Below are 257,965 nucleotides of genomic sequence, written 5' to 3'. Positions count from 1 at the left end.
CTCTTTTTCCCTACTGCATTGACTTTATTTGAGCATATAGGATTGAAATTCCGTTTTGGTGCTCCAGGCATCAGGAGACATCCAACAGTTGGCTGTCAGAGAGCGAGGCAGCTCCATGGTCCGTAGCTGGAAGGTGTTAGGTTGCTGGTGAGGTTTTCCTTCCCTGATGGTCCCCATGGGATCCCCGGCTGATCCTGGGCATAACCCCAGCGACTGCGCACAAGGTTAAAGCATGCAAACCTAAAGCCTGCCCCACAGCTTCCAAACTTTCTGTGAAAGAAAGGATAAATCTACGCGAGATAATAGGAAGATGAAAGTAATCCCTCTTGATGGCAAGGTATTAATTATAACATCGTGTGGGAGAAGTTAAAATCGTCCCTGATGTGTGGATGGGGCGCCTTGTCCCCAGCAGAGAACAGCGGTGTCTGTGTGGTGAGGACCGGCACGAGCAGGGCTGTGGCTTTTGTATGCTTTTGTATGATTTGTGTCCCGTGACAGTGCCACGGCAGTGTCACCCTGGCGGTGGGGCAGCCAGGACACGGCTCTCCCACGGTGATGCCATTTTGCCCTCGGTGGGAAGGAACCATCCCAATTTATCGTCATAAAATCACACGGGGCGGCGGGGCAGGAAAGGGGGGGAGTGGGATTTTTTCTTCGCTTCCCTGGCGAAAGGGATGAAAAGAGCGCAAAGGTGCCCCCCCAGCTGTGTGTCCCCCCATTCCCACCCCCAGCAGCTGCGGCTCCCGGCAGCCGGACAGCGCAGCCGGTGCTCGGGCCCCCCCCGGCACTTCCCCCAAACTTTTCTCACCACCCCGGCCCCCGCGGCCGGTCACCCCCACCCTAAACCCACCCCACCTTCGTCCCCTTATCCACGGGGGTGGGCACCGAGAAGCCCTCGGGGGTTCCCCCCGCTTCATCCACTCCCCCCACCGCCGCCTGCCCGTGCCCGGGGCCGGGGAGCTGGAGGGGTCCCGGAGCCGGGGGGGGGGGTCCCGGGGACGCTCCCCCCCGCCAGGCAGCAGCGAGGGGGCGGCGGGAGATTGCTCGGTGCCGCCGCCGCCCGGGAGGGAGGTTATGTAAGGGGGGAGGGAGGCGGCGGCAGGAGGAGGAGGAGGAGGAGGAGGAGGAGGAGCGGGAGGAGCAGGACGCCTCGCCGCCGCCTGCCGCCGCCGTGCAGCCGCAGCCAGCCGGGAGCGGGAGCGGGATCGGCAGCGGGGCGGCCGCATGTGCGAAGTGGGGACGCGGCCGCCGCCGGCCGCCGAGCGCGGGGAGCCGCCCGGGGGTGCCGCCGCCCCGGCCGAGAGGTGCCGAGACATGGGGTGAGTCCGCCGGGCCCCCAGCGCCCCCCGCGTCCCGCCCCCTCCCCGGCACCCCCCGGCTCCACGCGGGGGTGCTCGCCCCCCGCCCCGGCCCCTCCGCAGGTGCGCCCCGGCCGCTGCCGAGCCGGGAGGCGGCGGTTCGTTAAAGCAATTAATTCATTAAGCACTTACCGCCCGGCCGGGGGGCGCCCACCCGAGCCGCGCCGGCGGGGGTGGGAGCGCAGCGGAGGGGAAAAATTAAGAAAAATAAAAATAAAAAAATACAACCTCAGCTCGGGCACGCTGCTGGTGGCCACATGCAGAGCTGGGGGGTCCCGGGCAGAGCTGGGGGGCCCCGGCGGGGGCAGCGCTGCCGGCCCCGGGGGGCTCCGCGGGTGCGCTGGGGTCGTGCTGGGCTCTGCCTGGGCTCCCCGCCGGGGGCGGGCCGCCGCCAACTTGCCCGGACCGCGGGAGCCGTGCGGGGGTGTGGGCAAAGAGCTGCCCCGCACACGCACCCCTCCTTTTTTTCCTCCCGGAGAATTGAGCCTGAGCTTTCCGAAAATCAGCCGTGCCGTGTTCCTAGCCTCCAAGTTTAATAGGGGGCAAAAACCGCTTGCTGGCGTTAGAGCAGTTCGTGAACTGAACGGTAGGAAAGGGAGGTTAACGTGGTGCTCTCGGCTGGAACTGCATGCGGGTTAGAGACCCATCCTCTCGACCAGAATGTCTTGGGGGATTCCAAACCCACACGTTTAATTTGCTTTATTTTTATCCTATTGTTGTCCCTTACACCTTTTCCTTGCCTCTCCTCACCCCCCTGTGGCAAGGAACCGTTCTCCACTTTCTGGGCATCCTCATGCTGCTCCCAGCTGTGCAGCCTCCCACTCGAGATGCGTTGATTATTGTCAAAGTGCTACCATTTGAGACAGTGTGGATAAATAATGAATTAAAATGCCACGCATGTGCCTGAATCGGATACCTAGCAGTACTGAATACGAGTGCAGGGTCAGAGGGGAGAAATAAGATCCGAAGAGTGTCTCCCGATGTTTCACTTCAGGATTATGAGGGGCTCTTCTTCATTATGTAAAGTTCCACTGGAAATAGCAGAGGTAGCGTTACAGCTTGGGGTTGTGGAAGGAAACATCAACGCCTGGCTGGAGCAGCATGGCCCCACTGAGCCCAGGCTGGACAGAAACATCAAGCCCAAGGGAACTCGCCCCCATTCTTTTTACCCGTGTGTCTCTGAAAACAAATAGGTTTGTCGTTGTTGTTTGATCCGGCTCTGTGCTGGTGGATGAGTGCAGCTGTGAAGTTTTGCTGTGGCGTGGAGGGAGCCGTGGGGCAGGTAGCAGCAATGCCCTGGCCCTTGGCTCAGCACAGTGCTGCTCTGCCCGCGGAGCTTCCCTGGGGCCTGGGGCTCTGGAGTGCCCCGGGTGTGCTTGTGGCTGCACCCGTCTGTGCTGCCCTGCTCCATGGCACCTGCAGAGGTATGAGGCACCTTCGCCGGTCCGGTTCGATACCCCGATGTAACGTGTTTGACTTCGATTGAGTCGTTTCAGCCTGACACCGATGCTGGGGAGGAAGAATAAGCTCCTGACACCATTCATTCCTGGGGTTTCAGCATGGGTTGTACACACTCGTACGCTCTGTACGGAGTGCAGGCGAGGTGTTTGCTGGATATATGTTTTGTGTCTCCCGTCATTATCTCACCATCCACCTTTCCGATGTAGAGAACTTCAGAGTCTGCCCGTGCAGGTTACTGCAGCAGGGGCTCAGCACACCTGACGCAGAAGCCACCCCTTGTGTCCTCCCTGCTCCACCTCCACTGGCAAATCCTTTACCTGGGTGTGCTTCAGCCTTGCCTTCTGTGAAATGGGCACCTTTGTACTCGTCTGTCCCCGTGACGCACTCTGCGATGGGAGCACGGTGCCCAGCCTTTTGTATCTGAAGGAACAGGTTTTGTCCCAGGAATTCCAGCAGGGTTTGCTTCCTGGGCATGCTCTGGTGTCACATCGGCAGGTTCTCAACGAAATTGCGACAATAATTTGACTCTTAGCACTTAAACGATTTTTTTTTTTTGGGGGGGTGACCATTGCTAATGATTCATTTAAATGCTGCCTATGGATTTGGCAGTGACTGATGGTGCTATGAAACCTGATATAGCTACTTGAGCTCAGCAAAGCTATTTAAATTGCTTATTAGCTGTGAGCTGAGCTATTTAAACTGTTGGTTTAGTTCAACTTAGGCAGCAAGGTAGTGTCAAGTTTTACAAAAGTCATTTACATGTTTGAAAAAATTAATGCATGTAATTCAGGGGATGTGAAAACAATATTTTTTTTTTTAAGGTGTTTAGGCAAAAAAGTCTGCCTCAGTGCTCATTAAAGTCAATGTGAAGGTTCCTGCTGACCAAAAACCATTGTCTTTGGGTCAAGCCATTGTTTGAGCTCCCACTGTACAAATGTTTACTTTGTAGAAAAAAACTTTTTCTAAATCACTGCTTTCTTCTACCCAACATATCTGGCAACTGTCCTTACCTCAACAGTACCAGGGATTAAACTTTAGCTATTTAAATAACCACAATGTAACAACAAATTTCCCATTGCAGAGGCTTTATTTTGTCTGAAAATAGCTTGAATTGTGTCTTGGTGTTGCAAACAAAGTCCAAACAAACCCAAGAAAATGGCAAGCTTGTCTAGGGCTCCGATTTCCGTGAGCTGTGCATACTAATCTAATAGCCAGCATCTGATTCAATTGACCTCAATTTAAGCAGTATAAGCTAACTTTCCAGTTAGAAAGATGCCTCAGACTTAGTTATTAGATGATTTTAAGGAGGTATTGCCTAGTTGCTTCCTCTGTGCTTACATTCTTTTACTATTTTCGTTTCTTTAGTGTCTTTGTATTTCCTTATCTGTCAGTGACAAAATATTTCTTGTTATGAGGCATGTGACAAGTACCCAGTTTGGATTAGATGTGGAAATCACTGCTGCTGAAGCTGTTATTTATATTATCTGTTGGATTAAAATTCCACTAATTTAAATATTCTCTAGCAATAAATTTGAGTTTCAAATCAGTTTTTATAAATCACATCAAATGAAAATCAGGCCTCCGACTGTTAGAAATTACTGCAGAAAGCTGCGTACCGATGTAAAAGCCGCATGAATGTGTATGTATATGTGCGTGCTATATAGGTTAATGATGAATTAGCACACATTTCTTGTGGCTGGTGAGAGCTGCTTCTCTGTGCTGCTTCTACAGGGGCTAACGTGGTGCACTAGCCCTGGCTGGCTGGCAGCCCCCCAACCCATGTGGTGCCTCTGCCTGCCCCAGGTGGGCTGCGGGCCCCCACCTCCCCCAGGAAGGTGCAGAAGGTGAGTTTCCAAGCCTGGCTTCAGCGATGAAGTAACCTCGTCTTAAGGAGACTTCTGGACCCATGAGCAAAACTCTGTCCCTCCTGTAGTGTTTATCATGAAAAGGTACGGTTGGGAGCCTATATTTCTGAGAGCAGTCATATGTAATGCTTTTATTATGCAGTGACATTTAAGAGCACCAGGAAAGACTGCCTTGCACTTTTCCCTTCTGCTGTTGGCAGCAGCAGTGTCCATCGGCCAATGGATGGCTGCAGCCATCCAGGGAACAAAGACAAAAGGGAGGATGAGGAAAGAAAAAGGTGACAGAGGCAAAAGATACAATGAAATTAGTGTTATGGGAAGGCATTAATTTTGGACGCTGTTCAAGCTGGCCTTTCCCGGTACCGGCAGTACTTTAGATACCATGGTGATAAGCTTCGCCTAAGACACTCCATAGCGGGGAATGGCGTGTTGCAGAGGAAACTCACCTTGGCCTTCATCCAGCTCCCGCTGGGATCCATGGGAGTCTCGCGCTGCCTCCCTCCGAAGTTTGGCCGAGCCATCTGTCCCCAGGGAAGGGGGGAACAGGGCTGGATGTGCCTGAGCAGCCACAGCACTGCACTCCCAAAGCAACAACACCTGGCTGCGACCGCAAAGCTGGTGTCCCTCAGACAGGGCTGGGGCAAGGCAGGCAGCCCAGTTGGCGCTGTGGGACTATTTTAGGGGGTTTTATGGTCTGCAGCTTCAGTTCAGATCCTAGCATAGCTCAGGGGGGTAGATTACACCAGGCAGCATCCAACTGGTGATCGTGTTGGTGTTCAAGGAAAGAGACTGAGACCTGACAGACGCTAAGGCTGTCAATCTTGGGATTTTCAAGGCAGCTTCCTGGGAATGCTTGATTCTTCACAGCGTCCGTTCCTTATGTAGCTATTCCCATTTTTTTGCAGAGTGGGTATAAATGGCTGCTGTTCTGATTCGGGGAATTTAGCATCTCTGTGTGCAGATCGAGGAGGTGTTTGTACAAAATCCAGTGGAAAAGTCAGGTCCAGAGGGCTTTAAGTTCTGAAGCTTTATCTTGAGTTCACTGAAGTGGATGGGAGAACTCAGCTGACCTCAATGGTGTTTATAAAACCTGTTCTCTGTAGCTTCTTTAACAAGTTTAACACAATTTTAATAAGGCTGGAGAGGCAGGGAGCTTGGAGACCTGGGGTGGAGACAATGTGGATAGACCGTGATAAGGATTTGTGTGTGCTCAGAGCTGGTGTGGTGTGTTCAGGTGAGAGCAAACCTCTCATGCTGGAGCTTTTCACACAGGTTTGCCATCAGGCGAGAGCCCTTGTCCCTTTATGCACAATTATCTGAGGAGTTTGTAACACTGCAGATAAATGCACATAACTGAATTAGGGCAAAAATCCCATGGGTGAGTAAGAGCTGAGGAAAATGAGAAATTGGGAGAAATTGCAAAACAAGCTAATAGAGGAGCAGGAAGAAATGATGAATGAATGACTGCCATGAGAGAGAGACAGTGGGTTTAGAGATAACTTCAACAAGCTCCAATAGGAAAAATCCACCAGTACAACTGGTTCAAATGCCCTGGTGCAAATTTCACCAAAATTTGCTCAGGTAGTCAATGTTGAAGAAAAGGTGAACAAAAAGAAAACTTAATGCAGAGGGAGTGATCGTAGTCAAGTTTCTCTTAGCTACTAGCCTAATTAATTACTGCTGTTAATTTGTTTGTCACTTGAGAAGAAGCTTATAAATAAAATATCCTCCCCAAAGTTGGGATGTCCCTCAAGCCCCTCTTTCTATTTGAATAGAGGATCGTGAATAGGTCTCCTGGTAACAAAAGCATCATTTGAAATGTTAAAAAGTTATTTGATGTTCAGTTCCTTTAAACTGAAAGTTGTTTTAACTGGTTCAAGGTCTGACAAATTGTCTTAAATTGTTTGAGCACATTCCCAGCATGACTGAAAGGGGCAGAGAGGAGCAATGAGTTTGCTGAGAACCCAAGAGCAAGGGCATCAGCCTGGTTTGGCAGCGTGACTTTCTGCATTGCTTTTTATTCATTCTTTTGGCTGTATTAATGCAGTGCCTACAATAAATAGCCTCACCCCTGAAACTATATTTAAGGAAGCATAAGCATTTTGAATCAGCTGTTGGTTTTCCTGTTGACTTTTTGATAGGGAGTTTGCTGAGTGGGAAGGTCTCTGGTGCTGAAGCTTGCTCTGTGGTCAGATCCCTGCCTGCTTTCACCTTGAATGCTGTCCATCACCTTTGTGCACTGCAAATACAGCACGCGGCTTATTTATACTGTGCTTTGGTGGTGGCTCTTTAGGATGTAAATGTGCTTAGGGAACGTATTTCAGCAAAGTTTCTCCCAATAATTCAGCTCTGTGCTGTAAATAGCTGACAATCCTGTTATTAAATCTCAGAATGTGGCAGGGCAAGGGCACTGCCTTCAAACAAAGACAGGAAGCATTTAAGCTTGAGCATTAAAGAAGCACTTTTAATGGCAAGAGCAATTAGGTAGGGAATAGGCCATTAACATCAGGGGAGGTTACTGCTGCACCGCAACCACACATCACCCGGTGCAGGTTAGGGACGGCTTGAGGAGGGCTTGTGTAACAGCTACTCATGCAAAATGTACGAGATGAGATTGGATGATGCAGTTGATCTTTGATTATATTTTTGATGACGCATCCTAGCTGCTCTCTGACTGCTGGTAGGAGAAAGATTTGCCCAATGCTGCTGGCTTGGATGCTCTGTGCTTAGCTCATGTGTGACACGAGTGGCTGGCTGCTCGCTCCTACTGACGTAGCAGCTATTAGGGGCTATCGGGCCCTCTTGCATCACTGGCAAATGCTTCGTAATGGTAATTCTGCCACTGGGGTCAGGATTAAAATGAAGGAAATACTTTAAATAATTGATGCTCTGGGCGTTTTAGGATTTGTTTAAAAAAAATGGTGTTGCTGGATGACATCACTAAGCGGGACAGCCTGCTTAATGACTCATACGGGAGCAGTAGGCTCTGCTGTGTAGGTGTTGTAGGATTTGTGGGCTTCATGGTGAAGGCTGGCAAGGCTAGGAGCTTTAGCTGCAAAACAACTGTGGCTTTATCATGGAGAAGAGAGCAGATTTGACACAGGGGAAAGAGGGCCTGGCAGTGGAGGTGTGAGCAGAAGTGGCTGCTGGTTACTGTGCAAAGCCTGTTCCCTTCTGTGGCAACTCATCCTCCTTTCCTGCCTCCCCCACACGCCAGTCTGATGTTATTTATTTGATGCAGCTTATCAAAATGCAAGATTGTAAGAATTTCTGAAGTGACAAACTGTTTTATTTCCGTCTGGAATTCTCACCACAGCCTACAGGATTTAGAAACTCGAACCCTGCTGCAATTCAGAAAGAAATTTTCTGTAGAAGTTGCACTCCTCTGCCTACACATCGAGGGGTCTGAGAGAGCCCTCTGGAGCTGCTAGATGTTGCTTCCCATTAGGATTGCATTATAATAATAATAGGAGTCCTGCCACTGCGTTCTTATCAGACCAGATTTAGTACATCAATGCAGAAAGACAGCAAAGGCCTCTCTGGAATACATTCAAGAATATGTAGCCAGATTGTACAATATTTTTTTCCTAAAGCTACTTCTAGTTGCGCTGAGGATCCTTCCTTGTGGACTGTGAAATGGTGTGTATAAGTGCCTACTGTGTAAATATTTGTTGTTTGCCTCTGTTTCACGCTTAGCAGTAGATCCTCAACAGACATGGAACACTGTATTTGGGGGAAAAATATGAAATGTAAGTCTTGCAAGACTCAGAAACATTAATTTCATCATGTGGAGGTGTGAGTATCTTAATTTCAGTATTCATTACTGCTTGTTCCTGCCTTGGAAGAGGGACAGGTAGTGTAGCCAGAGCTGGGAGTATTCAGCAAGGCTTTTCTTTCTGGAAACGTGGTGCTTCAACCAAGATGCACGCTCTCTCCTTCGTATTAATTGCATTGCAGTGACTGAGTCAAGTTCTTTGCTTTTGGTGAGTTGCTCTATAGTCTGCAACAGCAATGCTTTATTGTTGTCTGTTTTATTGGGATTTTGTATTCAGGCTTCCCACTATAAATCTGTTGCGCACATCTAAAATGTCTCCCTGCAGTTGTTTAAGTGGGAACATGTGATCTGTTTTGTGATATTGAAAACTGTCAATGAGAGCATTTGAAAAAAAAAATAATAAGGGGGGGAGAGATGCTCTGAGCTGAGCTGTGCAACATCTCACCCACCAGCGCCCAGGGCTGTGCAGGGGCCGCTGTGCTGTGTGCAGGGTGTGCGGGGAAACACAGGAGTGGGACACCCGACTACTGTCCCTATCGGTGATGATGATGCCCAAAGATGAGGCAGGAACCCTGTTCTGGTAGGTAGCTCAGGCACTAGTGCAAAGCTTGCTGGTGCTACAGCTTAGAGACCTCATGTTAGTTATACATTGATTTACATCTGCCTGCTCTCTGTGTCCCCCTGCCTTGGTGTTGTCCCCTGTCTAACTGGGATGTACCTACATACTGCACCTCCAGGAGAGGGGTAAAGAGGTGTCCCCACCATACACCTTCCCCTTATGCCAAACCCCTGGCACCAGAAAGCCAAAACACTCCCAGACCTGCCAGGAAGCTTCTGCATAGAAGAGGCAGCCCCAAGGAGCTCACAGGGGAGATCAACAGCTGCCCTTGGGTATACAGGAGATAAAGGCATCTTTGGACACTATTTATGTACACGTATAATCCAATGATTGTCATACTAATCCCCTCTTCCAGCTGGAAGAGGGAGAAATTTGTTCTTTCATGGTACAATAAAGGAGATTTAGCTGCCTTAAATGTTATGGCACAGAGGTGAACTAGAGCTCGCCCTTCATGATTATTTTATCTTGCGTGCTTGACAGCTGTCTGTCACTTGTGTATAGTCCATTACAGGAGACAGCCCTGTTTCTCTTGTTCATTTATAGAGGTGGTCTCCATAAGCTTGTATTTAAGGGATCTTCTGAAAACGCTAATACTTAAAAAGACTCTAATTTGGTTTATGGTCTTTTTCAAGACAAACAGAAACTGGCTTGGCTGAGAACAGGGACTTGACACTTCATTACACCCACCCAAATTCAAGGGAATTCAGTTAAAAGCTTCAATCTCTTATCTCAGGCACAAGGAACCACAGCAGCTGTGGGCAAGGGTCACACTGCACGCTCCAGGACGGGAGCTGCTGGTTCGGGGAAGTGGTCTGGGGGTGGGTGGCGAGACTGGCCTCCTGCGCACATCCGAAGTCTGCGTGGGTCTGTGCGTCCTCTGTCAGCCTTCTCTCGGTGCCTCTTCCACCTTCCTCTGTGCTTCAGAGCAGGCAAATGGGCTTTTGTGCATAATGTAAAATCCTTTCACTTTTGAGAGATCTGAAGGACAAATAACATCTTTAAAGTTTCCGCACAGCCCCCTTCACGTTGCAATGCTCAGAGATGTTCCCCAGATGCAGACAGTTCTTAGCAGCTGGTTTTTGAGGCCTTCAGAACTGCACATCACAGAAGATGCATCAGCTCTCAAGGACTTCATTAGCAGTACCCAGCCCAATGCTCCCACCAGGCTCTCTCACCCCGCTTGTCCTCCCCAGGCTTCTCTGCAATGCCCGTGGTTTTGCAGAGGGTTTTGCAGCCCTCTTTGGCTGCACTGAGCCCCTCATGATGCCCAGGGTAACCACCTCTCCCATGGCTGTGGTCACCTGCTTTTCCCTCTATGGAGAAGGTCTGATCTGAAATTTTGGTCTCCAAGCAGTAACCCTGCGTGTGCGTTGTTTAGATCTGCTTGCAAGAACTTCTCTCCATTGACTTAGAAATTAGCATTTCAAATTCTGTGGGGGAGGAATTGCCAAAGTTCTTATATTTTAAGCTTCAAATTAGAGTATTAGAGTTTGGAACGGAATCAAAATATCTAATCCACTTTGCATTCCCTGTTTGATCTTTCCTTTCTGCCTTATGAATTGGCACCATTGTCCTTAGGAGGTACAGCAAGATAGTGCTACTCTGGGAGGCTTCTCCCACGAAATATAAAAGCAGCATTGCACTGATTTACAGTGCCCTTTCAAATAACTGTTAGATTAGCATAGATGACACGGGGTTGTACTGGAAAGAGTTTATGCTCGTCAGCTCCATTATTGAATGTCCTCTGAATTATTGGCCAGAGGAGAGAACAGGCTCACGGCGGCTGGGCACAGCTTGGATGGCTCAGTGTTGCCTCATATTCCTTAAGAGAATGACTGATTTATGGGAGTTAAGCAGGCTGGTCCAGACTTTGCACCCCAGATCTAAGTTTCTTGTCCTCCCTTCCATCTCTGTCTCCATCTCCTTCTGTCTGTCCTTGCTCCGTGGTGCTGCTGCATCTGGCTCCCTGTGGGGCACAGCCCAGCCTAGTGGGGCAGCAGCGTTTTGCTGGGGGGGCCACATGGAAATAAAGGCAGCCAATTGTTTGTCTAGGGAGAAATGAGCAATTGAAATTTTTTTTTTTTGGCTGCTGCTTAAGGGTAGTAAAGCTTCCTAAAAGAAAACAGTGTTTAGAGATCTGTAATAGAGGCCTGATGAGACAAATCGATCGAATTCCTGGGGTGCTAAAGTGTGAACGTGCAAAAAGCCTAGTAAGAATTTCTCACCAATTGGCACCTTATCTGCAGTGGCTGTGTGAGCAGTTGATCCATGCTGCATGCTAACACCAGGCACTAATTTTAGACCACGGGTTCTATGAAGAGCACAGTTCCCAGCTCTTTACTTGCTATAATTTACTTAAGGCAACTGGGAAGCTGGTGCATGCACTTTGTCTATTCCAGCAAGGGAGGCATCTGCCTCCGCTAGCAAGGAGTCTCATACCAGGAGAGCACACTTGAAACAAATTGCTGTGTAATACAAGAGATGATTTTTAATCCTATTTTAAAACAAATGTTCAGAGTTCAATTCTGAAAATGAAGAAAAAATAAATCATTGGAATTGTGTAATATAGCTTATTATTCTGGCATAAAAAGCCCATCTAGAATTTATTGAGCTGATTTTGCTCACATTTGTTCGGTATAAATAAGCAGTAACTTAAAACAGAGAGGATCAGCTCTCCTGCGTGCACTCTCCTGTGGTTTTCAAGGGTGAATTCGCCACCACTTAAATCCTATAAAAGTTCAAAGCTCTACAGCAGAAGTATTAATAAAGGACATGGCTGTAAGCAGGTTGTGTCATCGGGGATGCGTGTCGGCCTGACGTTATCACCCATGGAGTGCTTTGTTTGCCTTTGGTAAATGTGATGAGCTCCAGGCTTTGTGCTGAAGTGGCACTGCCGAACTTAGCCATGGCTTATCTGGCTGGCACTGAGCGGGATGAGCCTCTGCTTGCGATCCAGCCAATCGGGGTGGTTTCACAGTGTTGCTGGAGCATGGTGCTGCCCTCTCCAAGCTGGTTCCTCTCTTGGGAGCAGGTATGAGACAGCTGAATGAATGCAGTGCATGTATGGTCTTCCTGCAGAGACCCTGCTGCTATGTGTGGGGGGCTGTCCTCTGCGTCTGCGTGGGCCAGGCGGCTGCCTTGAAAAATATAAGGAAAATAACTCCAGTGTGTTTTAGACCAGAGAGAGAAGGATTTGGAAAAGTAAGTACATGTACCAGTGCCGCCAACTCTCAGGGCAGCTGGAATATCAAGCAGCAAATAGTGGCAACTACGCAAGGGCGATGCTGAACAGCTGCAGTGAGGCATGTTATCCTCTGGCTGTAGTAGCAGTGCTATATCCAGCTGCGACCTGGTGCACCCGGGTAGTTTCATCAATAACAGTGTGATGCCCCCCGGCATCGAGCCTGTGCCGAGTGGGAACCCTGGGAGGGAGCCTGGCCCTGAGCACCAGCCCTTCCAAGCCAATTGTTTTTGTCCCAGTTCATGGAGAAAAAAAAAAAAAAAGGGATTATCTTATTCCTTTAAACATTTTGGTAAGTGTTAATATGCTTTTGGTGCAGTGGAAATAATTGCCATATGGCTGCAAGATTTGCCATCTGTCCAGAGAGGCTGAAATGCAATTAGTCCATGTAGTCCATTTATCAATCCATAAGTGACAATATTCACAGTCCTGGCAACTTTGGTTGCTGACAGAATCAGCGCTTGTATAGGCCTACCTGTCTGCCCTTATTACAGTCAATACATAAATGAGATGGAAAAAAAACACATCATTCAGCCATGCCCTTCACCCCTGGCAGAAAGGTAAAGAAGTCTGCACTGATGTAAATGAAAAATGGTATGCCTTAATTTCTGGAAGTACTGATTTGATTTTTATGTCCAGTAGGCCTTAATTTTAATAAGACAAAGCCAGGTTTTTCTTGCAGTCTTTCAGTCAAGAAATACCAAGAGGACAGTGTGTGTCAACAGGGGAAAAAATGGCTATTAAGTGCTTTCTTGTTGTATTAACTTAGCAAAAGCTAAATGTTAGCAACATGAGAACCGTGATCATTAGCGTGATACATGGCAGCAGATTTTATTCTTCCAATGGTTCTTGTTCGCCTCCCAAAAAGTGAGAAGATGGCTTCTCAGCAGAGGGAATAAATTCTGCAATCAGGTCAAGGCTTTCTTATTTCTAAACCACAAATGCTCTGGCACTGTGAGTGGTCCGACTTCTCACTCTCCTTGAAGCTCAGCCCTGGCAGTGGTATGGATTGGTTTGGCCACGCAGAATGGTTGGCCTCTTCGAACCTTGGGTTAATTTGTAATGGCCTATGCACATCCAAAAAAAAACTTGAACAACTGATCTGGTTTACATATTACCCCGACACATCTTGGACTGTTAGTTTATAACAAGAATGTGTGCTGCACTTTGTTTGTTCTACGGATTGTCAGCCAGCCCATGCTAATTTCTGCGACTCTGCTGACATAAGAATGCCATTTTTCACATTTTTCGCATCATAACCTGTAGTAATGTAACCTGCATCACGCGGTCACTGGAAGAATGCTGTTGATGGAATTAAATCCTCACATAGCCCACACCTCACATAGCCCATGAGGCCTGGGGCAGAGGCACCCAGAAATCCAAAGTGTCAAGGCTTTGGAGCTAAGGGAATGGGACTGTGGGGATCTCAAACAGGTGGCTGTTGGGTTCAGGAATTTCTGGGAGGATCTTCTCCCAGTGTTATCCACAACACTGTAGTGTGCTCCACTGCAGAGTTAGAAGGTTGTAGGGGGTTAGTTTTGTGGTTTTGCTGATGTATTTTTGGAGGGGGTGTCGTTGTCGTTGTTTTGTTTTATAGATGCTGTTTCTCATGTGCAACTTGCTGGTTCTGGTTTTCAGATTTAGTACTTTTTCTTCTCTGACGCTCAGGAGATTTCCAGAGGATCTTCAGTATTGTTCTGGTTTTTTATGCCAACAAAGCAGTGTACACTTCTGAGATCTGTACTGTAAATCTGGTGGCAACAGATAGCTTTGTATTGGTAAAGATTAAAATTATCAGTGAATAATATTAGTTTCTAAATGTTTGAATTCCCTTTGTATTTTTAACTTGAAGCAGATAAAATATGCCGTTCAGTGATCTCTAAGGCGAATGCGCTAGCTTTAAGTATGTTCCTCTGCTCTTTAGAGAGGTGCTGTTGCATGCCAGCAGCAGCCAAAACGTTATGATCATTGGCATTATACTATTGAAATTCCCCAAGAAAGGAAGCCTGCTTTTCTCCACGTAGTCCAATTTAACCTGCACCGAGTGGAGGACACTTGTGTTGGCAGCACTCGCTTTTGTCCAGCACCTTTCCATTCCAGGTTGAGCGTGGTGGATGCACTCAGACCAGTCTTTTCTGCTTCTCACATGCAATCTTTGGTGTTCCTGACTGCATTTGGTGATTTTGTTTTTGTCTTCTGGATGGCTTAATCTGGGAGGAGGCTGTAACGAGAGACCTGGTGGAGCAGGGCAGCGCTGTTGCCAGCCCGCTGCTGTTCCCAGCACGGGCAAGCTGAAACACGTACCCAAAGCCCTGTGTGGGTACGGGTTTGCGTCTTCCTAATCCTTTATAGACCAAATTGCTTATTTTTTAATTGCCTTTAATTTTTACATGCTTCAGCTTCAATAAAGGTGTGAATCCCTGTATTAAACCACCCATGGCACCTTTTTCATGTCCTCCAACAAAGCACCTGGCCATGAGTGTCCTCTGCGCTTCCCTGGTGCTTTGGCAGCAGCTCCAGTCACAGCGTGTACCCGGCACAGGGCCTGCACCCGGCCCCGGACAAGCAAAGCCTTAACGTTTTCTGCTGGTGTTATGCTTGGTGGAATTCCTTATTTGCCCCTTCAGGCAGCAGATCAGAGTTATCCAGCTTGTTCTTTAAACAGAGCTGATAGGCTCCCCCTGCCCCCTCCAAGTTTAAGTGGAAGAAAAGCCTCAAGGGAGAGCGTTTGAATAGGGGATGGGAAAGGATATCAATAATTATATGTGTGGATTAGTGCACGGAAGAGTTCTTCTCCACGGATCTGCTTGGTGCTGTGGTGCGTAAGATAATGGGGAGTTTAACCACATTATTTTGCAATAGTGAGGCTTTGATTATGCTGCTGATTAAAATCACCTTTTTTGGATTTGTGCGCAGATAATCTCATCTGCCATTTAAATTCTTGTGATGTGGGGAAGGAAAATGTCCTGAGCACGAAGATGCTGCCCTGCTGGTGGCAGTGGGTTTGCTTGCACAAAGACATGCATGGTCTTTCACTCCAATGTTGTGTTTGTAGGTACAAAATATTTTGATTGTATATCCTCTGATATTTAACCTCTATTTTTTAAATGGACACCAAAGAGCACACACAACCTCAAAATATCCCTGACCTTCTGAAACATAGAAGGCATCCTGTAAAGGATTAATAATAATAATAGAGAGTGAGGCATTTTCCTGCTGGCTTACAAATGCAAAATAAATCACTCTTCCTCCAGCATTGTCTACATTATTTTCTCCTCCTTGATAATTTCTCACCACAGTAACACGAGAAGGGTGCCAATCCATAGCGGCTGCATAATGCAAGGCCGGGGGATGCTGGCTGTCGCTTTTGGGTGCTGCTCAAGGAACTTGGCGTAGGGCATGTCTGCAGCGAGCTGGCTTCATCCTCCTCAGCTGGAGCAGTTGTGGTGCACACATATGGCTCTGCGAGCCGTAAGGAACAGGCGGGTGTCTCCTTCCTGGGCGGGAGATGCTGGCATCGGGGTGAGGTGGGGAGCCAGTCTGCCTCCCCCCTCCTACAAAACTGGCCTCTCTGCTCCAAGTTTTATACTTCCAGTTTGATCGAAATCTCTCACTGAAATGCTACAAGGGGAGCGCTGTGCTATGGAGGAAGCTCTGCTAACAGCATTGATGCTGTTGGGGCTGAGGTGAGCCCCAAAGATGTAATTTTTAACCTATCCAGAGAAATGTGAAAGCTTCTGGGGGGCTGTTTATGTGCTGACACAGCCTTATTTGTCAACTAAGCTAGGAGAGTTTGTGTCTATCCTGGCAAAGGGGGTAAACAGAGTACTGTTATTTCCATTTTCTCCCAGTTTTATTAGCTTTGAATTTATCCCTGTGTACACAGGAGGCTGTGTAAACATTTCCAGGGCTGCAAATTTATGGAACCTCTTTCAGTGCCTTCTCAAGAAGGATCTGTGAAATAACCAGAGTAGCAGGACCAGTTTCACACATGCCCGAACTTGTTTTTTATTTTCAGAACAATCTTACCTATGGTGGAGTAGTTCAGGGTCTTTTCAGTTTCTATCCTCTGTGTGTGTTTATTCACGGACTGTCTCAAAAGGTGAATAACCATCTGGAGATAGCCCAAAAGTTAAGTGTGAGCTTTTCCACTGCCCAAGCTAAGCCTTTTCGTTTATGTATTGACTTCACAAAGGCATAATGGTATTGTGAGAGCTCCCAGATGTTACAGCGACTTTCACAGAGAGCTTTTGTCCTGAAGACTTATTCTTTTGGACTTACTCAGCTGTGAACCAAAAATGAGTTTAATTAACATCTGTACTTTTGACAGAAAATTCCTCTTTAGCTAGATATTTTTTTTCTTATTTTTTTTGTCTAAGTAACTGGAACTATTATGTTTCCTACAAATGTAAGAAGCACTTTTGTTAATTACATTGTCTGTTGAAATAATAATGCCTGTAAATGAAGGGAGCTAAAAAGATGTCTTTTTTTTGCATGAATTTAATACACTTCTGCAGGTGCAAAGATATCAAATCTAGCATAAAGTGGGCACTAGAGAGTTATGTCTGTAGTCATTTGAATAAGTTGCACGACCTTGCCCTTGGTTAGCACTGCTGCAACTTTGTCATCGCAGTCATGGTGAGAGAGAGAGAGGTCTGCCTACAGACCAGGGATTTCAGCAACTGGAGGATTGAAAAGAAGGACTTTGGGTAAATTTATATATTTTTAAATATTTTTTCTCATTCTTTCCTTTTTTTGGGGGGGCAGTGTAATTTCTGTCCTAATAGTCTTGTTTTTCCAAGAATTGCTCTGTCTGCACTGTAAGTGATCACAGTCCACCCTGAGGCTCGGCACTGCCAGAGGTGTGGGGTCAGAGGCTTGGGTCCCATAGCACTGAAAAATGCACTTGTAGGGGTGCCTGCACTTTCTTACAGGCAGAAAACAGCAGAGCCAAAGATGAGCGCAGCTGTCCCCTGCTAGCCCTGCCTGTCGCTCTGGGCCAGTTCTTCCATCCACTGTGCACAACAGATACTCTGATTTTCTCTCTGCCCTGATACTGCCTGGCCTGTTTTGCTCAGGGTTGCTGCTCTGTCCTTCCAAGTAATTTTTGCGATGGAAGTTGCTGTGTTTGAAGGTGTGTTTGCATTTCAGGACCAACAGGAGCTGACCAGGTGCAGGAAAGTGTCCCACCAAGGAGCAGACCCAGTTTGCAGGGCAGTCATCCTGCCACCCCCAGCCTCTGAATTGTGTGGGAGCTGTTGTTAAAGCCACCAGCAGCATCCCTCTGGTCTGCAAAGACTGTTGGTTTTTACAATAGTCGCTTTTGTTGAGTGGTGAATATTCAACTATTGATTTAGATTTTTCCACTCATGTAGTCAAAAACTTCCCAGGGTGAGAGATCTGCTACCAAACCACCCTCTGATGTTAGCAATAGCAAAGCTGCGGAGAGGAAATGAGGCGATTTAATTTTATTTCCAGGCTCGCTACTGGCTCTGTTATACCGGGATGCCATCTCGCTCTTTATGGCTGCTTCCTCAGGTGTAAAATGGAGCCATTACCACCTGCTTGCTCCATGCTACCAATTTTGCAGTCTTGCACGTTGGAGCAGGCTCTCTGCTCCTGATGGCTATGTGTGCTGGCAGCCGGCACCCGGACTTGTGTGTTGCATCTGATGAGATTTGACTGACCCGAATTAATTAGCACATGACAATTTGGGAAGGTAGTGAGCTGCCTCATTTCGTAATGCTGGTTTGCTGCTATCGCATCTGTAAAACACCCATGCTTAGCTTTTGCCTCTGCTCAGTTTTTTGCTGCATTACCTGATGGTGACAATGCATGCCTGAAAATCCCAGCTGCTTTTACACGGAGAGCATGGCAGCACTGGTTAGTTTTCAGACGCTGAATCTTGCAGAGGTGTGTAAACAGCTTTATTTAAAATAAAGCAAAAATACCCCCCCTCCACCTGCTATTACTATATTTAAGTGAAGGAAGAGGTGCCCTGCCCCATGTACCTTGCTCAGAAAGCTCGCAGGAGCTCACAGTGGGGACACCAGAGGGTCCCTGTCCCCTGCTGGCAGGGCGCTTCTGGTCACTGACCCCGTGGTGATGGACACTGAGTGTGTGGTATCTTGGGGCGTTGGGCTGCTCGTGACATGTAAGGAGGATGTACTCATGCTGACTTGAGCACGTGTGGCAAGGTTAGCAGTTCGAGCAATGACAAAGTGAGCGTCAGCACTAAGAAACTAATTCGTGTGGTTTTCCACTGCCTGGAAAGACTGGTTGGAGGACAGCCGGGCCCCTCTGTGTTTTGAGAAAGACAAATTCTGTGTGCCGATTACGTGTGATGATGTGACTATAACTCCGTGTACTTTTAGGTGCACTTGGAGGCTTCTGAGGCCATGGGGGAGCGAGTGGAGAGCTTTCTGCTCTCAGGGTGCAGGATGGATTGGTTCGGGTTTGTTTGGGACTGAGGGCACCATGTTCATATGTTCATCAGGCTGCGTTTAACAAATATATTTTTTGTATGATGATCAGTTGCAGTGATGGGGGGCATGTTGCAATGTAGGATTTTATCTTTGTACCTACTTTTCTTCTTTCTTGAAAGACCCTCATTATCTATTGCTCGTTGTAGTAAATCACTGCAGATCTGTCAGGCTGTGTAAAGCTCAGCGCATGCACAAAGGTGGCCCGTAGCGGGAAGCACCACGTTCCAAAAACTCTACTCTGCCGCACGGTCTGGAGGTACGTACATCCTCCACCAGATGTCAGCTATATGAAGATGTATTTAAAGGAGCTCGTCACACACTCGTAAAATTTGGCATGGTTATATGTTAACAGAAAGTGGCACTGTACCTCACTCAGCTGTGGATGAAGTTAGTTAGCTTTAGAGCCTTAGTTTTTGCTTTTATAATTCCTGTGAAAAGGTTAGTGACTTATTCCTTAATTAATGGAGAATGATTGCTTATTATGTGAGGTTTGTCTCACATAACACAAGGATGGAAATTAAAAGTCAACTAAAATAGATAAAACCACGGCTTGAAAATTATTATCATATTTATAAAACATGCCAGCCACATGTAATAATAAAGCTTATCAAAGTGCATTCTCCGTCTTAATCTGCGTTATTAAACAAAGAACCATTAACTATAATTTAGGTCTCCATTTGCTAGATTTCAAGCTGCTTTGCTCGAAACACTGGATATTACTGTCAAATAGGTTTCTGAACAGATTTTTTCTAAAGAGAAATTTATTTAGTCGATCATTAATAGATTTGAGATTTTAAACATTCATAAATTCTCTGTTTTTTGATTTACAACTCACATTTTGGGTGCCTGGCAGAGCCAGTGCTTCTCACCTGCACTTTCACGTCATGACCAGGTTACAGGGGCTCACACACCAAATGACATTGCCAACGTTTCAAGCTAGCATTGCAGCCATTTTTAGCATAAAACCTGATAAATCTTGGCTAAAGTGAAAAGGAAAGAAACTGTGGAAAACAAAGTCATTCCTTAGTCATGGAAGTGCTTTCCTGAATGTCAAAGTTTGCAAGTAATGTAGTGAGGCATTGATGGAATAAAGCATCAGTCTGGAGGTCTCCAAGGCCATGGTGTAGTTTAGGAAAAAAAAAAAAAAAAAGGCTAACAGCATTTCATTGGAAAATTGAAGTTTTATAGTTGCCTGTGTGTTCTTCACTGGCTGCTGGCATCGCTGACAGCGTAGTGCAAGGGGAAGCCTTTGTCGTTGTTGAATAATCATAAGGATTAGAAATATAGTCGGCTTTTGTTTTTAGCTTTTAATGACAGCAACAAATGACTGGATAGATGGCTATCTCAAGTCCTGAATGTTGTTATCCATTAATTTACCCACTCAGATGCACGTATAAAGCCCTCACTGCCAGCGGTAGCTGCTACAAGACTCCTGAAGGAATGGAGATAGATAGTTGTTCCCTTTGTTCCGCATTTGTTATCTCCAGATTTACTTTATATGGTTGCTGCTGCTGCTTCAGAGAGGCCAGGCATAATTTTAGCAGTATTTTCTGGTATTGTTAAGGTGAATTAACAGAAATATGTATATAAAGTTGTTTGTGAGTTGGGCTTTCATGAAGGAAAAGTCTGAAACTTTTGAGAGTTTAGGCTGTGATATATAGGTCATATTGCCATTAGCAAAAACAATTAATAATACAATCCACTACAAATACAGAGCTAAGTAGAAGGCTAAATAAATTCAAAATTATTCTTCACTCAGAGAATGTACATATTTTTTAGACCAAAACAGTAAGTAGCTTGGGGGAAACCTCCCTTGCTTAACCCTGTGTAATGTGTGATGGAAGTATCTAAAACATATTATGGAGCCCTGGCCCTGCTTTTCTTCCAGCTACGGACTGCAGTGACAGTAGCATGGGAAACAAGAGGCAGATTCCCTGCGTTACTGGTAAGGAGGAGCTGAAGTAAATGATGCTCCTTCACAGCTGTGACATGACAGTCCCCTTGTAATTTAAATAGAAGTATTTTACAGTTTGGCACAGCTGTCTATCTAGAAGCATGCATGGCAGCCCCTGAAAAATGTAAAACCTTGCATATGTCTTGCAAGGAAAAAAAAATGTTTCGTTTTATCCCTTCTGAGGCATTATGGGGCTTTGCAAGATCACACCAGCCTTCCTGAGCTAGCTCTGCAGTTAGATTGCTTCATCTGTGTGATGTTTATGAATTGCTTCCCTCAATTTTATTTAAAGTGTAATGATCAAGATTGTGCATGGTGTTTTGTACAGTTCCCACATACAGAACCTCAGCTTGTTATATTCTAAAAAACGTAGAAGTGGATTTAAAAGGAGCTGAAGATTGTAGAAATTAATAAAAATATAGTTCCAAAATGATGGGACTGAGAATAACAGAAGAGAATTATTTACATGGATATGAAAGAATGACTTGTGAGAGAGAGATCATCTGGACTTTCACATACCTACCTTCATTTGCTTTGTGCAAAATTCAGCATAGCAGCCTTCTCAGTTTGCATGAGGTAAATATTTGTGGGAGTTAATAATGGAGTCTATTGCAGTACAGTTGTTTTTGAATATTGTCAGAATTCTATTAATGATAAAATATTTTGTATGGGATAAGAAAATATCGTGGTACACTTTATATATACCATTATATACTGTAGCTAGAACAAAAAGCATAAAAATATATACCATATATATTTATATGAACACGACATCTTTATTTGCAGTTCACTTTTTCTAAACTCGGATTAAAGGTAATAACTTGAGGTGAATTTAGTTTTACAGCCTTTGAGTAAGTCTTAATTCTGATCTGGATGGCTTGGTGTGTATCACCAAGTTCTTGTTCTTTCAGTCCTGCATCCTCTCCGCTCCTATATGTGGTTTGCATTGCCACGTGTTCAGGGTGGAAACACTGGTCACAAAATGTTTTTGAGGAGCAGTGCTGGTTAGGGCTGGGGTGCCGGGGGCCTTACCTCAGCCCTGGCATGGCCCCTTGCACTGGCAGGGCCTTGGGCCTGTTTCTTCCCCACCTCGCTCCCCAGGCAGATTAACTGCATTTGCATCTGATGAGCTTTTCAGGCACATCCACAAAATGGTGCAGTTCTCAGGATAGAGTTAGTACTTCAGGAATGGCACCCTGCCTTTGTTTTGGTAGCATTGTTGGTGCCTCTGCGGAGGGGTCCTGTCTCTAAGCAGGACCGCAGCTCGCAGTGAGGAGCAGCAGGAGGAAAGCCGGCCATGTGGGGTTTGTGGTTCTTAGGAAAATGTGTGGATGGGGAAGGAAAGCGCACATATGAGCGTCCTTTCCTGGAAATAAGTGTTTGGAGGAAAAGGTGGGTTACACAGCGTAACAAGAGGAGGAAAAATTGGCCTTGTGCTGCCTGGTCAGGTCTGGGCTTCCGGGACATTTCATCTTCCACAGACTCATGCATCCATTTCTCCTGTCCCTCCCTATTCCAGAGAACAGCCCATCTTCACCACCAGAGCCCATGTCTTCCAAATTGACCCCAGCACGAAGAAGAACTGGGTCCCCGCAAGCAAGCAGGCTGTAACTGTTTCCTACTTCTATGACAGCACGAGAAACAGCTATCGGATTATCAGTGTGGATGGAGCCAAGGTAGGAGGCTGATGGTACCCCGATGTGTTTACTGTGTGGAGAGGATCGTGGACGTCAGCCCTGGCTGGCGATAGACATAGATGGGCTGCATTGAACACATAAGTTCATAAATACTCACTTTTTTTTTTATATATAAACCATTGTGGACAGTTGTAGTGACAACTGAAAAAAAACAGAGCAATTTAAAAGTGATTTTTCCAAAATGAATTGACCTAGACAGGATTTTATCACCGACTAGTTTGACTTCAGTCCTAATGAGCCAAGAGCTTTAACTGCCAAAATTTTGTCTGTAGCACAGTATCTAAACACACCACCTGTGCTAGGTAGATAACACTGTGGCCTTTTTGGTGAAAAAATGTTCTTTTTAAGGGGAACAAGGAGACAGATATGTGTAGACAAGAGCTTTTGATTTAAATGCCAACTGCGTATTCCCTTTTGCATGGTTGAAATGTTTACAGGTTAGCACTTAATATTCTACTGCTTTTGCACTGAGGTTCATCAGCCTTGGGTGACAAATTAGGCATGTAGACATTCCCTGCCGCCCATGCTTTTTCTCTTACTCTGTTTTGCATTCCCAAACAGTGTGCTGAAGTATTTCCTGCAAGAATCCTGGTCACTTGGGTTGAGTGGGTTGCTCAGACAACCATTTTACTACCTTTAGCACCTTCTCCCTCTGATTCGTCCCTCCAAACTAACTTGTAAGGTGACCACTTTCACGTAGTAGACCGCAAAAGTGTAAGGTAAAACATTTCACTCTTGTACAAAAATCATTGGTCATTTCTGTCATTTCAGCCAAAGCACAAAATACAGAAAAATGAGACAAGTTTACAGCCTGCTCATCTGTGTTCCTGTTCAAATTAGGGTGTTTAAAATGTCACTATCCTGGGAGAGAGCTACCTCAGAAATCATCCCTCAATAAACCGCTTATATCTGTCATGCCTACTTCACATGCTTGTTTTTCCAAACATCCCCTGTGCTGCATTTGGTTATATATTGGCTTATAAATCAGCCAAACCACCTGTTGAAATTGATGGTGATGTTCCATTGAGATAGGTACAGCACGAATACATTGCCATCATTACGCTGTCAGTGCCGGCGTGCTCAGCTCCAGAAAGCCCCTGGTTTGCTGGGGAGCACCCAGCCCTGCGCAAGCTGCTGGGGTTGTGGGTGTGTGTTAAGAGCAATTAATGAAAAGCAAGCAATTATTGCTGTATGTGTTGGAGTGGGGGGGCTCAGGGCAGTGCATTCCCTCAGCCGGAGGGTCCTGCCCAGTGCTGCAGGGCGTCCAAGCTCCACTCCTTCATCAGCCCAAAAGACACCGAGAAGGAACCAGTCCCCCAGGTCGCATGTACCCCGAAAGGCGGAGAGCCTTTCCCCATTAAAATTCTCTCCTGTGGCTTCCCGAGCGAGAATCAATCACTCGCCGCATGAATTATTCGTCTTGTATTGAACCTTTGCTGATTAAGGAGCAGGTCGAGAAGAAATGGTGCCTCCACGCTTGCCTCTGGAGAGTCCCATTGCCTGACGTGTCTGTTTAAGAGCACTGATTTGGAAAAAGGACGGTCTTTGTACCCAGCTAATGATAGAAGCTGCTTTTTTCCCCTCAAACAACTATTGTTTAGCATTGTGACCTACTTTTCTAGTCCAAAATGAAGCCTGGTAGGACTGTGAGGAAGAATATAGGCAGCGCTGGTTGGCTTTGTCCTGCTTTCCATGCATCTCACTTATTAGAATAGAATCTTCGTGTGTTGGCAAGTATCAGGCAGATTAGCATCGCTGCAGGCAAAATTATCCCTCTTTTAATGACAAAAAGCCGAAGCTCAAGTGAAAGGAGGGACTTGGGCCTGGAGGGAAGGTGGAGATGAAGGACACATCTCTTACAACTCTTCATCCTTGTCTTGGCTGCAAAGTGGCTGTTCTAACAGTGTGGGACAAACACGTGTGATGCACACTGGATTGAAGAGAAATCTCATTTAAATCCAACTCAGATGCAGCTGTTGGATTCTTTTTTAACCTTACGTTGACTTAGATAGCAACAATAAAAATAATTTAAAATTATTAAGAATATTGGGCGCTTCACTTAAACATTGTTCTTACTCAGTCACATAAGCTTCAGGCATTCAGTGTGTTGCCCTGGGCACTGCATTGAATTGCAGGTGTGCAGAATAAGATGTGGCTGCCGAAACCCTCACTGTCCTACAGAGCACGGGGCAGGCTGCATGGCATGCACCAAAGGCATGCTCAGCACCCTCCTGAGGCTCCGCCAACCTGGTGGGCTGTGCTTTGTGCGTGGTGACAAAAAACCCTGCTGAAATGCCTGGGGAGTCGAGCAAGGAAGAGTGGCTACCCAGGATTCATAATAGCTTTTACCATTTTAATTCCTCTCTGGTTCCAAGGCTAGGAGAGAATGAGTTTTATAGTTCCTACATCTTTTACAGAAAAACAGGTGCTGTGGACAGTAGATTACAATTTATAGCAAAAGATTTCACAGATAGGATAAATGCATGCACTGGATGATGTTAATCAAGATACCATTACCAAACAAGGGAATACATTAGTGTATCTTTTAATTACATTATAATTGACTTGTATGCTGTCGAGAAAGTAATTTCATAATGATGTTTTAAGAAGTTTCCAGCCAGAGGCTGTATAAAGTGCAGCATAATGAGTGCTGGAGGAAATGATACACTAAAATGCAAGGGCACACACTGATCTGGAGTTAATGAGACAGCCAAGAGACTTTACCATACGAAAGTCCCCAGCATTGTGGGCAAAAGTCAAACCTGTTGAAAAATGACGAACTGTGGCAATGATACAGGGAGAACATGAACTCAGAAGTGCCTGGATGCTCTGCAGTGTGTGGGGGAAGCCACGTGCAAGGCTCCTCATTAAAAGTGACCTATATTATGCAGCTTTTTAGAGGTGAAAAGGAAGTTTGAAAGCATGGAAATTGCACAGGCCGATATCCTCTGTCATCCTCTGAAATAGTGCATGGCAGTGTCCTGACCGGTGAATCTGTTTGTTTTTATTTGTTATGAATTGGAAATATGCATTATCCAAGCCAAACAGATGAGGGAGAGGATATGAAACTTGTTTCCATATAGAGTTTGAGAAAGAAATGTAACCCTGTTGCACCTCAGAAACAAGCTTCTGCCCTCATTTTCAAATGTTCTAAAGTTATATGCCTATAAAACCTGGGATTGCAACAGCATTGTTTTTATATTTTGAAAAATAAGTTCTTAATAAGGAACACATAGCTATCTTTAAAACTTAGTATCCAGCAATAAACTTGAGAGTGGGACATTTTGAGACAGCTGCAACAAAGAAAACTGAGGCAGGAAGAGTCATCTCAGGTGCCTGTCTGAAGTTGTTGCTATGGGATGTTTAGTCAGATGGCCAAAAAACAATCAAAATTGGGGTCAAAAGACTAATAGATTGCAAAAGTAGTTTTGATAAATACATGACACAGAAGGAAGGGCTTTGTGTTTCAGAGAAAAAAAAGGTCGACTGACACTCATTCCCAGTTGTTAGATGATTTAAAAGAATTTATTACCTAATGATTACCTTGAATATTAAAGATCAGCCACTAAGTTGGACATAATAGTGCTAAAGTATTGAAGAGAGAATAAGAAAAATTGCTGTGCTGGGAAAGCAAAATCAGTGGATCTATTTCTGAAGTAAATTGCAGTCAGTAAGAATACAAATACGGGCCAAATTTTGCCAATCAATATTCATATACTGTTACCCAAATTGAATACAGTACACAATACAGTACGGTGAAGCTCTTTGGTTGTTAAGTGGAACATATGCCCTTACATTAGGATCTGTCAGGGCACATCCTGACAAGAACTGCCAGTGCGTTTTGGAGAGCAGAGTGAAGCGTACGGTATCAGAGCCCCAGCAGCTTTTGGTAGCTGTTATTTGGGCCAGTAAGAATGGATGATGCATAAATCTGCTAATCTTTGGTGTATTTCTGGCTGCCTCACTTCCTGTACCAGGCCTAATTGGTACCCGATGTAATAGCTGCTCTCCCCCACCTCATGACCATGCTTTTTCTGTACAAGCGAATGGAGGCTGGCATCCTCTGTACATTTATAGGAAATTCTGAATTCTACCAGTTCTGTACGCAGAGATTCAAAACAAATAATTTCCTTTGCCCATGGAAATGAAATCATTTTAAGTCGGAGTTGTTAAAAATATTCTAGGGTACTTTGCCAAAAGGTGACTCTTCGATTTAAGGAGCTTTCCTTCACAGGGAAAAAAAAATGCGGGGTATAGTAACATGGATGAAATTTCTTCATTTGGCTAGTTTATGTGTGTGTGGTTTTTTTTCTTGCATTGACGTAAGTTCAGCCATTAAACCAATATCAACTGTTTCTCAGGAAAAAACTAACAAGTAATTTAGATATTACAAAGTTGGCACTGAATTAAAAGCAGGCTTCTGGCAACGTGTGCCGTGCAACAGCGCTGCATTGCTACGGTAGCCTTTAACTGTATCTCTAAGACCTCAGGGATGTGATTTGCAAGGAAGAGTGGTAGGAACAACCCCGACAGGGGTTGAATCACATTCAGAGTGGTGGGTTTGCTGGTCCCGTGCTGGGTGAGCTGGCAGGAGCTGAGCAGCAGGCAGGGGCATCCAGGGCTGAGGCAGAGCGAGCGTGGGACCTCCCAGCACTTCTGCAGCCTTCACAGCGCTTGGCTCCATTGTAAGCAGATAATGAGTTGTGTAATTTGGTACTGAAACGATCAGAGGGTGTTTTACTGCCTTGGGTAGCCAGAGAGGTAAAAGAATGTTAAAAGTGACCTCAGAAGGTGAAGTGTTCCCTCTACCTCTTTCAAAGCTCATAGAGAAATCCTAAATTAAACATTATGATTTTGAAAGGTGTGTGTGAGCAAATATGTGTTTTGTCAAAGGGACGGAGATTCTTTTATTTCCTGTTTTGCCTGCCCTAGTTTTACACACTGTCACTGCCTGTCACCCATGTCGTGTGCTGCCGGGGTCAAGCTGGCTGCCCGGTGCCTGCCAAAACGCTGAGAGGCCCTGCTCCTCACCCTGCTGGCGGTAGTACTGGTGAGGCTGTCACTTCCAGAGAGACCCTGCTGGTAAAATCTGGTTAAATTAGCAGAAAATACTTCTTATTCCATCTTCACAAGGCTTTTTTCACTGCTGAGTAGCTGAGCTGGATATTTCTTTTTTTTTCCAAAAAAATTTATTTTTTTTTTCTGCTGTGCTCTTCTTGCCCTTCATGTCATTTCTTCCAGGCTTCCTTTGTGGTTGTCCCAGAAGGATTGCTCACCATAAAATGGGGGTCATGAGCTCCATCCTACTTATACTTCTGACACTGAAAACCAACATGAAAAGGCCCTTTCATCAAGAGGGCAACATGTGACAATTGCTACTCTTTGAGGAGCCCCAAAGGCGGATCCCAGCTCAAGAGGGACACTTTTGGGGTATGGCAGAGGAGAGGTGAACAGGCTTTGAGCTCTGGAGCTCTGAGTGATGCAGTGTTCCTGATCCAGAAAGCTTCACGTGCCAAGAGATTTCCAGTACTGAACTAGCTCAGTACTATAATACAGAAAAATGAGTGTATTTGGTTGCTTTCATCTTCTCTTTATCCCTATCATAGTATGTTAAGTATATCTTGAACTATTGCAACTAATTTCAACATGATCATTAGCACTGGAGTTGATCCTGGAGCCATAACAGAATAATTCCAACAAATGGAACTAATTAACCCCCACATAAAAAAGAACATCTTTTGAAATATGAAAACACAGTATAAAACAATTGTAATGCATAATTCTGTCTTCCAGTGTGCACAGTTTGTATGTTATAATAAACATCTTGCTGCTTTTCTGCTAGTGAGATGACTAGTAAGTGAAAACATCAGTTGTGGCTTTATGATCTTTATAAATACATAAATATAATACAGACAAGTACTTTGTAGTTGAGATAGCAACTATAATCATACCTGTGTGTACATATTAAACTTCTGCAAATCCATATTAGAGCCTTTAAAATGATTTGATGCCATTTAATCCACTGCCATCCAATCAGTTTGCTTGGTAGGGCAGCTGCAGTAGGGCTTTTCCCACTTCAGATTTCCAAGCAGAAGCTGGAGGTGGGTGCTCGTCTCCCAGACAGCTCCTAGCACTAACTGCACCACACAAAGTACTTTGGAAGAGATGCCTGAACAGTCTCTAGCTGCTTCTCACCATCCCTTTTGGGCTTGTTGTTGCTGTAAATAATGAGGCTGGATGGGGTTGCTGTCTGAGAGGCAGCTGGTGGTTTTGTAGCGAAGTTTTCATCGGTTTTGTGTGATGAGCAGATTAAGAGCAGGAGAGCATCTGTCCCACCCTGGGTCATAGTGCACCAGTCTAACCCTAGCTGTGGTCTCTTTCACTCAGCGAAACAATTCACAGTAAAGAATTTGTATTTTTGCTGTGCTGGTTTTAACATCTATTTCCCAATTTCATTTAAAGATGTAGAGTTGTAGTGAGGTTAACTTCCAGATTTGTAGCATCACAGTGAAGGGCTTCAGGGGGGACTCTCAGTTTAAGGGAAACTTGCCACCAAACACGAGACACAACTCGTTCAGCCTACGGCATATCAGAGAAATGTGAATTTTGGGGTGACACCAGGAAAATGCCTCCGATAATCTGTCAGGCAGTGAGTCACTAAGCTGGCAGATGCAGCGTGCGAATAGAAAACAAAATGCACATTTAAAAATGAAGATAAATAGCTATATGCAGCCAGCACACCGAGGTGTGCAGTGGGTCCTTCTGTTGCATAAACCAAGAGTTCATATTCTTAAAGACTTCTTTGAAATGAGAGTGAATGAAATTAAGGTAAAATGACAACCCCCAGCGATCTTTAAATATTTGTGTTATCTATGTTTGTAGTGTGCCCCACTTGACTAAGCTACTTATGTTTTTGTTTCTCTCTAGACATTAAAATAACTTGAGAATATTTTCTTTGAAGTTTGGTGGTGAGGAAATACGGCATAAGGGAGAAGCAGAGCTGTCAGCCAAACATGGGACTACCCACTTGCATCATCCTTTATTTGCTTAAGGTGATATCAAATATTCAGAAATTCAGGCTGAGGGGACGTGCAGGGTTTCATAACTGGTAAGACGGTACTTCGCCTGCAGTTGTGTCTGCAGAAAAATTTTCAGCGGTCGCCAAGACTGGTTTGGATAGGTAGAGCTGGTAACGTTGGGTGCGCTTGTTCAGGCAGGTCCTTGAGTGAGGGGGAAAAAAAAAAAAAAAAAAGAAAAAAGAAAGTGCTGTTAAGGCTTAACTGCAGCAGTTATTTCCGAATTGCTAATACCAGTGGAGATGAGCTGGGAACGGAGGGAAGCATTAAAAATGTTTGTGCAAACAAGACCTGGGGCTGTGAGTGAAAGAGAGCTTGTCAGAAGCTGGGAAATGGAGCAAAGTAAATACTAGGAAATGTGGTGGGTCCCCTGAGACTGCATCAGCCACAAGTCCTGAGTGCCTGCTGAAGGTGTGTTTTGGTTGGAGCTGTACAACTCGTATCGCTTCGATGTTTCTCTGTTAATCTCTTTCCAAGTTATTACATTTGAAATGTGAAAAATCCTCTGCTCATTGTCTGGATTATTTCTGGAAGGAAATCCTTCAGAAGCCAGTTAGTAAGCTGAGGAGAACAGATAACACAGTGCCGGCAACAGCTGTACGTTTGACAGAAGAATGGAAGCACATCTGCCGCTGCTTGATCCTATCTGGCTGATTTTCCTCCTAGCCTCTACAGTGCATGCATGTGCCACAGGCCCTGTGGAGAGAGCACGCACAACTGAATCACAGCATCAGTGCTGCGGAAACCTTCTCATAAACACAATTTATTACTCTTTAAAAAGTAAAAGTTAAAAATCCATGCCAGCGGATTTCTTGTTGCACCAGCAAACAGGGAGACTTCTGTCTTGACTGGTTTTCCCTTTTTATAACCTCTCCATAAAATTTCTTGGAAAAGCTCTGTTTCAGGTCACAGCCCTTGATTTTAGCAGAGCTTTTGAAGAATCTGTAACAATTTTTTTGAGAAAACAATCCATGACTGTAATGAGGTGAAAATTGAGAGGAAAAAAACACAAGATTTTTAGTAAGATCATCAGCACAGGCAAAACGTGGAAGAGTTTGCAGAAGCTTTCCCTTACCTTTTTGGTTTCATTAGATATACAGAGCAAAACCTTGGGGATAGGTGAGTTTTTACCTCATTAAAGCTTTCATACTTGCTCACCAAAACTCAGGGAGCGTGGTGGTGCTCAGCTTGGGTGCAGGCTTTGCAGCGTGCTGCTTTTTTCCTTCAGAAGCGATGCTGAGGGGGTTGGTGCCTGGATGTGAGCTGAGCACATGTTCTGTCCCCTTGAGCTTTCCTCAGCTTCATCCCAGAAGGACCTTGCCTGATTTGTTACAAGAAGCTCTGCCTCCTCTGCATTATATTAGGGACTTCTGTCAAGAATTGCAATGAATGCAGCACTCGTTAACTGTTGGTTGACTAATATGAGATTTTTACTCCATCTTTTTTTTTTTTTTTTAAGTTCAGCTACTGAAAGTAATAAAGGATGATTTCTATAAGCTGTGCTTTATGAAGCTCTAAGGATTGCTTGTCCAATGAAGCAACTGCATCAATTATTTGTTCCCTTCTACCCCCTGCTGTAGTGCCAGAGGTATATAATACTTGGAAATCCCCACTCTGAGAGTTAACGTATCAGACGTGCTAATCAAGTCATGCCAGATGGAGTTTATAAATAAACTACACTGCATTGTGTATTCTTAAAATTTAAGCATCAAACATAATTCAATGTAACATTTTGCTAGTTCAAAAAATATAAATAAATAAATAAACAACAATGAAGCAAACAACAACAGCAACCAAAATACATATCGCTCCTTCCTTGATTCTGGATTGTGGGGTTGCATCCAATGGCAACAATGTTGTTAGCTGGAAAACAAGGAATTGTATAAAAGACTGTCAACCGCTAAAAACGAAATGACATCCAAAGTTGGTTCTCCCTGAGGAGTGAACAAAAAGATCTCACGAGCCCCAGATAACCTCCACCTACCTTTATTTTCTAACAGTAAAATAAGCGATGAGCCATCTCTGAGGATGCAGAAGGGTTTTTATTTTACATTGTCTCATGGCTACCGCATATCTTCAGTTAGGTTAGCGTGTTGTTCCTAAGTGTTGCCAGACCTGATTGCCCATGTCAGACTGTCATCTAACCATGACCGCTTTTGTGTGCTTTAGAAGATGCCAAGTAGATCCTGTCCTCTCCCAAGAACAGTGTACCTGTTCTTCGTGGTCATTCCTCATGCCAAGGGACACTTTTCTCCAGATTTCAGCAAGGCAGTAGTAAACTACGTCATTGCTGACTGCTCATTGGGGTGTGTGGGTTATTAATCAGAATAGAGGAGTTTTTAAGGATGCCACTTGGCTATGGACTTGTCATTCTTCTCGTGTCATACTGCTCATGTCCTACATCCCTGCTCCAGGCTGCTGGCTTCTCCTTCCCAGACATCGTCTCAGCCTTGTCTTTAAGTAGTATTGGTCATCTTTTCTTTGTCTGACTCATTCAGTTTCTGCATCTTTAACTACTCCTACCTTTTGCAAGTGCTGTTGTGACACATAAGCACTAGGACAATTTGGGATCCTGGGACAAGTCATTTCTGACCTCTGCACAGGGGCCTTCAGGTTGAAGAGAATCGCAGGAGGATGTTGTGAGGCAGCTTCAAGGATGCAGACAATGATGTGTGCTTAAATGCTTCATGTAGGCATTCAGTGATACTCTACACAAAGACTAGATGCTTTATTAAATCCTCAAAAGCATGAATGTGATATAACTATGTATTTTTTGTTGTATATAACTGTAGATAATGCAACCTTCTCCTCTACCCCATTTGTAGTCACCAGGAAAAAAAAAAAGGATCTCCACTGGGTTCTTCTCCAATCTCTGATAGGTTAGAAATCTTTTTTCTCATGTGAAAATAACGCACAAGCATATTGGTCTGTATATTTTATTAAGCGTTGCATGAAATTCCTGGGTAACAATTTGTTCCAGAGCAGAGGGTCTGAAAAGCCTTGCTGTAGCTTTGCTTCATGAAACAGCTGCTGGTGCTCTGAGTTGGGTGGGTGGATGTGTGTGCTGTGCCGAAAAGGAAGAGAAATTCTAGTCAGATGTCAAAGCAAAAATAGGAGATTTTAGAGATTTAGACTGGGTGGAGGAGGTGGGAAACCAACTCTGCAGAGATGTTAATTACCTCAGGAAGAAAAAGAGCACAATGGAGTAGGTGTAGCAGGAGATTTGCTTAATAGAATTCACATCACTGTGAACCCACTTTTGTTGCATTTAGACAGGTTCTTGGTGAGGACTTTACAACAGAAATATTTTAATAGAGGAAAAACAGTTATTAGTCTTTTTATCTGGGGGGGAAGGTATTTTTACATCTCTTTTCATAAAGGAGGCCAAAAGCTACTTCCACATCCAAGTCATGCATGTTTTTTGTTTGATTTGTTGCCTTCTGGGGTTAAAAATGAATTATGCTGGGGATGGAAGGTGGATCTCTAGGGGAAAAAGAAGCTAAATGCAGCTGTAGAAACGTCCCTTTTCCATGCAGAGCAAGCAGCAGCAGCAGCACGTGAGAGGTGTTACTCACAAAATGTGAATCTCCTCTCTGTAGGGGGAGTTCAGGCTGAAAAGGAAATGCTTTGGACTGCAGCAAGTCCTCTACAGCTTCTGAGGAGCCCTGGCATCCTTCTGGTTGCAGTGTGTGTGAATCACTGCGCTTCCCTTTCCACTCCTGCCTCCTTAGCACTGTGCAGTTATGGAAGCTTTTCAAAGCCATGGATGGGTGAAATACTTGCATCCTGGTTAACTGGGTAGAACAGAGATTCTTGAAAAGCAGTGGCTGGCCTGGCCTGCCAGCACTGTGGGGGTACAGTGCTCAGTGGCTGGAGCAAGAGGCTGGCAGTGGATGTCCTGGCAGCTCCAGCCCCCCCAGTCATGTCCAAGTGATACAGTGGAGCAGGAGGAACAGAAACACTGAGAATTTCAGTGGTCTTTTTAACATGTTTATGATGCTTCCAATCTACTAAACCCCTACCCTCAGCCTGTCCCAGGTGAAGCACCACCTATGTGGCAGATGCAGCAGATAAAGCAAAGCTAGAACATGTGCAGATGCTGCTTTCTGTTTTCCCATGCCTTTTTTTTTTTTTTTTTTAAGGACCTTTTACAAAGACTTAGCAAATAGGGTGGGGAGAGAGATTTCATCATATCTGCTGGCCCTGATTTGTAAAAGAACCATACTTAATCCTCCTACGTTACAGGTTCACTGTTTTGGCCAAAGGCTGTTCTTTCTTCCGTCCCAAGTTCCTGCTATGAGTGTATCTTTGTGCTTCTCCTGGTCCCCTCTGGTAGAGAGACTGAACTGGGAACACTATTTTCCTTTTAGTAGTGCTGTCCTGGTTAACAGTGCGTGTGTCTGTGTGCTAGCTTTGTAGGACTGGAGAGAAGATGATCTGACATCTTGGGGTCACAGCTAAGCAGTTTACTTATGCAATCTGATGTGCAGGTGCTGCTACAGACTGCAGGTTACTTTTTTTTTTTTTAATTTGGAAGGAGACAAAGAGCTCTAAACACCACACAGGTTAGCACCTTCCTCATGATGTGATTTCACTCTTGTGTAGTCTGCAGTTTCTGCCTCCTTAGGCCAGTAATACATTGGTGAAAAGACATTGCATGTAAGTCTGGAAGTTGTCAGCAGAGATACAAAGCATGGTAGATAGCGAAGGATAGTGCAAATCATGGAAATGTAGGTGGATAAATTCTACAAAGGAGTTGCTGAACATTTGGGATAGAGGGAGAATTTCTCAGCAAATCCACCCCATCTCCTTGTCTTCACATCCGGGGTCACAAAGCACTTCTGATTCGTGTCGACTTGGTGAGCTGGAAGAACCTGCTGAGCCTGTGATCGCTGTAGCCAGAGGACTGGCAGCTTCCTTCCCTCTTAATTCTGTTTTTAGACTGAGATACATCTTTACTGAAGATTAGCAGCCTGGTGGGTTGGGGAAATTAAATTTCACAAGGGCTGCAAACTGGAAAGCATATATTGAGAGGTGTGAAAATGAAACAGGGAGGTTTTAATGTAGTGACTTCTTAATGAGTAGATACTATGGTCTTGAGCCTCAGGGCTTTTCTGGAGGTGAGGTTACTTCAGAATAAAAGCTGATGTGATTTTAAAGGGGAAATTCCAGAATAATTCCTAACTTGGCACTATTATCCCAGAATAATCATCAGTGCGGTGTTGTGACACAGGTAGTTTAGGAAGGGACCCTTTAAATACTCGAGGAGTCCCCTAAAATAAAAGGCGGCTGTGTATACATACACTGCTCATAGGGTATGAGCGGTGTGAGCTGCCAATAACAATTTTTCTTCTGCACAGGTCATCGTGTGACCTCTCTGCTTGATTTATTTGGCAGTTTCTCTCCGTGGGAAGGCAGCAAGATGGGTCTGTTACAGCCTCTGAGTGTTCTGCTCTCCACCAGCTTATTTGCATTGCTGTTATCTGATGAATATGCCCGGTGTGTTCCTAAACGTCTGGAGTCATTGCTGGTTGATGTAGCACTACCTTGTACTGTGAAAATTCTTCAGTGTCATCTTTAAATAAAAATTTAGATCTGTCAGGATTGTTTTTCTCCCAAAGGAAGTGAAATTAGTATGAGATTTTATTTGGCTCGTGCAGATATATCAGGAATGTTTGCCATCTGATACACTGGCATCTAGATGAGAGCATAGGCAGATTTTTTTTTTAACCACATGTAGACAACGCAGTCAGTGTGATGAATGAGTTTATTATTCTGTATGGTGCTTATTATATTATGCTCCCCTTTGCCTTTGTCTATAGGGAGAACTCTTTAACCACTTCAGGGACTGACTGCAGTTGATTAGAGAGCTGCTTGGCTTTTGAATCCATTCCCCTGGATGAAAGTCCACAAGTTTATCCAGTTTTCTGATGCAGCTGGAATTCCGACGTGTTATAGGAATGAGGACTGACCACAAAGCTGTCTCATAAGAGCACATGTGAATTGATGAGTGGACTCTTAAAGGATTATGGTAATGGATTGCAGGTAGGGGTGGACAGGAGCCTGGGGGGGGGGTGCTCCTTCTGCCAGGAGCAGCTTTCAGACAGTGCCCTTGCCCTCCTCCGCCATTCCTCTCAGCTCCTTCTTCCTTTGAAAGTCGAAAATTCTGGCTCATCCTTGCATCAAAAAAGGAGACCTTCCTGCTGTGGTTGAGCACCCGTGGTGCAATGGCCACAGACGCCTCCCCTACCTCCTCCCCAGACTGGAAATGTTGTTCTGGAGAGAGGGAGGAGTGGTCAGGAGCATAGCCCCCACTCTTGAGAGGTTAGCAGGTTTACAGGTGAGGAACTGAGTGCTCCTCCAGTTCAGTGTTACAGCATCTTCCTGCGAGGGTGATGGGGTGAGGATGGGGAGGAGGACCAGGTGGGCAAGTGCAGTGTCCCCCTTCTCTGGACTGTTCCTGTGCAGCTCTGAGTTAATCTCCTAAACTTTTCCTTAGGTTTTCACTTGTCTGCAGGAGTGCAGGATGTCTGGAGTGCCTGACTGACAGAGAGGGTTTGAAAAAAAGGTAGAGCTGGCTTCCAAGCAGTTTCACTAATTGCAGCTTATTATAAATTCAACAGATGAACTGTCAGTTTCTTGAAGGTGTGTGATCACCACAACCTTTTCTTGGATTCTGCGCTGGCTATAGAAAAAAAATTAACCTCTAAGGTGCTAAGCTAATGTGCTTCATCTCTGTGCTCAATAAGATGTTTCACAGTTTACAATTTGCAGGCTTCTTTATTCTTCTTATCACTTCTTTGATAATATTGGACCGTGGTCTAAGTGATCTCTTTGGTGTGTTTTTTCTATTTGAATTTACTAAATTATTATTTTAGGAGGTATGGAAGAATGTTGCTGTTCTCAGAGGCTGCTTCTCATGGAGGACACTCTTGCCTTTCAATGAGGGGTCATTTTATTACTTTTTTTCCCAAAGATGGCTAATTTGATAGGCACAGAAGGACTGAAATAATACCTTTTATCACTTGAAATTTCTGGGTATTTTAGAGCTCCTAAAATAAATTCAGTAACTCAGGAAAGCAAGCATGTTTAAGTAGTTCATCTGTCTGACGTTAGATTTTTGAGTACACATATAGTACTTTCTTTAAAGTTTTGGGAAAACATCCTGATTTTTCTGGGTTGGTGGTAGCTTTCCCTCCCTTTCTTGTGACTCATTGTATCATACAGTCCTCATATCGTCATCCTCCCTTTGAATTGTCAAAACCATACATAAAGTCTTTGACAGCTTTGATTTTCTTTTAATTTAAATCTCTGCAATTGCGCTTAGATTTTATATTGGCTGCATTTCTGCTGTGTGACTCAGCTAGAACAGAGCACATCTGGGCAGCTTTCTTTATGCCTTCACCTATGAGACAGCCACCCAAAAACAGGTTTCGTCTCCAAAAGCTCATTTCTATACAGTATGTGTCAACCAGCACTGGTTGAAGAAGTATCACCTCTCTCCCTTCTCATCCCAATTCTTCCCATGAAAAAAACAAAACAAACAAAAAAAAAACCCCACCACCCTACTTCAGGAGCATCAGCCGTGCTCTGCTTTGATCCTTTTGGTTGAAGCTTTCAGCGACAATGTTTTCAGACTGCTTTTGAACTTGGTCTGAAGCGACTCATTTTGCATGAAAGTCATTACCTGTGCTCGTGGCAGGATGTTTGTTGGAAAGTGACGGTGCAAAGCAGGGGGAACCACTGAGGTTGAACAAGTTCTAAGGAAGAAAATAAAAGCATCAGCACAGGGGTCAGAAGTTAAGGAGGGGATGGAGGCAAGGAATGCTCTTTCTCTGGTAAATTTAATTCACACTTTTTGCTAAATGTAAGAGAGAGTTTAAGAAAAAAACTGCTCAGAATACATAGTAAATGATGTTGCCAGGATACTTCCTGATCATGTTAATTAAACTGTCCCACAGTTTTGGCTTAATTACTGCATAATTTGCATATTGGAAATGATGGTGCGCATTACCGAAGAAAGCTTGTGTTCTGCTAGGAGGAAGAACATTGTGCAGGAATTCATTTCCAAGCGAAAGAGTCTCTAGACTCATATAACGATGTATCTGGAAAATAAAGTTAAGATTTTTGATAATGAACTGGCATATATCTCATTCCTTTTTGTACGATTACATTTTATGCTTTTTCTGGTCGGTTCCTGAGAGACTTTGTCCCAGTGGCCTTCCTCCTGTTGGCTATTTCTTTAATTAAAAGAGCCAGTGCTGCTTTCAAGGCTACTGAACCAGATATTAGTTAACTTGTGTAAAAGTGGCAGAATATTTATCTTGAAGATGCCCACATTTGAAACTGCATATGCATTGTTGGTGATGCACTTTATAACCCTCCCAAGTTAAGCTCATTGTTAAGCTATCAGTTTCTCCTTGTCTTGATTTTTTTTTCTATTTCCCACATGTGTCTGGCATCCCACATGTGGAGGCCTGAAGCCAGATGGGGAAATGCAGAAATATCTCCTTGCTTCTCCAGTTCTGAGGCAGACGCTGCTGGTGGACACCAGGCTTGGTGCCTGGCCAGGCAGTGGCAGTGGCTGTGCACTCCCACACTGAGACTCCAGCTTTGAAATACTGAAAAAAAGTGGATTTTGAATCTGCATTTCTGCCAGGGTGGTTTTATACCTCCTGTCCCTGCTATTGCTTTGTGTTCAGTGGCGTTCCTGCAGTGGTGTTAAACTGAAGGACCATGATGGTACTTTGGAAAAAGAAGACAAGATCCAAATTCTTACATCCAGTGAGACAATATATGAAACTGTTTGTTTTGGTAAAAATTCTTTGGAATGCAGCAATTTCCCAAGTCAACCTGCTAATTGCTTTGAATGATGTTGTTGCTAGGATATACATTTCCGATGTGGCTTCTGCTTTTTAATCCTTTTTTGATCTGTTTCTAAACAGGTGATCATAAACAGTACAATCACACCCAACATGACCTTTACTAAAACATCACAGAAGTTCGGCCAGTGGGCGGACAGCAGAGCTAATACTGTGTTTGGTTTGGGCTTTCCCTCCGAGCAGCAGCTGACCAAGGTAACGGGGCGCGGGGAATTTCTGCACAGGCTATTTTGTTTGCTAAGAGTGAAGAACTGCATGTATCCATCCCACCTCTTCCAGACTGGATGTTTCTGCATGTCCTTTTCATCCATGGAAGTTGACTATTTCCTATATTTTTCTAGCATCTCTATGTATAGAAGCAGGCTGTATTGCAAACTTCATGGTCAAAACCATAAATTAAATCGGATCACTGACAACAGTACTTCTGTGGTGATCTTGATCTCTTGCCCAGTGTGGCTGAAAACATTTGTGTTTCCAGATGTTTGCAGAAACAATCCAACTCTGAAGTATTTTGTGGCATCTCCCTGGCCTATTTGCTCATTTCTGCAGAGAGCGGCACTAAAAGCAAAGTGAACTACCCCTGTCCTGGGACTGCTGGCATTCAGCCATTGATTTTGGCCCAAAGCTCCTGGATCCTGGCGCTGGGCAGGGGATGGTGGGTGTGGGCAGAGCTGGGGGACGAGCAGCCAGGGAGCTGGTCTCAAGTGTGGGACCAGGGCTGCAGCCCCCAGAGCTGCAACCCCCAGAGCTGCACCCTGACCTTGGTATTAACACAGGGCTGCTCTGGGGCAGGGACTGGCTGCAGCAGCAGGCTTGGAAAGTGTAGGGCTGCCTCTTGTAATGAATAACCAGCAGTTCAAAATACACTCTCTGTCATTAGATTAGTGGTCTTGCCAAGTGCTCATCAAATGGCTGAGATGTTTTTTTGTTCATGCAACAAAAAAGAATTACTTATCTAGCACATAGCTGACACTTGAAGCATGGCTACTTGGCACCAGGTTTTAACAGTTAACTAAACATTGTGTCCTTGGGCATGGCACGCAGTCTCTCATGCTGCTGTCCTCTTGCATGCTTTGATTCAAAAGGAAGCCTGAGAACAAGAAGTTTCTTGTAGTGTCTAAAATACCAGAGGCAGGCCACTGCAATTCAAGGAAGACTTTTAAGCAATTGAATTGCTACAGGATTTTATTATTCTAAAAATATCTTACCAAGTTCTTGCAATTTCCAAATAACTGGATTTTTTTTTCAAGCGTTTCTTAAATGCAAAGCATAGTTTACTTTACATGTTATTTAATTTTTGAACTTGAGACGTCCATAAAGGTGGCATGGCAATAATCTGCTATCCTGGGATGCTAAGGCCAGCCTATCAATCACATGCAAAACTTTCTAAAAAAGGAGATGTTGGTGACAGTTATGTTTTATGATTCTTAGACTTAATCAAATGTAGAGGAGTGCTCAGTTCACCTGTGGATATTCTCCATTCCCATGACAAAGAGGCATTTATAATAGCTAAATAAGCAGTATGGGAATATGGGAGGGTTAAAGTAGACATAGGGCAATAGTTGGTTTTGAGTAACAGATAAGCATGATACAATGCCACATTTGGACACCAAATGAAAGAATTAGCACCTTTGGAGGTCCTTGCACCCTAATGAGAGATTTTGCCATATTCTCCAGCACTGTCCAAACCAACACCTAGAATAAGTTTAATGCTGGTATTAGAAATACCAGCCACAATGCTGGCCACTACGATGTGGGCAGATAGGAACGGATCTGATAAAAGTACTGTGTGGGCACAGGGGCCTCAGGAGCAGCTGTGCTCCCCTCCAGATCCATTTGCACATCTATTTGCACAGTGTGACCTGCTGAAGGGCCTGTTGCCAGTACTACAGCCTTCTACTTGCAGGAAAAGCTTTCAAAACCAGCAGAAAGACTGTTTCTGGCCAGAATATTGAAGAGAGATGGCTTAAGGGGCACTTCTGAAAATGGCTTAAAATGATCTATTTAAAAAAAAAAAAATCTGATGGTTGTCTGTCTGGAAAATGTTAGAAAATCTGTCTTATTACTGCCATGCAAAGCAATGGGACAAAGATATCCTTTATCATCGTGCTCCTCAGTTTAATTATTAAACCATTAGTACAAAAGATCAGAGATGGTGAAGAGATTAGAGAAGTATAAGTGTATTGGGAATAGTAAAATCAAGTTTCATTTTATTCTGATGTCATTACACTCATAAAAGATACAAATAAAAGCTTGCCAGCTTTACTGGAAATAACTGAAGCTTTTAGCCAGGGGTTAGGAGGACATGCTAAAGCTCCTCTAAACCAGAGATCAATAGCCTAGCTTAAAATAAATAAATAAGTAAATAAAACTGAAGAATATCTGCTGAAAACAAAGAATAATAATGAGACATGAGAAGAGGTTAGCACGCCTAAAAACTTCTGCACTTTCAAGCATATTGGCTGGCCTAATAAAAGACATTATCTTTTATTTCTCTTTCTAATGCCTTGCCTCCCTGGAGACACTTAAGCATTAATCCATACCTATAGGGACAAGCAGTTCAAATTAAACATGAGCCATTAATGAAAACTGCTTTCAGTGACCTAGTAACCTAATTGCCATTCACATTGACCGGGAGAGTCCCAGTGTTTATAGTTAGTGTCCTGCTCGGGGTCCTTTTCCCTCCCGCCAGCACCCACTGCTCCTTTCCCCCTTCCTGCCCCATGCCTCAAAAAGGTCTCAGGACATTACTCAAATGTTGCTACATGAAAATTGAAGCAGGAATCAAAACAGAATTAATGGTGCAGCTGGCCGTGATGAAGAGGCAGGGCCGATGCTGTAAAAGTAGTGATGTGTTTTGCACACCAAGCTGTTAAGCAAAATTTCTGCTATCAGTCAAGGTGCTTTGGCACAGACATGATAATCTGAGGAGCTGGAGGTGGCCAAGGGCATGGGGATGGAGATTTATACAGGTGAGAAGCCCAGCAAACTCAGACTTTGCACATCATAAAGTAACAGCAGACGGCTTCTGGGAAGCACCAGACCTTAAATTTTGATTGACACATGCGTGTTTTATGCGTGCGGCATGCGGTATTTGCCCAGCAGGGCGCAGGCAGCCCACCCTCGCCCCCAGCCCAACCGTGCTAGCAGTGTCCTTGCTGTGCTGCAGCAAGCTCCCGGCCGCTTTCTGCAGCAAATGCTCTCGTCCCCTGCTGGTCTGCCTGGCACTGAGATATGTATGGGACTGCTGCGGGCGGGAGCAGCTGCTCCACGTGTCTGACACCACCACAATTTGTCAGGAGCAGACATAAATGCCAGATCAGGAGCTTAAAATTTACATGCACATAAATAATGCTTCTTAACGTATAAAATGCTAAGAAGGTCTCTCTCTATATATATATTTCTCCAGGTGACAGGCTGGCTGCAGATTTGAACAGCTTTTAAATAATCCGTGCAATGCACAGTAGCATCTTTGAGTCCCCACTAAATTTCCCTGGCCAAGACTCATAATCACACAGCGCTCTTGTGCTGCCATGTCCTTGGACTGAAGGGCTTTGCAAGTGTTGGGAGCCGCAAATCCATTCTGCAGCTTGGCCTCAGCTTCCTAGGGCAAGGGGAGATGCATCAGTAGCCATGATGGGCCACTGACGTGGTGTTTGGCTGGTGTTTCTCCTACTCTGGTCTGTCTTCTGCTAATTCTGGGGAGCTTTGTCTGCCCGAGGACAGGGTGGAGGAAAGGGAAAGTGAAGGGAGCAGAGAAGGAGAAGGAGTGTGATGATTTCTGTAGTTGGTTTGGGATATTTACATGTGCTGTTGTCTCTTGACACCACATTTACCAAGTTTTCATTTACAAAATAGAAGGCTATTTCACTTTTTAAACTAGGATTTCCCATTTTAAAAGCACTCTCTGTTGTTGCAACGGTTTGATAGCTCAAAGCCAACTGACACATGAATTTTTTCATACCAATTACTTGCCAGTTATTTGCGTTTGGGGCAGAGCAAGTCAGTTACTGGAGAGATGGCATCTTTCTGATTTCTGCCAGTGATCAGATACTGTGGTCCTGCCATCCCCCTCACAGACGGCCTCAGGATCGTGGTGGTTTCCGGAACATCTGCTCTGTCAGTGTAGCAATTAGTGTTGGTAACGCTGCACAAGTTTGGGCTGTCACCATCGTGTTTCTGCGCTCAGCAGAATAATCAAGCGAAGGCCTTTAATTTCATAGCAAGCCAAGTGATCCTCTGTAGCTTTCAAAAATAGACTGTGAGTAAAATCTAGCAGTTATTAATTAGCCAGGAATAAAAAAGGAGCAGCAGCAGAACTCTTTATGGACTGCTTCCAAATATATGGGGTAAACAAAAAACAGAGATGTCTTTCACTGCAGATTCTGCTACAGAAGTCTTTACGTTATGACAATGATAAGAATTAAGGGTAATATTTTGTCTCTTAAAGCCAAAGATCTGTCTCTTGAGTTGGTGAAAAACCCACCTACTGGTGCTTGTTTCTAAAAGCAGATGTGTTAAATACACGTGTTGGTAAACTGGAGACATGACTGAAATCTATTGTGCAAAGAAAACTTCATCAGTTTTATATTGAAGATTGGCTTTGTTTAGCCATATACAATTTTTATTATGGAACTGTGTAAAACTGTCCTTGTCTTCGTGGCTCACATTATGTTTCACAGCAGTCTCCCGTGTGCTTTATGAAGATAGTTACAAAATAAAATTTTTTGATAGATCACTTCCAATTCTTTTTGTTTGTTTTTCATAGTTCATATAGTCCATGAAGAACCTTCATAATTTTTTCATACTTGCCCATAAAGATTTATTGTAAAGGAGAGACTCAAAACAGCTCTTTACTATTTGCAAGAAACCCAAGTGTAGAACTTACTGTTGGCACCGTATTTTAGAAATAATCAGTACACTATAGCCGTTTTGTCACAGTAGGAGATATTTTATGTAAAGTTGGAATTAAATCATGGAAAGACAAAATGTAAAGTAGATGTTCCTAATGATCTTTATGGAGCTACAGATGTAGTCAAGTCATTTGTGTGTGTAGGGACTACACATGCCATCAGATAGCAACTAAATACTTTGCATATGCAATTCCAGCTGTTGTATAGAAGACAGCTGGATTCAAGAGCTCCATCTTCACTTGTAAACATCATTACAGACTGTACTCCACAATTCTTCATAAGTGACACCTGAAATTTCACTTGGCTTTGAGGATGTGCTTGTTTGTGTGATTTAAGAATGCAATGCATGTGTTTGTTGGAAATTTTCACTCTCTGTGTGCTGCACAAAATACAGGTACCTCCACATGTATGTATGATTTCTCTTAGATCAGTTGGAGAAGATTGATTTTACCAGTATTTATAGTCCCAGTATTTTACTGGGAGAGAGCACGCTAAATACCAGCTGTAAATCTAAAAGTTAGAAAACGAGAATAGTAAGTGGATGATTCTTCCCATTCCTTGACTATGTAATGTGATTTTTGTCAGGCTTTTATTTACAATCTTGTTATAAGTGTCCCGAATTATCCGAGGATATAATGTCAGTCTGAGTGAGTCATTTGCATTCTTTAATTTAATTGACTTGCTCTTAGGAACAGAAGACTGATAATAATTCTTTTATCCAAATATGATTCTATGATCTTATATACTAAACTTGAAACTATGGAATCATATGTCCTTTCAACTATCAACACTGAGCAAGACAAAGAAGGGGGAAGAAATAAAAACCACATCATACCAAGGGGCACCAATAGCTCCTTTTTCTCTGTGGGATTTTACTATGGCCACCCAGAGCTGCAGAGATGTCCCTCTTTTAGAAACAATACTGCTGTTCCTTTTGGAAGTACCTCCATGCCAAAGAATTAAAATGCCTTTTCTTGCCAAAAATTTTAAATTATCAAAATCAATTGTTCACTTCTGGAGATCTATGAACCGTATCAAGATAGTAATCTGAACAGTTTAATAGATGGTAAATCATTTTTTAAACCATAGATGGTAAATCATGTCTCCCACGTGCCTGGTGACAGGATGAGGGGGAATGGGCTAAAGTTGTGCCAGGGGAGGTTTAGGTTGGATATTAGGAAAAACTTCTTTACCAAAAGGGTTGTTAGGCATTGGAATGGGCTGCCCAGGGAAGTGGTTGAGTCACCATCCCTGGAGGTCTTTAAAAGACGTTTAGATGTTGAGCTTAGTGATATGGTTTAGTGAAGGACTTGTTAGTGTTAGGTCAGAGGTTGGACTAGCTGATCTTGGAGGTCTCTTCCAACCTAGACGATTCTGTGATTCTGTGATTCTGTGATTTTAATAAGTATCTTTTATGCTTTTTCCAGTTTGCAGAAAAATTCCAAGAAGTGAAAGAGGCTGCCAAACTAGCAAGAGACAGATCTCAAGAGAAAATTGAGACCTCAAGCAATCATTCCCAGGTTTGTAATTTATCTTTAATACCTGTATGGATACAGGATAAATAATTTAAAGCTAAATTTTCTAATGGACTGTACCAGCCTCTGGCAGCAAGCTGAGAGTATATCAAATGAAGATTGCCAAAGGTAATTGTCAGCTGCTGGACATTAACATTGTCAGAGGAATATTTTTCATCCATCCATGCTCTTTGCCTTCATTTAAATGTAATTTTTTTCAGCAGTTCTTGAAGTGTTATAACTTCTTTAATAACAGGAGAAGCCGTACATCCTTCGATTTGTACTGACACGTAGTTTGGGTCACTAGAAAGCTCATCAGCATAGTTCTGCAACAGACAATAAATAAGATTTATTGAGGTATTCCTTTTTGTCACGTCTAATCTACTTTCGTAGGAGTTCAGTTTGCCAGTGCGGAGGCTTGTTCATGGCCATTGTGTGTTTCATTGCCTAGATGTGATTAATTGAAAGCTGTGGTGCAGAAACAGGCCATGCTTTAGTGAGTAGCTGGAAGAAGCTTGTTTTGCAATCTGTGTAATATACTTTTTTAGGCAGCACACCTCAATAAAGCCAAGTGCCTCTGTGTCCAGTGAGAGCTGGGTTTCTTACAAACTGAGGAAATTGGGTGTTGTCCCAGTCTCTCTGTAATCAATTTACTGTAATTTCATGAGCACTGCATTAGCCAAGAATGAGCCCTGGTTCAGTGGGAGCACTTGGCCTGTGCTGGTATTTGGAGGAAGGTTAGATTAATTTTGTTCAGGAAATTCAGCTGTATGTTTAGAAAAAATATGTTGAATATTTACTCCTGCAACCAGCCTCCTTGGTGGGGTCCCCAAGTACAGCTCTAAGAGGCTGACTTTGGATACTGGTGTTTTTTAAAGACTTTGGTCATGGCCTTTATGGTTCTCTGCTGGTTCTGCATTCGTGGTCAGCACCAAGCAGTATGTGAAAGTCAAATATTTGGAGTAGCAGTATCTTGTATATTTTTGTTTGGTCTTTGTGTGCTTTCAGGGGTACCATATTGTTTCATTATCTTAAAAAACACAAACAAACAAAAACCCTTTAGAAACCACAAGACATTTCAGTTAAAACATACAAGATTTTGTATTATTATTATTATTATTGAACATTTGAATCTTCTGTTTTGTGCATCATTATCATTCTCTCATCCTGTTTAAAGAGAACAGTTTTGCAATTCTTATGGAGGACATTATCTGTCCTGCTCACGCATGCCTACTTGCACTGACACATTGACCTGAAGGACCCTTTTTTAGCTGACACCAAGGAAAACCCACCATCCTCCTGTTGCATGTAGCCATTGCATGCAAGTTGTGCTGCCTTTGGGCTGAGGCAACCCAGGCTGTTTTGCAGGCGATGTGGGAGGCAGAAAGAAGCCCCCTGTTAATCTGGGTGTTGTGCTACAGGAATCTGGACGTGAAACACCATCTTCCACCCGAGCATCTAGTGTGAATGGGACAGATGATGAAAAGGCATCACATGGCGGTCCTGCTGAGACACATCTCAAGTCTGAGAATGATAAACTAAAAATTGCTCTAGCCCAAAGGTGAGGTTCCTTTAATACCTTAATTGCATCGAAATAGCATGCTGTAATTATCTGATGGCTAATGGTATTAACAGAAATTATTCAAATGTAATTGCATTAATTTAAAATGATGCAGCAGAATGAATGAATGAGCAGATTTTAGCAAGTACCTCCTGGTGTCTGATTGGGAGATATTTACTTTTTTCCTGCTCTGGTTCATGATGAGATTAGATCTCTTCCACTCTGGTGATGCCAACTCATACTCCACCTTTGTTTGCAGAGTTTTAGAGCTACAGAAATGACACCTAGGAGCAATTACTAGTGGTAACATGGAAAACCAGTCTGCTCTTCCTCTTTGAGTTTGCTATGTCTACTTCAATGCAAGTAGATCGGGATATTTAAAATTGTTAAAGGGAAAGAGCTCCACCATAAAAAGTTGAAGTGAAAAATATAGTTTCACTGGGCTGCTTAGAAGTCTTAGGGGGATGTTCCTGAAGCTGCAGACAATGCCTCTTGAAGTCACATATTTTGCTATTTACTTTGATAAATTATTGGAAATACTGAGAAGCGTAATTTGCTACCACAGTGAAAGCACAGGAGGCAGAATATGCAAAGTTGTAACATTAAAATATTGCAATGCTCTTCTGGGATCTTATTGCCTTGCCTGCCTCTTGTGTGTGAATGGAAAGAAAATACATCAGGATCGAGCTACTCTTATAAAGCCCTTAAAAAACTAAGGCAGCAGTGACATGAGCAGCGTTACAGAGTGACCAGCTCTAAGGCTGCACATATTACACTTAAAGTACGTCATCTCTTTATGGACATTTCAACAACCAAACCTTTTTGAAATCGTAAGGCTTGCTCATTCTTCCTGCTGAAGACACCTCCACAGGCATGCAGCAGCTGGTGTGGGAGGACTTTCAGAGCCTCCATTCACTCCTGGATTTCTGGCTCTGCACGGTAGCTTGAAGCTTTTGGGGAATGAGTAGTTTCATTCTCCAGCATTGCGTAACACTTTTCTATTTAAGGCTGAGCATAAACAGTTATAAGCAGTTATATGTGGTGTCCACCCCTTGACGTGGCGCATGCTGAAGGATCCCAGCACTGCCTGACAAGGGGTAGCGATGCCCTGCTGCGAGCTCCCACACACCCAGGCCTCAAGTGCGGCTGGAGTGCAGCGAGGCACATGCGGCTGAAGCACCACAAGGCACAGCTCTCACCTCCACATGGCAGCAGGGAATGTGCTCAAAGCCAGGGTAAAACCCCTGCTTGCAGACAGCAGAGATCCCAGGTGATGGCTTAGCTCAACAGCCTGCCTTGGCTGCAGGACTGCTGTTCCAGAAGCACAGGTCTCTGTTGCTGGGGTTGGTGGACCCATCTGTATTGCCAGGAGTCAAATCAAGGCTCATGTTCTCCTTAGGTGGGTAATCACTAGAGGCAGTTACATATATCTGAGGATGCTTGATGTTATGTCAGCATACGTGTGCCGCCAGTGGGTGAGTTTGTAGACAGGCAGAGAGTAATAACACACAGGATTAATGCTCAGTGCACCTAATGGCGTCCTGTTCTTCCCAGTTCCTCCAACGTAAAGAAGTGGGAGACGGAGCTGCAGACACTGAGGGAGAGCAATGCCAGGCTGACCACGGCGCTGCAAGAGTCGGCCGCCAGCATAGAGCACTGGAAGAAGCAGTTCTCAGCCTGCAAGGAGGAGAACGACCAGCTCAGGAGCAAGGTAGCCCCGTGCTGGCTGCAGCGAGGGGGTGCCAGGGCACCCTCATGCTCTGTTCTTTGTCAGCGCCAGCAAGCCAAGGCGCAGAGGTTTTGTTTGATGGGAGTAGCCAAAAATAGTGCCAACACTGAGATGCAGCCATCAGGTTCAAATTTGTGGTTTTTTAGACGTGGATACAAATGTCTGTTCTGGAGAGAAGGTGTCTGTAGTGAGAGCCTTAAATTGGGAAAGTTGTCTCCAGGGCACTTTGAACGCTGTTATGCGCTCCCCTTGTCTCACCTGGGGCAGAGCACGCACATCTCTTTGGGTTAGTTACTCCTTTCATTACTCTTTCTCTAGCATTTCTGCTGCTTTGTCTCTTCATGTGTGTTGGGGGACAGACGCTGTCTTTGAAAGGAAAGCTGTCCGGAGGAGCTAAGGCAGCAGGCAGGGGAGTTCAAGGGGCTGGGATCAGCAGGAGGACACGTGCTGCTGCGTCACATGGAGCTCCCAGCCTCTTGGCTTGAGCAACTCGGTGTCAGCTGGATTGCTGGCCAGGGTGATAAAGGTGGTGAAAGTAGGATTACAGCTGCATACGTCTTTCAAAGCTCACTTCAGCGCTGCCAGAGGGTGAGTGAGCAGAAGGAATGGTCATGGCGTGGTTACCCACATGAGGCCAAGCTGAGAACCACGCAGCAATAAAGCCAGGCCTGGCAGTGGGCAGCAGGGACAGGAGCTGCTGCAGCAGGGTGCAGCCAGGGCTGGGCTGAGAGCCTGGTGCTTCGGTGCTAACGCTGAGCACATGTTGTCCAGAAACGTGCAAGAGGGCATCAGCAAAAGCCTACTCCCCTCCATTATAGAGCACATTTCTCAGTAGTGTAACGATAGGAGTGAGCATCAGCTGAAACAGAGAACAGCTGAGAAGTTTAAGTTCAGATTTCTAAAGCTGCAGTTTAGAGTATTCCCTGGCACTGCTCCTCAATAACACCGTGCTGTCTGCCAGGAGCCGGTGACAGCCCCACATAGTGATGGCACCAGCCTGAGCACAGGGGAGCTTGGTTTCCAGGAGCATCACTTGAAGGGATCACTTCACTCTATCCATATCTGACTTCTTCAAAAAAGCTGAATCCTTTCACTGTCTGCTTATGTGGATCTCCGGGATGTGGTGTAGAGATCAGGTTGTATCAGTCTGCTGAGGATTTTTGTTTGCTTAGTGTTTGCTTTCAAGGAAGGAATTTCATATCTTTTTGTACGTCAGTAGGCTGCAAATAGTATTTCAGCAGTGACCTGGGCTGTCTGTCAGCACTGAAATTCCCCACAAAGCAACCTTCTCCCCAGGCAGATATTCTCTGCCTATTTGCGTGTATTTTAGGTGTGCATAGTGGTAATTCAGAGATCAAATCGGAGCTATGTTAGCTGATGTTACACAAACAATATTAATAGTGAGATGATTTGGGTTCCTCCATCCAGCTTCTTTTTGGGTAGGGGAGAAGTGAAAGCCTGGAACAGCATGTTGTAAGAAAATAGCCTAAGTTGCAGTGTAGCTTTTTACTTTTCTGTATGGTTGCAGAGAGTTGTCCTCACCAACATTACACAAGGAAATATGCCACTTACCAGTAGCTGTAGCCGAGATATGAAGAGATTATCAAAGCACCACCTTGCTACAGCTGCAAAGTCACCACGCCAGAGACTAGCCAGACCGTGCAGCAGCACTGTTTGTACAACACACTGTCTCTCTGCATGCAGAGAGGTTTTTCTCAGCCTTTCCCCACGCAGGTTCCTCCTCACCAGGCACTCAAAGGGCCCCGTCGCAGTGCCCTGGGAAGCTCCTTCCCCTTCATTAACTGGGTCAGCATTTTTTGCATATTACTCTACCTTCAAATGAGTGAAGTTATAATCCCAAAGCAGCGTGAAGCTGAGAATTAAAATACACACTTTAATGAGCTGGTCCATCAGCCTGTGGGAAGTGCAGCTCCCAGGAGCGATGTCTGGAGAGGGGGAAAAGGAGGCACGGGAGGAGTAAAGCTGGTCCTTGGGCGAGGGAGCAGCAGGGCAAACACTGCTCCCAGCTTCTGCCAGCAAGGGTTGGATGCCCTGTCCCTCTTACTGCAGCCAGAATGACAAGCAACCCCTGAGGAGGCCAAACTGGGAGTGCAGGAGAGTTTTCTTCTCCTTTCTGTGTTGAGAAGGCCCACCGTTACCATCCTGTGCTGGTTTCACAGAAATGAAGTGCAGATTTTATCCCCAGCCCCACTTAGATTAGCAGCTCAGTGTTTTGCACATCCTTGAGTAATTATATGAGATACTGTGCGTGAGAGAGTAAACACAGCCCCAGGGCTCCCTCGTGGATGTGTACATGGACTCTTTCTAAGGCAAGAAGCGATGATTTTGTTGCAGTAATCAAGTGCTATGATCTAGGAAACAGATCCATGACAGCTAAATCCACTGTCCACACTTCCCTGTGCTCGGTGGAGCAATGCTTGTTCATATCAGCCGTGATCTGCCCCAGACTTTCAGAAAACTGACTATTTCACCTGTTGTCTGACATTTCTTAAAGATTGAAGAACTGGAGGAGCAGTGCAATGAAATAAATAAAGAGAAGGAGAGAAATGCACAGCTAAGCAGACGTCTCCAGGAGCTGGAAACAGAGCTTCAAGACAAAGAGCTGGTAAGTGCCATGATTACAGAACGGACATATGTTTTATAGTTTGAATTGGTCTGTCTCCTTCTCACTGTGGATGTAGATTTATGAACTGACTCACCTACAGCCAGAAAAAGTCCAAAGTCTGGGGTGTTGCCTGTTTCTAGATTTTCCGGACAGAACTCTTCAGCAATAGTTTTCCTCAGGTCTTTGTTTCGTGATGCGTTATTGCTGTGACAGCACACTATTTTGGTGGTTTCGGTATGCAGTGCTTTACTCCTAATAGAAGAGCTGGAGTGGTGAAACGAGTTGCCCCAAGCCAGACAGATGTCCGCTGAGAACAGTTTCAGTTGCCGGTGCCTGTGTACTGTGTTCCCTCAGACATCAGGAGCAGGGGGACCTGTCATTAAAAAGACATCATTTACAAAGCTATTTGGCATTTGCGTAACAGATCCTCTTTTTTTTTTTTCTTTTTTTTTTCCCCCAAATGGCTCCTATGCTTCAGCTTTGCCATTTTACAGTCTCCCTCTGATCTCAAGACTAATGCCGGGAGTGAGCAATTCAGATTCATTTTGAGTACCTCAGTTTGTCAATTTTGACGTACAGGGTGGTCATTTTTCTAATGAGAATGATGTTGATGGCTTGGAGCCCCTGAACCATGGGGAAAATAATGGGATCCTTGTCTTTTACTTCATTACAGTGACCAAATGCGCTGTACTGGCTGAAGAGAAAAAGCTGTCAGCAGGTGCAGTAAAGTTTGCCATGTGCCATTACAGCATCTCAGCTGGTGCTCTTAAAAGCAGTACTGTTAAGGGGCTTTAAGATGGCACAAGGAAATAGTTTAGGGAGATGGATTTTGATGCACTGTTATAAATATAATATGGTTTTCAGCACCATATTTCAAAGGAAAATGTCATGCTTTCTTCCCAGCCTTCCCGTGGTAATAGCATGTATAATAACCCTTATTTGCTAGCATTTTCCTCAAGATTCACACTTATGTGGTACCAAATGAACCAGAAAATCAATTGACTTGTGAATATTACAGCCTATCATCCATTTACACTGCCAATATATTAACTTGTTTTCCAACTGCATACTTACATTAGCAGGTTCTTGATTAGTTCTAAACCACCCATAAGTGACCTTTTCATGGTTTGCAATTCAAACCAGCGTGAAGTCCGCTCACGGATGTTGCCGTGTGGGAAGAACTGCTGATATTCTCTTCATGTAGGAAATGAGGAGAGAGAAATGTAAAGACATGAGAGCCAGGACAAAACTATCTATTGAAATATTTGTATAGACATATGTATTATATACCATATACCATATGCCATATACCATATATATAGTGTATATATATGCAAATGCATACTATATATAGTAAGTATACAGTATGATAGTGTATATATTATAATATATTTATATTTTAACGTGAGCTTCCAGGTATTATGTGTATATATACATATATAAATATATATATGCACATGGGAACTTATATCTCAATATAAAAAGTAAATTACACTTTCCTTCCCCATATCAGTGGCTGGGATATTGCCTGGCTATAATTACTCTTACATCAGTTGAACAAATTATTCAGTGCAGTTTACAAAAAGAATCTATTGTATTAAGTGATGTGTCTTTTTATGTGAATGTAAACTAATGCTGGAAAATTGGGAGGAAAAAATAAAAACATTTAGATTTGGAAGTAGAGAGTTTCTCAAAAAGAAACTAATTTATTCATGTAATGATGCTTTGGGCAAAACACAGAATCATAGAATGGCTTGGGTTGGAAGGGACCTTAAAGCTCATCAAGTTCCAACCCCCCCCACAATAGGCAGGGATGCCACCCACTAGATCACATTGGCCAAGGCCCCGTCCAGCCTGGCCTTGAACGCCTCCAGGGATGGGGCATCCCCAGCTTCTCTGCGCAACCTGATCCAATGCTTCATTGCCCTTACAGTGAAGAATTTCTTCCTAATGTCTAATCTAAATCTATCCTCTTTTAGTTTAAGACTATTCTCCCTTGTCCTATCGTTACCTACCCAAGTAAATAGTCCTTCTCTATCCTTTTTATAAGACCCCTCTAAGTATTGAAAGCATTACTGTCTGGCTCTGCGGAAGAGCATGAATTGTGTATTGTTACACTCGTATCATGCTGTAAGTTCACCTGTTGGGAAAGAAATTACGTTTCATAGCCAAGAAGTCTGCCTTCCAGAAGGGAATAGTTTTGCTGTGCTGTGTCAACACACACGTATTTGCTCTTGAGACCATGACCCATGTGGGCAGAGTTTCTGCAGGAGGATCTTGCACTTTCTTCAAGGCACAGAGTTTCTCTTGAGCCTGCAAACGTGCTTTTCACTCTGACAATCCTTCTACAAAATGCACAGGCTTTCTTAGAGTCTTTCCCTACTACCCACTTTGGTGGTGTTCATTTGTGGTGTTAATGTAGTCAGCACTCTTAATTTCCACCAGAGACACGGTCTCCTCTCAAGTCACATTGCTCTTTTCATGAACTCCTTTCAGCTAGTCCTAGCCATTTTGATTGCAGTGCCAGAACAGAACACAAATTTGGGGAGGTGTTGCTCAGTGCTATGCGACAGAGAAGAGCACATCACAGCTGTGCTCTGTAATGATGCCTCTCTACATGCAGTTCATAATTTCGCTGGCCTTTTTTGCTGCCACATATCATTGAAAATTCATGTCTAATTTGCTCTTTGCTACCATCTATAAATTGCTTGTAGCATTACAGCACTTCAGATTTCCCTCCTATTGAATGTATCTTTCGCATGGATATGTGTTTTAGGTTAAGATTTCATTAATATAATTAATGGCATTCATGCTAGATATTGAATTACATTGTCTGTTGTAGAAGAACAAACTCAAAAATATAACAAAAAATGTATTATAGCAGAAAATTAGCATGTGTTTTTGAATGCAGACATGCTATTTTGATTATTTTACATCCAAATACTGTGCTGAGTACAATAAAATATGCAAAGTCCTTTCATATTCTCAAATTTTCATTATGTTTTAAATTGAAACTTGCATTAATTATTTTTCTTTCATGTTTTCAAAGGAACTGGAAGAGCTCCGAAAGCAGGGTGAAATTATACCACAGCTAATGTCAGAATGTGAATCTGTATCTCAACAATTACAGGTACAGTTTAGCAATGAAATTAATTATCGAATAGTTGATTCATCTATTTTCTTTCTTATAACTACATGCTTTTCTCTGCTCAGGCTTCAAGGTTTGAAGGCAAAGAGTTCCATTTTGCAAAACCAAAAAATGCTAATTCCTTGCAAAATTCACTGTGCCCTTTCCAGCACAGGAGTAAATAAATAACTCTGTTTCTTTGCCTTGCTGTTTGCACAGATTGGTTCACCCAGGTTCATGTTGCATCCATCTCCTGCCGATTCCAGGCTATTCCCCATCCTATGTTTCCACTACTTCATGCTGGTGGAGCTGCCAGCAGCTGCCTGTGCTGAGCAGCACACCAAGACCTGTGGCTAATCGCTACGGTGACACCAGGGGAGACTTTTAGGAAAGAAGCAGATACGCATAGCTGCATACCACCAGGGACAAAGTTCCCAGGATGCCGCATTTGCCTTCTGCATGTGTCTGCCTCATCTCAGCACTGCTGGCTGCAGCGGGGCTGGAGGTGGTCACACCCAGCGGGGCTCATGGCTTGCCATGGCCAACACTTGTTAGAGTCAGGGCTTGCTTAAAGTGCAATAAATTAATACATGGAAGGAGGGCAGATATAAGCAGGCTCATGAACAAAATCACATCCAATCAATCATGCCACCGTTCTAATAATCTAAGTGATGTAAAGTCAGTCAGAAGGCTACTGAGGGGTGGCAGGTGCTGCAGATGGTTTGATTCAGCGTGGTGAAGTATGATGCCTCTGGCTTTTGGGGAGAGTAGGCATGCACCTACACTCGTGAAATGGAGAACAGGCAGGACAGCTCAGGAGCAGGAGCAAATTCAGCAAGGGAAGTGTTACTGGGCTGCCCCATAGCATGCCTGAGCTCTTGCACAGAGGCGATGCAGAACTTTAAAAAAGTACCACTAAATCCCAAAGTACTGAATAAAGCAATATTATTCCTCGGGCAGTGTTTTCTAAAGCTTGTCTTTGAAGGTTAAACCGCCATAGATAATTCTGTATGTAATTGCTGGCACAGTGTCTAATTCTGCAAGTGTAGCAATGACAGAAATATATGCACACTGTGTGATTTAAATCCAGCTGAATTTTAAGATATCAACCAAATGACAAAATCTGATGCAAAGCATCTTTTCCACTTAATGTGTCCTTTCCTGCATGGGCTTTTTTTCCCTTTAATCTGACTAGCACTTGTCAGTTGCTTCAGAGGTGCTTGTGTTAATCAGTTTGCAGAAGTTGAAGCAAACTTTTCTGATCTGGTGCCATTTGTTGCTTTACTCTGTTAAATGCTGTTCACCGTTCTTCTCCATGATTCGTCTTACTGTCTTTTTTGTCTTTAAGGATGCTGAGAATAAGAACAAAGATCTTGAAGAGAAAGTCAGAACACTAAGGACAGAAGTTGAAGAGAGCAAACATAGGCAGACCAACCTTAAAACTGAATTAAAGAATTTTTTAGATGTACTAGACGGGAAAATAGATGAATTACACGATTTCCGACAAGGACTGTCTAAACTTGGGGTTGACAACTAGATGGCAATAGATTTTTGTAATCTAGCGTCTGGATGTTTGATGTTTTGTTGATCTCAAACGTGTGTTTTACAAAATATAACTAGAATGTTCCACCTGTTTGCATTATTTTTGTACATAGAGGCTGAAAATTTGCTGTGGTTTTTTTGGGTTTTTGTTTTTTGTTTGTTTGTTTGTTTGTTTTCCAAACCAATCATGCTGCTCACTGAATTCTGTTGAGATTAGAAACTTTCTATATTGCTGCTCCGGCTTTGTGGGGTTGGGAACAGGTAGAGGGTTCTGTCTCAGGAATCTGGAACTAGATCTACCTTAAAATGAATATGCAGTTAGTTGTTGCAGGGAAATTTATATCTTTCTTAAGGGCTGTTGCAACCATAGAAACAGAAAACAAGTCTTTTTCTTGTCCGGACTATCAGCGCTCCTAGCAACATACACTTTTATTCCTTGGTGGAGCAAAGAGAAGATTAGATGGAGCTCCTGCAGTTTGTAAATCAACCTGGTAAAATGCGCCTGTGATGAGCTGCAGTCAAGTGAATCACTTCACACGCATGCCAGTATCTTTAGGGACCATGTCAATCAGGCCTGATTCGCAGAAAAAATCCGGAGGATTTCATGTAACCTTCAATTCAGGTAGCATGTGCTTGCCTGGGTCCACGGAAAGTTAACAGTGTAGAAATGAATTCCAGCTCTTACTTCAAGCCAAGCATCTTAACTGGTAGGAGAGAACAGCTTCCCTTTCTTAGCAAGATCATCTCTCTTTGGCCCTCAGTTTTGAACCTGTATAGTTCAGCCACTATGTGTATCTGAAGAATGCACACCTGTGTCTTGGGACCAGATATTTATTTTGGAAGGAGTCGTACTGCTGCTTTGTATGCCGGGCACATGCACCTCTGTGCACATTGATCACTGCTGTTCAGCTTCCACAGTGGCAGATCAGGAGACGTTGATGTGACAAGCGTCATAAAGTTAGTAGGAAGGGTGTTACTCAGAAACAGCTTCCTGCTCAGGAGACTTGCAGGTAATGACTGCATGAAACCCAAAGTCTTTCTTTCCTATGATTTCTGCATTCCCCCCTCAGGGGACAGGGGGTGGGTGTTAGTCACAAAGTTAGACTGTCAAAAAAAAAAAAAAAAAAACAAAGGCAGAAAGGGTTGTAGTCTCTCACTGATTATTCAGCAGCTCTAAATACATTTTGAGTAATGCAAGGTCGTACATCAGGTTCCAGCAAGAAGGACAGTCTCTGCATCACCAACTGATGTACAGAGGACCAGGGAGGAGAATTCAGCCTAAGTTTTGCTTTTATCCCTAAGACTGCTGTCAGTTTCTTTCTTTTCTTTCTCTGTATCCTGGTTTGAGATTCTGTTTACACAGCATCTGAATTCATTCAGGACAGAACTTCTGTTTAGGGGATATTATTTATTTATATCAGGTGAAAGCTTGGTTAAGCATCTGGTTAGTGCGTTCCAGCAGTGACTCATATAAAATCCCCATGCCATGCTGTTTGCATATTGTTTTTAGTTTTTTGTTTTGTTTTGTTTTGTTTTTGTTTGTTTTTTATTCTCAGCACATCTCTATTATAAAAGTGACCTTTAAAAGACATGTGGGTTATACATGAAACAAGCATTGAATAATTTTTGCACATGGGCATATAATCCACATGCTGGAGATAGGTTCTGTTTGCAATTGTCCCTTGAATTTTCATTTCATCTGTTACTGTTGTGTTATCATCATTGCCTGTTGTTTAGACTGGAGTTTTTTGTATTTTTGCTTTTAATCCTTTTAAACAACAGATGTGAAGCTAGGACCTTTTACAACCAGTATGACCATTTAAGTCTCTTAAAAAAAATGCTGTAGGCTGTTGATATTTAAAAATAAAAATAAAAATCAGGTACATAGCATGTAGGCGTGTGAAAATTAGACTTTGCCAGTGTGGAATATTCAACAGTTGCATAATGCGGGGTTAGATCAGACTTCTCAAAACTGAAAATGACGTCAGAGGCTGTGTGTGGTTGTGAGCAAGCAATCTCCATTTTTAGTCTTCTTATTTGATAGCAAGTCAGACAGACTCGATCATGTAACAGGCAGCTCGTCCCGCTTCTCCTCTCCTCCCCTGCTGCTGTAGAGCTCCCTTGCGCAGCCGGTGCCCGCGTCAGCTGGGAGCCAGGAGACAGCCCCGTGAAGAGCTGCAAGCAATACAGGTGGTCGGGGCCTCCCGTCACAGTGCTCATTGCTTTCGCATGGAGGAACCTGCTCCATCTTCTGCTTCCTTTTTGCTGTTGAGTGATCTTAGGCTTTTTGCTCTGTTTTTAATATAAAATACACTTTTTCAATGTCATTCTGGTTAGAGGGGTGCAAAAGACCTGTGAAAAAGCTATTTTATTGAGGTTAATCCCTATTCTTTTGTTTTTCTAGCTTTAGTCAGGTCTATCCCAGATTCAGTTCATTAGGAACCTGTTAAGCCACTCTTAAATCGCAGGAAAAGTGTTTCTATGGGATTGCATCAATCTAATAGATCAGGTTTAATACCAGCATGTTAAACCAGTGCGTAGCTGTGACATGGGCAATTATTTTTGGCTGCTTCATGCTCACTAGAGGAACGATAAGGGATGACCTTCCAGGAATCCCTGTGCTGCCTCTCCTAGTCTGACCCCAAATGTATGCTCTCTGTATTTGCTCTTGCTGTGATGTTGAGCTGTCAGGAATGCCTCTGCACAGCTGTATGATGTGGGAAACTCCAAGCATGTTTCCATCCTCCAAGCACCCAAGGTCTTGCTATAATCATCCCCTTTCTCTCTTTTTCCTTCCCAACCGCAGGAAGTTGAGAGCTTCTATGTATAACCCCTTTACAACCTCCCCAAAACTCTGTATTTTTAACCTTTCCCTCTCTTCCATTCTATTTTTCCTCTTCTAAATACAAAAGCACACTGGCGAGGCATGCGCCAGCTGCAGCTCCTCTCTCCAGCCCCTGCCCCAGGGCTGGAAGCCCATTGATCCCACTGTGTGGGAAATGGGGGGTACAAAACACCATTTCTTCCTAGAAGCTCTGTGAAGGTCTGGCAGCAACCCCCTTGTGCCAAACTGTGAGCCCCAGGCGGCTCCTTGGGACTTGTCCTGGCATCAAAATGCCTCCTGTCCCCTGGCAGCATCTTGCAGGCATGGCTATGGCTGTGCAGGAGGAGTTCCCCCAGCCCACAAATGTCTCCGAAATGGCCTCAGATGCTGCCAACAGCTGCTCATCTCCGCTACTCAGTACAGAGCTTGTTTCTGTTCATTACTGCAACTCTGCAGCGCTGTGCAAACCCAGATTTCCCCATGCCATCACTGATGAGGAAGGTTAACTCTACTTCCATTGAGCCTAAGTGGAGGTCTCTTTATGCGAGGCTGGATCTCACCTTGAACAACCCTGGATTCACCTTCCAGACACAGGTTTCTCCCTCCGAGTGGTTCTTGGCAGGATATCTCCTACCTCAGCTGCACGGTTGTTGTTGGCAAAGGCCTTGTGCGTGGCACACCGAGCGCCAGCGCCGCCGCCGCACTGCTGCCCGCCAGCTGTGTCCTGCCCTGGTGGCACCCACGGGCTGGTGGCTCGGGGAGCAAACATCCGTGCTGACCTCTTTGGACACCCGGTTAGAGAGTGTCTGTCTGTCTTCTGTTTTCCACTGAGATATTCCTTTGACCTGGTGTTAGAGCTGCTGAATAATGTTGTGTTTTGTTCTTTTTCTCTCAGTTCTGTGGCCAAAATAAGGGATAAACTAAACAGTTCTACTGAAAACTTCAAAATGTTCAGCGACAGAAAAATACCTTGAGATAATTGCTGTCAAGGGGAATAAACTGCTTCATCAGATACTAAATAGCATATTTAGCATTTTGGAAGGTGACCTTAGCCTAATCATTGTAATAAATTATTTCAAAATGAAAAAAAAAAATTAAAACCTTGTTTCACACACCAAAACAAAACAGTTTGACCTTTTGCTTTTTTCCTATTTGACTGAATCTTTATTTGCTGAATTTGAGTCAAATTCACAATTAGTTTTTTTTTGCCCTAAAAGTGCATTTTCAGCAAAATCAATACTTTCCAGTGTTTTTCTGTCTGGGTCTAGTTGGCATCTTTTTTACTAAGTGAACTAAGTGCAAGAAAACCATAGTTTTTGTAAGTAATTCAGTGCCTCCTCACGCTTTGTGTATCCTACCTTTCAAAGTACACTCTTCTTTTCAAATGGTTTTACACTAGGTGTGCCTGTGCCCAGCAAACACATGCTATTTAGGCAATACCTTTTTTTAATACAAACATCTGATTTTATTTCTAGTGAGAAACGTAGTGTGAACTTTTTTTAAAGCAGCTCGATGAACTGAAGAGAGCAGGAGGGTTTCTGCTATCCATGACATCCCGTCATCACTTCCAAAGCACCATGTCCCCTCCAAGCCAGGCACAAACTGTCCCTGTGCTTTGTCACTCTTCTGTCACAACATTTAATTTTTTCCCTGAGTGTTCGCTTTCTCCCCATGGCTGCCTTATTCATTTCTGGTCACCTCTGACTGCTCCCCAGCCAACAGAGGACAAGTCCCCATCACTGCCACTGCCATGACCCGGAGCGTGTCCTTAGGCTCTTCCAAACACAGCCCTTCAAAGGCATAATGGCTTCTAACAAATACAGCATTGTCTTCCTTAGCCTATGGGTTAACCAAGATAACGCCACCATCAGGGTGAAGCGCTCCATTCATCTCAGTGCATTACAGAGGCTGAATCCAAACGAAAGAGGTGTAAGTTGCTTAAGCAGCAGCTGAGTTTGCTGATCGTTTTATCAGAGCTTCAGTGAAGGATGTGCTCCATCCGCAGCCCCAGACTGTCTAGGTGTAGGATGGCCACTGCCGAGCAGTCGGCTCCTCCCGCTTTGTCTGGGAAGTTCTGGGCTTGTGAAGCCTGAAAATATCAAAAAGTCTTCAGCATATCAGAAACATTGCGATGTGGGGAATGAGAGGTGAACACCCACCCACAGCCGAGCAGCACGAGAGCCTAGCAGGACCAATCAAACAGTGCTGGCTTACACTCAGAAACTTTCCATCAAGCACACGAAGAGCTGTTGTTGTCCCATGGGGGCTCTGCAGTGGGACGTTGAGAGAGGCAGGAAGGCAGGTTCAGCCCTGGGGGAGCATCTTGTGGTGGTGGGCACGGTTTAGCAGCTGTAAGACACAGAGCTACCCTACGGTCACACTTCTTCCCATGACTTATGCTCACCACATAGCTGTGTGTCAGGCAAAGCAATACGTAGGCACACGGTGTTCAATCCAGAAGCAGGTCCAAGTGGAGAGTCATGAGACCTGTGAGCTGACCTACACAGGTGGCTGGGATGACACACACGCAGTCCTGAGGAGCTCTCAGTGCTTTCTACTGATTTTTAGAAGATAAACTTGACCATTCTGTGAAGTCTGCTTGTCTTAAATAATGTTCTCTATGGTAAACAGTAAGATACCTGAAGTGAAACACACAGTCAGGAGACAAATGGTAAACGTGACATGCTTCCAAAAGGAGGCTTCTCCTGCAGGCTGCAGGGCAGAGCTGGTCCTGGCCAGGGGCTTTGCTTGGGGTATTTTGGGATGTCTCACAGTTTGACTTTCTGCTGTGTTTTGTGTTCGCTCTTCTCTCTTTTTTTTTTTTTTTTTTTTTAACAGACAGCCTAAACTCAGTCTTCAAATGAAGGTGCCTATACCTCCAAAAAGTTTTATATGCATATTTTGAAATAGATCACTTTTTCCTTTCTGTTCATTTAGTTACCTGATAATAATGGCACATACAAAGACAGGCACTTGAGAAAAATCTATCTGCTATTGTATTTTTGTTTAACACTGGTCAGCAATAATTATTTTAGCCATATACTAGCTAAAAAAGACTGATAATGCAAGTTTTGTGAACTAAGCTTCTAAGTTTGCAGTACATTGATTAACCTGGGTGTGTGAAAAGGGAGTTATGCTCAATAAAAGAGTATTTTGCAGCATTTAGATGTTTTCATTTAATTGCCTAATAGTGATCATGAACATAATATTCTGTAAAACTCATCATGAAGAACAAACAAAGCACATTGATTTTAACATAAATATATCCCTTGTAGTTGAAAGTTCTGGGAATGTTTTAGTGTGGTCTGCTATACCAAAATATTTAGATTATTATGAGATTTTAGTACTGAAGATAAACATACACCCTGTTTTTACTGTTTCAAGTAAAGTTTAGTGAATGACTGACAATTTGTTGATATACAACTGTGGGAAAACACTGCAGTGCTCTAAATGTATATTTTTCTTTGGTTTTGTTATATTTAGTATATGGTTTAATGAAAACTGAAGTGTTTACTACAGTTGGATCATTGTAAAAACATCTCTTACCTCGTCATTTTGTCTGCTGTGAAAAAGTACTTTCCTCCTATTTTTTTTTCTCAAATTGGCCATGGACAGTCATTGTTAACATTTAGACTCCTAGTAGCAGTAAATGCTGGGTTTTATATATAAAAGAAAAACTTGATTTTTTTCTTTATGAACTTATTATACAACTTTGTGATTTTTATCTGATTTTATTGTAACATAAAGTTGTTTTATGTAAAAATATATAGTTTAAGTAAAATCTCTTGTCTCACTGTCTTCATTGACTTCAGAAAATGAACGTCCTTTCCCTGAAGTGTATCAGGTGATTGTGACGCTGAACTCAAGGTAATCCTGTTATTTAATAAGAAGAATGTGATTTTGATCTATACATATGCTATAGTGCCTTAGATACACCCTCTTTAAAACCTTTTTTCCATGAGGTGGAGCTTAATAGCCTTTGTCCTCTTTCACTTCTTTCATACTGTTAGCACATCCAGGGCTGGACAGGTACATGCATGCTACACTGGAAAAGTAGTTTCTAGAAATACTGTGGCATGAAATTTGGGACTTAGTGCGTGCTGAGAAAGGCCTATCAGTAGAAGAAGGCTTTTTGTCACCGTTTTTGGAGGATGCTCAGGACCGAGCATACCCCAAGCCCCATGGGAGTCCTGTAACAGATGAAGCAGCCCCAGGGGCAGCTAGAGCTACTCTGGCATTTTATTCGGAGGGACTAATAGGACTCAGAATTAACTCTTTGCTTTGAAATTAGAGGTGTTTTGACATCAATCATCTTCTCCGTCAGCATCCAGAGGTTATCAAGAGCCCTCTCAAAGGAGTTTTCCAAGGTCCCCACTGGTGTCTGCTGACACAGTCCTTGTTCAACAGCCCATCCCTGGGGAGAGGGTAGCACTGCAGTGCAGCTCCGGATTGTACATAAACATGCTCTCAGCATCGTTGTATTCATTGTACAGAAACAGTGTTTGCTGTCTTGGCATCAGCCCAGGCTTTCCCAAAGGAATTGAAAAGGCTTGAAGAATGTTAAATGGATAAGGCTCATTGTGCCTTTGTTACTCTGGGTTACAAGGTTGCAAATGTCAGGCTTGGGGTGAGCAAGAAGCACATCTGCCCCTGACCTTTCGCCAAAGCTCTTCTACAAGGAGCCATCAATAGCTCTGACAAGCAGCTCAGCAAACTTGAGCAGTCCATGAGCTCTGAAAGCAGCTTATGTGTGCTGCAGTAGAATGCAAGTGGTCAGCGGGAAAGGCTGCTCCTCGCTGGCTGCTTGGCGTGCAGATGATGAACGCTTCCAACAGAAACAGCCGGGCCAGAGAGCTGTCAGGGAAATCAGCTGCTGCGTGCCGATAATCCCTTCATTTTCACTTTTGACTGGATTTGTATCAGAAAGCTTGGAGAGCCTCCAAAATGGGGTTTGTACCTCTCGAGTTATTCATTAAACAGGTTTTTGCCTAGCTACATGGTATCGAGCTGTGATATGCCACCTTGGGATTTCTGATGAAAATACAAGTGAAGGTGAGATGAAGTTTTGGTGTAATGTTTGACACATCAGCAGATGAATGACTTTGTAATATATGCTCCTTCTGGTATTCTCTGCGCGCTCCGTGTATTCATTCAGCAACACAGGAAAAGCTTAAACTCTAACATCTTTCCTTTTAGAGGGAGAAACCACCACACCACCACGGGAAGTGCTGTATAAAAGCAGTGTGTGCAGGGCAAGACCACCAGGCAGGAGCAGGCTTGCTCTCTGTGTGCCACATGTAACTGGTGACAGAGCTGGACTTACACAAAATCCCACGTTACCCTGTCCAAACACTTTTCATCGGCCACACTTTTCATCTAAAGGTATGCCTGCACCGAACAAGGGCAGGGAACCCAAGGTGTTAATTACCTGTTGTTCTCATCACTGTTTCCAGACTTCAGAAGAGACCTGGCTGTTGCTCACGCACAAATCCCATCCTTCTCACCACCTTTCTGAACATCCTGTGGATCCTGCACACTTCCCTGCAGTAGAGACCCTCTGTCAGTTTATAAGTAGCGAAATGTCTGCATTTTCATCTATTTCTTTTTATCTCCTAAGTAGTGTCCAAAAGCTAGTAAATCATTTTAAAGATTATAGATATCCTTTACCTAATCAGCATTGCCGACCAGAGCAGAACAGCACACCAGTGAGCCTAACGTGGAACAGGCCAGCCTTGTCCTGTGAACAATTGCAATGTGTGTGTGAGATATCAGTGTATAGCAGCAACGGCTGGAGAGGTAAAGCCAGGCAGTGAACGCAGCTCTGGCCCTGCCCTGCAGCTGTGCTTCAGCCACTGCACTGCCTGGAGCAAAGCCTAACCACCCCTTACAAACAGCAGAAACTACCCTACCGGGGGCCCTGCCAGATCTGATTGCAGTTGGCAGCACTGAAGGCGGCAATCCAGCCTCAGAAATGAGCTCTGTAAAGGCCAGGTGGGCAACCTGGAACGCCTTCTGATGATATTACCTGACACGCATCAGAGCAGCGTGGCCATGTAGCTGTCCCACGTCCTGGCCTACAAAGGTCTGAGGGCTGGTGAATTTTAAGAGCTTGGTTAACCTTTACAAGGCAAACACCTCCCAGCTTATTGCAATCACGCATGGCTGGGAACATCTGCCAGACCGTCGCAGCTGAGTGGTACTTAACTCGCACCTCTGCCTGTGAATCCTTCAAAGCCCAATCTCCTTGCTAGCTCCCCTTCAGGTCTTAACACCTTCCTTTGAAATCAAATACATTTCAATACCTTGTCAGAACAGCTCAATCTTCCTAGAAGCGCTGTCTGACATGCTCTCTAGATGGAAAGCTGTTGATTTTATATTAGTGACAATTTGGGGCCCAGCCTCTTTAAGGCCCCATATGCACAGGAGCAGCAGCTAAAAACATTTTTCTGAGTCAATCCTGCCTGAACGGAGCTTCGGGGCCAACTGGGCTGCAATGCACAAGGCCTCTTGTAACAAACACTTGTCCTTGTGCTCGTGTGGACCAGCATCACCGCGCCAATCACCACACCGACCTCCTCCCCTGTTGGGATGGACACCACAGTCTGCACAAGGGCTTACATACCCCGAACAACATTTTGTGACAGTGGTCTACATCTAATTATTCACATTTATGAGCAGATATATTCATCATTACATGAAGGACATTGATTTGAGTATTTTTTTTTTCCTTTAATGTGCTCTTCACTCCGTGGTACTGGCAGTCTGCAAAAAAAAGAAGTCTGTGGCTTGTTGTAATCAAGAGAGATCAAGCTCTTTCTTGCTTTTCTCCCAAGTTTCCATCATTGAATATGATTTGTTGCATATGCTTTGGATTGTGTTTAATGTATGCTGGCTGGAGGGAATTCAGACATACAGGGAATTACAAATAACACCCAGACAAGAAACCTTTTTGCATTATCATGTCATACTGAATTGTATCAGTTTTCAAAGCAATTTATTTTTAGGCTTTTGCTATTTATTTCATTGCTGCCATTAGCCACGGCTTTCATTTTTCGGCAAGTGCAGGTTTGCATTGTTCATTAGCCTGGCAATGAATGATGCCAAATGAGATCCTGGAGTTTCATGAAGAAAGAACCCAAGAAAGAAATTATTTACGTTGTTCAAATCCTGCTTATATACAGCAGTGCTGGGTGCATTTATAGAGATAATCCCTGGCTCTGAAACCTGGGAAATTGCAGTGATTCACTTCCTCCTTACAGTGCAGAGGTCCCATGGTCATCAGCACAGTCATTGCAGTGGGAGGGGAATAGCTTCAGGACAGTGCTGAGAGACACACACAAATGCTGTTTAAAAAAAAAAAAGACAGTGACACATTGCACAGCAGCATTGCTCTTCTCCATTAAACTGAGACTTTGTATGCCTTGTTGGTACAAACAGAAGATGAGGGGAGTCCAGGGTCCTGGCCCCTCCATCAGGTGAGATGTCCCCACCCTAGGGAAGCACAGCTTCAGCTTTCGTGCTTTTTTATCTCACAGGTGGGAACTGGAGACCTGCCAAGGTTTTGAACAAACGCTGGACAGCTTTCTTCAGAAGCAGCTATAGATGCTGTTATAAATTTGGTTTTCGGTCATTTTGGGATACAACCAGCATTGCTGATCATGTCTCCTCTTTCAAAAAGAAACGTAAATGCATGGATAGAGTATTACTGATGTACAAGTCCCTGTTTTTGTATGTGATAAATAGATGTGAAGGTGAAGGTTATGGGAGTGTTATGTGTGTAAACAGATAACACTGAGCATGAGCTCCCCAGGGGATGCAGGATGCTGCTGTGCTTCATGCCCCGGCTGTGCTTTCCAGTCTCTTTTTGCTGTTTGCTTCTGGATCACGATGTGGCCAAGCAGACGACAGACACCCCCCTCCTCAATGGTGAGTGTTCCTTCATAGATGAGGCCAGCAGAGGAGGCATGTATTGAGGGGTTTCTCTAGACGCCTGGTTCTCCTCCGGTCCAGATGTCTCTTTACCCAGCTGAAGGTTAATTATAGCTGTACAGATGACTGCAACCCTGCCAGAAAGCCACTCACATTGCCATGGGAAACAGTGCTGGCAGCGATCCTGCGGGGACAGAGGCTGGTCCGGTGAGGCAGGTGCAGGTGTGGGGACCCTGCCCTCACAGGGCAGGCAGTGGCCTTGTCCCCAAGGGTCCCCACAATCTGATTCCCACAGCGTTTACATGTGAAAAGCACTCCTTTGGACACAGCAGACAGAATGTACCTCTGCTTTTCCCCTCTGTGTGCCTGGCTGCAGACTCGTGTGTTCGTGCACACTTCTCAGCATATTTATTCTGAAGTACTTGGCCTGACGGCTCTGGAGGAGGGGACAGCAGCAGAGTTTCCGTGTAGGCTAGGGGACATGTAGGCACTCAATCCCTTTTTGCCGTCACCGCTGCTTAGCAGGAAGAGACCGTGGGACGGGCAGTGACTCACTTGCTGATGAATATCGATTCGAGCATCTTTCCTGGAGCAGGACAGATCTGCTTCGTCACCCCAGTGCCTGTAGTGCCCACTGCTGAAGGACCAGGACCCCGTCACTGGTCTGGTGCTCTCAAACCTGCCTCTGTGGGAGGCGGATGGAAGCTGGGATGGAGTGGGGGTGGCTGCTGGTTCTGAGCTAGCCTGTGCTTTGAACAGACATCTATAGGGTGGTGTTCAGAGTAAGGCAGGACATATTGCCTTGGGACAGAGGGCATTTACAAGTGTTGTTATGACATTAAGAGTGACTAACTGAATCAAACTGGGATCAGACCAGTCTCCTGGTAGGATGCTGAGTGCGTTTTCCCAGCTGCAGCCCAGCCGGGAGGGAGGGGATGGTGGAAATCTGCACTTCCCTGGTTTCGGGATAACGCGCTGTTCACCACCAAAACAAAAGCCATGCAAGAGCATTTCCCCACACTCCACATCCTTTGGCTATCAGCAGGGCAGTTCTGTGTTTTGCTGTGGCTCGCTGCTCCCTTTTCCATTGGAATGCACTTGTTCGGGGCTGGCTGCGCTCACCTGCAGCCCCCTGCCCAGGCTGTTTTTTGCCCATGTCCTCTGCTCTTTGCTGGAGATGTGCTGGTCCTCTGGGAGGTGCCATCACCCCCAGCCAAGGGTTGAAGCCAGAGGATGAAGCCCCAAAACTGTGGTAGATAAACCTGGAGGATTTGCTTGGGAGATAATCAGAGGGGAGCTTGAGAAGGGGCTGGGGAGCTGGGGCAGGAAGGGGTGTCCGATGGAAAATAAGCAAGGGTAGATTGTGGTTAAATATATTTTCTGAGCACTTGGTGAATCATTTTTAATGCTAGAGCAATGGCTTGCTAAGGATGGCTTGTTTTACACAGCATTTTCACTAGTAGCTGAGCTGTTAATGTCACTGCTACCTGACCAGATTTAATTCTGCTGCTTCTTGCTTTCAGCTTAGCATGACATGCTGAGAATGAAAATCACACGCTTTTTTCACCAGGAAAAAAAATGCCATGTTCTGGAGCAGCTTCCAGTGTGTGCTCCCTCCACAGGGATTCGGTCACATATTGTTCTGAGCTGCTTCCACTGCCAGGCTCTGCCGTGGCTTTTATTAAAAGATGCCTTCAATACCATTCACCTTTTATCATCGCTGTGGATTTAATTGAAATGATGCATTCCTCTTTCTCACAATACCACGTTATTATGGCATGCAGTGTGCAACTGTTCTCTCTGATGCAAACAGGAAGTTTGGGGATTAAAAATGCTTTTCAATTGAAAGCATGCATAACCTCAAATCTCATTTTTCTCAAAGGGTGCACACTTATCTACCCACCTCTTCCCTGTAAAAAAGGACAGCAGCAAGAAGCATTTTTCATCTTTTTGTTTTCCTAATGAACGCTTTCATACTGATCAGCTTTGTTCTTCTTGCTCCAGGTGTCCTGACATATATCTGCATTTTCTCATTTTAAGGGATAAAAGAAGTGACTGGAAGTGGGCGAAGGGGTTTCTGGGGCATGAGGGGCAGCAGGAGACCAGCAGCAGCAGCACCAGCAATGGGATTTCAGCCTTTGTCCAGCTGTTTTAACAAGAAGGCAGAGAAAGGCAAGTGGCTGCAGCTGTCAGGCACAGTATGGCCCTCTTGTTCTGCTTGCAATGATCAGTCTTAAAACAGGCTAAAGAAGCAGATAAGTTCAACAACCACGCCCTGTCGGAGCCTTCCATAAGGCAGTGAAGCCTTGGAGTTGCTCAGTTATGGGTTGGAGAAGTGACACCGAGCCGGCAGACATTGCTCAATACCATCAACCCGGCTGCAGCCCTCGGGCCATTCAGAGCCGTGAGGGCATGGGCACACAGGCTGCTCCCCGGCCTCTGCCAGCAGCACAGTTTAGAAATCAGGTGCAGGAAGGAGGAGTGCATGGTCTGAATGGGGGGAGTCCTTGGGGTCTTTAACATTGGGTGAAGCACATTACATACATCAGTATCAATTGCCAAATGGTATTAAATGAGTCCAAGGAGGCTCTTTGAGCTGAGACTGCATGCACGAACCAAGTGACATCCTTCCTTAAGACCCCATTAGATCAGCCTCTGGATCACTTTGGGGTGTCCACATTCAGCCCTGACTCACCTAATGCAGTATCATTTTGCAGAAGAAAAGAGTCCGTACCCAGCCCAAGAATCAGCCCTGTGTCCTGCTGGCGGCTTCTTCACAGAGGAGCATCGTGAGGAGGAGCTTCAGAGGCGCTGGGTGCCGGCTGCGTGCGATCCTGCTCATGCTGCGATCAAAGCACTAGCTGTCAAAGGGAAACTCTCTCCATCAGACCAAATAGTCTTTGAATACATTAACTTTAAACCTCCCTAAAAATACCGCCAGCAGCTGCCTGGCCTGCCCATGTCTAGTTTGAGAGCTCACAAGCTGCCGGGACACTGACTGATTTGTAGGAACCAACTCTTTGCCTCCTTGCTGGGCTACAGCAGTTCTGTGCACTATTAACCCTTTAAAGACAGACAGCTGCATTTCTCAGGTTTAACAGATGGACAGTCAGGGCAGACTATTCCCACTGAGAGGGTCCATTTACTAGCCCCGGAGGAGATGCTTTAAGAAAGGTATTACATTTCAAGAGCTGTCACAGCAGTTCTGCAGATTAATATTAATCCTGTCTGGCAGAGCAGCTCGTCACAGAGCCAAGCAGCCACCCCACTTTCTCCACTTTTTTGTCCCTGCATGATGCAAATAGCCCGGTGCCAGCAGCACGGTACACATCACAGTCACAGAGAGCCAGAAGATAAATCTGAAAGTACTTCAATAAGGAACCTTTTTTGGTCCTCTTATATTGGGGCATCTCAAAGAAAAGCTGCTGTGGCTTGGCCCTGTGGAACAAACCGAGCCTCACAGCAGCAAACGCACGCATGGCTGCAGGGCACAATCATCCTATGGGCTGCAGTGTGGCAGCAACACCAGGAACAGGCCTCAGGGCTTGCTGAAAACACAGCAGATTTGGAAAGATATACGTCGTTCTATTTTGTTTTGTCCCTTTCTTCAGTTCACCCTTTCCACAACCACACCTCAAAACATGAAGCTCAAGAGCCTGTATCTCATGTAACCTTGAGGAAGAGCTCTCTATGTTCGCAATAAGTTTTTGCTCAGCTTCATCCTACTGAAGGATGAGATTTTGTCCTCAGTCCTGTTCTATGTGAGAAATTCAGCACATGGGATGCTGAATTCTGTGCCATAAAATACCCCTGCCCCTCCCCAGCTCAGTGAGGCCTCACACCCAGCTGAGCTTGGCCTTGGCACTCGGTGGCCCTGTGCGCACCAGCTCCCCTCTGCAGGCATTACATCAGAGGTGTCTCGTGCTGATAAAGCATGGGCCTGTGCTTCTGCTGTCACTTTTGTCTGCTTGGTTTGGTGTTAGTGGACAGAAAAAAAAATCTCACTCCCAAAAAAGCAGGTGACAAAATGGTAAAAAATGAATCCCCACCTGTTGCTCCTGTCACGAAAATTGCTGCATTTACTAATTAAATAGATCCATTTACAGTAAAACAGGGATAAGGCACCATATTTGCAAACTTGCTATTGATTTATATTTCATATTTCAGAAAACAAGGGCATTTACATATGCCATTAGCATAACAACATGGCTGCTGTACAGTTGACATTATCAAAATCCAGAGTACTATAGTGCAAGTGAATTTTATGTCACAGCAGAATCTGAAAATGAGAGCACACTGAATCCACTTCTGTCAGGATATATTTTTATTAAGGGTCAGTATAAATTCCAAAAGAAATTGTGAATAATTTTTGTAACTAATTACCCAAAATAGAGTCTTTAAATGAAATGTGGTTGAATTTTTAAATAGTCAGGTTCCAGGCACAATACAAATAACTGTCATTTACAAGGCTATCAGGTAATTTAAATTCAGAGTAGCTATAAACATGTATTGACATTCTCAGTGGAGAAATGCAGCTCTGTTTTACAGGACTACATCCAAGACAATATTATATACAATATTTTGGCCTTCTCCCACACCAACAGTTCATTGCAGCTGCAAACGTATGCAAAACACTTTGCATCTAGAAACACTACATTTAAGCTTCTGGCTAAAAATCAAACTTTTCAGTAATTACTACAGTAGTTTTTATCTCAAACTTGATAGTAATTAACCCATTCAACACTGCTAAGCTCCTTTGTAAGCACACATTTTACAACATGACCATGAGTGGAGCATCCAATGTAGTTATTTGAGTGAACTGTGTTAGACAAGCAACATTTTAAATAAATTTCTGGGCAAAAGAGGTAGGAATGAAAAATTCTGAATTATGCTAAGTGTTCTGGTCTGCCTTTACCATCACATGTTGTGTTATACTTTTATATGACAAAATAGATTTTCAGTTTCATTCCTGAAGAGTTTTGTGTAACCTACAATGTAGTAACAAGCTAAATAATGTATGTTTTACTCTAGTATTTTAGCTGTCTTCTGATGCGGTGAAAATCCTACATACTTGAGCCAGAAATATCAAATAATGCAAATGTATTTTGGAATATATCTCATGCAAAAGTAAGAATCTTGCAAGCATAATTTGGAGTATGATATCTCATGCAAAAATAAGAATCTGTAGTTCCTGTAGAAAACCATCAGGATCCTTTTACTCTACAGAAAATTTTGCACCATGAGAACACATACGCACACAATCACACTTCTTTCATTTTGAAAGATACATTCTTCTATAGTGTGCAAAATGAGACCAATACTCTGTTTCAGTCAGTAGTCTGTTACTTTAAATTGGTTAGCTGTCCCATTCTCCATTATTCTGATCGTTTTCCTCTTCTTCAGAATCAGCAGACATTTTCTTAATTCTCTGGATGGCTGCCTTAATGCTTCTCTCCAGATCATTAGAGGATCCGTTACTGACATCTTTCTCAGTATCTCGATTCACTTTTCTTAGTTTAACTCCCTGCCGTATGGCAGAGAGGATGCTGTCTTTCACAGAGGCATACGGATTTGACCGTTCCACTTTGCGAAGGTGAACTTCACCACGTTTTAGAGAAGCCAAAACCTCATCCATTGTACCTGCAACAGATAAGTGTAATGTTACCAGAAGAAAGATCAAAATAACCACGCTTAAGAGGTAAAGAACCCTACCGATGTGCTCAGGGTTATTCCTCTCATCTTTACTACAGAAAGGAAAAAGAATGGTCCGTTCTGGCACAGACTCTTACAAGCTTCCGCAATGCCAAGCTCTGGAGCTGAGGAGTTGAACCTTTGTATTTTGAACTGAGAATCCAGCACCTCTTCAACATAATACAAGGTTGTGCACTAACGAAGAATCACATACAAACGAGAATGCTTCTTTTTCGTCGTAAATTTATGGGCTTTCAAAAAAAATTACTGAACCAAAAAATCTCTTGTACTTTGTATTAGAAACAATCTACCATTCCTACTAGTTTGCTCAGATGCCTGCTGAGTCTGTCAATTGCATTTTTGCTCAGTCAAGAGAAAAATGAAAAGATCTGAGTAGAAGAGCTTCAAACTACACCACTGAAGTCAGTCAGTAGGAGCTAGATCAGGCCCTAAGCAGGCAGGCAGCTCTTTTTCTGTATGGACTTAAAAAATAATTCCTGTTTTACAACATGATTTAAATCTCAGGCTATGTTTCTGAACTTCATACCGTAAAGAACATCACATTAAGAAAGCTTCTACTTGGTCTCTTAATACATGGTGTAATTTGTGGTTTACTCCTGTTGTTGGATTCTTTGTTGCCAGCATCAGACTGTCAGACAGGGAAGGCAGTTTCCCTGGACAGCAGTCGACTCCTACAGCCACAGGTCCAGACCATCTGTGCTTCACAGCTGAAAGTATTTTTGTCATGCGCAGTGCGCAGAGGGTTATGAGATTAACATCAAGCACTGAAAATAAAACATTCTGCTGAATTCTGTGGTACCTTCAGAGTGATAGATATGCCAGAAAAGGATCAAACAAAGATGCGCAAAGTTGTCTTGAAAAGCCTTCCAGTAAGTTAAGTCTTAAACCTATTAATTGAATGGGCTGCACGGTAAGAGAGTAGTCAGACTAACAAGTAATAAGAGACACTGCCTTTGGGAAGTATGATAATACATTAGAGACTATTTTCAGCACCAGAATATGAACCTCTCCTGGCTTTTCATGTGCAAAGACAAGAGTAGCCAATATATAACACAATGTGTTCACAAAGCTGTTGCAGTATGTTCTTATGGCAATAATTTATCAATTACTACTACACCAATTAACATGCTGTTTTTCTTCATAAAATGTGTATGCAACTTATTGGATCTCTCCAATGAGCAAAAAAGTATTTTTCTTATCTAAAATTAATGAAACATCAATGCTAGGCTGTGAGTGGTAGTAAATATTAGCTACTATCAAGGCTGTTCCAGTAGCAGTCAGAATACTCTGGTGTACAACTCCTGTTGCTCATCAAAGGTTTTTATGAGCTTCTGTGGTACAGTAATCCCATGGACCTCTCAGCCTGAAGCTAACACACTGATCCACTGGATGCACAGTGGTTTGTCATGGTAACCTGACTGCATCTCAGCCCTTCAACTGCTTGTACTTCCTCACACCTTGGAAGAACTAAAAATGCTGAACTTTCCTCGTTGTTTCTGCCTGTGGTTTGCCTTTTAACTGAGGGGATACAAAGGCTGCTTAGATGTATTGTGAACAGTCTGAAAAGGAATGTACTACATTTAAAGACCTGCTTCAGTCTAGTATAAGCTCTACTGTGAAAAATGACAATAAAAAATTGCTGCCTTCCAACTTAGATCAATCTGCCTGACATAGTAAGAATATCTGCTTGCTTTAGAGGCAAAAATAAGCCTGTTAGCAGGATGTAACCAGTGCAGCCTTGAGAGGCTGCTGAACTCTATTCTCATTCAAACTACTGCGTTTCAATTGCAGAGTTCAGCCTTCAATTATACCTGCAGGATCTTACTAACAAAGCAGAGGTGTAACAGAGCAGAATTTTTGCCCTAGGAATGCAAGTATGCCAAAGCTATCCATCTGCCTTTCAAATCCTGGCTGAATTCTGCATGAATTCTCTTAAGAAACCTTTATTTAGAAACAAAGCAAACCATAAATGGACACAGGCTGTGCATACCTTAGAAATGCAAGCAGCCCAGCTGCTAGCTCTGTAGTACGGAAATCACAAACACTAAAGAATAGCCTTAGCACAACCACAGATTTACCCACAGTAGTCTTCTCACTGGACAGGTGATTAATCCACCATCAAAATGACACATTCATTTCAACTGCTGGAAAATTGTGGCAAGAGTAAGTCTGGTAATAAAGACTGCTTCTCATCAGCACGAGTAACACAAATCCCCTCTCCCCTTGGAATTTCCTCTGACACCTTTCTACCTACTACACCAGTGGGATCATGAGAAATACAGGTCTTGAATTAAGATCTCCTCAGAACTGGTAGTGCTGTCATTAAGCATGACTTAATCTAACTTGTAAGGCTGTACTTTACAGATGTCAGATTACAGCAGAAATTCAAGTTCAAACAGGGTAAAAGATTGACCAGAATGTCCAACTTGACAGCATTTCCCAAAAACACTGAGTGACACGCTCCGGAAGTCAGGACCCTGGTGAAGCACATCAAACTGGATCAACGAATCAGTTACTCATTCAGGGTCCTGAGTAACAGTCAGTGTTATTGTATGTGGTCTCAATCAAAGCTTTCTCAGGGCTCCATTCTCTTGAGTGAGAGTGCACACTACTACTGGCCAGAAACAGAGGGAGGGAAAACTGAAAAATACAAACAATGAAAAATGAAAAACACCAGTCAACGTGAGCCTACTTACCTATGCAATTATTTATAGACCTCATGGATGAGTCATCCTGTTTGTGCAGTGCAGAGCTTCCTGCAGGGCCATCAGCTCTAAGGGGAAGTGGCTTGTCCTCTACTGGAGATCGTGTCTTTAAATGGAGAGGTAAGGGAGGAGGTGGGGGCGGAGGTGGTAGACATGGCGGTGGTGGAGGGGAGGATGGAGAGACCACCAACTCTTCATTGTCCTTTTGTTGCTTTGATTCACCAGCAGTAACAAGAATCTGGACAGGTATATCTGCTGGGATATTCTCCTGTGGAGCTTCTGATGCTTTGGTTTCTACTATCAGCAAGCTCTTTGGCTGCTCTGGTGCTGGCCTTGTTCTTGATGAAGGTGGAGGGCACGGTACTGCAGCCCGTTGGGTGACACTTCGTGGCAACCCGTGACTGAGAGGTTGTGGACAAGATGTTTTCAGCACAACATGAGCTGGACACTTCTAAAAAAAAGAACAAATTGTAAAGCAGAGTCACATCTCCATTGGCTTGGCCAAAACAGCATCCCCAAAGAGACAAAAAGCCACAGAGCACAAACCTGTACCACTCAAGGAAAACACTGAACACTGACCACATTTAAAAGAACATAAAGGTATTTCTTTCAAAGTCATTTCCTCATTTCTATTCTTTGCAGCAGGCTCTGCACTAGTCTGTCCACTACTTCCTTAGTGGACTGAATCCTCATTACAGGCAATCCTTTCAGGCTACCCAAACAGTGGTCTCCGATTTGGATCATGCTCACTTGTGAGCAATGGCTACTTTCTGATGTGTTCTGACACCATTTAGGACTACTGCAGTTTGTATTACTTACCTCCCTGAATGTCTTCAGCCTCTCCAGTGTTTTCTGACGTTCCTGGCTTATCCAAGCTTTTTTCTTTTTCTCCTCTTCTTTTTGCTTGTCTCTTTTCTGCATTAAAACACAAGTAAGTGAACATTTACGTGTGAAAACAAGCAGCTGCCAGGTCCTCCAAGGCTGCTATTTAGTACTCACTATCTGTATGCTGTGATGCTGCAGGAAGCGTTTCTTGCTCTCTTCTGCCTGTTGCAGTCTCTGTCGATGGTTCGCTTCACATTGATCCTGGCAGAACAGCAAAATTCATGCAGTGCTTGGTCAGTTCACGTTCACCGTGTGCCATCTGTGCCACTAACTCCCATGCACAAGCCACTAACGATGACCAATGCCAAGTGCTTGGCTGTGCCATGAAGGATGGCTAAGCTCAACAGGTGGCAGATGTGAGACCCTGAAGGTGATTTACGCAGGACTCCTTCATGGCTAAAGCCAATGAGATTTTTTTTATCCTAACTAACGAGAGGGTTATTCATGCTCCAGATGGAGTATACGCAGATCTTAACAGATCCCTCTGTCTTACATTTAGACTAAAAAAAAAAGGCAGCAACAAACTGAAGAAATTTCACCCAAGTACCACCTAGAGGAATGGGGCACTAAGACATGAGAAAGAAGGCAAGAAGGAAGTTAGAAGGGCACTGCACAAATACAGGGCTACTTTCCCTCTGTCCGTTATCTGCCATAGCTCCTACGTACGAAGGTGAGGGAAGCAAAGGTATGTGAAGCACGACAAATGCCTAACAGGGGTACGTTTTGTCAGTAACAAAGTGCCTCAGAGAAACTGCAGGCTTCAGGATTTTCTCCAGGAGTCGCTATTTGTCACTGTACAGAGGGGAATTATCCACATGGCTGTGTAAGCATTTGCAAATCATCTGGCATTCGGCTGTAGTGTTATGTAACCAACAGACAGCAATTAAGTGAATGAAAACAGAAGCAAAGGAAGTGTCTGCCAAGGAAGCAGTTGCAAGCAAGAGACAATGATCATTCACAAAGCATTTCCAGTGTCATTCCCATTTTGTCCGGGCTAGCAAGGGGCAAATGGCCAGACAGACTTGAGCTTAAACTCTGCTCTCTGCCTCAGCAAAACTGTGCAGGTATAAGGTAAGTCCAGCTCACTGGGAAGGTTCATGAGAGTCAACTGTGATCTCAACTTGTGTCTTCCTACTGTTCTGCTTCAAATAGGAAAAAAGGGAAAAAAATGCCTTTTGCACAGAACTGAGAGGCTGGAGGGAGAATTGCAGTAGTCAGATCTCCCCTTCCCTCCCATTCAAAGGTAATATAAGCATCACTGTGTGGGTTGTTCTGTCAGTGCAGCCTCCTTCATTGCAGGCCAGGTTTTCTCCTGTGCTGCAACTGCTTTGTGAAAGGCTACCAGGGCAAAGCTCCAGCTGGCCACAGCAGGGCTCTGCATGAGGTTCAGCTCATAGGGGAACACCTCCTGGGTCACCCACGTAAGTCTGTGCTCTCAATATACTTGAGAGGCACTTGCACCACACAGTGGAGAGTAAAGTTGGCTTAAAATCACATTGCCCCTCTTTCTGTTTAGGAGGCCTTGGCACCACATCACGTATCATCTTGTACGCTCCACCCAAACCCTTGTTGATTCCTGTCCATCCCTCGTGAGTCAACACTCATGACATCAGCTACAGAAAATGCACATCTCCAGGACTGCATTTACTTTTTTGTTCCTGAGGTAGGCTCTCCTCGCACAGACAGTCCCACGCTTTGTCTCCAACTGCTTAATCTTCTGCCTCAGCATCGTCATTTCTGACAAGTTAGCGTAATGTTGTTCCATTGTCTGTTCAATGACCTTGAGCTCCTCAGGATTTTCACATGTATCATAGTAAACAACTTCATCCTGTTTCTCTAGAAAGGCATTTGGCATTTTTTTAAAAACCCAAAAATTGCCACAGTTATTTAAACATTTAAAGAACTAATGACATTTTAAAAGCCACTGAAGGCAGTGAGTTAGTTATTAGAAAGTGTAATGCTCCAGAACCGAGCTTGGTCCTTCAAAGTCTTACGCAAACACGTCATGTTACTCACAGGGGTGCTTCGCAGGATCAAATTTATGATGTTAGCATTTGTTGTTATTTAGCTTCCTCTTTCAAATGTCTCTGTGCGTTAACTCCTACCTTCACTGACTGGAGTTTTCCTGGAAAACTCCAGACTGTTCTAATCAACACTGGGTGACTTATTTTATTATTTACCAGGTTTTAATTATGCAACAAGCAGGAGTGATGTTTACCTCAGGGCGTACACAGTAATAGAGAATTCATAGAGCAAGAATAAACATAAACAAGACTGATGCCTATTTTTGTCATAAATACGTTATGAACAGACACTTAAACGGAATATAAACAGCACTCAAGTAGCATCTAGCTATAATCACTTCTTTTTGTCATTACAGAAGTATTTTGCCATTTCTACGTGTGAAATTACAACAGATTTGTGAAGAAATCAGGACCCATTACAGCAGGTCACAATTTCCACAGTTTCTATACAAAGATTCTGTAAATACATGATCAGTAAACATTTGCAATGGAAGTTACTCCACATGCCAAACCAGTGAGCGCATGCATTTATCACAGCTGCTGTCAAGATGAGCTATCAGTACAGCTTTCTTTTTGAAAACTTGTGTTATCAATTAAGTGTCAGAAGGCCAAATAACAGATGCTACAGCACCTATGTTTTCCAGTGATGCTTTCTACTAGTGAGACTTAAGTAAGAAAAAAATATATTTTTTTTTAATATATTATACAAAGACAGAGCTGTCATACCACCACTCCTGTGTTTTGGATATGTCCTTAAGTATTTCTTTAGTCTTACCTTTGATCTGCCTCCTTAAAGCATCCAACTGTACAATGAGCAGCATCTCTTCATGTTTCAATACCTCAAGCTGTACATTATATAATTCTAGTTGGGTTTCATAATAATGTATTTCTAGCTCCTCCACCACAGTTAGATTCTCTTCTTTTTCATCAAGGTTCTCCATCTGTACAGCCCCAAATAGAAAATAAAAAGCATTAATAACAAAATAAGCACATGGGAAACAAGCACGAGTTAATCTACACAGATGCCCAAGTATCTGCGCAGAGCCTGGCCTAACTGGTAGCTGCTTAGGTGCTTTGGTAGGGAAATAACATAACATTAGAAAAGGATTGGAGCAGAACTCCAAGGAGCAGAGTCTCATTAGCCTAAAGTTGCAATTTTACCTGAAGTCTACCACAAAAGACTTCATTATAACCTGCACAAATAACGTTACTACTACTCTTGGAAAATAAAAATCAGGTATTTCTAGCAGCAGTTAGATAGCATCAAATAGGAAAAATCAGAAAATTAAAATTAAGTAAATATCTCAATTTTGAAGTGTCCACTGAAGATAATAGCTGCTCTTTATCTCCCTAGAACTAACAATTTTAAAGGTTAGTGCCATAAATGCTAACATGATACTTGAAATGTAATCGTTTATCTTAACCTTTCCTAAATGTCTTCATGTGTGCAGGAGCAATTTAAAAAAAACTGGAAACAAGCATTTTTTCATAACTTAAAACCATGCTGAAAACCATCTAGTTCAAGCTGTTTGCTTGTTAAATTATTTTTTTCCCTAAACTGTGCAGAAACACTAGGTTATTATGGTTTTAATTTTGAAGTATTTACGCATATTTGGGTCAGCTCTGCAACCCTGTAAAATACTACGCATAGAATGCAGGTGCTTTGCTGAAAGAGGCCTTTCTCAGCTGTTTCATAGACAAGGAGTTTGAAAGTCTCCCCATGACCTCTTTGGTAGATTTTGATCAGCCTTTCAAAAAACGTTGACAGAAAGGGAGGCTTTGCAGGGTCTTACATTTTTCTGAATGGCAGCTCTCTTCTGTTTCACGCATAGTTCTCTTGCCCTCAGATGCTGAAGGGTTTCTTTAGCTAACATACATTTCAGGTTTTCTAGTCGTGGCAAAGCTGATGCCCAGGTGGCTTTACCAAATCTTTCCTGATCTTGTTCCATCTGTTTCTGCATTGCTGCACATTAAAACATTGAAATAAGATGAGAGAAATGCAGTAAACTAATAACACTAGCGCATTTCTACTAGAGCTGCTATAGTAAAAGTGCTGATACTGCTAAACAATTTCTGAATCTCCTTTAGAAATTACAAGAATAAAACATTAAATTTATGATTTTGTATATGTAAGCAAAATGTTTCATTGTAGCACAGATATGCCGTAAGAGTTACACAGTGATCTACTCAGTTAACACACTGAAATCCTTGATGCTTGTACACCAAGGGTTAAAAGCATGCGTGTTTTTTGTTTAGAGATTTGCAGCTGTTAAGTCTCAGTCCTTGATAATGTTTGTGTGAAAGCAAAACGCAAAGTGTAAATCAAATTGGTTAAATGATGTAAATCTTAGGTGAATAAAATGTTTCTTTATTAAACTGGACACTCACCCTAACATCAGGGATCTGCCAAGGGAGACTAGTAAAGGTGCTAAGAGGAGCTACCAGTACCCTAGATCAAGTATTTAGGAAACCTTTTGTGTAAATCATTCTGATTACCTGCCAGAGCCTTTACAGTTTCCTTGAAGTAGTTCACAGTTATATCCTGAATGGAGCACACAGCATTCTCAGCTCGCTTAGTCCATTCTTCAGCATCTTTCTGCAAAGCTGCTACTCTTTTAGGCCCCAAATTATCATACTGCAAAGATTTCTGCAAGGAGACAGAATTCTCAGTTATCAGCTGGTTACCATAGTGGTGCAGCCCACATTATGCTGCGCTGACAGACAATTCAAGCAAGGCACAGCTCAGTGGCAAACATGACCTTCTCCTCACCTGCCACAAAGTGAATCACTGCTCATGCTTGTGCATTACCCTGTTCCTCATTCTCTGGTTAACTCAGAACCTTTGCTCCCTAATCATGACTTTAACATTCACTTTCGATTAGTGAATTGGGTTATTTAAGAAAAATACTTCTTAAAATATTTTTAAACTACCATCTTAAAAATCACGACCAACAGAAGTGTTTTAGTTGTTACTAAAAGTAACCCAGAAACACTCTTCTACGTGCAATGTTCTCTTCTATTTTTCCCCCACGTGTTGACAGCACTTCGCACTGTCAGGTTTCTCCAGCTTGGCAGACTTTCACATGGGAACAGGGATAAAGAAAAGAAACAGAGTATTTTCAAGTCCAAAGAGAGCACATGGGTACAAGCCTAGTATTCAAATCCTTCTTTTTTTAAAAATCTAGATTTCATGAGCCTAAGCACCCCTTTGAATTATTTATATAGAAGCCAACTTTGTGTTTCATCCATTCCGATTTTCATTTTACAGCATACTTACAACAGTTCAGCTCTTTTCTGGAACATTAACAGCTCATTTAAATTTGAACAGACCATTTAAGGAAAAATCAAAATAGTAGATGGCACTCTTTTCCAGGGATATCATAACTTTCAGTAAGTGTTTCCAGTTTAAGATGCACATAAAATTAAATTAACAAAGTGGTAAGTCTGAGTCTGTACTTCTAATAGGCTGTAGCAGCAATCGAGAACTGCTTTGGGTGGTAAGGTCTCCCCTGCCTTCTGTTCTACTCCACAGCTGAGGTAACGTGGTGTCCCAGCACTGGGGGGATGGCATTCTCAATGTCACAAACTAATCCCACTGAACGAAGGCTACTTATATCTCTGTAAATTCAGCTCACCAAAGAATAACCCACAGACAGGTGGGGAAGTTTTCCTTTAAAGTCCTCAAAACGTAGGGAAGGGGAACGCTGGTGGAATATGGTTGCATTTCTATTCAAGCCAATACCACAGACTCTGAGATCTCCTGAGAGTGGTTCTACCCTAACTCTGAATTTCTCTGTCATGTTTGGTGGATTTGCAGAAGGGGGGGGGGGGGGAAGTAGGTGAAGACAAAACTAGAGAATTTTAAGTAATTTGAGCCTAAACTGCTCCAAGAGCAGCCGATGCCCCGCTATGTAACTTGACCTTTCACTTGATAAGGGCAGACCCACCAGGATTTCCAGTTTGTACAGTGTCGCCAGTTCTCGCATATCTCTGAAGGGCTGCAGCAAATACTGGTAGAACTGCGTTGCCATGGTTACCAAATCCTGATAAGCTTCGTCTTCTTCTTCATAAACCTTCATCAAAGCCACCATTGTGTCAGCACTTTTATGCTGCTGGAGAACCTAGGGGGATAAAAGGTAAATAAGAGTTGGCTGGTTTGCATTTGTGTGTGCTGACTGCTGACGAGCTTCGGTGGAAAGAACCTGCTGTTTATCTCTGGATGGAATAGGCAAGGCTTCCCAGCAAGCCAGGCAGTCAGTAGCCACCCCCAGCAGGAAATATCATTAACACCACACTCCTAAGGGCGCTAATTGCTGCATATTGCATTAGGAGACTGCAAGGAACATCAGGCACGTCAGGAATTCCAGTAGCTGCGTGCAGGTGACTTGGTCACTGCTTTTTGGAAACATGAGTGGTAAATGGGAATTCTGAGGACTGGAAGGACAAGGAAAGTTTTTGCATCTCTTCCACAATTACTGGATGCCTGCTAATGAGTTTCTGGATCCCAAATTTCATATTTGGCAATGGAAACACCAGACTGCCATCTAAAAATAATAATTCAGAACCAGATTCCTGCTCCTGATATAACCTGCAGTTAAGTTCCTTTATCATTTGCACAATTTGTGATAGCTTTCTCTAATCTCAGTCCTAGCAATATTACTTCGTAACCTGTAATTCTTCCAGTGAATGACTCTCTGACACATCAGTCCCCATCTGAGATCTTTATCTGCTCCTTTGACAAAAATGAAGTTGGGAGCTTCCCCTCAATTCCTTGTGCTTATTGGCACCAATCAAAACTTCAAAAACCCTTCTTTGACAGCAGCTGCCAGAGACCATGGCGCACTACACACCAGGACATGGTGACATGGTGAGCCAGCTGGAGGAGCACAGCTGAGCTCTGCTGAGGAACACAGACCTTCCTGAAAGGACACTGCTTGCTCTACGGCTCCTTACGGGAAGGGAACAGGGGGTGTTTGGTGCTAAAAGTGGGGGAAAAAAGACTCAGAAACATGGGCTTGATTGTGCCTCAACTGAAAAGCACTAGTATTAAACTATCACCTTTGCTCTTGCCCACTGGGTCTGGGTAAGAAAGATCGCAGCAGCAAGAGTCCCAGCTGCAGAGCAACCTTCCCAGGGAAGGTCTGTGGAAGTAAGCCCAAGGGCACTGCCTGCCCATCCCCTCCCCAGGCCCAGCGCATTGGAACAAAAGGATACGAACTGCAGCATTTCTGATAATCCTAGAAGTCCTGTGGCCCCTTACACATTTCCAGGAGCCCACAGTAGCTCACAGCCCCAGGGCTCACCTGTAGCAGTTTACCAAACACACACAGCATCAACGCCTAACAGAAACACAGTGGTTCACTTTCTGGTTCCCCTAGTCCAGCAAACAGTGAGGGTCATGCTGCTCCTGGAGGATGTTTATAGTGCACAAAGGGAAATTATTTGTGAAATGCACAAGTCACCTCCTGGGAAAGGAGGAGCTTATGGCACCAAAAGGAGAAAGGGCTAACAATTAGTTCATACAACCGTCAGGCCAGACTTTGGCACTTAAGAACTCTGACCACAAAACACCTATCTGGCATAGGGCAGCAGCTTAGCTTGGTTTTACTGAAGAACTTGACCAAGAATCCCCCAGCGAAAGGCATCACTGCAAAGAGGCTGACACCTTCATAAAGAGGTTAGAGAGCTATGGCACGGCTGTACTTTCACTTCTGGTTGTCATTCCACTCAGTGCACAACACCGCTGGATATTTTTAGCAACGTGTTCTTGTTGGAGCACTTGCAGCTTAAGCAAGCCCCCAATGTCTTACACTCACTGCCGGCTGAGCTGGGTTATTCCCCACTTAATAAAGCCGGGCTTGCACAGAGTGAGGACGCTGTACTTGAGAGCACCGCCTTAGCGGTTCCTGGGCACCCGAACTGTTTGTGTAAGCACTCAGCCGAGCGCCGGGCAGGCCCAGGAGCAGGACGACATTACAGACACCCCCTCGCTCCCTCCCACCACCCCATCGTGAGCTGGAGCACCCAAGGCTCCTGCAGCTGAGCACCATGCCCGACCCCAAGGCTCCACCACCGGGGTACGAGCACCGGCGAGCCCCGTTCGGGGCCACCCCGTGCCGGGAAGCGGCGGCCCCGCTGTCCCAACCCCCTTCCCACCCCCGTGGGGCCCGTACCCGCCGCAGGGCCTCCTTGGCCCGGGCCAGGTGCCCTCGCAGGGCCCTCCCGCGGAGCTCGCGGAGGCTCTCGAAGTACTCCTCGTCGCGGGGCCGCTCGGCGGCGAAGAGGGCGTCCAGCAGCACGCCGCCGCCGCACAGCTCCAGGGCCCAGCCCAGGTAGCGCTCCAGCGCCCGGCACAGCTCCTGCGCCTCCGCCTCGCCCGGCGCCGGGGCGCCGCCGGGGAACAGCACGGCCCAGAGCCCGCCGGCGGAGCGGGGCAGGGCGGGGAAGGCGGGCTCCAGGCGCGGGCACACGGCCGCCAGCTGCCGGTGGACGCCGCGCAGGGCCGGCGCCGAGAAGAGCCCGGCCCAGCTCCGCGGGGCTTCCTCCTCCTCCTCCTCCTCCGCCGCCGCCGCCCCCGCCCGGCCGTGGCAGGTGACGGCGAACGCGTCCTCCGCGGCGTTCCAGCCCACCAGGAAGCGGAGCCGCGGCGGCGGCTGCGGCGGGGCGAAGGCGGTGTCGCGCACGGCCACCCAGCCCTCCAGGCTGTCCGCCCCGGGCTCCGCCATGGCGCCGCGGGGCCGCCCGGAACCCGGCCCCGGCCGCCTTAACCAGGGGCGGAGCACAGCGCGCCGCTCCCATTGGCGGGGCGCCGCGAGGGGGCGGGGACTAACGGGGTGGGTGGGGGCTACGGGGAGGGTGGGCGGGGACTCCGCGGGGTGGGTGGGGCTTCCGGGGGCGGGTGGGGCTTCCGGGGGGTGGGCGGGGCGAGCGGCACCTCACGAAGCGGAGTGGAAATAAATAAATAATGGCGGGCGAACGGCTGGGGAGTGAGGGCTGAGGGGTAGGCGTGTACGAAGGCGTGGTGTGTGGAAAAAAACACATAGAATCAGTAAGGTTGGAAAAGACCGTCAAGTTCATCTGGTCCAACTGTCCCGCTACCACCAAGATCACCCACTAAGCCATGTCCCTAAGCACCACATCCAACCTTTCCTTGAACACCACCAGGGACGGTGATTCCACCACCTCCCTAGGCAACCCGTTACAATGCTCTCACTACTCTATTATTTTTATTAAATATTTATTATTATTTAAAATAATAATATTATTATTTTATATTATCTATTATTTATATTATTTAATACTAATTATTATTTAATAATAATTATTATTATTTTACTATTATTTTATTAAATAAAAATAATAAGAAAGTTGTTTTTTTCGTGAAAAGCAGCGGGCAGAGCACATCAGCCGAGTGCGAGGCAGCACCACCACCTTCCCTCAGGGAGAGGGGAGCAGGGCGCACCTCAGGGGCCGCCGCCATCTTCCTGCACTGCTGTGGTGTCAGTTGTTCACTGCCCTGGCCACAGCCACAGAAAGCCGCCATGTGCCAGCAGTCTTCTTTCTCTACAGCCACCATCCCCCAAATCTCTCTTCTTTTCTTCACCAACACAACCCCACACTTTTGCACCTGAGGTGCAAAATTTGAGGCGCCCAGTGGCTGAGGCCACACACCACCTCCCCACACTGAGGCTGCCCTGGGCGGGCTCCCCGCTCCTGTGCAGGCTGGCAGCTCTGGGGGTTTGTCTAAATCCAGTCCCAAAAGATGGTCCCCCAATACTGGAGTGCCAAATGAGGCCAGGTCCTGTAGAGGATTGCTCCTCAGCCTCGCAAATATCCCACCCTTTCTTGGCAGTTGAATGACTTCAGGAGGATGGCAGCGTGCATCGGCCTGCTCCAAGAAGGCCCCATGAAAGGACCTGCGGGCCTCGGAGGGGAGCGGGAAGTGAAGTGGCTTTTTGTCTAGCACATATCTCTCATTCTGGCATTGTGTGCAAGGCAGAATTTAATTTACGGTAAACAAAATGCTATGTGCTAGTCTTTGGAAGTAAAGCTGCCACTACTAATTTTTCAACAGATGAAGGCCTGTGAGATTTTGTAGATTAACAGCACAGAGGCATAAATAAGTTCCCATCTGAAAAATTAATAAAATCTGTCTGACAGCATAAATGTTAACATTCCTGCAAAGGCGACATCAGTTACGTGAAAACATCATTTCTGCTCTGATCTCACAGATGATAGAGGCACTGTCAGCAGTAATGAGATCATGACTACATGGATAATTAACTTGTAATTCCTTTCTGAAACAGCAAACAATTGCATGGCTAGAAATGTGAGGAAATGACACCAAGTTTAATTGGAATGGAGGAAAACGCAGAGCTGTGTCAAGATGCAATAGACATTTCCTATTGCGCTGTCTCCTGAGCTCAAGATGTATACACTGCAGTGTTCTCAAACACACTTAAAAATCTGCCAGCAAAGTTAGCTCTCCAGCAAGTTCACAAGCAGAAGGTTTTGTATTCTGGACAACTGCAAGGGTTGTGGATTGCAGTGGGTACACAGAACTCAAGTAATCGCAGTAATCACAATAATCAGTAATAATATATGTCATTTTTTATTGGGTGAACCGCTACTGGGCACAGACTGAAGTGTTACGTTCCTGTGAAAACCCTCCCCTGGCTTGGCCATTAGCCATTTTCTTCACTATAAATAGCTTTACAAAGGTCCAGCATACACATATGAGGTGTGGAGGATATACATGTGCAAGTATATGGAACACTATGATTTCTGTGTTTTTCTAAATTCTGGTGGTTTTTCGATTTTCTTAGATACGTTGTCTAGACTCTGATCTTGATTCCAACTCCAATCAGTAGTAAAGTTTCTACTTATTTAATACAGACTTTTGCAAAGGGTAGCACACACATTTAGCTGTTCAGCAATGCTGTATGCATCTGTCTATCTGTTTGAGTTGGTTTGTGCAGAGTGCACAGTCTCTGTATCTGACACAAGATGCCTGCCTAGAACCACAGCCTTGGAAATCACATCTAGAGTCAGTGACTGCACTCTGCTGGGTTTATTAATACCACCTCAGAAACTGAGAGGGTGCTCTGGCTTTAGCAGGGGGTGTGTACAAATGTTCCAAGTACTTCAGGTCCAGGAATCACACGGAACCTTCAGAGCTGTTTCTCAGTAGATGACATTCATCCTGGTGACACTCAAGTAGCATGCTGCTGAAGGACAGCCGGGGCACATCTATATTTGTGCCATTCCTCATTGCTGGCATGTCCCTATCTGAGGAAAGAGGCGGTCTAGGGTTACTGCAATGTCTTCCAACTGCAGTCATAGGAAAGTGGCAGGGAATTGCGTTTGTGTGAATTAATTTTTACTAGGGGAAATAAATGTGAAGTTTGATGTCATCTTGGCTATCAGAAGAATTTATGACGTCTTAAGATAGAAGGCAAGTTTTTAGGTAGTAAAATTGTTTGCTGTATATTTCTGATAATTGACGGTGACGGACTTAAACATTCTTCACTGTAATTGTATCTGTCTCTGTAAACTGAGTAAACACATAATCTGAAAATCTTATTTAGGCAGCAGGGTTCCAGACAAGCTTAATTATGCTCATTCTAATTTATGTAATTTAATTTCATTTTGGTAGGAGAAATATTTGTTAATTCACTTTTCTAGTTAGTAGTAGCTTCTAAGGGAAGCCTTGTTGTTACAATTATGGGAAAAAAAGTCTTTTGGGGAGCCAGACAACATTTTCTGGTATGTTTCAAGACCTTTTCTCTGTTTAATATGTTAGAATTTGCATGATTTATTTTATCACCTTTACCATAAATAGTATTTCTGCATAACTTCAGTGTTTTTTATCCAGTAAGATATTGCTAGCTCTAGAATTCACATTCATGTTTGCAGTGCTAGAAGACAATGGTGAACTTCTTTGTGTGCTTTCTTACAGCCCCAGGAGGCTGGACTGTTTTCAGTCATTGATATCAAACTGGAGAGTGGAAAGTTTCTTACCATTTTACACCGGTTCAAAAAGTTGCTTTCGAATAAGTCACTGAATTTGTTGACTTTGTTAGCTAAGTAATCCTCAAGAATATCAATAAAATATTGATTAAATAAATTTGAGGTGACACCAAGTACTTGAAACTATAGAGACTGTGAAAAGTAGTTTGAAAGCAAAGCTTATGTGAAAGCTTCTGCAGAAGCTCTGATAACCTTGTTGAGTGACTGAACTTTGTGTTTTTTATTTTCTGTGAGAAAGTGGTTTCAAAGCTTTTATCTGTTTTGCTGAGTTAGAAATAGATATAACTATAGATTTCTTAATATTTGACTGAAACATTTCTATGAACTCTGTTGATTGTAGTAGCAAATTTCTAGGAAAATGGACCTGAGCAGTTTTGTATCCATGATTTTGTTGAGCAGTGGAGGGCTGTTTGAACATTGCAGCTCTGACAGAGCACCAGGTGGTCTCCCTGTACTAGCATTATTTCATGTGCTGTTATTAATAGCGGGAGGGTGGGAAGGAGTGGGCTTGGGGGGTCAGCATTAAGATTGCCTGTGTACCTTTAATGTTGTCCCACATGCATCTGCTTTATCATACAGCTCTGCATTTCACATCCGCGGGCTCTTTTCACACCTCCCACGTTGCACAGGATGGATAAAGTGTGCAAGCTCCGGGTCAGAGCAAACTTCTCTCAATTCAAGGGTCAATGGCCTGCCTTGCTTCCTCTATGCTTTATCATGGGGATCATCACTGATCTTTTTCTGTGAACTTCATTTATGTAAAAAAAAAATATTTTCACAACACCTGCGAACCCCGAAAGGGCAGGATGTATCCCTGTTTTATAGAAAGGTTTGGAGACCTGGAGTCAGAATAAAGTTAAAAGAAACGTCAAGTTTAAATTTCAAGAATGATCAGTTGAAAATTCTAGAACAGGAATTTTCAGGTCATTTGCTAACATATTATGGGGCATCTGTGGTCACAAGAGAGGGCTTCCTACAGGATGCCTGACTGACAGTACAGAAACAGTGCTTGCCAGCAGATGGAGGGTGAACAGACTTCAAACCAGCTCATCTCCAACTGCATAAGACACCTGAAGCACAGTCACAGTGTTGAGCTGAAGACAGGACTACTCCACAGTTAGGAAATTGGTGTCAGGGTCACAGACGAGCCACTCAGAAAACACAGGATACACACCAAAGACACAGAGGCAAGAAAAGCCAAGCATCCTGTTAGGAAATGACACTTTGGTTTTTCCCATGAATACTTCCAGGCCCTGAGCAGTCCTCAGACAAACCTATTCCATCAATACATTTTTAAGCAAGAAAAACTCATGCTTGAAATCAAAGTATGTAGCTAAGGATCTTTATTTTCTTTTACAGGACTGAGACTTGTCATCTCAAAAGCCTCACTGAGGATACCAATGTCAGCCAGATCTGGCAGTGCAAGACAGTATGAAACTAGTGGCCAGCTGCCTGGTCATTCAGGTTCCCCACCAATTGCAGATTCTAGTGAGACTGAGGCTGAAGGCTTGATATTTTATCACATGGATCTTTATGGATCAAAGGAAAGGTTTGATATCTTTCCCGAGGAGCCATCTGGTCAAGCAGACAGATCTCGGGGGAATAGCAGAAAGGAACCTGCATTGAGCACTGAAAAAATTCAGCACTCACAAGAAGCTGGATATGACTTGGAAAAGGAGGTTGCAGAGCTGGCCAAGATGTATGGACTTGATGAGGATAAAGAAAAAGAGCTTGAGCTTCTTGGAGGACATCTGGAGACGGTGGAGAGAAGATGGCCACCGGCTCACACACAAAAAGCAGGATCGCAAGGCTCTATATACAGTGCATCAAAAAGCAGCTCTCCAGTAAAAGATCAAAGTACAAAGCAACAGGGACTTCCTGGCGAGGCTTCTCAAGATGAAGATCAGAGCAAAGCCATAGCAGAGGATGACACCGAGAGCCACATGTGGTCCAGAGAGGGGCTTAGCAGCGGTGGCATGTCAGATGAGCAGAGCAGCCAGGCTGTCAGTGAGGAGGAGGAAACAGCAGATGTTTTTTGCTCTACCTGCAAGATGCCAATCCGAGCCTTTGACAAACTGTTTGGTGAGCACAGGGATCATGAGGTGGCTCAGCTCTCCAATGCCGTGGAGAGCGAGAAGGTAAGACTAGTACAAGTGTGCTGTGGTGCCTCTAAAACAGTGTTTGGACATGCTGAGACTCATGCTGGGTTTTTCTGGTAGGAGGAGATTCATAAAAACATGTGCAAATTGGAAGAACAGATTGCTCAGATAGAAAACTTTGCCAGTCACTTGGAAGAAATCTTCATCACTGTAGAGGTAAGGCATTTCTCCTTGGGCTAACACTTTGGTACTGGGGCGTGAACGGATTTGACAGAGTCACAGTATTCAGTTGTTAATGGGGTAAGTAATTAGAGTACCAGAACTCAGAGTTATCGTGGGGTTTGCCTAGACTGAGGTACTCAGGAAAATTCATCCTAATTGTTTTTTTAAGTGGGCTGGTAAAACCACATTAAACCTTTGCACAAAACTTGCATTCAGAAATAAAGCCATACCCACCCAGGTTTTCTTAGTTTTAAGTGGCCAAGGACCTGTGATCTAGCTAATCCATCCACAGTGTACCCTTTGTGCTCACTCGGTTTCATTTACAGATCCAGGCAAACCCTTGGACCAGCTGCTTCGAGATACAGCACTTCAGGGGTTGTGCTCCTGCTTGGCTCATGTCAACTTGGCCCTGGGGGAAGGGGTCCAGCTGGTAGCAAGTCAGATTGAAGCCGTAACTCAAGGCACCTACTGTCTTTTCTCTGCTGCATGTGGCACAGAAGGACATCAGTGCCTGAGCAGTGGGCAGCTGCTGACAATAAAGCCTTGCCTGCTCCTTAAATCTTCCTTCCTAATGCTTTCTCCAGCAGCAAGTGAAGATATCAGCATTAACTGCTCAGCTCCCCCACAGTGAATCCATGGATCCCACTGGGTTGCCATGGTTTCTTTAGTGGAAGGATTTGCTTGATTGTGTAGGTAGAAATACTGGGGAGATTATGGCTAGGATCTAGCCCAAGTTGTGCTCCCTGGGCTTAGGTTGGAGACAGTTGCTTTGCATCACTGTTTTTATTATAATTTCTGATGCTCTTGTTATGTCTGGAACCAAATCCGACACTCTATGGGGCCTCAGTGGGGGAGAAATATTAGAATGAACACCTAAAATGCAAGTTAGTCAAATAACACCTTCTGTGTACTGGCATTGCATCACTGTCAAGGAGAATTTTAGGCAGGCCTGAGAAACATTTTTCATTGACTGAGTTATGGATCAGGTCTGATGCCGAGGAACAAAACACCAAATGCCTTGCAGGAGAATTTTGGGAGGCAGGAGCAGAACTTCGAGGTGCATTACAACGATGCAGTGCAAGTGCTTGCTCAGAAGTACGAAGAACAGTTGGAAGCTCTGGGGGAAGAGAAGAGGCGGAAGCTGGAAGCGTTATATGGGCAGCTCGTCAGCTGTGGGGAACATCTTGACACCTGTAAGGAGCTGACAGACACAACCCAGGAGCTTTACCTGGAAAATGACAAAGCCAATTTTATGAAGGTAAAGAGCTTTGATTGTCAAGGCCCCTTCTAAATGCTTTTTGCTGCTTGCAGGTAGTCTACAGCAACTTTATTGCTAGAGAGTATTTGGGGTTCCCAGTCTGCGTGCTGTTACTGCTCTAGGTGCTTGGCATGGGGGCATTGACTTGGTGGGGCAGCACAATGGGGCCAAAATGCAGCGGCAGCAGAAATTTGTCATTTGGATATGCAGTGATTTATGAGTCTTGCTGGGGTTCGGAGAGAAGATAGCTCTAAAAAAACTTGCCTCAGGAAACTCTGGAAACACTTAGCAGTGTTCATTGCCCCACACAGGCTCAGCTCCCTTGCTCTGTTTTGGGCTCACAGGAAGCAGGCTGATGCTTCCACTTTGGAAGACGTTTCTTTTCCTTGCTCATTTTGTTGGAAAGCTCAGCTGAACAGGAGGCTCCAAACTAAACACATTATGAGCGCCTGCAAAGTGACAGATGAATCCCGCTGTTGAGGAGGTGTTGAGAGCTATTTCTCTTAGCAGGTAGAAAAATAATAGGGAAAAAACTAAAAATAAAATTTTCACTGCTGATGAATGATTGCTTTAATGCGAGCTGTCCTGTAACTCGGGTGAGTGGGAGTATTTCTATAGCACAGTTACAGCAACTTCTGAACTGGACAGTAAACGAAGCTCTCAAGCACCTCCTGTCCATTCCAATGGAAGGACTTGCAGGGGTAGCCCAACCTGATGAACTCTTTTCATGAAATGACTTTTCCATTCCTCTGCATCTCTGGGAATAACCTTATTTTCTCCTTACCTCGTACACAGTTCTACATCATCCATAATAACCACTGTTCCAATCTTTCAGGGCGTGGGGCTGAGGCTCCTCTCCCCAGCATAGCACCAAGTGGTGAATAGCTCTTGCTCATGAGCTCTCAGCTGCTTAGGTCCTCCAGGGACTGTATGTCCGTCTTCGAGAGAAATTGCTGCACTGACTGCACATCAGTGCTGGCCTTTGGTCTCTTGGGATGTTCCCGGTGTGGCCCTTGGCTGGGTAAATTATGGTAGCAATGCTCATACTACCTCCAATACAGACAATGTTCACAATGTTATTTTCACCAGCCATTGTCGGCTTTCCCTGTTGGACGACTGAGGAAGGAAAGAGTCTAGAGTCTAGCTGGGCAGATGCTGCTCCCTGCCTGATGCTGCGTGTTGTCTTACTGTAAATGCCCCATGACCTGTCCATTTGAATGGGCTGTTACAGAAAGCTTTGCTCCTAGAGCTGTGCGAGGGCCAATTAGCTCACCCTAAGGGCTGCATTTGGGACATATAAGACAGGTCAGCAGCACGATGTAGTCTCCTCTGGCCTGATGCAAGAAATATATCTTTTCTTTCTTTAACACACACTCTCTTTTTTTCTACAGGCAGCGGTAACCATGGTTGACAGGTAGTATCACAGTTTGGGATTTTGTGTCACATTTCTTCTTGCTAATTAGAGCTGTTATTGTAGCCATTTGCATGTTCTATATTCCGTTCAGGCACACAGATTTTAGCTAAGCTACTAGAGCTACGGAAACCTTTAGTATCTCTTGTCTAAACTGCTGCAAGAGAAGTTGCTCTAGGAAGTTCAACACTCAAAACTAGTTTTGAGCCAATTTCAAAAAACTCAGAAGGAGAGTTAAAGCATGAATAAATCACTGTTTTCAGCTGAGTCATAAGGAACCAATTTCAATGACTGAAAAACAGGATTCCTAAAGATCTTGATAGAAAGGCCCTGGATACAAACCTGCCTAAAACCAATCACCCGAGATAGATTACTAACAAGCTAATTTATGCATTAATATAGAGGGGTAGAAAGTCAAGCTGTGAGTGCTCAAGGCAGATCATGAAAGATGTTGAAGCAGTTGGAAGAAATCTTAAGCAAGACTACATAATTTGCAATATATATATATATATTTAAATTGATTGGCATACATTTTGAAAACATACAGAAAAGATACTCCTTTGTTTCAAAGTTACAACACCTAAACCGAAGAGATCCTGAATTAGTAACAGAGTCATCAATTCTAAAAAACAAGATGAAAGTCAAGGAGCAGAGGGGCACTAGGGGAAATCTCACGCACCTGCTCTGTGGCAGCACAGGCCACACGAAGCATGGTCCCTCAGTCCCATCTGCATCCAGCTGCTTGCGTTTGGCATCTTGGACACTGATCTGATGTGGCCACACACCCAAGCAAAGGGCATGGGAAGGCTGAGCTTAAAACAGCTATGGAAACACTGTTTTAAGGAAACAGATGTTAATTTAGAGCTTGCTGTTCTTTTCCTCTAAACAATAGATATCATAGAATGGTATCTCCAACACTGTGGTGCTTCTAATTAGACATTTTTTCTTATGTTATAGACTGGAAGAATTCTTAAAGAAAGAAGTGGATTTAGAGCTTTCAACACTGCCAGACTTTGAAGAACGCATCATAGATTTCTCAGAAGTTGAACAACTAATGAACTCTATTAATACTATTCCAGGTACTCTTCCTATCTGATTATTATTTAAGACCTATTTACATTCAATTAAGTATATGAATTAAAAAGAATTCCATCACTTCTTTTAAAGGAGAACTGCAAAGGCAGAGTTAGCTTCTCCCTCGCTTGCCCTCTAGATATTTTTAGTTTGCCTATATATGCAGAGACTCTGGAAGCTATTTCTGTTTTTTTTTTTCACTTGTTTTTAGTATAAAACTACCAGAATTTTCTAGTTCCTGGATGATTTCCTAGAAGGCTCACAAAGCCACCCACCTTTTTGATGAAGGGTCAGGCATGCTGAGCTGGTGATAACTTGTCTTTCCTTGTAGTTACTTGAATAAAGCAGAGAGGGATACCAGAACAATACCAATTATACAATCTCTCCAGCTTCTCTCAATAACTAGATTTCAGTGCTTTGTCCCTCTGCTATTTAGTAAATGTTTTCCTGTCACCCACAGGAAACAAAGCAAAATCCAAATAAATTCCTAATGATAAAAAAAAAAAAAAAGTTTGAGAGAGTAAGCCTTTTCTGGCACACCACAAATAGTCAGAAATAATCAGACAATACGCATTTTTTCCTGCCCATACACTGTGGTTTTTAAAAGTAAAATAGCATTTGCCGCTTGCTTGCTTGTGCTGCTGACCCTCTGTTGGACAGCTTTTCATTTGTCTTTCCTCCAGAGGATCTTCAGCAGCAGGGCTGGCCCCCAGGGGTGCAGTGCCTGTTAGATGCTGCTCTTGCAGGGCTGTACTAGCTGGCTGGGGAACAGCAGCTCTCAGAGACGGGGTGGTGAAGTTTACAGAGAAGGAGTGAGCTGAGGTTTTTGTTATTTTGTTGTTCTGATTTTGATTTGAAGAGAGATGAGTTTGTACACCAGAGACCTGATTATCATCTCCAGCTATTTACTGGGTCAGCTCCTAACTCTTCTCCATGTGAGTGGAATGCGACTCCACTCAATGCCTAGGCTTTGTGTTTACGCTTTTGTGGGAGAAGTGTTTGCTTGTCAACAACAGATCATGCTTCACATACATTCAAAAACCGATCTGTTTTCCCCTCTGCAGCTCCTTGTGCCCCTGTGATCAATCCCCAGGCTCCCAACGCAGCGACTGGCACCTCACTGAGAGTTTGCTGGGGCCTCTTCTCAGATGACACTGTTGAGTGCTACCAGCTGTGCTACAAACCAGTGAGCAATGAGAGGCATGGTAACGAGCAAGCAGGTACAGGAGGCTGAGACCCAAGGGGAAAACCTTGGTCCCCACTGTCAAAAACAGCGTGTTCCAAAGTGCCTCCGGACCTTGCTGTAGCAATCAGTGCACCTTCAGCAGCTACTCTGTCTGCCACCAAAATGTCATATATGCCACCGCAGCTCCTGCTTCCAGCTTTGCCAGCTTTGTTACACTTTCCCTGTCAGGTCTGTCGTGCTGCCAGCTGCATCAGGACCCATCGCAGGAGCAAAGACAGGACCATGGGAGCAGCTGGGATAGCAGGAGTGGGAAGGAGGGGCAGTGGATGCAGTCAGGTCCTAATAGAAGCATTTCCTTTCCTGAGGGGCAGACACTGCAGCAGACACACATACACCGCATCCAGTGCAAAGCACGGTATTTTTAGAAAGCAAATCATCCTATTATCGGCACGCCCACTTAAACCCCCACAGTCATTTTACAGTTTATCTCAATGCTAATAATAGGTTGCAACTCCCCAACAACCACACACCCAAAAAAGAACCACAGAACCATTCTAAAATGTCTCAGCTTTATGATAAAACTGCATTTTCTAATAGTAATGTTTCAGAACCTTTACTGCAAACACCCAGACACTTCTCAGATTTAAGCAGAAGCCTATACAGTGCCAAATGGCCAGTTCAGAAAGAAAAGCAGAACTGTACAAATTTTGTAAAACAAAGAATGAAAAAAATAGTATTGAAATTGCTTCAGCTCTTGTCCCACTGCTGGGGAGAGCTGAACGGATAGCATCCCCGGAGTGGTAATGTGCAGGGTCTTTTTAAAAAAAATAATCAGTGATGGGTGGTTGACCTACCTTTCAGTTTTTTTTTCTGTTTGTGTTTTTTTTTCCCTCTGAGTGATGTTGCTCCTACAGAAGCTGATGCATTATCCAATTTGTCAGTTCTTAGAGGAAGGTATGGTGAAGCAGCCTAATCAAAGGGTAGGGAGCAAAGGAGCTCTTGAACTCATCACACAAAACAATAAACTGCAACTCCCATTATTTGATGAGGCCTTGGGGAAGGGCAGGTAACTGTGTAAAGACACTGTAAATGCTTTGTTTTTTTTTTTTCCATTTCAGAGCATGTGCTAAAAGTCAAAGAAACTTACTGCACCATTACTAATCTGTTGCCAAATACACAATATGAGTTTTGGGTCAGTGCTTTAAATGCTTCTGGCATCAGTCCACCAAGCGAAAGAGCTGTTTATGTAACAGGTAAATGTATTTTGCTCATATGACTATAGGATCTTCATAGTGAAATCCACAGTAGTCTCTGGACTTTATGTCAGTAATGCAGGTCAGAGTGAGACCTTGAAGCACTCATTCCAGAGACCTTTGACATCTCAGAGCAGAGAAGGGATGAACTTTTATGGCAAAGATAAAAACAATGACAGAAAGAGAATGAGCATGCATAGAGACAGGTTATACATCCCTTTTCTGACTAATTATCTTGGAACCTTTATAGTCCAAATGAAGTTTTTGAATAGTACTGTTAAACACCCTGCCTGCTGTTTATTGTCCATGGGGGAAGCAGATTTCTTTAACCATATAACATTGAGTAAACAACTTTGCTATATGTTTTAAAAATCTTTCAAGCATGCTTGTTGCAAATGTCTTCAAGCAATTACTTAAATTGTTCTTTTGCCTACTTTTTAGCTCCTTCACCACCTATAATTAAGAGTAAAAAGATACGAAGCTGTGAAAATGCAGCACTAGTGTGCTGGGAATCTAGAGACATTAACCCCGTTGATTCCTACATGGTCGAATTGTCCAAGCTGACAGATGAAGAAAATGACGACACTGTTACTGAGTGAGTCACTATTCTATCAAGTTTACAGCCTGTAGAGATTAAACCATTTAAAGTCATGTGATATCAGGTAGCACTGAGAAAGGACCCTTTGGTCAAAAGCCTAAGACAATGTGTTTAGAAATGTGCAAGCCCAAGGATGTGCAGAACAACCTCTGGGGAACTGTGGACCATACAGGGCTGAAGAAATGAATTGTGCCACAAGAAGCATTTTAGTAGCCCGTGATTTGATTTGCCTGGGGTAGGGAGTAGAAAATCTCAGTTGTGAATAGGAAATACCAATACTGACGTTATCAGTAACAGGATCAGGCACACGTATTCAAGCTTTTGATTCTTAAAAAATGTATTGGACTAAAGTCAGCCCCAAACTACTTGGCTGTGGAGGTTCCAGAGTGGCACTGCAAGGAATAAGCAGCTGGGTTAGCTCTGCATTTCAGTATCTCAGCGTATGGTGAAAGAATACATCTGTGTATCTGCTCTTCCTTTTTTCACTATGACTTAGCCCAGCCAAAAGGAAGAAGTATATAAAAATCATAATATCCTATCACAAAAGTCTAGCTCTGTTACAATGGCATTGAAATATCCTCTCTCTCCCTGAAAAACAAGCTGTATATGTTAGTTCATCCATTAAGTATATGGGAAATTTAAATGGAATTTAAATAATTAGATGTAATTGTAAGTGATGGTTGTGTGAATATTTCATAACAAATTATTTAAAAGAACTTGATTTCTGTGTTTGCACACTATCCATGAACAACCTGTGGTATTTTTTCAATTTTACTCTCTACTGGAAATGGTTTAAGGACATTTCCCATTTTAGAGTTGCAGAAATATCTTCCCATATCAAGCTTAAATATAAAAATTCAAGTTATGGTGCCTACTTGTGAGCAGTCAAATGAGATAATATTTTCTCCCTGTCCTCCGTTTTGGCAGCAGCTTCTGTTAGGAACTGGATGTGACAACTTACAAGAAGCAAAGTTAAAATTTGTTTTACTTTTGTAGGAATTCACCTTTAGAAACATTCCTTTCAGTAAACTTAATTGTATAATTGTTAATGGAAAATGAATATACAGGGCATGGGGAAAAGCGTAGAAACAAATGTAAAAATCTCAGAGTCTCTCTTACCGCTGGCAACTCTTACTAGAAAAGCTGAAATCTTGTTGAAGGTTATAAGAGAAGCTGATCATGTAATTTCTTCTCTGTTGTTCAGAAAAATAATCTCAAAGGCCCACCTTTGTTCTCTACCCTATCATTCTCCTCGGATTTATTTTCTATAGATCTATTGTTGGGATTCCTAACTGTGAAGTCCTAATTCACCTCCAGCCAATACAAAGCTATCGCATCTGTGTTAGAGCCTTAAACCTGGGTGGTTCCAGTGAAAGAAGTGAGCCTGTCCTGATACACACCACAGGTACTGTGCAGCTTGGATAACTCCCGCAGCTTGCCATAGCATCTACTATCCCAACAGAAAGCTTCCTGCTGGCTCCAATGGTGTCTGGATCAGGTCCTAATCTCTTACATCTAATTACGCATCTGGTAACATTTTAGAAATGAAAAAAGTCTTTTTGTAACAATAAGTGCATTGCTTTAGCTCTGTTATTCAAAAACATTTTTTTGCCCAGTTCATTTGAGACTTGAAAATTTCTAATCTCTAAACATTTTAAAGGAGTAGATCAGCCCAGTGCCCCCAGATATCACCAGCTTGCCAAGTACTGACACACCAGGGAAGAAAGCTGAGGTGTGATTTCAGTTTACTTCAGAGATTACCTTGAATGCTGCTGCTGGGAGGTATAACTGAGGCAGTCAGCACTTTCCAGAGTAATGTGGGTATGTGAAGCCTTCCTGTGTCTGTATTAGCACATCTCCTGCTTGGCTGGGGGAAGCTCTGAAGGCTGATTTCTTTATTTGTTGGAAAAAGGTGGTCCATCCTTCAGCTGGAAGTTTTGGGTTTTGGTAACTGTCACAGTATTGCATTACCCTCTCTGCTCTTAGTGCCACACCGGACAAGCATTAAGCTTCTCTGCCAAGGGGAAGTTGGAAGCCCTTTCACCTCCCAACCTCTAATCAGAGCTCATTTTAGTGCCTTATAATTACAGACACCCATTTTCATCGTTAACACTGCTATAATGATGCTGCAACTTCACTGGGGTGTCCCAAACCTCCCATGTCACTCACAGATGCACTCACACCATACCTGTCTCTCTTTTGCACTTACCTCACGTGTGAGATTTGCAAATTTTGCTTATTCAGCAGGCTGACCACACACCCATGCAAGACGTTAGTCCCCGAACAGGCTTTAACACAGCTCTGGCTGCATTTCAGTTACACGTCTGTCTGCTACATGTTGGTGACACCCCAGAAAAGAAACAGTCACTTACATCCCCGGAGAGGAGGACTCGTGTTACTATTGTTTGTGTCTATTTCAGCTACTCAAATCAAACCCAGTATTTGAGATTACCATTTTTGCTAGCACAGCATATGTTTGTTTTCAGCAGCACATGCCTATAATTGTGCTGTCAGTTTGTGTTGTATTTGCTTTGAAGTAACTGCACTTTGATTATAATGATTTAATTTGGGATTAGCACAGAGAGATTTATCTTCTCAGAGCCTACATTATGTAAACAGCCGACGCAAATTGTTCTGTCAGCTGCAAGCGCTCACCTCCAGCGCTAGGCATGACCTTTGGTTCCTCCTTGCTGGGGCTGATGCACAAACACAAACTACCAACGGCAGCTGTGATGCCGGTGCCTGCTCAGCTGAGCACCGTGTGCCAGACATGCTTCATGATGTCTCCAAAGGTGGCGAGGCAGAAGTGCTTTCATCTCGGGCTGGCGTAGCCGACCTGCCTCTCTGAGGGCTGCTCTGAGGAGGAGCTGCTGAAGCAGGAGGGGTGCTTGCTGTGTTGGGCAAGCAGCTCTCTCCCAAACCTCACAACTCCTGGACAGAGGGGGGCACGCATTGCTGGGGGTGTTGTAGCAGCTTGCGCAGCAGTCCCCTGCTGGGGAAGGCTCTCAGAGGGCTGCTAGCATCAGTCACATCCAGCCCGCGCTCCGTGAAGACAGGTGGATGGGGGAGGCTGAACTGGGTGGCCTCTGGGGAATGAGCCCCACACTGGGGTGCTGCGTGTGGCACCTTTGTAGTCATCCCTCCTCTTCAGTGTGCCCAGAGTGGAACACATGGAAGAGTGGGGCCATGGAGAGGCCTTTAAACCTCTGCCTTTTCCTTTCAGTGATTAAAAATATATTACTTCAGCTCTGAGGAAGATGACGGAATTGGACAGTCTGTTGCAGGAAGGAGCTGTCATCTTTGAATAGCTGCTTCCTGCAAAATGCCTGCAGCTTTGAGCCTTGGCTGGATTTAAAACTAGGCTAAGGCCCATTTTCTGCTTTTCACAAGGCTGTAACTAAACAGTGTTAAGCTGTAAGTTGCTCCTTTAACACCCATTTATTTGAAAAATCTGAAAATGGACAACCTTGTCCTCTCAGTGTCAGCCAGATTCCTTCCAGAATGCTGTTAATCTTTCTGTGGATCCTAACATTTCCTCCACACCCTTGCTGCAAACCACAATGCCATAAGGAGTTGCTGGAGTTCTCAAACATTCTTCTCCCTTGCAGGCACCTACTTCTGTCTTAATGAAGACACAGCCCATCCTTTATTGGCAATCCTAGATGATGGATTTACAATTGCCTGTGATGAACTGGAAAACCCGGAGTGTGATCTGCCCGTCTATGATAACAGCTTTACAAGGTACACAAAATTATTTCAGTTGCAACTAATGTGTATGTTTTGTGGCTGCTTCACCCATCACACACCCCTACCTTGAATTTAACTCCACTAAAAAGGTGTGCTGGTATTGCAGCTCTTCTCACCTCCAAGCCAGGCACCGATCAAGTAAAACTTCCAGACCACGCAGTAGATTTTTCCGTCTTGGTTTTTGCACAAATGATTATGGTTGTCTTCAATTTTAGACAACTGTAAACATATCCGGAGGTATTTTTAAAGGACTATAAAATACCTTTTAGAAAATCAGACTTATTTTAACCTATGCCATATCTCTTTGTGTGATGTGTGCACCAACTTCTCCCCATTTAATTCCTTACAAAGCCCAAAGAACCTAAATAAATGTCACCAAAAAAAAAATCAAAACCCATTTACTCTTTAAAAATCTTAAAATAATCTTCATAATTATTAGGCTCTCTTTAATTATAGTGATCTAGCACTTGCAGATTTCCAAGACTTGAGGAGCTGCTACTCTCTGCTGGCTGTTTCTCCCTTGCCCCTGCCCCTTCTTCTGCAAGCTGCCAAGGTGATGCAGCCTTAAACATAATGTGCATGAGAGTCTGCCCATCCTTCCTTGGTCTCATTGCACACATTGTGATCTGGGAGCTGTTTTCATAGAGGTCTGTTCAATGGAAACCACTCAATGCATCTTACATAAAACTTGTTCACTACAGTGAATACTACAGGACAGGCAGAAAAAAAATAAAATTGGTGCTTTGGGCACCTGAGCCTCTTCTTTGAAAGTGACTTGTGTAGTACAGAGCACAGGCATTTTTAAAATAAATGCCAGGAAGTGTCTAATGGAACATGGAAAATAAGGAGGTGATAGGTGATAGCCAACATGGCTTCATTGAGGGCAGATTGTGCCTGACAAATCTGGTGGCCTTCTACGATGGGGCTACTGCATTGGTGGAGAGGGGATGAGAAAGCGACATCATCTACCTGGACTTCTGCAAAGCATTTGACAATGTTCCCCATGATATCTTTGTCTCTAAATTGGAAAGATGTAGATTTGCTGGATGGACCACTCAGTGGGTAAGGAATTGGCCGGATGGTCACACTCAAAGAGTTGTGGTCAACGGCTCAATGTCCAGGTGGAGACCAGCAATGAAGGGTGTTCCTCAGGGGTCGTTGTGGGGACCACCACTGTTTAACATCTTGGTCAGTGACACGGACAGTGCCATGGAGTGCACCCTCAGCAAGTTTGCTGATGACACCAAGCCAGGCTGGATGGGGCTTTGAGCTACCTGGTCTAGTGGGAGGTGTCCCTGCCCATGGCAGGGGGTGGAATTAGGCGGGCTTTAAGGTCCCTTCCAACCCAACCCACTCCATGGTTCTATGGTAATGGGGCTTTCAGCAGCTGTCATTGATTTTGTGAGCTGAAATCTCTCTCCCTAGTTAATCTTTGGAACTTAAGCATCCCATGGAAGTCAATGGAAGTTAGCAAAGAGGATTACAGGTGCAGACAGCCACAATTACGTGTAAATCTACTTACATGTTGGGCACCTTGAGCTAAATTTGAACAGGTATTATGCACCAAAGCAAATGCTAAAAAAAAGGAGAGGGATACAAATACTTATTCCTTGCTGAAAAATATGGCTGAATTGGTCAACTCTTTGCTTAGCTCTTATTATTTGGGCCTACAGATTTTGGTTTCAAAACAGAATTAGGCCATTTGCCATTAAAGTGAGAACCTCATCTTGCCAAAATGCAGCAGTTTCCAGTCAGCACCACAGAAACAACATATAAGCAGCACAGGCATCTGCAGACACAGGGCCATACGTGCTCACAACTCAGCCCCTTCATGGAAATGCAATGTCATCATGATGATCCTAAATGGGATTTCATCCACCCTTCCACAGGGTGCTTTTATGTTTCACATAAGCAGCCAGAGCTGGCACTCATCTCATGCTGAACTCTGAGGCTGTTTTTGATGCCACTGTGAACTCAGAAGACTTTCTCACGCCAAGATGCTGTGTAAAAAAATAAAAAAGCCCTCAAGTTGAAATGACTAATGTTCACACAAGATTATGTAGCAAACTCTTCTTACCAAAGTTTACATGATCTCCAAAAGGCTTATGTGTTTCCTAGCCACAGCAGCTCCTGCAGTCTGATTCAGGTTTGCCTTGGTGGCTTTGCAACCCTCATTACTATGGTAATATTTTGTTCACAGATGTTTGCCCATCCATTTTGCATCATTCCTTTTCAAGCTGTAGCAGCACAGCCTCTCTCAGGCTCAATTTCAGCAGCCTTTAAGCTATTCCCAAGACATACACATGCACTTCTAATGAACTGTACACTTACTTTACATGATTGCTGCTGGGGTGGCACAAAGTACAGCCCACCCTCGCTGCGCCTGTTGTTACACATCAGGCCCTCAGCATGCTGAGTGCAGTTATTTCTTGGTATTACCTGGAGGTAGATGAGCTCAGCCAGCAACATCCTTTGTCTCTGTAATTTACATCCTCAGACAATCCTACCTCAGAAATATGCAGGCTGTGACTCCACATCCAAAACTTTAGGTGTGTTTTGAAACCTGCTATGCCCTTTGATGCAGCGATGACAGTTAATAGACTCTCCACTTCTTCTGAAGCAAAGCTGGGGTGTAGTCTTAGAGGATTCATGCTGCCCTCTTAAATTGAGTGGGGGTGTTTCAGAAGCATTTGCCATGGGTTCTTTTGTCCGGTTTTCTTGCTTCAGAAACTGTTTTTGCAGCCTTGCATCTTCAAAGGCCCCAGCTCCTTTGACTCTTGAGGCTGTTCCCGTAAAACAAGCTGAAGGGTCTCTGTGGCATGTTATCTTTGTCAGTCCCTCCCAGACATCTTTTTAAAGTATCTGTTTTACATGGTTCCTGTCATAAAGGATAGCAGACCGTGGTTCCTACCCTTTATGATAGAAACCACAATCTGCTGTCAAAACTTTTAATTGCCCAGGTACCGAAGCATATTCCAAGCCCTACCACCACGTCCAATTCTTGGTGGTCTATCTACCCACAGCACAGGCTGGTCTCCCCCTGCCCAGCTGCCCCATGCTGTTGCAGTGCTCCATTCCTGATGGTGGGTGACACGTAAAATTTCTTCCCAGCTTGTTTGGGAAGAAAACACAATGTGTAGATTTTTTCCCTACTACACTGGGGTTCACCAGAGCACTCTTCTTTTCTAGCAAGTAAAAACTTCCCAGACAACCCAGGCAGCACAGGATGCTATTCTCCCTAGTCCTGAAAGTGCCCAGGGCATTCATTCATACAAAGCTGCCCAAAGATAAAACAGGGTTGGTGTCACAAAGAAACCTGTCAGGTCCTCAGCATGTGGACTTCACTGTCATCAAAAATCCACACTGCACTAAGGAAACAACAAACATTATTTACTGGTATGTAACATCCAGGTATATTACATAGCTAAACATTTTAAATAACATTGCAAAGAGTCCCTGCCAGAGCATATTCCTGTCTCTCTCACAGGTGTATTGGGATCCTGGGCAGTCTGATCCCATTCCCAGGAAAGCATTACTGGGAGGTGGAAGCTGAGGAAGATACAGAGTACAGAATTGGTGTGGCTTTTGAAAACACTCCGAGACATGGTTATCTGGGGGCAAACAACTCATCCTGGTGCATGAGGCACATCATCACACCATCAAGGTAAGGGCTGTTGGAGGCTACAGGTCTCCTGTGGGAACACCTCCTGCATGTACACCTGCAGACAGAGCAGCAGAGAGCTCGGGCTTATAGGGGTGGCCAGAGATCTTACACCAAAGTCTCGGCCAAACACTTAACCAGGGGCCTGTGATTATTCCACCATTGGCACTGTAATCTGGTGTTGGATGGATACTGGAACCTTTAAGCAAATCCTACCGCTTCATGACATTCTCACGTTGAAAGAGGCAGTCCCAGGAATAAAAATTTGAACAGAATCTGCATTACAGAAGTTAGCTATAAAGGCCTTGTTATAGGTCACTGAAACCCCAGTGGGAAGACAGCCAGTAATAAATAGATCCATGCCACTTAGAAAGTACAAACCTAGCTGAATCCAGCTGTATGCACCATGTTTTGACCTCTGTTCTCATGGAGGTACCGAACAACCGCACCTGCATGCAGAAATGCCAGCTGCCCCTTACGCTTCATCTGGGACCGCCGGCTCTCCCCTGGACAATGACAACTGAATTAACATCATTGCCTTAGAATCTCATGGGAGATTCAGGCACCCTGTGAAGGACCCAGGAACAAGTCACAGGCATCCCTGAGTAACTCCCATAGCCTGTCTGAACGCCACTCAGCCTGCATGATTTGCCACTGTGGTGCTGGCTCCCCTTGAACAGGACGCTTGGGCACCACCTGAGTGCCCCGGCATGCTCACTGTCAGCAGATGGTAATGATGGCACAGCGTGGTTCCAGAGCTTCCTGTCCTTGCCAGCTGGTACACAGAGAGGCTTTAGATGCAGCTCAGCTGGCGGGAGCACACACTCCCAAGTGCTTGCTGCCCACAACTCCCCAGCCATCGGCCTGCTGCACAACCAAAGTCCTTAGCAGTGCTGGCATTTGCCTCCCACACAGCGAGAAGTGCTGCTTAATGAGAGGGACTAAACCCACTGAGGTTAATGACTCTTCCATACGCCGCAGGAAGGCTAATTTGATTTCCTTGCTACATTGAGCTAAGAGGTACATTGAGGTTTGCTCTTATTCTTCTGAAGCAATGAGCATGGACTTCAGGGAAGAGAATACAGAGCTGGGCCACTGCTCAGTTTGAGTCACTGTCATACCCATCTCTACAGGGAAATTTTCTCAGGTTTGAGCAGTGTGGGTGGAGGAGGTGGTTAGTGAAGAAGCAGGCCCTTGTGAAATACCAGATAACTCACTTTAGCTGAATAAATCTTCTCACTTCTGCTCAGAAAGGCACACATTCCATAGAAGTCTCATATTTTTGGTTGCAGCGTGCCACACTAGGGAGAGCAGATTGAGTAACTGTTACAGGACCTCAGCATTACTCAAACAGTGATTACATATGGAAGATGAGGCCTACCCTCACGACAAAGCAGTTATGTACAGTGCACCTTCATGGCCTCCATTAATCCACAGCTCAGGAATCATGATTAAAAGAGGTCACCCTCTAGTAAATGAGGGCTGGAAATTCCCCATCTATACCTCCCCTGGCTGAGGAGGGAGCTGTCTTGTAGGAAAAGCAGCCAGAAACATAATTTAGACAACAGGGTTTGAAAAATGAAATCAAATAGTCTGGAGGATGCCGAGCCACACTCTGAGTCAGTCTCTGCCCGAGGGATTACACTCCCTCATTGCTGCTGCAGACGTGGGCGTGAGCAGTTCCCAGTTCCTGTGCCTTTGGCAGGAAAGGGGGCTCGGTACCACAGGCCCCAGGGAGCAAGTGGGCAGCACTGCAGGGCCTGGACGGATGGCTGAGTCACCTCATCAACTCTCCTTGGCTGTGCCTACAGCTCTGGAGCTGCAAGACTGAGGAGACAACAAGTGTTGCTCTGGGGCAAGCCTAACCGGCCTGACAGAGCACAGCTCCTTCATGCAGTAAGGGACGACTTCAGATAAAACCTAGTAGAGGAGAAAAATGAAGTCCCACAGTGTGCTCTGACCTCACGCTTTCCCAAGTGTCACCACCCAGCCGTTTGCAGCCAGCTGGGAACATGAAATACAGGCCTGTTACGTGGGTCAGGCACGCAGGTCTGAGCACTGAGGGATAAGGTCGTGTAGAAAAGCAGCACTCACCATCAGCAGGTAAACAGCCATTGCTCAGCACAGGGGCAGGGGCAGTCAATACGGGGCACATAGGAAGGATGGGACTGTCCACACCACGCATGTGAAGTGGGAACAAACACCCTGCAACACGCCTGCGTGCACAAAGTGCTTCCTTTTGAGAAGCCAGGGTGCCCTTTGGTATTTCTGACTGTGCTTCTTGCCTACAGGCACAAATACGAATTCCTGCACAGCGGGATGACACCAGACATCAGAATTACCATTCCCCCCACAAGGATTGGCGTCCTGCTGGACTACGAGAACTACAGACTGTCGTTTTTCAATGCTGATATTGCCCAGCACCTTTACACGTTCAATTCACGCTTCCAGCATTACGTCCACCCCTGCTTTGCTTTGGAAACACCTGGTATCCTACAGATACGTACTGGCATTGCAGCACCCCCATGGACAGCCCTCCCATAAGCCGTGTTCCTCTGCTGCCACATCTACATACAGCATTGAGAAATGCCCTTTTTCAGCATTAACTGCTCAGTCGCACTCCCTGTAAACCAGCTCTCTCCTAAGAAAGACAGCAAAATATCCCTGACCCAAACAAGCTCCCAGGCCTAAGCCTTAGACAATTCCTCTCATCTTAGGCAACATCTCAGCAGAAAAACATTAGTCACAAGATCCATCAGCATCCTGGAGCTGTTCTCCAAATTACTGAGGGATGAAATGACTACCATCCTTCCCACGAGTGACACTGTTACCAAGCAGCAGTGGCAACTGGATTACTGGTTCCCCCAATACCCATTTATGCCTGGGGAACTCCCTTACTCCACAGCAATTGTAAACTCCACTCTTGTGTCTGCTGAAGAGCTAAAAATTAACCGAAAAACAAAAATAGCAAAACGCATAATCACTGTACAGCTGCTAGACAAAGCTGAAAACACTCCAAGCATGAAGCTGATCTCACAATCAAGTATTCTTGCCACTACACAGTCTGTGACACGAGATAATCAAAAACGCCTCCCTTGTGTGTGAACTGTTAGTGCATACCATACACAGTAAGTGGATTGAAACTGTGAAGCTTATTGAAATACTCAACCATGCCCTAGTCTCAAATATTTTACATAAATGAGAAGCATTTTGTAAGAATGCTTTTTATAAGGGAAAAAACAAAAACAGATGGAGGTGTTTTGCAGTGACTGGTTGCCCATATAGAAAAGTCTAAAGCACCTTTTTTTAGCTTTCTTGTTTGTTTGATGGCCATGCTCACCCCTGCCTTGGTATATCCTCCACACACACTGATCTTTTCTCCCCTCAGCACTGAGAACTTCTGTCCTCTGATGCCGTATCCCAGAAGCCTAGGGGCTCCAGTGTAGGCTGGAAGTAGCACTCCAGCACTCAACTGAAATGTCCTCGTTCAGACTTCATTTCCAGACACGAGACAGGCACTGCCCCCTCAAGCAGGCTCGTCCTGCTCTAAGCAGCCTCACTTGTGGATGTCAAAACTACCTGAGTTCAAGCAAGACTCACTAACACAGAAAGAAGCTTTTCCATAAATTTATTGTACATTCATTACAAAAGTCATTGGTTTGAAATTTCCATTCTAGGGGTTAGTCAGGAACAGGTAGTCCCTACAATATACAGGGTCCATGTGAATAAACAGAGCCTGGCAAAATTTAAAGAGACTTGGTGTAAACTGTGTGCCAAAAGCTTGTCTGTTCTTTCCTAAACGGCTGAGAGAGAAGAAATGCGTCTCTCCAAAACAGGCTTTGCAGAAAAACATGCAAACAGGAGCTGAATATGCTGCTATGGCAGGATTAGTCTCTTGAGTATCCATTTGTTTTGCAAGCCACAAAAGAAGATGGGTTTAGCAACACTGAACTATGCAAGTATAGCTTCATAGCCTACCAGGAATTCACAGATTTCCAAGGCAGAAAGGGTTGTTATGATTACCTTGTCACACCTCCTGTGAGGCAGTCCAGAGAATTTCAGTTGCTGTTTCTTGCAGCGAGCACAACAACGCGTGTCTGCTAGAGACAGGTGACTCAGCGAGCAACCACCACCAAGGCAGAGGGCACAAGGTGGCCAGGTGAGCCTGCTGACATTGTAAGGCTGTACCAGAGAACAGCAGCTACAGTGTACAGCTCTGCCAGTGGTGAGATAGCACCACACCCCAAATTGTTTTAACGCTATTTTTTTCCCTTTGGATAAAAATGTGTACCTTGATTCTGTGTCCAACTTCCACCCACTGGAGCATGTTTTACTTTTACCTGCCAAAATTGAGCACCACAATCTTCTTTACAATCAGAGAGAGACATCTGAAAGTAAAACACACAAGTGTCAGAGCAGGGGTATTAGGATGTCTGAACCCCCACCCACCAAGAACACCTTTCCTGCAGACAGCCTGCCAGGTGAACCAAAGGGTTCTGCTGAAAGCACTAAGTCATGGTGTGAACAGCCCCACCACACCACTCCCCACCAACAGCTTCCGTCCCAGCTGTTCAAACCACTCTGTATTCTGGCACCAGGATTAGCTGTCCACCTCAGATGGTACAAGAGCCCCGTAACTTGGGTCCCAGGGGCTTCACCATCATCTCACAGGCATGCCGCAAGGACACATTTGATGAGTCGAACATGAGGTACTTGGACACTGTGCAAGTGGGACTCTAAGGGTACCAAACAGCTCCGTCATCATGTTGCCAGCTCGATGAATCTGCTGGAGATCGCAGGAGCAGCCTGCTTAGCAGAGCGTGACCCAGTGGTCATCACCAGGGATGGTACAGGACTGCTAAGGCAGCAACAGAAATATCTGAAAAGAAGAATAAATAAGCAATAATCAGCTGCCAGGCTGAAAACAGGTTAGGAAATGAGTTTGCATGTTTCTGTTTAATAAAAGATTCACCTGTCAGCTGTAACCCAAGCATCTCCTCTCTTAGGAAACCTAACCTTGTCACTTAAATATTTATTCAGCAAAGAAAAAGGCATGAACAGTTTCAATTTTTTAAAACTGTCACTGTAAATCATCATTGTATGTGTCCTTTACAAGAAGGCCACCATTTACACTGCAGGGACTATTGATCTGAGCAGTAATGCACCCAAGCTGGAATCACAGAATATCCTGAGCTGGAAGGGACGCACAAGGATCATCGAGTCCAATTCCTGGCTTCACACAGGACCACCCCAAAAAATCAGACTAAATGTCTGAGAGTTGTCCGAACACTTCTTGAACTCTGGCAGGCTCAGTGCTGTGACCAGTTCCCTGGGAAACCTGCTCCTGTGCCCAACCACCCTGTCAGTAAAGAACCTTTTCCCAACACCCAGCCTGAACCTTCCCTGATGCAGCTTCAGGCCATTCCCTCAGCATGTTCACATCAACCTTGTATTTCTGTATAAGTCCACCTGACAGAGAGACGTGCCAAACATCTGTTAAGGGCCAAACCCTGCACAAAGCTGGAAGCTGTGCTTCAGAGTAAAAGGGGAGTCCCTTAGGAAAGCCAGAAGGCACTAACAGGTCCTGCACAGCACGCCAGAGAAGACTAACACCAAGCGTATTCTGTTTAGATGGAAACCTGGGTAAAGTGCTTGTCTTGGAGAGCTGTGTTGTCAACTGAAAGGGGTCTCAGATGAGGCAAGACCTCTTCTCATCCATGGCCTATCTACAAACACTGGCTCACTGCTGAACTAGACCACATGAAAGGACAAAGGTCCGTAAAAAAACAAGTTGCCTTTGTCTTTGATGAGTTATGTGCCGCGAGACACATTCTTCCTGATACCTGTTGGCATTTTTCTTTCTGTTCATTTCATTACGTGCACTTGCTGGCACACAGAATAAGTTGTCTTCAGTGAAGGATGGGGGCTCATGCCTAAAGCTCTGGTATTGGCCACTTGATTCCCACAGGCTGGCCCCAATCTGCAGCAGTGATCTGCGCATCCCTGCAGAGGTTGCAGCAGCAGGAGCTGCCCCGAGGCTCTTGGGCTTAGAACAAGTTACACCCAAACCCTTTTATGGTGGGCAAAAAGACCAGAAGGCAATGCTGACCTGGCCTTCTGTACCTAGGTTAGAATCATCATATTTGGTTTGTGGTAGGCTTCTGTGCAGAACAGCAGAGAGCAAGGCAGAAAAAATATAATAAAACCACAGCTGGCTGAAGAGATTAAGAAACAGAATCTGAGACTTTGCTGCAAGCTGCCAGCATCTCTTGAAATCACCAAGCTGGCCAGACTCATTCTCCCTCTAAGCACAGTTATTTCTGTGCTGACCAGAGGGCTAAGTCAATAGCAGGGTTCTGCAAGAAATCAAAGTGATTTGTTTTCTGGACTGCTTTTAGGCACTCCTTCCAGGGTTCTCTCAAGGCACCTTGTTCTCCCAGTATCCTGTAATAACACAGAAGCAGCACAGACTAGGTAACACAGGGACTGTGGCACAACAGGGACTTGAAACCACACTCAGGAGTCTTGGCCTCATGCAGAAAACAACAGGGTTTCCTCCTCTGTGAGAAACCACCTCCTAAGACCCAAGGTACCTTTGCATCTAGGGGTATCAAATATTTAGGATCACTTTTTCCAATTCCCTTCTGTCCCCTCTTGATTTAAAATACCAGTACACATTGTTGCCACTGGAGGGCATCGCACCAAGCCCTTTTGCAAGGCTGCACTGGTTAACAGGTTTACGCCAAATGATGAGGGCTAAACACCCATTATGACAAACACAGTTAATTTTCAGACTGGTTACCATAATCCTTCAGCGTGTCGTGTCCTTCATCACCCAGTCCCGGAGCCACGGACAAAGGAACCCACGGGCTGTGAGCAAACACTGGTGAGAACATCAGAAGCGTAAGTGCAACAACAGGCCTAGAACGTGGTGCGGTGTGTTCTATTCAAATCAAACCCACCCCGCATTTTCTATATAAGCACTTGCCTTTTAACCTGCTGTGATTACCGTGAAAAAAAACCTTGTAGGTAGAGGAAGTAGGTCCTGACTTTATCTCACAGGCAGGCCTTGTTCTTCCACCGTTTATTTTAGGAGGATAGTATCAGTGGAGTCAATATAATGTCACTGGCTCCACTTTCTTAGTCCTCCAGCTAAACCTCTGTAGGAAACTCGGGGCAGTCTCAGGGTGTGACTGTTCTCTTCTAGAGGAGGCTCCGGAGCCTGGCCGCACAGCCCGCCTGCCTTCCCTGGCAGGCAGCTCCCTGTCCTTCCCTCAGGCCCAGCTGTACTGCAGCAGCCCGCTTGTTTCCCAGCGGTACCGGCATCGTTCACCAGCACAGCACCGCCGGGCAGCCCGGCACCGCGCAGAGGCAGCGCCCTGCTTCCCGCTCCCCCTGCCGAGCACCGCAGTTGTCCCGGAGCCGGTCCCTGGGCAGCCCAGCAGCCACCGCTGACTTTTTTGTTGCATCTCCTCTCGGTTGCATTAAGGCCGACGTGCTCAGTATCGGCAGGTACCGGGGTCTGCTGTCCCAGCCCCAGCCCTGCGGGGGCCGCACGGAGCGAGGGGCCGAGCAGCGCCCGCCTTCCTCACCTGGCACGGCACCGAGGCTCCTCCGCCAGCCGGCGGCACGCGGTCCGGGGACAGCGCGGAAATGGCGGCCGGGTGCCGGGACCCGTCACGGCGGCTGGGCTCGCCGAGGGCCGGGGCAGCCCCCGGAGGCCGGGAGCCGAGCGGGGGGAGGCCTGGGCTCTGCCCACCGCGCCCGGTGCCGCCGGGCCCCCGCCGCCGTGAGGGGTCCGGGTCCCGCCCGGCCTCGCCCCGCGGCCGGCGCCGCCGCCGCCATTTCCTGAGGGCCGGGCCCCGCCGCCACTTCCTGGCGCGCCGGGGGCGGGGGCCGGGCCCTGCCGGCCCGGAACAGAGCGGGCTCTGCCTCCGCCCCCCTGAGCTGCCCTGCCCGGGGGACCCAAATTTTTTTTTGGAGGAGGGGGCCGTGATTTTAATTTATTTGTTTTTAAAGAGAGTTCTGTGCCGGCAGCCCCGCGGGGCTGAAATGCAGCGGCCAGACCAGCCCTGAGTGTCGCAGGGCCCGTTTCTCGTTCTCCGTAACAGCCCTCTCCAAACGCTGCCATGTCGCATAGCGCCTGTCTGGTGGCAGAAGGGCCAGGCGCTGGCCAAGTTCCCGATTTATTCCAGCCCCTGTGCCCGCAGGTCCCCCCAGTCCGTGAGGACACTAACTGTGCATGTAGGGCTGGGCCAATGGTGGCATCTGAAATGCTTTGTTTGGAGGTATTTTGGAGGCATTTGATTTTCTCTTGATCTTAAAACAAAATTCCTTGTGTTCCAGTTGCAGGCTTTAACAACACATGGTCAGGAGGGGCCCCGGACCCTTCTGCACCTCCTGCCTCTGTTGCACACTGACCCAAGAGCTGCAGGAGTACACGTGGTTAATGTGCCAGCGCACTGAGGGTCAGATAGGCCTCATGGCTCCCCGGGTAGTAAAAAGCTTAATGAAGTGAACATTGAAAGCCCTCACCATTTATAATCTGAGTTATAAAGCTTTCTTGTAGCCTCCCAGGCCAGTCCCAGGCAGGAAAAAACAGCCATGGGAGAGCAAGCTGAGGGGCAAGGCGGTTGCTAAGGCTCAGCACAGAAGCAGCTGTCACGCATAAGGCCAGGCCGCTGGGCTTCGTGCATGAGTTTTTATCCTTACACAAAGCAAAGAAATAGCCAGCAGTAAAGAGCAGTAGCCATAAACCACTTCTGTGGTCTCCGTATTCCAGGGATAACAAAGCTCTGCTTGGCATCAGCAAAAGAAAAGCAAATTGCTCATCAGGCTTTTCTTCCAAGCAAAGTAAACACTGCCTACTGCCTTTCAAATGGCTCACCAAAGAGCAGTATCTAATCAAAGCCTCTTTCAAACCTGGGCTAACTACTGTTCGTGCTATTATTAACTTGAGGCAATTTGGAGGTAGGGGTCTTTGATTCCTCTGACATGAAAGGTTTAAAGAAGAGAAGGAAGTCACGGTATCGACCTGTGATGCCATGGCATACAGATAAAAGCCTAGCTGGCATTTTTGCCTGCAGAGCCTCACTATGACTTCAGGGTAGCTCAAGCCTGATTTATAAACTGCAGTTTTCCCCCTTGGGTCCCACAGAGCACAATCTTTCCGCCTCACCCACACCCCACAATGGCAGAGAGAAGGAGGTGGAAGTGTGTGGTCTATGGTAATGATTTATTAAGCCCCAAATTTCTGAGCAGGCCCAAAGAGATAACATGTATTGACATACAGGAAAGGACACTTAAGGAGTACTCTGACTTCCTCACCACCCATCAGATGTAAAATAAAGCCTTTGTTCCCAGTGCAGAACTTCACAACAACCATTTTAAATTCAGCAACACAATGGTTATAGACTGCTCTTGCTTTGCATTCCTCTGTCTATGCATTAACCCTAGAGTTAATATCTGGCTCTTACAAAAGTTAAATAAGCAAACATCAAAGGATAAACAAAAATACAAATAAATTTACATAGGTCAATTTAAATTAGAAATTGATACTACTTTTTTCTTTTGCGGCATGTCATAAAGCAACCATCAGCTTTCAGGCTGTGCTGTGCCCTCTTGGTCCCTCAGTGGCTTTCTGCACATTGCTAGCGTATCTTGGCAGACTCTGGGTCAAGTCCGTTGTGGTTCCAACCTCCCCAGGGCCTCACATGATTTTAGTCCTGTGAGGTGGTCCCTAGCCCCCTAAAAAGCCTTGCTGTAGTCAAGGATAGCAGTGAGCCTAGTTTTTGCCAGACCTCAGGGAGCAGCAGCTGATCAGAAGAGGTGGAATGTGTTTGAACTTTATTCAGCCACGGCACTGTGGCATTTCAGATACAGACTATAATAATAGGGCTGCATTTGCAATCTTGGGGCAGACAATTCAGAAAGCCATAGTGATAAAAGGAAGTGGATTTATGGGTAAAAAATAACACTTCAGAGGCAGAACATGAACTGAACTAAGCCAATGAAAGAGAAATATGATTTCACTGAAATCAGTACCTTAGGAAGGTTTTTTCTTGAAAGTCCTGAGGCGGGTCTGCTGCTCAGCAGATGTTTCTGTGTGACACTAAGTGGAAAAAAAAAGAAAAACCCTTTTTTCAGGTCACCTTCTAGAAACACTATTGAGTCTTGTTACAACAAAAGCAGCACAAATACCACTTTGTTAATACATACTGAGCCAGACTTAAATATGTCACTGATAATTACTTAACAAATATTGTTAGGTTTGTACTCTACGGTGGTTCAAAAGAACATTTGCTTATTAAAACGGTTTATTTTAAAACAAGGCTTTTTGTTTTCTTTCTTTCTTTCTTTTTATTCCTGGCATGATAGAGTGCAGAAAACTTTCTGCTTTCTGACCTTGGCTTGTCAGCAATTTGTCATAGCAGGGGACAGCATATTTGCACTGAGTCTGCCAGCATGGATTTTCAGGGGCTGGGAGAGGCTGCTCAGTTTTAGGGCTTGGTTGCATGGTGAGGAGAATTTCGTTCTGTTCTGATAATGTCCTGAGAACTGTCTATTCATGCAGTTGGGTGCTTTCTCCCTCACTATGCCCCAAAACTGTCTGATATGATGCATGCCATTCCGAGCCCAGGCACTGGCTCTGTGTGTCGGCTGGGCACCTTGCCTGGTTCTTAGCACTTACATTCACCCTGTATCATTGCAGTCTTACTTACGGTAAACAGTGTCTGAAATAGCTGGCACCACCCACCGCTGGGGACAGGCGCTGGGACACGGTGTGCACGCAGTGGTGGCTATGGGCTCTCCCGTGAGCCTCGCTGAAGTTCAGCGAAGGTGGCGAGGGAGGGCAGATTTCTGGCTTCTCAGGAGCTCCGACCGGTGTCTCTGTAAAGTGGCAGTGGCAAACCATTACGAAATCACCTGCTTTCTAAATTTCTCTTCTTGATTTTTTTTTGAAAGTCAGCACGGTTAAGACCAGAGCCCTCAGCAGTAGCCCAGCACCCCCCGGCTCCAGGCCAGGATTTCCCATGGGGTGGATGCAGACAAAGCACTGTGCTGCCCTGCAGCTTGTTTTACCCACTTGCAAGAGGGCTATGGGGATCTTCTTGTAAAGCACTCAGAGATCTATGAAGAAAAAAGAATTTTCTTATAAAGGAAAAAATTCATGTAAAGAAAAATATTAGTAGCAAAATAACATCTAATTTAGGCAAAAAGGGACATTTCCTGGTGGAAAAGCAATACTCACACATTCTGTGTTGAAAACAGTAAGGGAATTTGGTCAAACATCTTCTATTTCATCTTCAGGCTGAAGACAAAACCATGCCTCCTCCCAAGGAGCTAGGGAGCTGCAGGATCACTAGCATGACATCGTACTGCTTGGTTATAAAATGCGCTGCACACCGAACTTGGCACTCAGCGTGCTCAGGTTGAGCTAAGAGCTAATGTAATGAACTCTAGGGAAGGATTTACATCAAATACTACTCAGGAATATTAAAGACAGACAGGACCAACTTTTTACTTGAATAATTGCACACTTGCTAAATTCCTCCTTTCATTTCAAAGCCAGGCAATCACCTTCCTCACTTCCCCTCTAAAACTATACATCACTGTGCTATTCCTCGACCTCAAGAAAAATCTATGTGATTAAAGGATGAAGTTAGTTGTTAATTACCATGGACTGAACTAAGATTAGTTTTAGCTCTAGCAATGACTCTTGCCACTCGAGGGGGGGAGCAAGCAAACCAAGAAAGGCGAGATTCAAATTTCAACAAGTGTCCAAGGCTGCTTGTATTTGCTAACATAACCCCAGAGGCAGGGATGCCTGCAAACACTCCTGAACTTCCATTTGTGTGTGGGAGAACAATGTAAAAGACCTTGCATACACGTCCACACTGCACGCAGTAGCAGTGCACTGCTCACAAGCTGCTTCAGTTAACTAATGTACTCTCCTGTCTGTTGTTACCAATGTAAGGCTTTCAGCCAATATGGGGTATTTTCCCTTTAAGTTGTATCAGAAAAAGAAGACTGCATTGTGGTAGCAGTTGTTGCAAGCAGCAAGTGTCTGTTTGAACGGCAGGACTTAGTCCTAGTTTTAGGGCTGTGTGTTTGAGGGAGATCCACAGCCTGTGAAAGTTGAGGGAAGTACTTCTAGCAAATAGCGTCGGAAGAAAAATGGAAGACAAAGAAGCTGAGAGGGAAAAAATGGAAGATCAAAACATGAGAATCCTTTCCCTGGCCTGAGAAAGACCTACTGTTACTCCACAGGCTGGGCTTGAAGGTGCAGGATCTCAGATGCATTTAGATGCCTCAAGCCCATTTTGCTTAGTGGCTTTGAATCCTCTAGCCTTTTCTAATTCAGTTGGCTTGCTTGTTAAAGAGGATGCTAACATAACCAGACAAGATTTGCAAAGCTGAATTCACTAAGGTTTGCTTGGGAAGTGTGGGTGGAGATCCTTATAGATGTTAAATAAGGAAAAAAATGAAAACGAGACACTTTGCCCTAGCAACATTCAAAGCAGGAGTGACAGAAAACATTTAGTGGAGATACAACAAAGAAATCCTTTGCCTACAGAACCATAGCTTCAGCAAAACAAAAAAATATGTGAAGCACCTGGACATCCCCTTTGTTCTGAACCTGCAGCACAGGCTGCAGAGGGACATGGCAGTAATTTAAAAGCTTGTTTTCTGCATCCTAACATCATGTAAGGATGAAATGCAATCCATCTCACTATCATTTAACGAGCACCCCGGGACCACTGTACCTTGGAGGCATGATGTCACAGGTCAGCAGAGAGATTATTTGTTTTGAAGCTTGTGAATAGCTCTGAGACTTCATTTCGGAGTGCTCCACTCAGAGTCATGACTCAAACCCTTCTGGTCTCACAGAAAGACACAACTGGCTACAGTTTCCCTGTGCTGTCTCTGAGCATCCTGTGAGGGATTAGTAGATAGTTAATTTTATTATCCTTTCTCCTCTTTCATGTAGGAAAGGCTTTGTCATTGCTTGAATTCCTTCATGTTCATGACACATTTTCTCAAGTATCATATCAATGATGTCTCCACTGAAACAAGCAGAGGCAGCTACCAAGAAAAGCACTGAAACAAAAACCAAGACATTTATTTAATTTTGGGTGATTTTTAATTTATATAGAGCCATTGGGAAAACTAGTATGAAATCTAGCTTGAGACCTGTGACAAGTTGGCTATGCACAATACCTGCCTGGTTTCTCCTTTGTAAAAAGCAGTTATTACCCAGAATTTTATACCTATCCCTTGAAGGGACCAAGATATTAATCTCAGGCAATTTGCTGAAGTACCAACTTTTTTTTTCTTCTCCAGATCATAATAGTTCCAGACTCACCTGGAAGCAACTAAATTGATACCTAGGTTTAGCAGCAGTATTGCCTGAATGAAAATATGCAACACAAAAAACAGCTAACGATTCTGAATGGTTCATTTAATGCTCAATTGCTGAACCTTATTCAGTTTTAAAACAAGCTGTAAGATTAAAGCCCCAGAGGTGAATAAAAGAACCCTCCATTATCATGTCTACATTGGAATTTACTCTTGTATTAGCATTAAACCAAGAATAAAGGAAAAGTGTAGACTCTGTATAAGACTGCCAGACTGTCTGAAATTGGGAATAATTTTAAACATACTCTTCCAGTTTATTCCAGTGTTCCCCTTCCACGGTCAAGGACCATCAATACATCAGTAAACTCATGGTTCCTGTCCCCAGCAGAGCTCCAACCCTGGGTGCCAGACTGAAAAAGCAAAAGGGATGTAATCCACTGAGACACTCAGTGGGAAGAGAACTTGGGTGAGGATCAGGCATGCTGGTTCCAGACTTTCTTTAATTATAATCTGTCCCTGGCAACAGGAAAATTTAGATGGGCAAGAGAATGAACAGAGCTGCATTCAGTGGCTGCAAATTACTGTTTTACGTTAAGTGAATTTATTGTACAGCAATACAGGCATAAATCTAGCTGATACAGAGGGCTGATTAGCACAGCTCTACACTCCAAGTAATGGCATTAAAGATGCAGTGTGAATTTCAGGGAATTAATCATATTGTTCACATCTTTTCAATGATGATTCAGCAGGCATTTTTATAGCAGATTAACTGCTTTTACCATTCGTTAATACAACCCAGAACATTAACTACGCTTATGAAGAAAGTTTTTTACCCTCTTCCTGAAGGCATTCTCTGGACTCATATGCTGTTACTTTTCCTCTCCTATCCTCTTTGCAGCTTGTTAGTAGAGATATTGAAGGTCTGATGCAGCTTTCCTCTAATGGAGCCAGAGTAGTTTTTTTCCTTGAACTAGGCACAGGAGCCTGCATGCAATGGAAGAGATTAACACCAGGTGGCAAATTACAGCTGGTTACAATAGATTCATGTATATGGAGACACAGTGTAATGCTGCCAGGAAAACAACACATCTGGCAGCTAACTCACCCTCTACTTGCACGTTTCCTTTGAAAAGAGGATAGAGTGGTTTGTTGTTGTTGTTGTTTGTTTTTAACCTTCAGTAATGATTGTCAAACCCCTGGAAGATCGACAAGGACCCCGTACCCTCCATCCAACTATAATCACTGAGATATTGGTATGGTCTGGATGTTCCTAGGCAGGGTCTGAGCCCCACCAGATTTGGCAATATAGAAACATCGATAAAATAAAGGGGATTAGGAAAGGGAATTGCCTGCTGCCCCAGCACTTAACCCAGATACCAAGGAGGAAGGGAGAACACACAAGTACAGTGAGGGCACCACTGACAGAAAGGCACGATGCAAACACAAAGAGCAGTGAACTACAAATAGTAGTATATCACGAATATCATCAGCTAGGAGATGAAGGAGAAACACAGAAACAGGTAACAACTGGAGCGGTCACCTGTTCCTTTCTTACCTGCTTTAAGGCTCCTGCTGCTGCAGCCCCTGAACTGCTCCATCGTCCACCTCTCCTCAGCTTGTGATTCTTGAGGAATGGTTCAAAACGTCCCTTCTCTAAAATCAGTCAATTGCCTCTGAACTGACAATAGTTAGTAATTCCTTCAGTGCTTTTGGAGTGGCTTCCTGCCTACTGGAAAGGCTGACAGGATACTCCTTCGGTCCTTCAGTGGAATACAGCATGGCACTGCTTCTAGCTGTGTACAGTGTCTAAGTGCACAGAAGGGTTTGATAGGTTTGCCAAGGGCAGGCCACAAACAGAGGGACTTGCTAGCCATATACCACCTTTCATCACCCTTATTGCCAATCCAACTCCCTCAACTCCTCCCTTCCCCAGACAGCAGTTATTTTAACAAGGATTTCATGCATCTGTTCATCTGCATACTACAAAGTACGTATACATTTCAAATGAAATGGCTAGGACTTTGACAGTTCTTAAAATATACATTTTATTATTTTCTGGTGTTTGCTATGAAGGTTTCATTCAAATTGTGAAGGTACACAGCCTTTACAAACTTGTTGAGTCAAAGGTTTTTGTTGGAGGTTTTATGTTCTGTTTCTTTCATGGCAGAGGAAAATACATACACTATAAAATGTTGAAATTCATTAGATGTTTAGTATTACCTCTTCATATATGCTGTGGAATGCTTTGTAGAAATACTATATAAAATAAGGCAGACTTTGACAGGGAATTCAGTCATAAAATTTCATGGGAGAAAACAAAAAGTTCCAACATATTATCATCTTCTGTAGCCAAGGGAAGATCAGGTGGTCGTCACTGGTTTGTGGGAGAACTACTGCAGTTCTGGTGCTCAGACAGTATACATTTCTTGTTTATTCTACTATTCTCAAGTGAGACCTTTGCAATAAAACTTATTTTAATTAACATAAATCAGACAATATTTAAACATACACATCTATCCTTACAGTGCAATAAAAATGTATCATTGTATAGTATTTTGTATTTGCATTATGAAAATAAAAGGTCTGTACATCAATTAAATGTATATTAATGAGTATGAATCATGTAAATTTGTAATGCATCTAAAGTTGGCTTTGGCTTTTAAGTATTTATAAATTCATAGAAAATATTGAACATCTAACAAAATAAATAAAACATATCATTTTAATCATAGATGCTAACGATCAACCTCAAAAATTCTTGTGTTATTTTTTACATTTGCTACTAAATTTCTTAAAGAGAACTCACTTTCAGTAGTGCTCAGAAGTGAATGATTGCACCTTCTGTGATGTGAAAAAATAGAGTACATCTATTTTTCATGGATCAAAAATTCCTTCATGGAGAGTTGCATTTTAAATGTCTGATTGTTCTACGTAACTGTCTTAAGTGCTTATAAAAAGCATGTAGCTTTCTCATAAAAGCTGTGAGTCACTATTAATAGATATTTCTTTTTCACTTGCAGAATTGAGGATTATGCAAAATCTTCTGGTGAATGTCCTTTTTTTTATGAGAATTCTTCAAGGTCTTCCAGCTTCACATACTGGTATGAAGATAGCACAAAAATATGTTCACTAATGAACCCTCTTCAGTACGAGTACTGCAGCAATCCAGTGTAATTCCACTTGATAGGCTTATTTCATTGGAGTCCACACATGGTAGTTTGTGGAAGTCAACTGCTGACCTCATGTTCTCTTGAATTTGAAAGTTCCCCAAGTGCACGGGCTAGCCTTACTGTAATACTGAAGAGACCAAAACAAATCTCAAATCACATGAACAAAAGTGAGCTTGAATAAATATGCATCTGGTTAGTAAATTACACACCATAGTCTAATTGCTATTCTGGTGGTGGTGGTCGAAGGCTCCGCAGCTTCCTTTCATCTAGTCCTTTCCAGTACTTAAAGTTATTATCCAGATGCTGCATCAAATTTGGCAGGTCTGCAAATGCTAAGGAAGAAAGGGCAGAGTGTATTTAGTTTGCAGAATTGGAACAGTCACATGATTCTGTCTGCTTAAATATCACTTGAAATGTCTGGGCAACTGTGTTAAGTAGGAAAGCTTAAATCTGTCATACTGATACTTGAAATGTTTCTGGCTTTATAGCTCTCATCACTCATGTATCTTCCCAGGCTACTAAGAACAATTCTGTGAGTCTACTTAATACTGGTATTGCAAGCACCAGCAAAGGGGTGCAGTTTTGCAGGAGGGGCATAACTAATTATGCCTGTAATTATCCTACTTTATTGAATCTCAGTCACATGTCATGATCTGGCATTCAGGAGAGTCACATTTCTGACCACTTTTACCACGGAGGCAGCACTTGGAAGGAAACAGCTGCTCCCCCTGTTTCCAGACTGTAGAAATTTGTCTTGAAGAGTAACTGATATTAACACAGACAAAATGATTATGCCCAAAGTGCTATCAAAGCGAATGTGTTCTGTTCTCCATTTACAGAGAAGCAAGTTTTTAAAAAAATGAAAGTTATAAACTGCCTGAAACTAATATATTAAAGAGAAGCCACGAGAATATAGTTTGTAGCAGTATCAAAATACTTCTAAGCAATAATGAAGCTATTAAGCTTATTTGAACTGTAGAAATCTTCCTTTTTCTCCCATTTTCTTTAGGAGCCATAAGAAAGCAATTTTATATCACAGTACTTTCAAATGTTTACAAAATGCTTCTTGTCACGAAATACAGCAGTGTTTCACTTACCGTCCCAGGCATCAAACATATCAGTGATGAAGTAATCGATGAACGATATTTGTGACTTGGGGATGCTGCAAGTATTTCTGTCAAAAACTGGCATCACAACAGGTAAACCTTGTCTCTTTTCTTCATCAGTCTGCAAAGAACGCTCTTGTGATTATTCCACGACACATTACATTAACGGCTTCTTTTAGCAGCAGATTGTTTGACACCAACTAGAGCATGCAACTGCTAAATAAACAGAGAAACCTCAAGAAATCTGAAGAAGCAGCAACTTAATCTTAAGCACCTACTTGCACAGGTTTCAGCCAAACAGTAGCTGAACAGTGCCTTCCAGTGTTTTGCACAAAGTGACATTTATCATCTGCATTCACACACAAAGCTGTCCTTAAGTTACTCTGTGCATTACTAATTGAAGTTATGACTGCTTTGGAGCTAAAACATGCATATCCATGGTCAGACTCTAATAGAAGAGAATTCTGTGCAAATAAGAGGTAGCAAAGTATCTTTTTTATCCTCTTTTTTTTTTTTTTTTTTTCCCCATTGAGGTACCAAGGCCCAGTTTCAGTATTTGGTCTATCACCAGTAATAATGAATCTGCCTGCCCCATGTTCCCATCTTCCTAGAACCCTTCTTCAGCATGGTTTACTGAGGTCTTAGAGTATTTTTTGTAGTGAGTGCTGCTCCCATGCTAACACTAGAACCTCATAATCCTATTCTTGAGACATAGCCAGCACGTGGGTATTTAGAAGGCACCCTCCCTCTGCCTTGTGATGGGAACACATGCAAGCAAAATGCACACACACACACACACACACACAAAAAAAAAACAACCTCCAAACTGAACAACTTAAAGGCTTAAGTTTTTCAAAAACTGCATTATAGTCTTGAAGAATTTGCATTGTAGATGTCAACTTCCTTCTGTCTGAAGGTATCTAGTATTGGCATGAGTAATATCCCATCATTTCAGATTAAAACAACCAGTACTTTTCAGATTGCTTAATGCACCCTTAGATGTTTTCAAACATTGGCAGTATATGCACACTTCTCTTTGCTTTTACAGAGATGCTCACCTGTAATGTCAGCAGCCCTTTTTAGCTGCCTTACCTGTGCAAAGTACTCCTCAGAGATGCGTCCAGCCCACTCTATACATTGCTCTATGGGTCTGCATGGATTGGAAATGTCTGCACACTTTATCAACATGCGTTTGATAAGGATACGGTTTTCAGGAGACGTGAGAACAGTTTTGATTGATTCTCCATCACCATTATTCTGTAACATTTGAGAATTAAAAGCAATCCATTAACAAAAAACTGTTAGCTGTTACTCAAAAGCTTTGTGCCTTGGGAATGTTTTCAGCAGATCCTATAGGGATCAGTCCTGTTACTGACTATCATATTTGATGTCCAGCTGAATTTATAGGGGGATTATGAAAGTTAGCCACAGCTCTGAGCTAGCACTGAACTCCAGTTTCTGGATTCATTCACTGTATTTGTGACAGATCTCTTGGGCATCTTCGGGCAAGTCACCTAATCCCTCTATGCCTACCTGCCTCTAAAAGTGTGGAGAGGATCCATTTATCACTGCACACATAGTGATGAGCACTATGTAGGCAGAAAAATGTAATTCTCTGCTGAAATGCAAGGATTAATAGACTTGCACATTAACAGTGGAATAGCTGGTTTAACAAAAAAAGAACTGACATGACATGCACAGTCGTCCTCTACATGCAAATCTCACCAGCATGAGCATCGATCATTATGACAGCGCTGCTGCCATTAGGAGAGCCAGATCCCACACTGCCTCTCAGGCGTGCTCCTCGTTCCCTTCCACTGCAGCTATGTTAGCCCATCAGTCTCTGACTTGACTGGGCATTTTGCTTTCTGAGAGTTTATTGGTATTAAAGCAATATATTAAAACCATGCTTCTGAACAGCCTCATCTTTCCTCTGCAAGTCTAGGAAAGGTTTCAGCCCACACACGTCTTATATTTGGTTCCCAGGCTGCACATACAAGCACGTCAACAGTACTCTATATTTGGAGCCAGCATACAGCTAATATGAGTAAAGGTTTCAAGGATCCAGATTGGAAGCTATTTTCTGTGGAGCTCTGATGAAGTGAGTTTCTAAAGAACAGACATTCAGGATTAAAATATCTTAAAAAATCACATCTAAGAACCTTATTATTACCTGACTCTTTCAGGATGAGTAGGTACAGAAATTTATAAAGTCTCATCTTCTACTCGGAAAAAAAAAAAAGTGAAGCAAGGAATATACTAGACTTCTCTAGCACCCAACAAGGTTTTGGTATATAGTCAATGCAGTAAGGAGTTACAGGAATAATAGCAAGAACAATAAGCCACCAGTTTCTGCAGCACTTTGCACAAAGAGGGAGATACTAGCCAGCTTCTACAAAGCAGCAGAAACATTCTGATCTTTTATTAGGACATATTTTTCAGAAGAAAGTTCTTCTGAGGAATAAAGTTCTTTCTGAAGGAAGAAAATAATAATTATTAGATTATTAATTGTCATTTGGTAGGCTACTGGTTCAGAAACATCAGCTCCACAATTCCTGCTGAAATGGGACTCTCAAACCAATTCTTTTCCCTCATTTTTAGATATGCAGAAGGGAAAGTACAGGGGAAACAAAGTGAGTTGCATACATCTCCAAATGCATAGGAACATGAGGCAAGAGAAAGTCGACATAAAATAACAGAGGCTCCAGAAACAAAAGCAATGTGTAAAAACTAAGCACTGAAAATGAGTAGAGATCATTCAGCTAAGGGTAGTAGAGAATATCCTCCTAGGTAAACCACCAGGAATCAAGAAAGGATGTTTGCTTCCGTGATCCGTTCAAACCAAGGGCACAGCTCTACTTGCTGGATGCGGATGTCTTGGGAATAAAATGTGCTAAGTGTGCTTAGTCCCAGCATCCTGCTCAGAGTGCAGAGGTGTCTCTGCATGTCAGATGTTGGCTTCCTGTCATAGGCTTAGGTGACATCATGAAGGGAAATGGGAGGATAAAGGATGCTGGAGCTGGAAAGGATTTTTTTCAGTTTATGAAACAAAAGAAGAAAGGAAACAAACAGAGCAGCTTCTCAGCATGGCTCGTTGAACAAATATGTACAAAAATAATAAATTAAAAAAAAAAAGTAGAACTGTCCCATTTGGAACACACGGTTGGCAGCTCAGCCTGCAAACATTACACTGAGTCACAGCCATGACTGGAAATCGGGCCAGGAAACACTCGCTGCCGCTGCAACCAGATATACGACCAGACTTGAAAGGGGATCTGTCAGTGTTGTTCTGCTAGTAACAAGCACAGCAAATGATTGGTTCCACCCACTCACACATTACAGGCCTTTTAATAGGAACCTGCTGAACTGAGAAACTCCCAGCTAAAAGAAGGAAAACATTTTGCTTCTTGATTTCAATAAAAATTATATAGCCTTTGTCTTTATACCCAATTTTGGGCAGAATTTGCTGTGAATCACAAATGCTTTGTGGGGCAGATTATTTCTCTGCAGCCCCTGGCCCTCAAGGGCAGAATCAAACTTAGTTTGATTCCTGTATGTCACTGTCCTTACTTTTACTGCCTGACTGTACAGGCCCAGGTAGCAGCAGCCATCCAGCTCTCCGCAACAGGCAGGGAGAAGAGTGTGGCTCTTTGGACAGACACTGCTGCTCAGAAAGTTGCTGCACTCCATGCCTTGAGGCTGCGAGGGGGCTCAGTGCACTGGGCCAGGCCAGGCCACAGCCCTCCAGCAGGACGGAGCACCCCAGAGCTGCACACCCAGAGTGGCATGCTGCACCCAGCAGCAGCAGCCCCCTGGTTCTCCTCCGTGTCTCTTCCTCTCTCTGGGAACAGGCCCCCAGAGAGGCTGTGCCTTCTGCATCCCTGACAGCTATAAACACGAGCCTCTTCTAGGCAGTTCTGTAGGTAAAATTACTCCTGCCTTCGTGGATGGGCTAGATAATCTCTTCGCCCCTTCTACGTTGCCTTCTACGTTGCATCCCCTACTTCACAGGTTTCTGCAACTCCTTTTAGTCCTCCTTCCTCATCACAACAGCCATTATTTCCTCCTTGCTTCTGTCAGATATAACCATTACTCATCCTCCTTTCTTCCCCCATCTACTCCCTTTTTACTCCTTTTCTTTCTGACTGGAGAATAGCTCCTTAGTGTGCCTACATGCCAGGCTAAACCGGGGGCTGAGCAGGGCTGCAGTATGGTAGCACTGGGATGAATAAAGGAGCTGCCAAACAGCTCCTTCATCTGCAGACTTGTGTGCAGAGAGAGAAGTGCCCTAGCTTTTCCTGGCTAGCTCACTTACTTGTAATCTACAAAGAATTACTCCCCCTTCTTTTTCTCTTGTTTGTTACAGTCAAGGAACCGAGCAGCGAAACATTTACCCTTACAATTTTCCATCCATTTTGCTGGCTTTATGTTTCCATTAAACAATCCTGAAACAAAAAATGTTTATCCAGCATCCAAATATATGTATTAGCATGCTATTTCTTACAATTGTTCAATAACAACAACAAAAAATCTACATCTACAGCTATGGTTGTAGGCTAGCCTGCAGACTGATACTCCACATCAAAAGATTTTGTTTAATACTGTCCATAATTGCCAACTGAAATTGTTTGGTTGAAGCTTCCCCACCAGGTGTCTACCTCACGCGGATTTTTTTTTCTTGAAAATTGCAGTTAAAAATGATTTGGTGGCTTCTAAATATGAGATTGGGGAAATAAAGTCTTCATGCTGATGTTAAAAATTACTGCTGTTTCTCACATCTTCATGAATGAGGACCTGGAATTCAGTTAGAGGAATGGTTTTGGGTTAAGCCAGTCACCATCTCTGAAAAGCTGCTGGACATGTTACAAACTTTGGAAAAAAAAAAGTGGTTTGTGTATATTCAATAGGGACTGCTGGAGCCTGGGTCTGAACAAGACTCTTGCTGCAACTGTAGTTCTTGGCTGTGCCGGAGCAGACACTGTCCAAATCCAGGTTTTATAACTAAGAACAGGGAGCCTCTCTCTCCCTTATTTGCAGTAAACAAAACCTGCAGAAAAACAGCAGCAGGGCAGAGGAGGTTGTTGCCTGCTTTGAATGCAAAAATGGAGAAGGGAACAAGTAGAATGGCATAAAAATCCTGGGAGCTGCGAAGGAGAGAGTAGACTAGCAAGCCAATACCGTTGGAAGAAGGGAAGAAGGCTGAAACAGGAAAGATTTCGTGAGTGCGAGAACTAGTGCAGGGAAAAGGAGGAAGAAGAGAGGCAGAGCTAGTGAGAAGCCAAGGAGCAAAATGGTGGGTGAGAACTGAAAATGGCATGACAAGACAGTGGGCAGTGAAGAGACTCAAAGAAGTCAAAGAGTCAGTGAAAACAGAATCTGAAGATAGAATTAAGGCCTGAATGCATTGTAATGGACATATAAATGGAGCCGCTACATTGAAGAGATGGTAGTCCTTCCATTTGGTAACCTCTGACAACTTTACAATTTAAGCATGTTTTTTCACTATCCTTCCTTTATTTGTAAAAGGTAGGAGACCAACTGTGATAACAAAGGCTTAGCTATTAAATGATGAATCTAAGGACAAACATGCACAAACTAGTTCTGATCTTCTCTAGGTGCTGGTAGCAGTGAGCAGGCACTTAAAGTGTAGGCATGTCCTAGGTGGTGAACAACTACACAAGGTCCAACACAGCACCCACAGAAGTCAACAATATTTGTCCGTGACTTTAAAACCTTCTCCAACGTGGAGCTGTCTGGGAAAAATACTTCACAGCCACAGAATTAACAGCCTTTCTCCTAGTTTAGTCAGTAAAACCAGTATCCTACTGGGACTTTGGCTCCACATTTATGTAGTTCTCATTAGCATCTCTGGGTGTCAAGAACAAAGCTAATTCTAGCATATACTCTTGTGGACAAAGGTACTTTCCTCCAATTAAGCTCCAGTCTGCTTCTGATGGGTAAGGAACAAGATCTGTCCCTCTCCCACCTTCTGATAATAAAAAGACTGCCCACCCCCACTGCACACAACAGTCATAAATGTGGCTTTCTAAAAAAACATCGTAAGAAAACACAGAAAACCATTACAGCTCCTGCAGGACATTGCCACTGTTGCAAACTTTATTATAACCATTTCTGAAAATCTTCTCTTTGCAAAAACCATTCCAACAAAATTATACGCTGCTCTTACTGGCAAAAAAATCTGCTGGTTGAAGCTGTTATTGAAACTGGTGTGGTTTTTTAGAATGAGTTCCTAACAGGCAATTTCATTGTGTCCATGGGGTTCCAGATGGTTATTGATTATGTCTATATGATACATAATGCCACCATGATCTATTTTAAAGATTAAAAAAGAAAGTAGGCAGAAAACCCATGAATGCTGCGAGGCAGCACTGAAAGCTGAGGGCCCTCATTTCCACAGACTGTGCCATATGGCAGTCAGTATACCTGCCCTTATGCTGCACCACCAGTGGTTCCCGTTGTGAGTGAGGGAGTAATTCAGCTTCTGTTCTGAGACAAATCTTGGCCCCTTTGCAGAAATGGCCAAAAAGAATGCAAGGTCTTGCTGCTAGCACTCTCTCCATGGAAGTGACTGGGTTCATCAAAATGACATTTTTAACAGGAACATATACAGGCTTCTGGTCCCCAGTACATGGCTGGTTCTCATAAAACATAGTGCTGCAATATTAATAGGAAGCGAGTGAGTCCCACTCATCCTCAAAATGGGCGATGATGACATTAAGTAGATAGGCATTGAAACCCAGAGGTGAAAGACACATTTCTAACCTCTCTTTCTCCATGTTTCTCATGAACTTTCTCAGAATACCACATGGAGATTTCCTACTGCCAAGGGTTCCCAGTCCCTGCTTATTCATTTTAAGGAAGATTTGCAGTGTTACTTACCCCATTTTCTTCTAGCGCTGCCAAGGGTTTATTAATGCTGTTGACAAACTTGTTGACATGCTCAAAGTGCTTTGTCATTTCTGTTGCTAAGACCATGTCAATAATGGCTTGGCGAAGGGTTCGATACTCATTCCTGTTTAAAGAAGGAAACAATTAAGAATGTTGGCTGGTTCACAAAGGGCTGCTTGCTAAAACAAGTCTAACAAAAATGCTAAAGGCCATTTGTGCTGCTGAGAGGTGTGAGGGGAAGAAAGAATAGTAAGAAAGGCTTGGGTAGCTGCATCTATGCTAGATGAAGTACCCTTTGGTGTGCAGAGACATATATGCTAGAGGCATGACTGGATCTCTGGGAGAAACAGTGTAGGAGCTGTGCAGAAGCAGAGGCACCAGCTACTCAGGAGGGCTGCCAGGACACATCACACCGGTGCGTTCCCAAGGCTTTTAGCACAGACACTCAACCACAGCTCAAGCTCCTGCCAAGTTTTCAGCAATACTTTTCAGCTGTATCTTGAATCAGCCAAGGCAGTGGTCATCCTCACCCTAAATGTCTTTCCTGTTCTGTGCTGGAAGGAGAAGAGCAGGTCCTTCACTATCCTTCCCATTGCAACAAGACATTTAATGTTTTAGTGATTCTTCCTGACTCTTTCCATCTTTGTTCTACCCAGCAAACATACATCCACTCAGCCATAGTTCATCTTCAGTGTCCAAGAATACAAAAGGGGACTTTGCTAACATCAGGATTTACACTGTAAGCTCCTTAGACAAGGTCTGCCTTTTTATTCACAGGAGGAACTGAAACCATGGAATGACTCCTAAGCCTGTGCAGGACAGGCAGAAGTACTGTTTTAGAAGCAAACTTTCACAAAGGCTACATACAGCTATCCACAAGGCATGCTCTCCTCTAGGATGCTTGTTTGCATTATCTTGTACTACACAGAAGAAACCGTGAGATGTTAGAGGGCAGACAAGGACCCTGTGTTTAAGCTTACCTCTCCATGTTTTTAAATATATTGCATTTGTCATCCCGGGTGGTGAGCTGGAAAGCCAGGGCAGCATGATGGCTCTCCAGCACTGCGGTGTCATTGTAGAGAATTGCTAGCTCACTGCCAGCATTGCACAGGAAAGAATTTGTTCTTCCTGGGTGATCCACGTCATGGACTGTGGCAGCAATAAGTGCGGCAACCTCATCAATCGGATCCAAGGTTTGCTGAAAATAGAAAGATGCTTAGTTTTCCTGGCAGACTCATTAGAAACCCTACTCTGTCCATAAAGGTTAAGCCAAGTTGCTAAGGGAGAAAAGCCAGAACTCTGCAGATCAGTAAGGGTCAGATGTTCTAGACAGAGCAATGGAAAATTCATTATAAGCTTCATTGAACACTGCATGACTTTTTAAGTCATTTTGTTCCTCTTGAATTTTGCCTTAGCCACACCTTTCACAAAGCACATCAAATTAAATAAATGCAAAGTAATAAATTAGTTTGTGTTTTCTAACAACACATAAACCACCTGCACTCAAGTTAGGGAAATACCCTTGGAAAAAAACCTAACACTGCTAAAAATAATTCTATTTCCACCAGACTCCTTCATTTCTTTTGGAAACTGAATGTGTCCTAATCATATTCCACATATGTGTTGGCTAGGTTTGTGATTTGTAAAGAATATTTCACATACATCCAGTTCTATAATAGTGTCCTGAGGCTACAGCTAATATGAGTTCTGTGAAGAATTCTTGATGGTTTATATCTGTGGAAAAATTACGTGACACTGTTCTATGCTCGCTGTATCAGATTCAGATTCTTTTACCATGCTGCACTCCATGTTTCCTGTCTACTTACACTGGTTATTGCTTTATGTCTAGTTACAATTACCCTGTCAGAAAACACAAAACTATTTGATTTTTAAGGTTTTATACTGTAAGTTTTAATACCGTACTAATAGCATAGAGGAGAAAAAGCACCAAGGATCTCAGAAAACTTTATTGTATGCTTTTTGAAACTAGCCTTTATGCTGTGTTTATGCTGCGCTTTTTGTGAAGGACCATAAATACAAAACACTTATGTTAAAAAAACTCAATAAAACGAAAGAGACATGAGCAGAATTGTTCCCAGCTGACTCTAGATGCAGGACAGATAATTTCCAGTCCAATTAGCTTGAGTAAAGGTCCAAATTTTTTACTGACTTTGATTGTACCATTCACAACGGTCAGACTTTTCACTCATACTTTTTCACTCAGTAGAAAAGACTGTGCATACCTTATTTCACTGTGTGAAATTAATGCAGTGACTTTGATGGAGCAAGGATATTATTCATTGAGGACTGCAAAAAGGTTCTTGTGGAGAAAAAGAAAAGGCAAAGAAGTATTTCTACCCTAGGTTCATAGTTACCATTGTCTGAAATACTATCTCCTGTGTGTTAGGTTCTTCCTTCTTTCTTTCAGCAGCTGCTCATGGGATTCTAATTTTGAGGTATAAAGTTAGGGAAGAGGGATTTTAGAACAAGTTCTCCTGGGAAGGCCACACTGATCTCAGTCTGGCTGAGAAAGACTTGTGTAGATGGAAAGTGGCAAGAAACTGGAGAATACTTGACCTGTAGGGCCACAGCAATGTATCTCATACTTATTTCCTGAGTGTGACATAACAAACTTCAAAGGGATTTACAGTACCTTTACCTCTGACTTCAGGTCAAGGATTCTAACTTTGTCATGTTAACTCCTGTGGCACAGAAGTGGAAATGATTCTGAGAATACTGCTTCAATTTGGAAGCCAGAAAGTTTTCCCAGACAAGAACTGAGTTCAATTTACTAAAAAAAAAGTGTGATTCTGAGTGGCAGAATCTGGCCTTCTGTATTTAACTTAAGTTGAACTCTGGACAACACAAAAGCAGCTGGGCTGTAAATCTGAGAAGATAAAGAGAGAATCTTGAACTTTGATTCTACTCCTTCTGTTGCAACATTTTTTTTTCTTTTGCTATGCCTACAGAGGAATGGAAATAACATTTTTGAAAAGGAGGAGGCAGTCATGCTTCTGTGGCATTGAAATGATTCCAGATCTCGTCTGTTTTTCATAGATGTTCTTGGGAAGACCAGTTAAACCTCTGGCAAATAAGGGACTGCAAATATCCTGTGAAGTTCTATTCCCACTTGGCATATGGTATCTGTGAGTCAGCCTCTGGAGAGCACGTTAATAAGCTGCAGCTTCAGGTTAAGGGACTTACTACAATTTTAATGAGCTGTCAGAAGCTTGTTTACAATCACAAATGTCTCAGCCGAGTGCCCATCACTAGCACTATCCTTAGGCAGGCCAATTCAGGGTAGGAATTTCTATCTAAGAATGCAACTCAGAAATACATACTGCCACTCCACTGCGTACACATGCAAGCACTGTTTTAATTCCCCTTCTCACACTCCAGTCTGCCCTCTGGGTGTGTGAGAACAAAGGCTGCTCTGATTTATTCTGCTTGTCAGAGGCTCTAATACACCACTGGGCATTATGGTACAAGGAACTTCAACAAGTAATCTGTTTCAACACTCTTCTCCAATGCAGTCTCTTTAAGCCTCAGGGCATCTCGTCCAGTGGGTAATACAGCTTTGGAAGCACCAAAAATATTTTACGGCCTATATTGTCCTGGGAGTCTTTTGCAATACGAAATGATGATTGATTAAATCTGTATGTGTGGAGACCATCACAAAAATAGTGTCATTAGCTCATCTACATGAGAAAATTTAACTATACCAGGAATTTTTGTTTTAAAAGGAGGTTCCCTTATTCTCATCAAGAATAGCTCAATTCCTGTAATACTAGTATCTATTCTTCCACATATACTACACAACAGATCCTAGAACTTGTGTAAAGCAACCCAGTTCTTTGACCTCAGAGCTGCCACATGGGTTGGCGCTAAGTAGACATATGGCTCTTGGCATCTTTTCTGAGAGGTCTTGCTTTAATCCCACCTGTACTTCCCACCTACACTGTTTCTTAGAAATGTGGACTCACCTTTACTCTTTCTTTAGACAAGAAATAAGCAGTGGCATGTAGCACGTCTGCTGAATGAGTAGAATTATGATAGGAGTTGGAGGAATGGTAGTTAGCTTCAATAACTTGTAACCATGACCTCAGAGTTGATTCTGAACAGTTTAGGAATTCACAGATTCCAAAGCGAGCAAATATTTTGAGACCCAGATAAACCAAGGGCCTGTGGAGAAAAACAAATGCAAAGTTTTAAAACAAATGAGGTTGAAAGCACATTACATAGTGTGAATAGTATGAATCTATACATATTTTTTTAACCAATGACATGTCAGGTCAGTATACAGACTTGCTTGTTTCAGAATTGCAACCCAGATCTGTAGAAACCTTCCTATCACATGCTGACTCTCAGAATATGCCAGTTCCTCACACTATCAGGAATATTAAGCAGGCTCTGTATTTATGCTGTACTCTGTGTAGCAGCACTTTGGGGCTTGGGGAAACTATGCTGGATAAATGTAGACTGCAGCTAAAATGAGATAAATTAGTACGTACGAAACACAGAACATTAGAGGAGGGAGGTAATCTTACTACTGCCAGTTTCCTAAACTAGCTTGTTTACAGTTAGGTTAAGTATATCTATACTATACATTGCTGCAATCAGTACTCTTTCTGTTCTGCAGAGCTGCTCCATTTCTTTCACACCCTCCACTTGAAGGTTTCCATTGCTCATTGACTTTGTATGCAATAGAGGATGAGATATGGAAGCATTCTGGAAGTAAATGAAAACAGGTGCTGGCTGGGATTTCACTGAAGTGAGATCTCCCTGACTGCTAGATCGTTAATACCACATGTACCACTGCCAAAGATCTCTCCAGGTTTCTCTGTCAGGGAACCGCAATGTTTACTGTAGTAAGCTTAGATTTAATGAATTATCTTGGCTTACTACCATATGTCTGCTTAGGCTTGAAGACAGTACTAATAACATATTCATGGTTGTGATTCATTGAAGATCACCTTAATTCCCTTAATAAATGAATTGCCTTTATTTAATAGCAGCAGGAGGCAATCCTAATTATAATATCTTTAGGCAACAAAACACCTCCTTTGTCCTCCTGTGGCCTCTTCAAACCACTAAGAAAAGATAAACCTGTCTGGTCATCTCATTCATGTTACCTGGAATATTTAATTCTTTAAGTTACTGCAATGTGCATATTAAAATTTGTAAATTACACTGACTACATTAATTTTATTTTTCAATCACTGTATCCATAATACTTTATCAGAAATAAAAATGTGGAAAAAAGAGAACCTAAGATAATGGTGCAAATTTCTTTACTTACAAAGAAATTTAAAGTTGTATCACTTTAAGGAAGAAAAAAATTCTGAATGTTTTCCATCTTTTTGGCTCAAAAAACATTGCCTAAAATTGAAGTGTGTATGTGTTAATTAAATACCTTCGTATCTTGTTTAGACATTGTTTTTCAAAGCTCTCATGGATCTGGGATTTTGATGGGGGCTTAAGATAGTCAATTCATTGCAGAATCTAGCCTCCAAATTACAATCTCACAGAAGATTTAAGCTAAGACAAACCATGATACATGAAACTAGACCCTGAGGAGAATTTTTGATAGGCATCAGGAAATAAAACCAAGGATTTAAACAAAAAGATTGATTTACAATCATAGTGGGAGCACTTGCTAATGAAGTACAGACTACCAAAACTTTTGGAAATGCCTGTCATGGAAATCGGTGTGCTTTACTTTTTATCAGTAAATATTCTTCAGTTAATCTTATACATAAAATGTAGCCTGCTAAGTTTTTAGATTAAAGAAATTCTTTTGATCCCAGAAATGAGAATTCTGCTGAAAAGCTGTATTTGAACTGTCCAGAAACAAAAAAATACCTGATTACATAAAGAGAACATAAATCATGATCAGTAACAACTGATCAAATTAGGACCCGTGTGTTGACTCTGTGTGTAGTTGCACATAATTTGAATTTGAATCCCCACAAGATAACAATTTGATTGATAGAACTTTTCTATTTTCGAAAACAGAAAAGGAAGGCTTGTAAAATGATGTTGCTTTGTTATTATACCATATCAAAGATACATAATTTTCACTTACATCGACTGGGAATCTACAGGAAAGAACATATGATGAAACAAAAATATTTAATCGGTTCATATACAATGAGAAAATTTCAAACATTTGACTTTGAAAATATAAGTAATTCCATTTGAAAAGCAAAGGTAGAGAAATTGAAGAGCTGATTACAGGATGACATTTAAGTCAATTTTCAGCAACTTGAATTTATGAGCCCTTGAGTCTACTGACCTTTTATGGGTGGCAGCCTCAAGTTCAAAAATATCAAAATCCCAGTGTTCTTCATTTTCCATTGCCTGTGTTATCCGTGGGGGTATGTCATTGAGGGAGATTGGAGAGATCAAACTGCCAGCGACCTGATGAGTTTCTGTTGAAGAATGTATTTGCAGATCACTATTAATAACCTCAAGATACACTACTATTCATTGTACATGCTTTCTTTTCTGTACAAATGCCTAGCAGGTCTCATTTCTGTAAAGCTCAGTAATGTGCAGAAAAATGTTTATAAATAAAAATAAAGTAAAAACAATGCTCATAAAAAGAACAACTGATCACTTTGCATATTTCTTATTTTTTTTAATATGCTAACATCTAATTAAGTGTCAAATTAAGACTTACGTTTTGCTGACAGTATGTATTCATTCCCTGATAATCTTCGCAAACCATCCTGTTCAATGAAAGTTGAGAATTAAATGCAGGGTATTGTAAAAGAGGTATATACGATGATGACAACAAATAGTAGCACAATGACATTAGAGAACCCTGATTACAACATATCATAGTCATCAAAGCTGCCTCTGCTATATCTGTGTGCACTGTTAAGATTTGCCTGTTTTACATACAGCTCATAATGGATGAGAAACTGCAAGAGGTAGGATACAATATGAACTTTGATAGGTGCAAACTTGAGTATCTCAGGTGCAGACAGAAGTCTGGAATTACAGCTTCACATCCACCCTTGTTTGGACAACACAGACACCAGGTCTGGGTGTATGCCACAAACCAGACACCATATGTCTGTATACTTCCCTTCAACAAGCAAAGGTGGGTGGTGGGAGGGCACAGATGGAGACATGCTTCTGCTCTCCTCCCCCTGGTATTGACAGATCAGGTCACCTCAGCAGCATAAGAATCTTGTGATTTGTTGCTGAGATTACAGAGCAACAAATTACTCTGGGCTTCCCTTCTATCAAAGAACATGTGCTTGTGTATTCTCCAGCTCAGTGCCTCCTAGGTGTAATTCTGGCATGATGCCTAATGTGAAAACTCAGCCAAAGGATTAAAACTAACTGAATGATCCATTTAATATTTACCTTTCTGCTCATAATTCTAAATGCTGTGGCCCAAATTCTGCCTCCTCTTTTGATGTATACTGTTAAGTTACCACACATCAATATTTAGCTTATGATGTAAAAAAAAAGGTTATAAAAAAAAAAAATCAGTCTTTCTGAATGCAACTCCCTGTGCTATGTACCCAAAGCATAGCTGAGGTAAATGTGGATGCTGTATCTGAACATGCAATGCCTGCATGTACAGGAACGGTTATAACTCATTTTTATTTTTCAAATTTGGAAGCAAATTAGTCTGAAGTTCTGCGATATAAAGGAAAGGGAGTACCACCACTCTAATTGGCTCAGCGACTCTTCAATAGCACCACTATGAAACAAGGATTTGGTACACCAGATGCTGTGCATCCTTTAGAATCAAAGATTATTTTTTTAGGAGTTGAAATAGCAGGTGTAATTGTATCTGGAAAATCCATCTTTGAACTCCAAATGCCCTTCCCATCATGAATTCTGTGTAAGAGTTCAAATCCAATAACCTACTGCTTGTTCCCTACGACTCAGATATAGCTTCTGAACATGAAATGGAATAATAAGATTCTGGTTCCCTTTGCTGGAAAAAATATTTCTCCCAGATCATTTTAAAACTCAGCATACACCATATACCCTGAAATGGGTTTTCTCAGCTTTTCTATTGCTCCATAAAATATCCTTTGTTTTATATTCAGTAAGGATTTTGTATTTTGTAATTTTGTTACCTGCATGTTCTGGGACCATGGACTGAATTACAAGCAGAATACAAATGTATGTAAAGAACAAACAATCTACAAAAAGGGGTAGCCAGCTAAGTTTATGGACAGCATCGTCAACAGGAGAAAAGATTCACTTTGAGACTCTAATGCATTGCCATTCCAACAATATTTTTATGGTTAATGTAACAATATATTTTGTCTCCTGTGCTAGTAAATTCAACCCTGTGTGAACGATTCTGATCTTCTGGAATTCTTGAAGTCTCTCATATGTTTCTCCTGATTAGACATTTGCTGTGTTATTGTACAAGGCAAAAATATATTTAAACTCTTTCAAGACTTTAATGGATACTGCAAAGTTGTCTTGAGCATGAAATTGTAATAGCCCAGAGACATCTCTGAAAAGCTCGCATTTTGTGAGCCTTTTGCATCCAACACACTGTCTTCTTTTTTTCCTGAGGTAGCCTTTTATATGCAATCTACAGACTAATGGGAACACATATCCTGGAGGCACAGGTAACATTCAGCCAAGTTCATCTAGTTATCAAAAGGAGGGCCACACTCCAGACTCTGAAGGTTTGAGTTCAATTCTTTGCTTTGCTACATGCCCTTTGTTCAATTTTGGGTACAATGCTTCTTTTTCTAATGTCCCTGTTCCTTTTTAGATAACATAATAATATATGCCGCCTTCTTCAGTCCTTTTTTTGCCTTATTTATTTAAATTATGAGTTCTGTGGAGCATGATTTTTTTTCGTGTGAAAATTCATGTTCTTAGCTCAAAGCACTGATCTTTCTATGAGTCTCTACAAATTCAAATATAATCCAAGAAATAGCAACTCAAAAGTATTTTCCATTCTTCTGAAAACCCATACGTCTTATTTATACACTTTTTATACAGTCCATTCTAATCCTAATTAATAAATATACATGTCTATCTGTCTTTCTTTCTTCCTCTCCCATCTATACATTTCTAAAATGATACACATTGGAAAAGAAGTGTTTTTACTTCCCACTTCTAGTGAAACTAATGCTTCAAAGGGACTGGTCAATTTCATTCTAGAGCTACATTAATAAAGGGGATGGGGAGAAAACACAAAAAAGAAGTGAGCAGTTTTTCATGAAAATTTGGCGTTTTTAGGCAAAGCATCTGCCAGATAATAAAGATCAAGTAACCAGGAACATCAGGCAGCAGAACATTAATCAATAGCTGTTTGTAGCAGTATATACTTACTGTCATCAACCCTCCAACGAGGTCACTTGTATGTGGATCCTCATCTTTTGTTCCCAGTTGTGGAGAGTACAATTCAGTGGTTCTTAATATCTCCAAAACTCGGTCTAAAGCTTCTGCAACTGGCATTGGACTGCTTTCTTGTGCAGCATTGATGATGTTTATTACCTAGTTTAACATCAAACATGATTTGAATTTAAAAGTAATTTAAGAAAGAACAAACACTCTCATAAATTATTATGGAAAACTCATAGCAATTAAATCAGATCTAAAACTTTAATCCACATATGGGGAATCAAAGTGAAAGGGATGTTAATAAAACACTGATGTTTACGACTACCTTTAGGAACAAGATAACGGCCTTAAAGACAGCAGCCTTATTAATACTTTCCTGTTCAAGGCACAGCCCCAAAATGACTCTGAATGGATTCAGCGTAACCTTCTTCCATTTGCCTCTGCCACTTTATAGAAGAGCTGATTTTTGACAAATCCTTGAATGGTTTCAGAAGGCAGTTTATAATGCGTAAGTAAGAAGGAGGAACTCCAGTCTCCTCCTCCACACAGGCAAGAATCCTTCAAAAGGATCATGCTGTGGGCTGGCCACAGGGAGGGCACTCTGCTACACAGCCTTCGGAGAACTCAGTTCAAAGCATCTGTTTTTTGGAGCTCCATCAGTGGACTGGTAGAATGGTGGAAGAAGTTGCACTGGAGGCCAACACTGCCTTGCTCCTCAGTCTAGATACTTTGTTGGAGCCTTGGGCCATGGTATTCCAGTACAGCACAACTGACAATAGCCAGCAACAGTTGTACATTACCTTGGTAATAGGTGCTTCAATAGTCATGGAATGTATCCTGGCCATAGAAGAGTGCCTCCTTTGTGAGCTGCCTGCATGGGAAACAAAGCAGAATTAGTATCCTGAATCCAGTGACGTGGCATGACTGGAGGTTCCAGCCAAGAAATCTAGATTCATTTTCTGAACTGCTTAACCTGCTGTGCCCTTCACAAGTATCTACTATAGAATGCATACACATGCTTGTTATGCTGGGGACACACAGGTGCAAAAAGATGCCTGCTGAACCATTGCTATCCAGATTAGAGATAAGTAGCTGTAACAGCCTGGCTTTGTTTTTTTTTTATGGCTTTGTTTTTGTATTTGAACTGATTAAAATATTTAAGGAAATACTGAGTTAAAAGACTATATAGATGTGTGTGTGCATAAACTGGCAGGCTCATGTAGGTAACAATTGCATTTAGGTTATTATAAGATACAAATACTTTTCCTGCCTGGTTCAACATGACAAGTCATAATGAGTCAGCTACCATGCTGAGGTAAATCAGTGAAGCTCTTATGAAGTGAAGAAATCTATGCCAAATTAAAATAGCAGAAGTTCTGGCCCCTCATTCATTGAAAATTTAAAAAAAAAAAAAAAGTTTTATTTCAGTTAGCAATTCTGTCTTTGTAGAGGAAAGGCCCCAAAGGGATTTTTCTATATAATTATGTTGTGCACCTATAAAACACAGACAGATCTCTGCTACTTCGTACTGAACACCTCTTTAGAAAAAGAATCAATGCTATTCTTCATACTGGGGCATGATTGTATTCTCACTGCCACAGACCTCCTTCCATGTTTCACTAGTGCATGCTCCCTACACTGTAACGATCCATGCTTTAGCAGAACCATGCAAGTATCAGGAAAAGTTTTCAATATGTGACTCATCTATCAAGGTTGGGGTGCTATGATGAAATACAGTACAATACAGTGCCAAGAAAACAAAACATTTAAGAAAATTTACATCATATTTTTATCGAGAGAAGAGATAAGAAATGCAGTAATTTGTTAGGTTTAGAGTCTGCCATTTGTACTTGGAAGTACTTCTATTGAATCTCCTAAGGTCTTCCATGCACGATGATAGATGATAGCCTTCCATTCTTCATTGCTTCAAAAAATGATTCAAAGAAGTTCAAAAGAAGAAAATGGGGCTGTTCCACAAATATAAAGTTGTTCATAGACCAATGACTTGCTATTTTTTTAGTATATGTATATACACATTTATACTTACCTGTATTTATATGTGTATGCGTGTGTGCATATAAAAAATTGAATATATGCTGAAATGAAAAAAATCTGCTTGTTTAACGTACCATCACTCCCTCGTGATGTTGTAGATCTGACATCTAGTGATCCTTTCCTCCTGTCTTTGTGTCTGGAAGTCTGAATATCTGTTGAGAAAATTACATTGTACGATGACATAAGCTCTGCCTAAGATGTATGTTAAAGGAACCGAAACTCAAGAGAAGGCCTCACAGCAGCTGAGTGACATTTAGCAGAATGCTCCAACAGATGAGGGACAATGAAAACTCATTTTTAAACTCTTGCCCAATTACACTGTCATTGTCCCAGCCATGCATTCTGACAAAACATGGCAAAGTGTTTTTGCAGAATGGATCTACCAGAGGGAAAAGTTCCACTCTTGACACAATGTATGTGTACTTGTGAATACAACTTATGCAACACACCGGAGTTCACTCAAGTGACAACTGCCACAAAGAATTGTTGTCCCAAAGTACAATACACACTAGTAAACTAGGCAATGCATTCCAGATCCCTGACAGACTCCAACAGATACAGATACAACCCGTCCTACCAAGACTACACTTAAGAAGTACCTGTGGCATGGATGCCAAAGATATCTTAACAGCAGTGTTGATACGTGGGATGAGGATGAACAGTAGTGGTGGTGATACTCATTTCTTTCCCCATGGAAATACTCCACAGTACAGTTAAAAGCAATGCAAGCAGACATGCCACAAGCTATAGATCAGCTGTAGCAACATGCTGACTAGACAGCATCCTTGGTGCCTTTAATTTTGCCACAGGGATCCACTACCTACAACTGAAACATGACACCAAATCCAGCAATACCACAACACCAACCTGGGGCCCTCTTACTGCATTTTTGAGGGTGGGTTGCTTTAAAGCATTTCTAAGACAAATGTGGCAGGTAGAGAGAGCTTGTATTTATTTTGCTGCCTTTTGAGATGGATTCCCAGTTTACTGCTAGCTAAATAGTACTGTTCAGACTGTCCTTAGCTAAATAGTACTGCTCAGACTCGGACTATCCTGTGCAGCTGTGGTTTTCAGTCACATTCTGGCAACTGGCTTCTTTCTTTCCCCAGGTACATTTTCCATTTATTATGACAGAAGAGATGTGTCATACCTGTCTGAGATTCAGCCTGAACACGTTCACATGTCTTCTCCGCCTACAAATCAGTATGAGAAATCCAGTTAGTCAGAACTTTTCCATTATTTTGTAGTATTTAGGGCTCAAACTAAAGCAAGCATATCACCATTTTCACTTACCTTATTGTTGTCATTGCACAGTCTACTAATTGACACATAGTGTCTAATCTTTCTGCAGGCAAAAAACAGCGTGTTAATTCCCATCCAAACCTCAACTCTAATTCAGTGCTGATACACAAAATGGGTAATAGCAACAAATTAATATAAGACAAATCCTGTTCTGGCAGGAAGGCTAGGTAGGGAATGGAAAAAAGAACAAAACCAAAACCAACCCACAGTTCTGCTGCAGGTGATAGGGAATACAAAATGGAAACATCCTTTGCAAAGATTGTTCCTTCCTCTTTCTCCCTGCCCCCCCAGCTTCTTTTGGGCAACTGTAGGATGCTTCAGGTATGATATAACTGAAAAAATATGCAACAGTGCAGTCCAACAACTGAAACCTTCTATAGGATTTAGGGACAGGGTAATCAATCTGAAAACTAAATCTTTGATTAGCAGGGAACTTTCTAAGCCAGTTTCAAATGAGCTTAGATTTCTCCTTAAGTAACAAGGTACACAGTATATATTAGTTTTACAAGTTTGGCATAATAAGCTGGAAATGTCCTCACTCTATTGATGGAGACTAGAGAACATGAATTACTTCCAAGGGATGAAATCAACCTAAAACACTTTTTTTTTTTTTTTTTTAAAGGAAGTAACTGCATGAAGAAGCGGCATTTGGCCTCTCCTTCACATTGACACAACTTCCTAAGGAAGTGTCTCAGCCAAGTCTGGAGATAATGCACAGTGCTTTTAATTAATGTTTGTATTGCCTTAAAGGAATTTTTATACTGCTACTGCATGTGATTTGATCCACTTTCTTTCCCAATATCATAAAGATGTACTCATCACAAATGTACCAACAACTAACATATACCTGCATGCTCCAAAATGCTTTACCTGGGGACCAAGACATGCTTGAATTTGGACCAGGATCAAAGCACACAGTAACCTCATCACAGAAAGACACCTGACAACGGCCATGAGTACGTGAGGGACATGCTACAGGTGAACAGTAGAACAGGATGTAGGTTCTGGTGCTCCCCACACAACACACAGAAAGAGTCACAAGTGAGCACATCTGGATCTCTGGCTCCTTTCTAGGGAGAATTGGGAGAATTTCACATTTCTTGTACACAACATGTAAAGGTGATTTTAACCCAAGGAATTAAATACAGAGGTCTGACGCTCCCTTCTTTGCATAAGTTTCCTTTATATTGGGATAGATAATCCAATGCCTGCTGACAGTAACTGAACTCTGAACTGAACCTTGATTCACACCTAAATCATGGCTTTAGCATTCATACTTACCCTCCCTGTCCGACAACAGGTAATATCTTCACATTTTGCTGTATGCTATCTCCATTTTTCTTTTTCGCATAGTACATTCCTTGCCATTCCTGAAAAAGGAATTCAAGCAAAAGGAAGTTCAAGATGTAATAAGCAAACCAAATATGTTCTTCTACATATTCTCCTTCATTTGGTAACTTGGAGAAGTGAGATAAAACAGGAAGAGAAGCTATAGCTTCATACCTTTCTTCACTGAAAACTGTTGTAAAATACAAAACCTAAGGGTTCACCCATAAAGGTCACAAAGGCAAAGAGTACATCAGAGGAACGTGTGACAATAAGAAGCAATTTGATGAAGATGATGTTGGTTCAGAGGTTATCTCATTCCGATCTGAAGTTACTACAGAATTCCTCAGAAATGTCTTCTTGATACCCTGGCATTTTATTTACAAAATCAAGCGATTTAAGTTCCAAACAATCCTTGCATAGAGCATAATTTAACTTCTTTTTTTAAACAGTAGCAGAAAATCTGAGCATACTTTGTAACTCTTATGTACGGTGGTCATCCTTCCAAGTCTAACAAACATATGAACACATGGAAGGGCACTGGATTTTGATCTTCGGCATTGTAACAGGTGGCATTTTCTGAAATCCCAGAGCATGTTGGGGTCACCTTCACCAAGAAGACTGATGGTCTAGCAGAGAAGTCACATCACTCATTAACATGAGATATATCTGTAACTTAGAGTGCTTTGGTATCCTAATGCGTTTACTTTCCACACTGTCTGTTCAGTCTCAAACCACGTCAGAGATTTATCCTGTTTTTTTAAGCAAAAAAGAGCTTAGAATAGCTACTGGATTCTGCCTTCCATCTGCTGACCTCCCCTCTAAAAGCTCTTTGCTCTCATGATAACATTGAAGTAGACAATTTTTGCAGTATCAGATTGTCACTGCCAGTATCTTTTTTTTTTTTTTTTTGATAAAACTCAAATGGAAAAAGAAAAAAAAAGGTGGAAAGGAATTTCTCATTTTGTTGTAAGAAGTCATTTTTTTCCTCTGGAAATGAGACATTTCTTTCTAGTGCAGAATGTAAATTTTTCCAAATCCTCATCTTTTCTTTCAAATGAGGCTCAGAAAGTGACCCTTCTCCCTTGTTCAAGGCATGCTTTTAAGCGAAATATTGTTAAATCACTTTTGTTATTTAAAGATTATAAAGCCAGAAGGCACCATCACGGTCCATCACCCAGCCCCAAACGAGCCGCCTGCAGTGGAGCCCACACCGCGCTGTGAAGCAGCAGAGCTCCCATGCCCACACACAGGTGGAGCTAAAGGCAGCTCCAACAAACCCTTCTCCTCCTTACCCCTGTCTTTCCCTCCAAATGCCCTCAAGACATCACTGCTGCTTCTCAAACTGTGCTACAAATGCCACAGCAAAGATATGCAACCCAGCACTGACAGACATCCCCAGGTCTCCCCTCACATGTGGTGCCCAGGCAAGAATTGCCCCCTCACAGGGCTATTTAGGACATTTCAGGGAAAACAAGTTTGGAAAGCCCAGGTCTCCTCTGCTCATTTCTGGTAGCAACACAGCAACCTGAAACCTTCCAGCTGTGCCAGTCTCTTGTAACCTGGCCATTGACAAGGCTTACAGTCTTGCCTACGCATTTCCATCCCTTGAGTAGTTGTTGGTGTTGTGTTTTATTTAAAGCTGCAGGTTTTGATCTGGGCATCTAATGATTAATAATTAATGAATCCCATATTGCATATTCACTTAATGCAAACTACCCATGCAAGTAGCTGTCCCTCAGTTGAGCTCAACAGGCTTTAGTTCAGATCTTACCAATGTATGTGAAAATACCTTCACGGGGCACCCGATACATAGTTATTTACACTGGACTGACAGATCTCACAGTCAAGCAGGCCAGAGCCCAGGTACAGAGAAAAGAGTTTTGCATCTATGCTAATTGAGCCAACAAATAAAGACTCCTGCCCACAGAGAGCTGCATGATGACAGGCTGTGCAGAAGAAAATATGAAAGGCTTTTCCAAGGAGCTGTCAGAGAAAAGCACTGTGAATAACAAATTAGGAAGCAGACATAATATCTTATCCTGTGAGTTGCATGAAGAATACAAATGAAGATAAGGCAAACATCACAAAATTCCACACTCTCATAATTACAAGTATGCATATCAATAGCTTCTTGACAACCAGGATGAGGCAGAGATGAATGATCAATCTCTAACCCAGGTAATAAAGCCAGAATATGCACAAAGGGGTGAAGTCATAAGGGACAGATTGGATAATTCTTGCACTGAAAGTGCATGCTTTTCAAAACAGGTTCGAGTTATTCACCAATGTGCTCTTCATAGTCAACAGATAGATTTTTCAACTTGTGAATGTCTAAAACCTGTGAAACTGTGGCAGGGAACGTGAGAGGGAAAAGGTCAGCAGAATTCCAAAAAATAGGAGGCCCAAGCCAAGCTCCTACTGGTATGTAAAGTTCTCACAGGGATGTTACTTAAACATATTTTAAGAACACCATATGCTCTCACAGAGCCTCTGTCAGCAATCCAACAGAGAGGAGCTGCTTCACAAGATGTGCTGTCAGTCAAGTCATTTTATGGTTACAGTACTGCCACACAAATAACAGTCATCAGTCATTTCTGCACAGCCTGTCAGGCTAGGCTCAAATGGAAAGTAAAAACCATACACAGTAAGAAAACAACACTTTCACCCCTTATACAGTATTCTAAAAATCAATGCTGTGATTTAAGACTTCATTCAGAAGGCCCTGGTTCTATCCACCAAAATCATTCATTCATGCATGACAAGTAATTCCCTAATTCAGCTTTCCCTTTCAGTTTGGGGTTTCTCACACTAGACAGCAACGTTCAGCAAGCTCCCTGTCGAAAACAGAACAAACTAAATTAAACACAAAGTGTCACAAAAACAATTGCACAGAACGTAACTCTGAGTTAGGAAGGAATTGCCACAGACCTTTTTCACAGAGCTTGATGACTCCCCCACTCCCCCTGTAAAGACAGCTATCTTGCACATCATTCCCAAGGAGTGAGAGGAATTGCATGCCTTGTCTGATTTATCGATAGCTATCTACCTCACTTTAGAAAAAATGAAACTGAGTTAAAGATCTTTGTGTCAAACTGCAGAGATCAGAGGAAGCGAGAACTCTAGTCAGAAACAGTCCTGCACATTTCATCTTAATGGATGTCACTTGAATCATAAAAGGATGAAAAAGCACAACTTGTTTTTCAACTCAGGTATGGATACGTGAAAATGCCTTTCAATAACGTTGGCTTCTTGCAAATTATAGCCAGTTATAGTAACAAAAAATGAACTTCCACTTTTTTTTTTTTTGCTAAGGGAAACAACATCCTGACCCACAAACCCCTATGCATTGTGCAATTAGCAATTTTTGTGTATAACGTCTCTCAGTTCTTCTTTGGATACACTGAACTTGCTCACAGCATGATGTTTGTCAGCACATGAAGGGAAATGCTGCAAGAGTTCATCTTCCCAAATTCCATGTAAAGACTAGATGTAGATTTTCTACAGCTTAGTTTTTCTAAAGATCAGCACATCTTACTTTCTATTATTTTTGTTACAGTACCATGTTTATTCAAAAACAAACAAACAAAAAAAAAAAACGTTGAGAGGAGAATATCACAGAACACAGCTGGCTTTTTTAGTATGCTGTAACCCATGGTAACCAATATATAGTTGATTGTAATCGGAAGCAGACTTACATTTAGGATATAAAGTAATCACAAGCCTGAAAACAACGAACAGACCAAATCAGAATGATCCAGACAAAAGTTAGGCATTGCTGAAAATGCCGTAACACCTTGTCACAAATCATTTCAAACTAAAGCACCTTCAAAGGACTGCAGTATTTCAAAAGTTGTTCCACCCAGTCAAGCTCTACTTGCAAGTACTTCCTGTAATAATTTCATTTGTAATACATTTTTCTATTAATATGTAGATGTGAGGCTACATAAATCGCATACTACAAAACATTCCAAAGGGAAATACGAAAACGTGCAAACAGAACATATCCACTTAAAACAGTTTAAGCTGTTCCAGACAGACAGGTTTTAAGAAGTAGTATTTCATTAGCCATCACAGTTGGAAGTCCTAGAGCCAAGAGTGAAATATGTTGCAAGGAAAGAGATAGATCAGGGTTAGATTTCTATCATTCATAGAATGAAATATGTTTCTATTATTAAAGACATTTTTATCAGCACACTAAAATATTAAGAATTTGATCACTTCATATCTTGAGAATTGATGTTGTGGTTTTAAAGCCTGACATATCTAATGTGTTTGAATTATAACTTAATAATATATACTCCCTCATAACATCAGTTTTGTATTACAATCATTTACTGAAATAATTTTGGTCAGGCAACAAAGGTACAAAGCACCGAAATCCAAGCTACTGTCTATTGCTTGGATCTCTTCCAAAAGACCAATACACACAGAAATGAGTTACACATTCTTGTTGAAATGCACATACAATCTGCATCCAGAGCGCAGGTTTTGATAATGAATGCTTGCGTTAAGTACACAGTATGACTCATCACAACTTTGCATTGGTGCTTTTGCATCACTGCCTGGATACACGAGTGCCATGATTCATTTTAGCATCTCCCTGCACTTTGTCAATACTATGGTGCTTCCCAGCACCCAGTGAGCACGACCCAATTAGTTATCCTGACTCAGGTCTGAGCGTGGACCATGATGCATCTACAAACACACCAATTCCCCAATCTTTCTGTTACCTCCATGGTCTCTATACAAGGCGACATGTTCAATGACACCAGAAGCACTTAGAGCTCATTGTCAAAACAAGTGAAAGCTCCTAGATGGTCCTCACACTGCAGCCACAACAGTCCCAAGGGAACATTGTGGAGCTAGCAGGCAAACAGCGATGCCTCTCTCTAGTGACCTCCCTTGAAGCCAGCTGCACTTTCTCGTGTACTTTCTTGGTGCAACAAACATTTCTAATGGAAATCCATTAGACAGCTCCCGTGTCATAAGAGGATAAAAAGTATTGGCAGCTGACACCACCTATCATTATCAAGTGATATTGAAAATGTCTTTTCTGATACTTTCACATTCTGAAGTTGCAGATCAGCTTCCACATTTCATGTTAAAATACTTCCATGTGGTTCTTTTCTCATTTGCATCTTTCTGGGTAACATGTGCTTTTAGACCAATTTTCTTTGGTATGCCTACACCTTTTGCTATATACAGCATATATTATAAACAAACACAGCAAGCCAATAATTTTCATAAAACATGTAGCTCATCAAAACAACTAAAGAAGAAGCCCTTAAAAATGAGCATTTTTCACTTCCTTGTCTTGCTTGAGTAATCAAGCTGCAAATGCTATATTGGGCTATGAAGATGCAGGTTATGTCATGTGTCATCCCTGGACAACAGTAACTTTTACAAATAGCAAGTGAGAAGCAACACAATGTCATTACTCACCTTTCCTATCTTTATGCAGGAATTAATAGTATCTAGGAAATCAGCTTTTTTTTCATTTATAGGCACTTCTGTTAATTCCTTTCCTATTAATTCACCTATTTGATAGCCCATCACTGTTTCAAATGCAGGATTGACGTACTGTGAAATGAAAACAAACCAACATTCAACAGAATACTTAAAACACAATAGAATCCCTTTTTGTCTATTTGCTAAACTTAGGTGTCTCTTTCCTAACCTGAAATAAATCTCTGTATGCATTGTTCCTGAAAGAGATATCTAAATGTTTTTTCTTTGTGGAGAAAAACATGAATGTCCATGCTAGAACAGTCATGCAGAGTGTGTGCATGTGAGCAAAGAGAGGGAAAATATGGAACCAGCTGAGCATTATACACCCATCGTTTTGACAGACAACATAAAACCCTGAAAAATTAGCTTTTTCAGTTCTCAAACCTAAAAAACTCAAACCTACCTCAGCGTTCCTAAAATTCACAAATTAGATGGTGGGATACCATAGAAACATTAAACTTATCCATTGACGAATTCTTTGCCTTCTTGTGTGCAAGAGCCAACCACCATCACTCCCCTGTCCAGGCAAAGCTCAGCCAAACTGACTGGAAGAAGTGCAGTCTGGGAAAGCAACTTTCTCTCTCAGCTGAATGCTGCATTTCACTGTAGTTCTCTGGCGCTTGCTCAATGAAACTAAAAACTGGTATCTATATAGCCCACACCTTCATGACTCTCACTAGCTGAGTTGTAGACACAGGACCCGTAATAACGGGATCTGAACACCTCACAACGTTGAACGTTTTGATGTGACAGATATGGAAAGGGTGCCACTGGATGCTCTCTGCTCCTAGCATTTCTCCTCTAGCCTATTATGGAAGAAAGGCCTGTCTGCTGGAGCTCCAGGACTCTTGCACATGTCAGTTCTTTTATATTCTGTCTGCAGAGTGACAAAATTTGGTCTGAAAAAGTGTATTTCCAAACAACTTAAGGATATGTTCTATTCTTTTTGTAAAAGGGATGTAGAAAACACATCCTTCAGTGAAATTGCCATTGTCAAGATTTGGGTCAAGAGGGTACAATTTATACGCACACTGTAAGTCCCAGAGGCTTGGACTCAAGCTCTTTACTAATAATAAAATCACTCCTCATGGCCTTCATAGTGGAACTAACTCCCTTATAAAGATGATGTTTCTCAGGACTGCTGACCTAAGCACAAACTCTTTTCCATTTTTAAGCAACAATTACATTCAAAAACAGTTGGCCCAAGAATCCTGATTCAACAAACAGCATCAGATTTATGAAAATAAATAAATAAAACAAAACTTCTTTTCTACCTTTATTTAAATAGTTAAACGATTTGGTCTGCTTTTCAAAAGCATCAGATTAACATACAATATTTTTGGGGAAAGAATGTATGCAAGTTAGCAGCTGCATTCATTCATGATATAAAAAAAAAACATTAAAAAAAACGTAAATTCTTATTTTTTCAGAAAGAACTGTCCCTTAAAATTTACCTGATTTATGCAAGATATTTTAAATGGAGAAAATTCTACTCTACAGCTAAATTCGCTCTAACCTGATTAGAACCATTAGTTAGGTTGGATTCTTGCACCATAAAAAAGAGGAAATATAAATGTGAATGAAATAAAATACCATCAGCCCGCAGAGCAATTTTCTGTACTTATAAAAATAACTGGAACAAACCTGTATTACATGGTCTTCACTTGTGATCTCAATGGCTTCTTGACTTTTCTCTAATGCTGTGAATAATGAATTACAAGCCCTAGAGACAAAAAAGTGACATCTGATTAGCTTTAATCCTCATAATTCTTACTGCATATGCTAATAAACTATTATAATTCCATACTAAACAAAGTTGTACTTTAAGGATTAACATATTTTCTTTAGCTAACTGACATTCTATAATTTTCTACAGTTCAGTAAAATGAATGCTCTTGTAAGGATATGGCTGAACTGGAAATTTTTGTTGATGATGTTTTTGGTAAAATTACCTTAGTTTGAATTGTGCCCGCACCTCTCCAAATTCCAGCTGAATTAACTCATTGTAACAGGCCATTATATTGGAATTTTCTACATATCTCTGCAAATAAAATGTTAGAAATATTTCATTAGTCACATTTCTGTACTCAAGGGTATGAGGCTCTGTTTTCTTTTGCTTGATAGAAGATTAAAAAGGTGTAGAGATATGCCAAAAAATGAACATGTTGTAATGTAAGCAACTTGGTAAGATTATTTTCCGGAACTAGTAAAATTTTTCAGGTTACTGCATTTTGAAAAGGTGACAGAACCTCACAGCAACGAGGTTCAGCCAAGCTGTTTATTCTGTGTAATTGTCAGCAGGATCAAAATATAAGATAATCTACTTTTAATGAATTTATAAACTTTCATGTTATTTATTTAAAATAACAATCAAAAATAACATTGTGTCTCTGGTCAACAAAATTTAAGATTATTATGAGCTTCAAATTACTAATATTCCAATATACTATATACATATAGGAAAGCAAAACTTCCCCAAAAATGTACCTGCTACTGGATACAATTATTCATTTGGGGCCCCATACAGCAATGACCCAAGTATCTTTCCTCTGATGCTTTTTTGAAACTTCTTGTTTTTACCACGTAGAAGCCTGAGTGTTAAATCTTTGCTCATGATAAACTGACATAGACATTGATTTGGGGAATGGGAGGGTGGAGATTATCAAAGATAAGCCACCACATCAATGCTGCTAAACAAAACTTTGTGCTTTTCCATTAGACCAATCTCCAAGGCTCTGATCTATAAATAATTCAGAACCTGTGTTGGATTGCTTCTGTGCCCACTGGAATGATTTTGTGCATAGAAGTACAGTTGTTTTCAGGCTTTAACACTTCCTGTATTAGGAAGTTTTTACTACAAATAAGTAAATGGGTCCAGATGGACTGTGATGGGACAGGAAAAGATCCAACGAGCATGCAACCAAAACACTCTGAATTACAGTGGTAAATCATGCATATTTTTGTTCCATTGTCAGCTTAATGCAATAAGGAATCCACTTAACTGACACACTAATAAGCACCTTTCCTGCTTAATTGGAATAGTTGCCAAGGAACAGATTCAATGTAATACTTTTCAGGTGCCTCCAAACAATAGATATTAGCACTTGACAATGTCTGAAGCCTGTTTACAGATGTGAATTGGCATTTGATCGAAGAGATTTCCCACAGCACATTCTGTTGTTCACTGCAAGCTGCTCTTTGGTCCTGCTAGAGTAATAAGTCAATTTTGTCAATGTCATACATTAAAGCAGAGCATTGTATACTTATTTTGAAATAAGTGTATACTGAAGAAATGTCTTGGTAACACTTCTGGTATCCCTAAGAATGTCCACCTACATTGTCAGCTTTATTCTATCTCTACCAATGTACAGTAGTTCAGAATTGGAAAATATGTAAGAATGAGAAGCATGAACAAGATCTACAGGTTGGATTACTGACACAAACTGTCATTGACAGCCACACTTCAGTATAGTTTCTTCCATGACAGTTCTGGAATGTCAGAGCTATCTAGTGGATTATAAAACATACATACCCTTGTGAAGCCAGCAGAGATCAGGGGCAATATTGACGACTCTTCACGATCAGCATGCCTTTTAAAGAAGGATGATAAAGTCAGAGATCATTTTTGTAATCAATTCAAACCCCAATTTGACAAGGCATTGACATACCTGTACACCAAATGTCATATTAAAGGCTAGTACAGCTAGATCCTTACAGGTCATTACAAACATTTTTTTTGTTTATTACAAACTTACATCTTTGGCACAGAGAAGCCAACATGTTATTTTCCTATTTTTTCCTATTTGTAAGTAACGAGCTTCTTGCATCACAAAAAGTAATTTGCAAGACTGTTGGATTGTTCCTTCTTTTTTGTATTGGCTTCTTTGTTGTTTATGCTGTCCCTAGTGAAAGATACACCTGAATGTTTACATGGCCAAAGTTTTAAGAAATCACTTGTTACTTGTATATACCAAATATTAGGTAGACAACTCAAGATGCCTAAATGAGGATGGATTTTCTACTGTTGATTACCCAGCACCTGCTAGTAGGTTACTTCATGATGACATATTCCTAAAATGAGATACCTGAATCATTCTGGAAAACTTGGCTATACTAACTGTTAAAAGACGCTCAAACATATGTGAATGTATGAATGGAATCTGGAGGGAAGGTCATTATGCTAGATTTCTGTAAATGAGTAGATGGAAGCTGGTCAAGTTTAGCAGATGGCACAATAGCTTTTATTTATGTTTAAAATTTTGGATCTTATGGCACCTCGTTTTCGTTTTCCATGCACTTGTTTCCTGTGCACAAAGTGAATGATGCCTAGTAAAGTACAAGGTTTGCCCAAGATTAAGGAGAGAGACAAAGACAGGTATCAGAAAAATTATCCCCATTCCTCATGCCAGCTATCTGATAAAGCTGCCTCCCAAAAGTACAGAGAAAGAGAGCAGGCATATTGCAGGGAGAAAAAAAAAAAAGACACAACACCAACAAGTGAACTGCAGGAAACCGAAGGAAGATAATCCTCAGAGAGAAGCCCTTCCATATGCTATTGGCTAAATGTCAGCCTTTTTCACAAATATGCTTCTTGCAGAATGGAAGAAAACGTGTGAAAGTTCTCACTCTGTGAAATCCTAAATGGCAACTACAGAAGGCATGTGTTTAGCACACAGGAACTTGAAACAATCAACTTGGTCCCAGTGAAAGGCAAACTTACTTCTGAAGTTTCCACTAGACAGGGATACCAGACACATCTGAAAAGTCTGAGGACTGAAGCTTATGAGAACTTGTCACTGCAGGGATCTATTTATCTTGTCCCAACACACAATATGAAAATTTTCAAAAGACAAAATGAATTGCAGAGAAAAAAACCTTTTGAGCAACTCCCTAATTGTGAGTGAGCAAGCCCACCTTCCAATCTCCTAGCTTTTTGAAAGGATTTGCTGGCCCACAGAACCACAGGTGTCTTTCTCTCTGATGTACATGAAGAAGCTCTTGAGTTCGTTTGCTATTTCTCTCCTGCTCCTTTTCTTCTCTTTTCTTTTGTATTACTTTGATGACAGACAATTCTGAATGCAGAAGCAACAGTTTTCATAGTCATAAGACTTTCTCACATAAAAACAATGACGATTATATTCACAATTGAGTCCCTTGAAATGTTTAACTAGGGTCTTTTGTTCCCTAGAAATGGTGGTGGAAAACAGCATTGTTAACAGGAAATTTCAACACCTCAGAATTGGATTTTGGAATATAAGTTTTCTGAGAAATGGACAGTCTCAAAATTGTATTTGGAGGAAATTATCTAAAATTCATCTCAAGTTAAAAATACTGCATTTCTGCTACTTCTACATCTGTATAGTCTAAATAAACTCCACACTTATTTAACCATCTATAAGCAGTGTGTTCAAGAGGGAGGAGGAGGAAAAAAGCATATGCACTCCTTTATTGCAATGTCTTAGCAGCCTATTTTATTTGCAGGATCTCCATGGTCAGATGCTACTTGTCACTGCTCAAATTGTTCTGTACAATTTTTTTTGGTAACTCAATAGATCTTCTGTTTGTGCTGTGATTAATCAGATTGAAGGACAGATCAAGAGAGGTTCAAAGTGTTATTCTTACTAATATCAAAATACAGATCTATGAGACAGTTCCAGAGTTCTGCAAATGGTGTTGCAAAGGTTGTTTGAATCATGCTCCTAAAACCTCCAGTTATAAGGAGAGGGGAAAAAACAAACACCAAAACCAAGTGACACCTCTCTAGTAAAAACTAGAAATCAAAAATCCTGTCCCAATCCTGTGGCCAACAATGGTGAAAACTCTATATGATATAATTACATTATCATTAGCAAAGTAAGAGGTTCTAATTCAGTTTTCAGTTTTAATTCTAAGTTTAATTCTATTTCAGTTTTAATTCTATTTTTTTTTACTGTAGCATTTACATTTACAATGATAAGATTCACATTTTGTTGATGAGATTTATAAGTAAAGATGAGCATTTACCTTCGTACTACACCAATAATGACTGTATTTTCTGAGGGTTTAGTTGTTCTGATAGACCTTTAAATAAAAAGCAAGATCATTTAACATTTTTTAAAGTTCACATTTCAGAAACCATGACTGTACAGAACCTTCCTACAGTACTTTACTTAAAATATCTCACTAATTTAAGGATTATTTCACTTTACTCTGGGACAGAATGGTAAAAATGTAACAAGGCAAACAGTGCTGCTATATAGTCCATGACTGACAAAGATCTTACCTAATTACTTTATTTCAGCAAGGACAAAAGCCTTTGTCCCAGTGCCCTGAACCTACCACACTCACCCACGGTACATAATCTGACCCCATCACCCACACTCCACAGACTGTTATTTAGTCTAGACACATTCCCAAGGGGTATTTCACTGGAAAGTCATTGAAACAAGGCACCATTGCCTGTCAAACCTCTGTGAAGACACACAGAGAAGCAAATCCTTTTCCTCTTTTTTCATACTTTACAGCAGTTTGTGAAAGTCTTTTTGGAGTCAGTGTGCAACTTTCCTCCTCATAACAGATTTTCAGATGCTGTAGGTATGGAAACATGCACACAAAACATTGCCTACTTGCATCTGGAGTTACTCAACAGAAAGTGACATTTCAAAAAATTCAGAATGCTAATGAAGTGAATGTATTCATTAAATTGCCTGTGGTGGCACATGACCTTTGCAGTTAATTTGACGTGTGAACATGGAACCAGGTATTGGAAAAAAACACTTCATTATGGCAACAAATTCACATGCTGTGGCTCCATGCCAGATCAAGCTTCAAATGTCCTACCAAACAACTAAAAATGCTGCAGCCTTCATAATTACAGCATTGAGATAACATTAATTGATGCTGCACATGAACATTTGTCCAAAAACCAGCAACATTTCACAGGTTTTATAAAAGCAAAAAAAAACACTTTAATGATTTGTTCACTATATAGCTATGCATTAATTAGACTGAAGTGGTGCTTACCTGCATAATGCTTCTGCATCGAAGTATCTGGAATGTCTATGGTCAATAATGATAATTTCATGGTGTTTATCAAGAAAACATTCTAGCGCAGATTCAGGTGTCCTGGCAATATTACATCGAAATCCAGCTTTCTCACAAGCCCAACAGAACCCGTTACTCTGGTTATCTTCTTTGGCAAACACTAAAAGTACCTGGTTCAAAGACAGATAGTGAATCACTACAAACAATTCTTACATATTCTGTGACTTACGTCTGTTCTTAACAAGTTTTTTAAAGCTACTTCCAAGGCTTAATTCATTGTTTTTAACATAATTGCTTCCTACAGACTATTGTTTTTTATAATTGTCTGTATACAGAGTTTTTTCAAGTGGATAAAATATTCTGCCAAGCCATCTGTGTCCACATGGGATGAAGTGGCACTCTCTTCATTAGCTACAGAGAGAGCTTAGGCAATCAGCTGAGACAAGATGTCTGTTTTTCAGACAACGTACACAAAATAACAGTGAGTCTACGTTTCTTCTGTGAAATTTCTACCACACATCCCTTTTCTTGTTGTTTTTTTTGTTGTTTTTTTTTCCTTCTTGCCAGAATCATACTCCAGCAAAACACTTGGATTACTCACCAGAGCATGCTTCACCTCATGTGAATTAATATTTAATAGTGCTTCAGTGGCATGATGAAAATTGTGCTTTCCTTTTCATCTCAATCTAGTTTCCCAAAATATTGGAAGCAGCCCACTCTGTGGGGCTTCTGGGAACTACAGACAGGCTGGTCAAGATGAACTCACGCTGGATGGAAATACCTCTGAACATGGAGTACAACCCCGCGCAACTCCTATACAAAGCTTGCCATGGGATATATATCACCCAAGGAGATTACCATGGCTGAAATCCAGAAATGGAAGACGAGATCTATGATCTGCTGTATCATAACCTATTGTGTAATTGCCAGTAACATTACTCTCTCTGAGTCTCTTTAAAATCAACACAATGCCCACATAATTCAAAGTATGAGAAGACCCAATTCCTTCTGAAATGTGTTTCAAATTCTAGGATGGAATACACTACAAAAGATAAACATGAAGTCTACTAATTAAGACTCCCACTGATGTGATTGTGCTTTGCATCATGGTAATATTTTACAGAGGAAAATTTATTTTGTCTGAAAGAATACAGACTGGCAAAAAAAAAGATCTATGTTAATGCTGCTTTTGTGGATGACTCAATATATGCAGCCTTTTGGGAAAAATGGATAAACCAAACCAGCATTTGGCCTATTGTCTCAGGACACAAATCTTTCAGTAATTTAATCAAATTGCACTTAAATATATGCTTTGGTTAGACAATAATTTGGAGCATGTGCAATGCATACCACATCCCACCGCCACTTATCTTCTGGGTGATTTTAGGAATTCCAGCACTGGTTACACTTTGGACCAGGTTGGTGGAATGTCTACCAGTAAATCTTAACATTTCCATGTAGTGCATATTTTTGTAAGAATGAAGGACTTAGTTCTCATTTACTTCAGATTCCTTTTATAGCAACCTACTTTGTTAACCTGTTTGCAAAAACATGTCATAGTTTGGGCTATATTTAGTGAAGTTAATTTATAACACACTTAGGATTGGAAGAATGGTTTTCAGCAATAGCACAGAGCAGTCAGCAGATCTTATTTGTATACTCTGCTTGAAAAAATGTGATGTTGTCTAACTTTTCTTTCCCTCATACCTGGTCAGCTGTATTACAAGGTTTAACTAGAAGAATTAGAGGGTGGCCCATGACTGGACAGAAATCATACAGCCATTAATAATGATAAAGAAGGCAGAAATATTCAGTGAATATTTCTGATTTATACATGGGAAAAAGTTGAATTAGGCTGTCCTAATATTTGATGTTAGGTGATAATAGTGTCTATTCCTACAATAGGTCAGGAGGATTTTGAACTGCACCCCAAGACAGACATTTTCAAATCAGCAGGTCCAGATAAATTTCACCCAGGAGTTTTGTCATTACTGATTGAAGAACATTTTGGATTATTAATACTTCAGTATGCCTTGGGATACAGGAGAATTTTCAGAGGATGTTCAAAGGAGTCATGTATCTGCAAACCTCCTACCCATCCCAGACTAAATAAGGGGACAGCTGGCATATGACATATATTCATAAAGAGATAAAAGGAGTATGAAGTAATGCCAGTCAACAGCAAAAATAAAAAAAATATGCTTTGCCAAGCTCACTTTGTATCTTCTGTGATGATATTGCAAGTTTGGTTAACACTGGTAATAATGCTGGTGTAATAAACCTCAGCAGGACGTTTAGTATTGTTCTGATGAGATTTTGATTAAGAAATGACTACCAATAAAATGCAAAACATGGAACATACTAAATTGATTGCAAGCTAATTGATAGCAGAAAGAGCTGTAGATAGCTCTATTTTTATGATTTAAGACATGTTTGGAGAAAAGAATTAGGCAGGACTTTTAGTATGCACAACAGAATGTTGTGATAAAAATCTGTTAGGTACACATGTAACACTTGACAAAAATGCTGTGAAGATCTCCATACCCAAAAAACTCCAGTCACATTTTTTTTTTTAAGTTAACGTCTGTGTGTCTTAGAAATTAAGATTTCAGTTTCAACTGTTACCTGAAGTTGATCTTGATGAAGTCTCATAGGACCAAACTGCACACCTGTTACTGGCGCCTAGAAAAAATAAAAGGGAATCTTCTTAACACATATATACCTGTTACAGAAGACATTTTTTATTTACCACTGTCACACAGATATATTGCTGTCATTATGTGGCTGCTTCTTCTTGACTGTCTTGTTCTGCTTTTGTAAATTTATATGCTGAGCTGTGTTAACACGGTTACGAATCAACAAACTATTCTCCAAATCATTTTTAATTCTTATTTTAAACATAGTAATGGATTAGTCATGAAAGTTTTGTAGACAGATTATATTTTATCATCTGTATCACACCAGCTGTTCTGCAAAATATGGAAGTGTTTTAAAAACTGCTTTACAAAAGAAAAAAAAGTATAAAAAAGCATCAAATATACAGGAGAAAGGCAGAAAAACATTACTCTTAGAATTTCACATGTAACAGGTGCCCAAAAGTGATACAAAACAACATAAATTTAATTTCTCCACAGGTGCTGTGCTGCATTCCCTCCGTCCTGCCCAGCCCACCCAGGGAAGGTGTCAGGATGCAGATATTTGTACTTCATGTTGCATGCATTCAACTTGACTTTCAAAAGCCCTGTAAAAATGCTGTTGCAGTACGCCCTGCTTTCTGCATGCCAGTGATTTCCACATTAAATACTGCTCAAGTAATGCAGGCAAACAGTTTTGCTTAGGATGCAAGAACTGATCTGGGATCTTTCCTTCTCATGCGTCTCTTCAAGCTACAGAGGTGAACAGCCGCGAGTGCATTTTATCGCTGCAGTTCTCTGACACAAGCCATTGTTAGGTACCATTGGCTGGACTGCAAGCTTGAACATGAACAACTTTCCAAGGGGGTTGGAACAGACTTTGTAAAGCAGTCAAACACATAAATAGAGAGGAGACTCTAATAAGACTGTGTAGGTTGGATTCTTTGGGAATTCCCGCTAGGTAAATAACTGCACCTTTGTGTACTTAAGTAGTTTTCATCTTGTCTGAGAAATGAAAACTAGAAATCAGGAATAACAGTTGTCCTGATTCATAAAAGGGAAACAGTGTCCACCCAATGGCCCTTGGAGTTGCATAGACTCTTCAAAGATAACTGAAGTAAAAAAGCAGGAGAAAATTACTGTTAGCAATGCAGGAAATGGAAGACCTCTCCAGGTTCAGATGGACAAAGAAAAGATCTGTTGAGCACAAAGGTGTAATTTTTACATTTGTTGCTCTTCAAAGTGAAACTACACTTGAAGATCGGATTTATTGCTTTGCACTCTAGAATTTTTCCAATAAGTGATTTTGAAGAATTGTCACCACATTCCACAGAAAAAAAATCTTTTTGAATTACACGCTCTATTCTTTCTCTGACCTTACTGCTCCATTGCTCAGCCCTCGAATTTTCTTATCTGTGATTTTATTTATTTATCAACTTGGAAATCATCAGGGTAACATTAAAAGAGCAAGAAACATGAATCAAAGAAAAATGGCAATATAACACCTGCAAAACCAAGCCAGGAACCAGCGTTTGCTTGCGTTATTTAAAAGGGCCCCAAAAAGCTGACCTTAAAATGACACAGGGGGGCTTCAGATTAACTCTCAGCCATTCTCAATCAGACTGGCTTAGTTTAAATATTCTCTCTCTGGTCAGTTTTTCTAATTTTAAGACCCCAAATCTCTCCTCAGTTGGAAAAAATCACACTGCTTTATTCTCCCTTGTGGTCCATCATCCAATTATTGCAAATCTGCACCAGAAAAAACAGAAAATGCTTTTGCTGACAATGCACAGAGCAGGAGGGAATCCAGCTCTTTTTACCACAGCGTTACTGGTTTTGCAGCACTGACAGCAGTAACGATTTGTTCTCAGTCAGTAAGATCAGCAGGAGTGTCTGAAGAATACAGAGGCAGCGTATCTATTGAATAAGAGATGCCTTTTTACAGCCACTTCTCTGACCATAACCACACTCTAAATTAAATTTTGGAATATTTATTTTGTACTCTCCAGCTGCCAGCAGAAAGCAGCAAGTGTTCTCAATTCCACCGAGAGCTGTAAGGTCCAGACCCAGAGCTCAATTTTACTGCAGTCTGGGGGTATTTAAACCCCATGTATCAGAGGAGGGCACCCTCACGCTCTCAAGTCCTAGTCCAAGGGTAACTGGAAGAGATGAGATAAACACAGCATTGCCAGTTCTTGGTTTTCTTGTTTCTTTCTTTTGAAGTGATTGTGACTGACTGTTCATCAATGCACTTAGAGGACGGGTGATCTGACCCAGCACAGACCTGAGCATCACCTGCTCCCACCGCAGCCATGCATCACTCAGCAGCACCGCACCCAAAGTGCTGAGTTTGGAGCAGGCACCGCCGTGCTCTGCTGGCACCCCCTGTGCAGCCTCGGACATGCACCCTGTGTCCATCCCACTGCCTGCTTGTACAAACAGATGAGCTCCCTTAAGCAGCCATGTCGTGTGCAGCTGTGATTAGAGAAGTGCGCACACGTGCAGGCAAATCCTGCTCAGACCCAACACAAAACCAAGCTCCATGAAGCCACGCTACAAGGTTTATTCTGCAGGGAGTTCACAGAGCCTGGAAAACACTTCTAGGCCAGCAACCTCTGGCCATTCCTACACTGAAAATGTCCATGTATGCACCACTGGAGCTTAAGTTACAAGCACTGCCCAAGTGAGAAACTGCCTTGTTACACGTTAACTTGCTGTCCTGAGTAGAAGAAAAACCCTGCTCTGCATCTCAGCTGGAAAATTTTGGTGAACTCCAGTTAATTCTTAATCCTGTTGAAATCTGTTCAAATACCTTAATTAATCATTTCAGCTTTTTTGTATGCTGCTGGTAGCGCTGAGAAGCACCATGCTGATTAAGTGCTGTGTCAAAAAATCAAGGCTTCAGCAAGGATTAGATGAAACTCAAATATTGGTGAGCAAAATGAGCTTTTTAAGTACAAGCTCATAACAAAAGCAAACCCAGCCAAAGCTCACACATACTGTAACGGCACAAACACATCTTTATTCACTCACACATTTTACTACTTCTTCCTTGAACTTTCCTGCTTGAAAAAGAAAGACCTAAGTACGTTTTCAGATTGGCAGACATGACTTATGCACATGACAGCCCTCCAGGCATGCACAAATCTGTCAGAAAGTGCATGAGAAGGCAGAGGTACAGCCAGTCATAGGTTCTTGGAACTGAGACTGAGCTGGGCTGCTCACAAAAGAGCCGCTGATGCAAACTTCACGAGTAACTAGAGCAGATGTGAATGTGGCAGGGACCAAGTCCAGGCCACTTCAGTACCCTGACTACCAGCGCAGGTCTTTTGAAAATCCTTCCCTGGCCAAACAGCCTTAGAGGCCAGCCTGTAACTTGGAGCCAAGGACCAACTCAGAGGGTCATGCTACAGACTTCTGACAGCTTTCGGAGCACAGCCTGCTCTCTTTGCAGCTCCACCTTCAAACCATCCCAAGGGCTCTGGCTGGTGCTAGAGCTCTTGGTCACAGAGACATCTAAATGCTCGAGTAGTTTCTAACAGTAACTAATGCTCAAGCTTCTGAAAACCAAACCTTTTTGGCTTCATCTGTGCTTACTGCAACAATAACTGCAGCTCAGTTCCTCTAGATCTGGGGAGAGAGAGATGCCTGTAATAGCAGGCTGCAGGTCAGCAACTACTAGTTAGCTTTAATTGCAGACAGCAGCTCAGCTACTGCAGCATCACATTTTACACCCTCTGCTTAGAGAGAGCAGATAATCAACTCCAGCCTACTTTAAATGCTTACACACAGGAATTGCAGCCATTTCACATTCTCTGACCTGCTGGCTAGCACTTGTCTACCCCCAGATTTGTCTTATTTAAACGCTGTATTTTAAGTCTGTCAAACCAGACCAGGCCCTGCACAAGGTGAGATCTGTCCCAAGACAGCAGCAGCAGCCATAAGCACAATACCTGTCGATGGGGAGGTCGTTCTGCTGAGTGCTGAACGCAGCTCAGCGCTGCCTACAAACTGTCTGCATGTTGTAGCAGCTAAATTGAAAACACTGCAATTGCTCATAGAAATATTTCATGTTTCCAATGTCCAGAGATAAGAGCATGTTTGGTAAACAAAAACAACTGAAATAAGCTTAAAAATACAGACCCAAACAACTGCGACTGATCTGATTAAAGTACAACGAACTCGACATTGACCTTATATAACCCGGTAAAGTACTTCTCACCATGAGTCATTCACATTTTACCAGAACAGAATCTACAGGAACGCTCTGGTCATGGTTGCTGGTGTTTTGCTTTGTTTTTTCTTTTCTTCCTACAGCTAGAAAAACCTTAAATGAGTTTGCCCAGTGAATAAATGTACTAAGGAATAAAGGGTAGAAATAAAGCCAGCTTGATCCACACACTCCCTATGGTGATAAACTGCCTGGTTGGAGCGTGGGACACATCAAAGCAGCCTGCATTCCACAGGTCTCCTATTTGCTAGAGGTCTTATATCTTGGCTTTCTCCAAAATGCCTCTCCTACCATTACCAATTGGAGAGGAGAGCAAACCTAAAAGGGCAGAGTCAGCCCTCCAAAATCCCTTTGGCCATTAACTCCCATACAGTACTCCTGCTCTGGTGGGGCAAACACATTCCTTCTTCAGGGTGATTTCCTTAAGTCACTTTTTTATGAAGTTTTTGTGGGATGTTTTAAAGCAGAGCCCTGGGCAGCCCGAGGTAACCCTTGTCAGAGCCAGCACCGCTTACTGGGCTGTCGCGGGGAGCTGCAGGGACACTTGCTGAAATCCTCCTCTATGACCCACAACTGCTCCAGCACTTCCCACCTGCTGCAGATGGGGCTGCGCAGGTGACAGGCGTGACTTTTTGTCTGGGCATGTCATTGCCACATGCAGCCCTGGCCTCCTGCTAGCATCCCTCCCCGAAAGGCAGCTGGAAGTCCTTCTGCTCCTGCTGCTTTTCTCGCCTTTTCCAGGTTAGAGATTGACGGAGGAGATGCGACAGCTTGTGTTTCCTGCAACTGACTTGAACAAAGAAGTGACAGAAACTTCTGCTGAATGGATTGCAGATGGAAACTGCTGCTGCACAGCTGACATCTAGGTTTAGAAAGCAGACAATGAGAAGTGAATTCCCGTCAGCAGTTTAATACCAAGTAACTGCCTGTTCAAATAAAGACTTCAACCTTAAAGCTCTGACTCATTGTAATATATAACACAGATAACTACGATGATAAGATACAAGACTCCATCACTGGTCTTAATGGACTACTGCCAGAAAAATTCATCATTTTAGATCAATATTTTAACACATCATAAAAATATATTTTATTTAGTTTTAAAATATATACTTAAGCTTTGTACATACACTAGGTGTGTGATATAAATCAGCATGACTTGACTCACTGAAGCAAGATTTGACACTCTTGATCATAAAAACATGCTTGGAGCATTAGGACTGTTAACATAACCTGAATTTTGATTACTCTAAGAAATAAAAAAGGATTAATTTTACAAAGGAAAAGGTATCCTTTTTCTCAACCTGCTGTGCTAAGCATAGATTTATCGCCCCAGAGAACGAAAGTTCAAATAAACTCACAGATTTAGACCATATCTCGAACTTTAATTGATTTGGGATCCATTAATGGCAAAAATTGGAAGTCTACGTGATAATATCCTTTCTCAAAAACTTTAGCATCCAAGAACTCTTGGATGCTGAAAGACAGAAAGCAATCCACTGGATATCAGCTGACACAACTGAGGCCAGGACGTTTTGTAAGTCTTTATCACTTTCTGAAATATATAGATATTAATCCAATTCATGATCATTTACCTACTTCTTTCTCACTGGAAATCTACCTAAGTAGAGAATTTAAGCCTTAGCTTCCTATTTTCCATGCACACTCTGCTAAACACTTAACATCACTGCTCTAATGCTCCTCGCAGACCTTGACAGCATCGTTTTGTTACAACAGTTGGCATCAGTGCAAGTTATATACAATGCTAGCTGAGAAAATCTTCCTAATTGTTTACAGCATAAAATGAGTTTTATAGTCCATGGGTTGGATTCCAACGTAATTGAAAATTCAGAGTAATTCCACCAAACACAAGGAAAATATGTTGGATTTACTTCAGTGTAAAGGAAGTGAGAGTCTGGCCCCATAGAGTTTGCTGTTTGGAGGCCACAACGGTTAGAATGAAGAATAGGAAGGAACAAAGCATCCAAGGTTATCTGCCTTTGCTCAACAGATTCAAGGACAGAGGTAAGCCAGGCTCTTAAACACCTGGAGCTGTACGTAGTCAGCTTATTCTTTGCTGAAATACAGAGACAGAGTTCTGAAAGGCAACTGCAATCTACCAAAACCTCTGTTCAACCTAAATGAAACCTGTTAATTCCAGCCCTTGATGTTTTTTTCCTATTTTTGTTTCATAAAAGATGTAGACAAATGTCACAGACTCAATAATTTACATAATGTAGCATTCTGACTCAGTGCAATTTGCTTTGATAAAATCTAGCATTTACATTAATCTAAATCTGGTTCCCACTGATGCATCTCTGTCAATAAAACAATACAGATTTAGATCTGTATTTCAGGGTCTGAAGATCACCTGAGGTTCTGGCCTGATGCCTTTTTTTTTTTTTTTAATCTATTTTCAGTTTTATATTAATTCCTGAAAGAATTGTCTATGATGCTGCCATTTAACGATACAATAGCCAACATAAGTGATGAGATAACATACCCTCTGTTCTCTTAATCTGCTTCTGAAGTTTTAGTAACAGTTGTGAATCAGTTTTACATAAATTAGCTCTTAGGAGCCAAACTCTGGCCCCTGATCCACATCATTAGGAACAGAGAATTTGGAGAGCTTGCAGTTTTGTGAGAAGCTTTATTGAGCGTAGTGAGTTGCCAAACTCTCGAGCTAGCCTACTGACCGTATCAGCCATGATACCCACACTCAGTCTTGAGCTCCTGATGACACCTTCACCACTCCTAAAATCCAGCTCTGTTCCAACCAACAGTCTGGAGGTGAGCTTGAGGTTCTCCCAAGTCCCAAGAAAAAGTTAAGAAGGAGATAGTTACAGGAAGCTGGGACTCGTATATCAGGACAAAGCACTAAACATTGTGACTACTCTAACATCACCAGGGCATCGAGCCACTGGAGCTCCTTGAGACTTCACCTTCTCCAGAGATCTGAATCAAGGTTTAATTGTGAACACCCTGACAGAGGCCCCTGAAAGAATAACACATGCCTACTTAAAAAGTCAGTACGACCAACTGCCTGTCAGTTCTGGAAAGTACTGTGATTTTGGCTGTTGGTCTTGTTGCAAAAGAAGCCTCAACATTTTTGGTGAAACAGCCCCACCCGGGAGAGGCAAGGCTGAGGGGAACACTTCTGATGTTTGGCTGTGCCCTGCTTCTCTGCGGTCTACAAATGCCAGCCATGATTATATATGTTTGTTTGTTTGTATTCTGGATCTAATTCGCCACTGCCTTTCTTCAGTGTTAGCCCAAATACAGTAAGTAAAGCTAAATTAGAACAAAACTTGAGTAATACTGTCATGAAATCAGCCTTGCTGCCTTCTGGCACACTTTAGACACAACTGAGAACTCTTGTTTTGTGCCTTTTATAAAATCTCCCTTTACTCGTTATAAGAAATTACTATTGCCACGCTGCAAGCATGACACTATCAGAAGTGAATCATTCCATTACTTTGGGGAAAAATTAATGATGCTGTCCAAAAGGGACTTTTATTCTTGTTTGCAATGTGGTAAGGCCTGGGTGGCCTCTGGCCCAGACCAGTGGCCCACTGTGGTAAACTTCGTACAGTTACAAACAAAAAAGCAGCCAGTAATCTCTACCATCGTTAAAGGTCAGAACTTTAACACAGAACATGGCAACAACTCTGGGGACTGCTTCAGCTTTTGCAGGATATTTAAATCAGAACTTAAACGTCGTTATCTCTTAGCAGGCCTTCAGCACTATTTCACAGATCTCAAACCTGCACAGAGGGCGGAAACCATCAGTGTCTCCATTTTTACATGCAGTGGACAGGAGACACTGAGAAAGAGCCTCGGCCCACCCCAGGCCCGGGCCCGCTGCCCCCCTCTGCGTGGCCTCAGGTCGCCCTGCATCCTGGCCAACAGGCAGAGCGAGGCACCGCTGACACTGGCACCACCAGACAATACCTGGTATCAGGAAAACACCCACTGACTTCCGAAATCCAAAATGATAGTTTCTGATACTTCAAACACCATTTGGGTTATGACTCGGTAGCCCCAGTATTCCTGTAGGTTTTTAAGCCAACTAGATACAATGCTAGCAAGGTGGCCATGCAAATCTCATTGTAATGTACTTAAGATTCCTCACCTTTAATGTACCACATATAAAAAGGGACTGAATAAATCACAGTCAAGGAAGAAAAAGAAAGAAATCTATTCATGAATCTACAACACTTTTTCTACCCAAAGAGAATGATGTTGAATGGAAACCAGATCTTACACCAAAAGCTATTCAAATACAGCAGGTTGTATTTGCTGTAGCATCTATCCAATCCAGAGATATTTTATAGATCTGCATGATATGCACAAGTACATTAGACTTGAAATGTCATTTTTTTTTTATTAGAATATGAAAAATGTGAATTGTATGCTCCATAACAATCCCGGAGATGTGAATACCCTGGTCTGTGCCCCATGGTCATCATTTGCCTCATCATCAAATGCCTTTATGATCAACTAGCACCGAGTTCAAAATGCCCTAAACCTTCACCATCTTACAATCTGAGACGGCTCGCTGGGGTCCTCACTCACGTTCCCCACTTTCTGACTGAAAGTTTTTCAGGAAGTTCTCCATAAAGGCCACATATGCACAAACCTTTGCCTGGAGGCTGTGAGCTTGCCCTGCGTTGGATCCCTGGAATGCTCACTCAACTATAGCCAAGTATTTCAGTGTGGTGAGGCCATGCTGTAAAGCATTTGTACTTATATCATGGCGCTAAAGAGAAAAACAGCAGCTTAAATGACCTGGCTTGTACTTTAGAAGAAATTTTTAAACCCTGTAATAATGGTTTGCTATATATAGGTTGCAGAAATGGATGCCTTTATCAAGGCAAAAAAAGTAGTAAGAACATTTTCAGCTGTTCAAAGCCAAACATGGTTCTTAAGCATATATCTTTTTGGAGAGTTCAGCTTAAGAATGTGCAACATGCAGAAAGTGAATTGCTTCAGATGAGAAAAGAGGACATCTACAGGGTATTAGCACCTAACTCTATGTTTAATTTGTTTTTAACAAAATTCATCTGTCAGATTGAATACCCAGTACTCCAGAGATAACATGTCCTCCAAAGTCAGATATCCTTGGTATTTTGGGGTAACCTCTCTGGGAAGCTACCTTGCGGCAGCTGAGCAGCATGTGTGGGTGGATGTCAGACCTCTGGAACTACCCCCAGCAGCTATCCCCTTGTACCCCAACAACTCAAAGACTGCTCTCTTTTCCCCTCTGCAGTCAGGACCAGCCACACTCAATCTCACAGAATGTTTTAAAGGCAGCCCCGTAAAAACGTGCGTCTAGAAACTCCCAGAGGCTCAGAGGCCTACTTCCTTGCCTCTTTACCCCTCACCTGACACAAGTCTGGCCGCTCCCCTGGCAGGGAGAGCTGTAACCAAGCTCTGGGGACAAGCTAGTCCCTTACACACTGCTGTCTACGTAAGTGGCATGGATATTACAGTTTCAGTGTGCTATCCTCTCACATCTACTGGCAGAAATAACCTCTACCCAAATGTAAGAACTAGAGACTGAAAAGAAAACGGTCTTCAAGTCTTGTGGTCTTAAAGAAATTTCTTAAAGAAATTGGTCTTAAAGTCAAGACAAATGATCAGCCAAGCCAAAACCAAAGCATTAAATATGTTGGGGTTTGCAAACAAATAAATCCAGCATTGGCTTTCCCAACATCTTTGTCTAACTCAAAAAGATCTCGTTCACCTACTGCTGCCTCAGGTGTATTCATGTTGCAGGCCAGCTGCAACATTAATATTTTCCGTCCCCACAGTTGTGCAGACGCTTTCATACAAATACTACATTCTTTAGACCCAGAGGGAAATTCTTGCTGCCTGCACTTTCGCAGTTGAGCTGCACAGCACTCTGGGAGACTTAAATATGGCACAGTAGTTCTATTGTTTAATAACATTAAAACTGCTTGTTCTCTTGTGATTCTGCAGAAGCCAAAAGATCCTGGAGTGTAGCAGTAAGCGCTCATCTGTTCTATACCTATCAACCAGTTTTCTTCTTCCTAGTGGCTCCCACTTGTTGGTTTTATTTTAGAAATGACTACAGATGCATCGGGATACAATAGATCTCCACCACTGTCACTGTGAGGTTTATGTTTCTCTTTACACGTATGAATTTCATTGGCATTTTTCATTGAACCATCTGGATTTAAACAGACTCAGCTTACTAAGAGGAAATTTCAGTTCATCAGGAAGATTTCCAATCACTGTTTCTTTATGTCAAACAAACCTTTCATGCCTTTATCTACCAACACTGTAATTGCCACAAACAGACCAAGTAAAGCAAGAAAGTACAGTACAAAAATAGCATAAACCTGTTAGTGGATCTGCTAGACTTTCAAGAAGATCTCTGTTTTGTCCTAAGCCTCCACTTGTTGAGGAACAAACTTGCTTTTTGTTGTCATTAACAACCCACCGTTCACACTGACATGGTGGAAGCCATGCAGCCCCAACAAATCTAAAGTCAGAGCAAAACCACATCACACAAACAGCACAGGTAAAATCACACATGCAACAGGCTGACAGCACATCCTGCCTTCTGGGAATCTGAGCGTTCTCAGTTACACAACTTAAATTTCCTCACTGAAAGGCATACCTGAAATTTGAAATTGTGGGAAAGGACAGTTCAGGCTCTACTTACCATATTTTTTTCTATTTGCTGCCACCCATTATCATAAAAGAATACATTTCCCAAGCAGTGTCAAACAGCCTGCAACAAACTTCTGTCAGATCACAGCTGCACAAGTAGCAGGTTGAGATTACCCCTCCTGACTGGCCGAGATCCCCACGCAAGCCTGTGTAACTGCTAGCTTATCTCCCAGATCTCCAGTGCTGGCCTACATGGGCACTCTGGAAGCACGGGTGTCTGTGGATCTGCTGGACACCGGGGGCACGTGTTTGCATGGCCCCCAAGGTGAGCTCTACCCACCTCCAGCAAGCACCAAGGCACTTGTGCTCTGTGCAGCATCCTGCCTGGGACTGCTCTCAGCGACAGCAGACACAGGCTCTAGATTTCACAGTCAGAGTAATGACAAAGTCAGTGGGGCAGAGACCAGTATAATGAAGAGGAACGTTCAATAATGGTAGCAAACATTTCTGTATTTTTGTTTATTGAATCAAGGTTTGCCAAGCTGAATGCAACTGTCTATTAATAATTGAGAAAACTACAAGAGATGTTCTTGGCACTGAAACTAAATAGAAAACGTTCTCTCCAATATAGGACAGAAAACTTGAGACTGCAGGCATGTTCAAGGTATCTTTTAAATGTAACACTAGGAAATTCACAGTAGTGTGTCCTTTTTTCACTCTTCAGCATTAATTTTGCTCGTTCACACCAATGACTACTCCAACAGGTTAACTCCAGGTTTTATACGGAAGAAAACAGAAAAATGTATTTATGACTGCTGGGGATCCTTTCTTTCTTTTGACCACTAGGAACTTTACCAGCTGAGGGGACGAGCGACTGCCTTCCTCTAATACAGATGCCTCTTCATTTCTGAGGACCTACCAGGTAGCCTGAAACCTGACACGGGCCGTGTACTTGTGCCTGGTTCAGTAACACACAGTGCTTCTGCCAGCCCACAGGGCTCGTTGGGTATTACAGGCTCAGTAGATGGGATCACTTTTATTTTTTTTTTAATTAAGTACAGTAGAACCTTTTTACAGTTATGCCAATCTAAACTTTGCATGTCTTTACTGAAGTGTTTTTTTCATTATAATCAGAATTACAATTAGGCAAAATTGAATGCAGCATAAACACTTTTCATTCTGGTTCTGCTGCAAACAGAATTTCACTATCTAGATTTGTGGTAGGCACACTCCAGCACTCCATTTTATTTACCTAAAAACAATGTTTAAAAAATTTAACTGTATTACTATTTTTGCTACAAAGCAATCTCCACACGCTCTGCCTACCAGTAACTTTTCCTTTACAAATGAACTGTTGGATATACCAAAGGTGACACTGCTGGTGTAAAATGAGTTAGTATGGAGCATGCTTTTCCCTCTAGAAATGCCTAAGCGACCAATATCTTACCACCTCCCTGTGAAGTTTCACAGGACCAAGGCTGTGGCAACAGAGCAGAGCAGCCTCCCATGGGGCAGCTCCCTTTTAATCAAAGACCCTTAAAGCTGCTCCTGTAGTCGATAACTGACAAACAAATGCAGCTAGGTATCAGATATACAACAAGGTAAAGTCCTGCTCACAGTGAAGATTGTTGACTACACTACTATTGGAAATACTCACTCTGGGTATAATATTTGTATTTCTCAAAGTACAAGAGCCGTAATTGTGCAAATAATAATATATAGATGTTGAATAGCCTTACATAAATTGTTTCTTCTGTTTAACCTTGAGATTTCTAGGAAAGAGGGACAGCATTTGGAGATATCCGCATCAGATCCTTTTGTGTGTTACAGGATGGCAGTGAAGCTTTCAGAGAGCCTTGCTGCAGCGGCAGATTTTCAAGGAAAGGTCTGCAACACGCAGGAAGAAGAGCACAGGCCAAGACAGAAGGTGAAAAAACCCTGAATAATCTATAATGTAAACACATGCATTGACTGCACAGCTAGCTGGCAAACTAAACAGATGCACAGCTAACTGCACTGTAAAATCACTACCACTTAAGAGCAGAGAGCTAGAGGTGGATAAGAGACACAGCTGGTCAAGCAGGTATGGGCCCTTCACATGCCATTTGGACAGCCAATTTAAAATGCCCTAAGATGTGGCTAGGAGGTCTGGAATCTTTCAGAGGTTTTTTCCCCTCAGGTTACAGGTCCTCGTGCCCTGCAGCAGGCCCTTGCAGCAGCTGCGGAAGAGCCGGGCTCCTCTGCCACATGCCACTGAGCTCCATGCAGCATCACATAGCGTCATCCTCATTTCATTTGTTTAACAACAATGAATTAGGAGAAGGCGCCCTCTGAAAGAAAGAAGCTCCACTTGGTCCTTATTTACCAGAATGGTGTCAACTTGTACAAAAAAAGGTGATGAGTTTTAAGGAAAACTGGCAGCCATCCAAAGACAATCTCCCTTCAGATACAAATTCTGGCATCTGACAAGATGGAAGCTCATTTAATCTATTCTGCAACTGTCCAAAATATGTTTCCACCCTGGTCATTCTTGCTTTCTCACTCTGGTCATTTTTCTAAGAAAGTATGCTTGGGCCTAGGCGTTCTGTTGCGAGTGAGAGCGCTTCATGCCAAAGAACAAACAAGAGAAAAGAGACATTAAAGTCCTGTCTGGCGACACCATTAACAAGTTCACAGTCACCATTTCCTTCTTCCTCCCCTGCACCAAGTGTTTCTTCCCAGACAGTGATCCAGACTGCTGATAGCTCTGGCAGGGAGCTTTTACCAGAAATTTTAGCAGGAAATGTTAATTTGCAAGCCTCGGTGTCCTCCCTCAGGGAAGAGGGACGTTACATCTGCAGAGCCCAATTGCAGGGACGCAGAGCTCCTCTGACCTGCCTGCGACGTGCGAGAGAGAAACTTCTGCGTGGCTCTAGCAAAGCTGAGTAAAAAACCAACTGTACTCATTTGTTTTCTTTTTCCTTTTTCCCCCAAGCAATGAAATACTAGAAGAATGTCCAATGCAAACAGAAAAATTCTATTAATGAAATATCCAATTTAGTGTAGTTTCATAGCTTAACTCTGAACTCAAACTGATTTCTAGGACCCAAAGCCTAGCTGGAAACTTGCAGGCTTGGAATTTTAAAAAACAACTATTTTGCTTTGTGTAAAAACTCTACATCTCTATAAATCAGTGTAATGGTAAAAATAACTTGTGTGAAACAGTAAATATAACACAAACTACTAACAAATTAGATATTAGGGATAAATAGTTTTCTGGACTAAAGTGTAACATCTTAAGTGAGAGAAAGGAAAAGACAGACTCACTTTATGAACAGTTCCAGTAAGGCTACAGTAAAACTACAGGTTGCTTGCAAAATTAAAAAATAAACCTATAAACTCATTGAAAAACGATGCAGATAGGACTCTTGAAAAGTTTTATTACTTAGATCACCTGATTTCTTTTTCTTCCTCTATGAACTTTGAGCATAAGTCTGTAATTACTACAAGTGCAGGAGAGAATAGTGTTTTCGATTGGGAAAGCTTTTATCAACCATGAGAAGTTTCATTTGATTTGTTTTGTGTGTTTGTATGTTCCTCTGAGCCAGGACAAATGTTCTTACCGCATTCATATTTGTGTGGTTAGCAGATTTTTCTGCATCTCTTTTGTCCTTATCCTCCAAAGACAAAACAAATGTTGTACTGTTGAATGTTGAACTTTGAAATTTTTGTGCTGCATTGCGACAGTAAAATATTTTGACTAACTATATGAGCAGCTAACATGTACAGTCTAGGAAGCTGCCATGGAACACCAAAGGTCTACCTTTTTTCTTCACTGCTAACTTTCAACCAATGTGGTACTCTGGATGACTTCAGAATACAGTATGAGTTGCATAATTTAATCCACTTATATTTCTAATACAATTTTGCTGAGAACACTGACGTGTATTTCAACAAAACAAACCTTCCATAGAACAGCAGGAAAATATTAGAGGTGGCATCGAACCACTGACCCATTAGATATAAATTACTCACAGCATGTTCCCCACAAAACAAAGTAACAAAATTTGCAGCCCGTAATATGAGGCTGTACCCAGAAATACTTTCCAGATGAAACAAGCAAGATTTGCAGTGGTTTTGTGACATAATCAGCAACTTCCTGCTATTGGAAGAGAGATTATCTAGTGCATTTGGTGCTGATTCTGCCTCCTTGTACACCTCCTTTTCCTAGTTGAGTGAGCCATAAAACCTGACGAGGATGCTCATACAAATGTAAGCCCCATCACTGCTCTGGGTGTCCTTTCCTCTCTGTGCAGCTAGCTCTGAATGCTGAACTTCTTAATTACTTTTGGTAAGTAAATCTAGCAAATACAATGACTACCAAGCATGTGTGATATTTTAGCCCCATGGCTCTTCCTTATTCTACAAGGATATAGCCCTGTCACTGTTACCCATGTACTTTTAGGAAGTAACATGTGGCTAGCTTGGACCATAAGCTTATACTGTTTAAACTATCTGTGACTGATTTCTATTTATTTATTCATTTACAAGAGGGGCACATCTATGCTAGGAATAATATTTTTCTGATATGGATGACTCCGGTCATATCCCATGTATTACATTTCTACTTCAGACAGAGTTTTAGGGCAGAATTTCATAGTGTTTACAACAACTTAATAGCTTGTTTTGCTTTAAAATTCAGATTTACACTTTTAGCTTTTTTTTTTTTTTAATTTGCATGGCATTTATTCAAGGTAAAGTTTCGTATGCAAGAAGCAGCATTTCACATAGTCTGCAGCAAGAAACACCTTCTGGTAAGTACAGACCTATTTTTGCAGTACAAGATAGTATATTTTCTTCTTGAAATGTTCCATTATTTGCAGTATTTCCATTGTGCAAGTTTACTTTTCTTTTTAATTCAGTTATTAGTGCAGTGCCTATCAGTTGTTTTCTTGATACAACTCTCCCAGTCTTATCTGGAACTCTCCCAGTTTCATCTGTTTGGAATAACTGTGTCCCTTTGACTGCAAGCCACTGGCAATGGTGAGCATTTGTTTCACTCTCTGTTCTGTCGTCTAAGACAAGACTGAACAACTGGAGCCTCCAGCTGATTCTATCAGCACTCCAGGAGTCAGAGACAAACATCTGGAATTTATTTGTTAGAAATAAAATAAATGACATTTTTTCAAGAGTTTTAGCTTGCACCTGTACTTATAAATCTCCTCCACGAGGACAAGTTATGAATAAATTCAATCAGAAGCAGGAGGCAGAGGGCTCTTTTGGCTCAGCCCCAGAGGAGGGCCCCAGGAAGAAGGACAGCACCGAGGTGCCCTGCAGGCAGTTTGCTCAGAGTTGCTCTCTCCCACCCAACAATGAGCAATGTGCTGCATTAGGCCTCCTGGGGCCCGCTGGCTTTCAGTGCACACATCCTGCCTGCTCTGTTCGACTGGGTCAGGGGGTCCCTGATCTCCTGGTCCCCTCTCCCCAGTGGAGTGCTCCATCCATGCTGGGAGTTAATTCCAGCTTTGCTGTGGGAGAAACGTAGCCCCAAAGGTCATTTTTGTTGTCTGTAATGCCAAGAGTGGTTCCAACTTCAGCAGAAGCTGCAAAGGGGAATGGAAATGAGGAACTAAGGGAGGAATTTAAGAGGACAGTACTGCAAAAACAGAGTAGTAATGGGGGAGCAGAGGTCAAAAGAATCAAACACCACCGCTGTTATCTGATGGGAGGGCACAAAGGTACAGGATGAACCTCTGAAAATATGCAGAGGAGGGAACAGGGAATACACAGAGAGGAAAAAGGGCAGCAGAGAAACAAAGAGAGAGAAGCCCCTGCCAATTGTTTGGATGAAGGTTACCTTTGCCTAGGCACTGCACTCATTGTCTGCAGCCGTCTCCTTTCCTGCTGCTTTCCTGAGCCTCCCTGAGCACAGACAGTGCTCGTTCCAAATCGGAAGGTGACTGATGTGGTCCTGTGCTATGGGCAGGTCCACACGAGGGACTAGATCAACTTCTCTATTTTCGCTTGTACAGAGTACAAGGTCTTCATTGCAGGGGTTTAACAGCCTGAAGTGAAAGCTGACTGCACCTCATCCAGCTTGACCTGGCAGACTGTCTTGGAGAAAATTCACATTTAGGGATTGGTAAGATCTTAGCAATACAACCCCATTGCAAATAGAACCAAACACCTGGGCATGCAAAGCAAATTCACACAAGTTTACCCATGGCTGGGTACTGCAGCCAGTTCATTTCTCCATACAGTGGATATGGGGCCCCACTAGTGAAGCAAGATGCTGCAAGAACAGGCACTCGGTATTGTGCAGGAACTAGCTATATTCCTTTCTGACCATAAGGACGGGCAGAAGGAAACATCATTTTTGTTTCTGCAGAGACCCAAACATGAAGAAGTCAGAAAAGACCAAGAGAACACAGCATTGCTGTGAGGTGACAGCCCACACACTCCACAGTCAGTATTTCGATTACATGGACTGAAAACATCAGAGAGACACTTCAGCAAAACTGAATCTAGTCATGAAAGCCATTAAACAAACAATCAAAGACAAACTCAACCACCCCAGCGATGGGCTGGTTCCTACAGATGACTCTGGCATACCCTGTTGGTCTGTTAGTCACCAGATGTTCCCTGACTTTTCCACTGCTTTGTAGGGCAACTCCAAATGTTTTTTTTTGTTTCCTTTGGTTTGTTTTCTTAAATAAAGGACATTAGAAGATTCCTTACAAGAACTGCTTTCATGAAGTGATCAACTGCTCTTAACCAAGTACACAAGCTGTTTGGGGAAAAGAAAAATAGTATCTGGAGGTGGGGTAATGCTAAGCCAGGGGAAACCATTTGCAGCACAACAGACCTACAGAAGAGCTCGAGAAGCACAAGAGTCAAGCACCATAAGACACGCAGTGTGCCCTATTTTTGCAAAGGTTGTTTCTTTTTTTCTGATAGATACTTCCTCTTGCGGTGCATGACAGGAGGCTAACATGGTGATGCTGTCAGTATTCTTGAGCAAAGCTGCCCAAAGCTCCGTCTGCAAGAACTGTTGAACTAAGGTCTGCATTGCTCATCACTGGTTCTTGTCCAAGGGGAAGTCAATAACCCTGTGCCACCGGCCAAAAAACAAGCAAACCAAAAATGTAAGGGGATCAGACCCCTGGCAGAGCTTCAGTATTCCTGATCTCAGCAATCAGACTCTGCTGCACTAGCTAGCAGGGGAGCCGGCGATGCATGCCTTGCTGACAGTTCCTCAGCATTACGGCACAAGCAGCTTCAGAGTCAACAGTTTGCAACACCTTTGTTTTGCAACACCTGGATGGAGGTGGTTTCACACATACACCATACAACACCAAATTATAAACCTCCTCAGTTATAAACCTGGCTGCTCCGGGAAGGAATCTATTAAAACAATTCTTACAACTCAATTAAAACAAAAGCATATTCACAACAGAATAAAATTAAAAAGAATAATAAATCTAAAAGCCATTGAAAAAGAAAATTACTGTAACAAACATGGGGTTTTATCACTGCTCATCATTTAAATTGTCAGCTTTATCCTCATGGCAAGCAGGCAGCTCTCGTTCACAACTGAACACCTACTTTATTTATTTAGCTATGCTGCATTTAACCTTACATCCTGTCTGCTGGGTGCATCCGGCTCCACAGATCTCCATGCAGTGAAGCCTTAGCATAAGGTGGGGGAGCTACTTTCCACAAGCCAAAAAACAGGAAATTTGATGACATTGTTCAGTGAGCAGACGTCAGCAGAGAGTGATACAAAAGAGTAAACAACTTCCTAGCAGCAGCAGACAAATGGGCCGGAACTACTGGAATCCTGTGATGTCTGGTGTGTTTTGCATGAAAATTACTGTCTCGATGAAAGGGAGCGATCTTCATCCGATGCAAATTGGAGCTGCTCCCTGGAAATCAAGGAACCACACACCAATTTGGTCTGTTTAAGATTTGAGCCCAAATCTTTACCTTTCTGATCATGAAAATACCATTTTTGAGAATTCACACTGTTAATATTCTGAGTATTTTGTAAATATTCTTATTATTTTAAAGCACAAAAAGCTGATGTGAATAAAAAGAATAAATTTCAGTGAATGTATGGACGGCAGTATCAGAAATGCAGATGCTATTTCCTTATGATCATGTTACCTTCAGTCTTACATATATTACAATAACGACATATAAACATATATTCTTGTTAAAATATTTTGATATGAACCAAGCCCAGCACTCTGCCAATGGAACGGAACCGGTAGGTATGACATCTCCTTTCTGTATTTCAGTGTTTGCTTTGTGAAATCTTCTCTCATATTTTCCAGCTATGGGCAAATGTCAAATATGATCCAAAAAAATAACCTCTCAGTTAGGTGTATGACTCAAAGCCAGGTTACAGCAGGCAGAAAGGAAATGTAGGGAAAGACATTTTTGCTCTAACTGAATGTCATTCTGCCCATCTCTGTCCAATTTAATGATCCCTTAACTGTAAAGAGTAATATCTGACCATTGACCACAAATACAGAGCTTCACTATTGCATCCCAAACAACTATATCAATAAAAATTGTATCCTCTGGACAAAATCTTTTCCCTACTCAGCTACTGTAAAGAGACCACTGAGGCATTTCTCAGTTCTTTTACATTGCCTTTTAAGCTATTCCTTTCAAAGGGTGGACGCAGAGAATCAAGTCCTATTCTAAACAAGTACGTTCTTAAGAGGAGCTCATGATAAACAGACTAGGAGGCTTCTGGGGGTTTTATGATCTTGGAAGATTTGGGGATCTTACCAAAAATACACAGGAATGTTCCCTGGGAGGATGCAATTCAGTAAGTACAATCCCAGGACTCTCCTCTCATCCAGGTATCCCTCCTAGCCAAAATATAAACAGAATAGACTCCTAAGATTAAAATTAGCAGCTAAATTTAGAGCTGTCCACGAGACTGCCTTACTCTCAGTATGAGAGAGATGGAACAACAGGAAAAAGCCAGATGCTTCTCAGCGCTCCTCGCCAAATTCTCCTCTCCTTGGAGACACAAGAAGTAATATGTAATCCTGGGGAGGAAGACACACCAATAACCATGTCAACGCTGCAGTCAAATGACAAGGCAAACACACTGGGCCAAATCTATCTGTAATGTAACTCTAGTAACTTGAGCAGACTTTGTTCTTCCTAAATACTGGCAAGTGGCCATAGGCTAACAAACGGCTAGACAAAAAACATAACACCCAAACTGCTACAAATGCCTATAAAAAAGAGTAGGTCTACAAAAAAACAAAGCAAAACAAAAAGCACTAAAAAAAAAACAACAAATTGCTTCTTATTTGTCACTCTACTTACATCACAATTTTCCTGGTTTCAATTAATTTGTGATTTGGGAAGAGTTACCACTAATTTGCAGTGTTTTGCTTGAGTAAGGGAAAAGAGAAGATACTGTTCTTTCTGACTTAACAAGTAAATGTGGGCAAGCAGTCTGGGACAGGTGGGCACGCCATGAACCCATAGGTTTGGTCGCATTTGCCAGCCCCTCCAGGCTGTGGTGGAAGCTCCTCACGGACCTCTCGAGCACCTGGCTGGTAGTGGACAAACAGTGAGCACTGTGCAAGCACAGCCTAGGCCACTTTCCCAGGACATGCCACTGTGCAAGCAGTCACCAGTAACAGCATGGGAACTCTCAAGAAGCTTACACTGGCTCGCGGCCTACGTTAGTACCTCTAACAACTCAGCACGTCCTGACTGGAGGCTGGATGTTATGTGCCCGCATATCCCACTTCAGATCTGGCCCACTGAAGCCTCAACCGCTCTGCTCAGAAACACGCCTGTAACAAAAAGCTTTGGTGGTGGTTTCTTCTTTTAGGCAATGTGCACAGATCTGGCCAGGCATGGGAACACATGCAAGCCTACAGCCTCTGGAGGCCGAACGGGGCCTAACCCTGCCCAAGGCTGTTGAGCCGCATGAGCTCGCCCCAGTTCTCTCATTCTTCCCTGGCTCCTCAGTTTGAACGTAAGAACCAAGGGCTTAGAAAGCAAGCTCCTGTCTAACGCTGATCACACACAACTGTCCTCTAACTTTGGTTACATGATAATGTTTAAAAATATACGTTACTAGCAAAAACTTCCAAGAATAAACAAATCGATCTGGAGGAATGCCAAAATATTTATCAGAGAATGACATTCACTTGGGTGTGACAACGAGGTCAAAAAGTTAATAACTTATCTGAAGACCAGGTTTCTGCAAAACCTGCCGGGCTCCAGGATGAAAACATTATTTTACTACAACTCCCTTTCCATATTTTCCTTCCATTACAGCTTACTGCTAATAGATAGATATAGAGAGAGACCTTGCTCTGACCTGCAGCAACAGCAACGATGGTGTTGTGACACAACCGAGTGGAGTTACATGGCTATACAAGCCTGTCATCCACATGCCACTCTTATTTAGGGCCTTCCATTGTTAAGCCCTGATTTATATCAATAGAGGTGAGCGTGGTGACCAAAGGCAGACAGCACGTGGTTTTGAATATAAATGAAAGTATGGACTGCTATTGTGTGCGAGCACAGAAACGGGAGCAGCATAGGAAGGGTGGGTGGCTGCGCCGAGCCATCTGCTGATAGAGCCTACTGTCTGCTCAACACGGGGCCGTGGAAAAGGGCAGCAACCTCTGCAGGACCTCCCTCCCCTTTCCCGGTGGCCTGAGGCCCTGACCGCCAGGTACGGCCAAACGCGGGGCATTCTCCTGTCCTCTCTGCGATGCCACACCGCTGAGACCGACCCTGCAAGCCAGGCCACCGCCTCCTGATCTTTGCCACGCAGCTAAATGGAGATCTCCTCTTGCCTTCTGTGTCTGGAACGTATGTCGTTATCACCTTTGTTTAACTGAATTTCTACATATTGGTTTGTTTTGTGGAAATGTATTTTGGAACTATACTTCTGCTGTGCAGTGTAATGGCACTTTCTAACCAGTTCAAATGAGTAACAAAAACCTAGTCTAGGTTTATGGGAGAGTTAAGCTGGAGGCCACTAACTGTGGTATTTCCCCCATTTTACACCTATTTTGAGTTACTTTACATTAAGTTACAAATGGACTAAACTGAAATGTTTTCTGATATAAAAAGAGTGCTTGTGAGGAAAAAACGACAGCTCCAAGGGTTAGATGCACCTACCACTCGCCATCCACAAAGGGGAATGTGTTTCTTACGGGCTCTCTGCACAGTGCTAAGCTTTGTTTCTGTAGAGATTTTGACATATGGCCGAAGTTAGACCTTAAATTAGAATATTCCTCTTTGAATTGAGAAATGATCTTTCTGTCCAAATGAATAGTGTATTCAGTGTGAATAAAGCTTCTGCTATTGCACAGCTCATCTTATCTACTGACGTCATTTCCTTAGTTGCTTCTATAATATTAATAATCACCATATAGCCAAAGAGGTCATATACTAGGAATGTATACTTTAAAATTCTTCGACATTGCAGAAGAGTTTGAACAAAAAATCTATGTTTCTGGCTGGATGGACACACTGAATGACTGCCAGGAAATGACGTTATGTCATTTAAAGGTGGGGATAAAGAAACCTGTCTACTTAGGGAAAAATACCCCAGATTGCAAGAAAAATGCAAGAGTTGAAGATAGAAAGGAAAATCATTAATGAGTAATGAACCTAACCTCCCTTAAAAAGCAGAAAAAGGACCATAAACAATGTAGTCACATCAATATAACCAAAGGATCACATGAAAATCACAAAGATTTGATTTATGGATTCAGGATGTTTCTGATGCAACTCTTGATGATCCTCAGTCTAAAATGACTTTCAGCAGTGGCTTCTCTTCTCCTGAGCACAGTGGAAGAAGCTGCCTGGACGCAACATTTTCAGCAGTCAGTCCCTAGTTGCACAGGCACCTCAGTGATTCCCTGTTACCTACCCAGCTGAAGAACAGAGGAGAGAAAAAGTGCCGGCGCCGCCTCTTCAGAGCTCTGCCATGGAGGTGCACCACAGAGTGAGTACGCCGGGCACCTGCGGAGACCCTGCTCTGTTGGAAACCAAGGAACTCACGGGACTGTCTGACCTGAGCTGCTGGCAGTGGTGCGGGCTCTAGGAGGACCTGCATGATCCAAATCATTCCACACTCTTTTCTTGAGCTTTAACAGGCTATCCACACCAAGGATATATATATATTTGAAATATAAAGTATATTTGAAAAATAAAGTTTATGTTTAAAAAAAAAGAACCAAGACATTCTTTAGCATCTTTGATTTATAAAAGCCCTTCATGTCACCACATATAATTGTCCATGGAGCATTTCTCTTCTTGAAAATTACTTTCTATTAAAAAACAACTGTTTCTACATTGAAAGTTTAAAAACTGTTTAAAATTCTACATTAAAAAATGTAAATTTAAGGTGGTCTTTTACATAGACACTCTGACCTTTTATGTATCAGAAATCATTCTCTAAGGTATTTCAGAACACAGAAATACTACTCTGGGAAAGACCATGATACCGACTTGACAAAGTCTTTATAAACCAAGCAGTTTTAGACAGAATTTTCTTCCTCATAGTAGCTTGGGTAAGTGTTCTCCCCAGAACATATTCTTTTCTCTTCACTAGTGAGTAGCAATGTGACCAGATCTAGCATCTTTTTAAGGGATCTCACAATATTTAATCTTTTCCTCAAAGCCAGAGTTGCAGTTCCTGGGGCCATGTGACTGTATGAGATTGCCAGCTTTCCTGGCAAAAAAGGTTACTTTTACCTCTTGCAGCTGCAGAAAAAAATAAGCTCGAACTTTTAGGATTGAAGCAATTCAAACACCAAAACAGTAAGGAGAGAAAGAACCAAAGCGTGCTTGTACTTAAAATAGATTCATTTCCCATACCCAGTGCATTTTTTGACTGGAATAGAGATTTTTAATTCTCTGGAGTTGGCAGTACTGCACCACTGCAGCAGAAATAGGTCACAACCGCCGTAGGACTTTGATCTGAGCAAGAAAGGCGTTAAGCACTAAGCAAAACAGGGTAAAAGGGCAAGGATCAGCCTGATTAACTCCTGTGCCTGAAGTCAGACTCTCCATCAATATTCAGAAATCTGTTTTCATCACCCAGTTCCCAAATACAGGGCTGCCACTTTCAAAGGAGACACGGAACAGGAAAACGAGCATTTGGAGTATCACACGGCCTTATGGTCCTGGACAGACAAAAGCAACCTGGGCTAGCAAGTAGCACAAAACAAAGGTCAAAGGTGGAAAGCGCTGGTTCCAGTGCATGCCCTGCTACAGCAGCAAACACAGAAACAGGTATAGCCAGCACAAAAGGTAGCTGGAGACTAGAGATCAGCCTGCAAATGGCAAAGAAGTAAATTAATAATTTACACTACAAGAAAAGCTTGTCCTTTCACACGGCAGAATGTCAAATCACAGAGCTAGAACGTATCTGCAGAGATTATCTAGATCGTTCTCCGTCCTAAGGCAGGATTCATTCAGTTATGTCACCCTTAACACATATTTGCCTAAGTCTCTTTTAAACTCCATGACACTCAGCAACCTACTGAATTGCTTCACTGTCTTCTCTGTTTGGAGCTTTTTCCAATCTACCAAACTCCAATATTCTCTATAATTAAGGCTCGTTATAATATCTCTTGTCCTATTCACCATGGACATGAAAAATTGATCATTCCCTTTCACTTTGCACAGCCTTTTGCAGATCTGAAAGCTGTTTAGTTAGTGGAAGTAAAGGACTTGTTACTTTTCCTTTAAGTTCAAGCATTTAAAAAAATAAAAAATAAAAACACACAAAAAGGTTGTAAACACTCATGGTAGCTGTATAAATGATGACTTGTGAGCAGTAGCTGGTCTAGCTTGAACACGCTTTACAGGGATTGCAGGAGGGATGCACACGCACACAGAGAAGCAGCTGGGCACAGAAAACATCCAGGAGCATGATGATCCCTACCAGTTGGATCCCAATTTCTAGGAAGTGCCTAGAGAGTACAGGCACTGACTTCCATGGAAGCTCTTCTGTTGAAAACAAAGGCCCTGCACCTCCACAAAAGGACTGTGCCCAGGGCAACACACAAACACCTGCTCGTCTCTTACTAAAACTAAGAGAGTTTTTAAGTTTTTGCTTGTCTGCTTTGCTGAATCACGGCTTGGTGTTGTACACAAAGGAGGCTATAGTACACATTCATTTTCAGTCTGACAACCTAGACATTATAGGAATTATACAAATTACATCTTGTTCTTAGGATTGCACTTGGACCATTTTTGTCAGTCCCCAAAGAGAGAATTTCACTGGATGTTTATTACAACAGCTGGGATTAACAATGTGCTCTAGTAAAGACACTAGAAATCCTAGCAGGAGGTAACTGTATAATTATATTTCTCACAGACTTTTCAGAATGAAATACAAATCTCAGTTAGCGCTTACTGACATCTCCAGAGCACATAAACTCATAAAAGAAGTTTTCATAGATCTATAAAAGGAAAGAGAAAAGCTTACTGGAAAACAACAAACTGGTCACACTTATCTTACTTAATTTGAATGAGGCTCTGGCAGACCAGAAAGTATAAAGGAAACAGTTGTGTAATGCTTAATGACTGCTTAGAATGGAAAAATGCTTCTTCTTTTATCTTGGCTTGTTATAAGGGATTGGGTCAGAGTACAACACGGCTTAAATGGGAAATTATGCCTATGATCAACTACAGTTTTTAAAAGTTGTGTGCACACATTGTACGGTACCAGGGTAGCTTTGAATCATGTTGAAAATAGAATAACTTCTATTTGATAGGAAGTTGTGGCTTTAACTTTAGAGCAAAAAAGCAATAAATTGAGTATCAAACTTTCTTGCAACTGAGACAAGGAAGACAGAGTAAGTATTCTCATGGGAATAGGAGATATATTCAGCAACATCTATTTGATACTGGTAAATACATATGCCATCTCTTTGTTCTCTGACTCTCCATACATTAACTGACAAACAAATTAGCAGAAAATTGTCTTTCCCATCGATTTACAAGGCTTCCCATCTCCATATATCTCAGCTCCTGATATGCACTAGCACTGCAGCATGCCATGGAGGCTGCGAACTTCACCCAGACGGACCTAAGTGGGGAACGCTCTGCTCTCGTTAAGGTCACTGCAGCATCCCAACCCAAAAGAATCGGACGCTTCTGTTCTGAGCACTGCCTTAAGTCTCAGCCTCGCTTGGGAGCCTAGAGACATGTTGTTTCTCAGCGCAACCTCCCTGATTGTTGCAGTGGTTGTGTTCCAACAGATGCAACAGAAACAAACAGCGAACATAGTCCTGGCCCGAACAGGCACAGCTCTCACAGTCTTCTGCCTGAGCTGCAGGAAACTCTGCTCTATACCATAAAAATAGGTTTTGAGTTTTTCAAAACAATATGTTAGCCTTCCCATTGTGATATTATGCCATATGTTTCACGTGCCAGACATAAAAGTCAGGGTAACACATACTGAGATTTTTACAGCTGCAGGCCAAGAAGAACACTCCCAGTGCTTTTGCTCTTGCATCTTACACTTCTTGTTAATTTAACTTGAACTCCGTGTCTTCTGAGGCAAGAGTACTGCAGTGTACCTCCAGTTTATTGTTGCTACCTCTGCTCTGACAGACCTTATTAATAGGCAATATAATATTACATCAATGACTGTGAGCACCGGCAGCAGTAAAAATGACCCAGGTGAGGACCTGCCCCTTTTTACACCTTTACTTAGGAAGTTGTACCTTTCACAGCTGCAGCTGGGTGAAGTACATTTCATTGCCAACGGTTTTCTACATGTTCCAGCACTAAAAACTCAAGACTCGCAAACAGACGACATTGAAATCACAATACTTAAAAAAAAAAAAACAAAAAAAAAACAGCAAGAAAAGCAACAATGGCAATGCACAGGCTTAGCACAAATCTCATCATCTGTTTATACTGGCCATCTCTCAAACCACTGGCTGATATTTGACTGCTTTTGCGATTATTAATCCCAAGAACCCAAATTCATTTAAACGTGAATGACTAGATTCTGATACTTTCTCTCCTGCTGTGCAGACCCTTACTCCTTTAAAAGTCTGGACAAAATAAAAGTGTCCCAATTAGCAATCTGATTTAAACTTGAAACAAATCTGGGAATTTCAATTCCAAGTGAAACTGTAGCAAAAATCCTTCACATTTAACTGTGCATTCACCCCAGCATTTCTACCAGAGCTGAACGAGCAGTCAGCAAATAACCTCGTGTAGGACCAGATCTTCAGGCAGCCACTGCCAGCTGTGGCTGCATGGGACTCCAGTGAGCTGCACAAACTTACGCTAGCAAGAGGCCATGTTCAGAATACAATTTCTAGTGCCTGTGTGTGAGCGAACCCTTTTTTTTTTCTTTGTAAACTTTTCACATGACTTAGCAATTACATTTTGTGCAGTGCCTCCAGACCAGCAGGCTGCATTGGGTCGGGACCCTGCACAAACCTACAGCAAAGCCGGTGCAGTGAGGGGGGTCCCTGCTGGGTCCCTAGCAGCTCCCCAAAGCATCCAACCCCCCTGTTTGACTGGGACAAGCCCTGTGGTGATAGTGCCCTTCCTGCTGGGGGGCAGGTGGCAGCCCAGAGGAGAAAGAGGAGTGGGATCTCTCAGGGAGGTAAAGCGATGTGAGGAGTTATCTCCGACCAACATTTTAGAGATGACAACTGATTTCTACAGGAACAGTTGTGGGCCAGAGCAGATCACACTCCAGGGCAGACCAACAGCAATCAAGTCTTCATTCCAACATCTTGTAGACATCTTCTTGGGCTCCACAGCGTTCTCACAGGTAACAAAGGCCTAAGGCTGCCCTAGGGTTAATGCATCCCTTCCCAATTCAACATATTCTCCACTTGGACATTGCTCCTGTGACAGATGAAATCCATCCCTTTCTTTTCTTTGTTTGTCCTCAGACAATAAAGAAATCTCACAAAGGGTCAAGCCGCATCATCCCTGTTGCCAGCTAACAATTCCTTATCGCCATTACTCATTTATAGTGTTTGTGTTTTCCCCTTGCCATAGCAACGACGCAGCCCGCTACAAAGAGCCTGCACGAAATAAATCAATGGAGTCTGCGGCCCGGAGAGCTGCCCGGCTGAACAGCGGTTCGTGTCGAGGGGAGAAGGTGGGGGACAAAGCCTGCTACACATTATCATACCTGAATCACAGATTTTTATCGTTCATACGCTAGTAATTGGCAAGCGCGATGTCCAAAGAAAACTGGCTAGTATAAAATCTTACAGGGAATATAATACGAGGAGGACATGCATGAGATGGTCATGATTATTAATCATTGTAACATTAAATGTTGATATTACACGTAAACATCAGAAATTTGGCCTCTACATCAGTGACCCTGCAGTCCATGAGACACAGGCCTTAATTCCTCCTTATACCTGTGTCCTTTATTCCTACGAACGGCTCTGCTGCATGAGATGTAAGACTTGCTCAGTCAAAACTTTACATGATAGACAACACAGATTCAGGAAAAAAAATGTACTAATGGTACAAAATACTTTAAGGAAAGCACAAAGGATATCTAGGCCAGTTTCATTCACTTTGTTTTAGAGCTTTTAACCCACTCTCCCTGTTTATTCCTCTCCTCAAATATCAAGCTTCATTACAATTCTCAAAATATATTTACTGTTTTAATTAAGAAAATCAGGATGCTGATACACTAACAAAAATGCCCAGAAACAGAACCTTTAAGATCCACAGACATTTTAATCTAAACATAGATGCTCAGTGCCGCGGACATGCCTGCTGGTCCTTGAGGTTGTTCACAGGCCGTGTGTTATGCACACCTCGTAGCAGCCCTGGGGATCTTCCATGCCCTGCTGGGCACTGCAGTTGGCACACAGCAGGCACCGCTGTTTATGCAATGCACAAAGTCCCCCGGTGCCTCCACAGTCAGCGGCACCTAACCGGCACTTACCAAGTGGTGTAACGATCACAGTCTTAGATGAGGAGACCTAAACCAAGCCTCTCTTTGCAAGGTTTGGCTCCTTCTAACAACCCTTACTGCTGTTTGTGCAATAGGAAAGCCTCAAGTGCCTCTGCAGCTTTGCTCTTCCATCGGCTCCACTACTCATGTTTATTTGTACTGCCCAAATATCCAAGAGCCCTCTTCATAGACTGCGATGTGGTTGTGCTATATCAACACAACAAAATGATGGGCAGCATCTTACAGCGCAAATGTAACACATGGAGCAAACAATGGAGACAAGCAGGGTGCAGTACAAGGAAATAACACTGGCCATAGTGGAAGGCAGTGCTTCCAACGGACCAGGGACAGACGCAGTTAACTGGGTCTAGCATGGCTGCTTCTGACACCGCATCCATCAGCAACACTGGCAAGCTTTTCAGAACAGTGAATAAGCCCAAAGAATATCCAATGACAGAACGATCTGGATTTCTGATGTGAAGTGTCCTTCCTCCCTGCCCTTTTCCAGCTTCTACTGTGTAAGCCTGTGAACAAGTTTACAGACTGAAGGCTGGAAGGATACATGGCTGCTCTCTATCAAAACACTGGGGCAGAAAAAGAGCAGGAGGGAAAAGAACAACTGATGCCAAAGTAAAACCTTAGCACAAGAAGAAATAGGTATCAACTCACCATGAGTAGGTTTAGGCTCGAAGTAAGGAGGATTAGAAACCTTCAGAAGAGGAAGGATCTGGAAGAGCCTTCTAATAGAACAGGGAAAGGCTGAAAAGTAATTAGCTTTGAGATGGTACAGGATGCATTTATGAAAGACATTTAATGCTGTGGCTGACCATAATAGCAGAGGAGTGACCTCCATGACCCAGGTCATCCCTCCTACTCCAGTAATTGTCTATGTCCCCAGAACACAGAAAAGGCCAAAACCATGTTTGTTCAAGGCCCCTCTGCCGATCTGCTCATTTTGTCCTTAATCCACTGCTCTACGAGCCAGTGGAATAGTGAGCAAGTTGTATGGAAAAAAAAATGTTAATCCACTAAAATGCATTAAACAAAAATAGAGTAAGTCAGGATATCAAAACCAAAATGTGTTATACTTGAAATTCAACTTTTTAAATCTGCCATCCCCAGCTCCAAAGCAGAAAAATGCAAAAGTGATTGGGGATTCAAATCTTCAGGTTTTATGTTTGGCATTAAACAGGTCATAAAAAAATATTGACTTTGGCTCTTTAGGCCTTTAATACTTTAAAAATAATTACAACCATGCCCTGACTGAAAAGTAATCTCAAAAGTCAGCATGTGAATTTAGGGTTTTGAAAAAAGAGCAACTGCTCAGCAGCACACAGAGCTCACCCCAGAGAAAAGGAGAGGGCAGGCTGCACAGCCACGCACGGCCTCCAGCTCAGGGTGCCTCCCGTTTTGAGAGCCTCAGGTAACAATCCTAAAGCTCACGTACAAAGGGGACGTAAATTCAGTGCTTATTTCCTTAGCTGGCCAGGCAGTGTGACTCTCCATTTTGTTGCTCGTCACACATGACACTGCACACTCCATGACAGCCTGCAAGATCTGCTCTGGCATGGCGAGGCAATCCTTGGGGACCTCGGGCTCCCTGCCTGCGTGCTGCTGATGCAGCCTTGGTTTTCATCTGCTCAGCTCAGCTAACCTGCCTTAACACTGCCATGGCTAAAGAGAAAATTCATCAGAATTAAAGATTCCACAGAAACCAATGAATTCGGCATCAGTAAAATTCAGTTAAAAAAAGCTTCATTTTTTTCTGTTTACAAGTTCTGTGAAGCCCAAAGTTCAGCTTGCAAACTTCACATAAAGGCACCCAAATGCCCTTTAGAGCTAAAACAGACTCCCACTGTCTTCAGCGCGGTCAGTAAGCCCAGTGAGCATGGGATAATTCAGCACCTATATAAACCTGCCTGAAGTACTCCTGGGTAAAAAACGTAATTAATGCTTAAGTCCTTCTTCAAGATCACCTTATCCATCCTGGAGTTAACACCACGTGGAAGTCTCATCTTACTCCCTCTTACTATTTCATTCAAAGCACTGACTGAACTGCAGGCTTAGGAGCACCCAGCTTTCAAAACTGTAGTAACCACCTTCAATCGAGATTGTACAGAGTAACCTGCTTGTTAGAGTAACCTGCTCGTTACCCCTCAGCTACAGCAGCCCACTCTGAACATATCCCCTGCATAAAGTCCTGCCGCTGCCCTTCCCAATTTCAGGGATTTGTAATTTTGTCAGCTTTTGGAAGAGAAGTTGCGCTGGGTTTTGGCAGCGAAGTAGGAGAGAAACTGACTTTCAAGGACTTCCCGATGTGAAAACATATGCAACTTTTAGTCAGTAGAAGTCCAGTCAGGGATGTGGCAGTTTAAAGTCTTCAAAAGATGTAGTTATAAAACTTGTCTGTTCACTTCTCCCATCCTCATGTTCTTTTCTGGTAGCTGTCAAGCTGGTTCAGTAGCTGTAGAGCAGTTGAGAAGGAATCTATTGGGCGAGAATACCCATCAATGCTATTCCTTGTGCTGTAAGTACATTAATATTATCATATTAACCTTATCACGCTGTGTTATCAGACTAAAGGTATACACTTGTGCACAGCACAAAACTACCAAAACCTTGTTACACTACGGAATGAACGTGCCAATACAACAAAGCAGTGTAAATGTTCTCCTTCATTTGTCGAGCACAAGTAAAGGGGGATACCCCATGGCCCCATGCCGCTTAGACCATGGGCAGCTAGGAGAGGAACCTTCCCGTTCCTCGCCTTGCCTCAGCTGGAGCCTCATGCAGCTTGGTGGGGCCTGATGTCCGCACAGCGTCTCTGCGGGTCGCTTTCAGCCACGCAGTCACAGCAGTCCTGCACCCCCTCCAGAGCCCTGACACCTCCTCCTGCCCCCTCCAGCTGCAGAAACGAAAGTCTCGATAATAGGCCCACTGTGGCTCCAACCACGCAGATGAGAGCTCCTTCTCTTAGCTCGTCAATCCACCTCAACACCCCAGCTACTTGGGCTGACTCGTTCTTTTGTTCCCCTCCGAAAAATGACTGCCTACAAACTCCCGCAACCAGTTCACAACTTCCCTTCTGGCAGAGAGGAAAGCGGCTTTCAGGCACAGGTGTCGGCGGTGCCGCTCCTTCTGCCTGCCCCAGTCTCTCGTGTCTTACTTTACAAGGGACTCTCCCTGGCCTAAAGCAGCGTACCATCCTAATGGCAAGTCCCTTCAGGAAAAAAAGCAGGTTTTACAGTTTAAGGCTAAGACCTCATTTAGAGAAGAACATAACTCCTTCTCTTCCAGTGCAAGGAACAAAGCACAGTCTATGGGGTGCAAGGGAAGCTTCAGTGGTCACAACTCTTCCCTTTTTTTGGCCATGAACATGTCTCCAACTAATGGTTTCTGGCAAAATGTAGCTTGAACACCATATTACACTTTTACAAAGATTACTATGTTATTTTTTGGCAAAGCTTTTAATTGACTGCCAGATTATTTTTAATGAGCAGGAAGTAAGACAAAATCTGCTACTGAATTTTACTTTGAAAGACACTTTTTTAACATGCTTCTACATTTAATTGGCACACGGCATTCAGTGCAAATGCATGCACACAGCAGCGAACACCTTTCCTGCTAGCAAGGAAGTTTTGCATTGCAGTTATCACAATGCAAATGGTCATAAATTTCCAGAAAAAAAAAGGCACAAGCAAGACAGGAAGCAGAGAGTCATAAGATGTAGGGCATGGCTCTGAGACTGAGCAATAAGGTCCAGAGCCCAGCTCAGAATGGGAAAGCATTAGGTAATGGATCACAAATTGGTGCAGTGGAGGAAAAAAAAAAGAAAAAGAAAAAAAAAAAGAAAAAAAAAGCTTTGGACTGGTTCCTTTTTAACCCAGCCACAACCGAAGCAAAGTCCACGTTGCCAGGCCAGGGGAGCAAAGGGAGGAGTCTGACACAACTGCAAGGCAAGCCAGGAGCTCAAACATCCCCGGACCTTGGAACCACTTGCAAAATCCTTTAGTGCTGCAAACCCCACTGACCATACTGAGTAGCACGGACTTTGAATCCCTTCACACTTTGTCTAACCCTACTGTGACCAGTGTCCGGACCGACTTGCCATCCTAGGTGCCGGCAGTGTCAAACAGTATGTTTGATAGCACAGATTTCTCCCTTCCCCTCCCCCTGCCTATGTATTATCAACTCCGTTTGACTGGTTTACACTGGGAAACAACAAATAAACAAACCTGAACTTCCCCTTGAAAGAGAGGACTTCTTGTAAGGAGCCCTGGGAGTATGAAGCAGAGGGACCAATGCTGGGAAGACCAGTCCTTTCCAAAAGCACACAGAAGCAGACAGCCTGGAGGTCCTGCCCTGCTCCCCCAGAGCTGGAGGGTGCTGCTCCAGGTGTTAGGAGCAGAGGGACAAAGCCAGGCCCCTGGGGACAACAGCTCCTGGGGGGGCACCTACCAGAGAGCTCGGTCAGTGGGGTCGGGGCAGAAAGGAAGCGAGCTTTTCGTATTTACTGATGGCTGTACATTTGCTTCCTCTGTTCCTCGCTGTCTGCATTGTCTCCTTGTTATATGTGTATGTAGGTATGTAAAAGACCAAACTTTGTTTTGTGGAAAAGATTGGTTTTTATTTATTCTCAGACAATACTAAAACCCTGAAAGATTTGACTCCACAGACATCTCTCTTAGGGAAACAGGACACTCGGACATGGCAGAACACAGATTTTTCCAGTTTCCTCCATATGTACAAGGCATCTGCCCTACTGGGCATCCAAGAAAGCCACCAGGACGATAGGAATCTTTACTTTGGCAGAAAATGGCACATAGCATATAAACAACATGAAGACTAAGATGCGAGCTGGCCTTCCAGGGTTGCATTCGCTATCCGTGACTCCCATACATGGCTGTGTGCTATCTTGCTTTTGATTTAGTTACCTTTGCCTCATTTTTAAGGGTTTATTTAGAAAATTCTACAAGGCAATAAATTACTAAATATCTAGGGGACCTGAAGAAAACTGCACACAAAATGCCTCATTTACAGCACATATTCTGACTCCTGCTGTCTACTGTATGTGATTTGTTGCTAAACCATATAGATTCTGAAAACTTCTGCTCTGCTATTTAATTTGTCCAACAGAGCCTGTTTTGTTGACCTCTGGGCTCCCTGCAAGGCCTGTTTTCCCAGACTCTCAGAGGGATGGATTGAGCTGGCTTGAATGAGGAGTGTCATATTTACTGTGGGCTGGGAAAAGATGAGGGCTTTGCTTAGTGCTGACATGTGTCAACTTCAAACCTGTAATAAGTGCATTTTTAGAAACAGAATTGTCTGTAGGGTTTTGTCTGGAGCTGACTGCATTGTATCACTTAGAAAGAGGCACAAGAGGATTGTGAGGCCACATAAAACTGGATTATGACAATGAACCAGCTGGGCATTAGGAGTAAGCTAATTAGAAAAGAAGAATCTGCATGTACACACACATCTCGCTAATCAGTGACTGGGAAAGAAAGTACTGAGAAAATATATGGCAGCTAAACAGGATTTTAACTTGATATTAGAAGGAAAAAAAGACCCTTCCTTCAAGGACAAGCAAGCAGGAAAGCAGCAGATATGGTTGGTAAGAACAGCCCTGCCACACAAACAGCAGGGCTGGGCTCACCTAAGTTCGGGAGAGACTACGGACCTCAGTCATCTCAGACCCCAAAACAGCCACCGTAACAGCAGGAGCCCTCGGAAACCTGCATGGCTTCAGGTGCAGCTCCCACAAGATGACACTGCCCTGTTGATACGACTTCATGTTCATAAGGGATCCGTCACAGTGACTCCCGGAGAGAGCTAGGGATCTGTCACAAATCCCAGAGAGCCAGCGGCACCACAAATTCCTGAGTGAACCATGCTGACGCATTAAAGACAAAGAGGAACAGGATTATATATCTCTGCAGAAATGTCCTGGCCAGGGAGCTGCACCCAGATTTCCCTGGCAGTTTGCTGACACTCATGGTGTTTACACACTAGCTTTTTTCTGCAAAGCTACTAGGTTCTCCCCTCAGACCAGCAGTGCCTTGGAAACAGTATACAATAAACTACCTAACATTTTCCTTCTTTTTCATTTTTTAATGACTGAGGACAATAGATCCTTAAACCACAGTATTAGGCCTTTAAAAAAATTGTTCCAGGCTACAGAAGAAGGCTTCTTAGCATGCTGAGCAGCACTAACACCATGATCCTACACCCAGCGGTACCTGAAAACCAGAGTTAACATGGGATATAACTAAGCAACAAGAAAATCTAGCACTGGTGAAAGCAGTAAAAACTTGTAAATTGACATCTAACACTAGGCAGCTGAAGTCACCTCCCTAAGCTAGAGTCTAGGCGTACAGTTGCAAGGTTCACATTGCAACAACAAACATCATCCCAAGAGAAGACTCCGACTCCTGGCTTTGTACCATTCACAACCCACTGGTGCTGTGTTCGTACGGCTTACAACGTCAGCCGAGACCCAGGAGTATTTTCACTCCAGGGGCCATCTGTTATCCTCTGCACAACAACCGCTATTAACTCATTGTCACTGGGAAATCATTTACTTAATAATACATTGAGTTGGCTGTTCTTGCTGCAGAAGAAAGCCGTTCCAAAAACATGAGGATGTATTTCCAAACTTCAGTATTCACCGCTGGCTTCCCTGGGTATTCCAAATTCTTTGCAGATTTTTAAATCTTCTCTTGTGATATAGACTTTCGGGAAGAAACGGTTTATTAATAGTTTGCTTGTGGTCTTGACTAGACCTGAGAAACAAAAAGATCAAATCAGTGTTTCCCAAACTACTTCTCAAAGTAGAGGAGGAAAATAAGAGTGTTCCCATGCTATGCCAATGACCGGTTGGAACTGAGTTCAGTCTAATGGCAGAGATTTGCTCCCTTCACCTGCTCCCCGTAAGGTTATTTACTCATGATATGTTCTTTACACACTGGGGCCCTTGCTCCTGCAAACACTCGTGCACTGGGTAGCACACTTGATCTCGGTGGGACTCATTCACAGATACAACTCGAGGGAAATCAGGGCCACAGCGGAATTACTGAATGCTGCTGGAGTATAAAGACTGCAAAACCCAAAAAGACACAGCGCCAACCAAAACTCAAGGTGGAGCAGCTCCCTGACTGCTGACCGAGCTGTGCATCTCTGAAGGACTAGAAATGATGCAATCCTGACATTTCCATTACTTTACAGCTGCACTTCTAACTGGAAGGGCACGGTGGCAAAACCAGATTTAACGTAAGCAATGTTCCTCAGCACCCCTTTAAAAAACAACACGAAGCCGAATAAACAATTCAAGACAAAATAATAATCTGAGCTGACTTTGCAGTATTGAACTTGCTTTCAAAACCAGTTTGTGTTTTTAGAAAATACTGCGGGTTCTGTACTCTCTGTGGTATTTCCAGCGGACACAGCTCTTCCTGTGGTATTAGACCTGGCACTGCCACAAGAACTTTGCCCCTGATTGTCTCAATGAAAACACCACAGAAAGGAACACTTTCCACGACTGACTGAAAACATCTAGAACGCATATACGTACAGAGATACATTTATAGATATAATTAGGAAGGGGAAACGAAAAATCTGGAAAACAGATGAAAACGCAATGAACAATTTTACCAAAATAAGAAGGGGGGGGGGGGGAGGGGGAATGAAACAAGGATTTGAAGAAGGATTTTTGTTTGTTTGTTTGTTTTTGTGAGAGATTCCAGTCAGGCTCAAAAGCTTTGCTCATTTTTAGCTGGTGGATTGGAGCCAGAGCCTCTCCTTGGCTGTGGCTCAATTCTGCTCTATAGCTCTGATTCACTGAACCCTAGGCTTCAGCTGGGGGAAGGGAGAAGCGCTGATGCTGCTCCGGCGCGGGAGGCAGGAATTGGAAGCGCCTGTTGCCCACCTTCTTCCTCTCTTCCCGCTGCGGCCTGGGGTCCCTCGTTCCTGGAAGCCGTTCAACTATCCTGCCTTCCAGACAGAGTTACCAGCTCATCTAGCCTGCCAGGTCGCTTTTGATGTACGAAAGCAGACTCAAAGGGGACAAACCAGATTATATATAGATTATTACAGCACTTCAAACGGGTTCCAATAATGTCACGCGCCTCTGGGTGCTGGTGCAGATGCCCTGAAGGCAAGAGCCAGATACCTTCCATACCCTAACAGGGAGCGGGGAACCTCAGGTACACTTCCTGACCAGAGGCTGGCTTTTTTTGTCAAGTACAACCAGCGCTTTGCAGCACAGCCCTGGCAGAACACCTCAACCCCTGCCAGAAGGGACCAGCTCCGCGGATGAGGGGGAGCTGTCCTTGCTCCTGCATGTCCCCGTGCTGGGCCACTGCCCTCCCTGCAGAGGCTTACCCGCGGGTGGGCAACCTGCCTCCCAGGGGCTGCTCGGGGACCACGGGCTGACACATGGGCCAGGAGAAGGCTTTGCAGCTCAGCTGGATCCAAAGCGGTGATCTAAACTCTGCAGCCTTCATTCAACCATTTAGTTATCCGAGTCACGCAGTTCCCCCTGCGAGCTCAAAAAGAACACATAAAGAAATACAATTTTAAAGGGAAGCAGGTCAGCCAGCCAGCCACGCACCCTGTGGGGCACGTGGCAGGGACATGCAGAGATAGGCAGAGCTCAAACAGCTAATTGCAAATTGCTGCCACTACCGTATTATTCATGCAGCATAAATGCTGTCAAGTAACAAGCTTTATGGGAACAGACTCTGATTTCTCTAACAATGCCAGAAAGTGGCTTTGTGGCTAAAGGCTGTAAATTAAGCATTGTCAGGGTTGACAGAAATATGTCGGCTGTCAGCTGCACCTAGCAGAGGAGAGGGGCTGTGTTTAAGACCGTCAGGCTAATTCTGCAAATATGGCTGAGTGCTGCTTGGGACACCACGAACAAAAGAGAGCAGGAGGCACAGAGGTACAGCTTGGTGGCCAAAGGACATATGCCTGCAGGCTCTGCTTGCAGAAGCCCTGAAAAGCTCTTCCTTGAGGTCAGAGTATCCAAAACCTAACACTGCTCAGCTAAGCATTATCCTCCTTTTGGCACAACTCTCAAGCAGTGGCTGAGAAGCAAACAGAATCCACACTCTGTGCACATGGAGATTTTTCTCTCCAATGATACTCTCCATTAAAGAACCTCTTCTCTTCCTTTATGCCTCAGTGCTGCATCCAAAGGGTAAAAGTACAGGCTGTGGGCATTAAGCAGGCTTTGTTTCCTTCAACAGAAATAACCTAGAGATTTTTTCATGTTCATTTCTGACTGCATAAACGTCTGAGCTAGCTCCGTTTTGCTGCGCTCTGCAGTAAGCAGCATCATGACTCCAAAATGCCAATTTACAGCTTCTCATTCAAGAAGTCTTGAAGATGGGAGTCAGATATTCTGCTTTCCGGTGTTTATCCCCATCCAAAATGAATCTATTCTTAACAGTCAAGCAGTAATGACAAGAATACAGACACCCCAAGCAGAGAGTTTCAACAGAGAATTATCATCCCTGAACCTACAGCAAACTCACATTTGTATTACTGCAAGGTTCCTTATGCGGAACCTTTCTCAGACCCTCCCAAGCCAGCCTCCTTTCTATCGCTTCAAACCAGCAGCATGCAGCCCTCCCACTCCTGCTGATCAAAAAGCACCAGAAGTGTCTGCATAAAAGGCCTGCCAGCAAAAATAGACTGTAACAAGCAAAAAATGCAACATTAAGATTTGAGTTGCAACATGGTGAGAGCCCATCACTCCAGAGCAGTAGCTAAGCAACAACAACTCTGGTTTGTTTTGAAATCTATATGAGGAATAAAAATACCACCAAGCTTTAGTAAAGCCAGCCCAGGAGAGGCATCTCCTCCTCCAAAGCAGTGCGGCAGCAGCTTCCCAGCAGGTGAAGCCTGCAGTGAAGGCAGCCTGGTCTGCACCCACCGCTGTGCCCTGAGGGCAGAGCTCGGCAGTGAGCTCCCTGCTCCCAGACCCCACTCCTGCTTCAGAGCAACACCTCGGCCCGAAGAGGGACCACCACCATGCAGCACTGCTAAAAGAAAAGGCACTGGCACGCCACACGACAGGCTCACCCAGGCCAGCATCTCCACTCCAGCAGCGAGGGATCAAGGTGCATGGCTTGGGTGCATGGCCAGTCTCTGCTTCCTGCAGGTAGAGGCTCATCCCACAAGCCTGTGGCTTGAGGGGTTCCCCCAGCACAACACGAGCTGCACATCTCTGTGACAGTACAGATGAATTTTCCTTTTGCTGACTCCTGTATTCAGTTCTTGGATCTACGTAAAATTTGGTCATCTGCAGTGTCTTCTGAAACTGAGTTCTAGCTTCATGCAGTGCATGAAAAAATGTCGTCTTCGTTTTAAACCTGCCATCTCAAAACTTCCTTTGACAACCTTGTTCCTTTTTTTTTTTTAGATATATATATTACGCTGTCAGAGTGTATATTTGTGTGGATGAATGTACAGGTCTGTGAATCCACAGCACTCTTACAACCAGTATTGCCAACGCTGTTCCACCAATTGCGCTACTGTCAAACCAGAGAACGGTCTTAGGACCTCCCCGCTGCCCATTCAACATCTCAAGCAGCAATGAGAGACTTTTACTGAGAGCAACACGAAAACCATGTATTTAAGGTAGGCCTGCTATTCTTGAATAACCTGTTAGGAAGTCGAAAGCCTAGAGTCCATTCGCTAACAGAAATAAAACCTCCCCTGGAAGTGATATGAGCTTATATTTACCGAGTGGCTTAACCAAAGGCAGATGGTTAATTAACTTAATGAGCACTACATTAAAACCAGGAAGTTCCAAATACCTGTCAAACGTATTTGTCAAAGGAACATTGTCCTTTCCAAAGCCAAATGTACTCTTGTATCCATGAAAAGCTAAAATAAATCAACCCTCAGGTAAATTCTGATGCAAGAACTCTAAAACACCACCCAAGATAGGACAAGTGGCTTACAATATCACACAACAAAGAAATGAAAAGTGCTATGGAACTGTTTAAGACAGTACTGACCACTTTCAATATTTCAAATGACAGACCCTTTGCCAGCAGTTGGCAAGTCCAAGACAAGGCACAGACACGAAGTCAGAGCAATACTCCTTGCTCCTAGAGCCCTGACCTCTTTAGATGCTGATTGGAAGGACAAGGGACACAGGGAAAGTCTGCGGCTCTACGCAAGCATACCAAATCCTCGCCGGTCCAAGCAGAACTCAGTTCTACTGTTAAAAATATCACAGAATCCTAGAATCATTAAGGTTGGAAAAGCCCTCCAAGATCATCTGGTCCAAGCATCCCCCTACCACCAATGTCACCCACTAAACCATGTCCCTACGCACCACGTCCAACCTTTCCTTTTCCAACCTTCTACATACTACTAACTCAAAAGGAACATGAATCCCAAGGGATGAAGATCCCTACCAGACCCATTACAGATAGGAATAAGAAATGACCAAACAGTCTGCAAAGGCTGCTGCTGTGCTAGCCCTGCAGGACTCCTCTGCCGAGCACAACCAGGGCAATTCGGAAGAGCCAGGGTCTCTGGCAACGAGCAAGTTACCGTCTGGAATGGCCGCTTTGCCTGCCAGGAGCCTCAGCACGCCTGCTGCCATGCAGCAGCAACCTCTCCTACAGAAGGGAAGAAGACTTAGCAAAAGATAACAGAAGAAAGTGGGGTTAGCCTACTAACCTCTGAAATTCGCAGATCGCTACTGAATTAGATGACAAACAAACTCAAGTGATTTCAAGGCAGGTTCGTAATCAAATGATTACTAGGCTGAAGTTTTCTTACTGAACAAATACAGGGACGATCTTTATAGGTCTTTAACCACATAATGACCAGAGAGGTGATTCAATTTCCCGAAGCATCCAAGGAAGTCACACACGCATTAAATGAGTACCACTGAAAATCCTAGTCGGTGTCCATATGCATTTTGGGAACCTGTCAAAACCTGTCCCTTAATTCCTCATGTTTGATTTCACGCATTTACTGAAATCCTTTTATCACTGGACAGTTTTGAATTCCCTGATGTGATATAAAGATATCTGACAACTGAAAAAAAAATCATTTTCTTTGCCTTTTACATGGATGTAACTATCACTATCACTGGAAGAGAAGAACCTGTCCCAACATTTATAAATAGTATTCTCCCTTTGTCATATGAGTGGAAGAATATTATGACCTACTCTGTCAACATTTGTAAACACATTTCATCCAAATCACAGAGTAAGGTTCCAACAGATCGACCCAGGGAACTCTGTTATATCAGTGCAGCATGCAATGTCCTCCCTGAAGCAACAGTGCAAGTCTGGAGGTGGAACACCTCCCCAGAGCAGGCACGGGGCAGTGCAGGCATTGTGGAGAGGTTGCCCGATTCCTGCCAGCTCTTGTGGCGTCCGCAGGGTAACTCCTTGCAGGTGAGGAGAGGTGAAGGCTGAGAACTCCCTGGTGAAAGAACTGTAGGGGCAGAGAGCAAAAGAGCCCCCGGGAGGAGAAATGTAAAGAACCAACTTCTGAAATGGAGCTCCCAGGGGGCTTATGCACCTCCCTGCGCTCAAGCCCCTGGCAGGGATGTCCAGCATGCAGTTTGTGTAGTTTGGTCCAAGCAGGACAGAACGTCAACTGTTTCTAAGGCCCAGTTCTGTTTCTTACTGAGGTCAGACTGTGTTCCCTCTGCTTTCAAAAGGAGCCAGACTGGATCCTAAGTGATTTAAGTCGCACACATTTTTAAGTACTCTGGCCTGTCTTTAAGGAAGCAGAATAGATGTTTGAGCACCTGAAAAAGTCTTGCCATAATTGTTGTTTTCCAGTGAAGACAAATTTTCTGCCCCCATGGCACAAGCAGAACACCATGTCACTGCTGTTGCTAGTGTGGGTTAGACTGAAAGTAGTGGATGAAGACACACCTAAAATGAAGTTAACAGTTTCACCGTGATGGTTCTTCAAACAAGCAGCCATTGGGGCTATGCCCTTCTCATTCCAACAGATGGAGACAGAGACCTTTGGGTTTAAGCGTCATGTCTCAATCTCAAAATCTAGATATTACAAATTTAGATATTACCCTAGTGTATCCATGCTCATTCACAGAAGCTTTAGACTCTCACATAACTTTCTAGCAGAGGAACATCAATAATAAGATAATCAGATCCATTCACAGAGTTATGTACAGAAATAAAACGGAGGAGTAAACTAAACAAAATTCATATCTTTTTTTTCCCCCCTCTCCTATGGAAGATTACATCCAGTCAAGGACAAAAAAAAAGTGTTACGAAGCAATAGGTTTGCTTAAATTGTATTTAAACAACTTAAGTAATAACACTCTCCTGAGTTCTGGGAAACAGCCTGACACTTAGAGGAAAAATCCCAGGTCAAACATTTTCACTATTTATTGTACTTTAAAGTTTTGGGTGCTCTTTGTGCTTCAGAAGTGCTGACCATGCAACTGAAGCTAGCGAGGGCTCTGAGGTGCTCTGTACTTCAGAAGAGCGTGTCATGTCCCCAGAATATGCTGAGTTCCCAAAATTAACCTTGTGAAGTTAGCACAGCAAACTATGGAAATGTTCCAGTAGGTCCAGTCCTGTTGGCATTGACTTCTTATGGACTCCAAGCAGACCGTCTTTCTCAGCAATGCAGAATTCAGAAGAAACTGTTTTTTTCTGGGTCGTGTAAGGTTACTGAACTCAAGATACCCTTCAAAATGCATTTGTCTGATATATTTGTTTAATTCAGCCCCCTCTCTACATAGCAAATGTACAATCATTTGAACCATGACATCTCCCCATCCTACCTCCATTCTGAAGACATCTGTCTAAACATTTTCCGAACAATTGCAATTCACTGTTATTGCAATGCGCTATTTCTTTTTCCCCAACATGATCTTTATGCTTCCAGCTCCTGACATTCACTGTAGCAGTTGGCACGCTTTCCTCCCTCTGAAGTGTTTCACCTTCAGGAAACATCCCAGCTCCTCTGGCCAGCAGGATAAGAAACCTGCGTGGTTTCTGTACTTGGTTTTGGTGAAACAATGCACAGCACTGCCAAGTTTCTAGGCTGCCCATTTGAATCTCAAACCTAGGACTAGATACTACATACTTCGGACCTATTCCACAACCCATAAAGGAAGCAAACAACAGAGACGGTTCTCTAATTAAAAAAAAAAAAAAAAAAGTCTAAATCAGTGTGGTTTTGTTTGTTTGTTTGTTTGTTTAAAGGCAGGAAGACCCTGCTTTAAAACTGTTTTGTCTTGAAGATAAAATAAAAACTTACAGGTGTTTACGACATCAGTTTTACAATCAACTTGCAAAACTAGACAGCACAAATTCAGTGTCTAAATCTGTCCTCTCTCTCTTCAGCAGCTTCAAGCTCTGCACTTGCTGACTGCTGAGACGTTGTCACTGGTTGGCCATCTTGACTGTCCTTGCTTTTCTTTGTCCAGCTTCCCTGCCTCCTGACTCTTCTCCACTCCGCCCTGAAGTGAACTGCTAAAATCTCCTCTGAATTTCTCCAGTGGTTTCCTGTTATTACTGCAAACTCAAAAAGCTTCTTCCTCAGTTACAATACTCTGTATGTTTTCCACACCAACTACATCTTTGCTCCCTCCAACTCCTCCCTTATCATTGTCCCCGCTATTATTTTCTCAGCGTTGCATCTTTCGCTTACACCCAGAACAGCTTCTCACTTCTCTTCAGCAACCTTTTTCTCCTAACCTCATCAGCTGGTCTGTTTATCCAGGACCATCTTTTTTCTTTTCGCTCTTTACTCATTAACCACCAATACTCTAATCTTAACACACTTCTTCATGGCTTGATTTTGCCGCCCTACATTAACTTCTAAACTCTTCAAGACAAGAATCACATCTTGTTGTTTGTTTCTTGAGCATAATTTCAAAATACGCAGGGAAGAAAAGGTTGGAACAAATAACCCAAATGCCCCAGGAGTTTCCTGAAGACAAATGGACTGAATCCAAGAGGGAGTTACAAAAGAAAAAACAGAAGATACTCTGTGAAGGCAATCACTAATGCAGTCACACAGTTACAAGAAGAAATTGTGCGTGGAAGTAGTTTTATTATTGCAAACAACTCAAAGATGTGCATCTCGTGTATTTCTCAGTTGGCATAACTGTGCTACGTTTTTTCGCTGAGATGGAAATAGCACAGCCTTAGACATGCCCATGAGACAGCCACCTCCTGCACAAATCAGTGTTGCCAGCCTTGAAGCTGACCGTATTAATACGGAAAGAAAGGATGTAGGTTAACAGCTTCAGTGTTAACTTCAATGTAAAACTAGTCGCTTATTTCCAATTTCTAACACTAAAGTGTTGTTGCATTTGGCAGATGCCGTCCAATTTGATGCTTATTTTAATGGAGTGACCACAGAAAGCCAAAGCAATGGGAAACAGCCTGAGCAAAATTCATCACCGTCATGAAGAAATGCAGTCGGTCTGGAAGCTCTGTCTGTTGTCTTTCTCCGGCAACCTTCTAGTTGTTAACCAGACTGCCATTTCACTAGCACGTTTTGCTTGTTTCCGAAGGCACCGATGAAAAATGAAGCTGCAAAGGTTAATAAAGGTACGCACAATGTTTCACTAGGGACAGCTGCAGCTCGTCTAAACCTGCACTTACTCTACCGCAGTCAATGGAGCAATAACAGTTCTCCAAGGCTGAGGCTTTGCCTTCAAAAGTCTACATGGGCTTTTTTCTGCACTCTATTTCATGCCAGAAAAAGTGTTGATTGGGCAAATCATTCAGAGTACAGTTGTACCATTCAAAACCAACATAAACCGATGAAGAAACAGATCAAACAGAAAAACAAAGCTGAGTAAAAGTATACAACCGACCCACTGCCAAACGGAACCACCAAAGATTGCGCACAGCAGAGCTGTAAAACGTGCGAGATAATAAGCGTGATGCAGCATGCTGGAGAACTAGCTGCAACTCATAACTAGGTTGTAATGTGCTGACTTCAAAAACCCCTCTAGAAGAATGAATCATAACAGGTTGCATGCAATCACTCATGTACAGAGACTACAGAAATATTAAGCTTTCATAAACCCTTTGAAAATATCTGGAAAACAAGTCAGACAATATTTAAGTAAGGCTATAAAGAAAGCGCAGAACCAGTAAGTCATATCAAGCTGTCACATACGCACAATAAAGACTCTGAAAATACGCTCGCAAACGACTTCCTAAAAAGACAAGAGATCAAAACCAGCACTTTGTATTTTACTTGAGTGAAGATTAAATAGATAGCAAATTCTACAGGGTAGAAACACAGCTGTTCGAATTTGCCTTTTTTTTTTTTTCTACTCATAAAATACCACACTGCTTCTGCACAGGAAAGAATGTAACTCCAGATAGAAGCAGGGTTACAAATGTCCAGAGGCCAAATGCTTGGAGAGATCAAACAGACTCCTCCATCCCTTCCTTGGTCACTCAACAGGCTGCCAGCCCCTGGCTTCTCGACAAACTCCAGAATGACTGTGAAATATAGATAAAATCTGGTGCACTGCATCAACACCCCCCCCCCCCCCCCCCCCCCCCCCCCCCCCGCTACGATGCAGGACGTTATGCAAGCCCCCTCCAACACTGCAGACTTCCAAAAGCGCGGGAGGTGCCCGGGCACAGCCAAGACCCGAGGTAAGGTGAGACCACTCAGTGCTGAGCCCCGCTTCGCACCCAGCTCCCAGACCACTCACCCATGACACAAACATCTCTCACAGACGTCAGGGGCATGGGCTACATGCAAATTTTCCTTATATACAGCGCACACACCACCCCAGCAACTAAACAAGCATGAAGTGAAGCACATTTGGTTTTCCCCGTAAGAAGAGTGAGTTTAAAAAAGTAGGAAAAAGAGCAGTCAGGGAACTGAGGAAGCCAGGGTTCAAGTTCTTGGTCTACCACAGAGTTTCTCTGTGACCCCAGCTGAGTTGTTTATTCCCTGTGTGCCTGAGCAATGGCTCCGTGGGTGGCTCTGAGGAGAAATACGTTAAAAACTGTGAGGCATCTGGATATGGGAATACCCAAGAGCTCTCGAACTGGCATATTTATACAGACAGAAACCACTCCAAGACAATAACTCAGACAGCAGTGAGTTACAAAATAATACATGCATTAATCTTGACAGCAAACGTTGAAGTAAGCATAAGCAAAGGAAAATATTAGAGGATGCAAGAACTGTGATGATTTCCCTCAGCTAATTACATGGTCCGAGAACTTAAGGTATTTTCTTACAAATGTAAACTTTGTTTTTTTTTGTGAGGGATTACAGCTGCCCGTAAAAGCACGGAGCAGAAACACGTCTGTGCACGGTGTCGTGTCTGACCTGCAGGCTGCAGGAGTGCAGTGTGAGAAATGGGCACTCACCCCTGCAGATGCACCCAGCTTTAGGCAGGCAGATGCTGCTGTAAAGCTCTGGAGCACGAGTTAACTCACTTCCTAATGCAAACGCAAGCTGGCTTGTATAACCTCTGCCCAGCAGTTAAGAAGAAATCATAATTAATCAAAGTCAAGAACACAACTCTCATTCTAGAACCTCCTAGCTCTTCTTGGGATTTTTCTGTTGAAAAAAGCCAGAATGTTACACTTCACCAATGCAAACCAACAAGTTTTAACTTTCTACAGCTTTTCTTTTAACTGACCAAAATACTTGTTTGACAATTACTTTCCTAAATGTGAGAAATATTTTAAGTTGAAATACTGTAGCTTGCCGTGGTATAAACAAACCACAAGTAACTTCTTTCAGAAATAAATTCTAACTGAAAAAAAAGGATGGCTCTTACTTGAAGAACATTTCCTTTCACTCCTCCTGCTAGGCTGATGGGGCAGTTTTGAAGAAAAATCACGACAGAGAAAAATAGTGCGTGACTAACTTTTGCGCCTTGCAAAGCAGTTAAAGCTTTTTTTTTTTTTTTTTTTTGTTAAAATGTATACATTGGTGCTAAAGCAAAGCAAAGGATATTTTCCTTGATATTTTCATCTTTGCTCTTCAGCCAAAGGAACATGATGTTAAATTCTGTGCAAATATAGCACAAACCACAGTCCTTTGTGCATGTTCTTGAACTGTTTCAAGAAGCCCTGGAGATATCACACATTATCCCATGATTCAAAGCTTTAACCTTGAGGGAAAATACACAAAACAGCTTCAGATTTTTTCCAACTCAATACAGCATTGTAAATACTATAACAGTTATTTGATAAACACAATAGAAGGGCCTTTAAAGTGAATACATCTCGTTTGCCATGTTTATAGTAAATGACTCAGTAAAAACTGTTTTAAAATGCAAAACACCATTAACTACTCCAATATTTTTACTGAATCTACTCCTCCGTGTTGTCTGATTTCATTTGCTTTTAAGAGAAATCTAGCCACGTTTCCATTTTAAGAAACAGATTATAAATTTGTTTACTAAAAAATCCTTTATATTTTCTAAAACTAAATAAACTTATTTCAGATCATCTTTGATTGATATAAAGAATATTTCAAATGAAATTAATTTGTCCCAAGTGCCTAAAATAAATCTAAGGGTTAATACAGTGAAGAGCTCCTGTAGCACAAAGGAAGGGGGACGTACACCAAAGCCCTCCCTTTGTGCTTATGCCACTTGTACAGGATGGTGTGGATTTATGTGATGTGCTACATCAAACAACCCATAGAATAAAACCTCTTACTACAGTTTAGTTTGCATTTCACAGAAGAAATCTGATTTAATGATAAAATTTCCACTATAAAACTACACTGAGATACCTGCAAATAGAGTACTAGAATATTTTTAGACATGGCGCCTCATTTTTTGTAAAGAGTCTTAGAAATTTTAAAGGGTAAAATATCTCCCCTCTTACTATGTTGCTTTCCGATGCACTCTTTTTGGGTAGAAAATATACCAGATTCTTCAGGAACCTTAAGGAATTTAAAGTTAAATGTCAATTTTCATTTCATCATCATCATTTACTCTGGCTAGAAACAGCTAAATACCAAATTCCTTTTTCCTGCCTTATTCTGAAAATTAACTTTCAAAAAAATTACAGAAGTTGTGGCAAAGATACAATCATCACATCTTCAGAGAAAAAAAAACAACCACACAAAAAAACAAAAAACACCAGACTGGTAGCCTGAAATCATCACTGCCACCCTTTGCTACAGCATTGTGAACTCTTCGGGATTATTGACATGGAAAGATACCTTTGTAGAATGTTTTTAGACACCTCTTATTCCTGTAAATATTGAAAACTAAGCACGTTTTAAACTCCTATTCTGCTGGGATATCTGGGAGTCAAAATATGCTAATGTGACAATAAATTTCAGGAAATTCTTCCTTCTGCATCATTTTTTCAGTACATCAAATAAACCCCTACACTTCACATGAACTGGAGCAGGTAACCTCAAACAGAACGGGAGCCTTTTCTACCAGCCCAAAGCCTGTCACAGTCAAAAGGAAACCACAGCTGCCTGCGGCCTCAGTGCTACCTGGCCTGCGGAGCCACGTCCAGCCTGGGACAGGAGCAAACACTTGTGCTGTTGCAGGCCTACACCAGACAAGGGATTCTGCTCTGTGAGATACTGACCCTTCAGTGGCAAGGAAGAACGGCTGCCTACAAACCTTTTTCTCCTGCAGCATCAGCCTCCCACTCCAGTTATGTTCCAGCAAAACTGGGAAACTGCCAAGCAGCATGTCAGCACACTGCTCCAGAAAGAGGTTTTCTGGTGCTAGTCTTGGACACGGAAATTATTCCCCAGGAAAGAACATCACCATGGGGCTCACCTCAGTCAGAACTAATAGGGCTGAACTTTTATTTCTTCCTTCTCTTTCCACATGAATACACAGCTATCAGGCAATTTCCTCCATAACCTGGGAAAGAAGAACATATTTGTGAAGTATCTGGGAGGTGCACACACATTAGCTGGATGGCAAATGCCTGAAATAGATGGGTGGTGCTGGATTAGCCCTGCCAGCAAGAAGGGATGAAGTACAGGAGCAGGAGAAAGAGAAGGCCCAGAAGACTTCGCCAGGAGCATCACCAGCCCCACATCACCCGGTGCTCCTGAGGCACCCTGTGCAGGGAGGCCCAGGACACCGCCACCTCCAGGGCTCGGCCTGTCACCTCTGCTGCACGAGCCCTCAGAAGAGAAGTACCTCACGTCTGCTGAGCGGGTTCAAGAAACAAGAAGAGAAAACGGGGGAAGAAAAGACTGTCCAGTCTAACCTTTATTTCCTTCCCTAGCAAGACCCTGCTGAGCTGCCCAGAGGGAGACGAGCAGTCCCCTCAGCCCACCCGCACTGCTGCGGCCAGGAGGAACGGGGTGGAGATGTATAACAGGAGCAAATAGCTGGGGTAAAAACCTCTGCTCCACAGGACCGTGGAAGAAGCCTGCAGAAATCCATGGTGTTTCAGACATTGCAGAACCACTACTATATTCATTTCCTCCTACAAGCATTAATAATTTACCAACTTTTTTTTAAAGGCAGCACTGAAGCATTCCAAGCAAATGCTAGGTATTCACACAGCTATTTGTTTTCCTTTGTCTCTTGGTTCAGTCTTGTGTTCCAGCCCCACTTGCCTTCTGTAAATCCCTCAAGAAAGCTAGTCGGAATGAAACCCAAGATTTTATTAAGCTACAAAAGAAAATAAATAATGTTGAAGCTTATGTGAATATTTAGAAACTTTTCCAAACACAAGGATGAATGTGCAGCTCTTGTGATGAGATACAGGAAAAAATAATTCCATTAAAGGGCCACTTATGCCCAGAAAGAACATTCAGAAAGAGATGGAAAAAAAAATAAAGGCAATAACATAATTTTGGGGCCCTACATACTCCTTTGCCTGTCCACCAGGGACAGGACAAAGCTTTCCTGGGAAGAGCTGTCACCTTTGGCACAAATGGAAGAATTTCTCTTCCTCAGATCCAAGCTATCTCCTTCTGGGTTGCACAGCTAACACAAGATCCAGTCGCAAATCGTAACCAGATGCAGAGCTGGTTTCTAAGCCTCACACAAGAAATCTCACTACCTCTGCTGCTCGGAGCAATCCAGGACTGTTTTAAAAAAATGTTAGAAACCTGCTAGAAGGATCCACTCACCACTCAGTGATTATCTTGACAGACTTCTCACAAAAAAATACAAAAAAAAAATACATAAAAAAAACAAACAGTGAAGGCTCCTTTTGCACCTCAGTCCATAATACAAAAGGTAGGAGGGAAAGCACAGTGAAGAGAAATGGAGCAAAACAATTTGTGTTGTGTAATGGGCACACCAGAGGGACTAGCAACATCTTTTAAGTTATGAAGGACACAATCTTCTGACAATGCTGCGAGGCGGCACGCAATGAACACCACTCAGCTGCATCCTTTTCCTTGCAGGAGATGTGAGCCTGGTTTCTGACACCACGGTCACTAATCCAGGATTGCAGGCAGTAGATGAACTTGAATTGTAATGCTGATATTTGAACATGTTCAACAAGCCTGCTCCTATATTTTAAAGATGCTGAGTTACCACTCTATATTTCACATTACAGCAAGCACACTTGCTAATAAGCAGCACTCCAAACAATGTATTTAGCTAATGACATTAGAAGGAAAAGTGATTAGGAAACTGTTTCAAATTTATTTTTATTTTTTATTTTTTAATTCATAGGCCATGAACATATTTAATGAAACACCAGTTACTCAAAGAAGCTGCTACATTCTTACTGGTGACACAGACCTGGCCAAACTTCGAAGGTGATTCACCTGCCACACTGCACCCTCGATCAGTGGGGGGCTGCGGCCACCCACCACCAGTCCCTGAGCTGCCAACAGCTCCTGCCACCAGCCTTGGTGCCCAGCCAGCCTGCAGCAGTGCCCTGTGTGGGAACGGGGCCACCTCGGCTGCCCGGAGTTCAGCACCATGCTCCTCCTGCTCAGACCCCTGTGATTCAGAGCCGTGAGATCTGGTACATGGCTTTACAGCCCTGGTGTTTCTGCACCACTGCATTAGAAGGAATCCTAATCTTACTGATGAAAACGACAAAGTGCCCACTAGATCGCAATGTGGTCAGAATCTGGCCCTCACAGCCTGTTGTGCAAATGGTCGCAGTGCTGCAAACAGCACGAGGAAACGCACGCACCCATGGGCTCTGCTCACTGCTGGTTCCTGCAGAGAAGAGCTGGTGTTTGCAATGCTGGGAACCCTGCCTGAAGCTTCTCTAGTGCACACAATGCTTAAAAGTCTCGGCAGCAGAGGAGAGATTCCTCCAAACGAATTCTTTCCTGTTGTGAGATATTTTTTTTCCTTAGCAGACATCAGAACTATCTCATTTGCAAATACATGTACAAGTCTCCAGAGAAAAGCTTGAACTTATCCTTAAATTACTGAAAGTTTATTATTACTTTCTCATGGAAAAAGTCACGGATGTCTCGTAATCTCTCATGTTCCCATCTTCTAAAGTTGAATGCATCTTGACCCAGAGAAAAGCTTGGGAGGCCACTAAAACAAGAGGTAAAAGACAATTCTGAAGATGCTCTTTCCTTCCAGACTTTAATGTTATGACTCACAACTGGGTGCTAGAAATCCCCTGAGAGGAATAAGAAATCTATACGTTCACTTGATAAACCTTTTAGAGCAGTAATGGGATGTTTAAGTGTTTTGTAAAGCAATACAACATATTGTGTGTCAGAGCTAACCCTCCCAAAATTTTGATAGGGACGCCCAGTCTGGGAGGCTGATCCTCACAGCACCTTTGTATATTGGAATCGAAATACTTCTGCATTTTCACAGGATGGAAAAGGGAAAGGGTAGAGGTTCAAAGGCTAGTGGTGTGCCAAAAAAAATTAACCATGATTTTAGTCTGTTCTGTAGAGTGTCTTCTGTGTTTTCTTAGGGCCTTATCCAAAGCCCATTAAAACCAACGGGAATCCTTCCAGGCCTAGCCTTTAGCCTTACACTACTGTATACATTTTTATTATTAACTGCAATTACATTCTCCTAACATCTGTGGGCAAGATATCCATGAGAGGGTCTGTTACATAGAACAGACTCACAACAGTTCTGCCATAGGACACTTCCAAGTTTGTTTTCTTGACTTCTACACAGTGTCCAATGTTCTGGCTAGGAAAACAATGAAAGATTTTTGCTTTCTGTAACTTAAAATGACTTGAGAGAGTAAAGGAAAAGGTGAGATCTTATCTTACTAATATTACATCTTGTGGAAAATATGTAAATATATCAGGTTACATGTGCATACAAAAACATTTCACAATTACACTGGATATTTAGACAGTTGATGCCTCACACAACAAATACAAGTGATACAAACTCTTACAACTGCCTGAAACAAGACTCTGCTTTTTTTGCCAAATTAGCTGGTAAACTAACTCAACATGCCTTATCTTGCTCTTATCAGCCCACCTGTCTTTGCCCCTTTAATGTAAGACTTAAAAGAGGAAATGAGTACTTAACTGATAGTGCTTCTTCAAAGGGAATATTTGCTTCAGCTACCTTGCATTTTTAATGAGATTGTTTAGTCACAGCTTGGCATCAGTTCATAGTATACACCATGTCAAAGCTTTTAGGTTTTCAAAGCACAAAAAACACATGAAATAGTTTGAGCCAGCAACAGTGAAACTGTTCCTGGTTGGCATTTAATCATGGAGAAGACATTTACCTCCCTTCCTTGGTCAGAGCAGAGACAGAATTAGCAGAAGAAATCTGCTCCTTTAATTCCAATCCCTGTGCCATCTCGTGGGGCCGGCTTATAGAAAATTCTCTGCAATTCAGATTCAGCTGAGGGATGAAGCACCCAACCAACTGCAATATGCTCATGTTTAAAGTGAGGGTGAGGGCTGCTGAAGTGGTCTCAGAGCACTGATGAACCTAACTTAGTATTACGTCACTCTATTGAAAACTTAGTAATAGTGTACCTCTGTGGCTGGGTGGCCTCTTTTGTTGAAAGGGACGATAAAAGATGTTATAATGTGTTTTTATTGGCTCTTTGTTTTCTAATAGGCTGTAGATCAAACATTTTACTTTTTGTATTGCTTTGACTCAGAGCACAGTATGTGCATTTTTGACAAGCAGACATCTATCATGCGCAAAGACAAATGCCCTGAGAACTTGTTTCAAGTCACTGTGTGACTTAAGTCAATACTTAGTACAAGTACTTCCCAATACAGTACATTTTCATCTTTTTTGTTCTTCCCCCACCTCTATTCTATTCTCTTTTTTACTCCCAAATTAGTGAAAATGTTTGTAACAGCACTGAAGCTGTCACTTATAACTAAAGAAAAAAATGAGTGCCTAATTTGACAAAACTGAACCCCAGCTCCGCAGAGCATCCTGTCGTCCGCTGCTGCGGCACAAATTTGGATACTTTCTTGTTTACATAACTTATTGCCCTTGAGCCTCTCAGGAAGTTGGTCTGAGGCTTGTGTCTGGTTTGCCCCACGTCAGCAGCAGCAAACTTTCAAATGCTGGACATCACCTTTGTGTTCTTCCTGCTTGTCAACAGCTGACTTGGGGAAGAGAAGTAGAAAGAGAAAAGCAACATCCAGGAAGTGCCATTTCTTGTCAGCTTGGATCAATACATCTGCCGTGGTGCTACTGTCTGGAAGGACAGCTAACGGAACAAAACCAAACAAAAATTGCAAACTGCAGAAGGAATGAGAAAGAAAATCACAACAGGCTGCTGGGCACCTTTTTGGGAACAGCTAGGGATGCAGCTACACAGCACCCACCAAGAAGCGTTCAGCTATGTGCAAAACAAAGCGCTTGAGAAGAAGAGATTTCTCAGACTCAAAATAGATTTGACCTTAGGATTCTCTTCTGAACGCCCAGTACAAATGAAGTCATCATATATAAATTCTTCTGCCTTTTGAATGCCTCTTGAGCTCTGTACTGGTGCTAGGCTAACTAAGCATCCCAAGCAAATGCACTGTCTCCCTCAACCTAAAGACTCCTATTAAAAGAGTGGGACACCATTAACTGCCGATGGCTCCTCACCGAGCAAGTGGAGTTAGAGCTGTAAAGATGTTGGCAGCATCTCGGGGCAGCAGCAGAGCAGACCCTGAAGACACCCGGTGCTCTGCATGCTCCCTTCCCAGTGGGCACAGGCTACCCAGGTTACGCAGGGTACCCAGCCTGGCAGAAAATGGTGCAGGGCAGAAATGCCAGCCTCAAGAGCAATGATTTCAATCACAGACTTCTTTAGAAAAAGGAAGACGCCACACTACCAGGCACCGCTGAGGGCCCGTACTGATGCCGATCTCCTTATCTTCACTGTGAAGATGCACAGTGAAACACATGTGCTGTTGAGGAGAATTTATCAGGATTCCTCCACAACAGCAATGTGTTGGCCCAAGATTTTCTGTATCAGCATCTCCTCCCATGTATTGCCTTCTGTCAACAACTTCAACATTATTAGCTTCTACAACAGCTAATTCCGCATATTATCAGAACAAAAGCCATAATGCTTTTCTTTCTTTTCAAATTTCTCAGTCACTGTTAATTCTGAGGCCATGATCCAGCTGTCTTTTCTCCTTTCCCAGATATCGAAATACAACTAGTGCATAAAGAAAAAAAATTCGTAAAACCACACTGAAAGTTACCCTCACATCACTGAAGGATTATTATCTGAGTGTCCCATTCTGGAAAAGGTGGGAGTAGATTTTGCTTTAAAACAAAATAAACCAACAGCAAACAAACAAAAATCCTATCTAAATGTAATATATAGTTTTTGTGGCAAACAGAAGCACGCAGCTCAAAGAGTCACCCCAGTCTCAGTTCCTCTGGAGTAGCATTTAACAATATGCTTCCTCCTGTGATTGAATGGATTCATTCATCTGAATGGGCTCTGGATCAAGCGATATTTAAGAAGGAACTGTTAAAGGAGCTTTCAAATACAAAATGAGTAGACAGGTAGAAAAAGCAGATACAAGGTTTTTTAAATGCAAAGCTGGAGAATGAAACTAGAGGTTCTGTGCCACGCAAGCTGCGCTGCAGGCCTGGGGTATTTCTGAGAAGCTTTTTTTTTTTCTTCCCACCACAAGTGGGAAGAAACATATCCTGACTTCCTCTCTCCCTGCAGTGAAGACAACATTCCCAGCAAATAGCTTATTAGAAAGGGTCCAAGAATAAATAATAAACACATATACATTTGTATGTATATTTGCATATACATAAATTGCCCAAAAGACCAGTTAGATCTAAAAATTCAATACAGTGACCGAACTACTAAAAGATGAAGAACTGCTAACAAAAATATGAGGTTTCTCAGTGAAAAACAGCTACAATTTCAGGGGACTAGAGAATAATAATTATGGTAAACAGATATTTATTTTTTAAGTCTATGGGCAATCCTGGATATTTAGACCAATGACCCTGCAGTTATGCCCAGCAAAGAGCTTGAAATGGTAAAACCACAGTAACATCAGGCCTGCAAAAGGATGGCACAAAAAGTAAGGACCCGTATCTCTACTCTATTCAAGGTCTTTGAGCAGGTCAAGTAACGTAGTGTGTATAAAACACATGAACACTAATTTAGACCTCCAAACTGACAAGATCCCAAACAAAAACGATAACCTAGAAAGCAATCATGGGCTAAGTGAAAGTACTGCCATAGATTGAAGATGTAAGAGGAAGAATCCAAAAAAGAGGGAAAAAACGCACACTTTCAACTATCTAAACGAGAATACATCATTTCGTGCTACTATTTGTTTTCAGCACTGCATTTAGCAGTGACACTGCCAATGCGGACACAAGTGGCAGGGTGCCAGCCCCAGACCACCGAGCTGCTCACTGCCTCGTGCTGCCCATAACCAGATGGATGCAGCACGGCCATTCCCACGCGGGTCAGGAAACTTTTGCTAGTCTTCCACAGCTACATTAACACTGAACTCCTCAATCTCCTTATATTTGTTTAACGGCATGTGATGAAAAAGCAGGGGAAACACTTGTCTGAGAAATTCTCATTAAATAAGGTCTAATTTGATATGCAGGTGAGTTAGGCTCGTCCATGTGACTGGGTCTTAATCAGCAGAAGCAGGATTTCAAACTCCTACCTGATGTATAATCTTTTTTATCTTATTTTTAAGGCTGAACCAAATCAAGTCTTACTTTCCATCCTACAAGTTATGCTAGAAAGCAAAGGCAAATAGCTCTGGGGCTTAGTTTAACATGGCCTCTTATAATTGCATGAAATTAAAAGTAATAATGTGTTGACAATCCTAGAGATACCACAGAAAAAAACAGAAAACAATAAGGTACGGAAAATATTTTGCACTAATTTACAGAACTAGGTTTGGATTTCTAATACATTAAGTGGTAATTGCAGCATTGTTAACTTCCAAAGCCAGCCCTTACAGTTGCTTGTGTGTAGCCTACTTAGGATCTCAGCCTTAAATACTGTAAGTAACTGGAGCAGAACTCCTTCAGGCAAACAGAAGTACTTATTCTGAGGCTGATGCCGAGGAAATTCCGGCATATATGTCCATAAAAGAGGAGTTAAGATCTCGCAGGGCAGCCAACCAGTACAACCGCCACCTACCTACTTATTATTCATTACTTGTGCTGTGATGGAGCCCAAGGACTCTAATGGCACGCCAGAGCTCACTCTGCTAGATACTGTACAAACACATCATAAATAGTCCTTAGCCCAAGGAGTTCACAATCTGATCTTCAGTTAGTAAAATCACTCAGCCAAAGACATGGCTGTATATCTTCCTTGACCATAAACTCACCTTTTATCTCGTTCTAACAGCACTACCCTTGCAAGATCTGCAACGAGGGACTGCTGGATTTCAATTTGGAAAAACTAAATCAAGAGAAAATTAAAGCCTTGCCAAGTCACCCATCAACACAAACGTGTACCTGTAAGCACAAAAGGAGTACCACCTGAAAAAGCACTTTTCTAGACTAGTCTGTGCAAAATCCTATTCTCTATCTGTCCTTGGGCTACTCACTTTTTTGAAATGCAAATAAATTAGCATTGATCAGCACGATAAAGAGCAGGAGACAGTAGGTTTTGCTCAGGACTCAACTTTTGGTGACATCCTTAAAGAATGATATCATATGGCTATAATTCTTCCTAAGACTCTGTTCACATCAAATCATTTAGCAATTAGATTTTTGCAATGCTATTGCATTTCTAGTAGCGAAGACTCAGGAGCACACTAAATGTACTTCAATCCACCCACCTGTTAAAACTCCTCACCACTATCAAAGCATATTTATTTGAACTTTTTTGAAAAACTTTTCTCACCAGATAATTCATGTCTTCAACTTAAAAAATTGGTTTCACCCTTCAAAGAGGATCCTTTTTTATCTCTAAATTGAAGAGTTTATTCCACTGTTTTTTCATGCAAGCAGATTTAGAACTAAAATAAAAAGCAGCCACATTTCCTAAAGTTTTGATCTGTTTTGAAATGAATCTCCATAGCTGCCAGTCCACGAAAAGGGAAAAAAAAAATGCTACCCATGGCAAATACTCAAAAAAAGTGTGTGCGCTCTGCAGTATTCAAAGCATAGAGTTTGAGGTCTCCCCTCAACGAAAGCTAGGACAGAAACGTTCAGATTTTTTCTTTTAGCAACTGCCAAATCCTTGGTTCATTATTTTTCACGTGGGGCATATTACACATGATACACTCCAGTTTTCTCTTCCTTTCTATCCACTTTCTCTAGCATTTCTGTTCAGCTTTGGTCTCCATTTTCTCCATGCTCATTCTCAAATTCATTTTTGTTTCCCACAGAATCCTTCCAATCTTTCAGAATACTTTGCCTATTTGGATTTCTTTCCATTTTTACAACCACAGAGCTCTCTTTTCACTTCCCTCCCCACATTGTCTTGTGCATCCCATTCTCGTGTCTGTCCATTCCCACCCCCCAGCTTTCCCAGTCAGCCTGGCCCAGCAGCCCTGGGAGACCCAAGCACCTTCCCAAGGGAAGAGGTTCCAGCGTGGTGGTGGCTGACCTGCTGACAGTGTGGGTTTGCGAGTACCACTCTCCAAACCTGAGCTGACGATGCTTGAAGTGTTGGCTTCAGATTTCCACAGCAGGCCAGTTTCCCCTTACACTGGTCAGCCTCCTGCAAAGCTGAAATCTGCATCTTTTAGGGTTGTATAGACTGAAAAACCTCAAATATTTTCTGTGGGATAGAGCCCTAAGTAAGAGCTCTATTCACCTGAAATGTGATGCCATGGGCTTCCACAACCCAGCGTGTAGGCAGACTACGCTTGATAAATGTCTGTTTATCGTAACTGCAGAAGTCAGCTCTGCTTTTCCAGCCTCTCTCTCCCTCGAGATTAAGAAGGTAAAGGTCACATTTAAAAAAGACAGGCCTTTGAAACTTTTTTTTAAAGTGCTAGCAACTAAACTCTGTGTGAAAATATCCCATCCTTTTCCACTAAATTAAGCTGCACCAAATCAACATACTCTTCTTTAAAGAGCTGGTACGTTACTGACAACGACTTAAGAATAATTTAGTTACACTGATACATAGAAGGAAAGAAAAAAAAAAGGGTTAAAACCAACCCGGCTACTGAAAAAAGAAAGCCAAGCACCACCACCCTGCTGCTGGAAGAGGAAGCCCTAAAATACATAACTGCAAATTCCAACATGGGAATGCATTAAGATCATATTCCAACCAAAATTCTTACACTAATTAGGAATTGATTTTTATGAGGCTTCACATCCTCTGTGAATCAGGGCTAGGTTACCGAACTGCTAGTTTTAACACTTTTCCTCTTCGGGCAAAGATTTATTTTCTGCTCAAATCAGTATAAAGTATCTGCTGCACTCAAGTTGCTATTACACCTTTCAAAGAAGCAGTCACAATCTGTTTAAAAGAAAGAGACACAGAAGTCTTCACCGACATCCTTCTTCATTAGTAGGCAGCAACGCGGAGTGGCACGGAGGCACAGCCATTTTCAGCCCCAGGGAGGGAGCGAGACTTGTGCCGTCCTCTTCTGCATGGATCTAACTTATTTTCACCATCTATGCTGCACCTTTGGCTGACGTGCAATGTGTTTCTTTTCAACATCCAAAATATGTTCATATGTTTTCTTTATTCTCTATTTATTCTTAAACATCCAAGGGTAAAAATGCTACTGATAAGCACGAGGAGAATTTTTAGTTTCTTGAGAGCACATTCGTGCAGTCAGAATGCCATCCTGACCTGCCATCACTGCTTGTTCTGCCACCTCTCTCCCAATTTTCCAGGCAAGGAGCACACAGCCAATAACTCTACCCTCCTGACTATGCCTTGGGCTCTGGCAAAGAGCAACTGAGAAGAAAGACGTTTTACATATTTATGATTAAAAGATAACCGATAACCAGGATCCAGATGTTGGTCGCTGCTGGCCAGCGCACAGTGCAATTATTATTCCATTTATAGAAAGAGATGTTGTCCTCCTTTTCCAGCCAACCAAAAGGTCTTCCATAAAACGCTCAAACACTCTGAAGAGAGGCATTCAAAACAAGGAACGAAAAGGGAACAAGCCACATTTGCTCCACAATTATCGCATTATATAAGTCCAACGCGGCCTCAATCCGCCAGCGGCCTCCATTCCCCCAAGCTCCCGGGCTCGCTTTGCTGCGGGCCTCCTGCGGGCCCTGCACCAGCTCCGCACCCGCGGGGCCACGCGACGGCAGCGCTGGGGCCAGGCGGGAGGCGAGGCCCGGCCCCTCACGCCCCTGCTCCGGGGCTGCTTCTAATTAGGTCAATGGGAACAGGCCCAAATTGTTTGAGTCAAATGAAGTCTGAAAACGCTAATAACGCTCTGCTCTCCCTGAGATTGAGCTTAAAAAATAAAAACACTTCTGAATTTGACTCTTTACAGAACCCGATAGTCTTTAATTATCTGTGGTCCTGGCAAGGAGCACACTAGCCAAAGGGTAGCTTGTCTTTTTGGGTGTTTTGCTTGGTGAGATTTTGGTCTGGGGGAAAGGGATGGAATGAAAATAAGTAGGGCTGAAAGGCAGAAGGTTTACAAAATACAGAATGTATAAAAATGACAGCTCCCAAGCTGAGGAGTAGCCCACAGCTTCAACACGCACATTACAACTATTGTAACTGCTCTGCAGCTGGCAGCTGGCTGTAATATTTTAATGACATCTTAATAAATTGTTTTTTAATAAATCCAGTTGCCATGTGCTACCAGTTAGTAATACGTTTTGACAAAAAAGAGTCCACAATACCATAAAGGAAAAACAGGCTTGAAATACTTGGAAAAGATATGATAATCACTACAAATTAAAGTCTGTGAAATTTATAGCTGGATACTGAGTGCTCATAGTCCATACACCAATAATTTTTTTTTTTCAGCTGTGGACAGGAAAATGTATAAACTGTTAATCCATTACATACAGCCATTTCCTTTGGGTATTTCTAAACAATGGAGAACAGAACTTACTGAAGTTTAAAAATAACTTTCTGTGTACCAACATTTCGGTTTACTTTTAAATACGCTTATTGCAACATTAGAATCATTATATATGTGGATTTACACACAGAATGCTCTTTTTTATTAACTGCCATAAAAAGTAAAAAAGATTAAATTATGTGTTTCCTATTAACATCACGTTTTTGTAATTATATTGTGGACATCCTTCTCAAGCATTAGTGGAACTTGACACAAATGTGATTTCTTCAAATTCTTTTTCTCAGTTTTTCCCTTCCCTGCGAGCAGCATACTTACTGAAATGTACAATATACAGCAATTTCTCCCTCGATTAAATAATCTAATGTTAATTTTCTCCTCCCATTGCAAGCACTGTTTGTTCCCATATAACGTCAACATCATTTATATGATAGAAAAATATTTACAGTCAGAAAATTAAAACAAACAAACAAAACTAATGAAGAGAGCCACCCATTGAGAAGAAATTCTTGCCCAATGTTTCTTCCACAGAGCCTCACATCAGATACGATTCTTCAGGACAGCCTAGACCCACCAAACTACACATAACTGTCAGGTTCCTGGTCCCAAGGTATTACAAATTTTCAAAGGAAACACTTCCAGGGCTTTAACATGGGCCAAATAAGTCTTTCATAAAGGTACCACACCTACAAACAATGGAACCCGTTGGGCTGAAAATTTCACACACAGCCAAGCACAAACACACGTTACCCCTGAGGCAGACCCCAAATGACAAATTAAAGCCAATGCTTGAAGTCTGATAAAATAACAATAAAACAAAAAAAGTGCTTGCTAGTGAACTGTGTCAGGAAACATTTACAGCAAATGACTCTACAAACCCCACCATAAAATAAATTCCTATAAAATTACGTCTATTTTGGCCTCAGTTAATTTAAAGCAATTTCGGTTGAACCTTACTGGCTTCAGCTTCGTGAGGTCTCTCAGGTTTTTACACAGGGCAGGAAACCAGGTTGACTTAGATGAGCTGCACACGAGCACTACTGGGAAAAAACTGGCTGCTGACCCATCACTCCTTCCATTGTCTCAGCACACTTCCCACGGACGTATGGCATTAAGAAAATTCTCTTAGTTCAGAAAAAAACATAAGCCAAGTAGTAGGTACGATACAGAAAGATTATATGAAGAAAAGCAAGGATAACACCCTTCAATTGTTTTAATTTTAAAAGAATATTGGCATAAAAGGACAAAATCATTGCCCATATCACAGTTCCATAACAGAAAAAAAATCTCCTGAAACTGCAAAAATATCTCAGAAATTACAGTTTGAGAAATAAAGCTCACTAATTAACTCAGTTCCTAAAGGCAGTATTTTCTGGATATCTCCCTTTTCACTAACACCATATTATATAACTACTTTATAACTGTTTTTATTTAAGACTTTGAAAGCAACATTCTGGACGGCAATGCAAGCACTATTAGCTAATTTAATGGCAAACTCTTCCAGGACTCGTCATTTCATTTCAGCTGTTTTTGCAAATTCACAGCTTTGTTGTTACCTGAATTTGAAGAATTACTATTTAAGAAACTGTTTTTCATTTTCAAAATGTCCATATGGGAAAGATTAGGTAACATCCCTTGTTTTAAAAGTCTGGATTTATTTTTTTTTTCCTTTTAAATCAGAAACCTTGTCCAGATATCCAAGCCATCAGGATTATTATTTTAATAGTGTATTACTGGATAGCTCTGAAGTCTCTAAGATAAACAGAATGGTTAAAAACATCAGAAGGAAAAAAATAATTTAAAAATAGATGCCATAAGTAGCACTACTATTAAAAATTACGATTTGGTTGTCTACACAAAGCTTCTAAGGTAGCTAAAGAACATCACAAACTGCTATAAATTTCAGAGCTCTGTGTAACAAGATGTTATATTTCCATTCTCAAAAATGTTCTGTTAATATTAAAAAGAGGGAAATAAATAGTCTGGTATTTTGTTACAAAGCACCAGCAAGTCTAACATTACACATACAACTGGAAAGCTGCAATGTTTATAGAAAGCCAGTCGTTTAAACCTCTACTGAAAGTCCTTAAATCTTCCTTGCTGACAGTTCAGAAGACAAGTAAGAAAAAAAATGCCAGAATCCACTGTTTTAAGAAAGCAAGACATTCAATCGGTCCAATTTTTGCTAAAAAGCTCACTGAGTTTGAGTAGAAATATGTACCATTACACAACAGAAAACATGCAACAAGAGATGGGGGGGGATTATAGAAAAACCCAGAAAATGATTTCAGAAATGCTCTTCTCATCCAGGTAGCATTAGCTTCTGCTTCTGATTTCACAGTCCTTAAAGAGACATTCCTTTTTTTCCAAAGGAAAATGACACTGGGTTTAAGGATATCCCTCTAATACAGAAAAGATGAAAATGCTCACAGTCACAGGGTTCCAAAAGTTGCAAAAAAGTTCAGTAATTTGTACTCCTCCCAAGAACTTAATCTTTTCTATATCTAAAAGTAATTAAAGATTTAAATTACCTTTAATACTCTATTGCTTAACTGCAGAGATAGATGCTGTTTCTCAGGCATAACTTCTTTTTTATTCAAAGATACAAAACTTTGCTTTGCTACAATTCCAGCCTGACTTTATCAGTTGCTGACCACCTCCTATGTAGCACAGAGCACTTTTACCCAACAACTGAACTAAGCACTAAGAACACTCGAGGAAAAACACATTCAAATAGGCTCACTCCTGGCATCCCTGTCAAAGTATCTACAGATTTCACTCGCAGAGCGGAATGTCTGAGCATCAATTATTTCCCATTGCATCAGACAGTACCGACAAGGCTATTACCATGCTCTCACAGCCTAACCCGGAGTTATCTGTAACAAACGTGCGATTCAGGCAGTTGCACGAGTGACCCATGAGTTTACCCAAAGCAGCTCTGCTCCTTTTCCCCACAGGTTTTCTCTTGGCCAACCCACCTCTGGTCCTCCTCCCTCCCCAACCCATTCCTGCTGCTGGTTTTCTAAAGCTTATCTGAACATGGAGATTGTCTAGACATTTTTTTTCCAAATTTTCGTTTTTCCTTTTTTTTTTTTTCCCTTTTTAGAACAGTTAATTATCTGCTGTGCAGGTTATATGCAAAAAGACTGGTATATGGTTGTTTAAAATTCCTTTTTCAATAAGATGCATTAGCAAACAAATGTATATTCACAGATACGATGAAATGCTGATCATTCCTATTGCAGACACAAAACCAGTTTTTTTTCAAAAATAATTTGGTTTAAACCTTGCTAGTGCTGAGTGATTGGGAAAAATTATTTATGTATAAGTGATTTACGTCCTTCTAAAACCATTTTGGTTTAAAATTGTTTTGCTTTAAATCCAAGGCCTGGCATTGAATAAAATTTTACTCTGTTTGGTTAGAAAACATATCAGCTTACTATTTCTTTCTCTGGATATAACGATTTCAACACAAAATTTGGTTTATATTAAGAGCAAGGCTTGACTGACTTTAAGACAAGAACGGACACATTCACAGCCTTGTATAATCTTTTTTCCTACGAGTTAACTTTTTTCTTAAACTGGCTTCTTACTAAACACCACACACTGACATTTTGCATCTCTTCATTGTGTACGTAAGAACTTGACCCAATTGGATACACTTATAAATTGCTTTATTTTTCTTAGTGACACTTCTTTATTTTTTTTTTCACAGCATGCTCTTAAAAAGCAAGTTTATTATCTAGAAAATATGCCATATTTGCAAACTCTTTTGCTCCACTTGCTTTATGGAAAGGAAAAGAGCCCTATTTTCCACAAACGGCTGTGGTTTTCATGTCACTGAAGGGCACATATCTTGGCTGCACACCCTACCAACTGAGTCATCAGAAACTGGACTTGGCTGCAGAATGCCATTTTTCGTTGATCCACATGTGATTGACACAGACCAACAATCTTGGGTAGAGGGCTGATGCTAATCAGCCACATACACAAACAAGAGCACTCACCCCACAGAAGTTTATCCAGTTTGCAAGGGCCAGAAAATAGCTTTTCATGTCCAGAATGCTGATTTTTTTTTTTTTTAGGACTACTAACTATTCCTTTTTTTTTTTTTACCCTTTTTTTTTTTTTCTCCAGATGGCTCAAGAGCCTTGTTTAAGAGCCACTAGAAACAATGTGGAAGCTTAATTTAACAAACTCATCTTCTTTTAATACCTAGAATCTACCACCATTTGATCCAGGAGGGTTTGCTCTCCCAGGCAGCTAAGACAGCAGGTACCTGGCAGCCTTCCTTCACTGTGCTGCCAATGACCCTAACTCTGACAGCACAGTTGAAAGTCTATCACTTCTCATTAGCAATGCGTATATGGCCTGAGCTACCTAAGGTTGTACAGCAAAAAATTGAAGATGTATATGTTGACCATTTTCTTAACTTCTCTATATCTGAATAATTCCAAAAGCACAGATGTGTCAGCTGAAAGGTTAATTCCACATCAAAAGGAAGAGCTAAGGTATAGCATATTCAGAGTATTTGTACACTATACAGATCATCAGAAATGCCACTTGGCTGCTGCTTTATCCAGAAAGTGTTATCTCCTAAATCAGGATTGGGTACTCATGTTTTAATTCAGTAAGAACAAAAAAAAAAGACGTTGATCAGAAAAGATACCTATTGTCATGCGTATTTTCAGTATTGTTGGTTGTGGAAGCCTGCAGAGCTTCTCCACGAATAAGCCTTTTACAATGATTTAGGATGAAGAATAAGAGGTATCCTCTCCTGCAGCTCCCCAAAAAAGCTTGGAAATAGGGTCCATTTTCCAAAGGAACGGTATCAGCAAATTGAGTGTCATGAAGGGATACTTTGCACAGAAGCACGAGGCAGTCTGAGCCAGAAAGTTTCACTGAACTCCGAGCTTTAGTTAAACTATTCCAGAAATATATGGGAATAAACAAACAGATTAGGGGAAAAGGCAGAAGAAAGTAATAATCTTCACTGTGAGGAATGGGGCAAATGTAAACTGAAAGGGCCTCAGTCTGTAACAAACAGAGACTATAAAAGGCAGGCTGTTTAGTGCAAAATCTGTTTTGCGTAGGCTTTGTAAGAAAAAAAAGTCACACTAGCATCCCCAAACTTTACACCTGGCAGACGAACACATTTGTTCTAAAGAAGAGAAAGAAACAATGAACCCCAAACTCCCACTGAACCCAGACACTGGACCCTTTGAGTTGATAACTTTGCAAGAAAAACTAGCAGTGCTAGAAACATCACAGCAAATCACGTTCCTCTGCCAAATTTAATGAAATAGCCACGCTGAGCCTACGGAACGCAACACTTGCCATTGGTTAAGAGATCACTGTGGCAACACAGTCGCCTTGATTCACAGCTTGAGCCCATGAACCACAAGGGCCCCACAGAGGGGGAAACCTCAAACTGGCAGTGTCTAATTTGGTTTTGTTTATGTTCCTGTGTTCACTATTGATCTGCTTGGGGCTTAGAATCAACAGCAAGGACTAACAACCTCCACAGTACAAACTTCATAGGCAAAATAATCTCCAAATGATACTTCCTGCTCCAAATCAGGACAGACAGCTGGACCCAGCAGCAGGCAGTTGGAAAAGAGCTTCAAAGTCGGTTCAGTACGGAGGTCCTCACACCGATAAGTGCCCATTTTAATTTATCTCATTGCTGCAAGCCGGGCTTTCTGTTGGACACAGCAGTCCTTGCAATAAAGAGGAATGAGCACTGTCACTGGAGGTAGGATATAAACCCCATCAGGGGGTGAAACAGGTTCTTAGTAGAACAAATATACTGGGGAGGAGAAAGAGCAGAAGAAAAACAATGTTGGAAATAATCCTTTGGGAGCAGTTTAACCCTCAAGCGAATATTACCGGAATCTCTAATTAATGGAGACACTGACTCCAAAACAAGGCATAGGTGTCTATCCTCTAACAAGGCTAGAGGCTGAAGAGTTTAGACACTGCACATAATAAATGCTTGCCAGCCACTGAAACATGCCCTACTGGAGGAGTCTTCACTGGTTTCTCAGCAGACTACAAATGCATGACTATCTACATAGCAAGACACAGTCTTGCTCCCACTACAAACTAACAGCATCTCATTTTTTCCACATATCTGTCTCCTATCTGCTCTCCATAAATTACAATGCAGAAGGCACGCTACATTCAGGCACTAGAACAGGCTCCCCACAGAAGTGGCCACCGTCTCAAACCTGCTGGCGTTCAAGAAGCATTTGGACAACGCTCTCAGAAACATGGTTTAATTTTTAGGTAGTTCTGTGTGGAGCTATGAGTTGGACACGATGATCTTTGTGGGTCCCTTCCAACTCAGGATATTCTGTGATTCAGTTGTTAGAAAAGCTCCTTTGCCTTCAGTTAAAGGGGAAACAATGCAGTTAGGAAAGGCAAACCAAAAGGCACTGCTTACTGATTTTCTGGAAGATACTCATGGGACCGGGCCACACATGCGAACAAGCAGCAGGTCCACCAAAAGAGAGGCAGTGCATTTTGCAAGTTCTTCCATTTCTAAATAAGGATACCACAGATTTCAATGTTGTCAAATTTATTCTCATAATACAGGCACTGCCCATTCTTTAAAACAAGAGTCCCTCATATCCAATGTGCCCCCTGCATGTTTCAGACTACAAAGAAACCAGATGATGAAATCTTCCTACTGGTATCAACCACACTGGTTGATATGGAGTCCCTGGAAGGCCATATCCCTTATACTGTCATAACGCAGAAATTTATTTATCACTAACACCAAATAACATATTTTCAAGTTTGTGATAACTGTATTTCCAGCTGTGATGTAAGAAATTCTGGCATCTACCAGTGTACCCAGGTATGCCATCATTTAACAGATGAATGTCCAGCTTTCGCACATGCACCAGGCTACTTCCAGTCATGGAGTAACAAATGGGCTTTAGCACCTCCTAAAAACAGAGTAATGAAATACTAAAACAATTCAACTGTCCCACAGTTTGCTGCCTGCCCGTGTGTGAGATCCATGAAGGCAGATGAAAGGCAGCCTGCCTGACATGGGCACATTATTCTGACGGGCCAAGTCAGGCGGCAGGCCGCAGACTTGCTCCAGGTCAAGGCCTAGTGCTGGGCCACGTCTGTGCAGAACAGAAAGCCGTTCTCCTCCCCCAACTCCAAATTGCACTTTCAGGGTTCACATGTGCTGATTTACGATTCTGTAATCTTTCCTGTTTGCTTTTTCTCCATTAAAGTTTGTTCTCACTGCTAACAGCAATTTATTTGCAACAGCAGTGGCAATGTAGGATAGCTTGCACAGGCTCTGCTCTTGCATGGGTTGGCATGATCAATTCCCTTGCCTTCTGCACCACCATAAGCAAGAATAAGTGCCACAATTAAAAAGCCGAGAGACATCCCACAACTCCTCTCAAACAGAAGATCAAGGAAGCTATCACAGAGGGACTGCATCACTCTACTGCAACAACAGCCTTTCCACAGCTGATATGCTTTTTCTCTATCTTCAAAAGACACTGCCTCAATTTGTGAAATTTTTATTTTATGGTACTATAAAATACTTGTCTTGTTCACATCTGAAAGTTAGAAGTGAAAGGGAAAAAGATAACAGATTCTTGTTAATAGGACTAATGTACACAAGATTTTGAAATTACACTCCTACTTCAAAGGAGCATTTGTCTGTTGATAACTATCTCTGTAACAGTACGAAAATGACAAACAGCAGGAGGCTGGGAAGATGGATAATTCCGGTGACAGACTGCAAAGTAAACAGGTTAAAGTTAAGCAGATATATTTTGCATTTTCCTTTAAACCAAAAAGTTTTTTTTTTTTCTTTTTTTCAAAACGTAGTTGTCACCTCTATGAAGGATTAAATCAGAATAGAAATTGCATGATGCTATTGAAAAAAGGAAATAATAGTAAACAGAAGGCATGTAACAAGAATGGACCCCATCAGCAATTAAGTGGAGCTTTCAGAATTCCATGAGAAAAAAAATCTGCTTGATAAGATATGATTTAATGTCTGAAATTCAAATATTGGCACTAAAACCTAGGAAGAAGGAGGTATGTCCTTTAACATGGAATATTTTTGTTGCAGTAGTCAGTAATGCATAGTAAGTTGCATAAGCCTCAACAACACTTTCACAGCGAGATCCTTGTTCCTTTACCTAGGCAAGGGAAAGAGCAAAGGCTGATGATGTTAAAACAAGCACTTAGTTGTTTCAGTAGTGCTTGGTCCAAGATAAGTCACCAACGAGAAAGAGCACTTTCCTATACATCTGTTGCCGTGGTGACATTTCTTTGAGACCTAATCTTGCTAACTTCGCTGACAAAAACAAGCTTTTACTACTGTTAGCTCTGCAAAACCAATATACCCATGGCTGAGCGAGCTGGAATTTTTATTACTGGCAATGAAGTAAGATTCAGACAGAAAACAGCTTGATTGTCAAACCCAAATGTGAGAGTTTGGAATATTGGCTGTTAGAAAAATCACCTTTTGACTTGTAAACTAAGCAAAGTTTTATCTGAGAGTGATTGAGAGAGAACAAGTGTAAGAACCTCCTGCTGTCATTTTTACAGAGTCACTTCTGGAAACAATTCCACGGCAGGATAACAACAGCCTGTCCTCTTTGCTTTCTGCCAGCCGGCATACACCATTTGCACGTGCAACTGGAGGCGCAAGCTACAGATCTCCAAATATTACTGAAGTATGTCAAAATCATATGGGAACGATGAAAGAGATAAGAGACATGGAAGAGAAGGTATGCAGCTTCTTGGAAAGCCTAAACTCTGCCCTGTTATACTCTGAACTCTGCCACTGCCCAGCAATTTTTCCCTCCTTCACAAGACCAAGCATAGAAAAACCCCTCACGGGCTTGCTGACCTCCCTGTAGGATTCCCACACACTATACTCCCCAACCTTTGGGATTTAGTGTGCTCCTGGCTGGAGCTGCACAGGCAGTCTCCTCCCACGGTGCCAGAGACACCATGCCCTGCCATGGTCTCAGAGTCCTTGTCCAGGTTGCACTGAACAGAAAGGGCTCCAGGCTCCTGCCCGCACCTCATTAAAGGCTTGATCTTCTCAACTTTTTGTGAGGGAATCAACATAGTAGGACACAGGGCGGTGAATATCAAAGGTAGTGCTGACTTAGCTTGCTCTGGTACTGGAAGCAGTGTAGCTCTATCACCGCAGTACTCTGCAAAAATGAGTCCTGGTGTTTACAAAACTCTCCTACTTCCATTAACCCAGTCTGGCTTGGTCATTCCAAACTCATTTATGCTCCTCTACGTATTAGTACTATACCACTGCCCTTTAGATACCCTGAGAGATTTCTTCACTGGTTCAGACGAGGAAGGATCAAGCTGTACAAAGCCGTTCCCATGAACAACACCCTCTGCAGCTGGATCAGAGACACAAGTCTCCCGTGCTTCCCTGGAAACAAAAGAGTACTGCTCTTCGGTCCATATTAAGATTTCTTCCTACATCCTGGGAAACAGTTATTTAATCTTTGAGCTGAGAACATGAAATACATGACAGTCTTTTACATATCCAACTTAATCCCAATTTAATCGTTTAAAAGCTAAACAAATACCATTTCTCCCCAGGGCATTAGGCCCCTCTAAGGTCAGCACTCTGCTGCAGATGGCGCTGCTGGCCACCTCAGCCACCCGCTGGGGACTGCTCTCTCAGAACATAGGCTGACATTGCCTTTACGGGCAGGAAAGAAGAGAATTGTTATGAGAAGTTGAAGTCCCAGCTCAGACCATGCTGCTTTAGACCATACTTTAGAATATCTTACTATCAAGACCTACTTCAGGCAATTCCTGTACTACAGTTAGGGTCTAAGATCTTACCAAAGATACCCCAAGTACTCTAATTATTTTATAGCTCCTGTTTATTTTCTAACTGCCAGAACTACCATCTCAAGCACTCAGGCTAACATGGAAGCTGCAATGCCAGGGCTCCTGGCCCACGCTGTCTGGCAGCAGAGCCCCAGGAAGCACAAGGGACTGCTCCAGCCAACACCTGGGGCACTGCAAAGGCTGGGGTTTAGGAGGCTGTGGTGAACTGTCCCCCTGGCTTTGTTTTTGAAGGAATACAATCAGCGTATATTATCTAGTTCTGGTTTAGCATATCATGTTTCCTAAGAGACACCCAACTCAGCAACCACCAAAAATGTTTCAGCTTAAAACGTCAGGATACATTTTATTCTGATAAACCTGTTGGTTTCTCTCAGGCTCGGTGCAACAGGTCAGGAAAACCACTTTCTATGAACAGAGAAATTCATCTGGCTGGCTCGCTTTCAGCTGCCCCTAGACTGCTGTGTCCTGCCCTGGGAGGGCTCCGGGCTGGGCGGCTCACCCGCAGTAACACCACTGACGTCAGCCAGGGCAGCCACGGGGAGGGCGACGCCATGTACTGGGGAGTGCGGTTGCAAAATCAGATGCAGAAAACAGCTCCGCACAGCCAGCGTGGATTGTCTTCATGCTTTTCTCTCCTTTTTTTTTTTTTTTTTTTTTTTACTTTAAGACATCAGGGATTAAAATTCATTCCAAATACATTTGATTATAAAAATATATCCATGCAAATATATGGAAATGAGCAATATATTTTTTGTACATAACAAGATTGATTTTTTTATCTCCTGTTGATAACTGCAGTTTGATAGCTTTAGTGCTATTTTTTTAAAACTATAAATAACTGGGACACTGAATACCAGTGCTATCATTAATTATGCCAGCAGATGAACAAGTCATCTATTACTGAACTAAATTACTTCTAATTGCACATGAAACTCTTGCACTCTCCTAATGCATAAATAAGAATGAGTTTAAAAAGAAAAGCATACGACATTATGGAGAGTGAATTAACAGAGGATCCACTTCCTGCCATCATCATCACTGGTTTTATTTTATTTTTACATTTGTATTATGTAAGCACTGAACTGCACAGCAGCCCTACAAACATACAGGAAAAACTGATCCCTGTCCTAGCAAGTTTACATTTTAAAATGGGATTTCTTGTTAGTGCTAATTCTTTCCATTTTTTTGGACTGGCTACCAAAAACAATTATAAAGATATCTACAAGCTACGCGTGCCACCCCATGCTAACACAAATATGAGGGCGCTAAGGCAGTACCATCAATGGCACTTAGACAGTTTCATCACTCGTTTTCCTTCCCAAACCAGTTTTCTTCACTGAAGCACAGTCCTCTCCTCTCTGCCCTTGCCAACAACTCACCCACAAGAACAGAATTTACTCAGCTGTAGAGTCAATCATTCCTGAACTATTGGAATGGGACAGTTTTCAGATATTTTATATACTTACATAAATATATCTTATATTTATTTCCTTTTTTTTTTTTTTCAAATATCATGTTGATTATGCCTTTGATTAACACTTTTCTTCAGCAAGACTGGCTATCATTTGCATCTAGGTGGAAAAAAGAAAGAAAAAAAGTTCCAGTCACAGAAAAAAGCTCCTACAATTTAGACAAAGCTAAATGAGAATTTTCAAACTAATAAATGTGTGTAGTCCTTGCACTCCAGTTGCTTATCTGTCACAAAGCAGACAAGTTATACAATGGCCTTGACTGACCACTATACATCATTCAAAGTTAACATTTTTCTATTTGACCATCTTATCTTCTTGCCTGAGCAACGCAAACCCACAAGTCACTAAGTAAAACATCCTTCTATACTCCAAAAATTTCTGCCAGGACACAATGTGATCGAGCTCATGAATTTTTAAAGAGGAATCTGGTGGCTGTAAAGCAATCTCTGAAAATACTGAAGGCCTTTCCCAGGAAGCCCTATTAGTTTATCTATGCTGCATTTGCTGTTGCTGTGAAAGTTTCTTTCTACTGTTGGGTAATTTCTAATTCTATGATACTAGGCTTTAATTGGAAAGGTGCTGGAAAGTTTAGAAATATACACTTATTAGCCTTAAAAAGCTGTTATTTTACTAAGAGCAGCTAGAATCAAGCAATTGCTTTTCCTAAAAAGAGAAGCATTTTCAAAAAGCAAGGAAGTGCTGACCCATTGATGTACTCCAAGTGTGAAACAACATCATGTGAGTGACATGAAAACAGACTAGGGACTCTTGATCCCAGGGCACATGAGGACTTAGTGTACCACAGAGACTGAGCTTGCTTAGTTTCTGATTGGAGGATGTTTACCCTGCAAATGCCAGCTAATGCACGGCTATGGAAAATGCTGTCATGAGCTTCAAAAATGTAATAGTCTAATGTTTATAGATGGCGAGGTATTTTGGAAAGATAATATAAAAAGCGGGGAAAAAGAACAAAGAATAAAATATGCACAATAATTAGATTTTAGTTTAATTTCCCATGGACTGAACTGGCATATTATAAAGTATAAAAGAAATGACTGCTGGCTCAACAAAGTGCTTCCCTACAACAAGCAAACCTATCTCCTGCCTAGATGAAGCTACTGCACCAATATGTACTGCCATGGCTTTGTGCTAAGCCTAACTTTACAGACTTCGTCGTTGCAACATTACAAATTCACCTATATTAATTCCTTTTATTATATATTTTCTGTCATTTCTGCTCTTGGCTGCATGTGGTATTAATGATGACCATGACCATCCCAGCAACCAACACCCAGCTGACTTGCAAAAGGCTGGAACGTTTTGTTCAGCACCGAGCTCTCTGAGCCAGCAGGGGTCATTCACCTATGCTCTACCCTGTGTGCACACCGCAGCTCTAACATGGCACCAGAGTTTTCAGCATGCTAAAACCATTACGGACCAGCCTCCATTTTTTGGCAGTGCCATATTAGACAGGAGAAGAAAAAGAAAAAAAAAAAAAGGCCAAAACCAGCTAATAATGGCTCTAAGAAAACCAGCCTTTCAGGTAATTCTATGGGATTCAAGCTCCAGTGTATGTGTATAAAGATATAAGTAAGAGGCTTTGTCTCACAAACTGACACACCGCTCTGTTTTCTTGCGTAATATCACTTAAATGAAACTCCCTCCCCATCTCAGTGCAATCAAGATGAGAGTCAGGCCTCTCTCAGTCTACTGACACTACTCCCAAGAAATCAAAGAGGAATGGTTGGTGGCCCAAAACCCGACTGCAGAGTAGGGAGTTATGGGATGCGGCTCCATAAGCAAGAAGGCACCCATGGACCACCTGCAGTCCTCTCTGTAATGGTCACCAGCTCTGCGAGTGCAAAAGAGAGAGGCAAATTCTGAAGGGTATTGAAAGATGTAAAATAGCAGTTAATTACATTAGAGGCACAAGACCATGGCCATTGGAAAAAAAGAGCTGGCAATGATGGCAGTTGTTGGGAGTATGTATGGAGAAAAGGTAATGATTCCTCCCACTCGGTGCTTGTCAGAAAGCAAGCTGCCCCAAAACTAGCTTGAGCTTCAATACTTTGGGAAGCCACGTCAAGATCCCTAGTAAGGCAGAAAAACAATTTCCCAGCGAGGAAACAATTCCTGACGTTTCCAACTAGTTATCTCCTATCTACAGTCTAACATGGGAAAGTTTGTAAGCCATCATCACTGGGCCATGGGTAGTTCCCAGACACCGGCAGGCAGTCATCATTTTCCATTTCAGAACAAAGTTCAGTTTGATCACAACTATTTGGGTAAGTATTCCCTTTTTGCAGCAACTATCTGAACTGCTGTGGTTACAGAAAGAGAGGGAAAATATCTAATCTTTACTATGAAATGTGTCAGCACCAGCTGAATCATACAAAACTAGGAGTCCATGCTTAACATCATTTATAACAATCTCCCTTCATATTTAAATAAGTAAAATTCATATTCCCAAACTATAATTAATGTAAACATCAACTAATTATTTATGCTTTGTGCTATGAAAAAAAAATAGCCCACAACATGTTACTTATTTTGGTTAAGCAACACAAAAACATAACTACAATTTAAAATGTCAGCAAGGGAAACATTTTAAGCACAAAAAAGCATTGCAATTTTGAAAGCTGATAAAAAAAACATTTTTCTAGTATGGCAGACTAGATTGAAGTTTACTGCCTTTTAGTTGAAGTTAAAAGAAAAAATGCTTTTCTGGTTTGTTTGATTTTGTGTACACAACTATGAAAATACTCTTCCAATATCATATTGATTTATAATAATGGCATTTTAAGGGCTATTGACCTTGGTGCAAATCATTAACAGTGTACTGTGTGTACTAAATAAAGAATTTCAGGGAGAGATCTGTTTACTAGCTACGCTTCTTTGTAAACAAAAAAGATTCCGTCATTTCTAGGATAGTGTTGTGGGCCACTGGGTGGGAAGAAGCTAGACTTTCTTTAAAGACCTTAACCCAACAACAGCACTTCATCAAAAAAAAAAAAAAAGAAGAAAAAGTGCTGAGAGAGGAGCTGATGTGAAATGTGTCAGTGAGACGAGGTATACTGCTTGTGAAAAAATAAATTATAGGTGCATATAGGGGCATTAGAAACATAAAAATGGCAACCAAAGGTAGAACACAATGGCAAAAGCAAGAGGAGGGAAATGATTTTTAAAAACTGCATCTCCCAGAAGGGGCTGCAGGAAGGAACCTCCACTATATATAACTGAACGAGTTAAAGATAAGCTACAGACCATGTGGATGCCAAAGTTACATTGTCAAGCATCAGAAAAGTTGTTCTGCTGCTGCAGAAGCAGCTGTGGCATCACGGCACCTGTATCACAAGCTGCCTTTTTGCATTACCATCAAATTGCCACCAAATCATACCTAGTAAATTGGTATCTTCTGTACAGTAATCATCTGTCACATACTTAAACACAAATCTAGGACAGTTTCAGGAGATAATTATTAACAGTCTATTGAGTATTAAACAATGCAATTAATTAACTGAGAGTTCAACTTTTCCTTAATAACCTGAAGCTGCAAAATGAAGAGCCACATACTTACAGCAAATTCTGAAGAGCAAAGTGTCCAACACTAAAAGCACAAAAACAGCAACAGAGGACAAAGGCCATTAACAATCACTTATTTGTCCTGATTCAAGGACTGTTCCCTGTGTTTGTTCTACTGCCTGGCCTAGCATACGCAGCTTTGCTGACAAAAAAAAAATGCCTTTTCGTAGAAAAGGTTTGCAAATAACTTAGAATATTAGAATTTCATAGGTTAGCCAATTTTTTTCCCAGCTATCACTATGTCTGTAACAGGGATTTTGCCAGTAAAAAATATTTTTTTTAGAAATCCAACGCCCTCACTGACATTTCCAGGCTAGGTAACATTCCTTGTTCAGTCCTAGCCTGGGCTGTCCTAAGACTTTGCCTAAATCAGAAACATCAAGAAACACAGGAAAATCTTCTATTACAGAAGTTATACCACTGTACTCATACTCTCAAATGGCATAAACTATGCAGTCACAAGCACATTAGTATCAGTATTGCTGCAATTACTGTAGGGCTTTACCCTAGCCATGTCAGTAAGAAATCACAAACATTAAGGACAGACCACAGCAATATTAATGCAAGAGGTGAAAGGAGGAGCCCCTATCTAAGACCCTAGATACTTGCTTCTGTAACATACGATGGGATCTTTCAAAGTAGGGTTGTGGGCAGCCGAGGTTTGCAGACTGCTGTGGAACAGCATGTACTCTTCCTCCAAGGCCAAGCTAAGAAACCCAGCTAGCTAAACTCAAGTCAGAAAGCTCAGTACCCATTACCTTCAGCAGGTGTTTTATCAGCTCTCAGCAAGACTAAATTTTCTGCACAATCAGAGCAGAGAGGGGGGAAGGACAAAGCACAAGAATAAACCAAATCAATTAATTTATAAATACACAGGTATCAGCAAACTATTCTCTAAGAAGGAATTGCATATTGCACATTAAAAAGAAAAAAGTTTTAAAAAAATTGCTGTGGATCCCTTTATCAGTGTCACGCAGCAGCTGCAACCCATGAAAATCAAGCCCAGCCACTGTCCTCACTCCAACGCTGCTATCAGCTTGGCAGCATATGTAAAGCAGCTCTGGCTTCAACATGCAAAGTGGTATCTGCAGTGGGCAGCACTATGTAGGACTACACTACAGATCAAAATATTTTCAGTATCTGTAAAAGGAGCCTTAACTGGTTTTAGAAGGAGCAGGACTGCAGTAATAAATCTGATCTCTTGAAGCCTGAGCTGGAAGTTGTACCCTCTTGTCAGCAGGTTCACTGTGTGATGTATTGTGGAGCTTTGGCTGCAGAGACGCTGTAGCCTGCAGATAATGAGCTGTTCAAAGTAGCTGTGAAATTGTCAACTTAATTAAGCCAAGGTTAGTTAACAGTCATCTTTCAAAAATTGTGTGTGAAGAGGCAGGCTTTGAAAGTGCCCAGCTATGCGCTGTAGGACAGTGCTGTGTACTTTTCTGAACCGAGAAATTGAAAGCTCATGTGATGAGATGGTGCTACTTCACTAAGTGTCTGAAGAAAGCCCCCTGCTTATCCCAGCATGTCTGGAAGCTACTTAGTTTTTTTTTTCTTTTTTCTTTTTTTTCTATTTTTAGAAAGTTAAGATGCATAATCACTTAAGAACAATCTGCAATGGTTTATTAAGATAGTCTGACCTCCAGAAAAACATATGATTTGGAGAGAGGAAAGAGAGCCTCCTGAGGAAACTTTGTGAAGATCCAAGCCTCGAGCGCTCAGGACCGAGCTCTGCAGATGGGTGTATTGACAGGACAGCCATGATCTGAGGGGCCTGTCCTACTCGGATGAAGGCAGAAAAACTCAGCATCATGAAGGCCAGGCTGCTCTGTACTCCCTAAATGTATTTCCTCACTGTTGTTCATGGCTTTGAACAAAGCACTTCAACATGTACTGCTGTCCTTCCTGTATTTTAGCCAGGTTTGCGCATTAAAGACCCTGTCCAAACTAGATTCAAAAACAGGACCTAAGGGTATTCCAAGCTAAGCTATTGTTTTCTATTTAAACCAACTGCAAGCTAATTGACAAGCATCTTGTACTTGCATATTCCTCTGGACAGCCTGCTCACACCTGTTCTAGGACAAAAATGTCTGTAGTAACCAAACCGAGTTATAGCAATCAATTAATCTGAGTTTAAGAACCTGTGTTTAAACAAACCATTAACACTGGCCTCAGTTCATTCCTCAGTACAGAGGTGAAGGTTTCCCAAACATGACTCAGACTCTTAAGGACATGAAGATCTTTTGCAGCACCCAACAACTGCAGAGGTGCAGTGCTGTTAGCCATACAGCTAACCCTACAGCTTCACCCTGCCAATACTCTGTCATGCTTTTACCTCTCCATGAATTATTTTGTTGGTTTACCTTAAAATCGTTAAGCTATTTCAGAACAAGCCATGGAGACCCCTCCTTTAGGAAAATCTCCTAGGAATTCTACCTGCTGGCTCAGGACCTCCCAGTGCTGGGAAAGCTGCAGAAAAAAATGCCAAGCCCTTCACCCACACCCACCTCTCTGCAAAAGGAGGGGGGAAAAAGAAGGGAATGAGGTACTTTAGAGGTCCTCATGACTCTTACAAAATAGCATGAAGCTAATAGTAGCCAAGCATTTAAAGATCCCCAGGTAACATTCCACATGAGTATTTGCTGTTACTTACTGTATTGTTACAGGGGTAAAGGGAAAGTAGATCCTAATGTAGTCAAAGTGATTGTCCATAGTCAGGGAATCGCAGCTGTTTTCAGACACAACCAACAGAGTGCTCTTCCTTGGTACGTTTTTCCTGAAATGCAACAGCACTGGCACAGGGAATCCTAACGAGCGGATGCAACTGGGCACTTCTCTGATCAGCCAGCTAGAATGCCAGTCAGCTGGGGAAAAAATGCAAAGGGCCAGAAGTATCAGGTTTCCTGAGAGGGAATTATATTCTTTGCAGGTCGTCCACGGAGAAAGGGCAAAAGACCACATGGACTCATTGCTAAACACACTTTAGGAAACGAGTAATGGAGACAGTGCCATTGCTCCAACTGATGATGGCAAAATACAGGAGGTTTGTTTCTCAACCTTTTAGGGCAAATCGTTCCCATTGTTATGTGAAGATTCCTTGCCCTAAGCAAACAGGAAAAGGCCACAAAAATTCTAGGACCTCAAAGGAGACCCCTGTTTTATTTATGTGGACACAGCAGAGACTTCTGCAACCTACCAGCAAAAACATTTGCCATAGTGACCTGCAAGTCAAGCACTGGATCCCATCACATGGATTCTGTACTGGTCTCCGTTCTTGACCTCATGATTAAACTTTGGAGGCAATGCAGAGTAGTGCAAGGTATCAGGGGAGGCATCTCCTATCCCAAATAACTTCTATGCATGCAATAAGGAGTTGGACATCACAGCTATGTCTGAACACCTAGAGCCTGTAATTTCTATCACAGCTCAAAGGCTCACAGAAGAAAAGGAAAAAAAAAAAACTCCATTCACTGAATCAGTACCAGGTTTACTTCTCTTCCACAGTCCTTAAACTTCACTACTTCACTAAGACCAGCAAGGTTACCCCATGAGGCAAAATCTACCCCATGAACAGTGTCCCACAGAGTACAGCAGAAGTGAGTTTCCCCAAAGGGCACAGGAGACCCTTGTAAAAGCTGTTAGGAATCAGAACAGCCAAAATTAGCTTGGGAGAAAACTTCAGAGCTGTCTAACCTTGAAAAAGAAGTTCTTTTTAGTTTAATTGGCAAAATAAGAGATGGTATTTTCAGCATATTCTTTTGACAGTCCAGCTATGGATCTCACTGGTTACCCGGTGACTTGGGGCTATGTCTGGGGATCAGACAAGCTGTTAGACTTCCCACACCTCACATCAACCACTAGCAGGGCTTGCTCCCTCTCCCACTCTAGCTTTGAAGTTTTGCACTGATTAAAAAGAAAAAAAGTCAAACATTATATGAACAGTGACAGCAGAACTTTGTTTTTTCAGTAAAAATCATAAACTAATGCATCAGTATTTAGCTTTAGGCACCAAGAGTAAAAAATGCCCACCAAAATTCCATGTTTAGTGTTTTCTACCAAGCCAACAGGCTGATACTACCTTCTTGTCCTTCACAGGCAAGCCCTGTCCTTTCCTTTCTCAGCAAAGCCAGGTGTGAGAGCATTAGGTCAGCTTCCTCACTAAGCACTTTCATGAACTTCATGAGTTTGTATTATTATTATTAACAAGGATCAGAAAACCTAAATCTCTCTTCTGCCCTAGAAGCTGGTTCTTGCTACCCAGTCCCAGTGCCAGAGGCAGGGTACTGTGGAAAAGGCTACGCAAGCTGCCCGTTGGAAACACCTTGGTTCCCAACATCCTACTGCTCTAATACATTCATTTTAAAAAGCTGTAATAAGCAATAATATTTCAGAAAACATTACGAGGTGTAGAGGCTGTGAATGACAGCACCACCGCTTGTGTGACAGATCTTGGCTCCATGGCATTGAGCAGCAAGGAACAAGACTCATCATCTCCAGAACTGGGTACATACGATAACACAGCTCAGTGTCAGCATAAGCAGAACAGCCCTTTTATCTGAAATTCTGCAGAAAACAGATCACTTTCACAGCAAAAGGCAAAAACAAAACAAATACTAAGTCAATTAAGAGTTGCAGCAGAACCAATGGAGGCATTGATTCTGAGTTTTCAGGACTTACTCTTCCTCTCAGTGCAGCTGATATCGAAACAAAAGCTGTTTGGGATTGCAAAACCCTCTTTGCCTGGGTTCAGAAACATTTTGTCCCTCTAAAGTATCAATGTACCCCTCACCATTTTTATCCATCTGCAGAATACTCTGCTACATGTATGAAAAAAAGTAACTAGCTTCTCTGGTCATGAAGATCCTCTTCAAAATGTAAACCCATATTTGGTTACAATTCATCCCACTTGCAATCTTTTAAACACTTTTATCAGTTATTCTTGGTCCCTGCACCAGGATGTGCAGAAACCAATACACAAAGGTTCCACGCTGATGGTGTGTTGGTGGTAAGCGTGCACGACCACAGCAGAACGGGGTTTGGAAATCAAAAATTCATTTTAAAATCCCACTCGAGAGCACAATGTTTTTATTGCATTTGTCAACTTAGCAACCAAGTCTTAAGGAGATAAAATTAAAATATCATTATCATACTACTTGCCAAAATTGTGAAAAATGAGAAGTAAATCAGTATGTCCAGACTCAGTCCAGAAGAGGAACAAGAAAAACTCTTCTCATTTTTGTAACTTTAAATAGACTCTTACATCTTTCTCCAAAGCACATTCTGCTGACTGCAGATAGAGACGAAGCACTGTGTTACATGGACACAGTTGGATCTGAGAGCAACTCATGTTCCCGGGTACACGGTGGCCTTGATCCTGCGTGACACATAACTAAGATCAAGCGTGCAAGCAGAAGCATACAGCGACTCATCCAAAGAGATGCCCAATAACCCGCTGGCAGTCTAGATCTTCTGACCAGGTCAGTACCTCCAGCCTTGGCCACACTGCCGCATCGGGCAGTCTACAGAATGATTGTCTATAACCAGAAAACACCAAGCAACCTAACACATCCCAACACACTTCAGACGTAACAGGACAACAACACAGGTACATATGTACAAAATTAAAATCTTCTGAACTCCAAGAAATTCAAAGTTTTAACTTTGACAGCCAGCACGCTTAAGATCAGCAGTAGTCTCTCACATTAGTATATGGTATATAACCTGAAACCACAGCAATTTATATTCTTTATACAGCTCCTACTTGATAAGTGCCCCCACTGTTATATGAAGCTGGAAAAAAAAAAAAAAAAAAAAAGTATTTGCTATCCCATTACTCCTATCATTAGACAGTTAATAGTATCTGTTATTGGAGGTTTTTTGCATTAGTACAGATTAAACAATCATAAAACAAGGCACCCAACCATAAGGGCACATACCCTGGTTGCACTTAAGAGAATCCAGGTACGTTTTACTTACAGGCCAGAGACCGAATTCTGGCTGTTCTGAAAATTTTAAGAACTTTGCCAGTAACTTCAGTATAGCCTACTGAAGTTACACTGATGCCTTTCTGGAATGACAGAAAACAACTTATCCTTAGTACAACCATTATTGCCACTATTTTCATTTCCAAAGCTTGTCTCTAACAGGGAGCTGTTTTCTACACCAGCGAGAGGCAAACAGAGCAGTCCAAGCCCTGCCGCAGGTACGTCCCTCGAGCCCACAGAGTTTAAAGGGGTTGAACAACTAACTTTAGTCAGAATTTGACCCTCCAATAAACTTCTTCAGTATGTGAAAATAGTTCTTGGCTTTGTTTTGAAAAATTAAACAGACATCTTGCCAGCAATCCCAGTGCGATCCACATTTAAGTGTACGGCAGAGCTTCTTTGGGGTTCAGTACCCATGGACTTCCCAGTATTGCTCCCCACCCTGAGCTATTTATCACTAAATTACAGCTAGTGGAAAAGCACAGCTTCATCAGCAGTTAAGCTGCAGGAGTGTATGGAGCAAGTCACTTTTGCTTCAACTTACCAAAGTACTAGGTGTGGTTGTCCTCAACCATTTGTGGAATTTCTCACCAAAGTTGTTTTTTTTTTTTCGTAATAAAAAAGTCTTAAAAACTGAACCAGCAGACAGAGTATTCAAAAAAGAAGAAATACACATCTGCAAACTCAGGCTTCAAAGCCTGACAGAATCCTGACCCACCTACCTATCACACGGATACATTTATCCATTTAATCACTCGGAATTAAAACCACTGTTGCAAAAACAGAGTTCTACACTTCAGCGTCAGCTGAGAAGCAAGCATGGTAATTCAGTACAAATATAGCTTCTATCTGACAATGCACATAACAGAATACAGTACACATTAAGATCATATTCAATGGAAATTGAAGGTTGCGTTTTTATTGTTGTTGTTGCTGTACTTTAAGTAAAACTTAAGTATAGATTTTTTTCAAACAAGATCTGTACCAGGAAAGTTTACTTTGCTGAGCACTTACTGAGGCTATTTGTCTGATGAAACTGTATCAGACACACCAGAACCTCAAGCTTAAAGGCAGAAAGCTATGGTAAATAGATAACTTTGAAAATGTGTTGTCTTTTAGTGGCAAGTAAGATGGGGCCTCATAAAATTTCCACTGCATCCCAGTAGGGAGCTAAAGGTCACTGCTAACTCAAAGTTAAGAACAATGGGAAGCAAAGGATGTCATTCTTTCATATTTGCCCAGTGATTCTGTGTTTTCTTTGCATGGATTTACTTAGGAAACTGGGAACTCTACAAACAATGAAAAGATTTCAAGGTTACCATTTTTCCCTTAACAAAGCTGGGTATCAGAAATCTGTTTGTAGACTTATGCAAAATGTTTGTTTTATAAAGAAAAATACTTCCTACTTTGATCTTTCCAAGTATAGAAAACATTCATTTTCCCATGCAACTTCAAATTAAAGTGCAAAATAATTCTGCTTTCGCGAAAAGACTGAATTCTTGTTTCCAATGAAGAAACAGATACAACTTCAATCTGTTCAACATTATTTAACAAATGGATTTATTTCTATCCTGATCAGAACAATACAAATAATGTCCTTGAGATAGTATTTCGTTCCTGAGTGAACAAAATGGAAAACCATCTGATTAACAAGGAGACTCTCTTTACATGAACTAAATCGTGTCACCTTAATTTCTAGAGATCTAACGCTCAAAAGTTGGCTATAATGTAATAAAGTAACAGAACTGAAAAGCTGTAATTCCTCCTTTTCCAAGCACAGATGGGAACCCTAATTAAGAGTCCCTCACGCTAGCATCAGTCTTTTTCAATAGCAACGTTATTTTACCCCAAAACTTCCTTTAAATCTTGAATATCCCTTTTCGAGTCAAAGTTAATTTGCCTTGCTAGGACATCCTCTCTCCACATATATATGCAGACCATCTTTAAACACATAAAAGACTATCAAAAACCATTACAAACTACCTTGTCAACCACACTCAAAGTAGATATAACTTAATTCAATGCATTTCCATGTCAAAAAAGTAGGTTCCAGCCCTCATCCTTTCCACTGAAACAAAGCCACACACACGGGAGCTGGTTTATAGGATGCTAAGCTTTTTATATTATGTACAGTGACATATTTACAGATTTTACAAGGAAGAGGAGAAAAGGCCCTGGGAGTTCGATCCAAGGCCAACAGTTCAGCCCATAGTAAAAGGGGATGGTCTGGAAGAATGCACAAATTAGAGACTCTGCTATTTAACTTCACAGCGTATGTATCTTACATTTTGGCCTGAACAGGGATTTTAAGAAAGAACCTAAAAGGGGCTGGATGTTGAAATCTTTGAAAAACAGAGGACTTTAACAACATCGCCTCCTTGATGCCTCTGAAAGCTTAAAATCTGACTCTGAGCAATCAGACTATTCAGTATGTCATGCACATGAAAGCTATTCAATTTGCATCTTGTCATCCCATGCCAATTTAAATTATGGTTAAATGAAGATACCTAATTATTTTACCCAATGGACTGATAGCAATGAATAGAATGTCACAGGGCCAAGCAAATTGCTAGTGAAACTCCACTGAATTAATGGGTCTGAAATAAAAAAAACACTGAACACAATTCACACAGAAAATCGTGCTTTGGACATAAAATCACGTTTTATGTGCAATCACGGAAACATTACTAACAATGATTTAGTTCCAGCCACGGCTGGTAAAGCTGTTTACACCATGAGTATATTATATCCATGCACACCACCAAAATAGAACACAATGCTAAATTGTTCTCCGAGGTATGCAGGTGCTTGCACTGTCCCCTGACAAAACGATGACTTACGCAAAGCTTATATTGAAACAATTTTACCTCGGGGGCAATTTGCTCATTATCATATTTGCTTTAGGTTTCTTTTACTTTTTGTTGCAAGCTAATCAGAGCTTTAATTGTCCATATCCCTAAATATTTATTTCCTCTTTGAGGACTCATTTGAAAGTCACTTGGCATGTAGCTGCTCAGAAAGTGGAATATTTTTAGTGTATTGTTAGTACTGCTTAAGCCCAATTCTGGAGTCCCTTCTCAAGGTAAAAGCTGAGAGAGGCAAACAGAAGTTCATATCATAACTAAAGTAAACCAATAATTTATCACTGCTGGTAGTGGCAACTGTTGCATAAAAAAATGTTAATGGCTGTTAAAAATAATTATCATTCAACCTCTCATTTTCTTAATATGGACATTTACTTGAAAATGAGAAAAGGATACTAAAATATAATAATATAAGCAAAACAGTATCTAAAAAATATTTTTTCTAAGTTTCAAGTGGACTATGAACACCTTTCTTAATGAAACACTCTTCATAATCACACAGATTGTAAGCCAATCTGAAATCTTAAACATGAAGTATCTGCAAGTGGGTGTAACCATTTCACATCTTTCATTTATATTTAGATGCAGCATTTTGGATGCCAAAAACTGAAGTGTTGGCACTTTGAATGGTGAGGTGATGCCAGTACCTTGCACCAGCATTTCACACCACAGGTAATACTGGGAACAGTAGAAAGGGATGGAGAACTTGTGTCACCTCCAGTTCTTCTGCATGTCTTACAAGCAAGTAGAGTTTGACAAGTAGAAAATTTCTCACTCTGAATGAACTTGCATTTTAATCTCAGCAATACAATTAAGGATACAGAGGGTAACACAGTAAGTTAAATACATAGAACTGGAGAAATAAAGGTTTGTTTTCAATATTTCCTCTACTGACACATTCAGGTGGCAGAAAACGTAAAGCTGAGAAATCAGCAACTAAGCCTAGAACTGCCAGGCAAGAGACATAAAGCGAGTTCAGACCGGGGCAGTGAAGAACAGCACAAAGGGCAGAGAGAAGACAGCGTTTCATGTCTAACATGAATTTATAGGTGGAAGGAGTCTCAGTGGAATTTCTACCAACAGTAAGTACTCAAAAAATTCAAGATCTAACCTTGCTCATCTCAGTCACACAAGAAGTTGCCTTCAAATGCAGTGGCACATTTTGCATGAGCTGGTTTGCATGACCAGGAGAGGAACTAAAAACCAATCGTTTAAAAGTTGAAAACACATCTTAGGCTGTCTTTATAGCGTAGCAATCTATATGCTGTGAGTGATTTCCAGTTCCTTTCCAGTTTACATTACAAACAAGAGGAAATTTAAAAGATTTAAAAAAAAAATAGAAAGAAAGAAAAGCCTTAAATATTAACCCGGGCATGAATATGGAAAGGTCACATGTTACTGCATCAGTTCACTCCATACCATTTACAAACTAGACCCCTCCATCCCCTGGAGAAAAGGGTTCATGCCTTGCAATAAAAGCATACTAACATCAGGCTGGAAGTCTCGAGCCACAAGGACTCAGCAAAGTTAGCGTATCTCAGCGTGGGAAGGATCCTCTCAGTGGGAGCAAGGATTTCTGTACGGGAGGGCTGACGTCAGTGGAAGTGGGAGGGAAACGGTGAGGGGAGGTTTGCTGGGGGAACAGCTGAGGGCAGTTTCAGTGGGAACAGGGAGGAATCGAGAGGGCTGGACGGCCTCACTGGAAGTAGGGACAGTACGTGTGGGAGTTTCAAAGGGAGGGAGAGCTGAAGTGTTGCAAGGGGAAGGGATTATGAGACAGGCAGGAAAAGAGCAGACGGCTTAGCAGACTAAATAATGTGCTGTTAAATGCTGAGATGAGATCCATTTCAGCACTGAACGTACAAGTTAGCATACGTCCTCCTATATATACAGGATTATGCAACCATTGGTTTGCAGTGACTGTAAAATTCACAGACAATTTCACAGGTTTTGAATGAAGGAAACTTGCTGGCTCTAACACCATGGATCTAAACCGCTCATCCCATATTGGCTGATAAATCAAAAGGCTATTTCAAATTTAGCCCTGCTGGCTTAACTCTACTTTTAATTTGCAATAAAGGAAGTTTGGATTTACTATCCGATCCCCTTGCACCCAAACACACACATTTCTGTGTTAAATATACACGACAGGGAGAGTTACACAAGAGGAGAGGAAGGAAATCTCACATACGTAAAAGAATGAGAGGGCAAAATAAATGTGCAATGTATGTGCTGCAGTGCATATCAATGCAGTATAGAAGTGACACACACACATTGCTGGGACAGCATTCCCTTATGATTACCCACAGCAGTTTTACATAAATGCCCATCAAGTCCTTACACCATGCCAATCCTTATTTATGCTAAATGTTAACCAGAGTTATTATCCCAAAAGAGTATACGCAGATTTCTATAAAGCCAAGTACCCTTACCACAAATTCAGCTACTGAAATTTCTGCAGAAGAAAATCATAACTAATCTATATGAAAAGGCTATCGCAATTCTGAATCCACTTTCTTGAGACTTTTAGAGCTGAAAAAAATCAGGAAATGTCTCCTTTGCACAGGACTGATCTAAGTTTTCTTTGATATTTTTAATGTAGCCCTGGATAATCAAACTTCAGTCACTGTTACTGAGTAAATCTCGCTCATCTTCCACTGGGAAAAGGACAGAGTTTAAGCTGTGGAGTCTATCTGTTGAAAATTAAAAGGAGGGTTTTCATGGCTGGTTCCCTATTTAGGTACAGCACTGATTCCAAGCTGCTCATGAATTTTCAAATGAAAGCCACGCATAAAATTACTAATCAAGGAGGGAGATACAGGCGCCATGACCAAACAGATTTATCTCCTCCATTTATCGCATACTATCACCATACGCATGTATACCAGGACTAGGTACTACAGAACTTATCTCTGCACACACACACTTTCAGGGCTCCTCTGCAAGTTTACCATGGATTAACTGAGCCCTCTCCTTATTAGGAAAGAGCAGGATTTTTTTTAGCTACACTTTGTAAATTGGTGCAAATCCCAAAACACTCACACCACACATCTGGAGAAGTGATCCTCTGCCATTCCAACAGCACAAAGACATAATAAGACATAAACATAAAGCCAGAATAAGCCTGGGGGTTAATCAGCAATATATATAAGGCCATTTTACAATTAACATGGGTTATTTCTTCTTATGACACTGCCTGACTTGAAAATATGTGCGCTATAGCTAACAAATTGATTTGATAAAAGTCACTGTGTTACTTATTACACTTTAATAATAAACTTAATGCTAATACCAGCTGAAGTGAAAATGCAAGGTTTACAGCCCAGGTTTTGTTCCTAGCTTTCACATAGGACTTTTTTGCCTTTAATTTGTGCATGTATGACAAAAGAATGTATGTGAATTCAATTGCAGTGCCCTGAGACAACAGGAGAATGCCATTCTGGCAGTAAACTGGCTGTGCACACGCGTTCTGACTGCAGCACCAAAGCACAAAAGGTATGCAGCATCTTCTGCTCAGGTGAGGGTATCCCAGGTGACATAAAGAACAGCCACAGTTTGTGGAAGCACCCAAATTCATAGGACCATAGATCTCAGAGTTCTTTCTCAAATCAAAAATCCTTTTAACTCCAAAACTGCCCAGTGTCCTGCCCAATGCTCCTTTTGGCTTCAGTGATTTCAGGCTCCAATCCCATACCTTCAGCACTCTCACTCTTTATTTCTTTCTAAACAACTTCACTGTACCATGACAAGTGTAGCCCTCTCTTCAGCACAATTTCTGAGACAATACAGTTATACTCTAGCACAGGATGAACTGTAAATCTGATCATATTATGCACACTAATGCTAAAAGCAGAGAATGAAGCACATTGCTGTTTTGCATCTCTAAAGATAGGATTTTACAAACGAAAATCATGTAGATGTGATGTTTCAATCAGATTTTGTACTCGACTGATCACAAAGAGAATTCCATTCTCATTTCTAAAAACCCAGGCAATGTGCTCAGAGTGATGACAAGGGCAGAAAAAGACCGAGTGATAAAAATCAGAACAGCTGCCAATGAGGTTAGAGCATGTACACGAACCAAAATCAACCGTATAGCACCTGGCCAAATTACCCAAACTGGGTAACAACAATTTTTACTAAGTTCTTGAAATCAAACAACAAAACTAAGGCTGCTTTCCATGGTTATGCTTCTGGAAACAGTCCTTGGAGTTGTTTGTTTGTTTTCCCCCCCATAAGCAAGCACACAGAAGACAAATTCACACAATATAAACTTTACAAATTTTAAAAACAAAATATTGTTAATGTACAATTATAATCACAATTAAAAATAAAGCTATTAAAGCAATTGTCAGGATTCTGATGACAACTTAACTTTCCCTACTGCAGTTACCATAAGCACGACTACTGTGCGTGAACAGAGCTGTACAGTTTAGTTTCCTGCACAGTACTAGCACTCAATTTTACGTTACTACAACACCGTTGACCTTCATATTCTGACTTAGGTGCTGTTAATTCCTCCTTCAAGTCACTACATGCAGTGTCTTCTCATTTTTTCTACATCTTTTTTAAACTTCTGTGAACTGTACTTACTAAATCTGGAGGAAAATGAAGAAAATCATCCATAGTACTGAAGAAAATTGCTTCGGGTCAATATTCTAGAAGCCACCTTAATAAGTGTGTAAAAATCCTCAGAAATCTAAAAATTATTAGTTTCTCCGGGTCTGCAAAACACTTGACATTTTGCTAGTTCTTGCCTGCACCTCAAGCCTGTATCTTGTATTTACGGCATGCGTATCTCAGTCCTTATCACAGTAACCCAGAGCTCATCAGCCACGTTATACAATATCCCCCGGGGTACTGCATTTGAGTTCATTTCATTTTTTTTTAATATTTGCAATTACTTATTTTTGCAAAATACAGATAGTTCCCCCCCCCCCAAAGGAGAAAATATGGAATAATCAAAAACTCTAGCAGTAGGAACTGAAGTATAACGCATAAGCCAAGAGTACATCAATGGAAAGCAAACTGACATGCAACTAACACTTAAAAAAAATAATCACCGATTGCAATTTTTTTCAGTACGTGTCTGTCAATTTCACACAGGTCTTGTGTTGTATCTCTACACAGAAGTATACACACTGAAACACATGCAAAAAATAAAAATAAAAAAAGACAAAAACTCTATTTGCAGGAACAGACAAGGTCTACAAGTTGTTAACGTACACCAGCACCCAGAGCAAAATCTGCTGCCCCTCTTCCAACTTTCTGAATGGAAGAGCTACGCAAACCGATCAGCCCACCGACCGGATCGCTTCGGGCTGCGATCTGCCTGCTTCCACGGGAGCCGAGCAGCACGAGGGACGCTGGGCAGCCCCCCACGAGCACACCAGCACAGTCCCACGGCTGAGCCCACCGCCACAGGCCCACTGCGTGCAGCCAGCCCTGCGCCCCTGGCTCCAGCGCCCGGCGAGGCCGCTCGCACCGCTCCCCTTCCCAGCCTTCGCCAAAGCCCTTTCGAGGAGCGAAGAGGCTCGGGAACATCCACAAAGTCATCGCATGAGACGGATTAGTTTATAAACGAAAGTAGTAGTTCGAGCCAGGAAAAGCTCCCCCGCAACGCGTTACTTAGGCGGGGGGACTCCTTGGGTTAGACCGCTGCAGCCAACTCGTGTGCTGAGAGAAACAGCGCTCGTGTTTCGCACCCTTTTTACCTTAACACTGGATCTGCTGGTCTGGGTCTCTGCCTCCATGCTCTGGCTGTTCTCCCTCTTGTCTTTCTTAGAGGAATTAGTCCTCACCTTATAAGTGGATGTGTTGGAGGATTTAATGAATAATCCTGGGACGGGGTTGCCTTGCTGCTGCTGAGACATGGTTGTGTTGGTCTGGTGAGGGGAATTGCACTCCTCAGACTCTTTGCTACTGTGATAGACCACTCTGCTGTCAGAGATGTGGATGCTTGGAGCACAGCCCATGCTTTGTGGCCACCTGGGGAATACTTCTAAATTGTATATATATATACGTGCATATATATATATCTCTTTCCTTCCCGTTGGTATTTCCCCCTGCTTAATTTTTTTTTTGTTAACAGGTTGAATCTTTTTCCTGCGTCTCCGCTACACTCTGAAGCATTGCCATCGGTCCCTCGCACACGACAGGCTCGTGTCTGTTCTCCTCGGCCTCCACGAAGCGGGTCCTTTTGTCGCCCCCTCAGCGGTGGGCCGGGGGCTGGAGGGGCGGGTGGGGGGGGATCAACAACTGGTCGACTTCATGTTTTCACAGGTTAGTGTTGATTTTCCTAAGCCATCTGAGAAGCTTGGGAGGGCTTTCTTTCCTTCGGGGGAAGAGGAAGGAAAAAATAAAAAGGAAAAATAACCCCAAAAAGCCCCGAAAAGCCCCGAAGCACACGCACAGCCCCGGCGCTCAGCGCGGCCGGGGGCTCGGCACCATCTCCCCCCTCCTAGCCCGGGGCTCGGCGCATTCTCCCCGCGGCGCTCCCGGGGGGGCCGCTCCCCACCTCGTCCTCCGCGCTCGGGGCCGCGCTGCGGGGCTGCTCGGAGGAGCCGGCGGTGGCGGAGAGGGGGTTAAAAAAAAAAAAAAAGACCCCCAAAAAAACAAATCCCGGCGAGGAGCCCGGTCCGCCCCGGCGGCGCTCGTCACGCCGCGCGGGGCACGTCGGCGGGCGGCCGCGGGGGTGACATTGGCGGTCCCGGCGTCCTCAGGCGGCGGCAGCCCCCCTCAGGCGGCCCGGGCGCTCCCCGGCCGCCGCAGCGGCATGCCGGGCCCCGGCCCCGGGCGGGGCGGCGGCGGGCGGGCGGGCGGCGGGGCGGCTCGGAGCGCTGCCCGGGGCCGCGGGAGGAGGCGGCGAGGCTGGCGGAGGCATCAAAGGGCCTCCAAGGTGGGGGCAGTGTGTGGCCGGAGGGGTGATGCGGGACGGAAAAATAATAATGATGATGATTAAAAAAAAAAAAAAAAAAAAAAAAGGCGAAAGGCGAGAGAAGCGGCAGGAAAACGATCCTAGCGTCCCGGCTCGGCGGAAAGGCTTGCGGCGGAGAGGGCTCCCGTTCGCAGGGCCGTGGCGGCGGCGCGCCGTGCAGCGGGGAAGTGCCGGTGCTCGCAGCTCCGCTCCGCGCCCGCCTCTCTGCACCGGGCGGCGGCGGCCCCGGCCCCGGCCCCGGCCCCCTCCCTCCCTGCCTCCCTCCCTCCCCTCCCCACCGCCCCCCGCCCCTCCCCTCCTCTCCCTCCCCCCCACCCCCCCCGCCCGCGCGGCACCGGCGCTTGACAGCGGCGGAGCCAATGACAGCCGCCGGCGGCGCTGACCTCCGGCCCGCGCTGGCGTCAATGCAAATCAGCCGCCCCGCGCCAATGGCGGCCCGCGCCGCCCGCGAGAGCCGGCTTCAAACAGCCGCGTGCGCGCTCACGGCGCCCGCTGAGGGCTCCGCGCGCGGCCCCCCCACCCCCCCCCGAGGGCTCGGTGCCCTGAGGGGAGAGGGGAGCCGGCGAAAGGCCGAGCCCGCCTGCCCGTTTAGCTGTGGCCGCGCCGATTTACTCGAAAGTGGTTTTGAGGTAAGGTGCTGCGGGTCGAGGCAGACCCCAGGACTTGGACATCGGACTGCAGAACGACTTGGTCAGCAGCACGCACAGAAATCAAGCTGCTTCTGTTTGCGAGACCAGGTGCTCCTCGCGTTAGGAGGACAACACACGAGACAGGCCCCAGCTGTAACGCATGTCAACAGAGAAGTGGAGTGCTTGAGGCGCTGCCAAGGCCGTGCCCAGCACAGAGCTAGGTGCACCACTGACACTTCCCGAAGTACGGACCCAAGCGCAGCTCAGGCTCGGTGGCAGCCTCCGACACAAGCATACAGCCCCCTGTTCTCATCCCACACGTGTCCTCGATCCTGGTTGTGGCACCCAGGCTCACTCTCCGTGACTCGTGGAGGTACCTCAACGCACCACCCGCTGTCACCTGGCGAGCAACAGCAGTTTGGGGAGGGCCAGATCAAACTTTAGGTTTAGGAGCACAGAATATCAGAGAAATGACTTCCGTCAATAAGCTCCTATGCCTAAGGAGAAAAAATGAGGTGTTACAGGGAAAACTGTTCAAGTTCCTACAAATGCGCATCACGATGGGTTTTGTGCCCCCGTCAGTCGCAGCGTTTCAGAAGCAGCTGATTCAGAGCACCCTTGTGCGCGTTCGGAACAGCCAGCCTCCGAGCATTACCTTAGCTACATGGGAAATGCCATCAGGTCGTGATTAAAAGGAAGATATGCAGATAAGCGATGACTGTGTCAGCAAAAGTAGCAAAAAGCAGCTCTCCATTCATATAGGTCACAGCGTCGCCTGGTGCAGATGGCAGCACTCTATAAGGCCAGGAGATGCAAAGCCAACAGGCAGTGCTTTTGAGAAATGTGGTTTTTCAGGATAACCACAGTACTTGCACTGTCAAAATGCTTTTATTTACTTCTAGTAATTGCTAGGGTTAAAGGCTGGAAAATGAAGTCTTTCCGTCCCTGGTCTCCCTGCTACTGTGCAGTTTCAAACATAAGCAGTCACATAAACTTCATCCACCCCATTAATTTAGCTGCTCCATATCGCCTGTCAGAACTAGCAAATTACTCCGGCTTCCTGTGCTCTCATCACTTCGGATGCCCACTTAAGATAAGCACTTAATAATAAATGAAAGAAAAGGCTTAACAGACCTGCTTTAAACAGTGGGCATTGGTTGGAGAGGAATCTCGTCTTCATTCTTTATGTTAAACTTCTAATTTTCTAAATCCCACTGATAAGAATGCACTTAAGTGCAGTGTCAGAAGAGAATGCTGAAATTCCTACTCGTGCCATTAATCACAAGTGTGGGCTCTCTTCTTCAGCCTTAATGGATCTGTCAGCAAAACTACTACTGCACTTAATTTCTGGTGGCACTGGGGGAGTCAGAGACAGCAAAACTTCATTTTCAGAGCTCCACATTCAGTTTGCAGTGCTGACACCTAGAGTTAAGCCTTCTACTTGTAAAATAAATAGGTTTGATTTGCAGCTACATGGAGATGAAATCTACATTTCATGGTGTCATTTCAAAAACATGAATGTTAAAAACATCTCTGCTTTCCATTTCAGAGGCAAATTCACATTCAACCAATATTTTATCAAAATGACAGACAAACAAGTACTGGGGGGGGAAATGCTTTGTTCAACATCACATAATAGCAGCAAGACAAAACAACAGTGTACGTGCAGATGTGATGCATGTGACCTCTTTGCCCTTTTTCAAAAGTTTTTCCACTCTAAGCCTATGAGACTATTTCTGAGTATTTCAATCTAGAGCCTACTTGAAACAACAAAAATTAAAGCTCCATTTGCAAGTTTTTCAAATGAGAATTCACGCTGCCTTGAATTGGAGGGTGAGCTGAGCACAAAATGCATGAACAATTCCTTAACAGTCATTAAGCCATTAAGAAATTACCAGAATTGTTGCTACACTGATGAAACTCCAACTAAAGATGTAAAAAATCTATTTGAGCAAGACACTGGCACAGTCATTGGCTTGTTTCTCTTAAATTTGAAAACATTACTGCCTTTTTTTTTAATTGCCAGTAGGAAAATACTGTTGAAAGTCTAGGTTTACCTGTAGCCTAGAATCAGGGAGAAAAGGTGAAGATATCAAAATCATTGCCATTGGCAGTCATCTTTCACTATGCTACATGAGTTGTGTTTGCAGATAAAGGGGCTTGTTCAAGCTTATTTGCTGAAGTGCAGCTCAGGAAATGGTGGGCTCTATTATTCAAAAAAATGAAATAGTGCAAAAGAGCAGAGGAAGAATAGGAGCGTAGACACTGGCAAATTAGGGCTGTGGGGGAAGTGCAAGGTCAGTGCAGAGTCAGTAAGTGAGAGGTCAGAAGAGAGCTAGCTCGAGGAGACAGCTGGGGAATGAGAAAGGTTATTTATGGAGAATAAGGTTGAATTTCATTCAGGATTACAGAATAAGAACGAAGGCTAGGAAAGAACTTGCAATGATTGTTATCAGCTTGGTCTGCGGACAAGTGGGAGCTGTAGAAGATCAAAGCACTTGGAGAACAAATACATTAACTTAAAATTCAAAAGGAATCAAAAATTACAGTATTCGGCCACTTCCCCATCCATCTCCAAGACAAATTAAATTGGATACTTCATTTCTTGACAAAGAACTGAACTACATGTTGACTCCCGGACCTGGGTGGGACGCTGCACCCTGTCTGCCCCCTAACTCCCACAAACAAACTCCTCTCCCTTGGTGTGCTAGCAGCAGGCATCCATTGCACATTGTCCTTGACCACTTCCTGCCGCACATTGCGAGAGTTTGTGCGTGAGTACTGGGACAATTTGCTCCTGCCCAGTTACACAAAAATGAAGGCCTAGAGAGAAAGTGTGGTGCCAAAATCCAATTCTGATAATAATTCAGAGCCCAAGACACTGACAGGCAGAATTATGCAGAAGAAATGATGGACTAGCACCTGCATGAACAACAAATACCAGCATGCTTTGGAAAAAAAAAAAAAAAAGAAAAAACATTTGTTCAGTGGTAGAAAAAGCCTGCCTGCAGTCCTGTGAGCAGACGAGCAATCTTGATACAAGATTACTCTATGTTGGTTTAATTGCTTCTCCCCCCAAGTCAGCTATATGTTCCAACTGTGTCTTCTGGCCTTCTGAAGATTAGGCAATCCTGCTCGTCTCTAGGCCAGCAAAGGAGGCAGTGGGGAGGAGGAGAGGGAGGAGGTGGAATTGTGGAAAATGTGCCAGGACACAAACAGCTGAATGGGCTCTACACTGTTAACTACTGCGACATGCAAACTGTGAGAGAGCTCTTCTCTCCAACCCCAAGATACTTAAGAAAACAGGGACCACATTCTGCCTTAGTCACAGGTAGCATTATACCTTGCGAGCAAGGCAGGATATTTCTTCTTGCTTGTGTATAAGGGACAGGCATCCTGGAGCTAGGCACTTTCAGATGACAGAAGACAAATATAAAATTTATCCTGCAATAGATCATCCTCAGATCCTAGGAAATACAGAAATACAATGGGTTTGTTTTCTTCATCACTTTCCTGGTGTCCAAATAAAAAAAAAAAACACCACCCAACAACAAAAGCAATCAACACAAACCCTGCTCTGAAGGCTGTCTGACTTGCAGTTGTTGCATAATGCAGATTGCAGAATACAGACAATTGTCTGTGCCACTTGGAAATCAAAGTCCTCAGGACAGTCTAAGTCAGCAACTTTTTCAACTCTAGCACCAAAGACATTTGAATCTAAAGCTCAGACACTTCATGTACGTGCAAATTTCATCTATTTTTTTTTTTAATTACAAAACTTCATCTGCTGTTTTACTGCTGTCAAAATGGCTTTCTATTGCAGCTGTAGTGTACACATCACACTCACCACTGCTCAGTGATCAGAAGGATAGATAGTATATCTGGGAGGAAAATGTACCCCCTTTCCCATTTCCTTTACCTCTCTGCTGTCCCCACAATGTGGAGGTCTCTTTCCTCAAAATTTGTCTTCCTCTTCTTCCTTGTTTCTTGTCCTTTTTCCTACCTTTTCTTCAAATCCTTTTCTTTCCTTCCCTAAGTACCCTTTTTTTCCATCTGGTTTCTCTCACCATTTCTCCCCATCAGATCAAAATCCTTCACCCTGCCCCAAAGCAATTCTCATCCCTTTCATTTTCCCAAAGCTTAGTCAGGCCCCTTAAATCTCCCACAAAAGTTCCCCACTTTTCCTGCTTTCACAATTGTCCATCTGTCCAACATTTCTCAAGTTTTCTCCTGCACCATGTCTTCTCTCCTTTGTTGTTTGTAGGCTGTCCTGAAGTCACCCAAGAGCAGCACCTGCTTGTTTAGTAGATGCAGAGTGGAGGTGTCCAGATCTCTCTGCCCCCCAGCTTAAAAGACTGGCACAGGGCTTCTGACGCTGCTGGCTTAGAGCAGGCTTAGCTGTAGCCTGATTTCTGTGGAGCAAGACATATGCAGGGAAAAGGGTGAGAGCACGGTCTCTCTGAGTCTCCTCTGTCCCCAAAGGAAGCTTTGTGGATCCAGAGGCAGCTGAGACTGACACCCACAGCACTACTGATCTCTAGGCACTGCAGATACAGATCCTTAAAGTGATCCAGTCCAAGGATCTCACAGGTTTTCCTCTCCCTCACAGTCCTCTGCTCCCAAACGTTCACGTGCCCACCACCTAGGAAACTGCCACCTAAGCCCCATCCTTCCAGTCCCTTAGCCCAGTCAACGCATCCCCCGCAGGATGCAGGAGGCAGCACCACAACACCCAGCTGCCACCGCAGCGCCAGCCCCGGAGCTCAGCGGGAAGGAGAGCAGCTCTATGAGCAGCCGCTGCCAAAGCAGCCTCCAGCAGCTCCCACTGCCTGGCCATGCCTCAAGTCAGCCAAAAATTTGTGGGGAAGGGAGGAACAAAGCACTGTCGTCCCCACCCACTCCCCTATAATTATCCCATGCTTCACAAGCAAGTTTATCTATCTGGAAGCACAGTGCCATACAGCCAGCTGTGACCATAGGGAATTAGCTGTTCCCCTCTTGCAGAATTTTCCCTTCCCTCTTCCCAAGTATTTTTAAGCTAACTCACATTCATTTAGTATGCATTCCTTTCAGGTTGTGATTTACTAAGCCACGGATGAGAACTGGTCTTTCTCCTAGAAAACCACCCCTTGGTTCTTACATCCTGCAGGCCTTGCTGCCTGTTGTTGCTCTGCTTCCCAAGGCTATGGGACCCCCACCCCAAGCTAGCCAGCCTCTGGCCCAGCCCAGCGATGACCCCAGCCTCAGGACCCTTCCAACATGTAAATTGGGTCCTGATGCTGTAACACCCAAAACCACATTGTGGTCTGCCTGGATCCAACAAGAGAAAGTAAAAGACAATCAATAAAAGAAACAAGCAACCCGGCTCCTCCAGCAGGAGGTCAGTCTCATTTGGTCATCAAAGCCACAAGGACCAGTGCTTAGTGTGGGTAAGCCAACCTCAGCAGCTAACAAGATCAGTTCAGGCTCACGCAGGAAGGCTCATTCAAGAAAGGCTTTCAAATCCACAGACAGAAGTCCCTCTGACTCCCCACATCCCCTCTCCAGGGGAAACAAAGGGCCTGGGTCCCAGGACAGGAGTCCCCTCCTGCCCACTCCTCGTTAACCAGGAACATTAGCAGTTAGCAGCCTTCCTCGCTGTGCCAGCATCCTTTCCAGAGATGTGTGGGGTGAGAGTGGCATAGAGAAAAATGTGATACAGAGCTAGAAACATATCCCTGCAGTATGGCAGTGATAGGAGCTGAAAAACTCACTAAAATGACTGTTTAAGACAGGCTGTCCACCTGAAAAATAGATGGCTTCCATTGGTTGCTGAATTTATTATTTAAGGAGCACATCCATCATCCACAGTCATGTTAAGAAGTAATTTATTTTATATTTGCAGCAGCAAGAAATCCCATGTACTGGCAGTGACACGTTCCTAGATCACTCAGACATCTGAAAAAAGTCACCCTACAAACACATCTGAATGTAAGGCAGAGTACTGGACCTAATCAGAACACTTAACATCTGTTAACTGTGTTCTCAAGGACATTTCCTTTCTTTGGGCCAAACCAGTACCTTTAAAAACACTCAGCTATATTTGCCTGCGTACAACCCATCTCCCTGATGCTAGGTCTTTCTGTGGAACAAGGTGGCTGAACCCTCAATAAACTACAAGAAGTACACCCTACCAGACAGATGACTTGAGATGGCCGTGCAATTTATCTTTCTCTTCAGATGTACCCCTTTCTTCCAGGAACATCTGACATCCCGTTCTTACACTGCAGTCAGGCTCTGGGAGTAATGTTTCATTCATGATTCGTATGATTTTTCCAACTGCATTCGTGTTTCTCTAGGCGCTCATCAGGGAAGTTACGCTCCCTGCCACTTGCCCACATGCAGCTCTGCGTGCAGACAGCTGTAAGGAGGAACGCACGAGAACCCGACCTCTGCGGTGCCGTGGCACAGCGCTCGTAGATCATGAGCCTTGTAAACTCCGTTTTACAGCTGTCTGCACATGCAGCAGAGCAGCGGGAAGAGCAACACCACAAGAACTGCGAGAGGAGATGACAACTTGGGGGAAAGATAAGGAGAAACCACACTGAGGGCAGGTGGAAAAACCAGACAGTGCAAGTTTTCTGGGGATAGCTATTAATAAAGAGAGAGAGACTCTCTCAGGATGTTTGGGGGAGATAAATCTTCTGAGTTTTTGAAAAGGGGAAGGCAGCCCTTGCAGATTCACTCACCACAGCCCTAACAAACATAAATCTTATCCACATGGGCACCATCCTTCCCCACGCGCTCACCAGGGCTGGCTGTAGTGCCGCTATCACGGAAGGATCTGTCACATTAAGCAGAACAGCACTTGGCAGTTTGCGTGAGTTATGGTCGCAGCCAGCACAGCTGGGTGCTGCAGTGGTTGACAGGCTCTGTAACACAGTCACAATAGCAAACACTATAAAAAAATAAAATAAGACAATCACCCAAATGGTTTGAGAACAGAGCTGAAAAATAGTTTTAAAATGTGTCCTTTAACCTCATGAGAGAAGTGCAGATTGGGGGGAGCAATGAACCCGCTGCTGAGGGGGAAGGCTGATCTCATGATTTCTATTCGCCTTGGCAAGTCTCTCCCAGCTACGTACTTAACGTGTCCATGTGAACGGATTCCTCATGCTCAGTCCAGAAGCTTTTAATCTCCTCTCACTTGAAACAAGCTGCGGTACCATCCCTTTCTCTCCCCGATATGCCTTCAAGGCATGGTTCTCCACTTCCTATCCCTCTGCAGAAATAAGACCTCACACTTCGGCGGCCACAGACACCCAGGAGCAATGCCGCTCCTCCCTTTATCTCTCACCCGCTCCCAGTGCTCAACACACCTTTTCCCACAGCCCTAAGCTGGTTTACACTTCTGGTTTCAGGGAGTTTCAGAGGAAACTGGTGTACACACACCAGCTTTACAAAGAATTAAAATAACCAAACCAATTCACTACCACAACAGATATACCAATCCAGACAAAACAATGAAAGATTTGCCCATCTCCATGCACTTTTGGAGTTGATTAGGCAGGTGTCAGAGTGATTTGACTTCTCTTCCGACCCCTGTGCATAAAGCTTCCAAGCTTCCATCCTGCTCAGGCAGTATAAGTACACATCTTCCTTTTGAAAGTCTTGGGCACAAAAAGAAACAGCCATTGGGGAAAGAAAAAAAAAAAAAAGCACAGCTCTGAGGACTTCTGATCTAAAGCTACAACCCCATCAGAAGGAAACGACGTTAGTGACTGCCCATTTCACAGACTGACATGGGAAAGGACATCTGGCCTTTTAAGACAGAAAGGTAAAGCGAAGGCATATCTAACACATAAGATGCTTACAATAATCTCACCACCAAAACATTTTACAAACACAGCCATGCTTGCTTTCAGCAGGAACAGCAAGTCCCAGCAAGGTCTCTTTTCCACTTGGGGACAAATACATCTATACAAGAAAAATACTGCACAAGTTAGCAATCTAAATTCAGCTTATCTACAGAAGATGAGACAGACTTGGGGCCAAACCTCAGCAGTTTCTCTCCTTCTCAACCTCACTCAGGGGTGACTTCTGCAAAGCTCCAGGAGAAGGACATTAGGAAACACTTGCCTTCTGCTGCAGGTTTCCCCAAAAAACAACATCATTGATTTTGCAGCAGATTAGCCCAAAGTCACACCTGCCACTGACCAAGGGGGATATCATTCACCTCTCCATCAAATGCCACATGGAGAGGGAGAAGAGAGATGTAACAGATCTCTTAATACCTCTGTTAATTTAGTGTCTAGGCGGGAGCCCCATCCCTATTTTCCCCCCACCTTAAGCCAGCAGCAGGAAGAGGACACAGGACCAAACCCCATTCCCAAGCAGTACTTCTCTTGATTTTTAAAACCACTTGCTCATTTACCAAAAACAGCTGGAGGCATCTCACAGTTGAAGCTGCACTTCCAGCTGGGAGGTATTTCACTGATTATGTAACAGATGATCAAAAAGAAAAACAAATTAAATTAGAAAAAGGAATATAACAAATTCCATCCCTCATAGCATTTGTTCAAGTTTTTATTAATATAAGCTAAATAACAGGAAAAAGCATACGGGGAACGTAGGTGTATATGGTAAGTATAATATATCAGCTTCTTTCATGCAGATGCAGTTTTTACAAAACAAACCAGA

The 257,965-nt window shown here is 42.9% G+C and overlaps 4 protein-coding genes, 2 long non-coding RNA genes and 1 other non-coding gene across 9 annotated transcripts; 2 read left to right on the top strand and 5 right to left on the bottom strand.

Annotated features, from left to right (window-relative positions):
* Positions 1-1,144: 1,144 nt before the first annotated feature.
* HOMER2 (homer scaffold protein 2) lies at positions 1,145-55,511 on the top strand. Of its 2 annotated transcripts, XM_040569829.1 has the most exons (9): positions 1,145-1,319; positions 22,278-22,434; positions 38,477-38,608; positions 44,754-44,846; positions 46,262-46,401; positions 47,956-48,112; positions 50,646-50,756; positions 53,806-53,886; positions 55,232-55,511. In XM_040569829.1, the coding sequence occupies exons 1-9, from the start codon at positions 1,225-1,227 to the stop codon at positions 55,418-55,420; spliced, it is 1,155 nt and encodes a 384-aa protein (XP_040425763.1). In that variant the 5' UTR covers positions 1,145-1,224; the 3' UTR covers positions 55,421-55,511. The 2 variants fall into 2 exon arrangements, with proteins under 2 accessions (XP_040425763.1, XP_040425764.1); XM_040569830.1 differs by lacking the exon at positions 22,278-22,434 and having other exon boundaries at positions 1,214-1,319.
* Positions 55,512-70,493: 14,982 nt separating this feature from the next.
* WHAMM (WASP homolog associated with actin, golgi membranes and microtubules) lies at positions 70,494-84,254 on the bottom strand. Its single transcript, XM_040569387.1, has 10 exons — positions 83,678-84,254; positions 81,452-81,625; positions 80,001-80,151; positions 79,298-79,467; positions 78,280-78,445; positions 77,129-77,316; positions 75,595-75,681; positions 75,415-75,510; positions 74,587-75,046; positions 70,494-71,818 (listed from the first exon to the last, which is right to left on the bottom strand). Exons 1-10 carry the CDS (start codon positions 84,227-84,229, stop codon positions 71,535-71,537), a joined length of 2,328 nt encoding a protein of 775 aa, XP_040425321.1. The 5' UTR covers positions 84,230-84,254; the 3' UTR covers positions 70,494-71,534.
* A 4,644-nt stretch (positions 84,255-88,898) lies between these two features.
* Positions 88,899-107,525, top strand: FSD2 (fibronectin type III and SPRY domain containing 2). Its single transcript, XM_040569386.1, has 12 exons — positions 88,899-89,671; positions 89,753-89,848; positions 90,879-91,112; positions 92,504-92,526; positions 93,481-93,602; positions 94,662-94,817; positions 95,902-96,036; positions 96,478-96,631; positions 97,906-98,039; positions 100,243-100,375; positions 103,869-104,045; positions 106,334-107,525. The coding sequence occupies exons 1-12, from the start codon at positions 88,934-88,936 to the stop codon at positions 106,584-106,586; spliced, it is 2,355 nt and encodes a 784-aa protein (XP_040425320.1). The 5' UTR covers positions 88,899-88,933; the 3' UTR covers positions 106,587-107,525.
* A 128-nt stretch (positions 107,526-107,653) lies between these two features.
* Positions 107,654-111,815, bottom strand: LOC121075788. Of its 2 annotated transcripts, none has more exons than XR_005823155.1 (3): positions 111,635-111,815; positions 110,845-110,925; positions 107,654-108,921 (listed from the first exon to the last, which is right to left on the bottom strand). It is a non-coding gene; the product is annotated as an uncharacterized LOC121075788 (long non-coding RNA). The 2 variants fall into 2 exon arrangements; XR_005823156.1 differs by having other exon boundaries at positions 110,845-110,912; positions 111,635-111,812.
* LOC121076396 lies at positions 111,064-111,194 on the bottom strand. Its single transcript, XR_005823498.1, has one exon.
* A 7,614-nt stretch (positions 111,816-119,429) lies between the features above and the next one.
* On the bottom strand, positions 119,430-248,446 carry PDE8A (phosphodiesterase 8A). The gene is made up of 23 exons (XM_040569385.1): positions 247,435-248,446; positions 157,768-157,824; positions 155,122-155,312; positions 154,123-154,179; positions 151,652-151,709; positions 150,072-150,160; positions 149,764-149,842; positions 148,054-148,191; positions 142,564-142,652; positions 141,274-141,325; positions 141,131-141,173; positions 140,055-140,132; positions 138,726-138,796; positions 137,914-138,078; positions 135,269-135,317; positions 134,882-135,017; positions 132,570-132,768; positions 129,567-129,784; positions 128,578-128,710; positions 122,770-122,934; positions 121,669-121,798; positions 120,781-120,903; positions 119,430-120,698 (listed from the first exon to the last, which is right to left on the bottom strand). Exons 1-22 carry the CDS (start codon positions 247,693-247,695, stop codon positions 120,794-120,796), a joined length of 2,568 nt encoding a protein of 855 aa, XP_040425319.1. The 5' UTR covers positions 247,696-248,446; the 3' UTR covers positions 119,430-120,698; positions 120,781-120,793.
* Positions 248,447-249,190: 744 nt separating this feature from the next.
* LOC121076269 lies at positions 249,191-257,642 on the bottom strand. The gene is made up of 3 exons (XR_005823431.1): positions 257,611-257,642; positions 256,075-256,197; positions 249,191-250,081 (listed from the first exon to the last, which is right to left on the bottom strand). It is a non-coding gene; the product is annotated as an uncharacterized LOC121076269 (long non-coding RNA).
* Between the last annotated feature and the right edge of the window lie 323 nt (positions 257,643-257,965).

Source organism: Cygnus olor, chromosome 11 (genome assembly GCF_009769625.2).
Source record: "Cygnus olor isolate bCygOlo1 chromosome 11, bCygOlo1.pri.v2, whole genome shotgun sequence".
NCBI lineage: Eukaryota > Metazoa > Chordata > Aves > Anseriformes > Anatidae > Cygnus > Cygnus olor.
Note: the sequence above shows the minus strand (reverse complement) of the source record. Positions and strands in the feature narration are given on the sequence as shown.

Bases quoted from the DNA above. Each gene is read 5' to 3' on its own strand.
- HOMER2 (XM_040569829.1), top strand. From the start codon at position 1,225: ATGTGCGAAGTGGGGACGCGGCCGCCGCCGGCCGCCGAGCGCGGGGAG. The intron at 48,113-50,645 runs GTAGCCCCGTGC...CATTTCTTAAAG, and splicing joins ACGACCAGCTCAGGAGCAAG to ATTGAAGAACTGGAGGAGCA. The intron at 53,887-55,231 runs GTACAGTTTAGC...TTTGTCTTTAAG, and splicing joins CTGTATCTCAACAATTACAG to GATGCTGAGAATAAGAACAA.
- WHAMM (XM_040569387.1), bottom strand. From the start codon at position 84,229: ATGGCGGAGCCCGGGGCGGACAGCCTGGAGGGCTGGGTGGCCGTGCGC. The intron at 78,446-79,297 runs GTAAGACCCTGC...GGGGCTGTACAG, and splicing joins GAGCTGCCATTCAGAAAAAT to ATGGAGAACCTTGATGAAAA. The intron at 71,819-74,586 runs GTAAGTAGGCTC...TATCTGTTGCAG, and splicing joins GTCTATAAATAATTGCATAG to GTACAATGGATGAGGTTTTG.
- FSD2 (XM_040569386.1), top strand. From the start codon at position 88,934: ATGTCAGCCAGATCTGGCAGTGCAAGACAGTATGAAACTAGTGGCCAG. The intron at 91,113-92,503 runs GTAAAGAGCTTT...TTTTTTCTACAG, and splicing joins ACAAAGCCAATTTTATGAAG to GCAGCGGTAACCATGGTTGA. The intron at 92,527-93,480 runs GTAGTATCACAG...CTTATGTTATAG, and splicing joins GCGGTAACCATGGTTGACAG to ACTGGAAGAATTCTTAAAGA.
- PDE8A (XM_040569385.1), bottom strand. From the start codon at position 247,695: ATGGGCTGTGCTCCAAGCATCCACATCTCTGACAGCAGAGTGGTCTAT. The intron at 122,935-128,577 runs GTAAGTAACACT...CAAATGTTACAG, and splicing joins CAGCGCTAGAAGAAAATGGG to AATAATGGTGATGGAGAATC. The intron at 120,904-121,668 runs GTAAGTGAAACA...TTTCTTCCTTAG, and splicing joins TATGTTTGATGCCTGGGACG to CATTTGCAGACCTGCCAAAT.